Genomic DNA, 230174 nt, shown 5'->3' on the forward strand with positions numbered 1-230174 from the left:
ATTATTATTTGCTTTGTTTATATTAGTGTCCATAAATGTCATAGAAGGATGTGTGACAATAAGTATGTGTGTGAGTGGACACATAATGTGCCTGCGTGTATGAGCTGAAGAAATGAGACTGAAGATGATAACATGGGCTAAGTTTTGTTTATTTTAATCACATGACCAAAAGGCCATTCACTGGTTAAGATTGTGTTTATGTTTGTTTGTTTTGATGACATGACCAAACACAGCACTTGAACATCAAAAATAAAAAATTAAATATTAAAAAAAAAATATTAAAAAAAAAAGAGTTCAGAGCTTTTCACTCCAGCCCAGCACCTGGGACATATATAGCTGTCATTTTAATCTTTCTAAGCAGAAGATTATTGATGGTCTTAAACAGAAGAGGCTGCCAACTAGGGAAAACTAAGATTCCATGACAGCATGTTATGGTGCGATATAGTAATTTTGGTTGGGAAAAGGCACAAGGTGGTTTTGGACCATGACGGACATTATTCAACAGGAACTGTTGTACTTGATCAGTGAATTCATTCGAACCTCTTCACCATCACCCTGACCTGCTGCCTTTTTCTACAAAATGGATGCTGGTTCACTTTGGAAGTAATATAGGCAGTCCCATCAGAACATATGGAAGCCTCAGAGACTTTGCAGGAGTGAAGCAGAGCGCCTGGACTTAAAAATGTTGAATGTTCACTGTAAAAATTTCTGTACTGAGAGACTGCTTTGGGCTAAGGTACCATTTGCACTATGGAAGGTTAAAGAAAAAATTTAAGAGAATAGGAGGGGTTTTCCCTTTTATGATACACCCTAGAGCTGAAGAGATACTTTTATGTCTGTGTTTTCTCTTTTTGTAAAGACAGTATGCGAGGACTAGTATGTATGAATTTTGATGTAGCTCCCTCTCTGAGGAAGAAAATTTGCTATGTAGTTCTGCAAACATAACAATCATATGTTTTATCTAACTTCCAAGTCACAAAGTGTTTTGTTACCACTAAATTCAACTCTAATAGGATTATATTTTAGTTCTCCACAGATTGTATTTAGGTAAACCATACTATTACATATTTCTGAAAACCCTAAATAATTAAAGAAATAGCCAGTTAATGTCCAGCTAGGCTATGCTTCTGCTGAGTTGTCATGAATAAGAGAGAAGACACTATGAAATCATTAGTCTGGAAGAAAGGGCTAAAGCTAACGTTTACAATAACTAACTACTCCTAAGTTATTAGGAAATCAGGAGTAAAAAAAATGCACCCCTTTCCTTTTTTGCAATACTTTTTTTTTAAATATTTCAATATACATCTAGTACTTAGGACGCCTAAAACCCTTTGCAGACTTCTTCACCAACTCTGGTGTAATTTTAAGTTACATTGGTTTACCTATATGTCTCATCAAAAGAAGAGGGCTTCTCATTCATCGGTGTTGTGAATTTTAATTGATATGTTTAAAGGTTTAAAGAATTTGCAAAGGAAGAAAATGCTAAAGGCATAAGAAGGATTATGTGGTTTAATACCAATTTATATTTTAAAAAAGCACCAGTCTTGTTAACCTCTTGCTGATATTTTTAAGTTAAATTTTTTTCATAATTCCATCTTATTTGTCACTGTTGAAAATCTATTTCTTAAAGGACTTCATTGCATTTATGAAATGCACAAAATTCTTGATTTCAATTAAAACAATGACATTAATTATGAAATTAATATGATAAATGTTATACTAGAAAAACGGTTTTCCGGTTTAGCCGGAAAACGTTCCCAACTATTATTCAGTTCCAAAAATGAAAAATATGCTAATTCTGTTCATTGAGTATGAACATAGGAATTAAACTGAGAAGGCACTCATTTATGAGAAGATGAGATCAGAACTGGTAATTTTAACAACTCTTTTTTCATACACATATTTGAAAAAAGAAATTAGAGGAAAAAATACTGCCTTGGCTATTTCTCCTCAATGTTGTATAAACTAAATTTGTTCTGTATCTGGCTCTAGTCTGTTAAGTATATCATAATAATTGCTTCTGTTCCAATTTCTCTTTGTCCTTTTATAGATTTTTTTGTACAATAAATATATACAGCAAAAACCTTTTCTTCTTTTAATGTGTCAAGTTTGGAATCTTGAGAAGTATATAACTTGGTGTTCTGGTTTTGAGTTTCCAATGTTAATGAAGAGATTGGCATGTTTATTTCAATGGGTAACTTAAGGCCTCAGCTCTATTGCGAGGAAGGAAAAAAATATGTGATGGAATATAAATTAATGTTACTGGATGCTCTTAATCGCAAAACCATCTGAAAATATCCAATCATACTTCTTGAGAAGTGAAAATAATATAACAAAGGTATTGAGTTGCATATGATTAAATTGTATTCATGTTTTAAGAAAATTTCAAAATCTTTATAATTCCACTGAATTGGCTATTTTTATGTCATTCTTTTCCACTGTAATTTCATTCTTTTCTTTTTTAAGGAGCTTAAGAGTAGTGTTTCTTTACTTTCAAGATTCAAGTTGCTATTCAAGCAATCTAATGAACTAAAACTTGCCAGAGTTATAAATAGGGTTTAAAAAAATTCTTTCAAACTAATTTCACGTGGGTACATTTACGTACTTCTGAAGAAAAAGATTTGGGAGGGCAAGAAAACTCATATTTACAGTTACAGCTTGAAATAATAAATAGGCACCTCAAGTACCAATATAATCCAAATTGAAAGATAGTGTTAATTAAAAATTGGAAAACACTGTGAACCAACAAAAATGCTTAAAAATACTTTTAAAAGATTAGAAATTTACATCATTCCCAAAATATCTTTCAATTTATTTCAGCTGACCTTGGCTAATACAGGGTCACTACTGTATATCTATTATTTCTCTCTCTTTGTGATTAATTGCAGGCATATACATAATGGAAAGATACATGATTCAACATTGTAGCCTCCTATCTATCTAACTTGTTTGCTCCACTACTTTTTTTCTCCTTTTAGTTTTATTCTATCCCTGCAACCTTTCAGGCAAAAATGTAATGCTTTGGACAGCATTGATGAAAATGTAATGCTTAACAGCATTGATGAAGCAATTATTTATTGAGTGATACCTATATTGCAAAAAAGGTTGCCAATTATACCAAGGAATTCGATATTGTCCTGAAAGGCAGTCTCAAGCCCACCTCAAATTATTTCATTTGTTTTGCTATCCTGAAAGCTAAGATTTATAATTGGCCAGATGTGCTACAGGAAACTAGATCATGGAATGTTGTTTTATGGAGCCCTCATAAAAAGGCAACAGGCATGTTGAGAATGCTGGCTGTGTATGTTATCAAAGTGACAAGGTTCAACAAAATGAATCTGTGTACTCTATTGAGGTAAATGGAAGTGTGAATACACAAATGAATACCAGCAAGAAGTACTATACAGTTGGTCCTCAACATATAGCAATTCATTTAGTGACCATTGCAACAGCACTGAAAAAAGTGACATGACCATTTTTCACATTTACAACCGTTACAGCATCCCCATGGTCACGGGATCAAAATTCAGATGCTTGTCAACTGATTCATATTTATGATGGTTGCAGTGCCCGGGGTCATGCGATCCCCTACTGGGACCTTCTAACAAGCAAAGTCAACAGGGAAGCCAGATTCACTTAATAACTGTGTTATTAACTTAACAACTGCAGTGTTTCATTTAACAACTGTGGCAAGAAAGGTTGTAAAATGTGGCAAAACTCACTTAACAACTGTCTCATTTAGCAACATATATTTTGGATTCAATTGTGGTGATAAGTCGAGGACTACTTGTATGCTAAATGTGTGCAAATTCTAAGCAGCTCAACTTAACCAACTTCACACAACTAAGTCTTAAGTTTCCCCAAACATCTCTAAACTAACAATGCTTCTTCAAGCTCAATAATCTATTCTAGAATACTTTCCTGATGAGATATTATGCCTTTATATAATTATCTTCCCTGCTTCAATAAGAAAAGTCTGTCAGACTGAACCACCTATACCAATCTGTTCAGAGACGATTACGAAAGCTGAAGCACTTGCCTGGGCATACCCATCTGAGGAGGTTGAAAGATGATTGACAAACCATTGCACAGCTGTAAAATTATGTCAAAAGATATAATATAATATAATATAATAATATAATATAATACATATTCTGCACATTTTCTAAGATTTTTTCTTACTGTAACGTTTACAAAAATTGAATAACAAGATAGAAAAACATGCATATGTAACTAATTGCATGGTTCACACATAGTTTATCCATGGTTACAGAAGTAGCATAGCATTTTTTTAATTAGAACGAATGGGACAGACAGCATTTCTTCTCTCTAAATGAATATCTGCCTGGCTATTAAGTCAGTTACCTACTTACGGCATACTGACAGATTCATATAAAAATGTGAATTCATGAATTCTTTTGAAAGTTCATATTTACATTACATCAACCTTGCTTCCATTTACTAAAAGTTGCTTAATAGTGAAATGGGAGGCATATAAATATAATAAATAAAATTTCCTGAAACTATGTCTCATTTAGTAATATAAACTAGACATTACAAACTAACACCAATGGGCTTTTCCATATTTACTAGTTCAGTCCATAAAAAAGCTAATAATAAACAAACACAATTTAAAAATTACTAGTGTTCCAGAATAGCTAATTACTTTTTGCTTTGGGAGTCTCTTCTCATTCAACAATCCTTTTTAGCAAGTCTTTTACTGAAGAACTTAGGTCCAGAGGGTGAATTTCATCTGTTCATTGTTGCAAAGAATAAGCTACCTTCTTGACTCAAGCAGCTACAGCGGCAGAATATTTTTTTTAAAACTGGAGATACTCTAATTTACCTAAATAACCTGATCCATAGCTTAATTCATTCTGAAGCAGTTATTGTGCGAGTAAATGAAGAAGAAAAAACCCCAGAAAGAAGAAATCATTTAATTTACATTTCAGAGTGAAGCACTGCTATTCTGCAGACATGGTTTACTATTTATTATTTTATTTTTATGCCACTCTTTCTTCCCAAAGGAGCCAAGAATGGTTTAGCAGGACTTTGCATATTCACAACAAAGAGGTGTTCATAGAAAATCGAAACAAACTCCAGAGGTAGGTAGAACCTCAGTAAGATAACAAAAAAGCAGCAATCTGGTGTGCCACAAAGTCAAAATTAAAACTGAGAGGCAACAGAATAAAATCCATATTTCAGGAACTAAAAAAGTTAAATTATAAAGACATGAAGATATTAGACATTAATTAAAATATCGAGGGTGGTGGGTGGGAAGGGGGATGATTACAGATGTCCAAGCGGCTTTAACTGAAGATAATAAAGAAATGGAAGAATGGCACACAAGGCACGACAAGTGCAGTCAAAGCCCCGAACAAAAGAAACAACTCAAGTTAAAACTCTTTCGAGCATTATAAAAGCCTTTTAGATTAAATCAAATACCTAGAGAAATAAGCCTTCTGGAATAATTAATGGGAAGTGTCTTAGGAGGCAGGTAGAATACTCAATAAAGGGGAAAACTGAAAATGCTTGGAGAGAAAAAAGAAGTTGTATTCAGCTATACCAGAAAATCAGACCCAATGATTAAAGCTGTGTTTGCAAACTTATTAATATATTGTGGCTTATAACTGTTTTATTAGCACAGAAACAAGCAGGTTTCCGCTTTGTACAAAAAACCAGGATGGGAACTGAGTTTATTACTGTTAGCTCTGGCTTATTGCAATGTCTGGAAGTTTCACCTAAACAGAGAGGCATGCTAAGAATCATAAGAACATGTTTTTACCTCTAGAGCACGGGTGTCAAACTCGATCATGACGTACCGTGTTGTTTTTTGCCTTTGCGGAGTTGGGGTGGACATGACCTGCACATGTCGCATCTGGCTCGTGGGCCACCAGTGTGGCACCCCTGCTCTAGATAATTTCCATCTAGAGAAAAGTAGCTTTGAAAAATCTTCCTAAATCTGGTTTGTACAGGTTTTTCTGTGTACTTAACCAGTGACCACCATGTCAGGAGGCACATTCCCAAGACTAATAAGTAAGATCAGAACCAAAACAAAAATCGATTTAAGTTCAGTGATATTAAATTTTAATACAAATATTACCATATGTCTGAATGGTAATTATGAAGATTCTTTACCAAAATATATTGACACAGCAAAAGTTTAAGAATTTTTCAGGGAGCTGTAATAAAATCTCATATATGTTCTCTTAGCGCCAAAGTGGGGTTTTACTTGAAACCTGAATTATTTTAAATACCTCGGAACAATTAATGTCATGTACCTGACAGCAAACACCTAGGAATAGGAAGATCACAGGGTCTTCATAATGATAAGCTCTCTTTCTGGGAGAGCAAAGAAATAGTTTTGATGTCCAATCCTCAGAATCCTTCTTGGATCTGCAGCAGGATTTTTACTTTGGTTGAAAAATTGCCCCAAAGTGCTCCCTCATCAACCCTGAAAAAGAATTAAGGAGAGGAAGCCCTTGTGTGATTGAATTTTAAATGGAGAATGCCCCCATTTCTGTAACTGCTGTTCAAACCTCTGATAGACAAAGACACTTGATAAAGGGACTCTATTGGATGATTTAAAATTATTTATGTAAGTGAAAAAATGGTCCTCTGAGGATTCAAATTCCATATCATGCAGAGCTTCTCGGGCCATAGCAACTTCTTGAACTGGGCCAAGGAATAACAAGCCAACAAAGATGGAAAGGATTATATACTGAGTGAATCACAGTGGTTATCAAACTTTGCAACATTTTGTTACAAAAACTCTACTCTATGTAAAAACTAGACATAATCTACTTAATTGTTTATAATCCTCATGTATTGGTTGAAGTATTTCTGAATAATCTATCAACCTGTGAAGTTTTGTGACAAGATATTACTTTAATACCATTACAACTGAATTCAACACAGCTAAATTAAAAACAGTTGAACTGCTGAATTACAACTTAACGAGCAAAAGCCTAGAAGATGCTGAAAAAATAGGGCACATTAAGTCTCCTTGAGGGGAAAAAAAATCCAACTCCAGGTGCAAACTTCCTTACTTTGACAGGGATATGTAGAGGAGTCTCCCTGATGGTAATATAAACACTGATATGAAAGCTGACATTTCTTCACATCATCAACAAAGCAAAGCTTCATTAAAATCCCATGTTTTGAATTCTGCTTGGAAACCGGCCAGTATAACAGCAGACTAAAACTATTGAGATAGAACTTCATCAATTGGTTCCCCACCCGCCAAAAAAAATTCTTAACAGATTTCACTGTATGCAACTCTCAGCATATGTGGAGCATAAGAGAGAAAAACTGCAAGCTTTTCAAGGACTTTGCAAAGCCCTATATAGCACAGAGCCAGGTAATCTGTGGGACCATGTCTCCCTGAAGTCATCTACCCACTGAGTCAGTTAAGATGGGCACACTCCTAGTCTCTTCCTTTAAATACTGCCATCTTATGGGATCTACGAAGCATGTCTTTTCTATGGCAGGCCCTGCCCTCCTCAGCTCAAAAACCTCTGAAGACCTGGCTGGTATAGAATAAAATGGACAAAAGGATTTAATAGAGGACTTTATGTTAGAACCTTAACTTAGTGTCCAGTTTTTTAAAAATGTTTATAGTTTCAATAGATATCTGTATTATATTATTATTGACATTGTTTTAATTATTGATTGGGAACTTTCTACAGTTTGACATAAGATGGATGGTTATATAAACGTTTTACATAAATATGTCATCATTAACTTTATAGAGTACTGGGAATTGTAACTTGTCAACATCCTCAGGCCTATAGTAAATGAATTTGCAGTTACGTTTTTGAAATAGCAGACATTAAAAATCTTTGAAAGTAGCCTTTATACAAGTGCACAGCAACTGTTTAGATTGGATATTATTTAAACTTGAATAACAATGTCCAGACCACAGAATAATACCGTACATATATTTATATTATGTTTCCATTGAATAAAAATGTTCCCAGACTTATACCCGTTTAATGCAATCCAATTAAGAGTAAGTGGAATACATTTGCCTAAAAATATCAATCACTTTTATCAATCTTCTATGCAACATCAAAGTAACCAATGTAGTTTCATATTAAAATCAGTCCTGAAATCATCTTAATAATTTTCTAAAAAATTGTTTGAATGCCAAATATGTCAATTAAATAATATTGTTAAATCAAGTTCCTTCTGCAGTGAAATCAACATGCCTTGTTACATACAGCAAAATCCTGGGTATGCATTGCCAGGAAAAATAAATTATGTCCTATGTGACTCATTCTCCAATACACATATTTATCATTGCAGGCTTAAAGCAAATCTCATCTCCTTACCCTAGGGCAGTGTAATGAGTTGCATTCTCTAAAATCTTGTAGCACTAATGCCACAATTCTGAACTATACTTCTTAAATCATGGTTGTATGTGCTTTTCCTATCATGCTTTTCAAAATACCCCCCCCCAAAAGAGAAGAAAGGTAGTTTCTACATGTGATCTTAATAGTTATGTACCTATAAAATTAGCTTTTAGTTCTTTCCAAAGTAGAAGGGGACTAAGTTGAATTGCAGATGTTCAGAATTTTGGATGTGAAATCACTTCATTTTATCTACTTCCAGAGATAAAATTGTGTTAGAACTCAGCAAGGGGGCAGGGAGCAAAGGAAATATATTTCTTTTTAACCAACTCCTTCCTGGCAGACATCTAAGATGCTTTTCTCTTTTTGTTACAAACAAATTTCAAACCCATCCACCAAAGGCTGGAAGGGTGGGCGAGAGGCCAATGGGGGGGAAATACAACAATGCAATTGGGAAAAACACATATTTTCTATTTTGTTATGAAGGACAAATTATAATCATTCTCCTTTCTGACCTATAGTTAGACCTATTGCATTTAGAGTCCTAGTGTCTATTTTTGAAAAGTGACCATGCTGAACGTGGGTGCTACATAGTCTTCCGTAGCTCTCACACTGCAAGTCTTGGACATCCCTTTCTTTTCCTGGTTTTCCCACACTTTCTGCCGCTCATTGTATGCCTACTGCTTTTTTTATCTGCCTATTCAGCTCAAATTAGTCACGAGCGGCCCCCAGCTTAGAGAGGAAAAATAAATTAGGTAGTGTTTTAAACAGAGTTTGATTAGCTTGATCCCCTGCTTTTTTTCTGCTAAAGAATGAAGTAACCCTCACCTTTTACTAGATAGCATTTTAAAATATTTTCCCCAATGCAGAAGTAGTACAGATGGCAAGAAAGACCTCTGAAAGATAATTCCTTTTTGAATGATAATTAACAGGATCCGAACAGACCAAGTACATAGACCAGGAGTTTTTTATATTAGCACTACTGCCAAAATAGGTAATTTCATTAAGCAACACACCTAAAAACATTTTATTTTAAGCCCAGGAATGCAGTCATGATAAGATGAAAATTTACTTATAATAAGAGTACAAATATCCAACCATAACAAATACTTGACCATACATAGTTCTGAATCTAGCCATGTAGATTTCTCCTTACCAAGAAGCTTGCCATGAATTGCAAAAGCATTCTGATTTGATAAAGTCTGCATGTTATCTTTTCGGATACCCCTGTCACTGACTCCTATTCTCTTCATTAAAAATGAGATAATGTGTATCCATAATCTTTTGCTTCGATATGATGGACAGAAGGGAAAGAACAAAAAATATACTGTATATGAATACATTTAATAAATAAATAAAAATATCCTGTATTAGAAAAGGAAAGCAAAAATTCTTCTACTGACTTCACAATATTAAATAGTATTAATTAAATCTGGGTAAAAAGAAATGTATATAAAAGCAGTTAGTAAAAGAGATCATGTCACCATAAATGAATTTATTCTGCTAGCATCCAAGAAATTGACTGCTTGTGTCCAGTATTGGATGACTGCAGGAAAGGAGTGTTTAATTTGATTATTTCTCAATCTGTCCAAATCAGGATTTATATTTTCTAATCTGAAAATCCATCAATGAACCACAAAGACTAAATCAATGCTTTGCTTGCAGTCCATTAAAGCTAAAGTAACACTATTCCAAATAAAAACCATTTCAAGAAACCAATGGCTAGGAAGTAGGAAAAACTAGAACAGTAATCACCCTTTATCAAGAATGTGTTGTTCTCCCAGTAATACCTGCTTTTCATCTAACTACCTCAGCGGTTAACATGTAAAATGAATATAACCCAGTCTTAAAGAATTCATACTTTGAGTGGCAATTTTGATGCACATTATGGTTGTCAACGGAACCAGAACACACCCCTTCTGAATTAATTGACCAGAAAAGTGGGGGGGGGGGGGAGAGTGCAGTTGCTTTGAACTCCAGTTTTTACGGGCAAAGTTGAAAAAAATTGAGGAAGATAAATGTAATGTTGGAGTTTATTTTTCAACAAGTAATATAGAAGACAGTTCATCCTAAAATAATTATGCATTATTGAATATAAAGGTGAAGTTATCCTTGATTCAAAGCTGATTCTGATAACCACATTCACTATTGTATTTATATCCAACCTTTATTTTGCATAATCAATCCATGCACATCAAGTACCTTCCTATTTTTCATTCAGTACAGAGATGTACTGAGAGGTACTGACACACAGCCAGCTTTTATATCTAAGGAAGGGCTGGAACTCCTGGTCTCCTGCTTTCTAGTCCAGCATCTCAAACACCACACCAAATTGGTTGACTAATATGCTTGCAGTTTTCTTATCAGTATAATGGAAATAGCCTGCTACTGCCTTCTTCCACAATACTTTTTCAACTTTTAGTTTAATCTGTAGCCCTGAAATTCCCAGATGGTCTTTCATTTTGAACCAAACACACTTAGGTTCTAGGATCAGTCAAGGTCAGATACAAAACAAAGCAAAAGATCCAAAGATCCATACAGCAAAATGCTTCCCTATGTTCTAATCCATTTCTTTTAAAATTACTGTTTTTGATCAAGGTACCCAATCTTTCAATGCAGGTTGACTTCCTCATACCACTGAACACTTTAAGAGTCACACTTTCTTTGGTGACAAAATCTGCTCCATAATTAGAAGAAAAACTATGCAATTATAAAGCCTGGTTTTTAAAAACAGGAATATAGGAATATTCTGATCCAACAAAAACAGGTTTTCTCTTGATAAGAACTAGACACAACCACTGTGTGCATCATTTATAGCTCTGTTATATATGGCAGCAAGTATAAACAACAACAACAAAGCAAATTCTGATGCATCAAAGAAGCAGGGAATGTATTTCCTTAAGCAGTTTTATTATGAAACCAAAAATGAAGTGTTGTACTGGTTTCAGTACAACCTACAAAACATTTCAAATGTTTTTTTACCCAATTGTAAAAAAGCAATTAATAAAATATACATGTTATAAAATTAAAACACAAAAAAAAATTAAACAAAACTTTAGGATATATAACAAACAGCTACTACTACATAGCAAATAAATCATTGGACTGTTGCTCAAAGAAGGCTTAAATAATGAAAAACATAAGCATACTGTCAAACAGACTAATTTCAGAATACAAATGAAGCATGAATGCAGGATCAGATATATATATATATATATATATATATATATATATATATATATATATATATATATATATATATATATGTTTTCTGAGGTTTTCGCGGGTGTTAGTATGTAGGTCTCTAGTTGTTCGGGTTTTCTCCCGCGTAGAATTGGATATGTCTTTGCGACGTTTCGACGAAGTCACATTCGTCATCTTCAGGCTGCTGCTGACTACTTCAGGTTTGGTGTTTCCAGGAGTAGTGACTACTCCTGGAAACACCAAACCTGAAGTAGTCATCAGCAGCAGCCTGAAGATGACGAATGTGACTTCGTCGAAACGTCGCAAAGACATATCCAATTCTACGCGGGAGAAAACCCGAACAACTAGAGATAGATATATATATATATATATATATATATATATATATATATATATATATATATACATACACACACACACACACACACATATATATATACACACATACACACACACATATACACACACACACATATATACACACATACATACATATATATACATATATATATATACACATACATACATATATACATATATATATATATATATACACATATATATGTATATATATATATGTATATGTATGTATATATATATGTATGTATGTGTATATATATATATATATATATGTATGTATGTATGTATGTATGTATGTATGTATGTATATATGTACTCAGACAAAAGGAATTAACTATGAGATACAGTATATGTGGAAAATCATCTTTTTTTTAAAAAAAAAGGGTAAAAAAAATTCCCAAAGAGGCCAAACCTATTACCATTCAAAGCAAAAGTCAATCAGTAACTGTATAAAACCTCTCATAAATCATTAAGATTGTTTTTAAAATACAGACTGTCCTAACATCTTCTTTCTATGAAGGATGATACAGATCTGCAATAAAAATTAATATTTGTTTAGTCTATTTTTAGTTTAAAAAAAGAGATATACATTTAGATGAAGACAAAATCACCCAAAAATATATTCCTGCTCACCTACACTTGCATTCAATTTCTAAAGCTGGTATGAATAATTTGTTTATCATGAAATAGGATATAGTAATGTAAAAGGCAAGAAGTTTTCTCCAAGTAGTTGTCTTTAATAAATTGAAACACCAAGCATCAGATATTCAAAATACATTCAGTTCAGAGAGAAACATAGAACACTGTATTTGAAAATCAACTATGAATTTAAAGCTTAAAAAAGCTGAACATGAATATAATATTTTGTAATCATTTTATGCCTATTGTTTTTATAATTTTTTGGTACTATTTTTAACGGAGGAAATTCTGTATTCGTGACAAATTTTAAAAGTTTTGAGGCATAGTTCTAAAGGTTTACTATGAATAGTAGTAGGAAGTTGTCTAGCTATGAACATGACAATTTTACTACCTTTACACTGGGATGCAATTTGTTTTATTCTGTGGGCCACTCATACACTGTAATTGAACAATATGTAAAAAGTTATATTTTAGCAAAGGATAATGCAAGATCCATCTTAAAATTCCATAACTTCATCAGCTTCAATATTTAGTAAACATATAACTCCAAGGAGAAAATGTTTCACTTTTTAATAAAATCTAGGCTTAAGAGTAATCAGAAGAAACTGATTGACTTTATGATTGGAATTTATAAATGAAAGAAAAAATATTTCTTAGCTAAAATTAATAGAAAATTTGAAATGCCTAGGCAATGAATGCCTACCTAAAAATGCAAGGCGTGCCCAATTACTGATTAAGTTTAAATGGAGCTGAAGGTGACAATTCATAGTAGTTGGGGAATCCCTTTGCAGAGCTGCCTCTACTCCAAAAAGAAGAAGCAATGTGTACTTTGCATACAAATGGCTAAAAAAAACCTATTAGATCCAAATTGGTTACAACATACATAAACAGAATATTTTATTCTGTACTTTTCTGGTCCGAAAGAGTGTGGGGTAGGGTGCAAACAGCACAACTCAATAGCTAGCTTTGAAATACAAAGTCAAAATGTGTGTGAGGGAGAAACTGTATTCTTCCTTAGAGATGGAAGAATGTTTAAAACATACACCCTGAACAAGTAAATACTAAGAAGAAGATCATCAGACAAGGCCAAAACGTTCTGCTCTTTTTCTCTTCTTTGCCTGTAAATAGGAATTAAAAGATGAATTAAAAAAAGTCAAAACCAAAGGGAATGGCAACTCTGAGTATGGGTTTTGGCATAAAGAAAAACAGAAAGTCTATAAGGAGTGTAACAGTATATGTCTAAGAAAGCATCTTTCATATCAGGTTTCACAAGAGGCACTCCTATTGCAATGGGGGCATCCAACTACAGTCAGAAATTAAGCTATAAAGCATGAGATACAGTGACCTGTTAGTTGCTTCATCCTGCTGGTTTATATGAGAAAGTTTTGCTTGGAACAATTACCATTTTACAAGCTTAGAAAGCCTTCTAAGCAATAGGAGGTGGGAAATGTAAAAGGCCAAAGGGTTAACACTCTTCTATTCACAGAGAAGGCGAGTGGGACACAGTCAAATGCATTGAATACACTCATGCATCTTTGAGATATGCCTCTAAGTCAATACACCAGGGGCATATAAATCTTAATTTTTACCACGATAAATAGCTTAGGGGGCAACACAAGTCCTAATCAAGAATCTCCAGGGAAAAGGTGTCATTTAGTACATACAATACTAGAAAAAGAGCTTTTTGTTTCAGGCACACTCACTAAGTGCCCTAACGGAAAAGCATGGAATCCCTCAGACCACAGCCCAGCCACCCCCTTCACTCCAACTGAACAGGCAGATCATTCTACAGCTGCTATTTCATTTTGTGAAGCAATGCTTGCGTTGCATCTAGGGAAAACAAAAAGCACCCCACAGAAGGTGCCAATGAAAATAAACTTTCTCACTCAGGGTCAATCCAATATCCAAATATTGTTCCCTTTTGTAAGTGAAATTAAAGTTTAGCAAGAGAACTACTTGTGGACGAGATTAAATCTTAATAGTGCAATCAACCCAAAAACAAAGTTGCTGAACCAAAAATAACAACAACAACCCTGCATACTTTGAATAGAAGGAATCATAGGTCTGATAACGTAATGGCAGATTCCTGTCATCAAGAATTTACAAAAAGATAAAAGCAGTAGCAGTGTTTTTCTAACAGTGGAAGAGACAATAAAATAATCTTGCATGCATGCCACGTGATATACATAAATCCCACATTTTAAAAAGCACTTTTTAAGCTCTACAATGGATAGAAAATTAGTCTGGATCTTCAACCCCTAATTCGAAATCATCTATGTTGATAACTAACTGGACAACTCAGAAGGGTAGACATACAAGATAAAACTAAACTATTCCAAGTTTTATATCTATTGTAGAAGTTAATGACAGGAAATTCCAACTATTTTGTTCTTCAAAAATTATCCAGCAGAGCAATAATATGAAAATATCTTTAAAGAGAGAAAAAAGAAAATTTCTGATATAATCCAAAATTATTTATATTTAAGTTAGTATACAATAATTGAATGGGACTATGGGGACTGGGCAAAGAAAAGCATAAGAGTCACACAGTGCCATCTTGTGGAGTGCCTGACATTATTTCAATTACAAAAAGTATCAGCGCCCAAGATGTTATAACAAATGTTACCTCTGAGTCTTCTGTAGTTCCTGCTCCAGCTGAACTTGTAACAATGCCAAACCTCTCCTTTCTCTTTTTTAGTTTTTCATCATCTTCGGTCTATATAGAAAGAGAGTAACACATTTGAATGTAGACCAATAGAATAATTTTAATTCCTATCATCTTATTTTGCTACCTGGAGGTTCAAACAATTGATAGAAGAATATTCACAACTACCTGTTATTGCATGCATTAAACAGACATTCTCAATATAGACAATATACAATTATAAGATGTTGATCACAGAAACAGCCAGAGCTGCTGATTAATCAAGTTCCTTCTACTTTGATTGTCTTTCTAGTAATTAAAAACTTTATGCTAAATCCAGAATCAATGAAAATGTCAGTTGCTACTAGAAAGAGACAATGATGTGTAATACAATGCTAATTCCTCTTGCCTAGCTATTTACAGCCGCAAGGAAAAAAGAAAAGAAATTGAAATGAATGTTGCAAGCACCTAATATTATTGTGCTTCTTTTAATCCACAGGCAACAGCAGGACCAAAGTACTCACCTATTAAACCAAAGAAGTTGATAATAGTTTGACCTATTAACTAATAATTTTTAAAATATAGACTGACTTTCCTCTAAAATTAAGAATTTAAGCTAAAAGCATATCATTTTCTTTGCAGGTTTAAGGTGTTTTAGGACTTTGTTAAAGATAGGAAATTATATATAGCAATGGAGAGCATAAAGTGCTTTTATAACATTTTTAACTACAGAAAAAAACCTCCTTAAAATAGAGGATGTATTTTTTTTTATTTTAGTACAAATAAAACTTGCAGAACTTTAGAAATTACTTAACAAAATCTGATCATTAAGATTTTCAGGACATGAAAGAAATAATTAGAATGAGAGAAATAGCGCACCTGAAATTTATTTCTGGGCAGGTCATATTTTTAATTTAATCCATTTGCTACCATTATTGAAAGCATTTGCATTAGATGACTTCTATGGCACTTAACTTGCCTTCATAAATTCTGTTTCAATTATTTTCCACCCTGAGTGAGCAAATAAATGGTGTGGGTTCTTTGGATTTCTTCAGCTGATTTTCCTGTAAGCCTGGGGCTTTTTATTCTTTTAACCTTTAACCATGTTTGTGGCTTTGGCCTAACAGTAATAATCAAGGCCATCTATTAACCTTTAAGAGCTTCTATGTCATACATTTGCCATATAAATTCTCTTGTGCTATTTTCAGCTCTACAAGATTGTCCAATTACTTTGCTTTCCTTCTCTAATTTTGCTCACCAGTTCATACAGGGTATTTTCAATCTTCTCCCTATCCTATTTGATAATTTAGTAATGAGGGGCTTAGAAGTAAGTAGAGTCAAGGAAAGGATGGGAATGGAAATGGAAATGTAACCACATAAAATGCTTAATTTTATTTGCTTGGCTCATTAATCTCACTTGAATGCAAAACTTCCCATATCCATTATGGATATATGTCACTGGCTAGGTTATATTACAATTTTATGTATTTATTATTGATTGAACTTATACGACTGCTTATTTCACAGAGTGGCTCCTTAATCAACAGAGCCAGGTCTTCACTAAATCACTAAACGTTGATGAAATATCAGGACTATATAACTATATAAAGCTTGCTTTGTTTCATATTTCATCTATGCAAATATCTTCTCTGATTGAACTTAATCATCCTAATAATTGACTTTATTTATAAAAAAGGGCAAAATGACACTTATCAACCAATTAGCTCATAAACTCACTCATATCACTGATACATTATGCAACTTTTATCAGCAAAGTTGTGCTGATTACATCATGAGCAAGGGTCAGCATTGTCTTTGCTATGTTGACTATTTCCTTAAATAACAACACTACAGCAATTAAGTTCAAATTTGCTAATTGTAACATCTTAATCAGTCACAGTAATAGTAACAACTGAAAATTTTAATTAAAATCCAGCAGTTTCTCATGGGATTCAGACAATAGCAACAATGTATATGAACAGGTATAAATCCTTTCTATACACTTCTATCTTTGGAATGGCTCCTGTCTTAACTCTGTGTCAACATCTTCATCAGATTTTATTTTCCAATGTTAGAAAAATGATTTAGTTGAGGGGGAGGTCCAAATCGGGACTGAAATATTATGCATATGTAATTCAAAACTGAAAAGTATGTTCTAGGCATAAATGCTTTGGAGTTGGGGATCCATGGGAAGTAAGCAAGGTTAGCAGCAGTATTGAAGTGGAACTAGGCAAAAGCAGTAGCTGGAAAGGTGGGGGGGGGAGAGAAATAGATTGGATATACCACTCTTGAATTCAATAGTAATAGCAACCAAGGGGAGATAAGGGAAATGAAGCTGCTGGGAAGTGATGTCTATATAGGTTAGATGTGCCGTACTTGAAATCAAGGGGAAAAGGAACAACTAAATGGAGGTAGAGAAAGCAAGTGGCATTGGATATATTGTGTTGGAATTCCAGGATACTGGCAGTGAATAACAGAAGTTAGAAAAAGGAAAAATCCAAATGGAAAACAATTGGAAAGATTATGTGAAACACCAGCCTTGCCTAACTTGTCCTATAAAATTCTTGCAGATTTTGTTCTGGCCCAAACCAGGAACCATCAAAATATTCTGTGGTTAGGATATTTCTGCTTCAAATAATCCAGCTGAAATTCCAGACTGAAATTATTTGTCCCAGGTTTATAACAACATGTATTTTCTATTTTAAGTTAATACTTAACTTTCATAGATTAATTGATTTGACTATGTGCTGTCAAGTCAGCATCAATGCTTAGTGACCATATAGACAGATCTCTAGGCTAGTCTTTCTAGATATGACATAGAATATTTTGGGACCTATAATAGTTTGGCTAAGAATGCCAAAAAGAATAATGAAACGTTTTCTATTTAGAGTTTTTTTGTTAAAAAAACCTATCTAACTGCCCAAACAATAGAAACTGCCTTTTTTAATTTTAAGGTAGGGCAAAAATACGTACATTTAGTTTCATTATGCTAAACAATATATCCCAAAGGATTTCTTCTAAGTCAGGAAAACAGTGGATTGTTGAGAGATATGTGGGGACAAGGGAGAGCATTCTGAAAACTATTAAGTATTTGCTGGGGAAAAAAACAAACAAAATTTGGTTTCTTTTGATTTACATTTCAACCTTTTTAAAAATAAATATAGCTAAAAAAATTAATCTCCAATAATAACGTTTGGGGAACCCGGGGAAGAAAAATACAATTCTTGATCTCAGGTTGTGCATCTCTGTTTTATGCAGATAAAGGTCGTTACTTTACATACAAATCTAACTTTGATATTTCCTGCTTAAAGGGTTTTCTTCTAATTGATAACTTATTAAGTTAACAAAGACATATGGTACTTTAAAATAAAGGGAAAAAGATGAAACAAAGGAGAGGGAAAAGCACTGCCTGTATTTAATGGCATTCCTAAGGGATGTTTTATATAGCATACTTCTGTTTGCTCGTAAATGGATATAAAAAGTGAAATATAGTATCCTTTTTATTTATTTTACAGAGCTACTGTGTATGTACTGCCATTAAAATATATGAATATATATGAATAAAATGTATTTCTTCAACAAAGATTAATCTGCAGGTATAACCAACCAACCAACATTAAATTTTTGGTTATTTCCAACTCTACAAGGAAAATATACACAATGTAATGGAAATGCTTATCAAAACTAAACATGTATTTTACATATATTTCAATATAGCATTAATCTTTCCCAAACCACATTTGTTTAGGTCAAGGATGGTAACTGTGTTGTATCGTCAAAGCCAAAAGAACATTTAAGAAAAAAATAGCCAAACCACAACTTTAAATGAATGAACATATATAATGGGGCACAGAAGGGGCTGTAGTGAGCTTTTTATTTATTTTTCTAGTGAGCCCTTATAATCACCCCGCCCCCACTCGCTGCCTGAAGGGAAAGTGTGTAACAATCCCACTAAATCAACATGGTTCTAATGATCTCCCTCACTTGACCCCCTAGCATACTAGTGTCAGATGCAAACATGTTACAATAAACTTCACTCCATCCTTAGCTCCTCACTGACAGGTTTTGATTCATGGGGTGCTGAAACCCATCTGAGGAAAATTACCTCTATCAAAACACTTCTATCTCAGCATCTATCAAGCTTTGCTATAGCCCTGGGGCACACTTGAATGTGCACGTGGGCATTTGTGCATGAGAAGTGGGGGTGGAAGCTGACCTTTCTTCTGAAATGATACATTTTTTGAGGCTTGTGATATTAATGTTTTCTTCTTGTACTGTTCATGCAGAAAGCTTTGAAGAACAATCCCACTTATTCTAATAGGAATCTGAAACCTGAAATATGGCATAGAGCCTAGCATTCATAGTCTCCAGACTATTCCATCGTTTTATTAAAAAAATCAATGTGTTAGGAAAACTGAACATTTGTATTATGTATATGGTAACTGGCATTGTAAAGTATATTAATCAACTTTTAGCCTCTTTATTTAAAAATATTTTCTGGGAAGAGTAAACATTCTGAAAGTTGATGGAAACTTAATAATGAAATGCGAGACACATATGGGATTTCAGCAGCAAGGATTTCTCCCTTCAACTACACGATTTCCTAAATAATAGTTTATTCCATGATTCTTGTTTCTTTGCTATAATTATCACACTTTAGAAGGTTTTCCCTAGTATCCAAGTGGAATCTGCTTTTCTGAATCTTAAGACTATTATCAGGACAACATAGAAGTTACCATCTTCTTCAAGGTCTCGGGCTTCAAATCCTGGCCAGTATCTACCTTACCAGTAATGGTCCTTAGGCTGAGACCTCCTAATCTTTCACCAGACATAAACCAGTCTTGGTGGTTTGAACATTGCCCAGATTAACAAATTCTGCATCAAATGTTGGAGAATTGGGACAACCTGACAGGAAGTGGGCTATTGGAACAAACCATTCATGAATGAGACAACACCCCCCCCCCCCCAATTGACAGAATGCTACTGCAAAGAACAAGAGATATATGAAACATATGAGGGAACTATGGATGGAAGATCTGCATCCACACCAATTGAGAAATAGTTAAAAATCTGTTTGGATTTGGGGATGGATCAGTTTTTCAGAGCCAGCCCCCTTAGAGAAAAAGAGGGATTTTTTTTGGCAGGTGGCAGTTACTGGCTTCCCATTAACTTTCTGGGCAAGTTAACAGTGAAGATTGCAGGGCTTTGGCAAAGACTCGTAAGTGTGCATTTGTTGCCAAGAGCCCAAATCACAATCACATGATTATGGCGACACTATAACAGCCATGATTTCAGGCATGGGTCAGCAGTCCCTTCATCAGCACTATTGTAATTTCAAGCAGCCACTGAACAAATGGACTACCTGTATCTTATAATTCTTGCCTCCGATTTTTCGCAGAATAACCCTGTGAGGTGGGTTGGGCTGAGAGTGAGTGATTGGCCCATATCATCCCACTGGCTTTCATGCCTAAAGGAGGCCTAGAACTCACAGTCACCTGGCCACTCCTCCAAATAAGCTCTCTGTAAACTATTAGGTTATTACTGTAGAGAAACAAAACAGATGAAGCAGAATCATTCCATCAACTTTGCTGAAAGATCTACTGCCTTTGGTTCATCCATCATTTTTAACAAGCAATGGCAATTCCATTAGGCAACAGGAGAAAAATAGTGCCATTTCATTACTTTTGCTGAAATTATTCAACATAATTTTAAGAATTGGTGCCCAAATTTTGTCCCCCCCCCATCTTCTCTATCTTACCATACAAGTCAGTAGGAAGAGCTGACATTGTTGGTTTTTTTTGGGGGGGGGAGGGTGTCTGATCAAAACATACTTTAAATAATAGTAAATTAACTAGGAAACCTTTTACTAAGTTATATTAATAACACAAAGAAAACATCCAGACAGCCTTGTATACATATTTAAGAATCTCCAAAAGAACACAAGCACTTTGAATGACAGAGAAGGCTAATATACATAACAAAGCTGTAAAATGGTTTGGATTCAGAACAGAGGGAACGCAAATGCAATCCATCCTCCAACTCATTAAACTAGCCACACTTCTCCAGGATAGTGCAGTTGCTATAGGGTAGTTTGTTGTTGTTTTTTGGCTGCACCGCATAAACTTGGAAACAAATACAACAGTTTAATAACTATAGAGTATTTATAGCTCAGAGCTGAACTGTGGGGTCCTTGGTGCTCTCTGAGCTTGGTTGTTTTTTTGCAGACCTCTCATTACCAACAAAGCAACATCATCAGTGCTAGAAGGGTAGTAGTAGGGTAATAGTAGACCAAAGTTCGCTCTAGTGTTCTGAAGCACTGATGCTCAAGCAGATCTGAAATGTTGCACCTATTTAACAATTTATTCAGGAATATTAATTTCATGCTTATATTGACTAGAACTGACATTTTTGTGATGTCAAGTCAGTGTTCAAATTAAATCTTTATTATGGTTAATAATAAAGATGACTGGTGACTGCCTGGACCAGTTCCTACCACATTTTTTCTTGGCAAGATTTCAGAAGTAGTTTACCATTTCCTACGAGAAAGAGTGTCTGTCCCAAGGTCACACAGTTAGCTTTCTCCCTAAAGCAGGACTAGAACTCCTAGTCTCCCAGTTTCCAAGCTGTTGTTGTACAACATCAAATTCTGCTAAATTTAAAAAAAAATTCACAATTTTTACAAAAAATTCTATGGAAGATAATAATATTGTTACACCTACTGAATTCTCAAAGTTAATGAAAGCAACATTTTTCTATTACCCATCAAGGCTAGGATATAATAGCTTTCCAGTGAGAAAAGCACAGAATACAAGTGAATAGCATCCTTTTTTCATTATATAATATAAAATAGAATAGGTTAAATATTTTAAATACATCATAGAGTCCTTTGGGCAAAAAAGGCACAATGTGAATTTATCTGGATTGTTAATTATATAGTATTTATATTCTGAGTGACAAGAAGAAACAAAAATTTAAAAGCTGCTATCACAAGGCAGGCATGTATAATTTTTAAACAAAATCCTCAGCATACTAACTTGATCCTCAGATCAGAATTTAAAGTGTTACTAAACTCTGTGTGTGTGTCTGTGTATAAGAGAGCACACCTAAAGGGAAAAATTGATACTTAGGCCTTAGAAGATCTAAGTCCCTATTTTGTCCCCTTAAACCCCACTCTAGAAATGGGAGTGGGGGGAGATCAGGCCAATGTTGGATAAAAATAAAATAGATTCATTAAGACATTTATATTTCTCCCAAATTTTCCCAACATTTTAGTTATAGCATTTTTTGGAAAATGCAAGTGTTGGCTGGAAGCCACAACCAATTAGAAGCCAGTACAGATGACAAAACAAGTCTCTTTTGATTACTAGTCTTTGTTAGCTACCTAACTGTATTTAGAATACTGCAAAGTTGTGTAACCGATGTCTTCTAACCACTGGGGCCTCCTGTGATTTCAATGACAATGATGCATTTGAGAGTGCTCCCAAACTATATACTGACCTTCCCTGATGGACACCACTCATCTTGGCAGTCAATACATTCACTATCATGTCAGTGTTTCAAGGTATATATAAAATACCATGATATATAAAAACAGAAGCAGCACAAAATCCAGCAATGTTTATACAATGAAATACTGTTGTAGAATAGGATAACAGATCTTGAATGCGGTTCAGAAATATCTAGCCATCATATACCAGATAAAATCAAGATGGAGTTAGGGTTAGGATGAAAGTCCCACTTTCTCAACTACTTCCTTGATTAGAATATTGCTCTTTGATTATTTTGGTGTTGGCTTTTTTATTGTTTCTTTTGAATGATGTTTAAATGTGGTTTATCTCTATGTGTCTCTTGATGACTGATTTCACTGACTGCCAAGCTTCCAGAAATTCTGTAGCATTTGGCTTAGTGTAGGATGCTCTAGTATGGTTGACTCTGTCCATGAGTTATGAAATTAAGAAGTGCCATCATGTTTTCTGATTGCTAATTGATGCCTGCTGTGATTGTGTGTGTGTGTGTGTGTGTGTGTGTGTGTGTGTTAGATTATTAAGGCTTCTCTTCATCAGGCTATCTACTTTCTATATTGGGTTGGTGTTTACTGGGATATAAGTTTCTTTGTCTTCCAGTAATTCTATGCCTCTTTTGTATGTATTATGATCTGTCCACAATAACTGTGATTTGGCTTGTGTCTGCTGCAGGATAATGATGGTTTGGTCCTTCTTTAGGCTTTTGAGCAGCCAACACCCAGATGAGCAGAATTAACACCAGACAAACAATCCATAAAATAAAACAGTACTCTAATCAAGGAACTAACTAAAGAGTAAATCACACCCTACCCAACCCAGGCAGGGGTATTGTATATAAACAGGAAACAAACCTCACAGCAACTGGCACTGGTGATGTAACCTAGTCAGGTAAACTACGCAAGCAAATAATCACTAAGGACTCCACAATTACAATCTTCTAAAAAAAATAATCGAAATTATGCATAGATAATTCAGGAACTGTTCATTATTTTGGTTGCCTCTGACTGCTCTGTAGTTAAGTCAGTTATCTGTACTTTAAGTACTGATCTTGTAGAATACAGAGAATAAATTATAATTATCAATGATCATTTGAAATATAAAACAACTACTTGGTACAAGTAACTTTTGAAAGAGAAGACCTCCCAGATGGTTAATGATTTATATATATTAAAGCAGCAGTCCTCAACCTTTCTGGCTTTGTGGACTGGGTGGTGGTGGATGGTTCTGTGCATGCGAATGGGACTATGTGTGCCCACCCAACACTTATGTGGCCTGGTTCTGAACGGATCAGGATCTGAAAGTGGGCCGCAGTATTATTATTAAAGTACAAAACACGACTACTAATTCTAATTCAAGTTCTTATAGCAAAGAGAATTACCGCATATAGAAATTTAATAAAGTTATTTAGGAAAATAAATTGCACAATCCAGAGTCTCAGTTTAGCTACCCAAATGAAAAAGCATCATTTCAATTAAGCCTAGGCAAATAAATAACAATAACAATAATAATAATAGCAGCTCACTCTCCCCAATGTAAGAATTGTTTTAAATGTAACCTAAAAATAAACAGTAAGAATTTATGAATGTTTTGTGTAGCTTGTTACTCTGAATTATTTCTTTTAGAAATTTATAAGGCTTCCCAACTTTATGATGACACAGTAATACAGTAAAATAATCATACAGTAGTAAATCATACAGAATTATTATTTTCTACTCTCAAAATTTTCTCTCTATTCAAAGATTAAGAAATTCACTGGTCTCATTTCTTAGTAATAAGCTGTAGTTAGCATTGAGATAAATCTTGTTCTTCCCATAATAAATTAGTATCAAATCAACAGTACAAAATCAACTTCAACACATCAGTTATGTACTCTGCAAATAAATGCAATTATAAGTAATGCAAAAAAAGAAAAAAGAAAAAAGAACTCTGAACCATTTTTTTCAGGTGCCCTTTAAAAAACCACAAGACATTATTAAGAATTGAATTTTACAAGCCAATGGGAGAGCATATATATAAAAAGGAACCCTTCTGGCCACTACTCCTCTATCTCCACTGCAGCATGACGGATGATAGGATGAAAAGCAGAGCCTCCAGGCTTTCAGGCGATGGTAGATTAATGATGGCATGGCCTTGACCTCCAAAAGGTAAAGGTTATGAAACACTCACGAGTAGCTGGCTTCCAATTTCATATCCAGAGGGTGAATGACAGCAACTGATAGTTTTGTTCTTCAAAACACTCTAATCTTCAGATACACAGCTGTCACCCACCATCTTTTTGAAATTCATCCCAACATATTTATATGTTCTTGCTCTTTTCCCTAGTGGACACTATTATGTGTGTGTGTGCATCAGCTATATGAACAATAGTAAATGGTAAACATGTAGGTGGAACTGGAGTGACAGAAATAGTATATGCATTTAGTGAAACAGATTACTCTTCACTTTTATGGTCCTAGATAATACTTTGGCAAAATATTCATCAAGAACTGCACACTGCACATACACTATGAACAATGGGACAGGCAAAATCAAGAGGCTATGATGATATATCTACTCTGTTCCACGAAATGCCCATATGTGACTACCTTTCCTCTTTTAGGATCAGTCAAACAAAGCTCTTAATTTAAAGATCAGGAGAAAGTAAAATGTTACCCAGTTATTTTCATTCTTTCATAAAATATGCTTCACGAAGAATTCTATATATGTGAACAAGAATATACACTAAAATAATCTTTTCTAGAATTCAAAAGATATTTGGAAATGAAGCTGTATTTGGGAACCATGTTAAGGAAGCTCATGGCTATTTATATCAAGACAACTGATAAGTTCACATTACAATTTGATTTTAAAATGTGACATATTTGCTTACATAATGCAAGATGGCAAGACACTATAATTAATATTTGATTTCACCTCAGTTTGAAAAAGCATTTTAATTTGCTATTTCATATAGGCCTAAAGAATTTTGAATGCTTGTTGGTCAAAGATTTATCTATATAGTAGACAAATGATTGTGCAACCTATGTTTGCTATAAAAAATTAGATAGGTATATTTGTTCATACATTTCATTATTGGATTATATAAATTAAGAATTTATTCAAATACAGGAAGTTGAATATTATGAATATTACCTTCATTATTCCTTCTTTTATTTCCTAAACTCTCTCTACTTAGCACAAAAATATAAGCCAAGAAAAACAGAAAGCTTAAAAGATCAAAATTGTCTGAGGTGTTGGATTTGTAAAAGGGCAAAGTTCTGAGAGTCAGCAGTTCTGAAAGCTCTGTGTCAAAATACCAAGGCCTTCACAGATAAAAGTTTATGCTTGCTCCAAACAGGATCAGCAGGGGAGTGAGGCACAAAAAAAGTCACAGCCATGTGTTAAGAGCACACCTGCAACTCCCAGCGTTTAAATTCTGTAGTTGAAAAGCATTCTTTGACCTAGACATCAGAGGATGAAACACATATAAGGAATGCCATGTGGAACAGTCAAAGAGACATATCTCAGGTGCAGGCGAAAACACAACAAAGCCTTTCTATAGTATTTGAATATTTTAAAATTAAAAATATATTCTGTGGTAGGCTTAGGGCTCAATTTTGTCACAGTTATTTAATTTACCAAAGATATTAGTACAGATCAGGTTAACCATGACAAATATTAGCCTATGTTTTTGAAAATACTTTATACTTATGACTTCCCTGTTATGTTGTTAAAAATTGTCTGATTTGATATGCAGGTTGCAAACATATCATTACCAGACTAGGCAACATCATTAGTGCAGAAAAGGTGAATAAATGAAGTGTGTAAGGATTATACATATCTATTTTTCAAGGCTCATATATATCCATTACTATTGGACTTGCATTTGAAGATGTAATTAGAGAAAGGGTAATGCAGTCATAGGATAGATATATTAAAGGTGAGCAGAACTTCAAATTAAAAGGGAATTTTTTTTTGCATGTGGGGGGATGCTGCCAGACACCTGTCAGTAAATCCTTGAACATCTCCGCCCCCACCCCAGGATCACGGGTCATGCAATACACAAATACCATGACATAGCAAAAGAAATTACGTGTATAATTACGTGTATAATTGAACTCCCTGCATGTAGTCAATACATGTGGAGATTCACTTTAAATGTACATCACATCTTTTATCGAGACCCTATTGAATTGATTGAGTGGCACAATAGATGAAGGACCTGTTAATGATCCTATAAATGAGAAGCATTGGTCAATTGTGATGGAAAACTAAAAGACAATGACGAAAGAATTATTATTTTAAAATAAACATGCAGAAAAGTGCTATCAAATTATTTCATTCCAGATGTCCTAGGTATATAGTGTTTTGTCATAAAACCAGTTATCAAAAATAATGCAGCCAGGAGTTATAATGTAAAGAAAGCATTGTTTCACAACCATTGTGTTATATTTTTTATTCTTCTCAGTTGGTTGTCTTTTTTCAGCTATATTTTTTTTTAAAAATGAATATGCCATTGAGGTGACTGTTGACAAAAAAACTGGATAACCTTTTAAAAGATTCTGAGACAGAAACTTTTAGTTGCATTAGCTCACTCTTGTCAGCATAGAGAACATAAATTAAGGGAATGAAGCACCCTGCAGTAATAAACGTTTAGATCTGACTGGTACATGCTTTGGAGTACAACTAAAACTAAAACTAAAACTAAGAGTGGGAGAATAGAAAAATGCCCATAAAGAACTTTAATTAGTTTTGTACAGTTAAAAGTGTACAGTTTATGTTCTTATTTTACTACAAAAATGTACATTAATAGAGAACCTCTTGTTAATTACAATTTTTACTTTTGAGAAATTAAAAATATTAGGAAGCTATTATAATTTTTTTTGATTAATATTTCAAATCACCTTTATTACAAGGATGAAAGGGTTAAATTTAACTGGTAAACATGTTACACACAAATTGATGTGTGCTAAATGCAACAGAAACTAGAACTTTCAGTCTTTATTCTAATTCTGATTTGAGCTGCCAAATTTCCTGGTCCCATTTTGATGCTTTTAGTATTAATGTTGTAGAGGAATTTAAGCTTATGTTTACATGATCCTTTCCACTGCCAAAAAATCCAAAACAAAACATTTATTAATTTAAAAAAGCATGAAGAAGTAGTAAAGAGAAAGAAAGAAAAGAGACCAGTGAGATGAGATTGTACTAGGTAAGAGAATAGTGAGAAATAAATTACATTCATTTGAACAAAGGCATTCAGGCTGTGGAGATGATGTGCTTAATTTGCAAAAGGGAAGAGCCCACCCAATTCACCTCAATGAAATTATTTTGGTGGGCTCAAAATGCTTTGGTCCAATGCTGTGGGGGGGGGGAAGAGTCCTTACAGCCTGGATGATGCCTGTCACATGCAGAGGCAGCTCCAGCAGGCTCTGTGCATGTGTGCACAGGCAGTGCTGTGTACATGCAGTCACCCAACCTGGAACGCTGGTTGGCAAGCACTGCAGATAAGTTTCTTACTGTCTCCCAACCAAAAATGACTATAGGCTTCAACACCTCTTGCCCGAATTATTTACCAAAGTTACCCAGCCTTGAAGACTTTCAATGCACACTGAAGTAGTTCACAGATAGATAGCTGTCTTCAGGGCAACTGCAAGCAGTCCCAGAGTATTTGTTAAAGTCAAACAAGGACTCCAGCTACTGCTGCAAGAAAATGCTCAGAAGAGCAAGTCACAGAAACTTGGCTATTTCACTCTTAGAAGCTGGGGGATCTTAACCCTTTGAGGGAGTGCCTAATCTGAAGCTTCATACATGAGAAACACCCCTCCAAAGTTTTGCATGGCTATACTACCTGATATGTGCCGTATTTTTGGAGCATAAGACACACCTTAGCCTTTGGGGAGGAAAATAGGGGGGGGGGGGGAAATCTGCCTACCAGGTATTCATCTGGCTAGTGTCCTTAGCCTAGTCAGCTTCACACATTAGTTTGCTGGTTGTGAGCGGGTGCACACAAAAATAAAACAAAATGTGTGTTTCCTCAATGATGTTAAGTTGTTCAGTAAAATTAGGGGTAACAAACCATTCCCAGTATAATACTATTGCTTCTATGCTTGACAGCTGTTATAAAGGTCTTACTGTAGAATGCAGTGTTTAATTATTCTGATATAGCTCAAAACATTTTGTTTTTATTTTATATTGGACTGATATCCCACCTTTATTTTGTACAACTCAAGATGTCCTACGTAATACTCCCAATTCCTATTTCCCCTACAACAAAAAGTATTGTAAAGTGAGTTGGCCTAAGAGAGAGTGACTGTCCTAAGCCACTAAGGTAGCTTTTATATCTGAGAACTAGAATTTGTGTTCCCCCATTTCTATTCCAGTACCTTAACCATAACACTAAGCTTTATTTTTGACATTTATTTTAGTCTTCTGTCCACAAAACATTCCTCCAGAAGTCAGAAATTATCTACTTTTTGGGGGGAAAACTAAGATAATTATTAATATTTATTTATTAGATTTCATATTATTACCATCAAGCATCTCTTTAAGCAATGTACAAAGATAATTACAAAATATATAAACATTTGGCTATTATCAGCATATTGATGATTCTGCACCTTGCAATGACGAATTATCTCCTCAGTGGTTTCATGAAAGTATTAAAAGTATTAAAAGGAAGGGAAAGAGAACCAAACTTCTGATATTGTACTTGTGAGAGACCCCAACTCCCACCTACAATCATTGATTTGAGCTGTCCACTGAGGAAGGACTGGAATCAATGGAGTGTAGTGACCTCAACCCAAACAAACAATTCAGAAAGATATCATATAGTAGCTGATGGTATTTAAGGCAAATAAGCGATAATAAGTCCAGAAGGGATGTACAAACATTATCAACCAGTGTAATTTCTACCTCAGGGCTATGTCTGAATCTTAACTGAAAAGGGTACCTTGGTGTTTAGAATAACTGAGCCTGGAATTACTGTCCTAACTTGTACTGGTCATCATGTGACCATGCCCAATTTTACAACTTTTTTTTTTGCACTTGCCGTTAAGCAAATGCTGTGGTTGCTAAAATAAGCCATTATCAACAATGGGTGTTTTTTTTGCTGGGAACTGGAAATAAATGCTGGTTTGTGGCAAAAATGTAAATCATGATCATGTGACTGCAGGATGCTACAAATGGCAGTAAAGGTGGGCTGTCAGCTCTCAAAATGTGACCATGTGATAATTAGGGGGAGCGGCCATCAGAACTTCTGGTCATAAGTACCTTTTTGGAGGGGGGGGTCCAACATAACTCTGAATGGTCACTAAGTAACAGATCGCTAATCAAGGACTACTTATAATATTTTATTTCTGGTCTTCCTCCATCAAGATTCCAAGTGTCGTTTCTGTTTTTTCTCCCAGAAGTTCTCTATGAATCAAGGAAGCAATCAGGATCACTGAGCAAAAAGAGGTCATTCAGGAACACTTGTCTCCCATGGCCAGTTTCATAAGTAATAGTGTCTACCTTTTATTTCCCCAAAAATCCTACTCTAACCAAGTGCCTTTCTGCTGGTGGAGGTATCAACACTTGAGCCAAAGTAAGAGAAGTCTGCAGATTTCTGGATATTATTCTGGGTTCCCTGTGACTTCCTGGATGTTTTAGGCAGCACTCTTGGGAATAATTTGAAGGTTCACTATGTCTCTTTCTGGGAGCCCCAGAACTTTAGAAATGACTTTATAATTTTCTCCAGGTTAATAACCATCAATGACATTACAGAGACATTTAGAAATTCTTCTATGTGAATTGTGATGTACCTCTAGAACCTATATAGTGACCTATGGTGAGAAAAGACAGTTTGTGAGACTTATGTTTAGCAGTGTTGGCCCATATCAGCTCTAATTGTTTAATGAACTATTTATACAATTGGACCAATGGTGGGATTCAAATAATTTAACAACCGGTTCTCTGCCCTAATGATTTCTTCCAACAACCAGTTCAACAAACTGCTCAGAAAGTTAACAACCAGTTCTCCCAAAGTGGTGCGAACTGGCTGAATCCCACCACTGAACTGGACCTAGTTATCTGTTTAACTGAACTGAGGGAAACATACTTTTTCGAACTGGCACACTTCATGTTGGATTACTTTATGAAATAAATGCACTGAGACCCAACTTTGGTGTTCTTCATTCATTCATAATCTCTTGATACGTTTGTAGGAATTCTGAGAGATTCTCCTAAGATTCAGTGGCAAACATATGCAAACATTTAAAAAATCTGTTGCCATTTAAAGGGATTAGGCAGGGTGACTTCATGGTAGCAGCTCCTGTCCTTTGAAACATCCTTTCCCCTGAGGGCTGGCAGGCCTCTAATCTCCTAGTCTCTGAAAAGCCTGAGACTTGCCTTTTCCCACTAAAGGGGCATCAGGATTTTAAAAAGTTGTTTTTATGTTTTAAAATTGTTTTATTGATACTATATCTTTCCAGCATTATGATATGTAAAATGGGCAGCTTTATAAATCTTTTTCTAGAGATTTTTGTTCTTTTAATATGTAGTGCATTATCAGGATGCTATATTTGCAACAATGGGAAATTGTCACATGTACATAAAATATTAAATATAGATCACTTTAAGAGCAACTTGACATCTCAACTTCAAACTTTAAATATTAAGGAATGTCAAGTCAGAAATAGGGAACAAGATTTCCAATGATCTACAGTAAACAAATGAGAAAAATCAAATCCTGCATATACTATATCCTTCTGCTTATCCACAGATGAGATTGCTCGACTGTTACCAACACTGAAGGAATTCTCAGCAAATATCACAGGAATATTAGTTATACTTCAAAACCTAAAGATCTTGTTTTCTATAAATAATGCACCTTTTCTCTAGCAATACTGGACAAGTATTTTATCAAACAAAACATACAGAAAGTAATGAAGTATAAAAATAATGACAATAGTGATCTTTTTTAAATTAAGCCAGAGAAAGCACTAATAATTCTTGAAAAATGGTTATGGATTAAATTGGCTTCAAAGTATTATTCGTTCTAAAGAAAAATAATAAAGTTGACCTCATATACAACTACTCTGTTCTTTTTACTTTAGATTAGTTTGGAGGGGTTTTTTTCCACCATGAATGGGGCTTTTAAAGATTAATCTGATTTTTGTTTTTCTGGTTAAAATCAGAATAAACTCTTGAGGACAGAGAGAAAGACAGAGAGCGTGTGAGTCAGAGAGCGCACAGCTCTCTTTTCTTCTAGCTGCTCCTCCAAATTCCAGCAGCCATGTGGTTCAACAGTTCCCTGAATGGCACACATAATGACATCATTGATTGAATTATAATAGAAGGCAAAGGATGGGGGTGGGTTGAAGAAAAAGATGTATTTGTGTTACAGACAAAAGGTGAGTTCTGTTTCACAGCAGGGACAAATGAAGAACCAGATGACTGGACAAAGTAAAGTTGAAGAGTACCCCTTGCCATTGTCTTTGCTTTAAGCAACCATTCCACTTTTCCCTAAGGTTGTTGTGGACTCAAAATCCTTTTCGAATGACACTGTGTAGAAAGCAAAGATCAGGAGCCCTGCTGACCCTCTAGAACACTCTTATAGTTATTTTTAAAATATCATGTAATCTAAGTGTGACCAATGATATACACTTAACATTAATAGTAATTTTAATCCTAAACACTAAAGTATGACAAATATTCAATCTAGGAGAAAAAGAAAGCTAGAAAGCACAAACAAATTAATCAAACAACAAAGTTTTAACTATTCTTGCATTTAATTCTTCTCACAAATATTAGTATTGCCTACACCACAGATTTAGTAAATGCAGAACATTAAAACTTGCTACCGAGTTTAGAAGAGTACACTATTTTGAGACATATTATTTTTCATTCTTTCCAAAATCTGGAAAAATTGTTTTCAAAATTATTTCCAGCATTAGATTTTATCTCAAGTAAAAGTGTGTGTGTGTGTGTGTGTGTGTGTGTGTGTGTGTGTGTGTGTGTGTGTGTGAGATTCTACAGTATATTGTCAGGATCAATTTGATATTAAAGAAAATAATTAAAGAATTAACAATTATATATTTTTACATTTTCAATGGCAATTTAGAAAGAAAATACATAGGAAAATATTTATACACCAACAACTATGACATCTAAACCAATTAGAACTAACATAGCAATTATATTCACAGATCATTATAGCTCTTTGAATCTGAAATTCTGAATGTTTAATCTGATGAGATGAATCTTGTATTTATATAATTCACAGAAAGCACACACAAACAAACATCAGAAAGTAAGGGGCACAGAATAAACATCCCATTCTATCTGAATATCAAACCTAGATATCATTTTATAAAGTAAATGGGAATTAGAAAAAATAATTTCTCAATACCTGGGAAGCATTTTTAGCATATTTATTTTGTGCCTTGTGATGTGCCATATTTTTCAGAGTATAAGATGCACCTTTTTCCCCTCAAAAAAGAGGCTGAAAACCTGGGTGTGTCTTATACACTGAATACAGCATTTTTTGCCTCCCGAAACCCCGCCCAATAAACCCATGTTTAATGTTTTTAAACATCCTCTTAGACAGAGATTAATACATTTAGTTTATATAGTTGTTAGTACTTAGCATAGACTATTATATTACACTACCTAATAGTTGCCCTATCATGAAAAGTGAGAAAACAAGTGGCTTTTTTTAAAAAAAATCCTATTAGCTCTACAGTTGAATATGTGTTTTGTTTCACTAGAATACAACCAACAAGTGGAAGTGTTCTGTTTCAAACGTGGAACAAAAGATTTATACATTTTATGTAGAACTCTAAAGTTCACCTTTACCCCATTTCCTACTGCAAAAAGCACAAGGCTTTCCCCCCATGTTAACTGGTATTTGCAACAGGACTATATTTGTCCCAAATGAGACTATTTAATACTGCCTTATATATGTTTACTTTATCTCACTTGTTATTCAAAGGATTCTTTTCAGAGAACCCTCCTGTGCACGAATGATATGCAAATTCATGAACTATTTTATGTCCAATATGCTGGCTTGCAAGGTAGGTTCTAAATTAGGGATAATAGATTGCAAGAATGAAAGCTGTACTTTGACTGTGCTTGTTATGGTAGCACAGTGGTTAGAGTGCAGTACTGCAGGCTACTTCTGCTGACTGACTGCAATTTGGCAGTTCAAATCTCACCAGGCTCAAGGTTGATTCAGCCTTCCATCCTTCCGAGGTGAATAAAATGAAGACACAAATAGTTGGAGGTAATATGCTGACTTTGTAAATCGCTTAGAGAGGGCTGTAAAGCACTGTAAAGTGGTATATATGTCCAAGTGCTATTGCTATTGTCACTCATTGGTCAAAATGTGTCCAAACAGGCAGGTGTTACTGTCATTGTTAGTAGAGAATGGTGCACGCAGCATTGATGTAAGTAGGGCTGATAGACTAGTAATGTAGCCTATCACCCCCAATCTTACTAAAAAGACTCATTTGACCATAGTCATGATGAGCAACAGAGATCAATACTTATGGGTGCATATCAAAATATCACAGCATATGAAAAACTATTAAATTGTTAAAAACATAAATGAACCAATATCATGAAATCTAGTAAACTTGTGAAACTAAAAGAAAGAGATGTATATAAGGAAGAATGAATGAAATTAGGGATTTATAGGATATTAATAATTGTATAGTACATTATAAAAAAGCTATTCTAATGAGTATGTGAAAATGAAATGAAAAAAATGAAAAGAATATAGGGAAGAAAATGTCAAGGACATTTAGATGTCCAAGAATAAATGAGAGTGCTGACTGATGATTATTTGCTTAGTAAAAGGTCTGTTTTGAATATATGGTTCAAGAATAAGTCTATTCATATAAAAAGTAATAAATATAAGATTAAAACCATGACTGATCTATTTCTTCACGAGGAACAAGGGAGAGGATTAGTGAAGGTTACATGGATAATGCATTTTTTGTACTTTTTACTAAATAATTTTTAAACAGAAAAATAAAAAAATAAAGATCATTAAGAAGCATAAAAAAGAATTAAAAAAATAGAAGTAAAAAGAATAAGACAGAAATAAAGAGAACTTCATATCCATGAATTAAGGTTCATATTTCCCCCCCCAGTAAGAAGTGCATAAGTGGTTTCCAGTCACTAATAAATGTAGTTGTTGATCTTTCTCTAATCAAACAGTTTAATTTTACTATCTCTGCTAGTTTTGTCATCTTCATCAACCGTTGCTCTGTTGTGGAAATTTCCGAGTCTGTCCATTTTTGCATGCATAATGGTCTGGAGTATGTATAGTCTGGATAATGAAAAGTTTTGAATCGAGACACGTAATTTTGTGGTAATGTCAAAGTGAATCTTGGAGGAAAAGAAATGTAGAAACAAAGTGAAAAAAGCAAGAATGAAAATAGAATAGGAAATATGAGTTTTGTTGAAAGAAATCTTATAAGATAGGTAACTCTTCCAATAGAATGAAAGGAAAGTAGACATAAGGAATGTAGATGTGACAGCTGCTTTGAAAAGAATGAAAAAAAAATATTACTGACACAAAGTATGGAGAACTATGTTAACAGGAAGTAGCAGAAAGGATGCTTGGCATAGTGCCAAACTGAAAGTGGCTGTAGATGAAGAAACAAAGAACGTAAGAGAATGATTGCTGCCAGAGGTGGGTTGCAAATCCCAGTGCTACCGGTTCACTCATGTATGCGCTGAGGCATCTACCACCGCTACTGGTTCACCCGATCCGGCCCAAACTGGGAGCAACCCACCTCTGATTGCTGCCAAAGGTGAGGATGTGAGAAAAAAACAAGAAACAATTAAGGATGAAGGAGAAATAGAAAATGCAAAATCATTTTGATAAGAATAAAAACAAGGTAGAAAGAGCTAAACAAAAAAAAATTCAGATAGCCCTTGACGTATGATCACAATTGAGACAAAAAATTCTGTTAAGTGAGATATTTGCTTAGTGAGTCTGGCTTTCCCATTGACTTTGCTTGTCAGAAGGTTGCAAAAGGTGATAACATGACCCCCTGGGACATTGCAACCATCATTACTATGAGTCAGTTGCCAAGCATTCTGAATTCTGATCATGAGGAATGCTTTAATGGTCGTAAGTGTGAAAACGGTCATAAGTCACTTTTTTCAGTGCCACTGTAACCTTGAATGGTCACTAAATGAACTTTTGTAAGTCGAGGACTTATAATTGAAAAAGAAGAATTAAACAAGAAGTTTTCTGCAGAGTGATTAGAATTAAAACTAAATATGTTAAAATGATTTGGGATGAAAGTGAAATGAGGGAATACTGGAAGGAAAGATTTTAGAGATCTGCATGAAAATGATATGTCAAAAAGTAAAAGTGAAATATAAATATTATATCTAATGAATTAATGTTTAGCAATTGTATAACTTGTTTAATCTATTTGTGAAGACTGCATTTTTCCTGACAACTAAAAGAATGCATTTTTGTTCTGTATGCAAATGGATAGTAAGAAGCAATACCTAAACTACAGAGAAATATTTTACTGAAATTACAGCTTCAGTGTTGTGGTTCAACACAATTCTGGGTGAAAAAAGCAAGAATAAGCAAAATTTAGGAAGTATAGTACAAGTTTATGCTAGATGAAGGTTGTCCATATAAGCCTTCTGCTTTTCAGCAGATCACTGAGAAATGTGAATGTAAGAAAGAATTCTGCTCACTGCCAAGAGTTTGATCCTGACAGGCTTTCGAGGTCAGTAAAACGAGGACCCAAATTGTTGGGGGCAATTTGCTGACTCTAAACTGTTTAGAGCTGTAAAGCACTACAAAGCAGTATATAAGTCTAAGTGCTATTGCTATTATATGCTTGTTGATTTAGGGAAAGCAGATTATAATATGAATAGACTTGAACTCTGAAAAGCTTCATGCAAATACAAAGATGAGAGTTGTAATAATGTGATATAATGGTTGATGAAAGTGGACTGATGAAAATGGAGTGCTTACTGAATGGTTCGACATTAAACATGATGAAAAACAAGTATGTTTGATGGTCCCCCTAGCTGTTTAATATACAAACCAAGTGAAAAGAGGTTGAATACTTTGACAAGATGATCCAAAACCTATTTTTAAATCAACCATGAATACTTACAGGAAACAAAAGAATTTGAAATGACCTTAAGTATCCTCAGACTTGAATATTTTTAAAGATCTGTGGGTGGATCTTAAAGTTATCAGACAGAAGAATACTTCAAGGTGGAAATGACAAAATAAAAGTCCTAAAATAAAAACAGAAAGCCCCTTAAACAGCTACAGGAAATATTTCTGAAAAATACGGTATGTATATATTCTTTTAAATGCAAATGACACTATATTGCTGTCTGAAAACCCAAAACATTTGCAGTGAATATTAGACAGGATATGATGCAATGTAACGTATGATTCACATACATTGTGAGTAGCAATATTAGTATCCAATTTTATATATTTAAAGGAACTTGGCTAAAGGAACTTGGGAGTTTCTTCAAAACAAGTGGAATTTTTATTTGCTTTCTTATCGACAGTGCTTTGGGATCCAATTTTATAAGTTTATTAGAAACTACAGCTAGTCCTTGTTTAGTGACTGCTTTGTTTAGTGACTGTTTACAATTAAGAAAGGGATGAAAAAGTAACTTTACAACCAATCCTCACATTTACGACCGTCACAGGTTTACGTAGAGCCGAGGTGGCACAGTGGTTAGAGTGTAGTACTGCAGGCCACTTCAGCTGACTGCTATCTGCAGTTCGGTGGTTCAAATCTCACCGGCTCAAGGTTGACTCAGCCTTCCATCCTTCCGAGGTGAGGACCCAGACTGTGGGGGCAATATGCTGACTCTGTAAACCGCTTAGAGAGGGCTGAAAGCCCTATGAAGCGGTATATAAGTCTAACTGCTATTGCTATGTAGCAAAGGATAGGTAAAATAAGCTTGTAAGCCCAGTTGCTATTCCACTTAGTGATCATTTAATGGCTGAGTTGCTGATCCCTATTGTAGTGGATAAACAAGAATTACCTCTATTTAATATGTTTTGATTTTTTGACAACACAATGTTTGTCCTTTATAGGGAAAAAAATGAGTGAGTGCTATACACACAGTTTTCAGCTGAAACAAAGGATATTATTAAATAATATTTGATGCAAAATCAAAGCCAAACACTGTAGAAATGTGGCAAGGAGTAGAGACAATCTGAAACTTAGATCAAAACAAGATTGGTTGGGTCAAGATAAATAGAGTTGCTATTTATAGGATATAACAAATTTTAGCCTCTGATTATCACTTCATTGATTCACTTTTTAAAATTGTAAGTACTTCTTTTTTATTTTTGTTTGTATGCTGCCCAGGGTGATAATGTTTGAATTGGATGGATACACACCCATACCCTTATAGTGATCTCGACAGCCATTTATGCCAGTGAGACCTGGAAGGCATCAGCAAGTATTAGCAAAAGACATGATGTCTTGCAACAAAGATGCTATTTCGACCATGTTACTAACAAAGAAGTGCTCCTAAAGAGTTTCTCCTGAAACTATAACATTGCTGCATGCAAAAGACTTCAACTTGCAGATCATATTATCCACATAGAGAACAATCGGATCCCTAAGATGGCCTCACTGATGTCAAACGACCAGGACAACACCTTCACAATGTATCTATCTATGTATCTATGTGTATCTCTATCTCTATCTCTCTCCCCTCCCTCCCCCCCTCTCTCCAAAAGGGGGAACTCCAAGGTGGAAGGGAAGAGGGAAATAGCACAAGATAATGAGATGAAAAGGATTTTGTGGATTTTGATTCACTCTGCCCATTTAGAACTACTTTAATACAGCCTAAGCTTTCTAAAGCAGGTTATATATAAAAATGTTTAAAATATAATTTTCAAGTGCTGAAAGCTATTTACATTTAAGTTGACATAATTAAAAATCAAATGGCCTTAAAAACTAAAGATAAAACCTATTACTGAGAGCAAAGATATATGTATTTTTGAATAATCTAATAGTTAAAATACACCTTAATAGATATATAAGATATTCAGACCTGCGTCCTATCTGCACACCAACAGCATAGAGCTGAACAGACCATTAAACTTTTTTTCAGAACAGCTCACAGCATGGGGGAGGTGGTGGCCTTGCTTTCAGCAACCCTGTATTGAAATGGCCATGACTGCCAGCACTATTATTCATCTTGTCAGTTCTTATTATTCTAAAATCAACAGGCCTAAATTCATGGTAACCAAAGTTGGAGCATGATGACATCATTTCAACAGTGGGGGCAGGGAAAGGAAAAAAACAGTAACAGGATAATCTACTATACTAGATATAGAGATACATTCATTAACATTCACAATTTATATTGAAAAATCAAGTAAAAAATTCAAAATGTTAAGACATTTAAACGTATTTTTATGGAGCATATGTGGCATGCAAAACTGAAAACACTAAAGTCAAAATGCTTTTACCAGTGAAATGTCTTAAAAATATGTATGATTACCAGAGGCCAAAATACATAGCTATTAAAAGGTTCAAAATTGGGGAAGGGGAGCACCCAAGTACAGTATAACTGTGAATTTACTTTATTACATTCAGATTTTTTCATCACAAATGTTGGACTAAAAGAAGCTGAAATTAAAACTGCTGGATGAAACAAGGACCTCAGATATGCTGTGATGGTGATAAAGAGGAAGACTCAAGAATAGTCTTTCGAAAGTGAGAGTGATAAAGCTCATCTATTGCTTAGTATTAATGCTACCACAAGATTATGTTGATAGGCATTTCCAACCCAATACAAATAGGTGGAGAACTAACAAGCTTTATTTTCATAGGCTCAAAACATCAGAGAGATGATGCTATAGAAATGAAATAGACATGTTTTCTACTTAGGACAAAGTCTGAAACAGAGGTAGGCAAATCTTTAAAATGCTGAGACAGCACAAGGAATACAATGATTTTTATTTTACAGACTATCATTTTCCTAGTTTTAACATATCTATCTGAAAATTTTGGTTTAATAGTTGGGTTTTGGTGGCATGAGAGTGATGAGCTACTCCCTGAGGCAATTGAGGAGCCTGCCCCTAGGTAGCAGTCTAAGGAGGGCTGTTTTGCATGATTGCCACCTTCCAATTCATGAGAGTTAGGTAGAAGTTGTATGTGTCTGTGGCCTCTCTCAGGTGATTGGTGAGAGACCAGCTTTGGAGGGGGGGAGAGCATTGTGGGTGGGGGTTGGAAGGAGTGGGCACCTTTGCTGGTGCTAAGAGCTGACACTTGAAGTTCAGAGCAGGGCAACATTTCTGAGTAGTGGTGGACATGGGGAAATTTAGAAGGGAGACAGAGGGAAGGCTATTCCAGGGGAAGAAGCATCCAATGTTTAATATTGATGGTGTATTCTTGCCCTTTGAGTTCATGGCCAGGCTCCGGACAGTAGACACATGGAGGCTTGGATCTTTGCCTGCTGCTACTGAATGCTGGGTTGGTCAATAATTAGGCATCCCTTATTTGCGACCCTATTGGGAAGAAGCAAGCTGATCTGGTGTGCATCATCAAGACTTGTCTGACATCAAGGGGAGAGCTCTCCTCTCAGAAATGTGTCTTTGGCACCAGCCAAAGACTTCCAGGCAGGGAAGAGGGGATAGTAGCTGTCATCCTGGATTATTTCTTTTAACCTTCACGAGCAATGTTCTCCAAGTTTTCAGTTGTGAGATCCTATTTCTGAAGCTGGGCTTGCAGATCCATTGGGACTGTTGCTACTATATTAGCCTCCCTGTTGCGGTACTGTTGGAGACCAGCCCAGGGTTGGCTGTGGAGTTCTCTAGGCTTATGATCTGGAGGACTTCAACTTGTCATCTTTGGGGATACCCTCAAAGCATCTCAGGAGTTCATGACCACTAGTTCTAGACAGACCATTTTAGAAGGCCCTAGGACTGAGCATGTAAACACTGTAACTAGACACACTGCACTGGTTGCCGGTTTGCTCTTGATCCAATTCAAGGTGCTGGTTATCATCTTTAAAGTCCTTCATATCATGGGACCAAATTCTGTCTCATCTCAATGGGATTGGCCCACTGCACTCCCTATGGCAGAAGGGGAATGTGCAGACCCAATCAGTCAAGGAATGTCAGCTGGCAGGTTCTAGGAGAACAGCCTTTACTTTCATGGCCTCTGACCTTTGGAACATCTTGCTACTGGAGGTGAGATACAGCTCCACCCTCTTAGCCTTCTGTAAGAGCCTCAAAATCCGGCTCTGCCAATTGGCTTGGGGTTGTGAGGGGGCATTTTACCCTGGAAGTGGCTGGTAGAATTTAAGAGAGATATCCCACCTCTGAAACATGAGTGTACCTAGTTCATAGTTTTATCTAATTCTTGTTAATTTAAATGTTTTATTATTTTTGTTTTTGTAGCCCAGAGTTGCTTTGGATAGTGAGATGGGTGGTAATACATAAATAAATGAATAATAATAAATACAATTATAATCTAATACTACATAAACTAGACTGAGAACTTAATGTACGTAGAATGAACATAAATATTTTGGACATACTGTATAATGCAAAAAGAAGAATCATCAGAGAAGATCCAGGTGCCTGGAAACATCAAAGGCGATAGAAAAAGAGGCCAAGAGAAGACAAAATGACTAAATACCATCACTAATGGCACAAACAAAACTTGTGTTCTGCTTGACAGAGAATACTTGTGACCTGATATCCAGGTTAAGAGTTAAGCGCTACTGAACAACAAAAAGATAGGAATCCTTTTTCCCACTGCTAAATTACCTTGTTTCTTTTCTCTTTTCTACCACTTTTCTGTTTCTTCTGCTAGAAAGTCCTTGAATAATAGCAAGCTTTCTTTCATTTTAGTCTTTCAACTCATGAGTAAAGATAATATATTCATTCCAACTGATTTCTCTTTTTCTCAATGGAGTGAGTTAATACTAGGAGACTTTCTACAATAAATTTTGATAATGGTGAGTTCATAAATAAATTCCTGCTTGATTGTTTAGATCAAATATTTTGGTTCAAGTATAAAATCTGAGCAAGGAATTTTATACTTTAAACTGAAATCTAGAGTTTGAAAGTTGGAGAAAAATGATGCTAAGATGTCAGAGGTTAGATATTTGTACTTTTATTTCCATTGGCAGCATTTTTACCTCTCATTTCTAACCTCTGAGAGGCTCAAGGTTAATAAGGTACTCCCAAACCCTTAAATTAGATGATATGGAGTACAAATTGTTTTAATCATTTATCTGACTGAGAATGGTGCCACATAGTTCGGTGCAGAAAAAAGAAAGATACTGTACATTTATGCTAATCTTAGGGCTCTCTTAAATTCTTTAATCCCCTGATGGATATCTACAAAGTTGTTTTATGCATAAAAAGAAAGGGAAAAAAAAGCTCTCTGAGAATGTGATTTTGCGTTACAATGTGGCCCTCTTGCAGCAGAAGCCTGCAAGCTATCAGCTCTCCCAGTGGGAAGCAAAGGGTTGAGTGGTATTGAGAGCAGCTGCTACATAGGGGAAATTTACAAGGGAAGGGAGCAGTTTAAATGTAACTCACTGGAATCAAGGGACAGCAGCCTCGGGTCAGAGGGTAAATTTTAAAAGGAGGCCTCCCATGAGAGTAGAAAGGAGGGGGTATGATTAGTTCAGGAAAGAAAAATGCTTTCCTGATTTATTTTAAAAAATTATTTGATGGTTCTGTCCTGACAAAAATACAAGCAAACACCTGCCACTTCTACTATACCAAAGAGGAGGATGAATGTTACCTTTTAGGAAGATTTTTTTTAAACAATAGATTCTATAATAGCAATAAGTTCAAAGCTACAGATTAGCTGAAGAGCTGTTCACTCCAATCTAAGTTTACTCCCCCAGTCCCAGCAGGTTTGAAATTGCCTTTGGCTATGTCCCCCCCCCACCTTGCTTTTTCAAAACCAATTTGAATAGGAAATGAAATGTGGCTCCTGAGAGACAATGGTTTACTGTAAAGATTTTGCTGCAATGCATGGCATTAAAAATCTGCAAAGATCTATGCAACCAGGCTGTTCTGTGATGAAAAGCTATAAAAAACACCCAGGTGGGCAACTCTATACTAGAGGCTAATTGAAGCAAGCAATAATATTCTTCAATAAAATTCATGAGCATGCTCTTCAGAAAAAGGAAATCTACTTCTAAGCAGCTGAATTCTACTTAACAGTAGAACAAAGAAATTAAGCCCTTGATAATTGTTCTAATAGCTGAAATTATTGACATATGCATTGGCAATCGCAAAGATAAAACATAGTTTAAAAACTTATGCAAAAAACACACACATTTATAGTATTCATTTCATAATTGATTTGATGATTGTTGATTTTTTTCTCCATGTGAATAATTTGCTAATGTAAGTAGCTGCACACACATCCTTAAAGAGAACAAAAAATAAACCAAAATCTATACAGATTAAATTGTGGGGAGCTCTTAGAAACCTTAGAAGTGATATACTGCCTCACCTACACAATTGTACTTAAAGGAAACCTGGCCATAAATACTGACAAATCATATTTTTTTCCTGAAAAATGTGCTCTCCTGGTGACAAGGTTAATAACATTTGAGCAGCCTCTCACTCTGACCTGTCTCTCCACATATTCTGGCTTTAATGCACTTGCATGATTTCACCCTGCCCCCCCCTCCAAGAAAAGGATGGGAAGGAAAGTGGCCTCCACCTCCAGTTATTTTCTATATGGTTGAATTCCCTGGTGCCAGGTTCAGTGCCTTCCTACAGAATGGAATGCATTAAATGTTCCATGTGCAAATCCCAAGAGGGATGGAACAGTTCATTTACTAAAAGTTAGGGGGAAATTACAGCTAAATCACAGCCATACCCTCTTCTGGACTTCTTGAAGAACATTTCATTCTTTCTATATTGTTATTTTTCTTATGAATTCAAAGTCTTTATATTCAATTTTGGGAATTTTTCTAATAGAAGAAGGAACAATGTTTATTCTTGATAAGGGGCAAAACATAAGTTTGGGCAACTTAAAGAAAGGTATCACTAAATATTCTATAAAACAAAACAAAAAATTAAACAATAAAAAAAATCTTTTCACAAAAGAAACTAGAAAACAGTGAAAAGATTTCTAGCCTAGGCTTCTCCTTCATATCTTAACTTTTCTACTTAATTCAGGCTCTGAATTAATTTGAAGAGGCACATAAGATTATCACCTTGATGAGAAAAGAAACTTGGACTTGCAGATTTGCTTTCTTACGAAAAAGATTAAACCACAGATATTTTAATAATCTCATCTGAAAAGATTTATCTTCAGGACAGTCAAAATATATGCTAAAAGCTAACTATTCTTAATCAATGATGAATATTGTTATTTATCATCTTAATGTGAATTCTTTAAAATCTGTAATTTGAAATGTGATGGCTCTAGCAAAATATATATATGAGGAAAATGACAAGTTATATATTGTTGATATTTTTAAAAAGTTCTAATATTCACTTTTGCTATATACTGCTTATCCTAAAATCTTACCTTTCTGGAGATTGTGGAAACATTTATACCAAATCTTTGAGCTCTTTCCTTTAATTTGTCCATATTTACCTAGAAAAGCAACAGAAAACAGGTATATTTACCGTATTTTCCCGAAAATAAGACAGGGTCTTATTATTTTTGAGGTGCAGGAGGCAGCAAGTGTGGTCACCTCATGGCTGCTGCTGTGTTGCAATATTTTCGAGGAGGGCTTATTTTAGCGCATGCGCTCAAAAGCCCGATTGGACTTATTATCTGGGGAGGTCTTATTTTCAGAGAAACAGGGTATATAAATTTAAAGATTTCAAAATTATAAATGCTGAAATTATGCCAGTATGAATAAATTTGTTGAAACTTAATAAAACATCACTTTTTGTACTAAAATTGCAATAATCTTTGAACATATTATGGAATTAATTAAAATGGCATCCACAGAACCAGTGGCTTACTGCAAATCACTTCTGAGAAAACTTCCAGGTATTATTTTAGTAGATCAATTAGTACCAATTATTTTTGTTTTCAATAATGCATGGATGGGAAAAGTGGAATCCACTATTTTCAACTCAATACTCTGTCTAGCACTCTCTGTACATTTACCAATCAAGCTCCTTAACATGGAAGTAACTAAACTATCAAGAAGATGCAAATATTTTCAACATATAACAGTATTATAGGCTTTGATTAGATGTTAATTATAAGAAAGAAGCTTTCACTCTAAATTTAAGATGAACATTTCAATTTGTTTTTAAAGCATACGAGGAAACAATTTTTTGCTCTAAAGATAGATCATCCTTTTCTGTTAGCATAATCCTAATGGAAAGGCAGTATATTGTTGTTAGGCTTGAAATCTTTGAAGTAGTGCAAGGCTTAACAATAGCACTAAGACTTATATACCGCCTCTCTAAATGGTTTGCAGAGTCAACATAAAGTCCCCAACAATCTGGGTCCTCATTTTACCAACCTTGGTAGGATGGAAGGCTAAATAAATCTTGAGCTGGTGAGAATCGAACTGCCGACAACCGGCAATCCGCCTAAGTCACCTGCAGTTCTGCATTCTAACCACTGCGCCACCACGACTCTTAGGAAAGTTAGCAGCAATATACACTTCTTGGAAAATTGCCAAGATGGGGGAAAAGACTCAAAAGTTTCATATTACCTACTTTTGTAATCCTACAGATACCTTTGGAATGATAACTGCCACATGAAGATAGGTATAATATATTGCTGCTTTTTTTTAAAGGATCACTTAAAGCAATGGTTTTCCTTCAGTGTAAAATCTTATGTTTGCTTTAGTTTACACAAAGTCAGGAAGTGTGGCACAATGGTTAAAGGTATTATTCTGGGGATACCTACGTATTTTTCGGAGTATAAGACGCTATTTTCCTCAAAAAAGACGCTGTAAATCTGGCTGCGTCTTATACACCAAATGCCCCATTTTTGCCTCCCGAAGCCCCACCCCCTTCATCAAAATGGTCGTGCATACCCTTATGGAGGCTTTCAGAGAGTTCCTGGTGGCTGGGGAGGGCAGAAATGAGCAGAAAATGGGCCATTTCCACCCCCAGCCCCCAGCAGCACTCTATAAGCCTCCATAAGGCTATGCATGCAATTTTTTTGATGAAAAACCAGCCCATTTTTGTGAAAAATGGGCCGGTTTTTGCTTTTTTTTGCCCCCCTCCAGGAGCACTCTGCAAGCCCCCCCAAGGCTATTCATGCCTTCTTTTTTTTTTGGAAAAAAAAAACAGGCTGTTTTGGGGAATGTTTGCAGAGTGCAAAAACTTTTTTTTTCTTTTTGGAAAGCTTTTTAACTGATTGATGAGAATTACATTGATCAAATGCTGTGCCAGCAGAAACAAAGTCTTAGGTGCTGCAGATTGTCAGCGATTTCCTTCTCCAACATGGATAAATACACCTGGAAACATCTACCTACCTACCTACCTACTCTCTCTCCCCCTACCTACCTATTGTATTTTTCTCTCTCTCTCTACAACTTTATCTACCTACCTACCTACCTTCTCTCTCTCTCTCCCTACCTACCTACTGTATTTCTCTCTCTCTTTCTCTCCCTCTCTATCCCTCTATCTACCTACCTACTTTTTTTAAAAAAATGCCTCTTTAAAACCTTGGTGCGTCTTATATTCTGGTGCATCTTATACTCCGAAAAATACGGTAGTTTTGAGTCCATTTTCACCTTGCTTGCTAACTTTGGAACAGTATTCTTTCAGTTATACTATTTCAACAGTTGTTGGGGGGAGGGGAATCAGAAGGCTTAATCTACACTTAGCCTTGAAGATGAAAGGTAGGATATAAACCAAATGATCCACTGATAATAATGAACCAAGTTTAACAGAGATGAATACTGTATGCATACATTTTATATTTATTTTGACTGGAAAGGAACACTAAGAGATTAAAACAAATGCTTTGCAGGACTGATTTTTGAAGGAAGAGAGATGTATAAAATCAGGAGGTGAAGAGGAATGCTTAGAAAAAATACAAAAATAAAACTTTTGGGTAGTGAGGAAGGAACTGTTAGAAAAATGAATGGCATACCAAAATATATTTCCTGCAACTAAGAAAAAGGCGATACAAGGTCCATGGTTTGATTATGGTTTTAGAGGATATTATTAAGACAATAATTTAAAACAGGTGAATACTGAGAGAAAATAATTATTTAAGCAACAGTTTTTTAAAAATATAAACAAAATCAGTAAGTTGCAGAGGCACCTAAAATAGTGCTACAGTTGAGGACAATGTTATACTAAGTCCAACAGATTTGATTATCAGATTGAGTTAATAAATATTATAGTCTATGTCAAGTTGCTTTAATGAAGTATCATGTAAAACCATGCCAACTATTTGAGGAAACAAAACATCTACTTACTGGAGTCTTACTTTCTGTGTTCAGACCTGAAACAACAACAAAAAAACATTTTAAATCCAAAATATGGCTCCTTTCATTTGCTTAACTAAATCAGAATCTATCACTTTTATTTAATAATGTTGATATACTGAATGTTCAACCCTGGTTTTGCAAGAACTCAATATTAATACTTCAATCCCCTTAGATCATAAAAGTTTCTCTTCCTTTTCCCTGCCAGCTGGCCTAGGTTTGAGAGGCAACTACTTGTTAGGGCAACTTAACAATATCAGATTCATTCCATATACAAATATGATCAGTCTTTCTTTATATACAACTAGCTACAGCAATCCCCGTAAAATTAATATTACTAAATGTCTTTTATTTTTCTTCCATTCAATTCTGTCAATTCTTGGAGACTGCCTGGACAAGTCCTTGCAATTTTGTTGGTAGTGGTTTTCAGAAATTGTTTCCCACTGCCTCCTTCCCATCTGCTGAGATGGGACTAGAATCATGGTCCACCCCACTGGCCTTGTTTCTAGTATGATGCCTTAACCATTACAATAAAAGGTGTACTTTCCAGCAAAAGATTTTAGCGCTCAATCTAATAATGGCTAAGATTTTTTGGAAATTTGGCTCACTAATTCACTCTCCCAATTTCCTGACTCAATAATTATGGGCTGGCGACTTTAATGCCTGGATGGGATCTAATGACATGGCTCTTCTAAAAAGGCATAATGCCAACTATTCCGTAATCAGGAAGAGTTTACAGAAATCCATAGACCTTTCCATTAGCATGAGGGGTGGGAGACGGGGTGGAGACTGTTTTTGTTAACAATCAAATTTATTTTATTCCTGGGGATGATTTTGAGAACAAGTTCACCTTTTGGGAATCTTGAGAAGTATCTTCTTTTGATTAGATGCAGAGTGGCTATATACCAAGATTTTAGTGTACTTTTTCATTCAGGGGGTGATCACCTACCATTACTATTTCTTTTCATTTCTGTAGGAATTAAGCAGAGCCACTTGCAATATGTTAACATATTACCTTCCAAAGGCAGGTATCTTAGATTGGTATGAGCAAATAAATTGGCTGTGTCAGTTTTTCAATGCCTGACAAACTATCCATCTGAAGCAGTCACTATGAATGATCATGTGGAAATTGTCTCAATTTTTGCGATACTTTTTATTAGTTCTCAAAAGTAAGATGCTGGAACTACAAATGACCAATAGCAGCAATGGTACACTGGAATATCTGCAAGAAATACCATTTGCCTGCAAGCAAGAATTGGTGGGACCACAATATAGACAAAGTAATAGAAAATGAAGAATCTGAAGTGTTCTGTGACTTTAGAATTCAGACAAGCACCTGCCACATAACACCTCAGAATTAATAACTATAGATAAGAAAAAAAAAGTCCAGATAGTGGATGTGGCAGTACCTGGAGACGGCATAACAGAAGAAAAAGAATTATAGAAAATTACAAAATACAAAGACCTACAAATAAGAATGATTGAGGCATAAGAAAGCAAAGGTGGTACCAACCGGATACCTTGGGTGAAATACCAAAACATCTGGAGCACATCAACACTATTAGCGTGGATAAAATCACCATCAATGAAATTGCAAAAGGCAGCTTTACCTGGAACAGATTTCATCCTATGATGATACCTTTAACACCATCAAACAACATTTGCCTATTCCACCACGTCTTTTGGAAAGACTGGATAGGTAGATAAAAATGTCAAATCCAGTCTAAACATCTGGCTGACTGGCAACCGACCATAATAATATATATATTAAATCTCATAGTCACATACCTTTAGTTGAAACTGCAGGCATACCAAACCTATGGAGAGGGAAATAGTCCTATTGGCAGCTGTAATGTTTAAGTTTGAAGCCACACACACAATAGAGTAGTTTGAACAGCAGAACTGTGAATACTGTATTTTTCAGAGTATAAGATGCACCCTTCCCCCCCCAAAAAAGAGGGTGAAAATCTGGGTGCGTCTTATACACTGAATACAGCATTTTTGGTCTCCCAAAATCCCGCCTCCTTTGCAAAAGTGAAAGTGTAGAGGGTTTGGGTGTCCTGCAAAGTGCTCCTGGGGGCTGGGGAGGGCAAAAATGAGCAAAAAACGGGCTGTTTTTGCTCATTTTGCCCCCCCCCCCAGGCCCCAGGAGCACTGTACAAGCCTCTCAAAGCCTATGCATGCCGTGGGCTTTTTTGCAAAAAAGGGCCAATTTTCACAAAAAATGGGCAATTATTTGCTCACACCCCCCCTCCTGCGCCTGCAGGAGCACTTTGCAGGCCTCTCAAACTCTCTGCATGCCCTGTTTTTCACAAAAAATGAGGCTTGCAGAGGGTTTGGGAGGCCTGCAGAGTGCAAAAACTTTAAAAAAAAATTTACCTCTTCAAAATCTTGGTGCATCTTATACTCTAAAAATATGGTAATTTGAAAATAGAGCAAAGCCCTTCCTGGCATATAAAACTGGTCTTGATCAGAAGAGTAAGAAAAAGTGAATACAGGTTCCAGCTTTACTATTTCTCTACCAACTGAATGAATAGCCTACAACAAGAGCCAAGGTGGCGCAGTGGTTAAATGCAGCACTGCAGGCTACTGCTAGATCAGCAGGTTAGCGGTTCAAATCTCACCGGCTCAGGGTTGACTCAGCCTTCCATCCTTCCGAGGTGGGTAAAATGAGGACCCAGATTGTTGGGGGCAATATGCTGACTCTCTGTAAACCGCTTAGAGAGGCCTGAAAGGCCTATGAAGCGGTATATAAGTCTACTGCTATTGCTATTGCTATTGCTATTGATGGTGAAACGTTTTCGCCTCAGGTGCCAAAAGTATGTCCGTGCACGGTATTGCGCCTGCTTGCATGTCCACCCCCATAATTAAATGCCTGCGCCATGACCCCTGTGCACGTGACAACCCCCTCCACTGCCCTGCGAATGTGCGCATGGCTTCCTTTGGGAACCGACTTCTAGGTTGCCAGCTGATTTTTGGGCGTTCTTCTCCCTCTGGAGATTCCCTGAAGTCTCCGGAGGGCAAAAAATAGCCCAACACGCAAACCAGAAGTCCGTTCCCGAACTTACGGTTTGCACATTGGGCGTTTTTTTGTCTCCGCGAGCTGACAGGGCAATGCCTCGCATGCCCTCAGAAATGGCTCCATGTGCTACACGTGCCATAGGTTCGCCATCACGGGCCTACAATATACTTAGAAAACTATATCTTGCTTTTTCATTCATTTTACTGATAGAATCCTTAAAATTCTTTGTATATCTCAAAATCCAGGACATTTAAGATATATAATGCATGCTATCCTGTCAGGTGGAGACAGAATAAGGTAAACTTTCAATACTAAATATTTGTTACGATTTTAATTTTTTGCAATCTTTCATCTTTGGCACTGATAACAGCACAAATCAAAGTATAGAATATTATATAATCCACAAAAAAGAATTTTAGTAATTTAGTAATACTTTAACATTTGTTAGAAATTAAAGCTGCACTTCAGTGCAGCGTACTGTTCCTACATTTTAAAGTAATTTGGCTTTTTTTTTTTTTTTTAAGAAACGCTTCCTGCACTGAATAACAATGAGAGAAATACCTACTCTGTCTCATCTACATCTTCCATAATACTCTTCTGGACACCTCATCTTGTGTTTCATCTTTACTTAATTAATAAACCCATTTCTTAATTAGATGTGAAAGTCTGGCTCAAATTCACATCATTCCCAGATCACATAGCAAGTAATCAGTAACTGGAATTAAGAGCCCAGAATAACCAGACACTATAGGCTCAAACTCCCTACTCCTAATAAAAGGATCAGAACCAATAATTTCAAAAGTTGTTCATTGGAAAGGAAAATGTTATTTATGAGACGTTTTGATATTACACAAGTATCCCTTCAATATAATAGGTATCCACAATTCAAATTCCAGAAGTTCTTAGTTGAAGTTACCCCAATTAAGAGGGTAATAGTTAGAGGATGCACCCAGAATACACTTCTATTTGTATGACTAAACAGCTGTAGGAAACAATAATAATCAAATATACACTTACCGAGCTGCTCGTGCAGCTTTCTTACTTTCCAAGCTCACAGGAACATTGAACCTTTCTGCTCGCTTCTGCATTCTCTAAGATTAAAAATAAAATACACACAATTTAACATAGCCAACACAGAAATGCATTTAATTTTGTTGCTTATTTAGTGCATTTTGGTACATTTCAAATTTTCATTACTAGTGCTGTCTTGGATATTCTGAGTTTTGGAAAACAAGATGTAATAGAAGCAGTAAAGGAGGATGTACTATTTACATACATTTTTCTGAAAGGCTGAATATTATTTAACTATGATATTACCACACCTACCTGGGCTTAGGTATTAAATCAATTAAACTGAAAAGTAATTAAATGGTGAATGCAGCAAATTCCTGGTTTGGCCCAATTCAAACAGATTATCTCTTACATGTTTACAGCAAAAGAGACAACACTAGTAGATAAAGGGCAAGAAGCAAACCCGAAGTAGATGCCAGGAAGGGTGAGGCTTGCCCTTTGAAAATATAAATACAATTCCTCTTTTTTTACTTTGAGAGAATGGTCAGCAGATTCTAACAGTGAAGAAGTCTAACTGTTTCAGAAAAGCTGAAAGGCAAGGTAGAAAGCAGAATAAACTAACATTGAAGGGAAGCATGAAGTTCAAGAAATTCCATCAGAAGAATCTGTTCAATCCAATGGTTTTGTCAGAAGCCTAAAACATAGGTCAGAAAATGACAAGCAAAACAACATGCATCAGGCTGAACAAAAGGGATGGAGTTTATATTAGATTTGTCAATTTAAGGCAGAGAACCCATGAATAAAAACATTCTAAGGTCCTGCCCTCCCCCACTTTTAAAGGGGAAGGTGGGTTATTCTTTGATATAATGGGAAAATTACAATTGAAGCTAAGAATGAAGAATCATCAACAAATCCTCCAGGCAACCTGACCATAACATGCAGAAATTAGGAGCAGCAAAATGGAGGCTTGCTTGGAATTTTTTTCTTTCTTATCAGTAGACAAAACTATTACTTTGACTAGAAAGTAATAACTAACTCAGTGAATTGGATCCAGTAGAAAACTAATACCCAAGACAGTGTGCATAGCAGAGGTGTTACATGTGCCACTCTAGGGATGCCCAAAACTGCTTGTGCCAGTGTATTCTGCACCAGTTGCACTTTCCAGATACTCTTCAATATAGAGCTCATTGAATGGTCCATCTGAAAAATGCACATGGATGACTGAAAGAACAGCTTGTCGATCCAGAAAGGGGAGTAACTAGTGCACAAGCCAAAGTTGAGCAAAAGCTCTCCTAGCCACAATTGCCACCTGCTCCTCAAGCAGAAGTTGTGGATCTAGGAGGATTCTCCCAGATTATGGGTCAATGTTACCCCATCAACGACCAAAGATGGTAAACCCCAAAATACAGACAATCAACCTACTTATAGCTGCTTTGTCTTACCAGGATTAAGTTGAAACCTAATCCCCCATCCAGGACCCCACAGCCTCCAAACACCAAGAAAGGACGCCCATAGCATTGCTTACTTCACTTGAAATGGAGCTCTACATCTGGGGATCATCTGCATACCTCATCCTATTGCAACAGATGATCTAACTTAGAGCCTTCTTGTAGATGTTAAAAAAGAGTGGAGATAGTACCAAATCTTATGGTATCCCTCAAAGCAGGGTTTGTGGGTTGGACCTCTTGCGCCCTATCACTGAGTGGAGCTGGTACAGGAGAGTTGTGAACCAGTGTAAAAATTGTGCCACCAACCCCCAGCTCCTGGAGTCAACCAAAAGGGTATCTTAGTCAATGGTATCAAATGCCACTGAAAGGTCAAGAACAGCGAGGATGGATGTACTACCCACATCCTGCTCCTGTTAGATGTATGTTTGTTTGTTTGTTTGTTTGATTTATATGACACCCTTCTCCCAAAGGACTCAGGACGGTGTACAACATTAAAAAAAACACATATTACAAAAGTTTAAAAAAAATTGGATAGAGTATCCAAAAACCCAATTAAGATTAACAATAACATTTAAAAAATTAGATTAAAATTAACAATAATCAATCATTTATTTTATTTTGTTCAGGCCAGGCCAGCTTGCTGGAAAAGCCAACTTTTTAGGGGCATCGGAAGGATCAAAGGTCGGGGATTATACAAAGCTCCGGGGGCAGCTCATTCCAGAGGGAAGGCGTTCCCACAGAGAAGGCTCTTCCCCTGGGGGTCACTAGCCGACACTGTCTGGCTGACGGCACCCTGAGGAGGCCAACTTTGTGGGATCGTACTGGATGGTGGGAGGCTACCGGTGGCAGTAGGCGGTCTCGCAGGTATCCTGGGCCTAAGCCATGGAGTGCTTTAAAGGTCATAATTATTACCTTGAATCGCACCCGGATCATCTGCATACCAATAATACCTCATCCTATTGCAACAGATGATCTAACTTAGATCCTTCTTGTAGATGTTAAAAAAGAGTGGAGGCAACCAGTGCAGGCCGCCTAAAAGGAGCGTAACATGGGAGCACCTAGGTACCCCCATGATAACCCGCACAGCTGCATTCTGGACCAGTTGAAGCCTCCGGGTGCTCTTCAAGAGCAGCCCCATGTAGAGAGCTTTACAGTAATCCAGGCGAGAAAGGACGAGGGCATGAGTGACTGTGCACAGAGCATCCCGATCCAGGAAGGGGCGCAACTGACATACCAGGCGAACCTGGTAAAAGCCCCCCCTGGTCACGGCTGTCAGGTATTCTTCTAAACTAAGCCGCGTATCCAGGAGGTCTCCCAGATTGCAGGCCCTCTCTAAGGGGGCTAAAATTTCTCCCCCTATCATCAAAGATGGAACATGATGCACAAATCGGGATGACGGAAACCACAGCCACTCAGTCTTGGAGGGATTGAGCTTGAGCCTGTTCCTCCCCATCCAGATCCACACAGCATCCAGGTATCGGGACAGAAATATCCCCTAAATCTAGATCATTCATCCACTGCCCAGAGACAAAAATCAGGTCGAGCGTGTGTCCCCCATTATGGGTGGGGTCTTGAATTAACTGAGTTAGGTCCATAGCCGTCATGAAAGCAATGAACTCCCGAGCTGACTCGGATGTCTCGCCAATGGAAGGCAGATTGAAATTCCCCAGGATCATAGGCCTGGGGAAATCAACCAATGTCATCCAAAAGTGTCACTAATGTTGTTTGCATCCTGTATCTGGGCTTGAAACCTGACTAGAAGAGGTCCACATTAATCTGTTTTATCCAGGATCCCCTGGAGCTACAGTGCAATCACCTCCCCCTCAGTCAGCACTCCTTCCCTTCTCTTCTCTTCCCGGTCTTGGAAATGTATATCAGGTTGGCAAGATCACAGATAAGCGGTGTTTTATTATTGACCAAGCTGGCATTAAGCAGTAGCAGTAGCCGAAAGCCAGGGCCTCAGTAGGCCTACTGACCAGGAGGTATATTACAGGAGGTAGGAATTTTCAGGATGCTTTGGATGGGAAGATCTCTCTTCAGATAAATAGTCCTAAAGATTTAAAAGGCTCCAAGTCATATAGAGCTTCTCAGGTTAAAAGCAGCAACGTAGGCGGAAAAGGTGAAAATCTATATCTTCCAGAGTTTTTTGTAGCTGATGTCCCACCAAAAGGTCAAGAACTATCCAAAAGGGGAAAGTTGGAAATGGCTTAAAATGACTGAATGCAGGACTGACTGTTTAAAGGAGTTACAGCAGTGTCTTTTTCAAAGACTGCAGCATCTCCTCCTTACATAACGAAGCATTCACCAGTTTCCACCATGACTGCTATACTCACTTCCTTGAGGGAAGGAAGAGATACAAATCTAATAAATAAAAGTTAACAGTCAGAAAACCTTTCTGCTTGTTTAAATATACCACATAATCAAGGTAGCAAAACTTGATGGACCAGAAAAATCAATCATTATTGACAGTTAATTATTGCCCTCAAAGCACTATACTAGCACTTGTTTCACTCTCTTCAACAACACTTCTATCAACAGACTCTTTTGAAGAGTCAACTTTTTATAGTACAAAATATCTGCATGCCAGCAACAGCATGTAAGTTGCTATGAAAAGCAGGAACATTTTCTTTCAACAAACTAACACAATAGTACTTCATTCTTGGGTCAAAGTTTCAATGCTATGTATGCAGCATAATATATTGTACACCCCAATCACAAAAGGATGATAAAATGACCATTGGCTTAACTGAAGGGTTGTTTTCTGGATGCTGTGAAGGAGAGTCGAAGCATGGGTTAAATACAGCCAATCTGCCCAGGACTGAATTGAAACTTTAAGCCACGCCTCTGGTGCTGACTATTCTTCAGATTTTTCTCAATGAAGACGTGGAGATTGCGCGCTGAGAAGTTCAAGAACAAAGCCATACAAAGTCTGAGTCACATGTCCAGTTCAAAAGTCTGCAACAAAAGGTGGAGACAGACCCCAGGGTGGGGTTGGACTCTCCTTCGCAGCACCCAGAAAATGACCCTTCAGGTAAGCCAATGGTCATTTTCCTGGGTGCCGCTTAGAGAGTCCAAGCATGGGACATACCCAAACTAAATGTCACTAGGGTGGGAAGAAGAAGCCTCCAGGGTCTCTCCGCTTGCATGGATGCCCTGAAGAACTTGCCTCCCAAATGCCCCCTCCGCAGAAGCAAATTTGTCCAATTTGTCGTTCCGAACAAAAGGAGACAAGGAAGTCCAGGTCGCTGCCCTGCAAATCTCCTCAATCGGTGCCTGGGTGGCCCAGGCTGCCGTGGTGGCGCCGCTTCTGGTGGAATGTGCGGTGATATGGCGTGGCATCGGTGTGGATTGTAGAACGTGGGCCAAGGCAATACAGGCCTGCAATCAACGTCCGATGATAGAAGAGACCTTGTGGCCCTGAGAAGCAGGTTGAAAGGATACAAAAAGCGACTCGGAACATCGGAAGGCAGCTGTGCGTTCAATGTATTTGCGTAATGTCCTGCGAACATCTAGCTTGTGCCATCTCTTTTCTTTAGGATGTTTGTGGTGAGGACAAAAATCTGGGAGGATGACCTCCTGGGCCCGGTGAAACCAGGAGTTGATCTTGGGGATAAATGCTGGATCCAAACGGAGAATCACCCTGTCAGGTTGAATTAGGCATAAGTCCTCTCAAATTGACAGGGCTGCCAATTCAGAAATTCGCCGAGCAGATATGATGGCGATCAAGAAGGCGGTTTTGAACGTCAGATGTCTAAGACTGGCGGACCGGAGTGGCTAATGAGGGCCCGTAAGACTACGTTGAGATCCCAGGATGGGTACCTGTGGACGACCTGGGGCCTTAACAAGTCCCTCCGGGAATAGGGCGGCATATAAATGCAATAAACCTTTAAACCTTTTAAACCTTTAAGTTGGTCACGCCCCGCAGGAAACTACGGATGATGGGGTGACGGATGAGGGACGAGTGTTTGTCCACTGCCAGAATTGTGGACAAGGCAGCTACCTGTCGTCTGAGAGTATTAGGAGCCAGGCCTTGGTCAAGTCCATCCTGTAAATAGTTCAAAATTTGTGGAATCGTGGCTGCAGTCGCCTCAACGCCATGCGCTCTGTACCAGGTGTCAAAGGATTTCCAAGTGTCATCGTATATTCTGGTTGTAGAAGGCCACCTGGATGGTATGAATGACCTTGGTGGAAAGACTAACCAGACTTAGGAGGTCCCTCTCAAGTGCCACACAGCTACTTGTAACCACTGGGGCTCTGGATGTTGAAGCGCCCTCTGGCTGAGAGAGACCTCATGTTGGGGAATCCACCACGGTGGATTGACGGAGAGACTCACCAGGTTCTTCTGGGCCGACAGGATCTTCCGAATCATCCTGGGAAGAAGAGGTAATGGGGGGAATGCGTACAGCAGTCCCGATGGTCATAGACAGTGAAGAGCATTGACCCCCTCGGCTAGCGGGGTGGAAAACCTTGTGAAGAATCTGGGAAGGTGTGTGTTCTCCGGGGTAGCGAACAGGTCGACTAGAGGATGGCCGAACCTCAGACACAATTGATGAAACAGGTCCGGATGCAGGCACCACTCCGAGTGATCCCGGAGATGTGCTCCGCTTGTATTGAGCACAGGTGTTTTTCCACCCACCTTCCCAAGTGCTCGGTCTCCGCCATTAGGGATTTGGAACGAGTGCCTCTCTGGCGGTTTATGTGCGCCTTTGTGGCCACATTGTTCATTAGGATTCTCACATGGTGCCTCCTGATGCCGTCTTGGAAGTGAAGGAGGGCAAGTCTCACCGCTCTCAACTCTAACTAGTTGATGCTGTGTGACGCTTCGGACTCCGACCATCTGCCTTGCGCAATCTGGTTGTGGAAGTGAGCGCAGCAGCCAAAGAGGCTGGCGTCCGTCGTGATAGTGAGACGGTTCGGTTCCTTGAAGAGGGTGCCCTTTTCCAGAGCAGGGGACAACCATCACTGGAAGACCGGAATCAGTTGTTGAGAGTTGCTCTGGTTGGCCCTCTGGTAGGGCAGGAGGAGCCATTGCAGATGTCGGGAATGAAGGCGTGCCCAAGGTACTATCGATAGGCATGAAATCATTTTTCTCAGGAGGGAAAGGACCCATTGGTCTGATGTGATCTGCTCCCATTAGGCATGGTCAGCTGTTAGATGCCCTCCTATGGGAGCCGTTTGCTGATGGTCATTTCTATCGTCTGAAGAGTCTGGAACTGGACCCTCTGCGATAGGGACATTTGGAGAAGGACTGATGGCGGCCTCTGTCACGAAAGGGCTGACGGTCATGAGACCTATCTGTGCCCTGGTTAAAGGAACGTTGGAAGGAACCAGAGGTGGAAGACTGTTCCGTGTTCCAAAAGGGCTGCCTCCTGTGGGACTGGGGCCCCTTGCGATCAGACTTCTTATTGACCGAAGGCATGATCTTCTTTTTGACCTTATTTTCAATGAGGACAGGATCAAGGGCCTCCCCAAACAACTTGCTGCCCTTGAAGGGGGCAAAAGCAAGCTTCCACTTGGAGTGCATATCCGCGTTCCAATGTCTGAGTCATAAAAGGCGTCGAGTGGTGACATTAGAAGCTAGGGGTCGGGATGCAATTTGGCAGCATTTAAGGTGGCATCAGCAGTGTGGCCACAATGATCTTGTTAACATCCTGCCTCAATTTGGTATCCCCGGCCAGAAGCTTAGCAAGAAGCTGCCTTAACCATAGTAGTGCTGCCCTGGACAGGAAGGACGCAGAAGCAGAAGTCTTAATGGCCCAAGCTGCCGCCTGATGAGTTTTATGGCAGGCATTTTCGGCCCTCTTGTCCTCCACCTTCAGCCCCTCTAATAGCTCAGGGGGGAGCCCTGAGAAGGAAGTGAGTGCGGCCACTGGTGCATCCATGGGAGGCAGTTTCAGCAGGTCCTCCAGACTCACATCCACTGTGTACAACTTCTTATCATTACCACTGGGAGTAGCAAGGGTATCAGGCTGTGCCCATTGCTTTTGCACTACATTTAGAAATAATTTTGGAACTGGCACAATTTCCTGTGTTGGTTCTGGCTCCTCAGAGTCCCTCGCTGAGGTCCTCGGGAGCAACCAGGGCAGGGATGCTGGTACCCAAATGGGTCGAGGCCACTGTTCCCTCTAAGGTGCGCGCCTGCGCGGCCGCGCACATGGAAAGAAATCCCCGCGCAGCAGTTTCTAACTGCCGCGCAGAGATTTCTACCAAAGCAAACGTGGGGAAGTCCTTTGCAGGCGGCTAGAACTGGCCGCCCGCAAAGGACCTTCCCAGACTTGTTTTGATGAGCCGCCAGTCCTCTTGCTTCTTCTCCTTCACCGGCAAAGCTCCCGCTGGCGCCTCCGCCCATGGCAGTGGTGCCTCTCCCTCCACGTGGAGCACCTGAGCTGGCTCCCGCGTTATCCCTCCCCCTTCCTCCTCTGCCGTGCTTTTGAGGCCGCGGGAGCTAGTAGGAAAGCGGCGGAGGTGGAGGCGGCGGCAGGGGTAACCCAGAGCCCAGCTGACCATGGATTTGATTCGGCGTAAGTGGGGGCCGAACACATGCTGAGCCGACTTTGCGCAGTGAGGCGGAGTAATTCAACCCCCCCCCAAAGAACGTGTGTGTGTGTGTGTGTGTGTATGTGTGCGAGAGAGAGAGAGAGAGAGAGAGAGAGAGAGAGAATTGGATCAAAATTGGTGGCCAAAGGAGTGGAGGGAGGGAGGGAGGGAAGGAAGGAAGGAAGGAAGGGAGGAAGGAAGCCCTGCCCCCTGTGAAAGAAACTGAAGATGGAGCAGTGAATGAATAAACCATAAAAGCAACAAACAGTTAATGCGTAAGTAAGCTGAGGAGCAAGTTCTCAACTAAGGAAGCAATATAAGAAAGAAATATAAAAAGCTCAATATGCCAAAACACTTATTTTAGTCTTCATTTAATTACTTGTATTGTAGTCTGATGTAACGTCTTTTTAAAGTTAACGTTAGTTAGAAAATATAGGGTACAAAACTTAAATAATAAAAAAATTGTACATTCATTTTGAAAAATAAATGCAATACTTGATTAATTTAATATCTTTATTTAAAATAGTTTTGGCATGGCATATGATTTTATTGACTCAGTTGGAAAATGATGTGGATGTTGTATCTGATTCTGAGGTATATATATTCTTAAGTAACATAACATATAGCATATTGTCCAAACTTGCTAGACTATTTAATTGATCTTACTACTTTAAAGGGGGAGAGTTTCATGATAAATTATTTTATTACATTTATGTTGCATTTATATATTATATTTATTACATTTATATTCCACATTATATATTTGTATTGTTATTTTAGTGTATATTTTCAATTTCGATAGATATTATATTGATATATCAATACTGATTTTAATCATACTAAATAACAATTACTGCTATTATTTATCAGCATTACATATTTACAGTTTTTAATATCGAGTTAGTCGTATTTTAGAATAATAGCGTTATCTTTTAATAGGATAATTGGCAAAATCTAATTCACATGTGATGGGTTGCATTCAAAAGGAATGTGAGAGGACAGGTTGCCTGCAAAATGCCAGGACCCGGAACCCTGTTGGTGCCATGTCTCTCTCTAGCCAGTCTAACAATCTAAAAGCTGAGCAGAGAGCCTTTTTTTTTTCAGGGTGAGCGGAAAAGTATAGTCTTTGAGTGGCACTTTTCATGCCTGGCATTCATCAGGCTGAAACCTCACTAGCAATCGGCGCTTGACGCTTGGTATGTTGCGCAAATGTCCAGCAGACGTGACAGCAGTTCAAACTGTGGCTCTCTTAGGTGCTCAGGCATGAAACTGTGCCGCTCAAACACTATACTTTTCCGCTCACACTGAAAAAAAATTAGAGGGAACATTGGTCGAGGCTTTAGCCTTGTTCAAAATAGTCTTGAAATAAGCATGCTTAAGCAAGCCAGAAAAGGCAGGTTTGTCTGAAACAGCAGCCTCATCCCCGGAGACGTTGGGCTCAAAGCCCGGACTAATGTCCTCCTCCCAGTCCGAATCCTCACTAGACAGAGAGGATTGTGGAGACTGAGGTCACTGGGCCTGAGAAACCTCCTGAGCAGGCTCTGAGGCCAGGGCAGCTGGGTTTTGTGTGGGTGCTTGGCTCGCTGCAACATGCTGGCCTCTATCCCCTGAGAGATGGCCCTGGCAATGACATTCTGCATCTCTATGGATAGGTCTGGTTCCTGATCCTCCAGAGGGCGTACCCTAGATGGGGGCTGAATAGCCGGTTGCTGGGGTGCAAAGGGATCCACCGGGACCAACTCTTCCTCAGGGTCGGAGGGGCATGCAAATAGATCGCCACAGTCGGCCATTGAGGGCCCTGGAAAGCCTGCCATGGCCATGGAAGCCACAGAAGAAAATTCCTGGCCATCATCCTCACTTTCAGACATCACATTCCTTTGTCTAGGTTGGACCTCGGGTGGATGAACCCCAGAGGAAATGGCCTGGAAGACTGGGCCTGTTGTTGTTGGGCCTTGGAAAATTGTTTTTCCAAGGCCTTCTGGGGTCTCAGAGCGCCCTATCTAGGCCCGAACCTTGCTTGGTCCCCTGCCTGGAATAGGGCTTCCTTGCTCTAATTGCCTCCCTGGCTGCCTTGCCAGCTTGTCTGGTACAGGCCCGTCTGGTGGATGGGCCTGACTGTGGCTCCTCAGGGGCCTGTTCTGCCATGGCTAGGTGTGGGAATGCAAAGGCCAAATTTAGGACTTCCCCCCACTCACCACCTTACAGTTGGGAAGGTGCCTTAGCGCTCTAGCGAAGAGACACTGAAGACAGGGAAGGCAAGGCTCAGCAGTCCTTGATGGCAATGAGCAGATCAGTGCAAGCTCTGAAGCCCCCAGCACCCACGCAGGTCAAATGCTGTGGAGTGTGACCTCGTAGGGCCACAAGCCTCTGACGCCCACTGCAGAGTTGCATTGGTTAATGAAGACAAAATCTGCCGGAATGACCGGTCAGGAAGGCTCCTGGCAGTGACCTGCAAGAGATAGGCCATCAGGCAGCTGCGGCAATTTTTGCAACAAAAACTAGGTCAAACAAAATGGTGGCTGTCACTTTTGTCCTTCTCAAAATGGCCACCGCAATGTGCGACCTCCTTAAAATGGCTGCCCGCACTCGCTGGAGAGCCCTGAGGCTCCGCGCAAACTGCTGGCTCCCTTAGAAACACAGTCGGAAGCAGCAAAGGTTTCAGCAGGGAGAAAGATCGCAGCGGGATTGCTGCGATCGTGCTGGCATCGGCACTCCGACCCATGCGCCTCCACCAACAGCTGCCTGCAGTGTCACAGCGTCCAAGCGAGCCCAGGACACCAGAGAGGCTGAAAGTGGTGAATTCCAGGGAATTAGAGGGAAACAACTCACCAACTCACCTGCTCACAACGATCCAAGTAGAAGGAAAGGAAAAAAGGGGAAAAAATTTAAAAGGTGAAAGGAACAGAGAGTCCAAGCAATTTATAGGAATGAAGAGAAAGCGCGTCCACTGGGCTGACTGAATTGAAAAAAATCTGAAGAATAGTCAGCACCAGAGGCATGGCTTAAAAGTTTCAATTCAGTCCTGGGTAGATTGGCTGCATTTAACCCATGCTTGGAATCTCCAAGCAGCACCCAGAAAAAGACACAAGAGCAGACTTGCCATGACTAGAAAATGACTAATGTTCTTCCTTTCCTATCTATACAAATCAAGCTATAGCTTAACTGGCATAAACATTATTTGAAATCAGGCACATAGCACTTTAATAAGAAAACATATGTACTGTTTAAAAATTAAAAGTTACAGTGTTTTTGAGGCACGGTGGCAGTGTTTAGAGTGCAGTACTGCAGACTACTTCTGCTTCTACTGCTGCAATTTGGTAGTTCGAATGCCACCAGGCTCAAGGTTGACTCAGCCTTCCATTCTTCCGAGGTGGGTAAAATGAGGATCCAGATTGTTGGGGGCAATAGGCTGACTCTGCAAACTGCTTAAGAAAAGGCTGTTAAGCATTGTGAAGCAGTATATAAATCTAACTGCTATTGCTAAGTTTACACAAGAATGAGCAAGAATATGATTGCACAGACAAGAAAAAGTGCAGAAATCTATGATAAATTCAGAAAAGAATGTTAGAACAACAAATGTTCAAGAGACTTATAAAGCTCATTCAAACAAAATGGAAAGCCATAGCTTCTTGTTATGTGAGTTGTATGGTGACCCTTTATCTCACATATTTTAAAAAAAGAAACACTCTCTCCATAGCCTACTTTATATACAACCCAAAATAATCTTTTCAATCCTAGTTCACTGAAGGCCATTAGGAGTTATAAGAAATATCAAACAAATAATTTATCCCTGGGCAAGTAGTCTAACTTTATATTCCTTCTTTTTGCTCTGCACAATCTTGACTTTTAAATCATTATTGTGTCATCACAGGATTTTATCTTTTATCACTCTTTGACTTTTAGGAATCCTTAAAGATTTTACCAGCTTACTTTGTAAACCCCATAAGAAACAGTCTGGGATTTCTTGTCAGAGCTGTTCCATGTCCAGATACTTTTTCTTGATTCATCTTTTGTAGTCCCATTTTGGTAATGTCAATGTTGTAATCTGCCTTGAAATTCTACAATGTCTGTGTCATTTCTCATCATCTTCTGAAAACTAATTCATTGAAATATGTATCCTTTCTGAGATATTGGTTATTAATATTTTAGATGTTTTTTTTAAAAAAAACTCTTAAAAATATAGAAATCTTAGTCGACTTAGCCATTTTAATTATTTTCTGCCCAATCCTTTAAATCCCTCATGTCTATTTGCAAACTTTATCAAGCCTTGATTCTTAACTAGGTTCATTTCAGTCATTTTATATGAATTTATTTTAGCAAATTTCTCTGGTCTCCTTTTTTAACCACCTCCCCTTTTTTGCCAATTTGCCAAGTCTCCATTTAAAACTTATCGGGTGTCAAATTAAGTAAATGGTTAAACTTAACATTTCTAAATGTGATTAGAAAATGAGTTAGGTTTGCTTCATGTCCTTATGAAAGTTCCTGCCGCTGCTGACAGCAAAGAGCTCCCGGCACTCAAGCCCACAGGAGACCCTTGTTTTAAGGTCTCCTTGTGAGGGGCTACCAATTAGAGAACCAATGGGCAATCTTTCTTTTTTTATTATTATTTTTCTTCTACAACACCTTACAGTCATTATATCAATATTATGTCATCATACCTGTACATGTAAATATTATTTCGCTTCTATGTTTATAAACCTTTATACACAGTTCTCTCTCTCTCTGTGTGTGTGTATATATTGTTTTCAGCTTAATTAATTTTATTCTTGTTTTGCAGTTATTCATACCAATTATTCCAAATTTCATAATATTCCGGCACTCCTTTGTCTTTTAATTTTAGTGTTAATTTGTCCATCTCTGTACAATCCCAAAAAATTTGTATCACTAATTCGTCCAAGGGGATACATCATCTATCGGCTGTGACCAGGGGGGCCTTTGCCCAGGTTCGTCTGGTGCACCAATTGCAGCCCTATTTGGATCGGGAGGCACTTCAAATTGTTTCTCACGCCCTTGTCACCTCAAGGCTGGATTATTGCAATGTGCTCTACATGGGGCTACCCTTGAAAAGCGTTTGGAGACTGCAGTTAGTCCAGAATGCGGACGCGCGAGCGATATTGGGTGCACCGAGGTATACCCACGTTACACCTGTCCTCCGCGAGCTGGTGTTGGTTATTACCTTTAAAGCCCTACATGGCTCAGGACCAGCGTGTTTGCGAGACTGCCTACTGCCACATACCTCCCAGCGGCCAGTAAGATCCCACAGATTGGGCCTCCTTCAGATGCCATCAGCCAAATAGTGTCGGCTGGCGGGCCCCCGGAGGACAGCCTTCTCTGTGGCTGCTCCGACTCTTTGGAATCAGCTACCCCAGAGATCCGGACCATACCCACTCTCATGGCCTTCAGGAAAGCTGTAAAAATCTGGCTGTTCCGGCAGGCCTGGGGCTGTTGACCTCACTGTTGAGGTCCAGCCCCGATTAGAATGAATGTATGTGGTGTTACGATTTTAAACCTTTTTTTTTCCTCTCTTTTTTCTCTGTTTTTTCTCTTTTTTGTAAGCCGCCCGGAGTCCTTCGGGATTGGGCAGCATATAAATTTTATAAATAAATAAATAAATATTATTTTGTTTCCAGCAGCAGGCAAATGCTATTCTAGCTGTGGTCAGCCGATGTCTTAATATGTACTTAATTTATTTACACTTTCAGCAGGTCGGATTCATGTTTGGGTACATTTTAGCCAATCTCGTTGGTGGTAAATGCCAATGATAAAACATTTTATACATATTTTCTTTGAGTGCTACTGATCGTGTTAGTTTATAATTTGTGTTCCAAATTCTTTCCCAATCCACTAATCTATATTGTGTCCAATCTTTCAATTTCTCCTTCTCCAGAGAGATTTGAAGAACTAATCTACCAACTAGTCTTTTATTCTTCACAGCAGTCTTCATTTCCTTTTTATTTGTGGAGACATCTTCAGTCAGTTTTGACTCATACTGGAAGCCAATATATGTGAACTATTCTCAACCTAATATTATAAGATAAGCAACATACTAGAATTTTTTTTTAAAAAAATCCCTAAGTCTGTTACACTCTAAACCACCAGCCAAATCTCAGCTATAAAAAATATGGTTTGGATAGAAAACATTTCCCATATTTGGATGCTGTATCTATAAACTGCAACAAGGCAACTTACCTCCATTTGAGGAATTTCTGAGGTAATTTTCACCACCTTTTTTTCTGCACTTCTAAATAAAAGCAAAACAGATTGATCAGAATGCAAGACATACTTTCCTTTCATAAACAAAAGTAAATTCAGTTTGATGGACATAAAAATATATTACTGAATAATGAATGCTTACTGGTTTGAGATGCACAGCAAGCCATGGACATTGAAAGGCCCTCACTTTGGGATGTGTGGAATACCATGTTTGATCTATTACTAAGTCAAGGCTATTTCCTGCTTGTGGCTATTATGAAACACAATATGATCATACTTCAAGCTACATGGCGTTGTTGTGCAGTGCTTAGAATGCAGTATGGTAGGATAACTCTGCCCACAGGCTGGAGTTCAATTCTGACAGCTCAAGGTTGACTCGGCCTTCCATACTTCTGAGGTTGGTAAAATGAGGACCCAGATTGTTGGGGGCAATATGCTGACTCTGTAAACCACTCAGAGCGTGCTGTAAAGCACTATGGAGTGGTATAGAAGTCTAAATGCTATTGCTATTTGAATATGTTTTGTGTTTCTCATAATTAAAACTTCAACAGGATGCAAGCAAGATACATAAGAACTGCAAATCCAAAGATTCTCAACCACAGTGGTCGAAAAGAGTGGAATTTTGGGGACGCAGTCATATCTAGACAATATCAAGTTGAGAAAGGTTACCATAGGTGTTACAAATACACCACAAGCTTCTGAAATCTAATTAAGGATAACTAGCTGTCGCCAAAGATATTTTGTTGGTAATCTTACCTTCCTACAATTATTTATCTTAATTTTTCTCTGATAATAAAATGAAAATAATATTACACCTATTTTATAGCTGGCAACCTTGCTTTGTCCTTGCTTTGGTACATTGGGAAATTAGGAGAATATATGGATCTATGAATTATCGTAGTTATTCTGAAAATAGTTCATTTTTGACTCCACAATTATAAAAGCAGCACTGTTGTATCATTAAAATGCTCATCAAACAACATCCCTTTCAAGATATAGCAGAAAAATCTAGTGATAAAATTGTACTCTCAGGGGAAAGACAATCTTAAAAGTCTCTTCCAGTCAGAGAAGCTGCCCTGCCATCAGTATCTGAATCTAGAGAAACCCTTAAATATTTTTTAGTTCTACAGCTACAGTAACAGCGGAGGATCTTTTAATTGGGCTTCTCCAGAGAATGAAGAGCTGCCCATATTATAGATTGGCTACCTTTAGCTTGTTGCTGCGACAACATCCTCATTGTTAGAGCAAGGGGGAATTTCAGACAATAAATTACATTTTGCGCTGTCCATGGTGCTGGATTTATGTCTATTACACAACTTTTTATCAACTAGCATAAGGACTCCATTTAATGTCCTTATTTGCCCAAATTCCATTTACTTAAAAACATCACTTAATTAGACTTAAAAGATTCTACATGGACTGCCTTTTCTGTGTGGTTATATTCCTCTGAAGCATTACTAGTGTTATCTATAAATCTAGAGTAAGTACACAACATTCAAAGAGACTTCTATCTATAAATAATTTACTCCGCAAAACCCCAAAACCCTTCAAGCTCTGTCTTGGAACAATTGTTCCCTAAACCTTACTTAAGGATCATTTATAAAAACATCATGTTAAACTTTACAAATTAGAATATTACCACAAAATAATGTTCAATTGGTAAAAGTTAGCAATCCTAGACGAATTATTAAAATACTTCAGGTGGTAACATCAACTTATTAAGGAGAGGTATGGTACTTTACATTAACAAAAAGGTTTATACAGTTGTAAGGGCAGAATATATTTAATTGCCATTTTGATGGTTAAATTTTTTTTCATACGATAAAAATTTAGTAAAATGGGTAAAATATATATAGAAACATAATTTGAAGGCAATCTTATGCTAATTCAAAAAAGTTATTAAATTTAGACTTTATGCTAAAATATTTTTTCTCAGTTTCCATGTTTAACAAAGATAGATGAGAGAATGATATGGATGTGAGAAATAATATACTCCATAAGGCAATATGAGTTTTGGGAATAGCAACAGCACAAAAAGAAATTTCCCTTAACAAAGTGTATGAGCAAAGGATCAAATATGAGGCTTGATTTTAACTCTTTAATCATATGGGTGATAGCTGTTGTATTTTAGTTAATTTAAGTTTGTTATCTGTACCACACTGAAAGGAATAAAATTATTTCAGCTCTGAGGAAAACAGATATCATTTAACTCAACAGCATGGGAAAAAACAGCACATTGGTGAAGAAGGAAGAAAGCTGACAAAGGCATTAGAGAACTCAATCTGCCTGAACCACTCCTACAAGTCAATGTAAACTTGTAAATGTCATTTGAACTTCTGGATATTAAAATATTTGAATGCCTTCTATATGAAGATAAATGAGATTTCATTTAGCATATAAACATTCATACACAAAGCAAAACCAGAAAAAAGATGAGTTATGCTAAGGAGTCAATCCAAGGCAGAGAAATAATGCCTATGTTACATCCCCTGTGACTTTTATCTTTTTATGACCCTATATTAACAAATGAATTATAGTTCATGAAATAACTATGGTTGACTTTTAGCTTGGTCTATCTCCATATCAAATATACACTTCTTTAACAATGTTCAATGGAAGCAGTTAGCTGCTGGAACAAAAATATAATGGACTAGGCGTGCTTGTAAGTTTATGCTCTGAAAACAAGGTTGAAGTTTGGAAGAAAAAACAAAGTGGAAGACAGAAAGTTCGGAAGTTCCCAGGCTAAATGAAACGGCATCCTCCTCCTCCAAACAGCTCCCATAAAACAGTGGGTCATAACCTGACTCATTAAGGTCTCCCATTTAGAGAAATGGATGGCTTTTGTTCAAGATTCCTGAACAGTTTTTCTATTTTATGCCCTGAAAGGTAGTAATGGTTTAATGACTTTTTCACAGGAAGCAATTCAAAACAGGAACCAGGGATTTGTTGTCCCTGCAAGCAGAGTTTGCAATCTGCAATAGGTATAGAGAAATGGCACCCCCTGCTGGCAAGAAGCTGATATTGTACTAAATGTTCAGCTGTGATTTAATCAAACCTATTTCATTTTAAAACCATTTATTCCTTTTGAACAAATGATGGTCTAATCATACTCACTAAGAAATAACAGATCTGGTGTCACAGAAAATGAATATGAGAGCTTTACTGCTGCATCTGAATACACTGCAGTTATATTACAACTAAGAACAAATCCATGTAGGATTCTGGACTACCAAGTCTATATTTGGAAATATTGTTGCCTGTCTAAACCCTGTTTTGCTAATTTTGTAAAATGCTGAGTCATGGAAGTGAGATAGGTAGCTATATAAATTTAACAAACAATTTAAAAGGAAATATACTATAACCTTGCTTTAAGAAAAACACAATGTCTAGGCAGAGTGGGTTCTTTCAATATATATCATGAAGCTTATGTTTACCTAAAAATGGCATAATAGACTAAAATCCTTATTTTAGTGTTGTATCACTTTTGTGTTACATATTTGTGTTTTAGTTAGTATTCTTAGTGCATTTTAAAAATCTTTTCCTTCTAATTTATCTGAAAGTCTTTTGGTTTGAAAAGAAGTACAAAATTAGTCCATAAACAAGTGGATTAAAGTTTGACTTCTCAGATAATCCAAACTATTCTACAAGAATAGTTCTATCTGCCAAAATCTAAGCTTGGAAAGCAAGTAAATGACAAAATTGCAAGCAAGGTTATTGTTTATTTACTTTATCTACCTTAACCATGATTTTTGGTATGTGACATACCTGATAATTTCATGATGAGCTACAAGTTCACCCTCCCTGACCTCTTTTAGTGCAAAATGAATGGCTGCTTGCTTGACTGGGCCATAGGACTATACTGTGTTCTACTTCAAATGTTCAGCTGACGAATGGCACTACAGCCAAATGGGCAATTTGCTTCTCTCTCTTTTAGCCTTTAAAGCATGTCGTTGACACAGGTGGCCCTATTTGCTTTTACAACTTGCCTGTTCCTTGATGTGCAATGAGAATGGGCACTGCAAGCTAAACTGTGTATCTTTGCTTTGTCTTTGTTAATACAGGGGTAACTTCTAATAGCTTTCTTTTGTGTAAGAAAGCTTGGTAGAACTAAATTTGAAATTCTTCATCTAAAGGGAAAGTCAATGTATATGTAGAAAAATAAAGCAATATCGTTCAAGGAAGGAGGACGGACTATAACAGCTTTGGTTACATAATTGATATAAATGACCTTTATCTAGAACACAATTTCAAATGCTTTGGAAAAGAATGTTAATTTCTTTAAAAATCAAAGGTAAAATATACACAGGGTTACAAATTTAGAGATTAGGTAAATCTGTTTTAAGCACAAAAGAGTCATGAGGACTGGGTGTTAAATCACAGAATTTTGGACTATACTTATTTTAAATACACTTCATTAAATTTGGCTTTTTATTCAGGTCAATTATATTTAGCTTCTTTGTACTCATACCTGAGATTTCCAAAATGTCACACTATTTCAAATGTAATCCATTACTAATCCTTCCTAATCCAGATTCATAATCCACTTGCTTATTGAGACAAGAGTCAGAATTGCAATAAACAAACAGCAAATAAATTCTGAAAATGTACATAGATGAGTAATACTTGGCCAATATAGATTTTGAAGTAAAATTACGTTTCAGGAGAGGTCTCTATAGTCATTTCCTCTTTAATGGGATTGTCTAAGGGCTTCTGTTCTTCTTCCTGCAATGTAAATATTCAAAGTTAAAAAGTGGATCTACAAAGCAGAACAAATATAGGCTGCACAAACAGTTCCAGCCCCATCTTATATATATGCCTTACTGAAGTAGACATTAATGAGTAAATTATGAATTAAAGTAAACATTCACAGAATTTTACCTCTGAAGAGAACCCCACAACTCTTGGTCAACAGCGTTTGAGGCTGGAAATATTTAACAAATATTTGGGGGGAGGGGGACAGCATGTCCAGTATTTAATTTCTTATTGTAGTTCAGTCTATTGGATAGCCAATATGAGAGTGAAGTGCAGACAGGGTTCTAAAAATGTTATCCATATAAAAGTTTATTCCTAACCAGGATGACATTCAACTGCCCCAATATACTTCCCAAAAACCTATAGGAAGATAAATACATTTGCATTATCCATTTCTAGAAATATAATTTCTGCTATTAAGATTCAGAATAGCTTCCAGCTTGAAGTAAAATACATAGTTTCCTTGTAGGAAAACAGAAGAGAGAACAAACAGCAATTAAAAGCTGGGGATAATTTGAAGAAATATATAAGGAATGCATGTACATTCAGGTTAAAGACTCACAATACCACTGATATTTTTTCTCCAGTGAACTGAATAGCTAAAATTGGTGCTTTTCAAGTCACATACAAAGCAAGAATAACTCTGTTGTCAATAAAAAGTGCAATAGCCCTAGCAATAGCATTTAGACTTACAGTGCATTCAGAAGGCATTCAGACCCCCTTCACTTTTGTCAATGTTGTTATGCTGCAGCTTGATTCTACCATTGTTAAAATTTATTTTTTCTCATTAATCTACAGTATGCCATAATGACAATGTGAAAACAGAATTTTAGAATTTTTGTCTGTAAATTTATTAAGAAGAGAAAACTGAAATATCACATTGGCATGTATTCAGACCCTTCACTCAGTACTTTAGTGAAGCACCTTTGGTAGCAATTACAGCCTCGAGTCGTTTTGGGTATGACACAACAAGCTTTGCACATTTGGATTGGGGGATTTTCTGCCATTCTTCCTTGCAAATCCTCTTGAGCTCGGTCAGGTTGGATGGTAACTGTCAGTGGACAGATATTTTCCAGAGATGTTCAATAGGGTTCAAATCAGGGCTCTGGCTGGGTCACTCTAGGACATTCACGGAGTTGTCCCTAAGCTTCTCCTGTGTTGTCTTGACTGTGTGTTTAGGATTGGTGTCATGTTGGAAAGTGAATCTTTGGCCCAGTCTTAGGTCTCGAGGCACTGTAGAACAGGGTTTTCATTGTGGATATCTTTGTACTTTGCTCCATTCAGCTTTTCCTCAACCCTAACCAGTCTCAGAGTCCCTGCTGCTGAAAAACATCCCCACAGTATGATGCTGCCACTACCCTGCTTCACTGTTGGGGTGGTATTGGGCAGGAGATGTGCAGTGCCTGGTTTCCTCCAGACATAACATTTAAAATTGAGGACAAACAGTTCAATCTTGATTTCATCAGACCAGAGAATCTTGTTCCTCAGAGCTTGTGAGTACTTCAGGTGCTTTTTTGCAAAACTCCAAGTGGGCTTTTCATGTATTTTGCTTCCGTCTAGACACTTTGCCATAAAGCCCAGATCAGTGGAGGGCTGCAGTGATGGTTGTTCTTTTGGAACTCTGCCCCATCTCGACACAGGATCTCTGGAACTCAATTAGTGACATCGGATTCTTGGTCACCTCTCTTACTAAGGCCCTTCTCCCCCAATTGTTTAGTTTCACTGCACAACCAATCTTGGAAGAGTCCTGTGCCAAACCTCTTCCATTTGAGAATTATAGAGGCCACTGTGCTCTTTAGGAACCTTCAGTGCATCTGAATAATTTTTTTTGCAGCCATCCCCAGATGTGTGCCTTAAAATAATCCTGCCTGTCTACAGGCAGTTACCTTAAGCCAGTGATGGGCAACCTTTTTGGCGTGGTGTGTCAAAAATTGGCAAAAAATCGAGCATAACTCGCGTTGTGTGTCACTTCGACAAAAACATAATTTTGCGCAATTTATAGTTTAAACTACAAAAATGTATAATTGCAATATATAATTGTATTTAATAAACCAAAAACAAATTATTTAACATACCTGCTTAGTAACTTCTTTCATCCTCACTTTTTTCCAAGAGCTGGGAATGATTAGTTTCAAAATGTCTATTTATATTCCACGTTCTGCTTACTACCGTTTCAGTACATAGAACGCAAAATGATCTGCCATTTTTTTCTATAATGCCATACATCTCGCTCCATGTCTCTTGAAAGGGTCGGCCACTGCCACTACCACTCCCTTTACTTAACCTTTGTTTTTTATTTTTTGGGTGCTCCATCAGTGGGCCAGTGACAGCAGATAGAATTATAGATAGCCAATTAGGGGTTAACTAGCCTAACAAGCTAACACAACCTCCCCCTCACTTATCTCAGTTATTGTGGGCAATTACAAGTCCATGGCACCCCAATAGTTGCTGCTAATGGCGCTCACAGTTCCCGTTGGCACTCCGCTGTTCCCTGCTGTGGTGCGGTTGTAACCGACAGTCCCAGGAGTAGACTCTCTGTGCCGGCCTGACTGGAGAGAGGCGTGCACTGTTCCCGCGCTCCTCTCCTGCGGGTCCTCCCTCGCCGCGCTGATGACGTGTGTGCGCACGGCACGCACGCCTTACCAGCAGCCCCTGCGCTCAGAAAGGGGCGGCGGCGATACAGTAAGTGAGTATGGGCGGGGGAGATCACACGTCCCGCCCCCCCATTCCTCCAGCACAGATTCTTTCATCCTCGGCGGCCGTGCAGGAGCCGAGGATGAATCGCATTTAATCCTGTGCGTGTCACCCCAAATGGCTACGCGTGTCAGCACTGACACGCGTGTCATAGGTTCACCATCACTGCCTTAAGCCCATGGCTTTTGCTCTGTTACAGTATGCATTGCCAGCTGTGAAGCCTTCTATGGAGCGATGTGTGCCTTTCTGAATCATGTCCAATCAATTTAATTTATCACAAATGGACTCCAGTCAAGGTGTAGAAACATGTCAGCAACAATCAAAAGAAATGGGAGGGACCAGAGCTAAATTTCAAGTGTTGTTGCAAAGGGTCTAAATACTTATGCCAATATGATATTTCAGGTTTTTTATTTTTAATAAATTTACAAACATTTCTAGAATTCTGTTTTCACTTATGGCGTACTGAATGTAATCAGAAAAAAATGAATTTCAACCTGTAGAATCAGACTGCAGCATAACAAAATTGACAGAAGTGAAGGGGGTCTGAATACTTTTTGAATGCACTGTATATAATGCTTCACAGTGCTTTACAGTACTCTCTGGGCGGTTTACAATATCAGCATATTTCCCTCAACAATCTGGGTCTTCATTTTATCAACCTTGGAAGGATGAAAGGCTTGAGCTGCTAACTCCTGGTAACTCCATTGCCAGCTGCTAACGCCTGGCAATGGGCAGTTAGTCTGCAATGCTACATTCTAACCACTGTGCCACCATGGCTATAATCTAGCATAAAGGTCAGAAATTATCTGGTTATTTTATAAAACTTGGGATGACCATATAACATTACAATTCAATATAGTAATTTTTCCACTCATGCCCCAATATTACCACTTTTATGTGAATTTACAAAGATTGACTTCTATAACTTTTGGATATTTTTGGAAAGAATTATGCTGTTATGCCTTTAGCAGCTCTCCTGATTGACAAAGGTATTCAAGAATTTAATGCAGGCAATGTGCCAACTTATAAGAAAAAAGAAGAATCATTGCGACATTTGGCTGGTTTCTATGCCAGCCATAGGAAAAAGGTATCAGAGGATGGATGAATTGACCCAATTCTGTTCAATCAGTCCCTTTGTAAAATATTTTCTCCCCTTTATTCTTTGCTAAAGGCTTTTTGGTTCATGCTGACTTTGAAAAACGAGCCCTACAAACATTTTATACATTTATGGACTAACTTTAAGATGATTTAAAAAAAAATGTCTGGTTATATGTAACAAAAAGTAAATTTCTATAGTCTGCACAAGCAAAATAAGTAATCAATGAATTTTATTTGCATACTTTAGGAAGGAAGGAAGGAAGGAAGGAAGGAAGGAAGGAAGGAAGGAAGGAAGGAAGGAAGGAAGGAAGGAAGGAAGGAAAGTATGGGCCATATAGCGATATCTCAAGAATATGTGGGGACAGAACAGGGGGAGTAATGAATCATGTGAGGAATCACATTCAAAATTCATAATGAACTATGTTATTTCCATGACCGGAAAAAGAAAGATTATGCACCTTGAAAGAATGTGATTACTTAAAATAAATCACACTTCTGCATTAGTTTTTTTTATTATTTTAGAGCATAATATCTATAACATTTATAAAGAACAAAAAATGTCATTTTAGCATCGTCCTCATTAATACTTTTAGAGCCCTTTCTAATAATTGTTACAAAGATTTTACATAAAATTAAAACTTATTTAAGCTATTGATATGGAAGTTGTAAGAAGTTAATAGCTACAGCTAAATCAATTTTCAAAACAGATTGGAAGCAACTTAAACTGTGTTTTCAAATATTTGAAAAAAAAAACATAAATATTTTCCCCCATTACTGAAGTGGTCAGTTACTGAAGATACATAAATGATTCAGTTTCTGAGCACAAAGGAATATTTTATTGTACTGAAAAATAACCAGATGCACTAAACGTGACAATGTGAACAGCACTGTTCTGATTATTATAAATACTAGATTTTTCAGACTATAAGACACTCTGGACTATAAGACACACTAAGCTTTTGGGCAGGTAAACAAGAAAAAAAAATCTGCCTCTGCCTCCCAGCAATTTTCCACCTTGCAGCAAACAGCAAGGTCAGCTTCAGCACAGCCTGATTTTGCATGAGCAGCTGATTGGCATTTGGGTCAGCCTCCCGGAGTACCGCTTATCAGATGTTCTAGGCTGCGGGGATCCTGGCCGCCCATCCAGGCTGCCACCTATTGTCACCTCAGTATGCTCCATTTTCAGTCTCCGTGTGTCCTGTTTCCAGCTCATTTCTGGCAGTGGGGATTGCTGCCGCTGCCTATCCCCGCTGCCTGGAGTGGGCCAAAAATGGGATGCGTGGAGGCATTGATAAGTGGCAGCAGCAATGGCCGGTGGTGATCCCTGCAGCCTGGAACAGCTGATTGGTGGTATTCCGGGAGGCAGATCCAACCACCAATCAGCTGCTTGTGCTAAATCAGGCTCTGCTGAAGATGACCAGGCTGTTTGCTGCAAGGAGGCAAATTGCTGGGAGGCAGAGGCCGAAGGGTGGAGGTAAGCGAGTGGGTGGGGCTTCAACAACATTAGTTCTATAAGACATTTCCACCAACTTTTTGGGGGGGGAGAGGGAAGAGTGCGTCTTATAAAATATGGCAGATTTTTTTCCTATTATAATCCATATAGTCTAGAAACAATTTATAAAAATAACAAAAACATTCATAAAATAATTACATCATTTAAAAATATTATTATTTAGCATATGGCTTATCATACATGGCCTAGCAATATATAGTAATATTGCACCTAAATTAGTAAACACAATCAAATATAAGTTAAAATGATCTATGTTCGAATACTAATGTTTAGGCCAGTGATGGCGAACGTTTTTTGCCTCAGGTGCCAAAAGCACACACACACAATTGCGCTTGCTCGTATGCTCACTCCCATAATTTAATGCCCCCCTGCGCTGTGCCCTCTTTGCATGTGCACATGACACACACACGGCTTTCTTGGACCCTGGGGAGGGTGAAAATAGCCTCCCCTGCTCCCTCCCCGGAGGCCAGAAACAGACCATTTTCTAACTTCCGGTAGCCCCGGTAGGTCCGTTTTTCACCCTCCCAAGACTCCAGAGACTTTCTATGAGCCTGGGGAGGGTGAAAAACAGCCCAATAGACTTCCGGGTTGCCCATTGGGCCGTTTTCTCCCTCCGGAGGCTTCAGGTTTCCTTAGATTATAGCCGGTCACAATGCAGTTTAACAAGACACCCTGCAGTCACACTGAGGGGAAGATATTATACCGCTGGCAGCCAGGCTATTCTGCAGACTTTCCTGACTCTCAAAATATATAGCAACATGAAAACGGACCTTTTCAGGCCCCAGTGACAAGAGAAATCTGAAATACTATTTGAATCTTCAAAATCAATGTCGAGGAGCTCAGCAAATCCAACAGACAGTATGTTTCCAAACTCAATGGAACTGCATCTACATGGAGGGAAGTATGCAGTGGAGTACCCCAAGGCTCTGTTTTACGCCTAGTACTCTTCAACATCTTCATCAATGATTTGGATGAGGGAATAAATGGGGAACTCATCAAATTTGCAGATGACACCAAACTGGCAGGAATAGCCAACACTCCAGAAGACAGGCTTAAGATACAGAAGGATCTTGACTAACTTGAACATTGGGCACTATCTAATAAAATGAAATTCAATGGTGAAGAGTAAGGTTCTACATTTAGGCAAAAAAAACAAAATGCACAGGTATAGCATAGGTGGTAACTTTCTCAATAGTAGTAACTGTGAGAGGCATCTTGGAGTCCTAGTGGACAACCATTTAAATATGAACCAGCAGTGTACAGCAGCTGCCAAAAAAGCCAACACAGTTCTAGGCTGCATAAACAGAGGGATAGAATCAAGATCACGTGAAGTGTTAATACCACTTTATAAGGCCTTGGTAAGGTCACATTTGGAATACCGCATTCAGTTTTGGTCACCATGATGAAAGAAAATGTGGAGACTCTAGAAAGAGTGCAGAGAAGAGCAACAAAGATGATTAGGGGACTGGAGACTAAAACATATGAAAAACGGTTGCAGGAACTGAGTGTGTCTAGTTTAATGAAAAAAAGGACTAGGGGAGACATGATAGCAGTGTTCCACTATCTCAGGGGTTGCCACAAAGAAGAGGGAGCCAAACTATTCTCAAAGGCATCTGAGGGTAGAAAAAGAAGCAATGGGTGGAAACTAATCAAGGAGAGAAGCAACTTAGAACTGAGGAGAAATTTCCTGACAGTTAGAACAATTAATCAGTGGAACAGCTTGCTTCCAGAAGTTGTGAATGCCCCAACACTGGAAGTCTTTAAGATGTTGGATAGCCATTTGTCTGGAACGGTATAGGGTTTCCTGCCTAGGCAGTGGGTGGGACTAGAAGACTTCCAAGGTCCCTTCCAACTCTTGTATTGTATTGTAATTTGACAGTATCATAGACATTTTTAAAATAAAGCAATTAAGACTGGAAACAACACAGATGTTTGCTATAAACCCCTAAATACTTGTTATAAAAATATTTCAGTTATTTGCAGGTTAAGTTTACTTCACTCAAAGATAATATAGCGAATACTTAATCAAGCTTTCCAGGTGTGAAAAAAATGGAAGGTAAAATGATCGTAATGAAACAAAAATAAAAATTCTTGCTGAACAGGAATTCTGCTAACACAAATTATATAGCATTTACAGCATATTTCTACACAAATCAATCCACTATTATATGATTAAAGAATTGATGCTATAGTAGTATGACATAGATTTACCTCTGTTTCTTCTCCCAAAACATCTTCTTCATTGGCCTCTTCCTCAGCTAAATAATTCATGAGAAAATGAAGTTATTAATTAAAATATTTTTGATTATAAATCAAAGACATACTGAAACCTAGATCTGTTGTCCCTAACCTTTCTGGCATGTAGGACTGGTTTTATGGAACACATTTTTTCCACGGGCCTGGAAGGGGGTGGTGGTTTCATGTGCAAGCCAAATCCTGCACATGCACAGATGGAACCATTATTAGCTTACCTGCTAATTGAACAGTCCGGTTCCTAATAGATCATAGACCAGTACCAGTCTGTGGTCTGCCCCAGATGTTTAAATATTATTCTGTCTCCATTTAAATATAGCATTCAGTTTTAACATATTTGTCTTTTTTGAGTTATAGTAAATTGAACTGTAATACTAATTTCTATACTGTACAGTTTAGGGCTTCTATCATTAAATAAAAATCTTTTGGCCAATACTCTTTTTTCAATTCCCATCCAACATTTCAACAACTGCACTGATAGCTGATTTATGTGTTGACCATACGACATGTGTTATTTCTACATTTTCTTATATTTATTATGCAGTGGAGTGGCTTTGACATTTTTAAAAATGAAAGTTTAACATGAAAACAGATAAATAAATAATAAATGCTGCAAGTCATATTTTTAATGTCAATTTGTCATCATCATCCTAGACTTTTCCCGCAGGTGCGAGGTCTGCCTTTTTTAATGTCAATTACTGTATTTTTTTGGAGTATAAGATGCACCTTTTTCCCTCAAAAAAGACGCTGAAAATCTGGGTGCATCTTATACACTGAATACAGCATTTTTTGCCTCCCAAAGCCCCTCCCCGTCACCAAAATGGCCATGCATACCCTTATGGAGGCTCTCAGAGCGCTCCTGGGGGCTGGGGAGGGCAGAAATGAGCAAAAAACCGGGCCGTTTGGGGGGGGGGCCAGCAGCACTCTATAAGCCTCCATAAGGCTATGCATGCAATTTTTTTGACGAAAAACGGGCCATTTTGGGGAGGTTTGCAGAGTGCAAAAACTTTTTTTCCTTTTTGAAAGCTCTTTAACTGATTGATGAGAATTACATAGATCCAAGTACTGTGCCAACAGAAACACCTACCTTTCTACTATATTTCTCTCTCTATCCCTCTACCTACCTACCTATCTCTCTCTCTCTCTCTACTGTATTTCTCTTTTTCTCTCTCTCTATCCCTTTATCTACCTACCTACCTAACTACTCTCTCTGTCCTATCTATCTACTGTATTTTTTTCTCTCTCTCTATCCCTCTACCTACCAACCTACCTACTCTCTCTTTCTCCCTACCTATCTACTGTATTTCTCTCTCTATTTCTCTCTCTATCCCTCTACCTACCTACCTACTCTCTCTCTCTCTCTCCTTTTATCTACCTAGTTACCTAACTACTCTCCTTCTCCCTCCCTCCCTATCTACTGTATTTCTCTCCCTGTCTATCCCTCTATCTACCTACCTACTTTTTTAAAAAAATTGTCTCTTCAAAACCTTGGTGCGTCTTATACTCCGGTGCGTCTTATACTCCAAAAAATACAGAATCTGTGAACAAATGATTTTTCTATCTGATTGATCCTGGAAGCTAAATAGTGCTTGGATGGAAAACTACAGTACCAAAGGGAATATTGAGGCTATAGGCTACACTGGGAAGTCAAAAAACATTCCAAAACAATGCAGAAGGAAATGACAGTATTGCGAAAAAACCAATACAATTGTATCCATAGTCTTCTTGAATTCGAAGACATATTTTCTTTATGTCTGCGAAGTATTCTATAATTTAGCTCGCTCATTCTCATGTCGGAAGTACCGAGGCACTTCTGGGTGAAAGGACTAGCCAACAACATCACCGTTGCCCAGGGGATTCCTGGTTGAGGACTCCTTTCATGTCCCTGTTAAGTTGCCCACTGACATGGTACCATCTATCTACTCGCAATTGCCCACTTTCCTGCTGAGTCAGCAGGAGCGAATGACAGAGCTCACCCTTATCACGGGTCTCGAACACGAGCCTGCCAATTGTCAGCCATGCGTCCTAACCATGTGAGTCACCACACTCCTATATTGTTTAGTTAAGAGCAAGTCTATTTGATTAGTTTTCAGTTTTAGTTGGAGCCAAACTTGATTTGATGCTTAGCTATTCTGTGGCTTGTACTAAGATGTGAGAAAGGGAACTAAGCCAAATCATATTAAGTCATATGAATCTAGATATATTAGATGAAAAAGTCCCATTATACATGACCCAAACCTATTTTGCAACCCATCTAGAACAGCAGAAACATATTTGGCATATTGTTTAAAATATATTAATATACAGAAGTTTTTTGGCTAGCATGTTCTTCATTCGTTTTTCTAATGCTCTCTTTTAGAACACAAATGATTCAATTATATTTTATGCAAATTGTAAGAAGAAAATATGATTATTCCTAAATCTCATATGCCAGCATTGGAGGAATATTTGGGAGGTGGGGTGGTTGGCAACACCTTTAATGGAGACAAATCAGTGCCAGAGTTGACGAGACTTTTTTGTCAGCATTGCAAAATCAAATCTCAGCTTCTCCATGATTTCTCCCCTGAAGATCAATCCAATATTAGATATCTCCTTTGAGTAAGAATCCTCTTTACAACCACAAAAGAGATAATAATATAAATTCTATAAATCCAATGAGAATAGATAGCACTCTGGATCTGTACATTGGAATGACATTTATGTCTCTCCAAGATTAATCTCAGCATTCAGATTTGTTCAGTTGAATTTGCTGTATTTTTTCAAAAACCTTAATTTTATGTTGTTGCAATGTAATTAGATGAGGCGAAACATGTTCTGCAACAACTATTATAGTGAGTACCGTGTTTCCCCGAAAATACATATCCTGATAATAAGGCCATGCCACATTTTTCGGGTGGGCAAAAATGTAAGCCCTTCCCCGAAAATAAGCCCCCTGGACAACCCGCCCTCCAGCCAGGCAGAGCACCACTCACCGAACTAGTGATATCCCGAAGGCGCCAAGTCGCAAGAATGGAGTGGGGCAAAGGCTCGCGTTGCTTGGCGCATTTGGGATACTGCTAGGTCGATGAGCAGTTCTGTGCTCAACTGGAGAGGGGGGGTTGCTGGGCGGTTGCTCTCTTGCGAGCGGGCTCCCAAAGAGCCGGGCACAGCCTCAGGTTCGAACAGCTGTATTGCGCTGTCGCAGAAACACTACACAGCAGCCATGAGGTGACCACACTCACGAGCAGCCACCTGGAAACCCCCCTTTTCAGCCAGGTACAGCACTATTCACTGACCTAGGGGTATCGCCAATCCGCGCAAGCGCCTGTTCGCTTCCCTACGGCTCCAGCTGCTTGGTGCCTTTGGAATAAACCCCTAGGTTAGTGAATGGGGCTCATGGCTGGAGAGGGGGGGTTGTGCGAGCAGCTTTTCCATTCCCCTCTCGCACACCTTCCAGCCTCACGATGCCCTTGTCTAACTTTCCCTGCAGAGCCAGGGCATCTCCACTGCCGCCACCGCTGCATGACTTTTTCTGCAGCTTCCAAAGCACAAAGGTAAGATGCTGAGTCTTCCAGAAGTTGCCACTCTGGGAATACGCTCTATGGTTGTACGCTGTGGGAGTACGCTCTGCCTCAGCCAGCCCACAACCAGAGTGTACTCCCAGAGCGGCCGCTGCTGAAAGACTCAGCTGCATATCTCCGGAGTTTGGAAGCCAGAGAATAGGTTATGCTCGGAGCGCGGCGGCGGCACACTGGCCCTGCAGGGAGAGCTGGGCCAAGGCATGGAGAGGTTGGAGGAGGCACACCAGCTGGGGACAGTACAGGCACTTGCACAACCTCCCTTTCCAGCCGGGCAGAGCGCCATGCACTGACCTAAGGGTATCCCGAACGTGTCAAGCCGCGGGAGCTGGAGGGCTTAGCGCTTTTGGGATTATCACTGGGTCCGTGAGTGGCGCTCTGCCCGGCTGGAAAGGGAGGTTGCGGGGTGGCTGCTCGTGAGCAGTCACCTCATGGCTGGTATGTTGTGCTGCTGCGACAGCGCAACACAGCCATTCGCCCCTGAGGCTGTGCCCTGGCTCTTTGGGCGCCCGCTCGTAAGAGAGCAGCCACACGGCAACCCCAAAACAAGAAGCCCCCCCGATAATAAGACCCAATCAATATTTTGGGGGTCAAAAGAAAATAAGACCCTGTCTTATTTTCGGGGAAACACGGTAGATCCTCCATGTTTATTTTAACTATTCTGAGATTGTGTACATTTGTACATTTTAGGGGGTGACACGGGAACGATTTGCATTTTCTTTAGAAAAAAGACTTGTCGTTTACTGTTTTTGAAAATATGGTAATTACTGATCTTTGTTTTACATCTTGTATTCTAATATAGCCTAATGGCTAATTAATAAAGTATTATTGTTGTGTAAATCTGTAATAACAAAAATACAGGTAGTCCTCGTTTAGTGACCACAATTGGAACTGGCAACTCAGTTGTTAAATGAAATAGTTAGTAAGTGAAACTGCAACTGTTCTTATGATCTGATTTCAACTTTCCTTTGCCTTACAGACCTGCAAAGGTCACGGCTGTCACTAAACGAGGATCTGTGTTTTGGCTGAATGGAAAAATGTAGTATGATTTTGAATTGCATTAACACTACTTAAAAATAAATACCACTTGCTAAATAAAGAATATAATTTTAATTTAATGTAGATTTTATTTTTAATCTGTGTTTTTTAAAGTAGTCTGAATGCAGTTTTAATTAAATGACACATTCAAAGTCAACCCACCGAATCTTTTGAATTAAGCCATCCTTTCATGCAGCAATCATATTGCTTCTTTTTTCAGGAACATGTATTATTAAATATGCTTGTCAATTTTGTTTGATCAATTTTCTTAGACCAGTTGTTAAACTATGTAGCCTTTCCTAGATCCTTCCAACCACAATTAAGAATTCAAACGTGACACAGATAAATTTTCCATGGGCAGATACCTGAATCCAGGCATTTTTCGCCAATAACCCTAGAATACACTTATTATCTCACTCAGTTGGGGTTTTTTTTGGAAAAATTCAGCTGAGTTATTTGCCCTACACCCACACCCAGCACATATTTTCCCTGGATAAATGTCCATTTATTTTTCTTCACTTCATCTTTAGTTTCCGATTGCTTAAAGGTCAAATTTAGAATGGAAGGATTTATATTCCTTGCGGACAGCTCGTCATTTGTATTCTTTTAGAGAGTCATTGATGCTACTTGGAGGATTATCTCTATCCTCAGGGTCACCTGAGTAGTGCAAATGGGTGTGAAATATTCTTGGAACTGCTGACATGACTATATTATAGACTGGAGATAGATGATGTCGAATCCCTCCCCCTCTGTTCAATTTTGACATAGAAGGCCTTTTTGACCCTTTCAAATCAGATTTTGAAAGAAAACCCAGATGAACCTCCAAGTGCTTCAATGACCCTCTAAAAGGATGCAAATGTCTGCAAGGAATATAAATTTTTTCATTCCCCACCATCCAGTCAGACCTGAAGAGGCTTTTTTAATGAGAAGCAAAATGTTTTCAAAGAAAAACAAGTCCAGTTGCCTCTTGAAAAAGCACCTTTGGGATAACCATGACCTGGAAGGCTGAGAATCTCCATAGAATTTAAAATTAAACCAATAGCTGGGCACTAGGCAGCTTGGAAACCTACCCAAATTATAAAAACCTCAATGATCAGTAAAAATATATCAGGTAGAACACAGAACCTTGAGGACATTCAAGAGAGCTGTCAAAGCCACCAGACTGGAGATTCCAAAATTAAGCTATAAAGAAGAATGTTCTTCCTACTGAAAAAGTAAGCATTTTAATAGGCTCGCATCATAGTAGCAAGTAATCCCTAATGAACTTAATTCTTAAGAATGCAGCTGTCACCATCATCTTCCTCTCATCATGCCATTATTCATGAAACTATGATATTACATCTATTCCAGAGTTAGGAAAAAAGAATTATACTGGATGTAGGCCTGCAACACCTCCACTAGAAGTAAATATGTTAACATTTCTTGTTGTAACAACCATCTTTTCTACAGAATGCCTGATTACGTATGCTACAAATTAATACTTCAGCCAAGGCAGATCTGACCAAAGAATAGCAAGGAACCTACCATGCTGCTCTAGATATGTCTGGAGTCTGTTGATGAGATCTTGTTTGTTTCCTTTTGCCTCCAGTCCTCGGGCTAAACACTCCTGTTTCAACTCTGCAAGCTGTTTTAAAAGTAGAAAAGATTTAACCTTAATCAAACATGTGATTTCCTCTAGACATATAAAAATTAAAGTGAAGCTCTAAAAATTAGGTCATATCAGCCTCCGTTGACAAGCAAAAGATGTGACCTTCAGAGAAATAGGCAAGATTCTGTTAGTATGCAACCTATTTCAATAAAGCATAGCTATAATTTTCCAGTGGAGCTGTTTTCCTCATCTGGTCTACCTGTAGAGTGGGCACTCCTGCAGGCAGACGCTGTGGTTTAAAGATGACTCTCAAATGTTTACATCAACCTGACCTTGAAAGGAAAGCACCAATGGGAGTGTGAAACCAAGAAAACGGAGGAATTTCTTCAAAAACTCATTAGTCGATGAAGAAACTCAAGTTGGACCCATCATTTTAAGTTATTAGATCGCAGTAATGATACATTAACGATTTTCTTAAGATTTTCATGCTAACAAGCTGCCCGACAAGTAGGCAACCCCCGGATTTCCCATAATGTATCCCCAAAAGCTTTACTTGTTCAACGGGGGGGGGGGGATGACAAAAAGCAACACGTTAGCACGCTTGCAGATGGTTTACAATTCCGGAAAGCAAAAGGTTGAAGACAGGGGCGCCGTTCTTTGAAAAGGGAAGAGGAGAACCGCCGTGGAAGGGAAAGGCCATTGGCCAAGAATGATCAAGTCCGGGCTGGGAGACAAGACTCCAGACGCGCGGCGTGAGGAGAGTCCCAGCATCTCTTTCCCGCGCTCTGGGAAAGGTTGACAAAAGCGAACGGAGTGTCCGTTAACCCACCCACCCAAATAGAAGGCAGCTCCCGCCTACGGCCGAGTGGGAGGAGAAGGCCGAGCGCCGCTTCTCCGGGGCAAAGGAAAAACGTGCCCCGCCGCCCAAAGTAGCCTCCATACCTTCAACTTGTGCAGCTCCACCGCCTCCGCCGCCATCTTAATTTCGCCTCCCTCAACAATCCAACTCCCCGCTCTCAAAAACAGCCCCCACCCACCCACGACGCCCCCCGAGAACCCTCGCCGAGTCCCTGGCCCAATCCGAGCCGCGCTCTCACTCGAACCCTGTCCTTCCCGAACGTCGATCCTCGCCATTGGTTGGTGGGTGAGGAACCGGATGGAGGGTCAAAAGAAGGGTGGAAAGGAAACCACCAATAGGAAGGAAGTGGCCCGGCCGGAACGGTTGCTGACTAGCGAGGAGGAAGTAGGGACGGGGAGGCGTTAGAAACCGGCCGCGTCGTTTTATCCGCGGGCGGAAAAAAGAGGCTGCCCGCGGGGGTTTTCTTCTCGTCGTAACAGTGGGAGCCGTCGGGAAAGCTGTCAGGTAGGTAGCTAATGAGGTTGGAGCAGAACTGGGTCGGGGTGCAGGAATCTCTGCGAGAAGAGAAGAAAAAGGATCCTTTAGGCCAGTGGTTCCCAACCGTTTTTTGGCCATGCCCCGCCTAAGCATCTCTAAAATCCTGCCCCCCCCCCCGCATATAATTACTTTACTCAAAAAGTGAGCTCTACTCACGTGGAAGAAGCCTAAAAGGCCATTAACTTGGTTTAAACAAGGTTCAAATTACCTCCATTAAAAATCAAATTGCCCCACGTTGAGAACCACTGGTTTAGGCGCAGCGCCCCCCCCCTCCTTTTGGGCACCAAGGACCGATGTGGTGGGGAGACGTTTTCTGTAGACCGGAGGGGATATTGTTTCTGGTCAATGCTAGTAAATGTACCAAGGCATTCTGGTGCTCTGGGTTTCTCGATCTCAGGACTGTCTGTGCTATCAGGCGACCTTTCACAGCTGTTCATATCCATTAAAATAGTCCTTAATTGGAGAATGCCACAGTAGTTTTTTTTTTTTTAAAGCAACTGTGCTGGAGAAGCAGCAATGAAGTCATCATAGGAGGTGTTTTTATTTATATGTAGAGTCTTTCTTTACAAGGAAGTTATGATGGTGAAATCTATTGGGAGATGCATAATTTTCTTGGTCTGCAGATTCAGAGTGGAAAGAATTTGGGTTACTGTTCCTTCCTATCATAGCAACAGGAAGCTAGGCAAATAACAAATGATTGCTGTCACTGTTTGCTTTGTTCTGCCTGGCAGCTATGGCTCTGATAATAAAAGTAAGTGACTCCCTCCTCTGGGTTTGTTCCAGCTGATAGTGAGGAGAGATCTAGCCCAGGGGTTCCCAACCCCCGGTCCATGGACCTACAACCGGCTGCAGCATGCCAAAACCCAGGCCATGCAAACAAGTGAAGCCCCATCCACGGAATGCAGGCAACATGCAAATCCATGCCACCACTGTGGAAAAACCTCTCTCTATGGAATCAGTCCCTGGTGCCCAAAAGATTGAGGGCCGCTGATCCAGCCCACCATCGTCTTTCATTCCTGTTTTACATCTACAAGAGGCTGCTGGATGAGATCATCTTACAGCATGGAATAAAGTAGGGGTCTCCAACCGTGGCAACTTTAAGATTTGTGGACTTCAATTGCACAGAATTCCCCAGGCAGCCGTAGAGTTCTGGGAGTTGAGGTCCACAAGCCATAAAGATGCCTCAGTTGGAGACCCCTGGGATAAGGTATGACGATCCTGATGATGATATCCGGCTTTATATCATTACTATGGTCTGATCTGGTGATGTCCTAGATGCTTGCCTTTTCTGTGGGAAAAGAACCTTGTAAAAGATTTCTGTCAATTAGTGTACAAGCTTGCCATAAACACAGTTTTATGAGGAAATTATGGGATGTACAAGGATTAACTGAGTGATTCTGAGACAGTATTTTGATTTGGCTCCATACAGCTCATTCTCGTTCTCCCCACCCCCACCCCACCCCAAACTACCAAGCTTAAACGGGGGCTATTCTATGTTTTCTGATGTGCATTCACACACCTATACCAATAGATGGGTGTCTACATATATACACACCAATGTATCTTTCTCAACAGCATGAATGTTGGAGTAGCCCACAGTGAGATGAATCCCAACACGCGAGTGATGAACAGCCGAGGCATTTGGTTAGCTTACAGCATTTCTGTGGCTGTGCTCCATATCATCTTTCTTAGCATTCCCTTCTTCAGTGTCCCTGTGGTCTGGACTCTAACTAACGTTATCCATAACCTGGTAAGTCTAAACTCTTGATCTGGGCCAATTTATTGGCCATGTTCTGAGAATTTAGGATATAAATTGACAGCTTTTAAACTTAAGTTTAAGTTAAGTTTAAGTTTAATAAATTTATATGCTGCCCAATCCTGAAGGACTCCGGGCGGCTTACATAAAAGACAGTTTAAGAAGTACTAAAAAGTTTAAAAGTAGAAGACAGAGCAGGTTAAAACACAACGCACACTCAACTGTAATGGGGCTGGACCTCATTCAAGAGGTCAACAGCCTCAGGCCTGCCGGAAAAGCCAGGTCTTAATAGACTTTTTGAAGGGTGTGAGAGTGGGGAGGGTCCGGATCTCTGGGGGTAGATCGTTCCATAGGGCCGGAGCAGTTACAGAGAAGGCCCTCCCCCGAGGAGCCGCCAAACGACATTGTCTAGTTGACGGCACCCGGAGAAGGCCCACCCTGTGAGATCTTATTGGACGCTGGGAGGTATGTGGCAGGAGACGGTCCCGTAGATATCCAGGCCCTAAGCCATGTAGGGCTTTAAAGGTAATAACCAGCACCTTGAAGTGCGTTCGGGGACCGATCAGGAGCCAGTGCAGCTCGCGGAGGATAGGTGCAACATGGGTGTATCTAGGTACATCCAATATCGCTCGCGCGGCTGCATTCTGGACCAATTGTAGTCTCCGAACGCTTTTCAGGGGCAGCCCCATGTAGAGCGTGTTGCAGTAGTCGAGTCTTGAGATGACGAGGGCATGAGTGACCATTTGAAGTGCCCTCTGGTCCAGGTAGGGCCGCAACTGGGAGCCTCCTGTACGGCCTGCCACAAGTGACCACATTCCAATCCCACTGCGGTTTCATTCACTGTACAATTTATTTAGGAATATTTTCCCCCCAAATAGTTCTGCCCTAGGTGATTTTACACATTTACTAAAAAGTGCAAGAGGTCATTATTTTTACAATTGTTTCAGTTGTATTCTTCAGGAAAGTAAGAAAGGGAGATGGGCGGTTAAAAACTAGGAAGGAAGGAAGGAAGGAAGGAAGGAAGGAAGGAAGGAAGGAAGGAAGGAAGGAAGGAAGGAAGGAAGGAAGGAAGGAAAGAAAAAGATTGTTACTCTTTTTTTGTTTGTTTCTCCCAGGTGATGTATTGGTTTCTCCATACAGTGAAAGGGACCCCCTTTGAAACGCCTGACCAGGGCAAGGATCGCCTACTCACACACTGGGAGCAGATTGACTACGGCACACAATGGACATCCTCCCGCAAATTCTTAAGCATTTCTCCAATCATTCTGTAAGTGTTGGGTAATACTCAGGCCAGTTTTGCTATTAAAATTGCTGCTATAATTGATTTAATGGTTTTATTAATTTAATTATTTGTGATCATTGATAGCAATAGCACTTAGACTTATATACCACTTCACGGTGCTTTACAGCCCTCTCTGAGGGGTTTACAGAGTCAGCATATTGCCCCCAACAATCTAGGTCCTCGTTTTACTGACCTTGGAAGGATGGAAGGCTGAGTCAACCTCAATCTTTGTCAGGATCAAACTTCAGGCTGTGGGCAGAATTTGTCTGCAGTCCTGCATTCTAACCTCTGCACCACCAGGGTTCTTAATATTTTTTACATTTTGCATGTATATGAATTTGGGCCTCCTATTAGCATGTATTATGTAACATGGTCTCCATATTCATTTAAAATTGGGGGCCTTAGCTCAAATGATTATCAGCAGTTTACAACTTGATTTTCGGTGCAATTATCTTCTCAACTCTTAGTCAAGAATGTATACTTGAAACTGACTTTGAAGTTACCAGGTTTATTGAATCAAAGAAAGCTTCTTGTTTTAAGTCATAAACTAGTTTTTGCAAGGACTGTATCAACAGAATAACTTGTGCTTTTCCAGACACGCTTTTCTCATTCTTGAGATATTTAAATTATGTAAGTTCAAAAATATCCAAAGCAATCAAATTCACTATTTCTGATGTTATGATGCTCTACCACAAATAGATTTTTCACCAATTTTCATGGTAGAAATTCATATTCTTACAACCAGAAAGTGATATGTTTGTGAAAATAGAGCTACCCGTAATAGCTGTACCAATTTTGCTGATCCATAGTACCTGGGAGAAATCTGCAGTTGTCCTCAAGAATGTGAGGACAGTCAGTATGAAAGTTGGAAATCTTTTAAACAAATCCTGTCTTTAGATTGGCTGATTCCCCTAGTCAGAGAAATACTGGGGAGCAATAAGAATTGAAATTATTCGCACTCTGAGTAAGACATAGCAACAGGTGCTCAAAGACATGAGAAAGAATGTCCATAGATAGCCAGCAGTCTCTGAAGCCCCTCTGGTGTACTGTAATATGGCGTAATCTGGTGGGCAGAGTAGCTGAAAAAGATTCCCAACTACCTGTACCTAGGCCACTGTTATATAAACTACATCAGAGGTGGGCTGCTCCTGGTTCAGTCGAACCTGTAGTGGCAGTGGGGGGAGGCTCCGCCCACCCGCCCAGATAATTATGTGCAGAAGCATTGCACGTGAACACGAGTGAAGTGGTGGTAAACCAGTTAGGAACCCACCACTGAACTAGATGCATATTTTCATCCAGATTTTAGGTGTTAGATTGAACTACATTTCTTTCCCAGTCACTGTCAACTCTCCATGTTGTCATGGGGACAGAATGAGTGGGAGTGCATTCCACGCATACTGTTGGCTGGAATGGGTTCTCAGATTACTGCTGCCGGGTTGGGAGGGGTGTATCTATTGGATAACGTGATTTATGACACAGATTGAGAGGAGGGAAGGAACAGGGGTAAAGTTCAGAAGCAAATAAAACAAAGCAAAATTTGACTGCGAACAAATCTTGCCTAATGAAGCTATTAGTAAATCAGTTTTTTGTATTAAAACATTGGCTTGATTATTATGAATCAATTATGGCATTGTTAGGAAACTTGACAGGCACTCATCTGATGTGAAATAGTAGTTCCTTTGGTAGAAAAATCCATATTGATTATCACTGATTTCCTAACTCAGATTGAAAGTGCACCAAGGGATTTGACCAAAGTAAGGGGTTTGATTTGCTCAGAAATATCTGTTTCTCACTTATAAAAGTGCGACAAAATGCTGGTTGTCTATGAGCTAAATGCTGGACTGCTAATAATTTCATTTTCCTAAAACAGTTAGTCCTTTTTTAATGCCCACAATTGGGACCAACCTCTTGGTCATTAAGCAAAATCTTTGCTAAATGAAACCACAACTGTGCTTACGGCCTTACTTTTCTTTTACAGGCTTGCGAAGGTCATAAATGTGCACATTGTTTGCATAGTTACTTTTTCACCATCTTCACAACTGTGAATGGTTGCTAAACAAGGCAGTCATTAGAGCAAGGACTACCTGTAATGACCGTATTGCAGGACTCTTTCCATCATCTTTCCTTAAAGGAAAACTAAGCAAAAAAATATATATGGAGAAACTGGAGTGCATATCTGTAACTAATCAAGTATATTTCTTACCTTTCAGGTACATTTTAACCAGCTTTTATACAAAATATGACCCTGTGCATTTCATAATCAATACCACTTCACTCCTGAGTGTCCTCTTGCCCAAATTACCCCTGTTCCATGGGGTCCGTCTCTTCGGTATCAACCAGTATTGAAGCAGAAGGGATCTTGGGACTGCTGAGACGCTATTCTTCCGAAGTAAAACTAGTTCCAAGAAAGTGTGGGCAAAGCTGTGGTTGCATCACCTCGGACTCTCTCTGGAACCAGGTTTCGCTGGGCGAGGCAAGCCAAGCTGCCACTGCTCAAACAACTGAGCCACTGCTCAAACGACTGAGCAGCATGGAGAATTCTTTGACGTTTCTGGCAAGGAGATCGAAGCCACGTTTCTTGTGGTTAGTCTATACTAGGGGTGGAATTCTCTGGTGGAATGAAACAATAGAATTTCACGCGAACATGAGTTCTCTAGCTCTCCCATGTAAAAATTCCCGCTTTTGCTCTTTGTAGTGGGGGACTGGGATCCCTTTCTGCAAGGGATTTCATGTTGCTTAAGATCACCTTCCTTTGATTTGTAAACTTCCCTTCCTTTTTTTTTCAAATGTGGTTGTGCTGCTACATTTCCAGAGTTTTCCCACTCAGGAAAATGAATTAGCCTGCTGTGACAGGTCTCATACTTACGGTTCTAAGTTGTGCAAATAATATTTTGTAAATACGTGGTAGGTATATATTAGCATAACTTTGTTCATTCCAGTTGAATGCAAAGTATAGAGTACTTTGCGCTGCCCCTCTACACTCTCCCCCGCTTTCAAGTAGGTTTTCCGGTTATAAAGGCATAATGTAACACAACATTGAAGTTGGAAGATGCAAATTTAATTATACATTTAGTCAGTGTTCTGCACTGCTTTTGTTTTTCATGAACCCTGCTTATACCAGCCCCGTGAAATTATCAACATAAAAAGCTGAAAAGATAAATGACATGGGCAGATCACTTATTTAATCTGTGTATGAACCTTTATTTGTTGTTGGTTTCTATCATAGTTCCCCAGCTTGTTAAAAAAAGTCCTTATTTTTATAGGGCAGACATCTCTAACCTGCTGTTTATAGGCTAAAGGAATCTCATTTCTTATGAGGTTTCTTCACACATCCATGAAAGTGATCCAATGTTACGTCGAGGGAATTGGTTTGAAGCACAAGATGAGCGCTCTGTTTACTGGTATTTCAAATAGCCATCTTTAAAAAAAAGTAAGAAAGGCAGTCAAAAACAAATAAATAAACACAAGCTTATAGTTATCAGCACTTTATAGCTATTTTTTTCTGATCAAAGTTTGTGCTAAATATTGAAATGGTGGTTTTAAATTTGCTTCAAAAATCCACAGGGGACTGTACTCTATTCTCTCTCATTCCTTACCATTAACTCTGGAAGTAGCCAATAAAAGTGTAATACTAAAAGCATCCAAGTGGGACTAAAAGTCTAAGTAAGAACTAGATGTGTCAGTATTATGTTAGTATGAAAAGCAATCATGTTTGCACCCACCCTCCAGATCAGCTTTTATAGGCTTATCTAGAAAATCGGTGTTTCTCAAACTGGGCAACTTTAAGACATGTAAACCTCAACTCCCAGAATTCCCAGTTGAAGTTCACTGTACCAGAGTTGAAAGGCCAAAGGGGAAATAATGACTTCAACGATCATCCCAATTGGTGTTCCTTCAGTCAGACACATACTGAACAGATGAAAACCTAACACTAATCTTAACCATAATGAAGGCATCACTGCTGAAATTTTCTATAAAGTTCTAACCTACTACTAGCCCCTGTATTTTTCCTGGTTTTAAACCCCAAATTGCTGTGGATTGGAGGCTTCTGTCTGCCTTGCTTTAAGCCACCTCTGGAAAAGTTGCTCCTTCACACAAGAAAGCAAGCAAAAGGCTGAATGAAGCTGCCCTTTCCTGTTTCATCTCAACCCATCTTAAAAGCAGACTGTTCCTGCTCTGTCCTCCTAGATTGGCTATTTAACATTTTGATGATCTCTGCCCATCTTTTAACTCATACCTTTGAGGATGACATTTCTCCTCATTTAGTGTGCCCTTGCAACAATCATACACCTCCTGAGCTACTCCCCCATTTTGGAACAGTGTTTGCCCGTGCATCCAAATTGCTCACTCCCTCCTGGTTTTTAGGAACACTTTCAAAAAATACAGGTCTTGGAGGCTGGAATGCTACAATCTGTTCCCTCCAGCAATAGAAATGATCTTTTGCTTGGTGGTTGAATTAAATTCTGGTTTATTTCTTACTGTGTCCTATTTTAAGCATTGTAATTATTGCTATTTTACTCTAATGTGTACTGTATGTTTTTAATCCAATTTACAATAGTTGGGATGTATGCTGCTCAGAGTTGATTAGAGCAGCTTATAAATAAAATTAAACCCAAAGAGAAAATGTTTGGCTCCTTGTGTTGCTGTTTTTAACCTTGCCTAACACTTCTCAAATGAGAGAAGCAAGACATCTTGGTATGCCTTCAAAAATGAGGGGCATTAATTCTCTGAGTCCAAATACAGAATAACAGTTGGAAGGGACCTTTTAGATCATCTAGTTTAACCCCTGCTCAAACAGGAGACCATATACCATTTCTGACAAGTGGCTGCCCAGTCTCCTTGAAAGTCTCCAATGATGAAGCTCCCAGCCAAGCTATTCCGTTAGTTTATTGTTCTTACTGTCAGAAAATTACTCATTACTTCTAGGTCAAATCTCTCCATCAATTTCCATCCATTATTCCTTGTCTGGCTTTCAGATGCTTTGGAAAATAGGTTGTCCCCCTCCTCTCCGTGACAGCCCTTCAAATGTTTGTTATGTCACCCTGGTCCTTTTCTTCATTAGACTAGCCATGCCCAATTCTTGCAACCATTCATGTTTTAGCCTCCAGAACCCTAATCATCTGTGTTGCTCTTATTTGCACTCTTTCTAGAATCTCCACATCTTTTTTATAGTGTGGTGATCCCTCTGTTAATGCAATTCATTGGCTTTTTGGGCTGCTGTTGCACACTGCTGGCTCATATTTAATTGATTGTCTACTAGGACTCCCATGATCCCTCACAGTTACTGCTATTAAGCCAGGTTTCACCTAATCCAGTGATGGCTAACCTTTTTGTCATCGCGTGCTGAAAGTGCACACCCATAATGCAATGCACACACAACACCCCTCCCTGTGTGTCCCGCCCCCCCTGCACATGCATTTGCAACCTGTGCTCCCCGCAGATGCACGTGCAACCTTCCATGCCCCCCGCACGTGACACCACCCCCCAAGCCGCATTTTGGACCTTACAGACCTCCCTGAAGACTTCTGGGACCAAAAAATGGGGCGCAGAGGGATGCAACCCCCATACTCCCCCCCACCCCCCATGCATGCATGCACATCTATATGCACAGCAGACCCAAAAATCAGCTGGCCGGTGGAAGGCACATACACATGTGAGGTGGAGCTGAGCTGGGGCAATGGCTCATGTGCCCGCTGAGAGGGCTCCAAGTGCCACCTGGGGCACACGTGCCATAGGTTTCCCACCACAAACCTAATCTGCACATGTACTTTTGGTTTTTCTTGCCTAAGTATAAGACTGCTTTTCTGCATTCAAGTGTTCTGTATTCAGTTTTCAAATCTGTTGAGATCCATCTAGGGCAGCGATGGCGAACCTTTTTTGGCTTGTGTGCCATAAGGGGGGGGGAGTGCAGGGGAGTCGTGTGCGAGCATGCCACACCCATAATGCAACGTGCGACACCCCCTAGTGCGCATGCGTGCATCAGAGGCGCTTCCCCCCCCCCATTTTTTGCATGCTTTTTTCACCCTTCCCAGGCTCCAGAGGCTTTATAGGAGCCTGGGGAGGGCGAAAACAGCCCCCTCCGAGACCCCTTGAAGGCTTCAGGTACCTTCAGGAGGCTTCCCTGAAGGCTCCGGAGGGAAAAAAACGACCCTACGAGCAAACTGGCCATAGGCTCACCATCTCGGATCTAGGGTGTTGGCTATTCCTGCCAACTTAGTATCATCTGCAAATTTGATAAAAATTCCCCTATTCTCTGATCTAAGTCATTTATGAAGATATTGAAGAGTACTGAGCTAAGACAATCCATCTGGTGGTGACATTATCTATTTTGTAGCTTATCAAGAAGTAGTTGTGATCTACTTTGTTGAATGCCTTACTGAAATCTAAGTATACTATGTCCACAGCATTTTGCTAGTCTACTAATTTAGTCACTTTGTCAAAGAATGAAATAAGATTGGTTTGGCATGTTCTGTTATTAACAAACCCGTACTGACTTCTAATTATAACTTTTGTTTCTAGATGTTCAGAGATGTTTTTTGATTATCTTTTCCAGTATCTTTCCAGGTACTGATGTTAGGTTGATTGGTCTGTAGTTTTGTGGGTTTGTTCCCCCACCCCTTTTTTGAAGATGAGAATCACATCAGCTCTTTTCCAATCCTCAGGTAATTCCCCAGTGCTCCAGGATTTTTGAAAGAGGTACAGTGGTTCTTAAGAGGACATCTGCCAGCTCCTTCAGAACTATGGGATGCAATTTGTCAGGTCCCAGTGATTTATATTCATCAAGATCAGACAGGTGTTCTCTTAATATTTTCTTGCTTATTTTAATTTTTATTTCTAGTCTGCCTTTTGCAGTTATGTTTTTGGTAGGTTGGGCTAGTTCCTTTTTGCATGAAGACTGATGCAAAGAACGAGCACTCTGCTTTCTTTCAACTGCCTGTTACATCCTTGCTATCTTCTCTCTTTAATGGACTGACCGTTTGACTTTTTTCTTATTTACATGCTGAAACTTTTAAAACTTATTTTTGACTTTTATTGCAAATTTTTGTTTATTCTGAGCCTTTGCCTTCCTGACTTCATTTTTGCAGATACTATCTGCTGCTATTCTGCCTTAGTTATGTGTCCCCCTTTCCATTTTTTGTACATATCCTTTTTGTCCTTCTGTTCATCAGATTTTTGTGCAACCATGCTGGTTTCTTCTGAAATTTCTTGTTTTTCTTTTTCAGTCGTAGTGCTGGACTTGGCTTTTATTATCATATTTTTCAGATTTCCCAAGCTTCTTGGTTGTTTCCCCTTTTAGGATTTTGATCGAAGAAATCTTTCCCAAGCTGTGTTTGTTAAAAATCAACTCTTTTAAAATCTAAGGCTCTGGTATGATTATGTTCTGTTGCTTATGTTTGCATTATATTGAAATTCAGTATGCCGTGGTCACTCTCACCCCAAAATTCCTGTAATTTCAACTCTCTCTCTCACTTCTCTGTTAGTAAGAATTAAGTACAGTATGGCTGTTCTTCTAGTTCCCTCCTCTACCTTTTGGACAACAAAGTTGTCAGCTAGGTTGGTCCCAAGGTCCATTATGGTTCCTGTCACTAAACAATTCTCTAGATGTAGTATCTCTTTCTTTATATGTAGTCTGTCTGAAATCACACTTTTTCAGTGGATGAAATACGTCTTCGGCCTCTTTCATCCACTGCTACACAGCATAGTACCAAAAAAGGAGAATATTTGTAGCTTGGGGTTGAAATGAAGGATCCTTGTTACTCTTTGAGCTTGGTTGATATTTTGCATCAGCACTGATATGTTACCCAATTTTGGAAATGAAACGTCTGCAAAGAAACAGCCAAGCTCAAAGAAGAAGCCCCTCACACAAATAGTCTATATGCTGTAGGAATCCGTGACCCGGCTTTCTCTAAAGCAGTGGCCTCCAACCTTGGCAACTTTAAGACTTGTGGACTTCAACTCCCAGAGTTCCTCAGCCAGCAAAGCTGGCTGAGGAACTCTAGGAGTTGAAGTCCACAGGTCTTAAAGTTGCCAAGGTTGGAGACAGGGCTGGGTTTCAACCGGTTCGCACCGGTCCCTGCGATCCGGCTGGTCGCCGAACCCGGAAGTAAGTAACTTCCGGGAACGGCGAAGCCCCCCCCCCCCCCGCGCCCGCACACCCGCGCCCGCTCCTTACCCGTTTTTTTGAATTTCGCGCTTCCCACGCATGCGCAGAACGCATGCGCGATCCTCCAGGAGCAGCTGGAGCATCGCGCAGACGCTAATATGCATGTGCATGCCGCGTGCATGCACGCGCGCACCACATGCGTGCGTGAGGACACTGCGTGCGCGCGCCGCATGCGTGCGTGCGTGAGGACGCCGCCGGCCTCGTTCCAACCGATCCGGTTGGAACGGGGCGAGAAACCCACCCCTGGTTGGAGACCACTGCTCTAAAGCATACCAAAGCTATAGCACTCCCATTCTGCAATGCTCCAATGGGATTCTCTCTCTGATAACATTTTCCTAAGTACAAAACCAGATGTTGGATGGCCAATTCCTGTTTCATTGGAGCCACTCCCAATGCCTCTTTTTGACACAGCCATTGTTATGGTGAATAGCTTTAAGTGGGGCTTTCCCAAATGTCCCTCTACTAGGGAGGTGTCCACAGAATCTAGGGGGAGTGAGAGGGACCTTTTAGTTGTACATTATTACAATAAATCCATCTTTTCCAAAACTTCATTGTATTGTTTCCATTGTTCATTTTGGTGTTATTTTCTGGGAGGTACTAGGTACTACCGTGTTTCTCCAAAAATAGGACCCACCCCAATAATAAACCCAACCCTAATTTTTTGGGCAGTGGGCCTAATATTGCCCCTACCACAAAAATAAGCCAGCAAGTGGCAGGGCGGGTGGGACAGCTGTCCGGCTGCAGCCCGCTGGCCCCTTGGGTCAGCGCAAATACCATTTTTTTTCTGGGTGAGCGCTTCTGCTTGTTGGGCCACTTCCCCGAAGCTGGCAGCTCCATGACCAGCTGCTTTGTTCCCCCCCCCCTTTTTGGGAGGTTCACGGGAGGCTTTTTGGCATTCATATATGCTGATTCTATGAACCTATGATTCTCACGGGATCAATTTGGGGAAGTTATCGCTGCCTGATTCAGTACTACTGACTGCTACGGCACCCGTTTTGATTTTCAATGTTCTGTGAGATTGAATTTTGATTTTCAATGTTTTGTGACAGTTTCCCAGTCAGTCTCGCAATCCCTTGCTCTATTCCCCACCCAAGCAGCAACAACCATCAAGCAGTAAACAATAGCCTAATCAAAGAACCACTAAGGAGAATACAGCCCCATCAATACTGACAGGGCAAGCTATTGTTTATAAACAGAGAGCAAACCCCTCCCCTTTCTAATATCAAAGACTTACCTAGTTAGATAACCAAACATCTGCAACCAACCAACCAAGTTCAGAGAGTACCAAGTACTCCAGAAATCTTAATCCATGTACATCTGGTTATTCTGGCTCTAAAGAAATCTTTGCACAGCTAGCTTAAATTCCCCCCATCCAAAAAGTACTTGTGGTGATAAAACTATTTTATACAAGAAAATAGTGCTAGAAATGCACAAAACTATTTCAAAGGTGATCACCAAAGAGAGCTGCCCTATAAAGATGAGGCTGAAGGATATTTCTATTTTAATTTCCTGCTTGTCCTTAAGCATTAGTCTTACTAATCTCGCTGCACTATGTACAGAAAAAAACAGAGGGAATAGGGGCAGTGTCAATTAACCCAGAAGTGACCACTGTTACAGCAGATGATAGGCATTGGCAGCCCAGCAGAAAAATTAAAATAAAATTAAACATTAAACCATTCATGGTGGCTCTCATTCAATTGACATCCCAGGGTTGTTTTTACACCAAATAGGAAATAACGAGAAGTATCCACTGACTGGCCACCAAAATAAGGTACTGTATTTTTCGCATTACAAAACGTTCTGGACACACATTAGCTTTAGAGGAGGAAAACAAGGGGGGAGGGAAATCTGCCTCTTCCTCCCAGCATCCATCCGGAATTAACTGCTTAACATCCTTGAAGCAAACAGCAAACAGAATGGTCAGCTTCAGAACGTTATCGCAGCCCCAGCAGGTGGATTGTCAAGGCTCCACCCTGTTGCACTCATCACCGGTCAACTGAGCTGAACTGCTGCTGCCGCCAAGAAACACTAGAGCCTTCGCTGCTGACTGGAAGTTGGATTAGCCACCCTGAATACCTCCAATCAGCTGTTCTAGGCGGCGGGGATCGCTGCCATTTGCCACTGATCGCCATGTGGCGATCGGAGGTAAATGGTGGCGGTGTTTGGCAGCGATGGTGACCCACCTAGAACAGCTGATTGGCAGCATTCTGGGAGGCTGATCCAACCGTGTTCCCCAGTGGCGGGGAACCAACTCCTCCCCCCCAAAAAAATATTCACTCTATAAGATGCATAGCCATTTACACTTTTGGAGCAGGGGGAGTGCATCTTATAGTGTGAAAAATACGGTAACTCAGATGTTGTTCCAAATATATGATTATTGGCAAATCAGGCCTGGTCTTGATGTGCTCTCCTGACTGAAAGAGAATTAGTAAGAAAATAACTTACCTGCATTTAACATCAGATGTGAGTCTATTTTCTACCAGCATATGTTAAGCATAAAGAAATTAGACTTGTCACTTAGCATTTTTAAATCTCTTGATTTACAAAGCCTTCCTCAGAAAAGCAATCATGATAATTTTTTTTCATTTTGAACCCAAATTATATCTATTTTAAAGCTATATCAAATACACAACATAGCAGGAGCAAAGATGGGATTTGATTTTTGATTTTTTTTTGCTTTTATTTATGCTTTTTAAGGAATGCGCCTATTTTGTTTTCAGTTCTTTCATTATGAAAGATAACTTTGCTATACAGAACTCACACACACAAAATAACAAAATCCCCAACACGAAATATTATTCCTCACAAAGTCCACACTTTATTTTTAAAAAAGTGATTATTTGGGTTCATAAAAGGGTTAAAACTTAATATATATAATATGTGCAACTGTAAACAGATGTATGGGACAAGGCGTCAAATGCGGTTATACAGGCAGAGAACTTTAAAAAATTTTTAGCTTCAAGACCAGGTTATAGTTTATATAAAAATTAAAAATCGTATAGTCTTTTTCTTCATCAGCTAAAATCTACAGAATTATCTTAAACTCTAACCGTCATCCCAAAAAATCTTGACAATCTATTATATTCAGTCATTTTATCATCTTTAAAATCTCTCTCAAGCTTTTAAACCTTTGTATCAATTCTTTAAAATTTATTTATTTTTACATCTTTACAGCCTTCCAAATTAATGGAAAGACACACAAAAAACAAAATCCAAAGAGACAAAAATGTATACTGGCTTTAACTCAAACCTTTATTTTAAAACAACGTCCAGTGGTTTTGTAAATGATAAAAATTCCCCCCTTCTCTACACAAATGTCATCTTATATACAGTTTTAATTACTTTAATAATCTATCATTACCTCCTACTGTTTTGTAACCGTCATAGCTTAGATCGGTTTTGCAGAAGCAGCTTTTGCACTCAAGAACATGGTTCTCATCTTGCCACACTTTTTTTATTTATTTAAAAAAGACACTTTTGCATGCTAACCCTGATTTTAATACCCCCCTCTTGTCCTTCTTCTGACTTCGACTATGCACACGTTCCCCTCTGCACTGTCTGATCGATCATCTGTGAACTGTGGTCGGTTAGATGCCACTCTTATGGGCATATTGGAGGATGTGTGTGTGTTTAGAAACCGGAGAAGGAAAGTGGTGCAGTTGTGCGTTAAATGATCTGAGCGGTAAGAAAGCCTTCTCCATCAAGACCCTCTGACGTTTGCTCCTCTCGTGTGTCAACTTCAGTTCAAGGGTTACAGCAGTCTTCCAGAGTTTCATTCAGCAGCAGGGAGAACGCGTATCATATTTTAAATGGTGAAAACACATTTCTGACGGTCTCACCTGTATAATGCCCATAGTTTGCCTTCGGTTCATAAGAAATTTCCCTATTTGGGGGGGGGGGGGAGAGATGCTGCTGGGCAGATGGCTCTTTAGATACTGGTTATAAACTGATTTTTTTTCTTATTTTTTTTAAAAAAGGAAAATATATATGTATATACAGAGGAAGCATAGAAACAAGCTCTTTACACGCTTCCCACCCAAAATTCTGCAAATAAACAAGTTTCTCTCTCTCTCTTTCTCTCTCTCTCCCGTAGTTCCCGTGCCCCCCCCCCCCCCAATGGAGTGGGAGGGCGGGGAAGGTTCTGCAGAGATCCACCCAGCAGTCCAGAAAAACCCTGCAGGCAGGGTGTTCCTCCCCATGCTATTTCAAATATATACACAATATATTTATATATTTATATATATATTTATATATTTATTTATTTATATAAATAGATAAATAATCCCAAACTCTGCAATGTGCCCACATCTCTCAATCTCCTCCGTTTATATATATATACAGACATAATTATACATCCACACTCGCACGCATCCACACTGTGAGCCTTCAGAGCAGCAAGTTGATCAGGGGAGAGGAGAGAGGGAACCGGACTGCCTCTTTTACTGGAGGGGGACATGAGTCTTACTGGGAACCAGCTCTCTCCCATCTGACACTGTCAAGAGTTCACCAGTGCTAACCCTTTCCTTCTTCATCCCATGAACATTTCCCTTTTCTGGCCCATGGGCACAAAGATATCTCGCCTCTGGTTCTATCGACCAAGCAGCTCTGCTGGGTATGGCCTCAGGTGACCTGATGTTCTCTCTCCTCCTGGCATAATCAAGCCACCTCTTGCTTTGCAGTGCACCTGGCTCTTCTGCTGACGGATGGGGATTCCCAGCGCTCTGCGGTTCAGCCTCCCAAGAGGTCAAGGAGACTGAGGGCTACCTGGGGTTGAAGGGAGACCGGGGAGAGAAGAGGAAAAAAGGCAAAGGACAAGTCCAGAAGAAGACATTTCTCACCTCACCTCCGAGTAATTTCCCATGGATGACAGGGCAACTGTGGCTCTCCTGGGGCTCAAGGGGCTCACATTAGAGAGAAGCAGGGGGGAGAGAGAAAGACACCAAAATCTAACGCTTCAAATGAGGTAGGTTCAAGTGCAGATGCTCCTCGCACATGGAAGATTTCGGGGACGGGGTGGGGTAGGGCCAGAGACGGGGACGTTCTGTTTCCAATTCCTGCAAGGCAGTGCCTGCTTTCTCTCGGAAACAGACCGATTCCAAAAAGCACACATATGTACACCCGCACTCACACACAGTTTTAAATCCAACACCCAAAAGTAAAGAAAATCCAGAGGGAGGCGCTCTGGAAGGTGGATTGTCAAGCTAAAACAAGTCTCTTTGAAGTCTCTTGTTACCTTGGTAGATTAGCAAGCAATAGAGATTAGGGTTGTTGTTTTTTTTAATTCTTCTTGTGTCCAACACGCACACACACAGAGGGGGTGGGTTGGAGGAAACCCTACAAATTCTTCCCTGGGGCTTCCGTAGCCATGCTGCAGCCCTCTTTCCCCAGCTCTGCTAGACAGAATGCCCCAGGGCTCTCCCCACCCCACCGCAGTATATTTCTGATAGTCCATTATATACAGGTGCACAGGGGTAGAAGAATCCCCATTTTGCCCGCAAAAGAAAAATACTAAAAAGAAAACCCTGAGTTCCAGTTTATCCGTTTTCCCACCCCGGGTGGAGTTGCTAGCGATGGCTGCCTTTCATCGGGGGGGAACGTCGGTTTGCCTTTGTCAAGAAGCAGGAGGCAACCGAACCCAACTGCCAAAAGAACCAACTTGATGTAAACCACCACCGATATTGGCTTGCAGGGGCAGGTAGTTCTGACATCGCCCCCTTTTAAATCTGGGTCCCGGCTACCCCACAAGCATGTTGGGATGGCAAGTTCCAATCATGCTTTCCCTGGGTGGCTCTTGACCACACTGGCTGGTTGGGAGAGTTGGCAGAAAAGGCCTCTCTCGCCCAGCCGAGGGCACCATGTGTGCCAGGCTATCAGGTTGGCCTCTGCCTCGTCAAAGAGCCCCTTGGGGCTAATTCATCCACTTCCTGCAGTTCCAGGCTCCACAATGGCACGGGATTTTGTGCTGATCGTCTTCAAAGTCAAACTGGTAATCATATGTCAGCTGCAGGAGAAAGAAACGAGAACAGAGTAACTCAGGCTTAATTCAGTTTTTTTTTTTTCTGGCACACTTATAATGCAAGGTAGCCCTCGACTTAGGACCATAATTGAGCCCCCAATTTCTGTTGCTAAGCAAAACATTTGCTAAGTGAATTATGCTCCATTTGATGAGCTTTCTTGCCACAGCTGTTAAGTCGATCGCTACAGTTGTTCAGTGAGTAACATGGCTGTTAAGTGAATCTAGCTTCCCCCACTGACTTTGCTTGTCAGAAGGTCATAAAAGGGGATCCCATGATCCCGGAACTCTGCAGCCATCATAACAAATATGAATCTGTTGCCAAATGTCTGAATTTTGATCATATGTCCATGGGGAGGCTGCTATGGTGAGAAGTGTGAAAAATGGTCATGGGTCATTTTTCCTCCAGTGCCGTTGTAACGTTGAATGGTCACTAAATGAACCGTTGTTAAGTCAGCCATTTTTTAAGTGTTCCAAATTTACAACAGCACTGAAAAAAGTGACTTGAGGCTGTTTTTCACACTTACGATTGTCGTAGCATCCGTGTGGTTCGCGTGTTCAAAATTCAGACACGCTCGGCAACCAGCCTGTGCTTATGACAGATGCACTGGATCATGGGATCCCCGTGTATAAACCTTCCCAGCCGGCTTCCATCAAACAAAGTCAATGGGGGAATGGCTTTGCAGCACGACTGCTGGCCACGGCACAGGGCTTCAAATGGCCCCTCCCTTGTGGTGATGGCCCTGGGGCTGAGGTGTGGGATCAATGGTGGCCAGTTGAGGCTGCTGAAGGCCCAAGACTTCTCCTTCAGCCCCAAGACCCCACCTCGAAGTACTGCTATTTAGGGTGGTGAAAAAGTCAGGTGTGGAGAGGGGAGGAGATACTGCATTTTTCTGAGTATAAGACGCACCAGAGTATAAGACGCACCAAGGTTTTGAAGAGGCAAATAAAAAAATAACAGGTCCGGTTTTTGACAAAAAAATATATATGCATGCATAGCCTTTAGGAGGCTTATAGAGTATTCCTGGGGGCTGGGGCGGGGGGGGGGGAGTGAGCAAAAAACACTCCGTTTTTCACTCATTTCTGCCCTCCCCAGCCCCCAGGAGCTCTCTGAAAGCCTCCTACAGGCTCTGCAGGGCCATTTTGGTGAAGGGGCGGGATTTCGGAGGCAAAAATTGATGTTTTCAGTATATAAGACACACCCAGATTTTCAGCCTCTTTTTTAAGGGAAAAAGTTGCGTCTTACACTCAAAAAAATATGGTAGGTGGTTGGGCGGTAGTCGAAACACCCCTCAGCCATAAGGGCTTGCAGGCTGCCAGCACCCAAATCTTGATCACATGACCACAGGGTTGCTGCAACAGCTGTAACTTCGGGAATTGGGTTAAGCTTGTTTTGTTCAGTGTGACGGTAACTTTGAATGGTTGCTGAATGAATGGTCATAACTCGAGGAATACCTAGATGTTGAAAAAAGTCCAAACATTTCAACGGGTGTTCCCCCCCCCCCACACACACTATAAACATCTGTCAGACAGGCAAGGAAAGGAATGAATGCAAGCACATAAAATGAGGTATTCATAGCTCCATTGTCTGGAATAAGCAAGCCAAATAAAGCCTTTGTGGAGCATTAAAACCAAAATGAAATAAGGTGTAACTTTTTTTAAAAAAATGTGTAACTCTCTTACTCATTTAGGATACCTATGGGACTTACCATTTTAAAGCAATGTATTCATTATGGGAGAAAGACAGAAAACTTTCTCTAAAGGATAATATTAAGGGAATATAATGTTGAAACCTTGTTGAAACTTAACAGTTCAGTTTTGTCAACATATAAGTGAGAGATCACTGGAAGTGTGTATGTTCTAGATTGAGTTGAAGAAGAATTAATGAAAAATAGAATGCTCTAAGTAAATAAGCTCAGTGTACTAGAATATGAAATCTCCCGTTATCATCAAACAGGCATTTTCTTTGTAACATTTTAAGGCAAATTATGCACCATATAGACAGTCCTCAACTTACAATGGCAATTGAGACAGGCATTTCCATCACTAAGTCATGTAGTTGTAAAGTATAACTGTATCGCTTAGTGATGACAATTCCTGCGATCCTGGTTGCCATTGTTAACTGAATTCCACAAAAGTTTGATGAGGCAACTTCCAGAGGCAGTGGGGAAGCCAGCTGGAAGTCCATGGGCCAATAAGTGGTTGCTGCCGGTTGAGGGAGAGTACAAAGGGGGTGTGTGAGTGCAGGGAAGGGTGAGGGAGAGTATACAAGAGGCACCACATCGGTCAGGGAGGCTGTGGTAGACACAGGGAAGAGTTGGGGAGGGTCAGGGAATGTGTGCAAAGGTGTGCCTGAGAGGAGTTGCACAGGTGGGGAAGGTGCAAGTAGGTATGCCTGAGAGGTGCAGCCTGGGTTGGTTTGTCAGGAAGGGTGTGCAAAGGTGTGAGAGGTGTCACGTGGGTTGGGGAGGATGCAAAGGGATGGCCAAAAGGTGTGAGGGGGTGCATGAGGGGGTGCATGAGAAGTGCGGCGCAGGTCAGGGAAGGGTTCACAGCAGCATGTGAGAGTTGCAGCGCAAATCAGGGAGAGTGCCTGGGGTGTGTGTTAATAGCTGGTGCGGCATGAGTGCAGAAGGGCTATGCAGCAGATGGAATGAGCAGATGGGGGAGGCTTACCCCAGGAACATGTGACCTTCCCTGCCAGCATCTCCATTGACTTCTAGAGAAGTCAGCAGGAAAGGTTGCAAATGGTAATCATGTATTTGGGAGACGCTTGGCAACCAGTTGTACTTGTGAATTGATGACCAAACATCCAAATTGCCTTCCCATGACACGTGGGTGTTGGGATAGCTGGAACTCCGAGGACCAGTTGTAAACAGCATTTCTTCAATGCTGCCATAATTTTGAACGATTGCTGACTGAATCGGTTGCTGTCATAGGGCAGCACGTTCCTGCACATTCATTGTTGTGCTGTCTGTGTGTACAATAATCCAATATTCACCTCCTCTCCTTTGGGTATTCGGCGACTTGAGATGATGATGATCTTGTCTTCCTTGTCAAAAGTCACAACCTCAGCCACACAATTCGGTGCACAGGAATGATTAATGTACCTTGGAGGGGAAGAAGAAGAAAAATCATGCAAGGGGGCCCTGGGTTCTTCACCGAGGAGACCCATTCCATGAAAGATCAAAAGAGCTCAGCATGGAATTTTTCAGAACATTCTTGAAACTCTGGAATGGTGCTTGTTTAGGCTCGTTGTTCCAGGATTCTGGCATTCTGAGCTGCGGTAGCACAGTGGTTAGAATGCGGAATTACAGGCTGCTTCTGCAGACTGCCGGCTGCCAGCAGTTCAAGTGTTACCAGGCTCAGGGTTGACTTAGCCTTCCATCCTTCCAAGGTCGGTAAAATGAAGACCCAGATTATTGGGGGCAATATGTTGACTTTGTAAACTGCTTAGAGAAGGCTGTAAAGCACTATGAAGCGGTATATAAGTCTAAATGCTAAGTGCTGTTACTATTGAAATTTTAACATTAACAGGACTGTGGGTTTATGAAACCAAGAGCTTATGCAAAAATATGTAGTTATTAAGAACCCTTTGCTCTGTGAAGGAACTACCTGGGGAAGGATTTAATAATGATTGCTTAGATTACCTTTATTTTATTATTCTTACTGTTACTATCACCTTGCTTACCTAATGCTTTCTATCTTGGCTTTTATGTTTTAATTGATTTGCACGCTATTTTATTTGTATAAAATACAATAAAATTAATTAATTTTAATTATCAATAAGGCCAATGAATAAATGAAAATATCAACAATTGCATTTTTAAAAAAGTTTTAAGGAAAGAATAGCTTTTTATTTGAGAGGAACAAAATATGACAATTGGTATTCAGTTGTGAAGCCATGAATTAACTGGCCAATAAGCTATGCAACTCTTAGCTACAGGAGTTCTGAAGTACTTAATGACAGATTTTTTCTTACTGAAATAAATGTTGTAACTAGTAATGAATAAACAGCATTGACCAATAATGAAAAACACAACCAGCATATTGAAATCAATTAACTTTACCTAAGTTGCTTTCCCTATATTTCAAATGAAAACTTGAGAAGTCAAGAAACTATTCTGGTTTAAAATCAATGAAGTCTTTGAATTGGGTCGACAAAGCTAATAACTTTTAATTTTGCAAACAAATACTTATGAATTCAAATTCACTCACCTGGCAGGGCCACCTGTTAAGGTGGCATCGATCACATGCTCATTATTGATACGGAACATGTAGATGCCTCGGTTCTGGAAAAACATGAAGAGAGAAATTATACAGCCTGTTTCATGTTTCCTTCATGCTTCACAGATTTACCATCAATTTCAGCTGAATTTAGATTAACTGCTTTGATAGCACAAATGCTAGGGGACAAGCATGGAATCACTCTCTTTCGAAAAACTCTTAGCCTGACTTCATCCAGCACCAAAATATTTAGATTGAAATCTATTCATCCTTTGGCTGAAGAAACATCAATGTATGTTTAATGTGTACATGAAACTTGTGGTTGTAATCCACAATATCATGTAACCACATCACTTAGCGGTGGCACTCCCCATTGCCATAATTAAGCAAGGATTGTAGGTCATTGAATCAGTTCCAGGTGTCTTGCAAGACCCAGGTAGGTTCAGTACATGGTGGGTTGGGAGTGGCTGTTTGATAACTGTGGTAAGAAAGGTTGCAAAATGGGGCAAAATTAACTTAACAAGTGTTTCACTTAGCAACAAAAATTGAGGTTGTAAATCAAGGACTACCCGTATGTGACTGCATGGGTACTGTGACAACTGGAACTTCAAGGACTGGTTCCAAGTGTCCTTGTTCAGCACCGTCGTAACTTCAAATGGTTGCTGAAAGAATCACTAGTGTTTCCCTGAAAATAAGACTGGGTCTTATATTAATTTTTGCTTCAAAAAATGAATTAGGGCTTATTTTTTGTTTAGGTTTTGTTTTGGGGGAATGCATCCGTCTGGTTGACGATCTTAACTGGGGCTTATTGGGGGGGTAGGGCTTATATTACGGACATCCTGAAAAATCATGCTAGGGGTTATTTTCCAGTTGGGTTTTATTTTGGAAGTAAGCAAGGACTATCTGTGTTTACTTTTACCATATAAATGTGGGAAAAACTAGAACAGATTTAGTAGATAAGCACATGGAAATGTACACAGGCAGAAACAGACTGGTTTCCTCACCTTCAGAAAGCATTGTACTGCGCATTTCCTCACAAGCCAAATATGAGTTCAGTGAAAACAGAATCTGGGTAAGCTAACTCAAAGAGTTAGCACCCACATCAAAACTTTGCTTAGCTTAAAATTGCATATGTTACAACGAAAGCATATAGAAAATCTTCAGAAGAAATGGCATATGAAAAAATGCAGCGTCTTCCTTTATATAAAATTAGTAAAGCTACAGGATGGTAGGTATAGGGCAGTGATGGCTAACCTTTTTTGGCTCCCGTGACAAAAGCAGGGGGGGGGGGGCGCAGGTGGATCGTGTGTGGGCGTGCCACACCCATAATGCTATGCGACGCCACCACCACCAACACATTTGGCGTGTTTTTTTCACCCTCCCCAGACTCCAGAGGCTTTTGCCTGGGAAGGGCAAAAACAGCACCCCTGGCCCCCATGGAGGCCCTCCGGAGGCTTCAGGAGCTTCCCTGAAGCCTCCGGGGAGCGAAAAATGGACCTACAGGGAACCCGGAAGTTTGGGAATAGTGACTTCCGGTTTGTTGTAGGGCCAATTTCCAACCTCCAGAGACTTTAGGAGGCTTTCCTGAAGGCTCCGGAGGGCAAAAAACGGCCCTACGAGCAAACTGGAAGTCTGTTCCTGAATTTCTGGTTGACCGTAGGGCTGGTTTTTCGTGCTCTGGAGGGCAAAAAACGGCCTCAAAAGAAGGCCAAAGTCAGCTTGCCAAAGCGCATTCATGCTAGAGCTGACAGGGCAATGCCTAACAAATGGCTCGGCGTGCCATCTGTGGCACACGTGCCATGGGTTTGCCATCACGGGTATAGGGTTTTGATGGCGTAGACCGATGCCACTCATGTGATAATGACTTATACAACTGTATTATAAACTATTCTTCCCCAATTAAAGGACAGAACAGAATTCAGGGAGAGAATCATTCAAGTTTGCTGGCAATCGAAGATCTATAAATACCAAATATCCAATCAGAATCCAATTCTGATTGAAGACTCTTCATAATCAATAGTTAAGCCAAGTAACTTTCACACTTTAAATGTTAGCCTGGAATACCCTTTATAACAAGGTTTCCCCACCTTGGCAACTTTAAGATGTGTGAGCTTCAACTCCCAGGATTCCCCAGTCATCCGTTCTAGATGGGGAATTCTGGGACTTCAAGTCCACATGTCTTTAATGTTGCCAGGGTTGGGAAATCCTTTTCTACAAAGACCTACTACCCAAGCGAAGGCCACCCATCCTTCCTGTAATTAGAAGTGGATGTTTCTGTTTCCTTAGCACAACTATATTCCAGTACAGAGTCCTTATTCCATGCCTTACCTGCTCCTCGTAGATCTTTTCCCGCCTGTTAGCAACCTCGTTCCGGATGATGGTGCCAATGTATTCAATAACCATTGTGTGCTTCTCAAGATCCTTGGCAGCATAAAGCCCTAGCCCCTGGATGCGGGACCGGGCCAGGTACACATTGTTCTTCCATTCAGTCTTGAGACGGCGGTACTGTGAGGACTTGGAGTGCACAAACTGCTTGCTATAGGGTGTGTTTGTTTCACCTGTGAACGTACTCTGGTAAGCTTTGGACATGCTGGTGCTGTTCAGTGTGTGGGGCCTTCAAAATACATAGGGGGAGAGGGGAGAAAAACAAATTATATGAAGCCCATCCGTAAGTGTAGTGAAGACATAGGATAAATTACAGAGGTTTTGAGAGACAATTGAGACTATGTTGGATATGATATCAGCTTCGTCTGATCCCAATTGCTGAAATCCACTGACAAAGGTTCTTTGCTGTTTCAAAGTGGAAAAAAGACTTTTAAACCGTAAACTGTAAAATAAGTTTAAAAGAATAACTTGTTCCCTAACTTGTCTGACAGTTATCAGCTGCCTTCGGAGTCAGACATCAGTGAGGCAGATGAACAGCTGGAGCCTATTCCCAGTGTGCACATGCACAGAGTTGCCAGACGAAGGGAACAGCTACGGAACAAGGGTTGACTTGGGAGCAAGGCCACAGATGGACGGTAAATGGCTCCTCCCATAGGGAATAAGGGGAGCAAAAGGGGAGGGGTGTTTGCAGGAGACAATTAATTCATTCCTACATTCTTGCCAAGTATTGGGGCGTCTGAAAGATATCGGCCTGGCCACTCTCCAAGCCTGATAAAGGTCGGTAATTGTGAACTATATGGAAAGTATAAAGTCCTGTGGGCCGGGACTTTGCTGGAGAAAAATTCACTGTAAATTAAATAAAAGGTGTTTATCAGGATGAGGACTTGGCTTCGTGCTGCTGGGGAAGCCTAAATCAGAACAGGCATCAGCGACCAGTTCTGTAGAAAGAGTGTTCTCCGCAAACTGGAGAGGGCTTCACATGCTGCCTGCATCCCACAGATAGGGCCTTGCTTGTTTATGCTGAGCGGTTTCTGACATGCTGCGGATTGGTGCCAGTCCACAGACCAGGAGTTCGGGGACCCCTGATGTAAGTTAGAGTCACTCACCATATCTTGGGCCGATGAATTCCACAATTTAATTTTGCACTAGCTGCCCTCTTTCACTCTAAATCTCCTAATTAGTTTCACTATTGGTATTAATATTGGTATTTTCCTCTATGTCATCCAGGATTTTGTACACAGTATGTCATTTCTTCCTAACCCGAACAGTCCTGCTGTTCTAGCTTTTTTTTTAATGAAGGAAATCTTTGCTTCCTTTAAACATTTTGGTTGCTCTCTTTTACAGCTGTATTACATCCCTTTTCAAAGGTGGTGATCAGAACTGAACGTGGTATTTTAGATGTGGTTGTATCCCAGATTTGGAAGAAAAGGTAAGAAATACCAGGTTCATTCTTTGTTTTACAAAGCTTCTCAAGTGGCTCCTCTTGCCTAGGTTCTCCTGGCATTAACATCAGGGCCACAACACAGGAAGCTCCCTTGTTTGAAATCACAAGTGGCTGGTTGTGGTCTTTCCTATCAAATGTGTTTTCTGTCCCAGAATCTTCTGCATACATTTTACTCTCTCAACTTGGTATCTCAATGCAGGTTCTTCACTGAAGATCAGCAATCAAAGGAGCAACATAAATGCTGTTCACTCACCGTTTGTAGTGTGTAAGGATTTTGGGTTCTGATCGAGCACAACCAGTGGGATTGATCATGAGTGGCAGCTCCATGAGTGGATGACGTCCATACCGAAACAGGTAATTCTGACAGCTCTCTACACCAGGCAGCTGGGAAGAGAAAAGGATTGGGGGGAGGGTGGTGTTGTCACTTAAAAGGCGTTAATGCTCAGAATGGTCAGTGATAAAAGAAAAGGCACAGCGGCTAGACACCAAACCCAGGCAGAACATAAAACAACTGACAGAAGCTATCTAAGATTGGGGATTGTGGAGTGAGTGGATTCATAGAATCTCTGAGATTGAATGGATCGCATCGTCAATATTTCTATTGCATGAGCAGTCCTTTCTCATGATGCTGAGTAAGACAAGTCTACCCTTAATTAGAGTGGCTGAGTGGGTAACTATTTGAAATTCACTGTCACCTTAATCTATCCCACAGGGTTGTCAGCATGGAAAAATAATAGAGGAGTGTTATGCAATCCTACCAGGGTTCCTGGAAAAACCATAGTATGAATGGAGAATAAGCCAGATTGTATTTCTGGGGCTGTGGGAATTCCTATGAGCTGTGGATCAACCCAGACACAAGAATGAGAACATCTCTCAGAGAATGTAAAGTCCCTTTTGTGAGAACTAAAATGCCACCAAGATTACATATTGTGTGGACCCCACTAAAAAGGGGGTTTAAAGGGATAAAATATGCCTTAGTTTTAAGGCATCTTCAGTTTGCTACTGTCAAGAAAACATATAGTTTATTCAAAATTAATATTGTCCGCTTTACACTAATCCAAGTATGTTTTGTTAAATAAGACCATGTGTCTTGGTAGACTTGTAATGGGAAGTTAGTCAATTTTGCTACCAAGTTCTCTGTGAATAGAGGCTGGAGGACTTATGAATGAAGTTACTATGGTCCACAAAAACTATCAATCTTGCTAGTTATTTTTTCTTAGGGTTAGAATCTGAGCGGCCTATATCTAGTGATGGGTCACAGAGATAAATTTCAGAAGCTGCTAATCTACCACCTACTCTTACTTCACAGCTTTATTCCTAAAAAATGGCCAGAAAAATCCTAGAGGTGGTAGTTGTAGTCTTGGGGGGGGGGGAGTACTTCAATATCCATGCCAAAATTGTTGTTAGCTTGGCATTTCATGGTCTCTACGACAGTTATGGGAACCTCCCTATTCATCATTCTGCCCACACAGAAGGCAGGATACATCCTCAATCTGATTTAGTTGCTAGATTTGAGCCGGTCATAAAAAGAGTTGAATGATCCCTTTAGGATTAGATCATTTCCCGTCAAGATTTGGGCTGCTGGCACCAACTGTTACTTCCCGACTCAGGGTTCCTATTTCTTGCATTTGGTACATACGGATTCCGCGATGCGCAGAACAGCATGCACTGTCAAGCCAAAGAGCTCTTCTCCTTTTAGATACTCGGGGAAAAGTCGCAGCATGTCAGCTTCCTTGCGCATCATAGCCACCGGTTCGATGATGCGGTTCCAGACAGCTGTTGGAACAGAGGAAAAAGGAAGAAGAATTGAAAACGAGACATGTTCATTCATCTCAGGCAGCTAAGTACACATTTGCTGAGGGGCAGAATCAGAAACCAGACTCCAAATATAACGAAATGCTTGGCTATAGGACAATCCTCTATGGCCATGATGGCAAACCTATGGCACGTATGCCGGAAATGGCACACAGAGCCATGTCTTTGGGCACACCAGCTGTTGCCTGTTGCTCTTATGGGTTCCGGTGCGTCAGCTGGTCTTCGCGCACACAGGAGTGCCAAAAACTGGAAGAGTAGCTCCCTGACACGCATGCACACGCTGGGAAGCTGAGCTTCCATTTTCTGGTCCTCATGCATGCATGCGCATCAGAAACCGGAAGACCAGGTGACTGGCACACATGTGCACACCAGAAACTGATTTTCCCAGTGTGCGCATGCGCACTGGGAAGCTGCTCTTCTGGTTTCCGGGGCTCCCCCATGCACTGCATGTACTCCCGTTTCAGCACTGCCACCACTGCTCTATGGTTTCAGACACATGTTCAGTAATTCACGCATAAAAGTACAAAAACTAGAGATGGCACAAATGTGCATTAGGCAACCTTCATCAATTGCTACGTAGAGTCATGCAGCTAGCTTTCTAAAAACTGACTGACCAGAGGGCAGAATTGGGCAAAAAGGCTCTTGTCTCATAATGTCCATGCCGAAAGGCATCCACTCTATATTTGTTTCACCAAGACAATTTGTTCTACTTATTACCTGTTTTCTTTATCTAAATATTAAAGCTCCATCTAATATAAAGAGTACGGGTAGTCCTTCAGTTAACAATGGTAAATTGGGACTGGAATTTCCATTGCTAAGTGAGGCGGCTGGAAAGCACAATATCAAATGACTTCATCGCTGAGTGAAAGCAATCTCTGCACTCCCCCTTGCTGTCGTTGAGCAAGGATCACAAGTCATTAAAGGAGTCCCAAGTGACTCATAAGCAGGCCAAAAGGGAAGGAGGTGGCTGCAGCTGGGTAGGGGAGTGGGTGCAGGTGCTGGTGAGGCACAACAGGAGCTTAGGTGGGTTGGCTGTTGCCAGGTGAGGGAAAGTGCAGGCGATTTACCAGCGCTACTTGCAACCTTCCCTTCCAGCTTCCCAGTTGACTTTGCTTATGGGAAGCGGGCATGGAAGATCACAAATGGTGATCATATAACCCTTGGATATCCTTCCAACCGTGGAAAGGGTGAGTCGGTTGCTAGGCACCCAGATTTGATCACATGACTGCAGGGGGTTGGGACAGCCAGAACTTCGAAACTGGTCATTAGGTAAAGGTTCCCCTCGCACATATGTGCTAGTAGTTCCTGACTCTAGGGGGCGGTGCTCATCTCCATTTCAAAGCCGAAGAGTCAGTGCTGTCTGAAGACGGCTCTGTGGTCATGTGGCCGACATGACTAAACGGCGAAGGAGCACGGAATGCTGTTACCTTCCCACCAAAGGTGGCCCCTATTTTTCTTCTTGCATTTTTACATGCTTTCGAACTGCTAGGTTGGCAGAAGGTGGGACTAGTCACAGGAGCTCACTCCGTTACACAGCACTAGGGATTCAAACTGCCAAACTGTTGACCTTTCTGATTGACAAGCTCAGCGTCTTAGCCACTGAGCCAGCCACCACATCCCTGTAACTGGTCATTAGTACCATTCATATAGTGCGGTTGTAATTTTGAATAAATGAGCCCTCATTGAACAAGAACTATCTGGATGTTGATAGAACTGCAGACATGGAGTAGGTACTATTTTCTGACATGAACAAGACCAAAAATTTGAACTTAAGTGAAAGTTGTTTTACTTTTAAGGAAACCTGTTCTCTGGGAAATGAAATTGACCCCAAAAGGGAATGACGTTTTGGTATGTATGAATATACAGCTATGCTTCTCAACTAGTAGTATGTTCCATTCTGGTGGGGAAGCGACTCTTCTTCTCAATTAAGATGAAGAGACGAAGAGAAAGCATATGCAATTGCAATAGCAGTTACTTATATACTGCTTCACAGTTCTCTCTAAGCAGTTTACAGAGTCAGCCTATTGCCTCCAACAATCTGGGTCCTCATTTTACCCCCCTCGGAAGGATGGAAGGCTGAGTCAACCTTGAGCTTGGTGGGATTCAATCTGCCAAACTGCTGGCAGCCGGTGCTCACCAGAAGTAGCCTGCAGTACTGCACACTAACCAGTGAACTACCTCGGCTCTCTACGCACTAGTTACCTCTCTTTTAATCTGGATGGGGACTGTTTGTTTGTTTGTTTAGGCTTGGGGAAAAGATTGCTCCCGTTTGAAGTTATAATGCCCCTGAAAAGAAGTGACTTGTCCATTTTTCACACTTCCAACTGTTGCAGCATCCCTGTAGTCATGGGATAAAAATTCGGACACTTGGCAACTGGCATGTGTTTATGACGGTTGCAGTGTCCTGGGGTCATGTGATCACTTTTTGCGAAGTTCTGACAAGCAAAGTCACTGAGGAAGCAAGATTCAATTAACAACAGTGTTACTGACTTAACAACTGCAGTGATCCACTTAACAACAATGGCAAGAAAGAAAGTAAAATGGGGGCAAAATTCACGTAACAGTTGGTTTGCTTAGCAACATAAATCCTAGGCTCAATTGTGGTCGTACATTGAGGACTACTTGTACTGTTTCAGCCTCAGCAAACTCTCAGTCTCCCTGTCCCCACCTAAGTTTCTTCAGGGAGCCTGCCATGCCCATATCCTCTTGTCAGAAGGCTGAAGGTGCATATATACAGGCCTCAGGCCTGGGCCAAAGAAATGATGGCACAGATTGTTATTTCCATATTTACTTCACAAAGAAATGGTCACTCTAGTCTGTACTGGCTCTATATGCCAATGTGTTACACCCCCCCCCCCCCCAAATCTTCCTGATCTTGAACAACTAATCTCCCTTCTTTTCCCTATGGACTTTTTAGACCAAAAACGTAGAAATAGCACCCCTCCCCCCTTAGCCACTTTAAATACTGGTTGTCTGAAAAGCATGTTTTACAATGTAGCAACTATCTTAAAGTGTTATTAATTTTACATGCACCCAAGAGGGCATCTTTGGAGGTCTTTGCTGAGCTATGCAAGGTCCAAGAGTCTTCCTCCTACTTTCAAACATGGAATAAGCTCAGTGCTTCAGAAAACAGACTGATCTTAACGTACCCCTAAACTGCTGTGCTTTTTCAAACAATTAATTCTGGACAGAGGATTCTCTCAAGTCAATCCTGCATAATATTAAGACACTCGGGATCCTACTCTGTTTCCCTGAAAATAAGGCCTCCCCGGATAATAAGCCTAATTGGGCTTTTGAGCGCATGTGCTAAAATAAGCCCTCCCTGAAAATATTGCAACACAGCAGCAGCCACGAGGTGATCACACTTACTGCCTCCTGCACCTCAAAAATAATAAGACCTCCCTGAAAATAAGGCCAAGACACTGTCTTATTTTGGGGGAAACACAGTAGAGGAAGAATTCTGGCCCTGCTCTAAAACCCGCAACCAGCAAACTCATGACAACGATGCCCAAGCTGATCCCTACCCTGTGGTGAGGAATCTGTGAAGACCAAATCCTCCAAACCATGTTCCATCACTTGAACCACAAACTCTGGCCGGCCGTTGTTCTCGCAAATGGTGCAACGGTAGCAGCAACGCCGGTTGTTGGTCCGCAAACTCCAGTAGATGCGGGTGGCCTCATAGCCCACAGGGTAGAGTGCTGTGGCGCTGTGGAAGTCTGCCATTTGGTGGGGCAAGAGCTGCCCTATGGCGTGGAAGACCAGGCCTCCCACTCGGAACATGTGGAGACGCTCCCCGCGCTGGATGATGCTGGCAATCTGCTTGACCTCGTCCCGCTCGATGTAAACCCGCCGGAAGACAGTAAAGGTGCTGAGCTCCTGGTCGCAGGGACCCTTGAGCTTGTGCATTGGGCACAGCATTGTCTTGTCCTTGAAGAACATGCACTTGGCACGGATAGCACAAGCAAAGTGATAGACGTTGGGGCAGCGGATACGGTTGCAGCTGTTAGTGGCACCGGTCTTCTGGCAAAGTGAGCATTTGGTGAGCAGGCCCCGGTGCAGTGCTACTTCCACGTTAATGAGGGCCCCACCCTGAGTCTCGTAAACCTCCGTGGACCAGAGGGCGCAGTTGAGGTGCACCCACAAGTCCAGATCAAGATTAAGGAGGCGGGCTGGACCATCCGTGGCCCCGTCTCCTTCCTCATGGCAAAAGCAGCACTTCCGTAAATCACGTGGCACTTTCTCGGGCCGAAGAGTGGTGGCCAAGCGCTCAATGAACTCCGCAATTTCCCTCTCCCCATCACGCTTGGTGCCACCCTTCTGAATGGTAATGAGGAAGCGCAATCGTTTCCATCGCACCCCTTTCCACTTTTTTAGCCTTGGCTTGCTCTCCTCACTCTCTTCCAGGGGCCTGGAGCGAGGCTTGGCCTTAGGGGGAGACTGAGGGGCTTCTTCTTTAGGGGATGGGGGTGGAGGGGAGGTCACAGGTGGAGGTGGTGCTTCTGGTTCAGGGGGCGGCTCAGGAATCTTGGGTGGGCTTGGTGGAGAGGGTGCAAATGGGGACAGAGGAGGAGACGGTTCTTCAGGAAGCGTTAAGAGTTGCCGGACATCCAGATTGGCAACGTTGTTGATGTAGCAGTGTTGAGCAGCTTTTTCTGGAACTGAAGTCTCCTAAAGGGGGGCGGGGGGGGGGGGAGAAGAAGAAACTTGTCAGGTACTAAGAACCAGAACAATTCTATGAGCTGATCAGAATTGCTTCTTTATTAAAAGGTAAAGTTTCTCCTTGCATATATGTGCTAGTTGTTCCTGACTCTAGGGAGCAGTGCTCATCTCTGTTTCAAAGCTGCAGAGCCAGCACCGTCCAAAGACGTCTCCGTGGTCATGTGGCCGGCATGACTAAATGGCAAAGGTACACGGAATGCTGTTACCTCCCCACCAAAGGTGGTCCCTATTTCTCTACTTGCATTTTTAACGTGCTTTCGAACTGCTTCTTTATTGCTGCTTGACTATTTACAAGAATCTCCCTAGACTGACTACAATCTCTTGAGAACCATCAGATAAAGGCTTCAGGAATTCTAGAGGAGGGAAATGGGAGGTGGAGTCTGGCCTCTGTGGCTTCCTTCCCTGCAAGGACTCCAAGCTTGGTAAGTTTTTTTCACTTTTCCTCCCATTCTAGCTAGAGATTCTACCACAAACATCTTTGAAAAAGAAGCAGACCCAAGTAAGACTACCAGCCAATTTGCTTGATAGTAGACATCCTACCAGCACAACATATGCTTTTAATATGAGCACTATTCCATCACACCAAAGCCTGTTGGCTATCAGAAATTTGATTTTCCCTTCTTTTTCTTCAGAATTTAGTTAAGAGAGATAGCTGGCTAGGGGAACTGACTGAATGTCATGAAAAAAAGAGCGTGGGTGTCCTCAGACAGGAAATAGGAGTTCCACCCTGAAAGCAACAAAGTCTGAGAAAGATCATAAGTGCTACTTAAGGTAATCAACATCTTTTCTCAATGGGGTCCTTCTGCAAAAGATGAAATGGGGGGAATGTGGCTCTATTGTGGAGTATCATCTTCTTTCAAGATCTTTTTTTTCTAATTTGAGCAAAATATATATCAAAATATGAGGTTGTGGTGATAATCTGTAATCTATTCTTACATGAAAAAGGAAGAAGAATTACGGCAAAAACATGAACAGAAGATGTTGGATAACCATTTGTTTGAAATGGTGTAGGGTTTCCTGTCCAGGCAGGGAGTTGGACTAGAAGACCTCCAAGGTCCCTTCCAACTCTGTTATTATATTCTATTCTTTCAAATAAGCTTATTGCAAGTAGTTAAAAACTATTCAATAACAAATTAGATTTTTTTTTTAAAGTCCTAGCTCCTCTTTTACCTGTTTCAGCAAAGTTAAGATGTCCAGTTCATTCTTGAGACTGTAGCCAGGCAACATGGCATCAAATTGTTTCAGCCACTCTGGTCCTCCTTCAGGGCCCTTTGAAACTACTGGCTTCTCTTTGCCTAAGGAGGTTGGGACAGAGAAACAGGGACCAATAAAAGACAGACTGGAAAAAATCAGGAAAAGATGTACTACCAAGAGGCCATCTTGACTGGAATACTCACTTTGGGCATCAGTTTCACCTTTCCTGGGTTCACCGGTGACATTTCGCTCTGGAAACAACACTTCATAAGAACTGGGAATCTTCATGCTCAAAAGCTCTGCCACCGCCACCATGACACCGTTCAGGTTCTGGAGAAGACGGTGGGAATGGTCAGGAAAGTATTTTTGAGCAGACTGAGAAAGGGAACCCCCAAACCCTTTAGTGTAGTCTAATCACCAAATAAATGTTGTTTGATGTATCCACAGTGCAGGTCATGGGACAGAAGAATGTCAGCACATTCTTGTCGATGTGGGGGACACATCAACCTGAACACCTACCAAGTGCTTGACAGCAGTTTAGTAATGAGACCCAGAAAAGTAGCAACAATAAAAGATGCTCAGACTCAAGATAAGCTGTCAGAATAGGTGATGGCTATGGCACAAAGCAAAACTAGAGACTTCTTGCATTTCTACCAAATGTGGAAAATTGATAACGGTACCCCAGTTGATAGGGCTCTGAGACAAACAAGGCAGATAAGTCATGTCCACTTCATGAGGACTTTATCCTGCCTAAAATATCTATACAGCAACTCTTGCCAACTCACGGCCTTCAAATATCTTGGACTTTAATTCCCAAGGCTCAAAAGATGACTTTTGGTGCTCACTCCATACCTTGGCAGCAGCTGCAGACACGGTGAGCATGACGGATACCTCACTCCCTTTGGCTCTCTCCCAGGAAGTGCCGGGTGTCTCCTTTCCCACTGGCTCCACAGTCCCATAGGATTTGGAATCTGGGAAAACTGAAGGGAAAAATGCAAAGGAAAAATAAAAAAGCTGTCAGAAGCTGCCACTCAAGCTCCTATTCCAGAAATTCAAACCACTTATCTAAAGTTAGGATAATTCAGCGCTCAATCCGGAATCGTGTACCTGAATAGACTTGTCACAGATCAACCAATATAAATGCCGGCATTTTCCTGAAGGCATGGCTCCCAGTGTCAGACTGGGACATTAGAAATTATGCAAAGCAGAAGGTCAGAGATGAAGTGGGGGATAACGACAGCAATGAGCAAGGGGAACTCAACATCTAGGAGACTTCATTCATCATGATCTCATTCACTTCATGTATTTATACTTTACATGGGGCTGCCCTTGAAGACAACCTAGAAACTTCAACTAGCATACGATGCCTACAGAGTTGTTGCTTTACTATCATTTAACACTATCTTACTGCTGTAAGAGCTGCACTTATTGCTAGTATGCTTCTAGTTACAATTCAAAACATTGATTATTCCTTACACTTTCAAGGGCCTGGCTCAGTGGTGAAATCCAATTTTTTTTACCACCATTCTGTGGGCATGGCTTAGTGAGTGTGCCAGCAAAATCTCCATTCCCTCCCCACTCCTGTGGGAAGGATATTGCAAAATCTCCATTCCTAACCCACTCTGGGACCAGACAGAGGTGGCATTTGCCGGTTCTCCGAACTACTCAAAATTTCTGCTACTGGTTCTCCAGAACCTGTCAAAACCTGCTGAATTTCATCCCTGGATTGGCTGTCTAACATACTGTTTTTCCCATATAGATTCTGCCTATCCATCTGAGCAACCATAGAATGCCTGCTGAAGTTCTCCATCTATAATGGATATTGTGGGAAGGATCACAGAAGTCCTTATCCTCTAGAACAGCCGTCCCCAAGCTTTCTGGCTCCATGGGCTGGCAGCAGCAGTGGCGATGGGTAGGGGATGGTTTCGTGCATGCAACATAGATCCTGCGCATGCACAAATGAAACTGCGCACTCACCTGCCATGTACACAACCTGGTTCCCAATGGGCCAGAGATTGGTACCTGTCTGATTGGGGATCCCTGGTCTAGAATACCTTGTTGTCTGCCATCCCCAGGTGGCACCCATTTTCATAATCAACTGAAGACCTGGCTATTTTGAGAGGTCTGAGTTTATGTCTCATGCCAAACTGGAATTGTTATTGTTACATTTATAGCGTGTATAATGCAGCAGTTTATTATTGTTATTACAGACATTGGTATGTTGTTATCATTGCTCAGGTATGTAACATTTAGAATCTTTTTAAGTCAAAAGAGTTTGGATTATAGGGTACTGTACTTTTCATCTGGGAAATGCAGATGCAACAAGGATTAAAGATTATTCTAGCTCAGTGGTTCTCCATTTTTTTCACCACAGACCCCCTTTTAACTTTTGTGGTCACGGAACCCCAAGATTTAACTCAAGATTTATAACATTTCTTCAAGCCTTCCCAGACCCTCTGTGACATTGCAGTCCCCTCCCCCCTCCCAGGGCTTCACAGACCACAGATTGAGAACCACGGTTCTAGCTCATGGGTTATCTTCCCTACAAGGCATTGCTTTTCACGAACCTGGGATGCTGGCCTTTGGAATTATGGGGATGACAGGGGACATGGGGCACTCCTCCACTTCAGAGGCTCCAACCAGCAATGGGAAGCGTGGTATCTCTTCTCCCAAGACACTTTCTGGAGACGATGCTGGGACAATGGTGTCAGGGCAGTCACTCTCCTCATCACTCTCCATCCTGCAGAGATATTGGAGAACGGTTATACAATTTAGAAAGCATCTGCTCTCACCTGGTTTTTGTGAAAGTGATTTAGGGGCATTATGGGAGTGCTGGTGAATATCAACAAATCTTGCCATTTCCAGAATTAAGTGATGGGCAGGATGTAAATCTGGGAATTGGATGAAATGCAGCAAATCAGCAAGGGATTCCAATTACACCCAGACAAGAAAGGACTCATCTCTGGGGGGAATGAGTCTGCCTATCGAGATGAGGTAGACGGGTTGCTTTCATGGTGTGGAGACAATAACCTGGTCCTCAACACCAATAAGACCAAGGAGTTTATAGTGACTATAGTAGGAATAGATCAGACATCCAGCCCTTGCTTATCAATGGAGTGGAGCAAGTGGCCAGTTTTGCATTTCTGGGTGTTATCCTAAAAGAGGACCAGACCTGGGGCACTCAAATTGCAGCACTGGTCAAAAGGGCCCAGCAGAGATTATACTACCTGAAATGTCTCAGGAAACAACAACTAAATGAAAAATTGCTGGTGACCTTCTACCGCTGCACCATAGAGAGTATTTTAACTTGCTGCACCTGTGTCTGGTTTGCCAATTGCACAGTGGCAGATAGGACAGCGCTCCAGAGGGTCAACGTCATTGCCCAGAGGATCATTGGTTGCCCTCTCCCCTCTTTGGAAGAGCTTTATAGCTCCTGCTGCAGCAAGAAAATTCAAAACATTCTTAAAGAGCCATCTCATCCTGGGCACCCTTTTTTTGAACTATTGCCATCTGGCAGACAGTACAGGACAATAAAAAAAAGGACAAATAGGCTGAAAAACATCTTCTATCCCAGGGCAATAACTATATTGAATTCTACTTTATAGTGCAATATTAATGGAGTATCAGGGGTTTTCAATTCAATTGTATAGCATGTGAACGAAGTGTGTTTGTGTTTTTATTTTCATAGTTATAATGTACACTGAAGATGGCGTTTAATTTCATTGTATGATGTGCAGTGACAATAAAGTAAAGTAAGTAAGTAGTAAACTAAACTAATGCTCCCCCCAAAAGAAGCTTTATATGTTCCAAGTTCAAAAGATTATGCATGAGGCCTAATTTGCTTCCTATAAACTAAGCAATATCTCCCAATTACATACCCTCCAGATCTATGGACTTTGTTATATTAGTTAGGGCGGAGTGAATTAATGATTAACACATCTGAAGGAAACCGGGTGGGGGAAGATTTTGGATGGCACACTGATAAATGGCTTTTCTTTTCCAGTTTGTCTTTTGTGTTTCTGCTCAATCAGGCTTCTAGTCTCACCTGACGTCCTCAGTCTGGTTGTGTGGTGGGGTAGGCAGAGCTGCAAGCAGATCTAAGCTTTTCACTTCCACAGAGGGAGCATCTGCACACGTGGAATAAGAAAGAAAGGATCAAATATCAATGCTCCAGGAGTGCCATTAACCATGCCTATAGCATGAGAATTCACAGCCTGTGGTTCTGCACCAATATACACCGGGAGGCTTTTTTCCCTATAAATTCTCCCAATTCTTGGCAAAGAAGAGGTCAATGGCAAACAAGGATGAGGCCTTTTCAGTGATACCGCAGTACCTTGCAAAATGCCATTCTGTAACCAGGAAGAGATAAACCATCGTTTATGTTTCAGAAATTTGCAATCCTTTCCTATTATCCTCTTGGCCACCCTTTATAATTTTTTTATTTCCTTTTTAAATTTATTATAAAATATAAATAAAAAAATAAGTGAAGGATCCCCAGAAGAAGGGAATAAACGGTATAAAAAAATTATAACAGTAATTTGTACCGTATTTTTTGGACTATAAGAGGCACCATGATTTTGAAGAGGTAAATAAAAAAAAAAGTTTTTGCATTCTGCAGGCCTCCCAAGACATCATTTTTTGGGGGGGAAAGAGGGGGAGGGGGCATGCAGAGCTTTGGGAGGCTTGTGGAATGCTCCTGGGGGCTGGCAGAGGGGCAAAAATGAGCAAAAAACTGTGTTTCGCAAAAACGGACTATTTTTTATTTTTAAAAAAGGGCATGCAGAAGGCTTGCAGAGGCAAAAACAGCCCATTTTTTGCTCATTTTTGCCCTCCCCAGCCCCCAGGAGCACTGTGGAAGCCTCCTAAAGGCTCTGCACGTCCATTTTTGCAAAGGGGGTGGGGTTTTGATAGGCCAAAAATGCTGTATTCAATGTATACTGCTCAAAAAAATAAAGGGAACACTTAAACAACACAATGTAACTCCAAGTCAATCACACTTCTGTGAAATCAAACTGTCCACTTAGGTAGCAACACTGATTGACAATCAATTTCACATGCTGTTGTGCAAATGCAATAGACAACAGGTGGAAAGCATAGGCAGTTAGCAAAACATCCCCAATAAAGGAGTGGATCTGCAGGTGGTGACCACAGTCCACTTCTCAGTTCCTATGCTTTCTGGCTGATGGTTTGTTCACTTTTGAATGCTGGCGGTGCTTTCACTCTAGTGGTAACATGAGACGGAGTCTACAACCCACACAAGTGGCTCAGATAGTGCAGCTCATCCAGGATGGCACATCAAGGCGAGCTGTGGCAAGAAGGTTTGCTGTGTCTGTCAGCGTCGTGTCCAGAGCATGGAGGCGCTACCAGGAGACAGGCCAGTACATCAGGAGACGAGGAGGCCGTAGGAGGGCAACAACCCAGCATCAGGACCTTTGTGCAAGGAGGGACAGGAGGAGCACTGCCAGAGCCCTGCAAAATGACCTCCAGCGGGCCACAAATGTGCATGTGGCTGCTCAAACGGTCAGAAACAGACTCCATGAGGGTGGTATGAGGGCCCGACATCCACAGGTGGGGGTTGTGCTTACAGCCCAACACCGTGCAGGACGTTTGGCATTTGCAAGAGAACACCAAGATTGGCAAATTCGCCAATGGCGCCCTGTGCTCTTCACAGATGAAAGCAGGTTCACACTGAGCACATGCGACAGACCTGACAGGGTCTGGAGATGCCATGGAGAACGTTCTGCTGCCTGCAACATCCTCCAGCTTGACCCGTTTGGCAGTGGGTCAGTAATGGTGTGGGGTGGCATTTCTTTAGGGGGCCGCACAGCCCTCCATGTGCTCGCAAGAGGTAGCCTGACTGCCATTAGGTACCGAGATGAGCTCCCCAGACCCCTTGTGAGACCATATGCTGGTGCGGTTGGCCCTGGGTTACTCCTAATGCAAGACAATGCTAGACCTCATGTGGCTGGAGTGTGTCAGCAGTTCCTGCAAGACGAAGGCATTGATGCTATGGACTGGCCCGCCCATTCCCCAGACTTGAATCCAATTGAGCACATCTGGGACATCATGTCTCGCTCCTCCACCAACGCCACCTTGCACCACAGACTGTCCAGGAGTTGGGTGATGCCAGGTGCAGACTGTCCAGGAGTTGGGTGATAGTCCAGGTGCAAGAGGAGATCCCTCGGGAGACCATCTGCCACCTCATCATCTGCATGCCCAGACATTATAGGGAGGTCATACAGGCACGTGGAGACCACACACACTACTGAGCCTCATTGTGACTTGTTTTAAGGACACTATATCAAAGTTGGATCAGCCTGTAGTGTTGTTTTCCACTTTAATTTTGAGTGTAACTCCAAATCCAGACCTCTATGGGTTGCTAAATTTGATTTCCATTGATAATTTTTGTGTGATTTTGTTGTCAGCACATTCAACTATGTAATGAACAAAGTATTTCATAAGAATATTTCATTCATTCAGATCTAGGATGTCTTATTTTTGTGTTCCCTTTATTTTTTTGAGCAGTGTATAAGACTCACCCATATTTTCACCCTCTTCTTTGGGGGAAAAAGATGCATCTTATACTCCAAAACATATGGTATGCATTCTAGATTTGGCACTTTTCTCAGGGCTCAATGTATACGAAATCATTTTCAGAGACCTCCTCAAAGCTCTTCCTTTTCCATACCTGCAACCTTTGCCTTAAATGTTTGTTGTACAGGTAGTCCTCGACATACAACCATTCGTTTAGTGACCCTTTGAAATTACAAAGGCACTGAAAAAAGTGGCTTGCGATCAGTTTTCATATATATATGACTGTTGCAGCATTCCCATGATCAGGTGATCCAAATTCAAATGCTTGGCACCTGGCATGTATTTATGACAGTTGCCGTGTCCCAGGACCGTGTGGTCACTTTTTACAACCTTCTGATGGGCAAAATTAATGGGGAAAGCCAGATTCACTTAACAACTGTGTTACTAACTTAACAACTGCAGTGATTCACTGGCCTGAAAACTCGTAAAATGGGATAAGAGTCACTTAACAAAGTGGCAACGGAAATTTTAGGCTCAATTGTGGTCGTAAGTCAAGGATCACCTGCAGTGCTCATAATGCATTTCATTGCTAAGATCACAGCACTTTCTTCTATCGGACCAATTTATTCCCTATTCTCCTCCACTTCCAAGCATTAAAATCAGACTCTTCCGGTTTTATCCTACCAGATAAGAACAGAACACATGCTGAATATCCACCATGCTGCAGCATTCAAGTGCCTCCCTGAGTATCTTAGAGCGTAACCTTAACCTCCATGCTCAGCAATCGCTCTTACCTTTCTGTCCTTCTGGCTCATGGGGTAGCTCTGGCTCTTTGGACTGCCCGGTCAGCTCTTCAGAAGACAGGACGCCATTCACCAGCTTCTGCTGCACAGAGGGTGGGGGTGTGGGGGGCAGTGAGGAAGGTGGTGTTGGAGGGTTGCTCAAGTTGTTCTAGACAGAGAACACAGGAATCAACAACCACCACAGTCCCCTGCCTGTTCCCCCTCCCCCCGCTTTCATTTCCAAGGCTGCAGAAATCTGACAGGCTACTCCGCCACATGCTGCATTTGCATTCTTCCTTTTACCGTTTGAGCTGCCCCCAAATTATATTAGGCAAAGAAATGAACACATTTTTAATGCAATGAAGTGTTAAGAGGGATCTTTGTGGTCATGGAGACTTGGCTACAACTGTTCTCTGGAGGCCTGGTCTACCGCTCTACCCCCTGCCTTGGAAAAAAAAAATCTACTCAATTGTATTACATTTACCCCTGAATGGAAACACATGCAAGCCTTCTCTGCACTGACTTATTCAAGCATAGCACAACAAAAGTACTACAGTGTTTCTTTCTTTCCTTTGACCTTCCTTAGAAGTTTAGGAAAGAACTAAACTGTAGCCCATGACTTCAGTGTGACACATCTGAAAGAGTATCAATCTTCCTTTATTGACAAACAGGAAGAATCTTGGGTTATAGGGCAGATCAAACACCTATTCAAAGTTCATAATTATTAAGCAGAACTAGTTTGTAGTTTTAGTTTGTATTATTAAAAAATTATTAAAGATTGTTTTGCTAACTGTGTGTCTATATAAACTTACCATATTTTTCGGAGTATAAAATGCACCAAGATTTTGAAGAGGGAAATTTTTAAAAAGTTTTTGCACTCTGCAGACCTCCCAAAAGCGACCTGTTTTTCGTCAAAAAAAGGGCATGCACAGCCTTTAGGAGGCCTATAGAATGTTCCTAGGGGCTGGGGAGGGGGCAAAAAATGAGCACAAAAACGGCCCATTTTCCATTCATTTCTGCCCTCCTCAGCCCCTAGGAGCACTCTGGAAGCCTCCTAAAGGCTATGAATGGCCATTTTTGCAAAAGGGGCAGGGTTTTGGGAGGCCAAAACTGCTGTATTCAGTGTATAAGATGCACCCAGATATTCACCCTCTTTTTTAAGGGAAAAAGGTGCGTCTTATACTCCAAAAAATACGGTAATTAAATAGTTTTTAAAATTATGGAGCCAGCAAGTGCAGCATATAGCAAATGCTACTAATTGCTATTTAAATATTTTTATATTTTACTTTGGATATTACATTTTGATTTTTGTTTGAAGATGTTTCGCTTCCCATCCAAGAAGCTTCTTCAGCTCTGACTGGATGGTGGGGAACCCCATCCAGTCAGAGCTGAAGAAGCCTCTTGGGTGAGAAGCAAAATGTCTTCAAAGAAAAACCAGAAAGTCCAGTTGACTCTTGAAAAAGCACCTTTGAGACAACCATGAGCCATGACTGAGAATCTCTATAGACATTTGGATATTATAGTATTACTAATTTCTGTTTAGATTATTTTGTTGCTGTTGGGTGTTATTATTTAAACAGTGCTTTTTCTTTAAAAATCATATACTGTTTCTTAGCTTGCCATGCTATGTGATATATTGTATATGAGAGCACTTTCTGCTTAAATTTAGTTAATTTCTGCTGTGAATGTAGCTATTTTTTTCCTCCATTGCCACTAATTCTTCAATTTTAGTCTCCCAATCCTATGTTGATGTTTCTTTTCCAATGTTGCTCCAGATTGATTCTTGCTGCTATCAGCATATATCTTAGTACATTCTGATACATTTCATTTATATTCTCTGAGATCACATCAATAATATTGGTAGTTTTAATTTAAATTGTATTTTCAGATTGTTTTGATGTACTTCCTTCCAATACTTTTGGGTTTTCTTTACACAACCATCATATATAGATGTAAAAACTTCGGAATGGAACAACATGCTGCCACTCACCACAGCCAGCTTGCTGTGGCCAACTTGCCACAGGACACCTCCACATGCCCAATTTGCCATGGGGACAACTCACCATGGGCAGCCGGAGGAGGGCAAGTGGAGCGGGCAGAGCGCGCAGGGTGTTGTGGCAGATAAGCAAATGGTTGGCAGAGAAGATAGGGTGCAGTAAGAGGATGGACCATAGGTGGGGGAGTGAGTGGGTGGACAGAGCGTGTGGGTGCAGAGAATGGGTTGCATGGGTGGCCAGAGGGGGAGCTGGGTGGGTGGCAATGGAGACATTATTCAGAACATGTCTTCTCAGCAACTCAACTTGAAGAGCCGAGGTGGCGCAGTGGTTAGAGTGCAGTACTGCAGGCTACTTCAGCTGACTGCTAGTTCGGCGGTTCAAATCTCACCGGCTCAGGGTTGACTCAGCTTTCCATCCTTCCGAGGTGGGTAAAATGAGGACCCGGATTGTTGGGGGCAATATGCTGACTCTGTAAACCGCTTAGAGAGAGCTGAAAGCCCTATGAAGCGGTATAAAAGTCTAACTGCTATTGCTATTGCTAACTTCTTGCCAACATAAAATTTGGAAACAAAGCATCCATGGCATCTTACAAGCTAATCTACTCACAGAATGGTTGTTTTACAATGGATGCATACACACACACACACCCCGCCACCCCCGACTGCTGCCACCTCCACCGTCCCCAGCCTCTTCCACTTGGGACTCCGGTGCAGTGACTCTGCCCACTCGTTCACTTGCCTGCTTGGCTCTCCCATGCGATCCAACATCTCGTTGCAGCCTACATGTTCTGCCTACCCACTTGCTTGCCACACCTTGCGCACTGCCCTCCTACTTGTTCACCCACTGCATCCCGTGTGCTCTTCCCACCTGCTCGCTCTCCTGCCGCACCTCACTCGCTCTGCCCATGAGCTTGCTCACATGCCACACCCTGAATGCTCTGCCCACCCGCTCACTTGCCTGCCCAACCCTCCCTCTGGCCACCTCCAGAAAGTTGTCCCCGCAGCTAGTTGGGTATGTGGAAGTATCTGGCGGCAACTTTGTGGTGTCATGGTGGCCGTGGTGAATTGTCCTAGGCTCTAAAAACATTCCTTCTTTGTGGTGGCATTTCCAACATTTATTGTTATAGGATTTAGCCATCTTAGCAATTGTTGGTGGAATTATATGCCATCTGTAGAACATTTTGTACCAGTTTTTCCTCAGATCATAGATTGGTGCAAATTTTGATTCCCCCATCCCCCCATGAATCTTCCCATTGATCCACTGTTCTTGCTTCTTTAAACTTTTGTATCCATTTTATAATCTAGCTTTATTTGTTCTGTCTCCATGAAACATACAATGTATTTATAAATGGGTGAAACATGAGTGCTTTTCTTTTTTTACCCCCAGCTTATTGCCTCTTTCATAATTTAACATTTTTTTTCTTTTGTTTTCTATATCCAGTTAGCTAAAGAAGAAGAAAATGCCACAGGGCTGGCCTTACTTTGGTGAGCAGCTGTGAGTAGTAATCCGGAATGCTGTCCAAGGCTGCATTGCCAAACGTGCCTTTCAACTGGCTCTTGCCATTGATCGGGCTGCTTCCAAAGGGGGGAAAGAGGTTGAAATTGGCTGTGATTACCGGTTCCATCAAAGGCAGCAAAGAGAGTTCCTGAGGAGAAAAGAACTGAATCAGACCAAGGCTTCTTCATATGCCAACACATCCTGCAAATCATATTAGAGGAATCCTTTGAGATAAATAAAAGAGAACAATATGAATTCACAGGCCCCGAAGGACTCCTTTTTGGGCCTATTCTCCCATTACTTTAGTGGGAAAATCTTAAGGTTACAAAGCTCCTCCATGATTTTTGAAAATATATTTCTCTGAATCTACAGTATCCACAGCTGGTGGGATTTTGCTGAAGGCAAGAAGAAGCTACATTACACCATGGGTGTTGAACTCAAGGCCCATAGGCCGGAGCCAGCCCAGGGGATACTTAGATCTGGCCTGCGGGGCTGCCCTGGAAACAGCGAAGGACCAGCCCGTGGTGCCTCTGGCAGCGAAAATGGGCTCCCAATCTCTGTTTTTGGCTGGGATGGAGATTTCACTGGCAGAGAGTTGCAGGAGGCTGTCTCAGCCGAAAATGGATTGGGAGCTCGTTTTCGCTGGCGGAGCATTCAGGCCGCCACAGGTGCCCCTGACATGAATGATGTCAAGCTGGCCACACCTACTCTGGCCACACCTACTCCAACCCCCCCAGGTCAAACACAACCCTGAAATGAAATGAATAATCACAGCCCTCAATGAAATTGAGTTTGACACTGCATTAGACCAATCCCAACCAGCTCAGGTCTTTCCCTAAGACAGTGTCTATTAATGCAGTTGAATTAGGACTTGTTGGGCTGCTTCTGAATTCCTAATATGATACCTGAAAAGGATACCAAATCTATTTTATTGAGATAGGGAAGATTCAAGGTTATGAATGAGCACCAATAGGTCATCTGGTAACAAAACAACTTGTGTCACTTTCTAGTATATTATCTGCACAAATAGACAGAAAATGAGAGCTTCTTGTTGCAGGGATAACACTACTGACAATCAAAGATAAGCTGATTAAGGAAACAGAAGAAGGGCATCAAGATTACATGAGAGATCTTATAAGCAAGGAGTTGCAAAGAGGAGTCCATACAAAGTAGATCAAGGAGATGATTAAAGGACTGGCACCACAAATGGCAAAATATATGAGACTGTTTTGCTATTGGAAAGATACAACTAGTTAAACTTAGTGAAATTTATTGATAATAGACATAGTTCAAATAAATAACTGATAATGTTATTAATGCATATAATGTGTAGTATTATGATGAGTATAATTGGATATGAATATGGAATGGTACCCATGTAAGGAAGATTAGAAATCCCTTTGGATTATCCCTTTGGTTAATAAAAAAAAATAAAAAAGGGAACCAACTTAGATGCAGCTAAAGTTTCGATTATTAGGGGGAAAATGTTATGATACAGGATCTAGTCAAATAAAGGAGGGATAAGAATAACAACGTATATATATATAGAAATGGATATAATATAGAAACTGGATGTAAATTTTAAACAGTGATTTGGAAAGGAAGATTAGAAAACTTTGTTATTAAATATTATGGATGTTTAACTAGAATAGGACATAAGGATTTAGTGTTAGTGGAGGATCTTAGAAATAGTAACTGAAAGGCCAGCATGTGGTTATGTATTAAACTTTAGTATATTTTATGATGAAGGACGCTTAAACAATTATAGTCAAATGAAAATGGATATATGATGATGGTGACATGTTTAAATATTTGAGTTAAAATTCTCGAGTTAATATGAAGTATGTTTGTTGACTGTGGAAGAGATGTACCAAAGTCTTTTTGTAACCAACTGATACACTTTCTACAGCATGTAAAGAAGGATTGTGTTTGTTTTAAATTAAAAATAAAAAAAATTAAAAAGAAAGGCCAGGGGGAGATTGGGTCCCCAATCTGGGGAATAGGGAGATCAGGGGACCAACCCTGGATCCCTGGCAAATGCAGGGAAGAACCAGGAGAAGGGCCTTCAGCCAATAATGTAGGAGGAGACCTGCTGGTAACTACAGGTGCCTTGGCCAATGACTTGGTCTTGTCCTTGCACTTAGCGGCCCTATCCGGAGCCGCAGATGAAGAGCGAGCCCTGTGGCTAGCGGCCCTAGTGGTGGCCCTGCCCACTCTAGTGCTGGCCTCGACGGTCTCAGAGTGTAGCGGGGAAGAACTAGAGGCCCCAGCGCTGCCTCTGGAGGTGGGATGATCCGCCATTATAACGAAGAAAGAGAGAGAGAGAGAGAATTGAAAGGCTCAAGCTCACATCCAAATATCAGAGTGAATACGTTGCTCAGAATAGCAAAGCTGGCTCAGGCTGCTGAGATCGAAAGGACAACCGCGTGTGCTGAAGCGGAATAGCGGCGAACCGACCTCCTCAAACACAGAAAAGGGCCGTTGATGCATCACCGCAAATTGGGCACGAGCTGTAAGTCGCGCCTCTTCCAGCTGCTTTTTTGGTGTGAAAGCCAAACAGCTCCCAAAATGGCCGCTGCCAGCAAGAATGGCATGAAATTCAAATTCGGCTCCAAAATGGTCATCGCTCCTCGCCAGAGACCTTCAGCGATCCTTGTTATCGTGGCGGTAACGTAGCAGCAATGAGAGCAGCGTGGCAGCGGCAAAGCGACAAAACCACTCTGGGACAGATCATGCTACATTAAGCGGATCGCGTCCACCCCAGCTGATGCGAGAGTGGTGAACCGACTCTTAACTGTGGCCACAAGCGAAACGGAGAGCTGCGGACCTACTCTCATCCACAACATGAACACGAGTCTGCGATCCTCTCCAGACGATAGCTCCCCTGGCCGTGAAAGCCTCAAGGGGGCTTGCTGAAAGTTTCCAATGAGGTCGAGGCTAACAGCAAACTGCCGCCCGCCAAAACAGTCAGACAACATGAATTTCCACAAATAATTCAGTCAAACATAGTGAGGAATCCAAAGTTGAAGAAATGAGTTAATGTTGTCTATTATCCTAAAGCAAATTATTTTACGTCTCTTTAGGCTGGACTGAGTTAAAAAACTGAACTATCCCAGTCAGAGGAGGCATGGTCAACAATTACATAACTCAGTCTCTAGCTAATGGACAAATTTAATCCATGCTTGGATTCCCCAAGCAGCGCACAGGAGAATAGAGTAGGAAATGTTTAGTGTTGTATATTGAGCTAGTTGATAACCCAGCGTTGCTCGAGTATTTATTTATAGGGGGGAAATGTCCAGACCAAATATAATTTCTAATGTTGGATTTTCCCCCTTACAAGAGGGAGCCCCCTTGTGGAGTATGTGAAGCCATTACCATGGCAACTCCACTGAGCTGTACAGTAGAATCCATTTTACAATAGTACAGTAGAAGCCATTTTAAGGCACAACAGGCCATATCTAAACAAAACACCCGCTCCCCCAGGGATGTTAGAGGTGTCTTACCCCACACAGTATTTGTTTCCAGAGAGTAAGTCATCTGTGTACCAAGTCTGGTTGAAATTGCTCATGGCGTTCCAGAGTTATGATGGAACATACACACACACACAGCCATTTTTATATATATATAGAAGAAGATAGATAGATAGATAGATAGATAGGTAGGTGGGTAGGTAGGTAGGTAGATGTATTCAAATATTAATGATTACACAAATACTTGCAAAAAAAAAAACCCACGTGACCATGGTCAGAAAAATAAAAGCCCTATTTATCTAGTTAAGACTGTCATGGTCTTTTTCATGCAACACACAAACACACTTGATTATGACTCAGCCTTCCAGCCAGACAAATCCAAGAGAGTTGTACCTGCTTCAGTTGTTTCATGAGGGCTTCATTGGACTTCACTCCATCCTCCTTGCGCAATTTCTTGCGGGAATTGACAAGTCGCTCCCCAGCTTTCTGAGATCGCTTTGGCTTCGGTGGGGGGAGTTTCTTTGCTGCGAGGACATCCTGGTGAAGAGAGGCAGGCAGTAGTCCCTTTCTCTCCTCAGAAAACTGGAGTCATTTTATGGAGCTATTAAAGCTCACCACTCAACCCTCCCTGCCCCAGACGGGCTAAGTGAGTGACAAGTAAAAGTACCAAGAAGCCCGAGCAGGAGGGACAGAATTATGGGCAGCCCTATTTTACACTGCAGAGGAAGAGAAGGTGTTTTAAATATGGCTTCCTCGTATGTCCAGCGGCAACCCCTGGCAGATGGCTATGCCAAACCTCTCATCTTTGCTTTTACTAGAGAATCTACACATTCAACCACATTTGGGGAAGGGGCTTTTTTATTTAAAAAAATGGGATAGAGAGGTATGTTCTTCTTTTAGACTCCTCATTTCTATGGTTGTAGCAGAAGGGCAGAAATCAGTTAGCATTACAGGTAGTCCTCAATTTACGGCCACAATGGAGCCACAAATTTCCATTCTTAAGTGAGTTTTATCCCATCTTACGATCTTCCCTGCCTCAGTTGTTAAGAGAATCACTGCAGTTGCTAAGTTAGTAACCCAGTTGTTAAGTGAACCTGGCTTCCCCATTGACTCTGCTTGTCAGAAGGTCACAAAACGGGAATCACATGATCCCAGAACAGTGCAACCGTCATAAATTTGATCCAGTTGCCAAGCATCTGAATTTTGATCACCTGACCATGGGGGTGCTGCAAAGGTCATAACTGTGAAAAATGATAAGTCACATTTTTTTCGGTGCCGTTATAACTTTGAAGAGTTACTAAATGAACTGTTGTAAGTCGAGGACTACCTGTATAAGGGACAGAAATAAGTTATTTCAAAACCTGAATGAAAGGCAATGTCATCCCAAAACTGCTTCTCCAAAAGGCAACTGGACTTTTTTCCCCCTTGAAAACGTTTTGCTTCTCTTCCAAGAAGCCTGAGAACTGAAACATTTTGAAGGGGGAAAAAAACCCCCAAGAAAGTCCAGTTGCCTTTTGGAAAAGCACCTTTGGGACGGCCATGATGTGGATGACTGAGAATCTCCATTAGACATTTGAAGCCTGTCAAAAAGGCAGAAGGAGGGCCCCCCTAGCCTCATGTGAGCATCTAGGATTTGCAGAAATTGTACGACCAAGTTGGGTCAGCCCCCCCCCCCCCACCTCTCAGCCCAACTCACCTTACAGGCTTGTTGTTATGGGGGAAACGGGAAGAGGGTGATACATTGGGTTTGTTTGCCGCTTTGAAATTATTTGTAAAAATCGTAAAGGCAGGATATAAATAAATAAGTAAATAAAATGAAAAATTTCCTTCTGGGTTATTTTGGGGTGGGGGGACTCTGGACATTCTGACTCAAGCCCCTTTTAGTGACGTTATCCCTCTCCCAACTGTGACTGCTAACCACTCCATAATAAAAGGGTGGCCCAAGCTAGCCAGGGGCAGAGAAACGATGCCCATCAAAAGCTGAGGATGGCACTACCTCATGGCCCTCTTCTTTTATAAAGGATATCCTTCTCCCAAAAGAAGACCTTTTCCAATCGATTCTTCGTGAAATCCATTCCACAATGCCAAAAATACCTTCTCTGCCATTGGGTAGATGGGACTGGCTTTCAGATATAGTTTTCAATTTGGGTATTCATTAACCCCCAAGATATCACAGGAGAAGGTGGGCTCAAAAAGCAGGGGTTTCTGCAACTGCAGCCACCACTGTTCCCTTTCCCTTTATGCTCACCTCCCGAACATCTGGTGTCATCTGCAATCGGCCCTCCGTCCCAGCAAATTTGCCGTCTACGTGCCCGTTGACATCACCCGAGCGCTGAGTCCCCAGCGTGACGTTCTTGGCGCGTAGCAATTTCTGTAGCAAGAGGTGGCCGGCTTCAGTGCGGCTGAGGCTGTTATTGTTAGTGGGCACCGTAACAGCAGCCGCCACAGTGGCTGCTTGCGAGACGGGCTCCCCGTTTGCTTCCCGCTTGACTGGCTGGGGGCCACTCATCAGTGCACACTGGGCTACCTCTTCCCTGGGTTCCTGTTTGATACAAACAAGGGGAGGGTCTCCCAATTGGGGCAAAGCTTTCCCCACAGCCAAGGAAGCCAATTCCCTCGTCTGCCCGTTGACCGCTGCTGTCTCCATGGGCACTTTGGTGGGGGACACTGAGTCTCTGAAGCTCCCGGGGCCAAGAGCCATTTCCTTTGTGTTTGGAGGGAAAAGCGCTGGGTTAGGTGAGAGCAGGGGACTGGGAGTGGTCGGCTGGTGTTTCTGGCTGGGAGCCGGCTGCTGTTCAGGGCTTTTAGCCAGGAGCAATGGGGATGGTCTCTTTGGCTCTGAAGGGCTGAGATGCTGAGGTGGTAGAGAGGCCACGCCAGCAACGCTCAAGGGAACGGAGGGAGTCTGAGGAGTCGGAAGCCTTGGTGCCCCCTGCTGGTGAGGACTGGGGGCCACCTGCTGGTTCACTGGGACCTTCTGGTGCTCGGCGGACGCAGCAAATCCCTGCTCGGGACGAAACTGGAATACAGCAAGAGGGGGCTGCCTTGGGATCTGCTGCCCCATGGGGCCGGGGAGGGGAAGCTGGGGAGCAGCTGGCCGGCCCTGGTCCAATGACACCTGGGCCTGCCCTGGATAAGGGCTGCCTTGCCGCAATGCTTGGTTCTGCTGCAGCAAATTCTGCTGATGCCGCTGCATGAGCAGAGCTTGCAGTTGCTGCTGCTGTTGAGGAGTGAGATTCCGGAGCTGTGGGTTTTTAGAGATGACTCCCTGAAGCTGAGCCCGGATCTGACCCATTACAGGGCTGGCCAGGAAGCTCTGGCCTTGGGCCGATGACTGTGGAACCATCATACTTTGCTGCTGCTGCTGCTGCTGCTGCTGCTGCTGCTGCTGCTGCTGCTGCTGCTGCTGCTGCTGCTGCTGCTGCAATGACATTATCAACCCAGGGTTTTTGGAAGTTCCCGCTGGGCTTTGAAGGCGCTGCTGCTGCTGCTGCTGCTGCTGCTGCTGCTGTTGTGCAAGTTGGCCCGGTAAGCCTTTGGAAGCTTGTTCCAGGTTTTGGCCCACCATCCTCTGCTGTGGAGCCATGGGGTTCTGCCCTTGGCTTTGCTGCTCCATCTGCTGACCGAGCAAATGGGGAGGCTGAGGGGCCTCCCGGTGCTGATGGTGATGGTGCGGCGGTTGCTGGGGAGACACCTCTTGCTGCAAGATGCTGTCCATTGCCGGGTGAGTCCGCAAGGGCTGCTGCAGATGGCTGCCTTGCTGCTGCAGGTTACTGTTTGGCTGCGGCTGCTGCATCTGCATCTGCATCGGGCCCATCAGGCTCTTCTGCTGAGAGTCCAGGTGAAGCTGCTGTGCTTGGCCCAGATCGGCCAGCTGCTGCTGCTGCTGCTTCTGTGGTTCCCCATGCTGCTGGAGCATCAGCTGAGGGGGCTGCTCTTGCAAAGGGGCTCCGTGGCCAGGCATCCCTTGCTGGTCAGGGGGATTCATCTGCCCTCCCAGCTCCTGACCTCCTAAATGAGGCCGAAGCTGTTGCTGCTGCAGGACTGCTCCCTCCTGGGGAAGGACGCTGGAGCCTTCCGGCCCTCCCTGCTGTTCCTTGACAGCCAAGCCCTGCTGCTGCTGCGGCTGCTGTGCTGGCAGGGCTGGCTGCATTCCCTGACTTGAGTGCAGGGGCTGGTTCAAAGACCCCTGCTGCGCAAAGTGCTGGATAGGCTCGGGGGCTATGCCCTGCCCTTGGCTAAGGGCACTTGGTGGAGGGGCTTGGGACAACATTCCTGCCTGCGTGCCCTGCCCCTGGCTGAGGAGGGCCTGGTGCTGGGCTAGGGAATTCTGTTGCTGCTGCTGCTGCTGCTGCTGCTGCTGGCCTAGCAACCTCTGCTGGCCAAGGAGCCCTGCCTGGTGTGGTGTTAGTGGCGGTGGGGGCGGCTGTTGCTGCTGCTGCTGCTGTTGAGGAGACAAAAGAAGCCGGTGCCCCATCATCCCCTGAGTCTGCTGGGCTAGCTGCTGAGGACAACCCAGGGCCCGATGTTGCTGAGGAGTCAACAGCATTGGCCTCTGGGCAGCCTGGTGGCTTAACACACCCTGATGCTGCTGCAGCATGGAGTGCCCGAGGATGACTTGTTGTTGCTGCTGCTGCTGCTGCGGAGAGAGTTGCTGGATCACAGCTCCCGGCTGGCTGTTCAGCAGCCCTTGTGGCTTAGGGAGCAGGTTCTGATTTGGCTGTGGAGTGGGTGGGGGTGGCGGTGGTGGCTGACCCATCAAACCAGATTGGACGATTGTGCTTTGTTGTTGTTGCTGCTGCTGCTGCTGCACGGATACCTGTCCCATCAGGTTTTGCTGCTGAAGCTGAAGTTGCTGTTGCTGCTGCTGTTGCACAGACATCTGTCCCATCATGCCTTGCTGCTGCTGCTGCTGCTGCATGGTCATTTGTCCCATGAAGTTCTGCTGCTGCAGCTTCTGAGCCAGCTGCAGCCTATGCTGCTGCAGCTGTCTCTCCTGTAACAGGCGGTTGCCAGGAAAGAAATTGCCGGCGGGGGTGGCCCCGGATGGGGGTGGCAACGGTGACTGTTGCTGACTCATGAACGGTAAGCCCTGTTGCACGGCCATGGGCGCAGCCTGAGGGAGGCGCAGGCCCCCCGGGACCTGACCAGGCAGGCCTTGTGTCCCCTGCTGGAGGCCGTGTGTAGAAAGCAACTGGCCGGGAAGCTTGTTCATGAGACGAGGGCTCTGGGAGGGGCTAAGGGCCATGACCGTGGAGGATTGTTGCTGGTGCTGCTGCTGCTTGTTGCGGTACTCAGCCATGAGGTTGGTATGTTCCTTCTGTTGCTTCCGCACCTGTGGAGTGGGAAAGAGAACATCAGAAGCAACTCCCCGGCTTATCTCCTTTTCTCTTCCCCAAGAGAGGGCAACTCTCTTTGCTCTGAAGGGTCAAGGATTGAACTCTAATCTCCCCACTGAAAATGTACTGTCTCCACCTGCTCTTCCGCCTAGCAATTGCCCCAATTCACTAGGCAATTCAATTCCCTCCTCCTCCTCATTCTCATTGGACATCTCAATCTGCAACCTGGAATTAAGGAGAAACTTCCTAACAGCGAGAACAATTAACCAATGGAACGGCTCGCCTTCAGACGTTGTTGTAGTGCTCCCATCACTGCAGGTTTTTAAGAAAAGACTGGACAGCCACCTGTCTGAAAAGGTATAGGGCAGTGTTGGTGAACCTTTTCGGCACGGAGTGCGCGCCAGAGAGCTGCTCTTCCGGTTTCTAGCGCTCCGGTATGTGCGAAGACCAGCAGGCTGCCGCGCACATGCATGCTGGAACCCAAAAGAGCAATAGGTGACGGCTGGCATGCCCAGAGAGATGGCTCTGCATGCCACTTCCGGCATGCGTCCTATAGGTTCGCCATCACTGGTGTAGGGTCTCCTTCTTGAGCAGGGGGCTGGACTAAAACAGTGGTTCTCAACCTGTGAGTTGAGACCCTTTGGGGGTCGAACAACCCTTTCACAGGGGTCGCCTAAGACCATCGGAAAACACATATTTTCGATGGTGTTAGGAACTGAGACACCAATTTTATGGTTGGGGGTCACCACAACATGAGGAACTGTATTAAAGGGTCGCGGCATTGGGAAGGTTGAGAACCACTGGGCTAGAAGATCTCCAAGGTCCCTCCCAACTCTATTCTGATTGACTGATCTTTACCTTAACTTGTTCAAACTCTCATTCGTCTTCCTCTGTTAGCACCCCTCACTCCAGAGGAAACAACAAATCTCTTGTTCTTATATTAGTTGTTATTCTTATTTCATTTATTCTATTTGTGTGTGCCGCCCATCTCACCCACTCTTACGTTATTTTGGTTCTGTTTCCATAGGTGGTGATGATCTTTGAGGATCTTTCAGCCACAGTTGAAACCGCACAAACAGCTCTCAGTTACCGGGTGAATTAAACTATCAATGAATAAATAACCTAGGGCCTGCTAATGTTGTGCACGTATGCACAGAAACACAGGCAGGTGTGCCACTTTCTTGGTCAAATCAGGAACCGTGCGTAGAGAGAGCCCCGATATGGGAACATACCTGATCCAGCTGCTTTTGGATCTTGCTCTGTTGCTCAGTTACAAGCTTCAGCTTTTCAGCGTCAGCCTCCGGGAACTCACGGCCGGCCTTTTTAGCCGTCCGCTGCTTGGCACACAGGGCCTTGCGGGACTTGCGGTGCACCCCGATTTGCTCCTCCAGCACCTTCAGCTGCATCTGGAGAAGCTGCTGGGTGTGGAAAAGCCACTCTTCATACTGACGCTGATCAGCCTCATCTGGAGATGGAAACAGAAGAGGAGGATTTGGGTAGCTGGAGAGCCACACCTATGAATCATGCCTTGCATAGGAAAAACAAAAACCGCTAACATCTGCAGCAAGTCAAGACTGAACACTGCAGGAAGCAGCACAGGATAGGTACATTTGCTTGTTTGATATTAAAATCTTCAGGATTCCCCCCCCCCCCACTTTCTTCCAGTTTTTCTGGATTTACTTTTTGTGCTAGGAACTAATATCTCAGGATGAGAAAGAAGGAAGACAAAAACTACAAATGTGCTGCATTAGGCGCTGACGCTGCTGCCTCCATCATATTAACATTGCTATTAATATTAATGTTATTAGTTAAAACGTGGTTTCTTGATTGTCATAATGACCTAGCTTACACAGTACATTGGATAAAGCCTGGATATCAAACTACAATGGCAGATTTCACACATTACGCTAAGCCAGACTTCAGCAAACCACATTATTGCACTGCAATGTGACAGGCTAGTTTCGGTGAAAGCACTTCTCCTGTTCAGGCATCTCTGTGGGTAACTAAGGCACCCCAGAAACATCACAACGCATGAACTGCCCTTAAAAATGCTTATTTGTATTGGCAAACAAACCACTTATTCAATAGAGCTAAAGATGACAAGACATTTCTCTTCCATTTTTCAGCATGCCAACTAGCATCCAGTAAGTGCTTTACAAAGTTATTGAATCTACCAATTGCATGTAGACTAAAAAAGAAAATATGATTGAATGATAACAGTCATTTTCAAGGTTGTATATTATTTTTCAACAGTCTTCAGCCAGTTTTTTAAAAATGTTCAGTCTGTTTTTATAGCAACTAGCTGATAAGCTGGCATTGTCGGGGTATTTATTTATAGGGGCAAAATGTCCGTAATTTCTAATGCTGGATTTTCCACCTTACCACGGGAAGCTCCCTTGTGGAGTACTGTGAAGCCATTACCATGGCAACTCCACTGCGCTGTACAGTAGAAGCCATTTTACAGCAGTAGAATCTATTTGAAGGCACAACAGGCTGTATTGTAACAGAACACACATCCCAAGGAGTCTTAGGGGTGTCTTACCCCCACAGGATTTGTTTCCAGAGAGTAAATCATCTGTGTACCAAGTTTGATTTTAACACAACAAGCCAATAAAAATAAGAATTACGTTGCTAGCCTTTTGTGTCAACCTTCCACACGTTCATGAACAGAAATATTTTTATGCAGCACAGAAATTGTACTTGGAACCTGAAAGCAATAGCTATTCCAAATTAAGCAATCCAAAATGATCTCCGCAAATAACTGTATTGTATGTAAGATGAGCTAAGAAGAGACTTCAAAGAAAAGCACTACCCAGCAGAACCCAGTCTAGGCGGCCAGCTACTCACTGATGACACCTTGAGCAAAAGTTGGAGGGTTTGGACGAGCCTGTGCTGGATCATTGTTGCGCTCCTGCAAGGAAGTTTAAATTATAATAACTATAAGCAGCCTTATCTTTTTAAAAATATTTTACAATAGCCATTTCATTTATGCACAAACTACCTCAAAATGGATTTTTGAAAAAAAAACCCTCCCCCTCCTATACTTTATTCCTTGAGATAACTTAAAAGTAACCTAATAAACTTTTACGGTTAAAATCAGTGGTTAAATTCAATTGTACTACTGGTTCTGTGGGCGTGGTTTGGTGAGCGTGGCAGAGCAATGATACTGCAAAATCTCCATTCCCATCACACTCTGGGGTCAGCCAGAGGTGGCATTTGCCAGTTCTCCAAACTACTCAAAATTTCCACTACCAGTTCTCCAGAACCTATCAGAACCTGCTGGATTTCACCCCTGGTTAAAATGAATCTCCACCTACTATTCTCTCTGTAGCATCTCTTATTCTCCACTGCCAATTGTGCAGAAACATTCAGCTTGGCAGGGATGAGGGATCAAGCACATAGTCAGCCTAGAATTGCTGCGCAACAGCAAAAGGGATATGACCAACACCTCCAGCCCCCCCCAGCCTCAAGGTTCCTTGGCAGGGCCTTATGTAATAGCTCCCAGGAGAAAACTGCCAGGCTTGGGGAAGATTCCTGTATTATAGGCAGAATAAAGTAATTTGCTTGAACTCTGCACATGTGGGTTTGGTTGTTGCACCTGACAACAACTGAATCACCTCACCTCCCCCCAAACCCACCAACAGAAAATGTCACATGGCCTGCCAATCACTGCTCACCTGCCCTCCAGTTACAGGTAAAATGTGATTTGTCACTTCAGATGAAGATGAAGCTCCAGATAACCTCTGAGCCAGCAAGGAGACTTGTTGCCTAGAAGGAGGAAGGATGCAAGACAGAGAGTGATTGGAAGATACCATATAAATATAATGGATACAGCTAGTATTAGTCTAGGATTGGATGGGCAACATCTGGATCTCCATTAAGCTTTTGGACTGCAATTTCCATCTCCCTTCACTTAATGACCACATTGTCTGAGACTGATAGCACTAGATAATTCAACAATTTTTGGTAGTGATCTCAATTATGCCTTTGATTTTATTATGGAGCATCCTACCTAAAATGTACTTTGTAATCGGAATTAGAAAATGTTTTATGCTTGTTTCCATGCATTTAATTCTGTATATTTGTCATAAACTTTATCTCACTATAATCCCACTAGGAATTATACATTTACTTCTCATGCCACAAATTTTTTATGAATATTTTTTTATTTTGTCTTCTATTAGATTGTGTTTTAGATTCTAAGGCTGTTGCATCAGATGAAGCTTCAATCATAGAAACACTTCAATTTAAAAATGTTAGTTCATGGTAGAATTTTAATACATCTGTGATAATGTAATAATGTAATAATTTTCCTACTTATATTAGACAGCAAATATTATCATTTAAAAAATGTAATCCAACTAATATTCAGATAATTTGGGATGCATGTAAGGTGAATGGAAGGACCTGGATCATTATTTATGTTGCTTGGTGAGGGAAATTTTAAAATCTTCAGTATCAACAGGAATTAAAGAAAGTTTAATTCAGTCAATGCAAAAAAAAACCTACCAAACAAACTTACAATGCTTTTATGTTAGCCAACATGGGGCTAACTGATTTCTATGCTGAGCAGGTTAAACTGCTTTGAGGAGAATTAAAGTTAAATTATTGGGAATCTGCAAAAATGCTGGTAAGTTGTTGGCACATCAACCAAATCAAAAGAGCGAACAAAATATTTGTTTCCAACTGAGGCTAGCCTTGGTACACAGGGCCTGTGGAGATGTCTGGGGTGCAGGTGCAACCTCTTGGCCCCAAGGAAGCAAACAAAGTGTGAGTTTGGTCACCTTTTTATTCGATTCATGACCTTCCAGGTTGGTGAAAGTTTCCGAGGAGGCGCATGCAGTGCTGTGCAGAAGCAGAAGGGACTGCTTTGTCAGGCAGCTGCATGATGTGATTCAGAAGCAGCCGTCATTTCCCAAGTGGCCACATTCAATTTTGATCACTTGGAAAATGGTAGCTGCTTCTGGAAACGTGCCATGAGGTCACTCAGGTTACCCAGCACTGCAGAAACCTCCAGAGCGTCAAAGGTTTTCAAAGTGTGCCATCAGTGACAGAGGGTAGGTGGGAGGAGTCCCAAGCTCTGCAGGGATCTAATGGGGGAGAAAAAGGCTGTGGAGACCCCACTGATGGTGAGGAAAGGCCTAAGCGCAGGGGTGAAATGCCTCTGAAATCTGCTACTGGTTTGCTTTGTGCGCGCATGCGCACCACAGGTGCTAAAAAGCATTTTCTAAGTCTGCAAAGGTAAGTAGAACAGCGGGGGGGGGAACAGCTGTGCCGCACGATTTAGATTATATATAATAAAATCATGGGGCACAGCTGGTTGTTGCATAACTGATCGACAGAACTGTTTTTTGTTTTTTTTTACTTTTTCTTTTTTTTACTACCGGTTCAGGCAAACCGTAGCATTTTTACTATCAGCCTGAACCAGTAGCATTTCACCCCTGCCTGAGTGGACCCAAGGGAGGGGGGGGGGAGAGTAGATGTGGGAACACTGCAACATTTCTGTGGTCAGTTGTAGCGACAAACAACCATAGGAGTGGTGCAACAGCTGTGATTTTGGGACTGGGTCATAAGTAGCTTTTGAGGGGTCTGCCAGAACCGTAACAACCATTAAGCAATTTTGCTTAACAACTATGCAACTGGTTGTTAAACAAGAACTTCCTTCAAAAGACAGGAAGGGACAAATGGCCTTTTAAAGTTTTTATTATTGCAATGTAAGTATCTCATCAGGAGCCATAATTAGAAAGCCACTGCTTCCAGAATATTCATGTAATATTAATGATTGTCTCCTCAATAATCAAATGAAAATTAAAGACACTGCCATGTAAGCTAGAGTAGCCCTTCTCTACTTACTCTGGAGCACAGACCCCAGTTCAGTAGGCACCAGACTACTATATTAACTCAGGCAGGAGGGCTGGTTCAAATAATCATTTATCTTTTACTTACAAAACTCGCTATTTGAATTTAAATAAAATGAGGAAGAAGTTCAAATTCTGTCGAACAACTGCTGCTATTGTTACATGGGCATCCTGCCTTAATACCTTCTGGTCCATCAACGGTCCAGTTTTCTGCTTACCTGTTCATGCCCGGAGCAACCCCAATGCTGCCTTGTGCCATGACCTTCTTGATACCCTTTAGAGCTACCATCTTGGCTTTGGCAATGGGATCCATTATGTCCTCAGTAGCAAATTTATCTAGATCTTTACAAGCACATGGGGGGACAGGAGGTGGGAGGTACAAACAAGAGAGAAAAGAGACCAACATATGAGGAGGCTATGCATTGCTGATATCTCAACATTAAAAGCACTTGTGATCTAATGCATAATTCACTAAAACAAAGAGTTAGTTGACCAGAAAATCACCCCTTGCTGAAGACTTGCTGGAAATATTAAACTCTAATTCTCTGCTGCCATTTAATGATCACCTGGATTTCTATTGCTTGCATACAGGAAACTCAAACAAACATCACCACCAATCTACAGCAGCTTCAGGCTACTATTTCTAATATGGGAGTGAATTGAGCTCACCATATGACAGCTCTAAACTCACAGAGAACTAATTCTTTAGAGCTCTTCTTCATATGTATAAATCTCACCTGACTGATATGGTATCCTCCCTGTACGCACAGTTACATATAGATATGCCCTATGGAATTTTGATGCGTTTTTCAGATGTGCTGCTACACAGCTTCCAGTTGGCTGAAGCTATTTAAGTCAGTAGATAGAAATGATAAGATGAAAATAAAGGCTAGGTGTGATCTAGGCTGATTCGCTCAGATCACATTGAAAACAGAATGTACACACACACATACTGTATTTTGCACTTGGATATTTGTTATTCATGTTAAACTATGTGCTTTTCTTAGCAGATTAAGAAAAGACTGCCTTTGAATTTAGATCAGGTTTGGCATTGAAAATGCCATGGCATTCAATTCTCCACATATTTCCTTTTCTGTTAGCCCCTTTAATTAGTTAGAATAGCAAATTTTAACTTGCAATTAAAGCAGGACTTGCATAATGGCAATTAAGAACTCTACATATCCTGGCCAAAATGAAATAAATAGGCTGATATACAGGGAATCCTCAAGTTATGAATGTAATTGAGCCTGCCCATTCCATTTGTACCTTGAGGATTTGTGGGAGTGAATCTCGTACCTTGAATGAGATCACTCCCTGCTTTCGTGCATGCATTCGCTAATTTAATGTGTAGGTGAATGCACAGTTCATTAAGTGCACATGAGGTATCTCAGGGTGGGGAAGACCTGGGGGGGGGATAGTGATGGAGCAGGCCCCCAAGGCCTCCCCAACTCACTAAGATACCTCATACTTCCCACTCCTTGCTGCGCTGCACTCACTTATCTTGCAAAGATCTGTCTCCTCTCTGCCGATTCTTTTTTTCGCTCTGAGGGAGAGAAGAGTCGATGGAAGCTCCTGGGCGCGAAAAGTGTTTGCGGTGCCTGTCACCTACTCATCCCCCACCTCCTTTCCACCACCACCGGGACACTTTTCATCCAGATGGAGACCTGATGGAGACTGGATGCTTCATCTGTGTGCAACTGTGTGGGGCCTTTGAAAACAGAGGGATTTGCTCCGTATTGAAATGACCCATAGGCACCTATGAGGCCTTTGAAAATCGATGGATTTGCTTCATTTTGAAACGCCCCAGAAATATCTATGAGGCCTTTGAAAATGGAGTGATTTGCTCCATTTTCAAAGGCCTCATAGGCGTCTATGGCGTGTTTCAAAAAAAGTGAATCCCTCCATTTTAAAAGGTCTCGTAGATGTCTATGGGGCATTTCAAAAGGGAGAGAATTCCTCAGTGAAGCAGCTTTCAGTCTCCGTCTCAGCAAAAAGTATCCTGGTGGCAGCAGAAAGGAGTTGGGGAGGAGGAGCAGAAGGCAGGCACCACAAACAGTTTTCGTGCCAAGAATGAATGTTTCTGTGGTCTGTGATCTTGCATGAGTTCAGGCACCCAGTCACTGCAAAATAGGTGCTGAACTCGCACAATATTACGACACCCAAGAGCTTCCATCAACTCTCCTGTCCCTCAAAAGCAAAGTAACCATGGCAGAGAGGAGACCGATCTTGTAAGGTAAGTGAGTCCAGCCCCGGGCAGAATGGGAGGGGAAGCAGCTATGGGGAGCGGGGGAAATAGGGTGAATGTTGCTGGCCTGCAGTCTTTCATAAGGGTGAACGCTGTGGTGCTGCAACATTTGTAATTTTGGAACTTGCTCGTAAACACTAGGAGGTGCTTATTTCATAATTTCGAATGGGCGCTGGGTGCTAAATGAACCCTCGTAACCCGGGGATTAGCTGTAATTCCCATCATGTAAGAGAAAGAATGGCAGAATCTGGCAGTGGAGTCAAAAGAGGAATTAGCCTAGAGTCTCTATATAGTCACAAATGGACCAAATCCAACCCTCTTGAATTCCATTGATCCTTATCTAATGTCAAGTTAGTGCTAACCATTAGCTGAGTAGATGCTTATATATAGGTATAATTAGTAATAAAGTTTAACTGGAATTTCGCATGTGGTCCTGATCTTTTACACCTGATACATACCAGTATCAGGAAAGAAACTGTTAGCCAACTGCTGCTGCTGCTGCTGCTGCTGTTGTTGTTGCTGCTGCTGTTGCATCACAATTTGCTGAGGCTTAAGTCCCATCATTTGCTGCTGCTGCTGCTGCTGCTGGACACCTTGCATATTCTTCTGGGCTAAGAGCTGCTGTTGGGTCTGTTGGTTGTGAGCTGCCTGCATGCCATGCTGGGGGGTAAGCAGTTGAGATTGGTTCTGAGGCACTGCCAGGTGTGGTGCTAGCCCTTGGTTTTGCTGGGGACCAGCCAGACGTTGTTGCTGCTGCTGCTGCATCAGTTGCTGGTTGCCCACCATGCCCTGTGGTCTGGCCACAATGCTCAACTGAAGCTGTTGCTGAGGACTTACTAGCTGCCCATCATGAGGTTGGGGAGGGGGAGCAGGATGTGCCAATACAGTGTGGGGCTGGAGGTGTTGGGAACCCCCTGGCATTTGGGCAGACATCTGCTGTTTCTTCTGCAGTTCCTTCTTTTCATGTTCCAGCAGATCTTCAATCAGGAGAGGGAGCTCACTTGCCACCAAGGAGCTTTCCATTTTGTCTAGTTCATCAGCTGGAGAATGCTGTTGACTGCTACTCAAACTCAAGGGTCCTCCATCTAGCTCAAACTTTTCCAGGATGGAATTAGTGTTGTTGGGCATTGAGACAGGAATAAGCGATGGACGAGTTTGGGTGCTGTAGAGGACTTTATCTGATATGGGAGGGTGATTGTTGCTGTGGAACTGAGTCATGCCAAGTTGCACTCCACCAGGACTCATAAGATTCTGGTTGGTTTTGATGTTGACTCCTAAAGTAGCAATCATTTTCTCTGCTCCTTCAGATTTCACAGGAGGCTTCTCTACAGTGCTAGTGTTAAACTGGCAGGGCGAGGATTTTAAACACCCTTCTTCTATCTTGGGTTTGATATCAGCTGGCAGGCTAGCCATTTTGCTGTCCAGCAGGTCACTTTGGGCCTTGAAGGTTGCAAGGATGGGGGATGGAGACACCCTTGCAGAAGATGAACAGGGAACCTGAAGAAGACCAAGTCCCTCTTTCACTTTGGGAACATCATCTCTGGGAATTAATGGTGACTTCTGTTCATCTGGCTTGCCAACACCAGCAGAAGGAGCATCCTTGAGGTAGGGACTTACGGAGGGTTCTTTTTTAAGCCGATCCTCACGTTCAGCCTTTTCGTTGGCAGATTCCACCAACCGCAGATGCTCATTGAAGATATCCTTCTTATCTCCAGTATCCAGCTCTGGGTCTGTATATGCCAGCAAATCAAACTCATCACCATTTAATAGATCATCGAGGTGAGGGTCATTGGTTTCCAGGTTATCTAGGTTGTCAAGATCATCATCACCCTTGGCAACGTCTGGATCAAGGCTTAAGTTGGCCAAGTCATCGTCATCTTCAACAAGATCCTTGTGAGAATCAAACTCATCATCCAAATCGGGTTCCACAGGGACCTCGCAAGGTAATGGCCTACTGACCAGACTTAGCTGATTCTTGCCAGCGGCTGGGGTAGAATCAATGTTAGTTGAGGTGAGGGGTACATCTTTAGGGACAGATGAAGAGGATGTCCGAGCTGCGATGTGTCGCACTTCCATGTTGCCGGGGGGCAATATCAACTGGGGAATGGCCTTGGCATGAGAGTGATGATTATTGCTCATCTCTGAATCCTGAAGAGAGGATGAAATAGGGATTTTCTGTGATTGTAGGCCTTGGTTTCCCAGGACAGGGGCCTGCACAGGCATAACAGAAGCTTTCAAAGCCTGATTGGTGCTATCGTTCCCAGGCAGGAAGAATCTGGGTCGAGCCTGAAGATTCTGTTGGATGAAGGGAGGGCCAGCTCCACTTCCTAGCACTCCCTTTGGGATGTGGTGCCGCAACTCAATGAACTGGGCTCCCAGTGGGCCAGAGGAAGTCTGAAATTGTTCACCAGGACTGGGCAGGCGTGGCGCCAGGCCTCCCAAAGTTTGTCGACTTAGGTCTTGGGTGGGGGGCTGGGGGAAACGTGAAGAGATTGGGAGACGCATGGATGCTGCTTGTTGTTGTTGCTGCTGCTGCTGTTGCCACATCTGTTGCTGTGTAGGTGGCGTTTGGAAGACACTGCGGGGATAAAAGGGCTGGGAAGCTGCTGTCACCGATGGCCTGAAAAAGGAGACATTTTTTAAAAAATGGGTTGGGTAACCTAAATGGCTTTCTGAAGTCGGTCCAAACAGCAAGATGGGAAATTTACAAATTTGATAGATCAATATCTTTCATAACTCCCCCCTCCCCCCAGGTAATGGTGCCAGTATGAAGAAATCCTCAAAAATAGGGGTCAGTTTCCCTACTAGGTGGCAGTTGTGACTAGTATCTGTTTTTATCCAGTTTTACTATTCTGCCATCTCTATCCTTTTGTTTGCAACTTTCCCCCCGTTTAAATCATTTGTAAACCACAGTTGCCAAGAATTGGGCAGCAATATAAATTTAATAAATGAATAATATGCACAGCTTACTTCTGCTACTCCATATCATCGTTTTATCACTGAATTTCTGTGGCACAATAGCAATAGCACTTAGACTTATATACCACTTGGCAGTGCCCTCTGTAAGTGGTTTTCAGGGTCAGCCTATTGCTCCCAACAATCTGGGTCCTCAACTTACTGACCTCTGAAGGATAGAAAGCTGCGTCAACCTTCAGCCTGGTGAGATTTGAACTGCCAAATTGCAGGCAGTTGGTAGTCAGCAGAATTAGCCTGCAGTACTGCATTCAAACCACTGCGCCACTGCGACTTAATTCTAGAATGCTTTGCGGGGGGGGGGGGAGATGCATAAATGTGAGTGGAGTGAGTCACAAACAAGCAAGATACCTCCTGTTGGCTAGAAAGTGAGACCTACTGATCAATGATTTGCCTCCTTCCTTCAGTCCATCTTGCTATTGTGACTGGATTGGCTTTTCTAACACCAGCTAGAGTTTTACCTGCCATTGATATCCATGGCAGAGGGTGTTGCTGCTGGAGGTGGCCGGGCGCCTCGGTCCTCCTGTATATAGGATGACTGTACCATCACACCACTGGGCAGCTTGCTGCCTCCTGGAGCGCTCCCCAGGCTGCCAAGTAGTCCCTTGTCCTACAGAAAGGAAGAATCAACATTCAAAACTATTACTGCTTGACAGAACAGTTTGAGTTCTTGGGGTCGTTTGTGTCTCTGAGCTTGGTTGTTTTCTTGCCCATGTTTTTATTCCCAGCTAGGTAACATCAACATACTAGCAGTTTTCAGGAGGCAACTGGACTTTGTTTTTTCTTGTGAAGATGTTTCACTTCTCATCCAAGATGTCTCATCCAGACTTTTAGCACTGTTGATGTTACGTTGTTGGGTAATGAAACACAGGCAAGAAAACAATCACGTTCAGAGAGCACCAAGAACCCCACAGTTCAACCCTGAGCTACAACTATTGTCTTCTGTTAGTATGAGTTCTATATAGAGTAAAACGCTTTCCAGAAAGTCATAATGTAAAGTCACCTTATAGGGGAGATGGGCGACATAAAAACTTAATGAATAAATAAAAAATACCATATTTTTCAGAATATAAGATGCACCTTTTTCCCTAAAAAAAGAGGCTAAAAATCTAGGTGCATCTTATATACTGAATACAGCATTTTTTGCCTCCTGAAACTTTGCCCCTTCACCAAAATGGCCGTGCATATCCTGTAGAAGGCTTTTATAGAGCTCCTGGGGGCCGGGGAGGGCAGAAATGAGCGAAAAATGGCCCATTCTTTGCCCCCCCCTTAAACCTCAGCACTCTATAAGCTTCCTAAAGGCTATCCGTGCCCTTTTTGAGAGAAAAAACTGACCTGTTTTTGTGAAAAATGGGCCATTTATTGCTCGTTTTTTGGGGGGGGCACCCCCTAGGAGCACTCTACATACCCCTAAGGGCTATTCATGCCCTTTTGGGGGGGGGGAACGAGCCCATTTTCGTGAAAAATGGGCAATTTTGGGGAGGTTTGCAGAGTGCAAAAAATATTTTTTTTAATTTTCCTCTTCAGAACCTTGCTGCATCTTATACTCAGGTGCGTCTTATACTCCGAAAAATACAGTAAATAAAATAAATAATGTACAAAGTTTAGCGCACTCAGAGCATCACCCAATTATATTCATTTGAACATTTATCTCACTAGATTTAACACAATTTAGCATTATAGATTTAACACTACACATTTAACCCACCAGGGCGGTATCAATTTTTTAAAACACTGGACCCAGCAGCGTCCAGTGTGTGTAAAAAGTTATGCATACAACAGATAGAGCAGATTTAGACCCTGGTAATGTCTTTGTTCCAGAATGTCAGAAAAAGCATCTCTTTCAGATTCTGAATGGAATCTGTAGGAGAAGGAATGGCAGAACCTGAGGGCAGGGTGAAAAGGGACATCAGCCCAGAATCCCTACATAGCTACAAGCGAATTAAGTCCAACCCTCTCTTCGGTGCTGTTGACCCATATCTAACTCTTCCCAGATGCTGACAACTAGTTGAGAAGATGCCTTACCAATACCAGTAAATCGGTTTCATTGGTCCTTCGAACACGGACCCTATCTTTCGTGCCTGACAGAATCCTTTGGGGGATATATCAAAAACAGTATGGAAAGCCAGATTCCACAATTCACAGTGCAGTTGGATCCAGGTCTCCGTCTGGGGCTACAGTCCCTACCTGTGCCGATGGGTAAGGAGTCATGCTGCGGTTGATCTGCTCGAAGCCTGGTCCGGTGCCCTCGGTGTTCCAGGAGGACTGAACACCGGTGGCTGCGGCTGCTGCGCTCTCTTTTTCTTGCCTCAAGTTGTTCCTCTGGATCTGCTGACGGATAAGCAACTCCCGGAGTCTCTGACGCTAGTAGAGGAGCAAAGGAACAGGGCAGAGAGAGTGATGAGTACCTTGTGCTCAGAAGCCCTTTAAGCAAATCTGCCTTTCTTGCCTCCTTCAAGACACAGATAATTCTTCATTACCATCCTTCACTTCATTGCTACGCGCTCAGGTAGCTGGACTGGAAAAAGACCATTAAGGCATTTCCTGTCTCTCGGTCCATCTGCTCTGGTTCCCATAAAGCTGAAATCCAACTTCCCTGGCCCAATGTAATCCACTAACCTGACGCTGTTTTTCCATCTCTGTCTGGGTAGCGTTGCTGCCAACGGCCCCCTCCTGGCCAGACGTCAGTTCTTGCAGCTCCCTGCTGGGGGGTCCTATTGCCCCCTCCTCTCTCTTGTCACTTGAAGGCATGCCTCCTCGTGGCAGAAAGGACATGGCTCCATCTTGCTGTGAAGGGGGCTGCTGGGGCAGCACCGACGGAGGTCGCAACGGGGAGATCGTATACGGATCTGGGGTGTTCTTGCTTGGGCCCAGAGGGCTCCCAGCCTGGTGGAAGCCCGGTGAAGAAACGTAGCTTGTGCTTTGAGGTTTGCCAGGAGCAAAATGGCTGTTGACCCCTTGTGAAGGAGAGTTCTTGATGGGCTCATTGGGAGGGAAGGTGAACCGCATCTGCGGCTGAGCACTGGGAAAGACACTGGCGCCAGGAGAGCGGATAAACTGAGACTGCTGGTTGGTCTTTGGGTGGGACTCAGAAGGGGGTGGCACCGCTGAGAAATTCCCAACTGCCAGGGTATTGTGGGAGACAGGCATCGGCTTGAAGCCAACATCTGGCATTTGAGCCCGAGGGGGCTTGTGCAGGGGGGCAAAGGGGTCCCGGGACTGGGGCCGGGAGGGTGGCCGGGAGTAGGGGTCAGGAGACTGAAAGCGAGGAGTGACGGGAGACTGGCAGAAGGCTTCAGTGGAGAGGGGACGGGGAGTGAGAGGGGACTGGGAGCTTGACTGAGACTGTGGGCTGGCAGGTATGCGTGAAAAGGGGTCCGAAGGCAACGAGCGGGGAGGCAAAACGCAGCAGGGCTCTGGGGGTTGGGGCTGAGGCCTCGGGGTCAGTGGGGGCTGGGCATAGGGATCTGGGTAAGGCGACTGCCTGTAGAGATCAGCCTGGCTGGGTGGGGAAGCAGCCAGAGGGTGGGAATCTGGGGGACGATGCCCTAAACCTGGGCTTTGTGGCTCCACCTGAGACTGGCGTGGGGTGAGAGGGGCTTTAAAAACGTCCGGGGCCTTCATTTCATTGGATGGGAGAGCACTGGAAGGGGAGTTGCTATAGCTGCAGCTGTAACTAGGAGAGCCGATCCCTCGACCGGAATCTTCCTTCTTGATATCCAATCCCTTTTTTTGCTGCTCCCCAAAGGGTGGTGGGGAAAGCAGAAGCGCAGCTCGCTGAGGGCTTCCAGGCACAGTCAAGTTTTCCAAGGATCCAGTGGGGCAGCGTGGCTTAAGGAAAGGGTCCGGCGTGGAGGGCTGATGCCTTGGGGTTCCAGGTGGGGTGGGCTGCAACTCTCCAGCTTGCGGGGACGGACGAAGGTTTGGTAGGAGCGGAGATTGTCCAGAGGAGGCAGAAGAGGAAGAGACAAAGCCGCTAGGCACTGTAGGACTCTGGCCCACCAAGGAGGGGGAAGGAAAACCTGGATCTGGTGGGGGGCAAGCAGAGGCCATGCCGTAGGGCTCGTGCAAAGGCACTTGCACAGGGGGCTGGGCACTGGTGGCAGAAGAGGGAAGCTTAAGGAAGAGCTCACTGGGCGACTCAATACCCGGCCCACTTGGCAGAGCTGCAGTGTGATTAATGTAGAGGGACTGTCCCGAGGCTGAAGCAGTAGAGGAAGAAGGTGGCAACGGCTGAGGGGCACCAGGCAGCACCCCCGGCTGAGATGGTATGCGCAGATGAAGCGTGGGGCGGTCAGGCCTTCGCAGCACCTCCACTTTGGTTTGTTTGCTGATCTGGCTCTCAGCTTGCTGTGGAAAAGGGAAAAGAAAGTGCCCCAGAGGGACAAAGGCATCGTCAATGCCAGAAGAGCAGACGCAAAGGCAAAATACGAAGAGTTTAAAGTTTTAAGGGACGTGGGAAGCCAGATACTCCTGGGGAGGCAGGAGAAGAAGAGTATCTAAGTGACCCTTGAAAAACCCGGAGGCACCATCAATGGTCTCTGTTCTGTCTCTCTCTAAATTTGATTAATGTGTACTGAAAAATACCGTTTCCCAAAACATAAGACAGTGTCTTATTTTCTTTTTATAAGTCTACTGCTATTTTGACCCCTGAAATAAGTGCTTGGCCTTATTTTCGAGGAGGTCTTTTTATTTTTGAGATGCAGAAGGCAGGAGCATTGTCACCTCATGGCTGCTGCTGTGTTGCAATATTTTCAGGGAAGGCTTATTTTCGGGGGAGGGCTTATTTTAGTGCATGTGCTCAAAAGCCCGAAAAAGATCTTCTTTTCAGGGGAACGGGTTAGGGGTCAAAATCCAACACAGGATTCAGCTTTTTGCAGCACAGAATTACATACAACCTTGGTAAGAATATATTCCATACGTGTACCACGGCATGTCAGCGCCTAGTTTCCCCAAATTTCCCTGTCCTGGTTTCAACCAATCCCGGTTCATATCTATTGTCTTACCTACCTTCTGCACCTTGTTGATGCGATGGGCTGCCCGGTTATCTTTGGCCTTTTGCTGTCAGAGAAATAAGAGTAAGGTGAGAGAAGGCAAACAAAATCCCTCCCATACAACCCCTCTCCAGTCACTCAATGCTATTGAACAAGTCACATAATTTGTTATTTCCAAATCATCAAAATATACAGTATGTTAATATTATGAAAGATAGTTTGGGCTGGGGGTTAAGGCTAGACAGCAGGAGACTGTGAGTTCTAATCCAGCCTTAGCCATGAAAGCTGACTGGGTGACTCTGGGCCCATATATCTGTTCAACCTGCCTCACAATATGAAATAATTGACTATTGCTAATGGCTATCAATTCAAAACACTTCAAAAAAGAAAAAGATAAAATATTTTGCCTCAAAACTTTCATTTCTCTAGCAATAGCATTAGACTTATATACTGCTTCACAGTGCTTTAATGCCCTCTCTAAGTAGTTTACATAATCAGCATATTGCCCCCAACAATCTGGGTCCTCATTTTACCAACCTTGGAAGGATGGAAGGCTGAGTCAATCTTCAACCGGTCAGGACTGAACTCCTGGCAGTTGGCAAAATTCACTTGCAATACTGCATTCTAACCACTGCGCCAGCATGGCTCTTAATACATAGTCACTCTAAGTCATATACTGTTAAGTATATAACATCCTTTTGGGATCAAAATCACTTATCCAAAGCACGGTGTAATGTTTTAAAAATCAGATATCTGCCTGCGTTTATAGAAAGCCAGACAAATCCGAGTATTTGTAGAAGAAGGCGGGAAATAGGGACTCTTTCCTTTAACCCCACTTTCTTGCCATGGTTGGTAGAGCAAACATTCAACAAGGGGGGAAAAGGGATTCCTGAGCAGTTGTTGTCCAGTGGAGCAAATGACAGGGGCTGCAGCTGTCCTCAGAATGGAAGAAAAGAAAGTAAATAAGAAGTGACAACCCAAAACTATTCTGTTCTGGGTATGTAGAAGCAGGGGAGTATCCAAGAAATATTAGAATACTGCCCAAAATACTGAACAAGATAGAACAGGAGAAGTCCTGCTATTCCCACAGAGCTGGCTAGCTTTGGCTGCATCAGAACAGAAGAAAGGCTTGCTAGGAATTTCTTTCGGCAGGCCAAATGGGCTTGAAAGACCCTTGGATCACAGGATTATTACAGAGTACAGAATAACAGAGTTGGAAGGAACATTGGAGGTCTTCTAGTCCAACTCTCTACTCAATCAGGAGAACCTATACCACCCTGGAAAAATGGCTGTTCAGTCACTTCTCAAAAACACCCAGTGATGGAGCATCTACAACTTCTGGAGGCAACTCATTCCACTGATCTGGAAATTCCTCCTTAGTTGGTTCTCTCCTTGATTAGTTTCCACCCATTGCTGCTTCTCCTGCCTTCAGGTGCTTTGGAGAACAAGCCCATCCCACCCTCTCCCCGACAGCCCCTCAAACACTGGAAGACTGCTATCAGGTCACCCCAGTCCTTCTCTTCCATAGACATCTAGACTAGATTCGTTAGACTACACTATACTGAACTAGCAAACCTTACATTTATTTAGAATTTTAAAAAAGAATCAAAGTATAAAAGAGAAGAAAGAGAAAAAGGAAGGAGGAATAGAATTATGACTTCTGCCTTTCTTTTGGTTGAGTAGTTGCCATCTTGCTCTTTCTCCTCCCTCTTTTCTCCCCTCTTAGTTAGTAATTGTCTTCCCCATCCCTTTTAATCTTTTCTAGTCCCCAAACAAATGATCCATCTGTTAAACTACTGAAGTTTGCAGATGATATAACAGTGATTGGTCTCATTCGAGAAGATGAAACTGCATACAGACGGGAGGTTGAACAACTAGCGACCGGAACGATCTGGAACTGAACACACTCAAAACCGTAGAAATGGTGGTAGACCATACCACCCTCCCATACTACCACCTCTTACAATACAAGACAACACAGTATCAACAGTAGAAACCTTCAAATTTCTAGGCTCTATCATATCCCAAGACCTAAAAGAGACACCTAACATCAAAAACGTCATCAAAAAACCACAAGAAGAAATGTTCTTTCTGCGCCAACTCAGAAAGCTCAAACTGCCCAAGGAGCTGCTGATTCAGTTCTACAAAGGAATCATTGAGTCTGTCATCTGCACCTCTATAACTGTCTGGTTTGGCTCTACAGCCCAACAAGACATAGACTTCAGAGATAATTAGAACTGCAGAAAAAACAATTACTGTCAACTTGCCTTCCATTGAGGACTGTACACTGCACAAGTCAAAAAGAGGGTTGTGAAAATATTTACAGACCCCTCACATCCTGGACGTAAATTGTTTCAACTCCTACCCTCAAAATGACACTATAGAGCACGGCACATCAAGACAACTAGACACAAGAACAGTTTTTTCCCGAACACTATCACTCTGCTAAACAAATAATTCCCTCAACAGTGTCAAACTATTCACTAAGGCTGCATTACTATGACTATTAGTCTTCTCATTGTTCCTATCGCCCATCTCCTCCCACTTATGACTGCAGGACTGTAACTCTGTTACTTGTATCCTTACGATTTATATTGATATTGTTTCCTAATTGCTTATTTGTACCCTATGACTATCATAAAGTGTTGTACCTTATGATTCTTGACGAATGTATATTGTCTTCTTATGTACATATGCACCAAAGAGAAATCCCTTGTGTGTCCAATCACACTTGGACAATAAAGGATTCTATTCTATTCTACTCTTCTATTCTAGATGATTATAATTTGACAGAAACCCTCTTTGGTTCAAATTCTTCATGTTAATGGATATCCGGCTACTCTGAGTGAAAAACCATTGCCAGGATTTATATTTTGCCTGTTATTCTCTTAATTTATTCATAGAGAACCCTGGAACTTCATGTGTCCCACTCCTAAAACAGTTCAAAGACCGGCACAAGTGCTTTACACATCTACCATATTTTTCGGAGTATAAGACGCACCAAGGTTTTGAAGAGACAAATTAAAAAAAAAGTTTTTGCACTCTGCAAACCTCCCCAAAACGGCCCATTTTTTGTGAAAACAGGCCTGTTTCCCCCCCCCCCAAAAGGGCATGAATAACCCTTAGGAGGATTGTAGAGTGTTCGGGGGGGGGGTGATCAAAAAGGGCCCATTTTTTGTCAAAAAAAAAAGGACATTAGAAAGCTTATAGAGTGCTCCTGGGGGCTGCGGGGGGCAAAAGTGAGCAAAAAATGGCCCATTTTTCACTCATTTTTGCCCTCCCCAGCCCCCAGCAGCTCTCTGAAAACCTTCTACAAGCTATGCATGGCCATTTTGGTGAAGGGGCAGGGTTTCAGGAGGCAAAAAAAATGCTGTATTCAGTGTGTAAGATGCACGCAGATTTTCAGCCTCTTTTTTGAGGGAAAAAGGTGTATCTTATACTGAAAAATACAATATTTGTGAGAGAAATGCAACAGACTTTCAGAACAAATGATTGTTTTCCCCCTCACAAGTTCATAATAGCAATCTTATTTTCCAAGTGTGGATTTCTGCACAATCTGCTTACAAGCAACAGTGGTACTGGTTCAGGTCATTCAGTCTGGAGAAAATATATACATATACATATACATATACATATACATATACATACATACATACATACATACATACATACATACATACATACATACATACATACATATATTAGATAGATAGATAGATAGATAGATAGATAGATAGATAGATAGATAGATAGATAGATAGATAGATAGATAGATAGATAAAAACATTAAAGAGGAAACCCTCCAAAAGGAAAGCTTGGGGTAGGATGAAAATTAGGAGAAAATGAAATAGGGTGTATTGAAGAGTGGCTGTCTGAACACAAATTCTCTACATACAGTACAACATTCTGTAGTAATTGTGCTAAGAACATAGAAGTTGCACTGATATAAGGATACCGAGAATGTACAAACCTCCCCTTGAGAAACCTAAATAAATTCTATTAAATATAAGAGAAAAAATAAAGTCAGTTTTTTAAAAAGCTTCACAAAACATCCGATTCAAAACTCGTATTTACATGGCCCACTTACCAAATATGGGGCTTTGTCTGGAGCTGGCACCTTTCGCCAAAGCTTCATGATCTGCTTGCAACGGCTAGACCAGTCTGGAGGCAGAATGACAAGAATAAAATTGAAATGAAAGGGAAACTCTCATATGCCAAGGCCAGTTAATTTTGTCCAGGGAGTCTACAAAAACATTTTATCGTAAAGCCAGCGTAGGAGTCTACTTAGGGAAAGGTTCACTTTATTCCACTCAGCTAGCAGAATTCTAATCTTATTGCAACACATCTGCCTAGTTTCCCAGTCAGTATCTGCATGACCTCTGCTTATTCCATTCCTATATTTTTAAACAGTTTTGTTAAACGCATCTCAGAAAATGAAAACAGTCAACCCAAGAATGCTACAGGATAAAGCATCGCCTCATCATTGGCCATACTCAGCAACATCTATAGAACGTTGGTCTTACCTGAACATATCTTTTAAGAGGAAGGGAGGGAGTGGTCATTTGTGGGTATTCTCAAAGCCTGATTGGTCCAAAGACTGAGAGAAAACTCTTAAATACTGGTGCCTTCCAATCGCCTTTCCTCGAAGGCGAACGGTAGAACTGAAACAACAAAACAACAACACCCCCACCCCCACCGGGAACCACCCGGGTCCTCCCCTGGGCCCCAACAAGGAAACCTCAGGACGGGTCGTGACCACTCCCTCCCTTTCTCTTAAAAGACACGTTCAGGTAAGACCAACATTCTTTTTCCAGAGGAAGGGAGGGAGTGGTCACGTGTGGGACATACCCAAGCTTCTAGTCCCAGGGAGGGAGAACAATAGACCCCTAAGGCCCAAGGCGAGCATCAGCCGCCACCCTCTGCAAGACCCTCCAACCAAAGGACGCGTCTGCCAAAGCAAAGGCATCCAGGCGATAATGTTGGATGAAAGACGTCGGAGAAGCCCAAGTGGCCGCCCGACAAATGTCCTCAAAAGGTGCTCTCGTGGCCCATGCCGCCGTGGTCGCAGCACTTCTAGTAGAGTGGGCTGTAATGCCCGACGGGGCCAGACGACCAGCCGCTCCATAGGCCTCCGCAATGGCCTGACACAGCCAACGGCCAATGGTGGCCGAGGACACCCTAGACCCTAACGCTGGAGAGAGCCTTGACAATTGATGTGGGCCTTGGTGGCCACATTGTCCGTCAGGAGGAGCACATGACGCCCCTCCACCGAGGCCTGAAAGTGTCGCAGAGCCAGGCGGGCCACCTTCAGCTCCAACCAATTTATGTTGTGGTGGAGATCCGAGGCCGTCCACCTGCCCTGAGCCATCCGGGAACCCACCAGGGTCCCCCACCCGAACAGACTCGCGTCCGTGGTGACGGTCACCCTGTCCAGCTCCCAGAAGCAGCAGCCCCGCTGAATGGCCAGGGAAAGCCACCACCCCAGCGAGGCCCGGACTCCCACCGGGAGGCGGAGAGTGCGAAGAGAATTGCTCAATCACCCCCTCTGAAAGGGGATGAGCTCCCACTGGAGAGGCCGAAGGTGAAGTCTGGCCCACGGGACAATCCCGATGCAAGAGACCATCTTGCCCAATAACTGTGACAGAGTGAGGATTGAAACTAACCGACTTCCACAAACGCTTTCTGCCAGTTGACGTAGGCTGCTCTGGCGCTCCTGGGACAGACACACCACCCCCGACACGGAGTCTATGACCGTCCCCAGGTGAAGAAGTGCATGGAGGGGGAAAGGTGGCTCTTGGGGAAGTTCACCGAAAAACCTAGGCTCTGAAGACTCCAGATGGTGAGTTGAAGGTCCGAAATGGCCTGAGGAAAAGACCCCGCCTGAACTAAGACATCATCTAAATAACATTGGAGCTGTACCGGGATGGAGCACAGATGAGCCGCCAAGACCTTTGTGAAGGTCCGGGGGGCCGAGGCCAGCCCGAAGGGAAGAGCTCTGTATTGGTAGTGGTGTTCCCCGTGCGAGAAGCTCAGGAACCTGCGATGACCGGATAAAATAGGGATGTGAAGATAGGCCTCCGTGAGGTCCACGGAAGCCAAGAAGTTCCCTTTCCTTATGTCCTGAAGGATAGATTTGAGGGAGGACATTTTGAACCACCTGTACACCAGGAAACGGTTCAGGTGCTTGAGGTCCAGAATCGCCCTCCAGCCCCCGAGCTCTTCGGAACCACGAACAGGTTGGAGTAGTGGTCCAGGCCCCGTTCTTCTAGAGGAACTGCCTCCACCGCCTGAATGTCGAGAAGGTGGGTGATAGCCTGATCCATCAGGCAGCGGTGCTCCAGACTCCGGGACGGAGGGAACGACCTGAAGAGATTCGGCGGGGTGGAGAGAAATTCTAACCTAGACCGTGACGAACCGTGGCTCGGACTCAAGTGTCCGACGTGATCTCGTCCCATTGATCCGCATAGAGGGAAAGGCGGCTGCCGATGGGACGACTTGGGTTCAAGTCACTTCCCCATGCGGTAGGGACAGACGCCTCCTCCACGAAAGGGCTATCTGGACTGGTGCTGGAAACGGTTTCTGTCCTGAAAGGACGACCTGGGAAACTGCCTGTCAGAGCGGAAGGAAGAAAAATGCTGGTTATAGTTGTAATCTGTAGCCCTATACTGCTGCCTACGGTAAGGATGATACCTAGCCTCGGGCTTCTTAGCGTTAGATGGCAGAACTTTCTTTTTTTCTTTATTATCGACCAGAATGGGGTTGAGGGCCTCCCCAAAAAGATTAGGCCCCTTGAACGGAGCGGCTACCAAATTCCACTTGGCCTTGTTATCCATCTTCCAGTGGCGCAGCCATAAGAGTCTGCGAGACGTGACAGAAGTGGCCAAAGCACTGGATGCAAACTTACCATGTCCAGGGTCGCATCAGCAGAAAACTGGGAGGCTGCCATGATCTTGATTAGATCCTGGTGGAGCCGCTCATCCTGGATGGAAATGCGCTCCTGGAGCTGCTTAAGCCACATGACCGTGGCCCGGTTGAAATAGGAGGCCGAGGCCGCAGACTTGATAGCCCATGCAGTGGCATTAAAGTTCTTTCTCAAGGTAAGCTCAGTGCACTTATCCTCCAGCTTCAATTTATCTGCCGCATTGCCCGATACCACCGGAGAGGAAGAGACCAGGGGGGCCACCGGAGTGTCAATGGCCGGTAACTGAATGGGCTGAGCAAAGGTCGGCTCCACATTATAGTGCCGGCGGTCATTACTCCCAGGAGTCGAGAAATTGGAGGGACGCACCCACTGGTTGGTCAGTATCTCCATAAACAAGGGAGGAGCCAGAATCTCCTCCTTGTTTGTGGCCATGGCAGAAAACATGGCCATGTCAGGATCCCTAGGTGGAGGCACTGAAGGGTCCCCAGTCCCCACCTTGGTGGTTTTCCTAGCCTTGCCCAAGAGAATCTTGAACATGGCTGGGACAAAGAGGCCCGAAGAAGAGGGCTCATCTGAGGAGGCAGCATCCTTATCCTCCGAGAAACCCATGTCCTGGAGATTTTCCTCCCCTATGACCGAGGCTTCGCTAACCATGGAAGGAGAGGAAGCACGATACTGGGTCCGGCCCAGACCCCCATGTCTGGAAGAAAAAGAGCTCTTATCCTGCTGGGCAATGCCACACGAAATGGCTGCAGAAATAAGTCTTTTAATACCTTCAGGGAGTTGATCCAAATCTTCTATATCTCCGTAAGCAGAACTAGGCCCCTGGGGAGCCAACCTGCACGAAGTGCAGGGTCCCCTAGACGTACCCTCCAAAAGATCACCTGAGGGAGAGGGGGATCCCCTCCTCCTGGAATAGGCATGACGCCTGTCGGGAGAGACCGAGGGAGAAGAAGGGCTAAACTCCCTAGGGGAAGAACGGCTAGAAATAGGCCCGAGAGAAGATCGGGACCTGTCTTGGGATGAGGGCCCGGCTGACTTGGCCTGCCTCTCTGCCCTTGCAAATGTTTTTTCAATTGCCCTGTGCCGCCTGGCCTCCTCCCTGATGGAGGACTTAGATGGGTGCTGGGCAGCCAAAGAACCCGGGGGGGGGGGGGGGACCCTTGTCCCATCCCCTGCTCAAGGTCCTCTCCACTCCTGATCGGGCCCATCACCTGGCCCTGGGGAATCTCCGCACCCTCTTCCATAGCCTACTCAAGTGCCAGCCGCTTAAATAAGGGTTCCAAGGCTCTGTAGGGACCTGGGCCGGGACCTGGGCCTGTTGTCTGCTGTGAAAGGATGAGGCCTGAGCTGCCGCAAGTCGAAGCGCGCTCCTCGCGCATGTGGTGGCAATTCAAAATGGCTGCCAGAAGCCTCTGCACAAGCCTGGCGGCCGAAATTACACTCAGCGTCTCAGCCAGGCTGCTAAACACCCGTGCCGCTGCCAGCAACGTCGGGGGAGGCCACACGGCGCCCAGGCTCGTACCTCCCTCCCCCAAAAGCCACGCACAGTTCACAAAGGCTGCTAGGAGCTCGAAAACCGCTCCTAGCAATCACTGGCACCGCGAACGGCTCGTGCGTGCCTTGTGGTGCCACCACCGCTTTCCGCAATCAAAATAGCAAGCGAAGCTGCCGATTCAGCAGCTGAGAGAGGATCTGGCAGCCCTGCAATCCTGCGGATAGGGCTGAGGCTCCGGGCCCATGGGGGGGAGGCAGAATGCCCCACAGGGCCCTCCCCCAACTGCCCAAGGCAGAAAACTGTCCCTTGGGGCCGCAGCTGTACAATTTAGAATTTAAGGGAAAACTTTTAAAGTGCCCAATTAAACCAAATGAGAAATCAGATTGAAACAAATAGAAATCCTACCAGGAATATTCTCACAGTACTTGGACCAAGAAAGACTGAGAGGAAACTGGGCCAAGATTGGAAGGCACCAGTATTTAAGAGTTTGCTCTCAGTCTTTGGACCAATCAGGCTTTGCGAATACCCACACGTGACCACTCCCTCCCTTCCTATGGTAAACCATAGATTCTGTATCCTGCTACAAGCAGATAATAGACTGCCAATTTTTCTCAATCAGTGGCTTCTAGGTGTGTTGGATTTTTAACTCATAATGGTACTAAAAGCTCCACATCTCTGGAAAGCAACAGATGAGAGAAGAATGCCTAAGAAAATACAATGCAAAACACAAATCAGGGTTTAGAACCGCCATCTCTTTGGAGCAATCACAAAGGTAACACAAGGCTTCAAGCCATGACTCAAACAGTAGAATTTGTTTCATAGATTACGAGAAGCACTAGCATTGTGCATGAAATGGGAAATCTCCTGCTTTGAACCTGGAAACCGATGTTGCATCAACTGAAACCCAGAACACTTTGATTATTTCAGATTTTTAGAAAAACCAAATCTGAACAGGACTAGATTGCTGCATGTCACACAGCTGCTGCCCACTCCACTACTCCAGGTCTGCCTTATTGAGCTTTCTTGAGCCCTGCCTCAGCTGCTATCACCAATATCCCAGAACACCATAGCCCACAGGCCTACGACCTCCCCAATCTTCCCAGCACGTTCCCTATCCTCCTTCCTTACCCCTGAGTCTGCACAGCCATCAAGGCTTCTTCCCAAACCTCACTGCTCCTTCAACCATTTCTGAAAAAATATCCATAACCAGCTCTTCTGAGCACATTGCTACAAATAACCATGGACAACTCCTAGGCCTGGCTTTTTAACCACTGGGATAAAACTAAGATGGAATAGTGTCTGGACAGTCTCCTTCATAAATAACCACATTGCAGAGAACTCGGTATTCATGAAAAATACTCTGAGACCAACACCATCATTAATTCTAAAGTTGCTCACAGATCATCTCCTAGAGATCTGCTTAATAGAAAATATATAGACAGTAGCTGGGAAAGTGAGGAAACAAATTTGGGATACGATGAACTAAGCAGAGATTTATTTTCCATCTGATATATTATCACATGAAACTGGTTCAATCAAGGATTTCTTTCGTGACAACATTAATAGTTCCATATGTAAGCTAGGAGAACATAGAGCTTAAAGACAGCTGATTCAGACTGACAAACATAGATCTGTGGCTGGTCAGGAATTTTGGGAGTTCAAGTCCACAGGTTGTAAATGGGCCATAACACAATTGAATGAAATGCATTAGCATTTGGCAACAGCGGGTCACACAATGATAATACACAACAATAATACCGATAATGGAAGCAGAGGACTCCCAAAGTAAGGATATGGCATTGTAATGCTCTTCAGATTCATTTGATCCTAGCGGCATTACTTGGATTCTTTGAATCCCACAATATTTGGTTTCTTGAAGAAGATGATTGGGATTCTTGAGCCGCTGACTTCTGTTGCACAGTAGGCCCACCGCAAAAAGGGAAGCATATTGTTTCCATCTCCACAGATCTGACTGAGAGGTCATTAAAAGGACCTCAAACACAAAGGAAGAAAGGGGAGAAAGATAAGTAACTAACCTGGGTAATCCTGCTTCAGGCTGGGGAAATTCATGTTGGCATAAAGGACAGGTGAAATGGTGGAAAGCTCTCCCAGTTCTTCATCCTTCTCCCAACGTTGCAAGCTCCGCTGGTTATACGAGAGTCCGTCACTTTCCCCCTCTGTGGTGGGAGTAGTTGGTGTGGAAGCTGCAGAGCTGCTGGCCCAAGGACTCTCTGGTTCACACTGCTCAGGGCTGAAGAAGCCACTCCTCTCCCTACACGGAGGTAAGGGAAGACAGTAGGGTGTAATGGGGGGAACTGTCAAGGAAGGAGGCTGGGCTGAGCCCAGAGATCATGCTGTACAGGTAGGTGACTTACTTATTATCAAGGAATGGGGACTGGCAAACTCCAGAATAAGTCTCCATGGGCACAGCAGGCTGCAGGGGCCCAAGAGATGTACCACCACCTATAAATGAGTTGAGACATTGCAGAAATGGAATCAAAAAGAGTTCGCATACATAAAGCACCATCCAGATATTCTGGCGGGTATCACCTAAAGCAAGAAGGTGTGAGCTTGAGAAGGTGAGGTCTGAAGTAATCTTATAAAGTCCAAAAAATACATGAGTGTGCAGAAATGGGCGAACCCACATTAGAGTTAAAGGGAAATGATGGTTCGGAATGCTATGCGGTATGGGAGAAATGGTATGAATGGATAGACAATAGAAATAAGAAATGGAAATGTACATAGGGTGAGAACGTTTGGAAATAGAAAGTATATAATGTATTCAATATTGATTCCAGATGGATAATGTCTGGATAATGTCACAGATCTGTTAAAAGTGTGATAGAGATATGTATGGAAAAAATGTGCAATAAAAATATTTATTTTTAAAAAGTTAAGTTAATGGATCAAGGGTAAAAGAAGACATAAATATGTACTGTGTACAAAATAATGGCTTTTTGTTTTTATTAAGGGGGAAGTATATCTATTTGGCCAACTGTCCCAGTGAGCACTTATCAGCCAGTATTAATGCACTGATTTTCTGACTGAGTTCTAGCGAAGCACAAGGGATTTAGCCATGATCTAATCCAAACATAGGTACCCTTTTTTTAATTGTAGAAAAGCCAAAGTATCTCATTCAGGTAAAGAATCTGCGGAATGACCCATCTCAGTATTCACAGCTCACCTTGAAGAAAAGGCCTTTGGGCCAGCTGGGAGCAGTTTGGATCACGCAGGCCTCTGGCCTCAGCATCCACCCCAACAGAATTAAGCTGCTGTTCTCGTTCAGCAGAACCCAGGACATCTTTGAAGAGCTGCTGAACATCCTTGCTCTCCATTTTCGGCAACTCTGTTTAAAAAGGGGGGGAAAGTCCCGATGAAATCACAAGTCCGCGAAGTCCATTTGGAGCAAGCTCAGTAATGTAGGGAATCTGAGAGTCTCCCATAACAGCAGGCTGAATTACAAGGGAAGTGAGACATGAATGGGGAATGAGGAGAGCCAAAAACAAGAAACATGGGAAACGAGAACACCTGAGACCGATTTTTTTAAGCCTTTCGCTAGCAGTCAGAAGGGAAGCCAGGAGAGAAACCTAGCTTTCCTTCTTGGCTGCTCTCCACAGAGCAGACACTTGGCAGGGGGATGGGGACAGTAGGGTCTGTTCAAAGACCCGCCTGACCTTCAGTGGGGATTTTGTCAAGGTCGGAGCTGAGCACCCCCTCCCCCGGGGGTGTGGCTGGGTTCTCGGCACCTGTAGGTTCTGGAGAGGTCTTGGGCACCATCTGCTCTTCTGTCCCTGTAGAGAGCAAGCATACCATGTCAATCAGCACACGGCATCACTTACAGTACGAAGTGGCCAGACTGTGGGCAAGAGGTCTAACCTCTGTGCCTTGGAAGGATGGCTTACTCCTTAAAAGGAAAGGTTAAGCCCCCTCCCTTAGCTGGCTGCATTCTTATGGAAACAAGGTGAGTTTGTCCAAGAGGCGTATCCCAAATCTCCTATAGCTAGCTAGGTATTTAGAAAGCAAGGCTTTTAGAAGGAATGACTCTGGGCATCTAGAAAGACAGCCAGGGTCACTTTGGACGTGGAAACAGGCAGCATGTAAATTTAATAAATAAAAATGGCTCTTTAGATTTAAAAAAAAAATACTAGAGTAAACGTCTATGGAGATTCTCAGTCATCCAGGTCATGGTTGTCACAAAAGTGCTTTTTCAAGAAGCAACTGGATTTTCTGTTTTTTCTTTGAACAGGTTTCGCTTCTCATCCAAGAGGCTTCTTCAGCTCTGACAGGATGGTGGGAAATGAAAGAATTTATATTCTTTGCAGACAGCTGGCATTTACATTCGTTTAGAGCAGGCATGTCAAACTGGGGGGGGGGGGAGACCATGCCCATGCCAGCTCCACGAAGGGGGAAAGCATTGTATCACCATACGTCACATGACAGCAACATGACACCACAAATTTGGAGATAGATGGTGTCATATCCTTCCCCCTCTGTTTAAAGATAGCAACGTCCACATTTTGGATAGAGAGGACTGCTGGTTTGAAAGAGGGGTCAAAGAGACCATCTATGCCAAAATTGGACAGCCCTCCCTCAACAGAGGGGGAAGGATACAACATCATCTATCTCCAGTCTACTACACAGTCATTTCAACAGCTCCAAAAAGGCTCCACAACTATTTGCACCACTCAGGTGTCCCTGAGGACACAGATAAACCCCCAGGTGACCATAACGACCAGCTAAAAGGATGCAAATGACCAGCTGTCTGCAAGGAGTAAAAATCCTTCCATTACTCACCATTCAGTCAGAGCTGAAGAAGCTTCTTGGATGAAAAGTGAAACATTTTCAAAGAAAACCCAGAAAATCCTGTTGATAAAAGCACCTTTGGTACTTGAGTAAATGTTTATGTCAGGTGTTCTACAGTAGGGCTACCCCAGGTGTTGCATTTGTGTGTCTTTTTTTCCGCCTTTCACCCTCAGCTGAATATTCTGTTCAATGGAACTTGAAAAGCACCTGCATCTCTCCGCAGTAGAGGGAAGACAAAGACTAAACATAAAGAAAAGGGACCAGTGACTGTAATGACAAGGAATGCTTTTTGCTACCTTGTCTCAGAAGGCTGGCTACAGCTACCCTTAGAAAGGAGTTAGCTGAACTACAGATCTGTGCACTGGCAAGACTTAAATTATAAATCTTGATGCCTGCTTCCTATGCCACCATAGACTGCTTTGATGCTCCCTCTAGTTACTGTAGATCAAGGGACCCCAAACCCCCCACCCCCACTCCGTGGACTGGCAGTGGTGTGCAACATGCCAGAAACCAGGCCGCACAAACAAGTGAAGCCCCATCTGCAGGATGCCTGCACCACACAAAACCCCTCCAGTCCATGGAAAAATCTTTCTCCATGAAACCAGTCCCTGCTGCCCCAAAGGTTGGGGGCTGCTGAGGTTGATAGTGCAAATGTTACAATAAAGTTCTTGTGTTTTACGTTTAGGCACTGCCAACTAATACTATTGCTGAAAAATGTACATTGGATGCTAAACTGCCACTGGGGCTGGTTTAAGAGTTTTGATGGTAATAATTGTGATAGGAAAAAATTCTTAAAAAGAACGGCCCAGCCGCTATGAATACCTATTACCTCAGAAATAAAACAAGCGCTGTTCATTATAATTCAGATACTTGCTGGGGTGAGTTTTTTTTTATCTTTCTTAAGCATTTTAGTGGGTGTTGGCTTATATGGACAATGTGATTTTATAGTTCAGCACTGCAGAGATGTTAGGCATTATTTATCCTTTTAAAAGGAACAGTTATGCCTTCCCCCTTAATCATCGGCCAAACCTTTTATAGAAAATGGCCTCCTAGTTGGATTTCTTGACAAAGTGACACTCATTGTGACCATCCTGTAGCCACCCTCAAAAGCTTCCATCTTATTAAAATCTTATTCACTGGCAGACAAAGTGGGAGCCTCTCATTCCATTCCCAAGCCCTTGGGACAAACTGTCAGGAAGGAGCAGGAGCAGCAACAACCAATCAATTTTCTTTCATCTTACATGTCAAAGAAATCCATTTTGTGCTATCTTTCCATTAATGGGAGCCAATGCTGCTGCTACAACTAACAAGCACCAACTGTATGAGCTACAACTGTACTCACAAACTTTCAAGTATAACTACAACAGGTATTGGATGTAAGTAAGACTATAAGGAACTATTCTATGTCCTAAGCATCTTGAGTGCATGTCAATATATTCTATAATTGGTGAGCTGCAGGCTTTTAAGCTGTAATGTTTGATTGCAAACTAATCTCTAGATTTGACAACTTAGCTTCCATAGAAGAGAGTGTCCGTGCTTGGGGGTAAAACGGGTTTTGAAAATTCTAGTGGCCTAGATGTGCCCCAACTAACTACCCCCATACTAACCTCTAGCAAGGGATGCCGCATGTGGCACCAGTATGACTAAGACCGGTAATCTAAACTTCACAGAATTACTAAAAAGTGTTATTCGAAAACTCTAATAGATCGAAATCACAATAGGAAGGAGTGATCAATACATATAGGTCCGTCTACCAATTTCCATAATATAAGAAAACTGCCATTTAGAATGGAACAGGAATAAAGAACAGGAAAAAAGATTAATTGAAAAAAAGAGAAAAAAGATATGCTATGTTTTGGTGAAATTAGCTGAAAAGGAAAGTAGGTAACAGATCAGAATAAAAGTAATCTGATCCTGAATAGCAGAGCTGATGAAAAAACAAGCAAATTGTGGTTGGATGGATTTGATGAGTTCTACAACAAGAAAGAGCTAAGACGTTTATAAAGAACAAACAATAATATGTGCCATGGTGTTTAGAAGTAAACTAATTTTAGCTGTGTTTTTCTGTCTTCTTATGTGTTCAGATTTTTCGGCTTACTAATTCTTAACTGATTTTTGCGCACATCACATAAAACTTTCCCAGTTCCCCAAAAGAAAGACGTTTGGGTATGTAGCTATAAGAAATTATGTAGATTAATATGCAGCAAATATGTTCAAGGCAATAGAAACAATCACTTCAAGTATTCTAGAGCACCATGCTATGATACATAGGTGGAGTGTTATCCCCTGCCACAAAGTAACATGGAAATATATCCTGAGGACCAAAAGCTTCCTATGTGGTTTTAAAAATCCTGATACTCACCAGTATTCTCAGTCTTGGCATCAGCTGCTTTCAAGTTGCTTTCAGGAGCTGCTGCTTCCCTGCTACTAAGGCATTCATCCCCTAGAGATGGGAAGACAGGAAGCTGATCTGTTAGAACAGACAGCTAAATGTCCTAATACTGGCTCTAAAAAGGATTCCCGGCTTCTGAGGGCCAACTATTTATTTCTGCACGGAACAAATTTCACTTCATAGCTTGCCTCCACCTACGAGCCTGAGGACATTTTATTTGGCCAATGCTTCTTCAAAATCAAATGAATTTTTTTCCCCTAAATTCCCAAGCAAATGTATTTAGAATATAAACATTTTGCCCTCCCTCCCTCCCTTCCTTCCTTCCTTCCCTCCCTCCCTCCCTCCCTCAGGAGCCAAATCAAAGTCTGATCCCCAAATCCCACCATTTCTACCTCCTCTAATCCCGCTATTTCTCCTCAGCCTTTCACTTACCTTTGGACTGAACTGGAGCTGCCTTTCCATCCTCTGGCCCTTTTTGGAGCCTGCTGGAATCCATCTTGGGCCTGGGAGCTCCCTGACCGACGGGAGGATGAGCAGTTCCATCTCCACCCACACCACCAGCAGCCAACAGAGCCTGTCTACTCAGGTCTAGGAGTGCTTTGCCAAAAAATGCTTCCTGTCAAAGAGGATGAAGAAAGGGGGGTACGGACATGATAAAGGCCCAGATGAATGAATGAACAAATTTCTGGCAACTCCCTCATTCCAAGTGCATGGGGTAGTGATGAAATTCAATTTTTTCTTTACTACCGATTCTGTGAGTGTGGCTTGGTGGGTGTGGCAGGGGAAGGATATTGCAAAATCTCAATTCCCTCCCCGCTCCAGGGGCAAGCCAGAGCTGGTATTTGCCGGTTCTCCAAACTACTCAAAATTTCCACTACCGGTTCTCCAGAACCTGTCAGAACCTGCTGAATTTCATCCCTGGTATGGGGGCTATTGCTTTAACTAACAATATACATAGAATCATAGGGCTGGAAGGGACCTTGGAGGTCTTCTAGTTTAACTCCCTATCCAGGGCAGGAGTCCTTATATCATCCCAGATAAATGAATGTCTAATCTTTTCTTGAAAACCTCCAGGATGGAGTACCCACAACTCTAGGAGACAGTTAAGAACAATTCATCTCTGTCCCATAGATTAATTGTTCTCAACTGTCAGGAAATTTCTCCTTAGTTCTAGGTAGGATCTCTCTTTGAGGAGCTTTCACCTATTGTTTTGCTGTCCTGCCCTGAGGTGCTTTGCAGAATAAGTCTGTATCTCTCCCTTCATCTCTGTGATTGCCCCTCAAGTACCCGAAGACAGCTATCATGTCACCATTTAAGCCTTCTCTTCATATGCTAAACATACTTAGCTCTCTTAGGCATACATCATACAATTTAGCCTCCAGACTCCTTATCATGCTGTTGCCATTCTCTGCAGTCTTCCTAGGGCCTCAGTATCTTTTTTTATCATGGCAAGTAGAACTGGACACAGTATTCCAAGTGTGGCTTCATTAGTGCAGTATAGAGCAGTACTAACACTTCATACGGTCCTGATTGTATCCCTCTATTGATGCAGCCCAGGAGTGTGTTGGCTTTTTTGGCAGCTGCAGAAGTGGTGATCTACCAGGACACCTACATCTCTTTCACAGGCATGATTGTCAAGTCGGGTACTGCCTATCCTGCGCCTGTGCATCTGGTTTTTCCTGCCATCTTCGGAGCTATCCAACCCCACCCCCACAGATTTCATTTTTAATAGTCCATGTAGAGATTTACTTTTTTTTACTTGCAACAGCATCATTGTTTCTCCCACCTTGATCCATGAGATCCACATCCCTTTTCTCTGCCCTTCCTCAATGCTACTGAAACAAGAACTGGACTCATGGAAACTTGGTAATCCTTGCCCAGATATTTATTCCCCACTAAGCTAGCCCTCACCTGGGCTTGCTTTTCTCAGGTGCGTGGGACTAAATCTCACATTATCAACAGCTAAACCAAGCATTTGGGTAACAAGGTTCTGAATCCCAACAGAAATGGGAGGTTGGGAAACACTACACTAAAACACTCTTACCTGAAGATAGGCAGGGAACATGTCTTCTAGCTTGCTCTTCTTCCGACCCCGCCGTTTCTTCTTTTCATCAGCTTCAGCCACTCCCTGTTCAGCCAAGGTCTCAGCGGGGTTTTCAGCAGGTGGGTTAGGTTGCACCCCTGATAAAGAGAGAAAATTGAGTTTAGCATGGCCCTGTATGAACTAACCAAGGCTAGGAATGTAAAATCATTTACTGACTTTGCTGCTGTAACTTTCAGGGTCAGCAGCAAGTTAGGAAAGGAAAGGAGAGGACGTACATAGGACACTGATGATTACTGCTCCTTAATAATCTTTCTCCCAGCAGCAAGTTCTGGGGGCAAGAAACCTCATCCACTGAGACCAAAAGTCACAGATGATAATCATTCAGCCCAACAACATCTGGAGGGCCAAAGATTCCTGCCTTAGATTCCATCATTTATTTTTCTCCTAGTTGTTGACACTCCTTTCTGTCTCTCTCTCTCTCACCCTCTCCCCCCCCCCACATTCCAAATTTGAGAATGCAGGTCTGTAAGTCAGAATATGCACTGCAATTTAAAGCAAAAACTTTAAACGGAACACTGATGGAAATGACTCACCCAACAAACTGAGGCATGAGCTCCTTGGTGCTCTCTGAGCTTGTCTCGTTGTACTTGAAGACATTTCATTACCCAACTAGGTAACATCATCAGTCCCAAAAGACCCTTGCTGGAAACCCTTGCTCTACAATTCAATCCTGAACTACAAATAATCTCTTCTACTGTATCTGAGAAGTGGCAATCCTCTTTCTTTTTTAAAAAAAAAAAAAAGATTATGGCCATTTGGGGAGTTTTAAGAGCCTTCCCAGATTTGCAACCTTACACATTTATTCAAACTATTAGGATGAAGCAAAGGGGAAATACAACTACAAGTAAGTAGTACTTACCTTCTTCCGGTTGCCCTTCCGTAGTTGTCAGCTCCCGAGAGACTTCGGCCAAGACTAGTGAGCCCTTTTTCAAGCGTGTGTGTGATTTCCGCTGTCGCACCATAAAACCTCCAATACCTATTCCAAGGCAGAGGAGAAACAAGCCAAGAGCTAGAAAATGGATCAGTGTGGGAAGAATACAGGCTTTTGGGTGGGTGGCCAAAGGGAGGAGCACTTACCCGGGCGATAGGGCTTCCTTTTCCGCTTCTTGACCTCCTCAGAGTCTTCCAGAAGGCCTTTTGCCGCTTCAGCCTCAGCTGCAGCTTCCCTTTCCGGAGTCGGCGGGGCTTCCAATTTGATCTCACACTCCATGTGTTCAACGCTAACTGCAATGGGAGCAAAAACAAAAACAAGCCGTTCCAAGTCTCCCATTGATAGGGAAAGGTATGCAATTTGTTTAAAAATAAAAATAAAAACCACATAAATTTACAGATAGGTGGTCCTCAGTTAATGACCACTCAGTCAGTGTTCATCTTACAAGAGCGCTAAACAAGGGATGGTTACGGCTCGTCCACAAGGCTCTGGCCATCCCAGCCCCATCAGTCATGTAATCAAGATCTGGCTGCTGGGCAACCAGCTTGCACTTATGACGCTGTGGCATCCTACGGTCACAGGATGGCAATTTGCAATCTTCCCCATCAGCTTCCCTCAAGCAAAATCAATGGGGAAGCAGGCACAGAAGGTTGCAAGTTGCTTGGGTAAGTCTCTCTCCCGCTCCCCTAGACCCTCTTTGCTCGTGCCAGACCACACCAGCTACCCGCACATCCTGGTACACAACTATCCTTTACACACATGAGGCCTGCTGAATGGCAGTCTACAAAATGAGGTTTTGTAATGATGAGAGTATGCATGTGCACTCATAGCTACCGTATTTTTCAGACTATAAGATGCACCGGTGTATAAGACGCACCAAGATTTCGAAGAGGTAAATAAGAAAAAAAAGGGGGGTTGTCCTCCCTGGCCCCCAGGAGCACTCTGCAAGCTTCAGTAGGGCTGGGGGAAGGCAAAAATGCCCTTTTTGTGAAAAACAAGTGGAAAACGGGCTGTTTTTCACAAAAACAGGGGCATTTCTGCCTTCCCCCATCCCTGCTGAAGCCCGCAGAGTGCTTCTGGGGGATGGGGGGAGGCAACAACGCCTCAGTTTTTGCGAAAAATGGCCCGTTTGTTGCAAAAATGGGCTGTGGAGGCGGGGCTTCGGGAGGCCAAAAATGGCTGCATTCGGTGTATAAGACATACCAACATTTCCACGCTCTTTTAGGGGAGAAAAAGGTGTGTCTTATACTCCAAAAAATATGGTAATTTGGGGGTAGGGGAGGTATAGGGTTGGGGGTCCCAGTTTTCCTTCTACCACAACTCCATTAGGATTAAAACTGTAACTGTAACAATCCTTTATCGAGAAATCAGACTACGTTTGGAAACAAATGAACTGGTCCTAGAGTCCTAAACACTCAAAAACACAGGGTTAGTAGAGACTGTACTGTAGGCCATCTAGCCCAAACTCTTGCTCAGGTCAGGAATCCAAATTAAAACATTCTGGACAAATGCCTATCCGGCCTCTGCTTGAAATAGCAAGCCCCAAGCTCACTACTCAGAATTAACCACTTGGGGGGGGGGGGGAATATTTCTCCATCGCACAAAAAGAAAAGGAAAAACAAGTTTTTCTACTTTGCAACCGTCCAATTGCATCCTAGCTTCTACTGCCTCGCAGAGTCAGGTGACTAGACTAACAGGGTCCGATTTCTCAAGAATTCAAGTATGAAGCTGCGACATGTAATCTCAATCGGTATTACATTACAGAGACAATGGGGCTATTCTACTACTTTCCCAAGGAACTAGTAGTAGGATAAACACGAACCTTCAGCTTTCAGGATCTCATCTGCCTCCACGTCTGCGTCCTTTTTTTCATCTGCACCGAGAGAGCCAAGGCAATCCAGTCCACCTTCACCATTAAGAATGCCTGGCCGCGCCATCATTGGTGTCATTGGTGTGTTTTTGCGCGGCCGACGCTTGTGCAATGGTGACAAAGACAAGTTACGTAGCACCGCCATGCCTGTCTCCGTTAACCAAACACCTTCAAAGCGAAAATACTGGGGCTCTGCATGGACAGGATAAAAGGAAAAGCTTGCTGGTACCTACCTGACTGCAAAGTAGATACATGCAATTTAAGGTATTTAAATTGAAGCAATTTACCTGGTTCCTTGATCTTCACTGGGATAATTTCTGGAGGGGGAACTGGAACTTGGAAGAAAGCAAAAGGCAAATCATTGCTGGGGGCAGTAAATCAATTTATTAAAATGATTTGTGTCCCTCTAGATTGGGGAAGGGGAACACTATGGCCCTTTTATGACTTGTGGACTTCAACTCCCAGAATTCCTCAGACAGCCATGCATTTTGGGGGTTGAAGTCCACAAAGACCATAAAAGGGCCATAGATCCCCACCTCTGTCCTAGATAAATGTAATAAACTCAGACATCCCATTTTAAGTATTTTAAGAGCATACCTCATACCCAGCCTCTCCCCTGTTCTGCTCCCACACACTATTCTGTATCAGTGACATCCAACCACATTCTATTCAGCGTTGCCCTATTATACATGTGTTTTTATTCAATGCATGCCCTCAAAATGTTCTCCCCAAATAATATTGCTGAAGCCATCATGTTCTGCTTCTTTCCCTCCTGTGCCCCAATCTCTTCAAGCCATTTATTTATTTTTATAAATTTTTATTTTAAACACATAAGCACATCAACAGAAACAAACACATGACTTAAAAACAACATAGGAACAATAAGTTCCATTGTATATCATACAGCAGTTCCAAATCGGTTTCTTTGCAGTTAGTGTTTTCCCTTCTATACATTTCTATCTTGCGTTCATAATCTCCTTATTTGTTATCCATTTTTATGTACAATTCTTTATTTATTTATACTTAGCTACTTATGACCAAATATTATTTACCTATATTGTGCTTTATATTTTTACTGTCATTTATTCTCTTACATAGGTATACATTCACATAGTTATTCTTTTTCTTTGCCATTCTTATATTATTATTATTCCATTTAAAAGGTTATAAGGTATAGTTTGGAATGCTTTGTTTACCATCCTTCGCACCTGCTATGACACCACCTTATTTTCTCTTTCTTTTCTTTTCTCCCTCCCTTCCTTCTCTACTTCCTTCCTTCCTCCTCTCCTTCCCCTTCTTCCTTCCCTTACCTCTCCCCTTCTCCTACCCTCTTTCTTCTCCTTCCTACCCTCTCTCCTTCTCTTTCTCTCTCTTCCTCCCTCCTCTCCTTCTCTTTCTCTCCCTTCCACCCACCTCTCCTTACCTCTTTCTTCTTCCTCTTCAAGCCATTTAAAATTAACAATTATCTAGAGAACATTAGTAGCCCTTATTCCTGCATCTGAAACATCTGTCTTAAAGAAGACTTTGCAGAAGTGACAGTAGCTGGCAATCATCTAGATGGGGGTTATACTGTACGTGAAATAGATCCATTCTGCCAAGTCTCTTTCTTAGGATGGTTCCAGGTTCAAGAGAACTTTAATAAAGCATCCCCTCAAAATGGTCCATGGTGGGCTTAGTTTGTAGTAGGGAAGCTGACAGCTATGAGCACATCAGGCTTCTAGAGCAGCATTCTTAATTGCTTGCAAATATTTCAAAAATACTTATTTATATTATTTATATTATTCCTAGATTCAGCCTCCAGGCAGTCTTCAAAGTATAATAACAACAATAACAAAAACACAGGGTAAGGCAAGGATCTGTTTATGCTTGCCAGAATACCAGTACACAAGCGTCTTAAAAAGGATGTTATAATATAGAGATCTCATCTCCAGTCCTCTGTCCAATAGATGCTGCCCCTCCCTTTGGAAAAAAGGAAGGATCAAAAGGTTCACACCCGTTGCAGTACTCACCAACAGGCTTGACTACATATGGCTGGCATGAAGTGCAATCAAAGCCCTCGTCTGCTGCCTGTTCTACTTCATCCTCGCTGAAAAGGTTGTCACATACAGCATGCATCCACCTGAGAAACAGACAGTTAGAGAGCAGTAGCACCTGCACTCCTGTTTTTTGTGGATGTTGCTAATGTTAAATGCTAAACATAGGTGCTGCTCTTGCCTTAAATTTTGTCCTTCTAGGAGTTAGACTGTTCCTGCCATAAATCTTTTTGAAAGTGCAAGGCAAAAAGGAAAGGGCAAAGGGAAACACATATATGCACTTCAAGCATCCTAGTACATTTTAAGAGAGAAGGGAGGAAGCTAAAACATTTGAATCCTTGTTGCCAGTCCACACACTGCCACTCACATCTTTCATTATTCAGGTTACATCTCGCTCTGTTCTCCAAGAATAAGACTAAGTCCTCAAAGGACAAATAGACTGTAAAGGAAATGTTCTACAGATGTTTCCCAGAATGACCTCGACTACTGCCAGACAGGGGGACACTATGAAGGGATTAGAATTAGGAGCCACGTCAGGACACACCATAGCATGAACCTGTGGTTTCTCCAGGAAATAAACCCTAGTATTAGGAGCTGTCCTCAGAGAAGAGAGGCAGCCAGGAAGAACTGAATCGTTAAGTGCGATGAATTTTGATCAAATGATCATGGGACCCTATAATGCCTGTAATTTGGGGAACCGGTCATAATTAGCATATTAGTGAAGAGCTATAGATCAATCTTCCCTTTATTGGCAATTGCAATTTTCCAATATATCTTATGTATTGGATAAAAGCTTAGACTTATATACCATTTCACAGTGCTTTCCAGCCCTCTCTAAGCAGTTTATAGAGTCAGCATATTGCCCTCAACAATCTGGGTCCTTATTTTACTGACCTCAGAAGGAGGAAAGGCTGAGTCAACTTTGAGCCGGTCAGGATCGAACTCCTGGAGTAAGCAGAGAGTTAGCCTGCAGTACTGCATTCTAACCACTGCATCACCATAGCTCTTACATCATCCTTGCTCACATAAATGCCACACACTAAACTTTCTAGAGGTTATTTCCCTTTTTTCTCATTTTCATGGCTTCAATACACCTTCTCATCTGTGTCACTCGCCAATGTAATAATGCCAACAAGAATTTGTAATGAATAATGAAAAAGAAATAAAGGAAAATTCTAGGCTATATTAGCATCCTTGAACTTTAACCTTTTGCAAGTTGAAATGTCCATGAGTATAGCAATAAACAAACTACCCTAAAAGGATGTTCCAGGAAACAAAACCGATGCCAGGATCCAAAAGTATTTCCATAAATTTAATACCACGATAAAATGGTAATACCAGGTGGGTCAAGGGATTAAGGCTTACCGTTCACAATGCTGACACTGGATTAAGAGGTCATCCTCAACATACTTCACGTGGCAGATGGGGCAAGTGACAAGACTGGCACAGGGAGCACAATGGGTGTAATTGCTCTGCCATTCACAGTGGAAGCCAGGTGAAACTGCTCCACACTGCACACAGCACACGCACCTGATAAAAGAGAGATGAGTGAATGATTACTGCTGCCTGTGTGATTCAACTTATTGCCCTCCTCATCTCTCAGAAGAGAAAGCCAGAAATACTTTACAGTGGCAAAAAGAGCTCAGGAATTTTCTCTTCTACATTATAGGTGCCTGACTTCCAATTCTACTGGATGGGAACTACCATAATGCCCAGTCAGTAGAGCTGTCAGACTCCTGAATGCAAAATACTGTGTTTTTTGGAGTATAAGATGCACCAAGATTTTGAAGAGGCAAGTTTTTAAAAAAAAGTTTTTGCACTCTGCAGATTTCCCCAAAACAGGCCATTTTTTGTCCCAAAAAAGGGCATGCTTAGCCTTTAGGAGGCTTATAGAGTGCTCCTAGGGGCTGGGGGGGGCAAAAATGGCCTGTTTTTCACTCATTTTTGCCCTCCCCAGCCCCCAGGAGCACTATGGAAGCCTCCTAAAGGCTATGCACTGCCATTTTTACAAAGGGGACGGGGTTTCGGGAGGCCAAAAATGCTGTATTCAGTGTATAAGACGCACCCAGACTTTTACCTTCTTTTTTGAGGGAAAAAGGTGCGTTTTATACTCCGAAAAATACAGTTACATCATAATTACATAGTATGATGGACTAGCAGCGCCAGCACAACATGTAACGTGTTCACACTGGTGCAATAGGACTGGGTATTTGTTAATATGATTTATTGGGTTAGGGATTTTCTGTCTTCACTATGAGTTGTATTATGTTGGGGGCTGCACTTGAGGGAGCTCAACCAATCTCATTGTACATATGTACAACAAACAATACATAAATAATTTTAATTCATTCAGTACATTTCATAGTTGTGAGGATGGGTATTTATAAGAGTTGTAAATGCAGAATATCTGGAGGACATTAGATTGTGGAAATCTGGTTTTTCATTACAGTTTGCCACTACAAATTGTGCAACTATATATCAGAATGGTTTTTAAAAATTTTTTAATGGTCCTAGTAAATAAATAATGCATGGAGGTAATATTCTGTTTTTAGAAAATTGGAAGCATGTTATTGGAAAATATATATCTCATATTACTTTATAATGCAATTTGAAACATTTGATTTTATGTATAGCTGAAAATGTACTTAACCAGGAGTTAGGTACATTTTCAGCTAACATAACCGACCAGAATTCCTAATAAGATTCTTATGGAGAATTCAGTGTATCATTCAAGCACAAGAGCAAAGATTGGGAGAGGAAAAAAGGGTTTCATTATATTTAATTTCCACTTTATTTGCAGCAAACTATATCAACTTTGCATAAAATGTTAATGAAATACTATTAAAGCATGATTCAGGAAATAATCCAAAGCATTGTTCTTGCATATGCTAAGCTACCACATGTGGATTGTGCTAAGACAACAACCCAAACAAATCCTATGATGGGTTAACATACACACAGTGTAATCTAAGCCCTTTGGAGCACCCTACAGAAATGTTGATCTGTCGCTCACCATTTACATTTCCAGCCACCCTTGGGCACAGTGTTGAGAGGTGGATCCAAGCAGTATGTGTGGTAGCTGATGTCACAATCATCGCAGAGCAGCAGGCGGGAGGGATCAGATGCTTTGCCACACACTTCACACACAATGCATTCCACACAACGCCAACCCTTCAGCAACATCACCTTTGTAATCTTAACACAGAAAGAGAGGCAGACATGGAGAAAGGGAGGCCTACACATAGTCGAAAGACTGGTGGGTCCTGGTGGGAGAGGTTATTGAGAGCATACAGTGTTGCTTAACTGGGACCCAAGACATATGGACTGCAGAACATCTGGCACTCCTCTGTGTCGATGGGTCTCAGCCTTGCCTGCTAATAAGGTAAAGGTAAAGGTTCCCCTGGCACATACTGTATATGCTAGTCCTTCCTGACTAGGGGGCGGTGCTCATCTCAGTTTCAAATCCGGAGAGCCAGCACTGTCCAAGGATGTCTCCCTGGTCATGTGGCCGGCATGTTACCTTCCCACCAAAGGGGGTTCCTATTTTTCTACTTGCATTTTTACGTGCTTTTGAACTACTAGGTTGGCAGATACTGGGTAAAGTAATTGGAGCTCACTCCGTTACGCAACACTAGGAATTCGAATCACTGAACTGTTGAACTTTCTGATCGACAAGCTCAGCATCTTAGCCACTAAGCCAGTGTCCCTTTGCCTACTAATAGTGTAGGACACAGGATCTATTAGCCCGTGAGTGAGGAGGGTGGAAACTGCAGTGCAATAACAACGGGATGGGGTGTTTGGGACCCACTGCTTGTAAATTTGTTGCATGACTACTCTCCCATAGGGTTTACTACACTATAGATTAGCATAGATAAGCTCTTGAAGTTTGCTAACTGTGCAAGAAATAGAAAACAGGGCAAAAAAAATCACTTATTTATAAATTTAATTCATCACCCATTTTTAAAAAAAAGTTATTTCCTAATCAATTCCAATGACACAATAGATCGTTCAAATTCTAGGGATGTAATGGAACTTCCACAGGCCAGGATGATAAGTTGACAGGTACCCAGAGTTTCCTTAAAAAAAAAAAAATCCCCATTCCAATGTGGGATCCTTGGGGCTTCCTGAGCTTGGTGCCGATGATGTTACCTAATGTGATAATGAAATGAAATGAAAACAACCAAGCTCAGAGAGTCTCAAGGACCCCACAGTTCAATCCTTAGCTACAAAAATTCTCTATTCTATTGGTATCCCAACCCAATCTTTCCTGCATACTATTAGTTCTCTCCAAACACCCCAGTCCCCAAACCCATGAGAAACCAAATGATAACTACCACACTTCAGAAGTGGAATCCTATTTTTCAAAACTTCCCTCCTCTGATATCTTCCAGATTGCTGGATTCTAATCCTCGTCCTTGGTTTGCCACTTTAGTTATGGAAGAAGGATGATATATTTAGACAGATGGGCAGATCTGATTGCATTGCCTAACTAGGGATGTGTTGGGTAGCATTTGGGGGGGGGGGAGGAATTTTGGGGAAGAAGAGTAGCTAAAATCAGGTCTTACCTTGCTGTTTACACAATAAGGATGGTAACACTGAGAACATTGAGAACAAGCCAGGAGATGGCCCTCTGCGCCACGGCCAAAACTACCACACACTACGCACATATCCTATCCAGGAAAGGAGAAAAATCAGGATGAGAACAATCAGATCTCCCCAATCCTAGGGAAAGCGTCTACATATCTACCCTCACTTTTCAGTTACTCTGCCTACTCTATTGATGGAAGGTACTGTGTTTCCCTGAAAATAAGACAGGGTCTTATTTTCTTTTGACCCCTGAAATAAGCGCTTGGCCTTATTTTTGGGGAGGTCTTATTATTTTTGAGGTGCAGGAAGCAGCGAGCATGGTGACCTCATGGCTGCTGCTGTGTTACAATATTTTCGGGGGAGGGCTTATTTTAGCACATGCGCTCAAAAGCCCGATTGGGCTTATTATCCGGGGAGGTCTTACTTTGGGGGAAACAGGGTATGTATGTTATTATCACCCCTTCCCATAGAACACACTGATAGTTGGCCATAAAAAACAAATACTACATTGCATTCTGGCTTTTAACTGGTTAAATCATAATATCCAAGTGTATAACATTATCCTAACTGGAAAACTAAATGGAATCTGACCTTTGCCACTAGAATGCAAAAGCTTGTTTCCTAACAAAGCAGATCGCTCCAAGAATGGAACATAGACACAATTACATAGTGACAAGCTGAATATGTCTCAATAACTTTGAAGGCTATCAGATCTATGTGCAAACTAAGTTTAAAAAGAACGATACTGACTTCAATTGGGTGTTATCAGTCAGCTACAGGATGTCTTATATGAAACAGACGGAGCCTCATCCTGCAAGGCAGCATCTTCCCTCTTTAAAGCAGTGAACATGTTCTGGAGCTTTGCATGGTATAAGGTTTATAGTTTTAAAAAATTGCTCTTCTTTGAGCCCTCTTATGCATCCCACTCACACAAACGAAAGAAATCAATCTGGGTAAATCTTTCCTTCCACTGAGGTAATTAATGCAATCGGAAACCAACTGAAGTTAGCCGACCCACCTGCATTAGCACAAACTTGTCTGTGTTGGAGAAGAGCACCACTGTGTTTTGCATTGTGTCGTCATCATCATCTTCCTCCTCTTTGCTTGGGGAGCTGTCAATATCGGCCAGCTTGTAGAAGAGAGTGCAAAAGCACAAAGTAAGGATTGAAAAGCATTTAGAACTGGTGTGCCAAAAGTGTGGCCTGCATCCCATTTCCAGAACAGGAAGGGGGGGGGCAATTTTTTCAGGGTTTCTTTTTTTTTTGTCCATAGTGGAACTGATTAAAATGGGGTTTGAAGTACCCATTTTATTTCTTGCTCCCAAAATGTATTGTATTTCAGGAATGTGGCCCTAGGCATGCCGCATGGAACCTGCTGTGGCCTTCAACTGACTCCTCCTCAAGATGGCTGCTGAAGCGAGAGGCTTTCTTTCTCTTATTCATGATCTGCTGTGTTTGCTGCCAGAGCTGGTCCTTTGGCAGGCCTTCCCCACCCCCACCCCTGGATTTGAATGGGGGCACTTAGGAATGACCCAAGACTCAGGAAGAACCTATGTGCTGCTACTTTAGTAAGCACTCATAGCTGAGGGCACACGGGACAGGTAGCTTCAGCCTGCTCGTGATGCACCAGAGAGTCCTGTCCATACTACAGAAGAGGAGGCCGACCAACTACTCAAACTATCTGTCTTCTTCTCTCACAGTGCAAGATGCCTGGGTAGGAGGTCCCTGTTCCCAAGCCTACCCTTTAAAGAGCACAAGAGGAAGGCAATTTCAACAAGTAGAGCTTCTCCATCTCCTTACAATGCACTCCTCCAAAAGAGGAGAAACCCTATCATAGCTAGAAGACAACCAGCCAACCGAGGAAGAATCCCCTAGAAAACCTATTTAAAATCGGGAAGGGAGATGAGAAAACTCAGACCACTGGCTCCAGTCATTGCAGGAAGGGCTACAGGACCAGCCAACTGTAGGCAGATCGATAATGCTTCGCGACCTGCCTCTCCATCCGAGCCACACAAAGAATTAAAATGGAGGCCCTTACAGCTAGTCTTTGACTTATAACCCTTTCATTTTGTGATTGTTTGAAGATACGATGGCACTGAAAAAGGTGACTTACGCCCGTTTTTCATACTCAGAACAGTTACAGCATCCCCATGGTCACATGACCAAAATTTGGATGCTTGGCAACTGGTTCAATATTTGTGATGGTTGCAGTGTCCCTGGGCTCATGCGATCACCTTTGGCAAACTTCTGACAAACAAAGTCAATGGGGGAAGCCAGATTCACTTACCAACCGTGTTACTAACAACTGAAGTGATTCGCTTAACAACCGTGGCAAGAAAAGTCGTAAAACGGGGCAAATCTCCCTTAACAACCGTCTCACTTCATAACAGAAAGCTTGGGCTCAATTTTGGTTGTAAGCCCGTGCTTGCTCTCTGTATTAGCTAATCTCCCATTTCTGGGAACTGTAAGGTGTCTTAGACTGGATCCCACTCATCCCATCCGATCCCAGTCCCAAATATTGTCCTGCCTTCTAAAAGCTGCCCCTACCGCCAGTGTCTCGATGGAAGAAGTGGTGGATTTCAAACGTGATCGGCCCCGCCCTCGGCCCGTGTGAGACCCTCCCCGAGGCCGTCTCCTCCCAGGAAAACTGCTGCTGCGACCCTATGACCAAAAGAAAAAAAAAAGGGAGGGAGAATAATGGCTGGAGATATAGGGGAGTTATAGACATCCTCTATTTCACCACCCTTCCTCCAGGACTCCCCTACATGCAGGTGGGGAGGGGGATTTCAATAGTGTATGAAGGAGACAGCAAACAACATTCAAAATCAGCCGGCCCAAGGCATCCGCTTACCTGCTTGATACGAGAGCGGGCTGGGGAGCTACGCCGCCGTCCCTTCTCACATTCGCTTTTTACATCAAATAGCAGAGAGTCCTCCATTTCCCCCAGAGGCAAAGAGGCTCCGTCTTCCCTCTGCAGACTGACGTCTGTGGAGGTTAAGCCACCCATCTCTAGGGAAAGCGAGCCTCCGCCTTCATGGTACGGGGAGGCAAAGGGGAGCTCTGAGCCTGGGAAGCTGCTGGCGCTGGCGTCCCCCTGACTCAAGTTAGAGATCTCATTCACAATATCTGACTTCACTAGGTGGTGAGGCCTTGGGGACGGGGATGGTGGCCCTAGTTCCTCCTCTCCAACAGCCCCTCCTTCAAGTGGGATGGCAGATCCATAAGCTTCCATTGGAAGAGACGTTCTGTCCAGCAATTCCACCTCTACGGGGGAAGGAGAGCGCTTGGACTCATTGGCAAAGCTGAGGTGAATCCCACTGGGTTCTGGTTCAGCGGTGGCATGCCCTTCATCTAATCCCTCCTCTTCACTCAGCTGCGGGGAGAATCTCTGTTCATGTTCCATCTTAGGTGCTTCTGTCCCCTCTGCCTCTTCCTCCACCTCCTCCTCCTCCTCTTCCTCCACCTCCTCCTCTTGGTTGGGCTGGATTCTATTCCTGTCAGCGCTGTCAAGACCCGAGGCTTCCACCTCTGTGTCCATGGGCTCTTCGCTGGGCTCTCCTTCTTCGACTGTTTCTGAAGAGCCACCCTGGAGCACACCAAGTGGAGGAGGACTCCTTGGAGAGGATGCTGCTTCCTGGGCCAAGAGTGAAGATGGAAGGTGACTCTCTGGGGGCTCTGGCTCTGCGGGCAGCAATTCAAAGGCAGGATGCTCTTTGGCACCAAGTGGGGACTCCTCCGTGTGAGCAGAAAACACTGGATCTGAAGGATGGAAGGATATAAGAAGAAAGATGAGAGAAAGATAAGGAACCCCGAGGAGAAAGGAGCCAAAGGCACACAGGGAAAAAGCATAATTTAGAAGATTATGTTTATTTATAAAATTTATTTAGAAGATTTACATGGCTGCCCAAAGTCACTCTCAGCTTACAAGGTAAAGGTAAAGGTTCCCCTCACATATATGTGCTAGTCATTCCCAACTCTAGGGGGCGGTGCTCATCTCCGTTTCAAAGCCAAAGAATCAGTGCTGTCTGAAGACATCTCTGTGGTCATGTGGCCAGCATGACTAAACACCGAACACGGAACACTGTCACCTTCCCACCAAAGGTGGTTCCTATTTTTCTACTTGCATTTTTACATGCTTTCAAACTGCTGGGTTGGCAGAAGCTGGGGCAAGTAACAGGAGCTGACTCCATTATGTGGCACTAGGGATTCGAACCACTGAACAGCTGAACTTTCTGATCGACAAGCTCAGTGTCTTAGCCCTTGAGCCACCGTGTCTCTTCTCTCAATTTACATAACAATAAAAACCCCAATATACAAACAATAAAAACAATAACTCCTACACCCTTGGCAACAACCATCAATCAGATAAGCCACTTGATGGGCTCCATCCCACTCTGGATTCCCCAGGCATCCCGTAGTAGAACCAGATCTTCAGCGCCCTGCAAAAGAAGGTCAAATTGGGGGCCAGTCTAATCTCTGCAGGGATGATGTTCCTGGATGATGGTGGTGGAGAGAACCACCACGGAGAAGGCTCTTCTTTTGGGTCCTGCCAGATGTACCTCCTTAGGAGACCAGACCCACAACATTCCTTGCCTCCTGACTCTAGTGGGTCAGCTAGATGAGACCAGGAAACGATGGTCTTTCAAATTAACCTGGTTCCAAGCCATGAAGGCCATGCTTTAAAGGCCAAGAGCCAGCAACTTGAATCCCACTAACAGAATCAAAACAAGGAACTAAATCTGTCCTCACCATCTCTAAAAATACTGGACTGTAGGGTGAGGCTTTTTGTGTTCTAGAATTTAGCGCTCTATCCAAGGTATGCAACTCACCTGGTGGTACTGGGGGAGGGGGTGGTGGGGAGGGGGCTTTTTCAGGCTCTAATGCTGTTTCCACTTCCATTTGCTCCTGCCCTACAGTGGCCTCCAACTCCACACTGGACAGTTCTAAAGGTCTGTCTGCATCTGGAACAGAAACATGCATCTTGTTTAAAAGAATCTGCACAGAGATCAAATCTAACTCCCTGTCTAGTTCTTCACAAAACAACACTTCAAGGTTTCTTCTGACCTATATAACTCCTGGGTAGATGAATGCAGGAGATAAAACAGGATAGTAGCCAGGTTTTCTTGCTCTAGAGTTGTTCCATGATTTCTGAGCCTATCCACACGACAGTTTGGCATGTAGCCGCCAAGGCCACAAACAAAAAGCCAAGTAAGATCTGTACTGAACCTCATGTATAATTCTGGCACGTGTCATTTGTTTCAGCCTAGCCAACTGCTGTAAAAACATGAACACGTGATGGCTCTTCTCAGATTCAATGTAGCCTACCGTGTTTCCCCGAAAATACAACAGGGTCTTATTTTCTTTTTACCCACAAAATATGGCTTGGGCCTTATTATGAGGGGAGGGTTTATTGTTTTGGGGTTGGCGGGCGGCTGCTCTCTTGCAAGCGGGCTCCCAAAGAGCCAGGCACAGCCTCATGGGCGAATGGCTGTGTTGCGCTGTCGCAGCAGTGCAACACAACAGCCATGAAGCGACCACGCTCACGAGCAGCCACCCGGAAAACCCCCTTTTCCAGCTACGCACAGTGCCAATCACTGACCTAGGGGTATCGCCAAGTCACGTGAGTGCCTGTTCACTGCCGCCCAGCTCCTGCAGCTTGGCGCCTTCCAAATGCCAGTGAAAGGCGCTCTGCACGGCTTGAGGGGGGGGTTACGCGAGCAGCTGTTGCACTCTCGCTCATGCACCTCCCAGCCTCACGATGACCTGGCCCAGCTCTGCCTGCTGAGCCAGGCACCTCCGCTGCCGCCGCTGCCATCCCAGCATGGCTTTTTCGGCAGCTTCCAAACTGAGTCTTCCAACAGTGGTCGCTCTGGGCATATGCTCTATGGTTGTACGCTCTGCCGGCAGCTGGCACACAACCATAGAGTGTACGCCCAGAGCGGCCACTACCGGAAGACTCGGTTTGGAAGCCGCCAAAAAAGCCATGCTGGGATGGTGGCAGTGGTGGCATTGGAGATGCTCTGGTTCTGGTGGGGAGAGCTGGGCCAGGGCATTGTGAGGCTGGGAGGCGCATGAGCGGAACTGCCGCTCGTGCAACCACCCTCTCCAGCCGTGCAGAGTGCCTTTCACTGGCATTTCGAAGGCACCAAGCCGAGAGAGCCAGGCATCAGCGAACAGGCGCTCACGAAACCCCTAGGTCAGTGTATGGCACTATGCCCGGCTGGAAAGGGGGTTTGCCAGGTGGCTGCTCGTGAGCGTGGTCGCTTCATGGCTGTTGTGTTGCGCAGTTCTGACAGCGCAACACAACCATTCGCCCATGAGGCTGTGCCCGGCTCTTTGGGAGCCCACTTGCAAGAGAGCATCCGCCCGGCAACCCCCCTCTTCAGCTGGGCACAACGCTGCTCACCAACCTAGCGGTATCCCAAAGACGCCAAGCAATGCAATTACCTTTGCCTCCCCACCCTGGTTCCCGCGGCTTGGCACCTTCAGGATACCGCTAGGTTGGTGAGCGGTGCTCTGCCTGGCTGGAGGTGGGGGATTGTCCAGGGGGCTTATTTGCGGGGGAGGGCTTATATTTTTGCCCACCAGAAAAATGTGGCATGGCCTTATTATCAGGACATGTCGTATTTTCAGGGAAACATGGTACTTCCAAAAGTATAAAGGTGGTGACTCACCAAGGGGCTGCTGGCCAGTCTCCAGTGGCACTTGTTCTTCTTGTTGCATGCTTACAGGGCTGACGTGACCTTCTAGTTGTCCCTGACTGGCCACATCAACTTCCTCTGGGGATTGAGGGGAAATCACCTCGTCGGTTGTGGGGATGCTGCTTGCTGGGGGAATATGCCTGAGTGTTCAAAAGGAAGCATTTGAAATGAATTGTTTGAGGTTAGAAGTTGCATTCACCAGAGTTTTCTCTATAAATATTCCTTATAATAATCCCATGAAGCATGCCTTTATAATTACTTCTCTTATAGCTTTAGAGAAGTCGTTCTCAACCTGTGCATCGGGACCCCCTTGGGGGGGGTGTCGAACGACCCTTTCACAGGGGTCACCTAAGACCATCGGAAAACACATATTTTTGAAAAAATACAGAAAACATAAAATAATTTTACGGTTGGCGGTCACCGCAAGATGAGACCCACTGCTTTAGTGGGAGGGAGAGTGGTAGCCTAAGGCTACTTCATGAATATTGTGGTAGACATAATGACTGTTTATAATGCAGCCTTGTAAGCTATTGCCAAATTTTCTCTCACCAGTCGCTCACAGTTTGCCATCTCGGTGTCAATTTTTAATAACCACATATAGGTTTTTTCCCAGCTTGATCTGTCCCAAACCAGGACCTTCAATTCTTCCTGGTGCACCCAAGTCCAGCCATCATCACTTTAATGGAGTACTGTATTTTTCAGAGTATAAGACGCACCTTTCTCCCTCAAAGAGAGGCTGAAAATCTGGGTGCGTCTTATACACTGAATACAGCATTTTTGGCCTCCCGAAACCCTGCCCCCTTCACCAAAATGGCCATGCATAGCCTTTAGGAGTGCTTCCAGAGTGCTCCTGGGGGCTGGGGAGGGAAGAAATGAGTGAAAAGGGAGCTGGTTTTTGCTCACTTTTGGCACACACACCCCAGCCCCCAGGAGCACTCTACAAGCCTCCTAAAGGCTATGCATGCCCTTTTTTGACAAAAAATGGGCCATTTTGGGGAGGTCTGCATAATGCAAAAACTTTTTTTTAAATTTGTCTCTTCAAAATCTTGGTGTGTCTTATACTCCGGTGCATCTTATACTCTAAAAAATATGGTACAGCCACTTCACTCTTGGTTGCCTTCTTCTTCCCTTTCATTGCATCTTTTCCAGCATTATCTCCTTCTCAAGGGAGCTGCCTAATGTGTCAAAAGGATGATCTCGACAGTCATATTTGGAGGTCAAGGAAAGCAGAGATTTAGTCTCTCCCCATTCGTATTGGTGTATTATTTATCGAACGGCATTGGTAATTTGCTCTAACTTGGAGCAAAGAGTGAACTGACTAATATCCAACAAATCTATGTCAATATGAATAGGGGAAACTAAATTTCTGCTTTCCTTGATCTTGTAAAATCTGATGTTTCATCTAAAAGAGTGAAATGTTCTATTCTCCCGAAATCCCTTCAATCTAAAGTGAAAACCTGAACTTATCATCAATGTCTTTTGTACTCATAAAGCATAGGAAATTCAATTGCAATGAGAGCTCCTATAGCCAATGGAAGAGGAATTATAAGCTTCCACCAGGGGGAGATACTCTCTCAATTTTAATAGTAATCCAGGTGGAAAAATCAAACCTATAAACTGAGAACATGTGAAAACATAACTTCTGCCAGAAGCATCTGGATGCCCAGTTCCATATGGGCCAAAGGAACCATTATCAGACCATCATTGCTTACACAGAAGATTAAAAGACATCCCTTTACAGCAGAAGTCTCCATGATTTGCTGACTATGCTGGCTGGAGAATTCTGGGAGTTGAAGTCCACAAGTCTTAAAATTGCCAAGTTTAGGGACCCCTTTACAGGATGTTCAAGTAGCAGATACTTAATCAACCTTGGCAGAATTGGAGTGCCTCTCACTCAGCTGCACAAATAATGGCAATTCTCTCCACATCAGTTAAGCATAGGTTTTTATAATATCTAATGAAATATTTGTGGACGAATATACAAAGAAATCACATGCCATGTTGCCTTTTTATAGGTACCGCAGTGGACGCCACAACATCAGCTGCAAACCCACAATGACTGACCATGAATCTTAAACTGTTCAATGCAACAGTGAACATGGATTTGAAAATTTCATGTATCGAAGTGGGCATATTTGACAGGGAAAATAGAGCAAGTAAGTTACAAGTTAAAAAATACACCGTGAAAAGCAAAAAAAAAAAAAAGGTAGAATGTTTCATAAACATGTGAGAGCTGTAAATACAGCTAGAAAGTAGTGGAAATCGTATGGTATGTTGTGAAGAGTGAATGTTTGTCAAAAGAACTAAAAACAGTTGGGTATAAAAGTATGTGCCTGCTCCCTCTGTTATACAGTGAGGAAAACAAAAGTACGTTGAATGCTCAGTAGTAGGAATGAAGTACTTAAGTATGGGTGGTAAAACAGGGCAAGAGTTAAGGTCAAGAATAAGGTGGTTAAGAGAATACGGATCAAATATGAAATTCAAATTAAGATACAGGTAGTCCTTGACGTATAACAGTTCATTTAGTGACCATTCGGAGATACAACGGCACTGATAAAAGTGATTTATGAGCATTTTTCACACTTATGACTGCTGCAGCATTCCTATGGTCATGTGATTTACGTTTGGATGCTTAACTACCGACTCACCTTTATGATGGTTGCATGTGATCCCCTTTTGCAACCTTCTGCCAAGCCAAGCCAATGGGGAAGCCAGATTCACTTAACAACCGTGTTACTAATTGAACAACTGCAGCAATTCACTTAACAAATGTGGCAAGAAAAGTCATAAAATAGGACCACACTTGGTTAAGAAATGTCTCACTTAACAAGATAAATTTTGGGCTCAAAGGTGGTTGTTATTTGAGGACTAGCTGTAGTTTGGACTCAAATACAAAGGACGAATGTATACCAAATCACAAAACCAATACATGAAGGAAGAGTGAACGGTTGAGAAGGTGACTTGGACAGAATTGATGAAATCAAGAAAAAGTCTAAAAGCCTAAAAGATAAAACGATCCCGTATGACATGATGCATGAATGTGGTGAATGCCAAGGACAGGCGGCCCTGTAACTTATTATATGAGGCTTCGGATTTATTTTCAATGCAAACATGTCTTGCAATCACCCTCAGCAGCAGAAAACAAGGTAAGCCATCAGTGCAGACAAGCCATTTAACTGAGGCCAAAGACATGGGGATTTAGTTCAGCTGAAAGAACTCACTCCGGACTGTGCTGCACAGCCTCTGTACTGTTCGCTTTGTTGCAGCGCTGCTCGCGACATCCTTCACACAGAGAGTAGTTCTCGTACCACTGAATGCTGGACTCCAATGAGGATGGGCGGAAGCCGCAGTCAGAACAAACACGGCAGCTCTGGAAGAGAAATACAGGCATTCAGAACGGGAAAAGAGCATGGGGGCCAGAGGGGGGGTGGGCATCTTTAGCAGACAGCCTGATTGCATTGGATTTTGCTAAAAACTGTGACTAATAAACTAGGACAGGGTCAGGTGTATTTTGATAGTGCAAGTAAATAGACCCCGCTAAAGCACCAGAAAACAAATGTAGGTTTACTTTGTGTGTGTGTGTGAGTGTGTGTGTGTGTGTGTGTGTGTGTGTGTGTGTGTGTGTCTCGCTTTCATTGGGGCAATCGATTCCATTTGACTGGATGGGAAAGACTACCCTTAGTATATGGGACTTTTTATTATGTAAGCATTGTAGAATTCATGTAAATTGATCCATGGTTAGGTGATATACAGTAGTTTGGGAATTCTAATATAAAATACATTAGATATGCTTATGAGAGGAAACAATTTCCCTAGCCTAATCATAATAAAATGGGCTTCCCTCCCCACAAACCAAGAGATTAATTTATCTAAATGTCTTCAATCTACAGAGGCAATAGAAATTTGAGGTTTGCCAAATTTCCAAGAACCCAGCCATGTAAAGAATAGCAGTCTCACTCTTTGAAAACCAATATGCTCTTGAAATGTTTTCTAGGATACCTCTGCCACAGTAAAAGGACAGGAACTTACTTAAAAATACAATTAGAATCTCAAAATTCTGTTCTCCCTACCAACTCTTTCAAAGATTCCAAAAGTTCTATGGGCTTGTCAACGTTTTCCAATGCTTCAACAGCAAAATCAATTCTGCTCAGGCTGAAGATAAGAACTCTTAAAGTAAGGAATCACAGCCAAACATGGTGTACTGCCTTACATTAAGCAATGATCTGGGCTCTGGACAATCTTTTAGACCCCAAACCAGGTTGATCACCGGAATAATCTTTTAAGACCATTGAAAATTGTAACATTCACAGCTTATTTTTATGAAAAGAGAATTTCTGAATGTTTACAGACAGTTCTCTTTGCCACTATAGTCGTATTACTTAAAATCCCAGTGCAACAGACCTATACAACATTCCTTCAACGTTTTCCTTTATACACTCATTCATTCATTCATTCATTCATTCATTCATTCAATGTATATGTCACCATCTCACTACCCAAAGCAAAATACCCAAATACAACCCATGAAAGCCCCAGCCTTGCATTTACACCCCTCATACCCTTGCAAACATGTCATGAAAAAGAAACTAGAAGGATTTGCTGTACACTCTAAACTAAGCAGAGTTTATCATTGTAATAACGCCAGTTAGTTTTAACAATAGGGCACTGTAAGAGCCAGGACTGTAATCCATTTTGTTCCTGGCTTCTTTGAATAAATTTTAACCAATATTAAGCAATGCCTCCTCTTTCTGAATGGAATCCTGAGCGTTTAGTTACTTAAAACCTGGACCCAAATGCTACAATCACCTTTTGCAGCCGTGTCAGGAGGGAGGGGGCAGGAAGGAGATGATGGCTTGTTCACACTGGACTATTGTTTAGTGTCATATCCAAAACAGATCAATGGCTATAAACATGACAGGAGCTTAAAGACTGTAATTTACATGAAGTGTATTTAGTTAAGGGAGAAATTCACAGCAGTATAAGAACATGGTTTCTAATCCTTAGGCCAGCAAACATATAGATGCATTATGGGATTCCCTCCAGATATCCACTGGGCAGAAAAAATGAGAAGCATTACCACTGATCTCCTCAAACACAGATAATCCTTGACTTACAACAGTTCATTTAGTGACCATTCAAAGTTGTAACGGAATTGAAAAAAGTGACTTATGACCGTTTTTCACAACCGCTGCAGCATCCCTGTGGCCCGTGATCAAAATTGGGATGTTTGGCAACAGGTTCAATGTTTATGAATGGCTGCAGTGTCCCGGGGACACACGATCATCCTTTGCGTTCTGACCAGCCCAAAGTCAACAGGGAAGCCAGCTTCACCTAACAACCGTGTTATGAATTAAACTGCAACGATTCACTTAACAACTGGGGCAAAAAAGGTTGTAAAATGGGGCAAAACTCACTTAACAAATGTCCCACTTAGCAACAATTTGGGCTCAATTGTGGTCACACATCGAGGACTACCTGCACTTGTCCTGAACAAAATCAGCAAATATGCACATTTCTTTGTCTAACTGGCTGAGATGGGGAGATTCAGGATTAAGGAGAGAAACGTGGTCATCTCGGGGTTTTTTTTGCTTATCTGCTTGAAAAGGCATGGCTTACTTTGCACTTCCAGAAGTCTGTGGGGAGGCTCTCAATAGCAGGATTCAAGCAGTAGGTGTGGTAGCATTTTTCACAGGCTTCGCACACTAGCATCTTGCTGTCCTCACCAGACAGCCTGAAAGGAAGAGACATCACACATCCCAGTCAAACCAACGGGTCCTCATCCTCAGTCCTTCCTGAGGTACTCGGCATGTGCCAAGGGCCTTCACACGCACCTGCAGGTTTGGCAAACCTTGCATTCATGACACTGCCAGCCCGAGCGTTTCCGCGGTGTTACTGTGATCTCCAAGCAGGTGCCATGATAGTGCAAGCCACAGCTAGTGCAGAAGAGCAGGTCGCGAAGTTCCCCTGGGGCATCACACACCATGCAGCGTGAATCCTCTGCAGAAAGAAAAGAAGTCGGACTGAAAAAACCACTTTAAAAAAAAGATACTGGGGTGAATTCCTTCCCCATTAATCCGAACCCTCTCCTTAGAGTCAAATCCAGAAACACCCCATTCACACTCTGGACTTCTCTTGTTCTAATCCTTTTGTGTCAACTGTACCCATTAAAGTGACTTCTATTTGGCTCTAGACAATTCAAAGGGTAGATTCTGTCATAATCCTGCAAAGACTTACCCATCTGTACAGCCTGATCAAGATGCTCTGGACACAGAAGTTTCAAACTCTTCATGGATTGGAAGCAGCCACTAGCCGCGGCACAGGGGAAGTGATAGTGGCGCTGGCACCCTTCTGCGTGGCATGGAATAGTAGCACCCTGCCTTTTACAGTGTTCACATTTCTGAAAAAAGCAAGGCAAGGTTATAGCTAGCAGGACAAAAGCACTATTCCTGCATAGAAAAGTAGCAAAAAAAGAGAGGCAGAAATGTGTCCCATACCCAGTGATGAAATCACTGTGGCCAGGTTGTGTTTAAGGAAGAATGAGGTTGTAAATATAATTTAGAATAATACTATTATTATTTCACTTTAGCCACGGCTTATAAAATGTGAACTAAAGACATTCTGCAGACTGGGGATTAGAACACGGTACCAATCTTCTCCTTGGCGTTTATTAATTGAATACAAAAAGGAAACACATGAACAAAAATTAAAGATTATAGCATTTAAAAAAAAGATGGGCCAAAACATATCTCTACAAGTATGTATGCTACATATGCATTTTAATGAATGATAACCATATTCCATCATTATCATACATAGCTAATCTACATTGGTAAGGGGTTTATTCATAAGTTACTAATGACATCAACTCAGCAGACCATAGTGTAGTTTCCAACGCAGAATAAATAGTGCATGGAGAATCCAGTTTATTTGCCCAGATGTCAATTTCTACGCAGTAGGAATATGAATATCTGAAAATTAAATCTTGCCTCAAAGATGAATTACATGTAACAACTTCCTCCAAAAATGGAACAATTACAGGATATTGGATGTATATTTGAATTAAACAACATATCTTACTACATTTTCAACCTAATGATTTATATAGCTTTTTCTATATAAACACTGGAGACCTGTGGAATCTAATAAATTTCAAATATTATTGTTGGTTGCAGAAATATAATCCAATATCTTTTTGAATGATGTTAAGGTTGTTTGGTGTTAACACTGCAAAGAAAGGAATGTCAATTCTTTATTCTAAATTGGTTTACTACAACAGAATTTTATAAAGAATAATTGTAGGAGAGTAATAAATGTTCGTAATCGAATGGGTATTTCCAAGGCCAAAAATGCTGCAGGTGCAAACAGGAATGTGGGCAAATGTTGTAAATATTGCCACTGAATCATATTGGGCAGATAATATTTGTCCTTTAAATAGAACATGATAATTCAATTCATCATTTTCATCTAATTAACCTATAACATAAAATGTTAGCCCCAATCCAAATTTTCTGCATGATTGAGATATTTTTTTTAATTAATTTCAAAACCTCAATTATTCAGTCTTAACCTAGGATGAATAAAAGCATCCAAAGGTCATTTTCTATAAATAATGTAGCAGAATCTTCAAATTGATGTAATAATAAGAGAAACTATTTTATATCTATTATATTTATATCCCAGAGCATTCCAATTAAGTAAGGGTATAATGTACGAATATTATAGGGACACAAGGAGAATTTCCACCAGGGGGAGCCATCCAAAACTTGAGGTTAGCTAAGAGAAATGCAAGATGCAGTTCAAGATTTGGAAAACCAAATCCCTCCTTTTTAATTATCTATTTATCATCTATCTATCTATCTATCTATCTATCTATCTATCTATCTATCTATCTATCTATCTATCTATCTATCTATCTATCTTGATCTACTATCTGAAATTGAAAGATTCCTCCCTTAAAAATTTATAAAGCAGTATCTCAATTAAAAAAAATATTTTAGGGACAATATAGGAATTCTATGCAAAATGTATAATATTCTAAGAAATACATTCATTTCTAGAGTGTAGTCTTGTTCAAAGGATAAAATTTAGATCCTGTCATCTATCAAGATCTAAAGATATTTATTTATATTTTTTATTTGTGTTTATGAGCAAAATATCACATGGAGTAAGAACTCTGATAGTTTATATATTTATTTGTTGGTTCAAATTATGTAAGTTATCAAGTTGAAACGGAGTCAATATAGTTATTGGAAAATGAAACTGATCAAATTAACAAAGAGATTTAGCATCAATTCCAACCTGGACCAGTTAACTACCATATTTTTCGGAGTATAAGATGCACCTTTTCCCCCCAAAAGAGGGTAAAAATCTCGGTGGGTCTTATAGACTGAATACAGCATTTTTGGTCCCCTGAAACCCCACCCCGCACATCCCATTTTTTGCAAAAATGGACGTGCAGAGGGTTTGGAAGGCCTGTAGAGTGTTCCTGAGGGCTGGGGAGGGCAAAAACAAGTGAAAGGGGGCCCATTTTTCCACAAAAAACGGGTGTTTTTGCCCTCTCAAGCCCACAGGAGCACTCTGCAGGCCTTCCAAACTCTATGCACACCCCATTTTTTTTGCTCATTTTTGCCCTCCCCAAGAGCTCTACAGGCCTCCCAAACCCTCTCCACACCCCAAACCCCCACGCATTGCGTCTTTGCCCTCCCTGGCCCCCAGGAGCACTTTGCAGCATGCAGAGAGTTTGGGAGGTCTGCAGAGTGCTCCTGGGGGCTGGGGAGGGCAAAAATGGTTTTTTAAAATTTACCTCTTCAAAATCTTGGTGCGTCTTATACGAAAAAGAAGGTAGGTATTCTGCTATTTCCCCATACACATTTATTAAATATTAATAATTTAATAATTAGGCTAGAATTGAGGTTTGTGATACAGATATAAATAATAAAACATCACAATACAACATTAATTTATATTCTAAGGAATTATTATATAAACCATAAATACTGTAATGTCTAACAGAACTAAGGGTTTGAAAGAAGTATTTAAAGTTAAAGGGGAAAGATGTTCTTATCTCTTCCCTTTGCACTCGATGAAAAAAAAATCCATTAACTTTCACTCAAGATATAGGTGTAGCAGAATCCAGATTAAATTTATAAATTCTTTACACAATCCAAATTTAGCTAGTTGAAATGTTAGCTGAAAATACAATGGCTGTAACTTTTAAGAGACCTTTCTAGCCCCCAATGATACAGCTGCAACTCTACCCTATCACGATTTTAAAATTATTAACTATTTCAGCCTATGCCATCACAAGACATTGCATGAAAATTCTCAATACAAGCTGCAAGATTCCAGTCTGCCTCCAGGATGGCCAATGGTAAAGATATTACCCCAAAAAACCCTCAAAAACCAGGAAGATACCAGATGCCCGACTTCTGGTTTGGTATAGGTTAGTTCATCTAAAATTCATCTGCAGTACTAAGAAACTACCCAAAGCTGATAAATGGCTTATTGCCACCTTATCTGTTTTCCAGGCTGCATGAAATAAAAAAAAGTATGGATGTTCATCCTAATTATTCTTCAAACAATTCCCAGAATCTGGCATTTTCAGATCTTTTTGCTTCAAAAGAGAATAACACTCTTTTGATGAAAGCTTGGAAGCATTAAAAAAATCCAGGATATTGTTATTATAACAAGTGAACTTGCATACATTCAACAAAATCTAGTTCCAAGTTCAGTTTCATTTTGGAAAGGGTGAACATGTAAGGACACAATTTGCTGGGGCAAGATTGTTTGCGGGAAGAGTTGAAAAGTTAAGAGAACGAGCAATTCTACTTGATTTGTTCACCTGACTCCGATATTGCACTCACTCCTCCTTTAGTAACTATCTCAACCTTAGTGACCATTCGCAAATACGTTAATTTTAAAAAAATATCATTTTCTGACTAATGTGTATTTATAATAAAATTGTATGTGCCTGAAACAATGCATGCTGGAGTAAAAAACAATACTGGAAAATCTGCACAACAAGCCTTTATCTGAATGAGATGGTAGCAACCAATGATCTTCATAGCATTTCTCTCTCTCGCACATATTCTGGCTTACATGTTCACTTTGCAACCATTTTGCCTAATGATCTGGAACTAAGTTGCTAAATCAGGGGTGACAAACTTGATTTCATTGAGGGCCGCATCAGGGTTGTGTTTGACCTGGAGGGGGGGGCATGGCCAGCTCAATATCACTTGTGTCAGGGGCACCTGTGGTGACCGCAAGCTCCATTTTCACCGGCAGAGACACCATGGGCCAGTCCATTGCTGTTCTCAGGGAGGCTCTGCAAGCCAGATCTAAGCACCCCCTGGGCCGGATCTGGGTCCTGAGCCTTGAGTTTGATACCCCTGGGCTAAATGAAGAATGGGTATATTCCTTTCAAGTCTTCATTTTTAGACAGCACGGCGAATTCAGTTGAATTTAAAGAGGATTTGTATTTGAGGAGAAGGACAAATTTAATTATCATAGAATGTAGCAACAAGTGGTAGGAAAAAAGGAACCCATTCTGATTTTGATCCCTTCCTTAATAGCAAATGTTAAAAACCACCTAAAGTTCTGATTCCCAGTATAACCTAACCCTAAATTGGAAGTTTTTTAGAAGAGATTGGACAACCATTTGTCTGAAATAGCAATAGCAGTTAGACTTCTATACCGCTTCATAGGGCTTTCAGCCCTCTCTAAGCGGTTTACAGAGTCAACATATTGCCCCCAACAATCCAGGTCCTCATTTTACCCACCTCGGAAGGATGGAAGGCTGAGTCAACCTTGAGCCGGTAAGATTTGAACAGACGAACAGCCGAACTGCAGTCAGCTGAAGTAGCCTGCAGTGCTGCATTTAACCACTGCACCACCTCAGCTCTTCTAAATGGTATGAAATGGTATAGGTTTTGCTGCCTGGCAGGGGGTTGGACTAGAAGACCTCCAAGGTCCCTTCCAACTCTATTATTCTATTCTATTCTATTCTACTCTGTGTATAAAGACATATCTGAGGATTACATTATGCATTTCAGAAGAGTATATCTATTTCTTGTTTCTTTGAGTTGAAATACAGGTACTCATCAACTTATAAGCATTTGTTTAACGACCCTTCAAAGTTACAATGATGCTGAGCATACAACTGGTCCTCACGTTTAGGACTGTTACAATATCCCTGAAGTCACATGATCAAAATTAGGACACCTGGCAACTGACGTGTATTTACGATAGCATTGGGGTCATGTGATCACCATTAGCAACCTTCCCAGGGGGCTTCTGACAAGGAGAGCTATGGGGGAAGCCAGATTTGCTTAAACAACTACATGATTTGCTGAAGAATCATGACAATTTGCTTAGCAATCATGCATGACTCACATAATGACTGGATTGCTTTGCGACAGCTATTCCAGCCCCAATTATGGTCACACGTTAAGGACTACCTGTACTGATGGTACATGATACTGCATCCTGTGGAACCCCTTTAACAAAGAGTCTGCAAAGCTCTTTCCTTGTTCACTCGCAATTAGCAAGAACCCTCCCTCTCTCCACCAGGACAGACCTGTGCAATCCCTGAGATGACAGCTTTGTTCACAAGGCTCAGCCACGACCCTTCTGCACGTACAACTCCAGCTGACCACACCACACACCAATGATGAGCCCAGAAGTGCCCTGGAAAAGCAAAGCAAATAGAACAATAGGTAAATGCAAAGATTAACCTTCCCTTGTGATATTAAGAAATTCATCCAAGGAGAGGGACCTATGGTTTGAGGTACCTGATAAGCAGAGGTGGTATTTAGCTGGTTCGGATTGGTTCGAGCGAACTAGTAGTGGAAATTTTGAGTACTTCTGAGAACCGGCAATATCACTTCCGGTTGGCCCCGCCCTCCTGACCCCCTCCCAATGTTCCCTGTCCTATATTCCCTTGGTTTTTAGCTCAGCTGATTCGCGTGGCAGAGCAGATTGCCGCGCCTTAGCTGAGCTAAAAAAACAGCTCAACTCCCCAGCGCTGACACCAAGGGTGGTCTTTGAGTACTGCATGCGCATGAAGCGCAAGCGCGCTCTGATAGAAGCAATAGGAAAAGATTTGGAATCCCACCACTGCTGATAAGGTAGACAATTTGGAAGGAACAAGAGAGATATAACTGAAGAGGAGAAATGTGTTATTCCAAGATCTGCTGCTACACTATACAACCAATTTCATTGTATTTAAGTACAATGACAATAAAGATTATACTTATACACTTCCATTCAGGAATTACCGTTTCAAATCTAGTTATTCAGAAACAGCTGCCGTTCCCAAACCTTTTCCCTTGACGGGAACACAGGTGAGGGGAGAAATTTAGAAGTGGTTTTATGAAAGTATTGAAAGCTTGGTTGTGGCGTGGGAAAGAAGGCTCCTGGGACTGAGTATATTCTGCTTCTTTAGACATGGTTCCAAGTCCATTATTTGCCATCCGAGTCCAGCATGGAGGCCATGGATTCCATTTAATTGGAAGCTGACACTGTCAGGCCTCCCTCTCCTTACCTGACTTACCTATACACACACACACACACACAAAGTAGGAAAAGGAGAGAGGGAGGGAGAAAATAAAAGAAGCTGCAACAGCCTCCTGTGTTACAACTGAACTGCTTCACAGCGAATAGACAAACCAGGCTTCCCCACACCTACCACTCACCTGTTGGCTCAAACACTTCCCTTGCTGACACACTGTCTGCAAAGCCAATCAGGGTGAGATCATCATTTCCAGCTTCTGTAGAGGCAGGCTGCTTCCCTTCTGGCAAATCAGAAAGGTCCGCTGTCCAACCAGGTGCAGGATCAAATCGCAGCAGTTCTCGCTGTCCGTGCAAACTCCACTTGCTGCAGTTACAGAACGCACAGCGTTTGGGTGGGAGGCTGAGGGAGGCAAGCAGAGAAGAAGGAGGGGGGGAAAACTCTCATCACTGCGAAGGAATGAAAATCTCTCCCATTCCATAAGCAACCAAAACACCAAGCCTTCTTAAGAGGAGCCATCCAGATCAAAATATCTATGGGATCCCACCAACTCCCATAACACAAAAAACACTCCAGGCTTCTATTATCCCTGGTACAGCTTTGTATAACTTTAGTGCTCTCTGAGCTTGGTGCCTTTCTTTCAGGCGTTTAATTACATCTGCAAAACAAAAAAACAAAAAGAAATCACCCCACCAAGCTTGGAGAGCACCAAGAACTCTGTAGTTCAATCCTGAACTAGAAATGGCCTCTGCTGACAGAACCATTCAGTGCTATAGTGCAAGCAAGGTCCTACAAACCCCAGGTTGAACCTCTGGCATTCATCCAGGCTAATCTACCTCCTAGGTTCAGAGTTAATCAATGAGCCAAAAACTACACTGCTTGGTTTTAAACAACTTCTCACCTGCAAGTCTGGAGTAATTCCTCTTTAACATCCACCGTGTCCAATACTTCTCTCACAAGGCCTTCTTCTGGCGGCTTCAGAGGATCAGCTTCCACACTGCCCTGCTCTTCTGTGGACACAATTCCATCTGCTGCTGCAAAAGGACATCTGTTAAGACTCTGATGTGGCACCCTGGTATAAGACTCATGATTTCTGCCACGTTGCTCTGAAGATGTCAAAGCATATGGGGATCTTCCTCCAAATCAGCAAGTTCAGTATCTATTTCAATGTACCTTGACAAATAATGATGGGCATTCCCTTACTTCAGGATTGAGTTCAGGGTTCAGTTTCATTGAGGGCCGCATCAAGGTTCTGTTTGACCTCCAGGGGGTCGGGATAGGCGTGGGCAACTCGATGTCACTCATGGCGGCCCAAGAGCTCAGCCAATGAAAACGGAGCGGCCCTCGCAAACTCCCTTTTCAGCTGCGTCAGTGAAAACGAAGCTCAGGAAGGCCGCATGCAGCCCTCCCTAGCTGACTTAGATCAAAGGTCTACTTTTTGCAGACTTGGAACATCTAAACCTTTTGACATTTTACTTTTGAAAGAGAACAGCCATCCCTGAAAATTCTAACATGAACAGCACCCTTCTATTAAAGTAGACATAGACCAGGGGTGTCAAACTCAAAGCCCGTGGGCTGCATTGGGGCCGTGGGGTGCTTAGATCTGGCCCATGGGGCCGGTCTGGAAATAGCAAAGAACCAGCCCACAGTGCCTCTACTAGTAAAAATGGGGTGCAGGCAGGGCACCACCACCACCCCCGCAACCGCTTTTGGCCTCCAGAATGATCCAGGAGGCATTCCAGGCCCAAAACAAGGCCTCCAGAGTGATGCAGGAGGTCGTCCAGGTCTAAAACGGGGCCTCCAGAGTAGTCCAGGAGGCTGTCCAGGCCTAAAACAGGGCCTCTGGAGTCCTTCCAGGCCCAAAACGGGGCCTCCGGAATGGCCCAGGAGGCATTCCAGAGTGGTCCAGGAGGCCATCCAGGCCTAAAATGGGGCCTCTGGAGTCCTTCCAGGCCCAAAATGGGGCCTCCAGGGTACTGCAGGAGGCCGTTCTTGACTCAGGTTATAAAAGGGAGAAGTAAAATATTTTATCTTTCAGGCTTGCAGGATTTTGCTACAAGCCCATTGCAATAATTTATAGTTGTAGTCTTCCTATGGAGTCAATTTCTTGAGTTGGTCTCTCTTTCATAAGGTGATCAAGTAGATCAAGTAAGTATTAAAATACAAAAACACAGAAATGTACACCTCCCTTCTTTTAGAATTTTATAAAACCATGTCTGCGGAGGTGCAGTCCATGTCACATCCACTATGGCCACGCCCACCCCACACAGCCCTCCAAGGTCAAACCCAATCCTAATATGGCCCTCAATAAAATTGAGTTTCACACCCGACATAGACAATCTCAAGCTCATAGACACAACCCAACCAACCAATCACCCCGGTTTGACACTACTGGCACCTCCAAGAACATTTTGCTGATACCCAGCAGCAAATTATCAAATAAAATTATTTCTGGAATTTCCCGGTGGAAATTAAGGGAGAAATAAAGTTTGCTAACCCTCTGATAAGCTGAATGCCCCTTGGGAAAAACAACAGGTAGTAAGTAGCCTAAACAGCCTGTCCCTGTACAAAAGCATATTAAGAACCTACTCATCAGAACTGGTCTGGAGGTGAAACTAACTGAATTCTATTCAAGCCAGTCAAATAATTTGAGAATAACTGTTAATCACTGCAGTTTACTCGTAACAGGGGAAAAGCATACATCATTTTCAACTGTCATTTTTTCAGTATCGAAGTATAAAGCAGGTTGTTTATTTTCTTCAGCCTAAAATATGCCCCCCTCACCATGTCATCTCCCAACTATTTGGCTATGCTAGAAAGCGGATTAACTGTAGTCCAAGAGATACGTAAATGTACCCTCTTCATAAGCACAAAATTGTTGCTGACAGCCGAGTGAGCTCAGGTATTAGTCAGAGCGAAGTGGTCATTTCTGTTGGACAGCAAATCTTGGCCCCATAACCTACCCTCTAAACTAGCCTGTGGTCCTCAGGTATGATACATGCTTCTGCCATTTTGCCAGCATCAAAGAAAATTTCTGACTAGCCACTGTAGGTGTAATTTGGAGGAGGATGTCATTTGTTCTATAACTGCGGCTGGTATGTTTTCTAAATACTACTATCCACCCACATTCATGCTGTGTGATGTAATATATATGCCTAAAACTGCTCATCAAGAGAAAAGACCAAAATGGGCATACCTACCTGGTGTATCAGAGCATTTGTCCTCACCAGGTGGTTTCTGATCATCCATCCTGTCTCAAAGAGACCTAGAAAACAGAAAAAACAGCTCATTTCACTTTCTTTCATCAGTTCCATTAAGAAGCTGTTTTAATTTACGCTACACACTTTGTGCTGCTATTGGATGGAGCGTTAATGCAGCAAGGCGGATGTTTCAAATCATTTTTCCTTACACTGTGTGGATCGCTGGGAGCTGTTTAGTTGCATTAAGGTGTAAGTATAATAAATACATTCATATAATAGGGCTATGTTAACACAGGCACATGGTTATGTCAGGCATTTTATAGCCACTTGTTTTCTAGTCGACTGTCTGAATGAGGAAGTAAAGATACGAAACAAAGATTGGCATGAGCTTGGGACTAGGGTAGCATTCCTTGACCTGGAGTTCTTGTTAGTTGTGATAACTACAACCCCCTTGTTCGCTGGCATGCTTGGCTGCCATATTCAGGAATTGCAGTCTCGCACATCTAGAGGGTATCAGATTGAGGAAGGCTGGGCAACAGCATAAGTAGTGTGACAAAGAACAACAACTCTGGGGGAACAAATAGGAAGATCAGGTCACTGACCTCTCTGATATTGAAAACCCCGATCAATGACATCTAAGCATACCTGGGTGCACATTACCAAAAATAGTACCAATTTCCAGGACATTTGCCAGGGTTCCCCCCTCCCCTAATAATTCAAAAGGGGTAAACGTCTGTTCTGAATCAAAGAACAATTGGATCAGAGTTGCCTGGGATTAAGAACTCTGGAAGAGAATGTTCTCCTTTCAATAATTAAGGCTTGCCCTAATATGCAGCTGTAGTTGATACAAATGGTGGGCTACAAACTCAGTACGGATAGTGCTCGATTTACAACAGTTAGTTTAGTGACTGTTCAAAGTTACAACGGCATTGAAAAAAGTGACTTATGACCATTGCAGCATCCCAGTGGTCATGTGATTTACGTTCAGATGTTTGACAACTGATTCATATTTATGACAGTTGCAATGTCGCCCAGGGTCATGGGATCCCCTTTTGTGACCGTCTGACAAGCCAAGTCAATGGGGAAGCCAGGTTCACTTAACAACCGTGTTACTAATATAACAACTGCAGTGATTCGCTTAACAAATGTGACAAAAAAACTTGTAAAATGGGGCAAAACTCACTTAACAAATTTCCCACTTAGCAACATAAATTTTGGACTCAACTGTGGTCCTAAGTCAAGGACCACCTTTATAGTTATTCTATCCTAATCAACATAAGCATTAATAACCCCATCCCTTAAACCTTACTTATGGCAACTCTCAAGTTCAAACATTTATGTTGAAAGAAAAATACCATCACAGTTTAGTATCAAGCAGCCGTGTCCAACCTGGGCATTCTTCAATTGAAGCTCTGAAAGTGTCCCGATTGGGGAAGGGTGGTATAAAGGTTAGCATATCCCAGGCAAGAGTAAAATCTTTATGCAATTAGATGTATCTTTGAATTTAGTGTTCAAATTCTAAGGGTTATAGAAGTAATATGTTCATTCTTAGTGTGCTGAGATATTTATCATTTTATAACAATGTTATAATTGTAGGGCATTGTAATAAGCATTAACACAAACATCCACTGTGTGTAACACAGCATATTTATTTTGATATTCTTGCTACTAGATGTCAAGTGCAAATGAAAACTTATAACCCCTGCTTTTAATATTACAATTTTTGGGCTTTTTAAAGTGCATTATAAAATCAAATACAAATCAAATATCTTAAAAACTACTAGATGAGAGAAATCTCACGCTCAAAGGATTGTCAATGGTACAGGGGGGAAAATAGGTTCCCCACCTTTTCTTAACGTTTAATTTATTAGCTTCAGCCATAAAACAAGAGTTCACAACTTTGTATTAAGTTCCTTGTATGAAAATAACATTACTCTGCAACCAACACAAAGATACGTAAAACTGCAAATGGTATATACCCAAGCTCTAGGAAGGCAATTCTTTTATTTATTTACTAAAAATTATCTCTATATTATTTTTGAGGAGAAGACTCCACATCCACCCAAGAATTGGCTACAGGCAACAAATATCAAGAGAGAGAAAACAACTGTGCATTTTTAAAAACATACTAAAAATAATAATCTAGGAATCTTCCCAAATGGCAGTAGGTAATAACAGCCTTATGGGAAGAAAAGAAAGCAGCCTAGCTAACAGGCTTCTGAATGTAATTTATTGTAACTAGGTTTCTCAGGTGGATTTTAAATAATATACCATATTTAATAATAATATATATTACAGTAATCCTAATAGATTATGTTTGTCTTTGCCTTACAACATCTCCAGCTTTTAGTACAAGAATATGAGATAAATCCAAATATATAGTTTTCCAAAGCAGAAATTTGAAATTTTCAGTCCTAAAACTCCCAAATGCTAAACACAAAATTACAAGTGAAAGAAGTTTAGATCACACTATTTCCACAAAAAGAAAAGTATAGAATAATGGAAAAGAGATCACTAAATTCAACAGAGTAATCTCACAAATTTGTCTTCTGGAAAATGGAGGTACTATAATTGGGTGTGTTCTCCATGGCAATTTTGTGAAAATGCTCCATGTATTGCCATCAAAATTCCATATGTTCCCATTGACTGAAAAATATTGTGAATTGTACATTTTCACAACATGCGAACAGATTAAGTGAAAAAACCAGTTTGTTTTAAGAGTCTAAGTTGTTATTGTCACCCTACTGATTGCAATCATAGTTAACTATTTGGGTGATGCGTAAATATAGCATGCATTTTATAGGTTTCCTGGTTTAATCCCAATTTATTTTTGTATCTTGCCCAAATCTGAAATATTAAAAACATGGGAACTAAATCAGAAATACTGCTCCTGCCAGACTGAATCTGGTTTGTTTAATGAAGTGTGTCCTGGTTTAAGTTACGATATCAGGTTGAGCATAGAAATAGAAAAACCACAAATGACTTTACTTAGGCATGCTGCACGTTTTTATAGAGGACCTTTAAATGGTGCATTGACCAAACTGATTGCTCTAGTAATAGCAGGATGGTCTCTGAAGGTCACTTTCAGGTAATTTATGGCAACATACCTATCAGGGTAAATGGAACCCATTTCCTCATCCTCTTTTTGTTTGCCATAACAAATAGGCATGATTCTTATTTACTGAAGGGACATTAATTTGAGAGCCGCAGACACTGATTCTTAGTTTATTGGTCACATTTGTCAGAATGTATTTGGCACTGGTTTGGGATTTTAGGAGTTTTAATCCAACACACAGAATGTCATATGTTTCTGCTGATCTTTCTGACTTTTAACATTGTTAGCTTTTTGCCTACCATTTCTCCATCATTCTAAGCCTTCAAAACACTGTCTATCACCTTAATATATCTTTTACTTTATGGGGCAGATGGTCATGCTTCTAAAGAATTTTGTAAGAATGCTTAGGTCATGTACATAAAGATGATGCTCAAAAACAGGCATGTTGCTTTACAGCAATACTATTGTATCGTTTAATTTTAAAAATAGGAATATAAAATCAGGTGGTCCAGGAATGCAAGTTGGGAGCTACACCAAAAAGCTAACAGGCAACAACTAACTAATCTTTATTGGTTTAAAAATTCCCAAGATCTCTTATAAGAGCATAACATTAAACTTAATTTATGGAGAATGAAAAGCTATTATTAAATTGTGCCCAAACGTGATCAAGGCTATTGAATTTCATTCCATATTTTAACTCTTCTGTACTCTTCTCTAATTATTGCCTCTAAAGTAGATTCTGCAATCCCAACCAAGGAAAATTACCTCAAGGCAAAACCATTCACAAGCAACTGGTCAGTTTAAGACAGCTTCCATTCCTACCTCCGAGAGATAACAAATAATGTAGCTCTCATTCATTGCTATACTCCAGGAAAGCGACACCTGCCTCACAACCATCCTTCAAAACAATAATTCCCAATGGAAGAACTGCCTTGTTAAGGGGACAGGAAGAAGCCATCCATTATCAGGAAGAGGTGGGCAAAGCTGTACAAAGTCTTTTGGCACTTATACAGACTGACTTCAACTCAGAAACACAGAAAGCAACAAAAAAATATTTCAGCTGATGTTCCCCCTAAAAGAGGCAGAGATAAGAAAGAGCAGGAGACAAAAGGCAGTCCAAAACTGTAGAAAAAGCAGGGATCCCAACATCCTGGCTGCACCAAATGAAGATCTGAGGAACTAATGGCCCTGGAGACCATCTCCATTGATGCTTTTTTTGGTTTGACTATAAGAAATAGACTCCAAGAAACATTCTTCATTAAAAACCATGGCTCAGAAGATACAATAAGATATCGGACTTTCATCTTTATTGGGCCTTTAAGGACTTCCGCAGATATCAGTGTTACATTCAAGGTTAGTATTGTAACTAAAGAGTCAATATGGTGAGGTGGTTAAAGGCACTTAGCTAGAAACCAGAAGAATGGGAGTTCTAGTCCCACCTTAGACACAAAGCCAGCTGCGTGATGATGGACCAGATACTTACTCTCAACACAAGAAGATAGCAAAGGCAAACCATTTTTGAAAATGCTACTAAAAAAACTGCAGAAACTTCTTTCATGTTGTTGCTAGGAGTGAAGACGACTTAAAAGTGCATATACAGACAGACACATACACACAAAAGGAAGAAAATTAGCTTTTTAAGTGGTGTAAATAATATGCAAAGCACAGAAGCACCCTAATGCCAAAGAGTCCTACTGTGTAGTGATCTGCGAAAGTGGGACTTGGGGACTGTATGGGTGCACATGTAACATCTGTCAGTAGCATCTTAAAACAGATGTGACTTTTCCTGGGCTCAGGACCAAAAAAGTGCCTGTGCACACTAAGAATCACACAGGGCTCTTGAAATTCGTATCTCTGCACAGCTCTGCCAAACAGGATGAATAGCATAGAGAGTCATGCAAGGAAAAGCATATTCAGAGCCAGGCAGAAAGAAGGAAGGGAGAGGGACATGGAAAGCTAAGAGGGCAGTTACTACTGGCTCCCTTTGGATACTTTTGATCACTTTGCAAAGTGTTATACCCAAGCTGTGTTCCCACCTCATTTATTCCTCCAGCCATGCTCTGCCGTGTTCAGGCATGGTTCTGCAGGCCTTGTGTAGAAAAAACAGCTTAGCCCTCCTCCTCAAAAAACCTTTTTTTTCCATTTTTCAAAGAACATTAAAGCAAATGATGAATTAATCTGCAGTTTCTTGAGAAGATGTTCTCTTCCTTATTGATGCAAAGATTTTGTCACATGCTCCCTTAATAATAGTGACTTTATAAAATAAAGCATACAAAAGCTAGTGGCAGTAAAATAAATTCTGGGGCCTCACCTTGCAAGAGTATAAGCCACATGTATTGGTTTAGAGATGATGTGCCCTGTCAACTTTTCAAAGTTGTAGCTGCAATTTTGACAATCTGGATCGCTCCTGAAACATAACTTAAGAGGGCAGCAGCTTAAAACCTTGTGGAGGATGAGGGAGAGGAGACTTTTCTTAAGCTGTCTACTTTAGGGCCTAGGTTCCAGACAAGGCCTTGTAGCTCAAGAGAACCCAATTCTCCTTTAATTATCAGCTACCTTGGGTCTATTTTCTGATGCCAGGATGAATAAAGAGACACGTGTGTCGCTCTCTATCCTTTCTCCTGTCCAAATTGCACCACACCTCTTTCCTGCCCCACTGAAAAAAGTTTGCTTTTTGCTTTTTGTTAGGCCTGAATTGCACTATCACCATAGCAGCGGAATCCTCGACGCGTGCAAATGGAAACTCCATTTTGAAGGAAAGATTGAACTGGGCATCTTTTCAAACTAAGAGGTGGGTGGGAAGCAAACAAAGGTCACCTCTGTCAATCTAGAATTCATTGCCTTGACATATACCTAAGCCAATTCAACTCTTATCTTGTAAGGTCACTGTTTTCAGAATTAGCTTAAAAGACAAAACCAGACCTGTTTAGTTAATAGGTTTATCATACAAATCCTCTGAGCCAAACTAAAATTGGGCTTAACCAAGTTTTAATATAACTTGATAACTATGCTATATTGGTGAAGGTCACATTTAAAAAGAGAAACTGAGTTCAAGCAAGCAACATTATGGCTTGACACAATACAACCACACAGTGTTTTGCAAGCCAGTGAATCGATCCAGGTCTCCCTTAAGTCAAATTTGATGTCTTTTGACTTCATGGACATAGCCATCTATTTTTCTCTCATGGCAACAATATGAAAATTGTTTGCTATTGCCTTATGTCAGAATGTTTTTTTTTTAATTCCCAGTTTAGCCTACAGCTCTGACATTTCCTGGTGCTCTTTCATCCAAGTTTTAAACAGGCCTCACTCCACTCAATTTTTTTCAAATCAGCTAAACTCAGCTAGATACCACCAACTGCTAAACAGCTTAGTGAGAAATACTGTGAATAATTTCATTCTACAAACAAGCAGTACATGCAAATCAATGTAGTTTGGATTTTGGTAATTTCCTAATGAAAAACTAGTGGGTGACAGTTATATTAAAAATCATTACTCTACCTCCAAAGATGCCATACATTTGATCTTTACTTAATGGTCATATCCCATAATTTAATAATCTGAAGTGGGTCATCCCAGCGATGCCATTTTTCTGAAGTTTAAGAGAAGAGGGAAAGGCGGACCTAAGGTACAACATTCAATTTGCAAGAGTTCTGCAGTTTAAAGCTAAATACAAGACCAAGGCTAATAAAATAGAAGATCACCACTCGCACCAAATCATTCAAGTAAAACTGGGATCACATTAGCTACATTTCATTTTAGCTTCCCCACCCCAATCATGCACTGGAATAAAAAGATTGCTGCTCACTTCTGCTATGAGCTTCTTTAAATAAATCAAGTAACATCTTCATTGAGTACTGCAACAAAAAACCTATTTGCCATTTTGTGTGTGTGTCAGGAGGTGCTCAAGATGTTCAAGGACATTTTTGAATTGGAGTAGAGATGAGAACCAGAGCTGAATTCTGTTCCTGGGTCAAAGGTCACACATCATAGGAAAGGTCACTACTCTTCCGATGACTAGTGCTCTCTCCCAGTTAGGCTATTTGCAGCACAATGCTACACCCCTAATGCTACTGGGTCTGTGTTAATTATTTTGAAAAGGACTGCAGCTTGAGGATAAGAGGTAAAGTGGTTTTACCATGCTATTTTGATTTCTTAAAGATGTAGCTACACACATTAATCAAAGTTCACAATTTTCAGTTGGGAGTATAAAATACAGAGCTAATTCTGTAAAATGGTAATGGTTTGGGCTCTAACCATCAGAACCAACATTTGCACTACTATTGCAAATCAAAATTCCAGGAACAACATAGCAGCACTAAAATGTATGGAAAGAGAGGTCCAGCCAAAATTAGAAGCGACAACTCCTAACATCTCAAAACAGACACTGCCAGATGCTGTAATGAGCAAGGTGCATTTAAAATAAAACTTGTGACTTAATTACAATTGGCCAACTTAACACAATATGCTAAGCCTGAATCAAATAAACAATATACATACATACATACATACATACATACATACATACATACATACATACATACATTCATTGTATGTCACATTTTTCCCCTCTGGGAAGTCAAAGCAATACACCCTCCTCCCATCTTCTCCCAGCACAACACCTCTTGACAAGTACATGGAGCTGAAAGATATCTAGCCCAAAGCCAGCAAATCTGTTTTGATAGCTGAAGCCTAATTCTCTTTGGCCCTTATGGCTCAGTGAAAACTGTAGACCTAGGATGTGGCTACTTTTAGCACAGCAGGGATCTATCCAATATCTAGCAGGATATCTGCTGACAAATAGGTAAGGACAACTTAGTGACCCAGCATAGAACTATTTTAAAGTTCTAAATGCAATCTTCATTTATTTATTCATATCTTGCCTTTTTTTAAAATAAATCAAGACGGTGAACATATTTAATATTCCTTCCTGTTTTCATAACAACAACAACAACAACAACAACAACAACAACACTGTGAGATGGGTTAGACAGAGAGAAAGTGACTAGCCAAAGTCACCCAGCTGGCTTTCATGGCTAAGGCGGGATTTGAACTCACAATCTCCAGCTTTTTAGCCCAGTGCCTTAACCACTAGACCAAATTGGCTCTCTATCAAAAAGTCTTTGGCATCTCCATCAAAACACCAATATGTGTGTGATGACTGCACACCATCAGCCTGAAATCCTGGAGAGGACTAAAAATTTGTGTAGCCCATTTTAGCTAGTTTAGGGTTGCACTACTTCGGCTGACTTGATGAAGGCTCTTGATTTTTGGGCAGCAAAATGAAGGCCATATTCTAAAAAGTAGGTACAAGTCTTTTTTACTTTTCATATTGTTACTAACCAAATATTGTTGTCAAGAAAACACAGAGTCCAGTCCATGATGTTACCGGGGCATCCAGCTCAGTTCAAGAGATACAGCCTCATATCGCCCTCTACTAAAGAAAAAATAATAATGCTTTTCTTTTAGAAGGGACAAGAACTTTTCAGGCTTTCAGCAAATGTTCAGCAACATGGAGGCAGTATTTGAGGAAACAAAATTTATAAGAACTTTATGAGTTGAAACCGACAAGCAACCAGATGCTATCTATGCTTGTTGCTCTCCTGTGCTCAATGGAAGTGTAATGCAAGAGGTCCTCAAACCCACCATGAAGTTTCAGATTGTTCACAGACCCCCAAATATTTATTATAGGAAAACCATTTAATAAATATGACTTTAACTAGGTAAAGGTTCCCCTTGCACATATGTGCTAGTTGTTCCAGACTCTAGGGAGCAGTGCTCATTTCCATTTCAAAGCCAAAGAGACAATGATGTCGGAAGACGTCTCTGTGGTCATGTGGCCAGCATGACTAAACAGCAAAGACGCTGTTTAGGAGCACTATGACCTTCCCACCAAAGGTGGTCCCTATTTTTCTACTTGGATTTTTTATGTGCTTTCAAACTGCTAGGTAGGCAGAAGCTGGGAAAAGTAATGGGAGCTCACTCCGTTATGTGTCATTAGGGATTCGAACCGCCAAACTGCTGATCTTTCTGATCGACAAGCTCAGCGTCTTAGGCACTGAGCCACCGCATCCCTCATGACTCTAACTAGTACTACAATAATAACAACAAATTTTGGAGGTCGATACTGATCACTGTGGAGAACCCTCCTCATGTAGTATGATATATTGCACTCTTCTTAGTTCTGTGAGATGGTCCAATTCAAAATGTTAGGCTTGGTTCTGAAATCCAGGTTCAAGAATTCAATATAATTTTTAAATTTTATTTATTAAATTTATATGCCTCCCATGTTATGATTTGAGGCGAGAGTTAATATGATTACTTAATTGGTTTGTAATTACTAACTATGACAAATTTTATTATTATGGTTTTGTTATGTCCTATGTTGCTGCTGTGGGGTGCTTACCAGAGTCCTGATGACTGAAGCAGCATAAAAGAAAGCGTAATAGCAATAGCACTTAGACTTATATACACTCATAGTGCTTTTACAGCCCTCTCTAAGCAGTTTTATAGAGTCAGCCTATTGCCCACAACAATCTGGGGCCTCATTTTACCAACCTTGGAAGTATGGAAGTCTGAGTCAACTTTGAGCCGGTGAGATTTGAACTGCCTGCAGCTAGCAGTCAGCTGAAGTAGCCTGCAGTACTGCACTCTAACCACTGCACCATCTTGGCTCATATAAGTAAGTAATAAATAAATTTACCCATAACCAAGGATTCCACAGAGTTCAACAGCGTGTCTGAAGCTCAATCTTTTTTAAACAGATGTCACACCACCGCAATCCCAATTTGGCTAAAGATGCACCTGTAGGGCATCACGGTGAGGAACACTGGTGTAGTTTTCCTTTGTTAAAATAAAGGCAGTACCAGCACAAAGAATCAAGACCATACATTAAGTTCCAGGTTAGAAGATTTATTGCTGAAGCCTATACACAAGAATCTAGACAACCAAACTTCAATATTAAATTGGCGCCACATAAGTGTCAACAGAATTCAAGCGGGATTGGATTTAGACTATTTGTGGGAACATAACAATTCTAGGCTGATGACTTATTTAACCCTGCTTTGCTTATTGACTATGTTCGCTTAACAACTGCTGCAAAAAACAAGTGGGTCACGTGGATCACCTGATTTACAACCAACACAATTTATGGCTTTGAGTATTCCTGCTATTTTAAATTGCCTTCAAAATTTAACCACTGATAATTTTCACATTATTATTTTGACACATTAATTTCACCACAGCCAGATCACATAAATTATATACATCTTTCTTTTTTGTCAAATGCAACAAATTTGCATTAAAAACTGCCTATTCTTTTTTGATACATTTCACAGAACCAAAAAGTCATCCCTTATATGTGGGAAAAATAAAAAGTATTTCCTTCTAATATGACTTCCACTTTACATTTGCAGGTAATAAAAATGACCCACTACCCAAAGACTTCTATATGCTACTAAAACTGTTTTAGGTGTAACAGTGTATTTCAGGGTAACTATTTTGAACCAAGGTATTTCCACAAATGAGTTAACTTACAGCAGTGGTTTTCAACCTGTGGGTCGGGATCCCTTTGGGGGTTGAACGATCCTTTCACAGGGGTCGCCTAAGACCATCAGAAAACACATTTTCAAAAAAATAAGGAAAACATAAAATAATTTTATGGTTGGGGATCACCACAACATGAGGAACTGTATTAAAAGGTCACACGGCATTAGGAAGGTTGAGACCCACTGACTTATAGAATATATCTGAAATCTGGAAGCCATGACTCCCATGGAATTGAAATCTGGCAAATGTTCTAAAACATTTAATGTCATTAAAATTATTATCAAACATTTTATGACAGAAAGTCGTAACACATTTTCTATGGTCAACTCCTGATGTTTGGGCTACACAGCTCAACATGAGCTATTTTCAAGACAGATTTCTCTTTGAATATCTCTCTGAATTTTTCAGAACTTTTCCAGTGAAGGCAGTATGTTAGAAGCTCTGCCATGGCTGAAGGCATTGAGGAATCTGGTAAGGAAATATCTCTGAAACGATGACACGATGGATCATGGATTGTCTAGTTTTTGTTGGAGAGGCTGGCTGAGCCGGGGGAGGAGTCAAATGCAGAATTAGCCTGGAATCCCTAGATGGGCAAAAGAGGGCTGTGTGACATTCCCTTGAATGTTAATGAACCTTATCTAGTCTTACCCAGGTGCAAATCATCAGTCTGAGAAGACTCCTTTGTATAGGCTTGAACAATAAAGCAGCTAATTGAATTATTTATAGGCAGATCTGGTTGTTCACACCTAACATTTTTAACTAAAGCTTTTAAGTGAATTATTTGAACCAGATAGTTGGGTAAACATTACAATTTACTGATAGTAAATGTGATTATTTTTCTATAGTGATGCCTTCTTTGAACCAAAATGTAAAACTTTTTCACTTACATGAGTCACAATTAATAAAAATAATGGGAGCTCTCTCTGTCACGTTACAATTGCAAGTCAAATCTACGAAAATGATTTCTATGTCACAGAATTGTGATTATAGTAGATCATAATATTGTCTATTTTGGAAACTTAAAATAGCATTCATTACCAGACAGTTATGGAACTACAGCAATTTATGCTGTTCTTTAAAAAAAAATTGTCTTTTCAGATTATCTGAATTTTTGGATAGTTTTCCGTGAATGCTTTATACAAGTCTTATAGCTATACTATATAAAAGGAGCCTGGATGAACAAATAATACCCAAGTCTGGAAATTATTTTATAAACAAAGTCATCCAACATACAATCTGCCTGTGTGAAAAAGTAATTAGCCTATCTCTTATATTCAGTGGCTGGTTCACTACTTTTAGCTGCAGTAATTGGTGACTATCTTTTCATATCACTACATAGCCCATTTCCTCCAAGACAAAAGGTTTCAACTCACTAACATTTGAGAATTTTCTCACATGAACTACTGTAGTCGTTTCAGATCCTATTAGAATTTTTCTATGGGGTTTACTCTGTCAGCTACTGTCTACGAGAAGACTTGTTTACATGCTTGGAATTGTCTTGCTCCATAACCCACTTATGCCTCACTTTGCACTGATGGAAACGTAGCATGATGTTCTCCTGTGAAAATCTGCTTCCTTCAATGATGGCAAGTCATCCAGGAAGTAAGGCAGCCATGCCAAGCCATTTCCAAATGTCATAATTAGTATGAGATTCTCGTTGCGGAATGCAGTGTTTGATTTCTACCAGACATAGGAACATTCATATAGTCTCCCTAGATCAGTGGCCCCCCACCTTGTGGGTGCCCGGGACCAGTTCCATGAAGCTTTTTCTGCAGGCTGGAGGGGGCATGGTTTTGCCTGCTGCCTGCATTCCACAAATGGGCCTTTGCTTGTTTGTGCAGCCCAGTTGCTGCCACTGATGGAGCTGATCCAGAGACTGGGGATTGGGGACCCCTGCCCTAGATCACATTTTGAACATATCAAAAACATTTCTCCAAAAATCTGGAGGGTCATCTAGATGCTTTTTGACAAACTCGGGACAAAAATTAATGTTTTTTTCCCCTGAGAAAGCAATTATTTGCATTTTGCTATTCTTTTTTGCTGATGGAATCACAAAACTTTCACAAACCAGGTTAGAGACCTGCAATTCCCTGGATGTTGGTCTGGGGTTGTGATTTTCTAGATAATTCTGTGCCATGTTCTTGAGTAATTTTGAGTTGCCACTGTTGAAAAGATTTACTGTTGTCCCCAATCCTCTCCATTCTAAGTTTGCTTTTAACTCTGGATCTGTGGGACTCCACAGCATTAGAAATAGTTTTGTAGCTTTCTTGGGATTAATAGACTTTAATGACTACTTTAAAGAGGTCTCCAAATATTTCTTGGCAGCAAAGTACGATATGCCTTTAGAATCTCTCGGATGAAAACATCCCTGAGATGGGGAACATCTTGAGAGAAGTATTTATTTATTTATTATTTTATTTATCATATTTATATAGTCACTCATTTGACCAGAAATGACTCTGGCCAGAGTGTAACACTCAAATAAAACCACAATATAAAAGCCATTATTATAAACAATGTAAAAATTATTAAAAGAATAAAAAAAATATAAATCACAAATGGAAAGAGAAGTATAGCTATCACATATCATCCACAACACAGGCACCATCTTAAAATGTCACTGTTTTCCCCAAGCCTGGGTACATAAGCAGGTCTTGAGGGACCTCCTGAACATTCAGAGTAATACAACTAACAAAACTAAGGGGCGGGAAGAGAAGAGTTCCATAAAGTTGCCCCCTAGGCATAGAAGGGCCACCTCCTCGGACCTATCAAATGTAGGTTTCTCACAGATGGAACCTCTAGCAAGCCCTAGTATTGGCTAACCTTTTTGACACCAAGTGCCGAAATGGGAGAGTGTGTGTGTGGGAGCACCGGACACCGGAAGAATAATCTCCCTGACGCGCATGTGCACGCTGGGAAGCTGGGCTTCTGGTTTCCTGTGCGCACATTCGCGCCGGCCACCTGGTCTTCCAGTTTCTGGTGCGCATGCATGCGGAAGACCAGCTGGCCAATGCACATGCACGCGCTAGAATCTGGAAGAACAATGGGCGACAACTGGTGTGCCCAGAGAAATGGTTCTGCATGCCACTGCAGGCACCCATGCCATAGGTTCACCATCACAGCCCTATGGTATGGCAAACGGAAGATGACTCTGCAAAAAGGGAGCTGACAACTGCTGAAAAGACCAAGGAACCAATGAGTAGATAATTCTTTCTAACCTCTCTGGATAAGGAGAAGACAAGAGATCGCTCACATATGTTCCTGATGGCTGCTTCTCACAAGCAGACTATAGAATAATGGTCTCCTTTGGGTGAAGGGATTATCTATCTTTCTGGCAACTGTGGCAGAGTCTTTTAAACAACACAAAGCTCACTTTCAAATCACTTTTGGAAATTGACTAAACTATTCTGGTATTAAGGTAGTAAGGTAAACTATAATGGTATTAAGGAACTTTCAAAACTACGGATTTGGGGAAAAAATCTTCATTGGACGAGTTTATCCTCAACTCTGAACAAAAATTAATTATAAGCTTAGGAATTTAAAGAACTTGAAATAAACAGCAAAAAGTTAAATAAGATTTTGATCCAAAACTTATCAGCAGATTAAGGGACCAGATAAATGTGTGAATATTGATTATGGTATTAATTATAAAAAATAAACAACTTCTTGGGGAAAACAGACCTATTTTGGTTATCCTGGCAAGCGCAAGTCATAATAAAAGATAAATGACGACTTTAGAAACTGGACATTAGAAGGGACCAAAAATTTAAGCTAGATAAATAACAACCCTGATGTCAATTAATACTGGGACTTGCAGAAAACAAAATATTATAACGTTATAACATTGGAAATATTAAAGCAGATCTTTGAAGAATAAAGCCAGAAATTAGTATCTATAATATCAATACTACCCATAAGGAAGTCTGCTTCTATGAATAGACTATGTCTATAAGGCGTTAATGAAGGAAGGTGGATGTGGAACAAATTTTACCTGATAAGATAAGATACAAAATGTAGCACTATAAATGACAGGCTGAGACAATAACTTGGAAAAAGATATTTTACAGAAAATCCTCAACTTATTATAACAATTGGAACAGGAATTTCCATCATTGAGCAGAGTGGTTGCAAAGTGAGGCAACATCACTTAGCAACGGCCATCCCCGCAGTCTTGGTTGCCTATGTTAACTGAATCCCACAGTTATTAGATGAGGCAACTTCCTGCCAGCTTCCCATAACCAAAATCAGTGGAGAAGCCAGTAAGAATGTGTAAGTATCTGGCCGGCAGGCATATAAGTGGCTGCTGTTGGGTGGGGGAAGAGAGCAAAGTTGTGCAAGAGGCACAATATTGGTGTGAGAAGCTGTCTGGGAGTGTGCAAGATGTATGGGGCAGGACACAAGAGTGCAAGAGGGTGCATGAGGATGTGAGAGAGGCACAAAGGTTGGAGAAGGAGTACAAGGGGGTGAAGGGGTGTATGAGAGACACAGGGAAGATCAGGGAAGATGTGCAAAGCAGGAGAGGATACACAAGAGGTATGGCGCAGGTCAGTGAGGGTGGGTGGATGGGGAAGACTTTACCCCAACAATTTGCAACCTCATTGACTTTCTGGAGAAGCTGGCAGGGAAAGTAGCAAATGGCAATCACATGATTGCAGGACACTGCAATTGGTCCTACATGTGAACTGGTTGCCAAGCACCCAAATCACGATCACATGACCACAAGTGCTGGGATGGTGAAAATCCAAGGAGTTCATATCCACCATTCATCCAGCTCTGTCATAATTTGAAATGGTCACTGGGTGAATGATAGAACGGAACAGAATAACACAGTTAAAGGGGACCTTGGAGATCTTCCAGTCCAACCCTCTGCTGAAGCAGGAGACCTTACCATTTCAGACAAATGGCTGTCCAGCCTCTTCTTAAAATCCACTAGTGATGGAATGCCCCCAACATCTGAAAGCAAGCCATTCTACTGATCATAGATCAGGGACTATCTGGGCTGGATATGCAACAGAAACTGGTTGAAGTTTTAATAATTTAAAGAGCAATCCAAAGAATAAACCAAGAGAATGAACAAGAAACTTTTTTCTTGCTGGATCTACAAAAGAGGCTTTTTAAAGCCTTGAAGAAATCTGTGCAGATGAAGAATTGAAGAGAAGTCAAAGTCTACAACAATATTTGATTGAACTAAATTTTAAGAAGTAAAAGGAAGGCATATAAAGTGGATTTATCTGATCAAGGTTAAAATAAGACATTTTTAACCTGGCAATTCTTTGTGGACTTTTTGTGGACCAGCAAAATTGAAAAGTGGATGTTTCTGGATTTGTTTATAGATAAAGAATGGGAAATAGGAGGAAGAGATAACTAATAAACCTTATAGAGAGTGAAGAGTTATTAAGTATATTTAGACTTCTTGTGATAAAGGTTGGAAGATATATATAATTTTCTTTTTCTTTTTTTCCTGCACTTTATTATTTATTTCCATTCTTTTCTCTCACCTAGTTTTAGTTATTATTTTTGACTACTGTAATTAAAATCAATAAAAATTATATTAAAGAAAAGAATGTTACTGTGATGAAGAAAGCCATTTATGAGCCTTATATAGAGGAAGGTTTACCCAAACCAACCCTGATTGTTAAGCAATCACACTACTGACCCTAGTTAACTCCTTCATTGAATTAAATGAACTGGGGGAGGAGGTAGTTATGTTTTCATACTGGCACATCATATGCTGGATGACTTGCACAAAATAAGCACCATACTTTAGGGCTGTCCATTCAGTCAAGCGCCCTTCAAATATCAGTAGGATTCAAATGAAGCTCCATTGACACTCAATAGTAAAGTTAGGTAAAAATCAAGAAAATATGAAAGGCAGTTAATAATTTTTTACAGAACTGTACAACAATAGCATTGCGTCCAATACCATCTGATCAGCCCTACCTGTTCTTAAAAGCTAAGCAAGCCATCCTATCAAAGCTATTAATTGTTTTGTATCACCCTGCCTTTACACATACCCTGTTTCCCCGAAAGTAAGACCTCCCTGGATAATAAGGCCAATCAGGCTTTTGAACACATGTGCTAAAATAAGCCCTAAAACACAGCAGCAGCCATGAGGTGACCACACTTGCCGCCTCCTGCACCTCAAAAATAATAAGACCTCCCCCAAAATAAGACCAAGTACTTATTTCAGGGGTAAAACAAAAATAAGACCCTGTCGGAAAAATAAGACCCTGTCTTATTTGGGGGGAAAACATGGTACACGAACACGTTTTCTTCTAGATTGCACACCACTTAAGACATTTTCAACAACAAAGATTACCAACTATAATCCAGTCATCCAGCACTTCCTAATCTTCAACATCCAAAACCCATTGAAATAATATTCCCAGAATCTCCCACTTCTATATTCAAGAGGATTAAAGTTGTACCTGTGCGCCTCAACTTACTACAGTTGAGCCCAAAATTTATGTTTTTGGGGGGAGGAGTGTAAAGCTACTTGCTTTATATGTGTATAAAGAAGAATGTAAGAATGTAAGAAGAATGGTGTATTCCCCCCATCCCCTACACACACACAGACCCTTATAATAAGCAATTGTAACTGAAGAAAGGTTTCCTGGAGCAATGGACAAGACCCTTTTAGAGGTTAGGATGATAGATTCGGACTGAATACAAGTAGTCCTCAATTTACGACAATTGAGCCTAAAATGTATGTTGCTAAGTGAGAATTTGTTAAGTGAGTTTTGCCCTATTTTATGACCCTTCTTGCCACAGTTGTTAAGTGAACCATTGCAGCTGTTAAATTAGTAACAGTTGTTAAGTGAATCTGACTTCCCCATTGACTTTGCTTTTCAGAAGGTCGCAAAGGGTGATCACATGACCCCAGGAGTCTGCAACCGTTATAAATATGAGTCAGTGGCCAAGCAGCTGACTTTTGATCACATGATCAAGGAAATGTTGTATCGGTCGTAAGTGTGAAATTAGTCCATAGGTCACTTTTTTCAGTGCCACTGTAATTGCGAATGGCCACTAGACAAACCGTTTTTACATTGAGGATTATATGTATGCCAAATATTACATTACCCAGAGACCCAACCATATGAAAAGTTGCTTTAAAGCACTAAAGATTGGAGAGTCCTTTTTTAAACACATAAACTATGTCACAAAATACTGAAGGCTCTCACCATTAAAAAAAAAAACAAAGTTCCTTGTGCTCTGAATATAGCGGGAGAAACACCCGTAATATGACTAGTATAAATCCTTTTAGACAGATAGTTTTAATTGCTATTATCCATTCATTGAAATTTTCCAGGCTGGATTGATGCAGCCATCTGGACATGGAGCTGCCTTTGAAAACTATTCCAAGAATCACTGGACAGGGCAATGAGTGGCATAAAAATGTAATAAAATAAAATAAAAAAATCCAGAAAGATCTAACACTGGCATTGGGGGCAGAGGAGCAGTCTTCATTCCATTCCATAGAAACCTTTTCTCTCCCAGCCACTTGCATGGAATCCTTGCATTCTCCGGGATGCAATTCTATGGTTGCCAGGCTAAAAGTACAAATTTCAAGCTTCCCAGGAAATTTAAACAAAGTCTGCCCAAATCTACCATGGACATACTCAGAGCTCCTGTTTGAGATGCCTCTCTATAAATCAGAGATCGTCCTTCTCTCTCCCAGAGCGATTTTGCAACCATCTTGCGGTCTCTAACTTGGTGCAGGTATTCCTTTTCAATATGTTATTTTAATATAAATTTGTAATTTTTCTTAAAAGTTATTTTATTATTTTGAAACTTCAATGAACGGAGAAGTAGAATCCAAGATCAAAGGAAGTTAACAACCTATACAGCACATTAACACTTCATCTTCAAGTAAGGTCAATTTCACACTGTCAATTTATAATTACAGTAGAGAAACTTTGGTTCCCGAGAGATCTTTAACAGAGTTTTTTCTATTTATAATGGCTTCATTTCTCTACTTCTGCCAAAATACTAAGTGTGGAAGGCATCACAGAATTTAGCTATTTTTAAATTTTGCATGTCTAGCCTAGTAATACAGAACCTATGGCCCTCCGGATACTAAACTACAGGTAGTTGACTTACAACTGACGGAGTTAGGACTCTCTCAGAACGGGTGCTTTACATCCCATAATTTTGAACCATCATGTTACCTACCCCAAGGTCACGTGACCGCATTTTCAGTGCTCGGCAACCGAGCAGCTCGCCCTTACAACTGGTTGCTATGTCCCATAGTCATATGAACTTAATTTGCGACATTTTGCCAATTTCTGGCGAAAAACACATTCGGAACAATGATTTGCTTAATGACACCATGAAAAATATCTAAAAAAATGATCTGATCTAGTTTCTGATCTCAATTGTGGTCACAAGTCAAGGACTATCTGTACAACTTCCAGCATCCCCCATCTGCCTGCATAACAATCCAACTCTCTTCCTATTCATATATACTGACCAAGTATACAAGAAGTAGGATCAGTAGATAAAATGCTGAATAAAGATTCTGCTGATGTCATACTCAATTAGGCTATATCAAATTGCTTTCTCTCTTCATTCCGTACTGTGTAAATTACACATGTTATTCTACAATGCTGGAAACATAACAGGACGTTCATCCCACCCAAAACTTTTAAATGGAAAAGATAAAGAATCAACCTGTCATTCCAAAATAATAGTTCCCAGCTTATAGGATAGGCTGAGACTGGTATGCAAAATTTGGCAATAAGTATATGCAATTATCAAGTGTGAAGAAACAAAGAACTGCTCAAAAACAAATTTTCTCTATAGGATCTCTCAATATAAAAACGATTACAGATTTAAACCAAGAACCTAAGGCTGGGACTTTGCATAACAAGTTTCATGGATCAATGCACATTTTAGATTGCAGCACTCTTTAGATACAGCAAGAAATAGAGCAATTAGCATCAAGTTCTGTTAGTAGCAAACAGCTTGAAAACTCTACCTGGCCAAACTTGAATAAATAGCAGAAATTCACTGACATTACATTGTAATGCTTCACCTCAACTACTGACCTCAGAGCCTTGGATTGTGCTTATCCATATAAAAAATACACTATAGTTAATGGTCTGGATTCAGATATAACCAAAATCCCCAAAGCAAAGGTTCATATTCATATTTTCCATGGAATGTTTCTTTAATATATATATTTTGTTCAAGAAACTTCGGGAGGGATTTCTAGACTTTTTTTTCATTCATCCATCCTTGAGGATTTAGTAAAAAGCAGCAGAATGACAGTAAGGTGTCTTCCATTTCTTTTCTGGTTCCCATATCACATCATAAATCTGGTTTCACGACCAATAGTTTAAACTATTGCATTCTATTAATTTATATTCATATTTCCAGAAATTATTGGTTCTGAACCTGGCTAACAAGTAACATAAAAAGCACCCTACAAATCACATTGTCAAATAATTAAAACATTTTAAAATATGTTGGTAATAAAACAAAAAGCAACAACTTAGCAAATTGTCTTGGGACTCCCTAATTAAAAATGTTTTGGCTTGGCCTGGAAAGAGTAACATAAGAAACTTCTCCCAAAATTTAGAAGCAGCCGATGTGAAGACCTTCTACTTCTCTCGTGTGTACCTCAAATGGTGCCAGGACTGAGGAAGGAGGTTCTTTTATCAAGACTTTAAAGGCAGGGCAAGTATAGAGGGAATTATTGTGGTCTTTCAATAAAGAGATACATAGTTTACAACTAGTAGCTTGCATTGTCGTTCAAAACAATAATACTCAGTGGAACCGTTTCAGTATAGGAAACCTTAGTGTCTAACCTAGTAGCATCCTTTGGACCACCACATTTCCAAAAACTTTTCAAAGACAGCTCCACAGTACATGCTATTAGTATCTCATCAGGATGTAATAATCAAGACACAACTGTCACAGTGAAAAGATCTGATATCTACAGTCACTGCAATCAATGCGTTTGAATATCATGAAGCCTTGATATTGGCCCTAGGAGGAATGTGCTCCACCAGGTTTATTCCTTGACCTCCATCCAACTGAACCCAAAATTCACATCATCAGCAGAGCTTTCTCTAACACAGATACAAAAAGAGTGTGTGTATCTGGGTATGTTTGTGTAATCAAAAAGCATATATTATGCTTACAAACTCCTTTGCATTTTTCATACACGCTCTGGAAATACTGATGCCCGAAAAGTTCTACAGCCATTTCTACTAGTAATAACATCGCCATATCTATTTATGTATGCAGTGGGATTTTAAACATCCAGTGCAGTCTCAAGTGAGATCTGTCCCTTCATGTTAACTCTCCTCAAAAACCAGTTGCTGTTCAGCTGCTCTCTACCCACTGTTAAGAAAATCAAAGTTCTCCATTTTTTAAACCCCAAGCAGCATAGGTCCAACTGTGAGTGATCAGATATCCATGCAACAGGTGTGGCCCACAAAGTCCCCTTTGACAGCCAGAGGGACAAAAGTCAGTAACTCTCCTCCTATTAAACCCGAACAGGAAAGCCATCCACTCAATTCATACAACTCTGCTTTTAGAACAACCTACAGAAAGAATCTGAACTTCAAGAGACGAGTAAAAAACCCGCCACCCTGTCTTGTGCCGAGGCATGAAACCACCTAGGAGCCTCTGCTGGTTTGGGGAGAGAGAAAAAATGCCAGTGCAATTTCTCCTCTCCGGGTAAATCTCTTTAGAGTCCTCCATAATCCCATGCAGGCTGCACTGGTGGCTAAAGGACTGCTGGGTAAAGCAGGCCTTTCCAGTTGGCTGCTCTGCCTTTGGAAAAAAGGAGGCTTCTGGCTCACTCTGTAAAACTGGACAGCACTGCTTTTAAGAGGGCAGTTCTATCTAAGGGACAGAAGGGAGCGACTCCATCCAGGAGCAGCCATAACCTCCTGGGCAGTTAAGCTCTCCATTTAAACAAACCCTATCACACAGATGCAGCTGAGTTAAGAAACACCCAGTTAGACGTTAAAAACTGACCCTATCGTTTTAATCCAAATCCCCAATCAAACAAAACAGAAATGTAAATTAATGGAAGAGGAATGAACCCTTCCATCTCTGTGTTAAATGCTTTCTAATTCTATTCCAACACACACACCCTCCTTAGAATAATACAATGAGACCAACCATTTTGACCCACACACACAAGTACAGTTCCCTCTGGCTTAATTCTTTGTGCAAAACATACCAGCAGATAATGCAATGGACAGGAAAAATAAATTAACAGATCCTCCTGCTGAAAAATATATAACTTGATTATTTCAGTAAGGAGGATGTAAGGGGAGCCATACCTCCCACCACCACCATCATCCACCACACAGTCACTTATTTATATAAGCCAATGGAAACATGAGGCCTAGGCTTAAAGGGTACACAGACATTTTCAGTTTGCTTGTGATCTATCTAATTCTAAGGCCTTTTTACCATGAATCCTCTTCCTGAACACTTTCTAAACAGATTTCTTCTCCTGCACCAAAAATGCTACTACATAAATCAACAAAGATTGAAAAGTCTGAAGTAAACACAGACTCAAAAGATACAAAGAGCATTGATATTCAAATACAGTTAAAGGAATCAGCAGTGGGGCTAGAGAGAAAAAAAATGCAAACCCTCACCTACCTCTCTTTCTACAAGACGATCCAGAAATTCTCACCCGCCAAAATCCATAGGCAAGACACAGCAGAAATCATTATCCCAAAAATCGAAAAGGGGGGGAGGAGGAAAGATTTGCATTGGTCCCCTCCTTTTAAAAAAAGGAAAAAAAGGGTGGGGGGGAAAAAGATGCCCAATAGATGCTGGTCGTTTACTTATAGCCACTCGGGAGGGGAAAACAACAACAACACATCAACCCACAAACACATTAAAAAAAAAACAGGTTTCGAAAGGATGCTAAATCCAAATATCCGAATATTTTTTTTCTCCACCCGCGGGAGGGGGGGGAACCACACAAAAAAATAAAACCACCAAGCAGCCCAGCCCCCTTAAGACAAGGAGAGGGTGCTTCCACCACGACACTCCGGAGTTTCAAAATAAGGCAAAAAAAAAAAAAAGGAAAGAGCAACGAGCCCGATCTTCCTAGGACGGCACACAAAGGGAGCTCCGGGTTTGCCTTTGATCTTCCAGCCGCCGCATCCGAGGGGGAAGAGATAGAGATCCCCTGCTTTGGGGGCTGCCTCGGTCGCCTTTCCTAGACCTCCCACTCCCCCCCACCCCGTTCTAGCGAGAGAGGCGCCCAAACAGACCGCTTGGGAGGCCGGATGGAACGCCGGAGCCCTCCGGATGGAACGCTGAGGTTTTCCCCAGGGAGGGGGGAGCGAACGGAGGGAAAGCGAACGTTCAGAGTTCCCCGTCCGCTGGAACGTTCATACTTCCCCCCCTTTCCTCCCTGCTGCCTTTTGCAAAGCCTCCCCTGTCGATGTGGCCCCCGCAGCCCCAAACTAACCCCGGAGCCTTAGCTTATTATTATCACCACCATCCTCCTTTGCACCCCTGAGCCTTCCCCGAGCAGGCTATAAATGCCCTCATCGCCCCCCTCTCTTTCTCTCGCTCTTTCTTTCTCTCCCCGCCGCAACCCAAGCTTTGCATCGGCCTGGAGGGGAAAGATTTCCCCTTTTCTCTTTTTCTATTTTTGTCCGCCTCCCCCCCCCTTTTTAATCTCCTCCCTAAGCTCCTCTTCCAGGCCTCTTCTCTTTCTTTTCCTGTTTTCGCTCGCTCTCTCCTTCCCTTTTTTTTTAAACTTCTCACCTGCTCCCTTCGCACTCTAATCCTCAGCTCGAGCAGAGAACGGGAGTCAAAAGAAGCACCGGTGGCTGAGCTTTATCCCCCACACACACCTCCGCTCTTCTCCCCACCCCCCACACCCCAACGAAGGGCTTTAAGGAATGGAACAGAAAGTGTTCACCGAGGCAGCCATTTTCAGAGAGGAAAGTAGGTCCTGCTGGGCCAGCTCCGGGTTTGCTTAACCTCCCCCTCCCTCCTCCTCCTCCTCCTATGCAAAAGGGAGGGTGGGATCCCGGAGTTAGGGACTTGTCTCTCCCTCTTCGGGGCCCCCTTTCTCGCTCTGCTTCCTCTCCCCCACTGGACGGGAAGGGGCCCGCTCCGATCCCCAGCCCCCTGGCCTTCGGCGCGAGACGGTGCTGCGGCGCCTCGCGAAAGGAGAAAAGCAGCCCAGTACTTAATTTTGTGTTGGAAGCTCGAGTGGCGGAAGGACACGCCGAAATGGCGCGGGGGGAAGTGAGAAACGCGTCCGTACGGAGCCGCAGCGCACGCTTCGTGGTGGGCGGATCCCTCCGCCGATGTTAACCCTCCGAGGCCCGGGCCGGGTGGTTACAAAAGCACGTGGGATGGGTTCAGAGGTCCCTTCCTCCTTTTCTCCACCCGGGCCGAGGGCTGGCGGGAGAGGGCCGGGACAGGTGCACCTTTCGCAGGAGGCGGCGGCGCTGCGGATTCCTCCTGGCAGACGCTAAAGGTGCCCCGAGGAACACAACAATAAAAAGGGGAGAAGAAGATCCAGGACACTTTGGCCCGAGCCGTGGACGGAAAGCCTTCTTGCCGAGGCCAACAGGGGGCGCACGCTCACTCAGGCGCCGGCCTCGGGGACTTTTCCAAGTGAGGTCCCGCTGCGCCCTCTAGTGGCCGTAGCTTATACAACTCTTCCCCGGGACTCTTGGGGCGGGGGGGATCTGGTGGGCTTGGGAGTTGTCGACTCTGAACGATTTCTCCTGGTTTAAAAGCACGTCGACTCCTCCGGCGCTACTCCAGGGAAACTGATCCACTTCGATCTCTTACGGATCTTGGTTGCCCAGATCTGGGAAGAGGATGCCCAGCCTAAGCAGCTGCGTTAGATTGAATCGGACCCCTTCTTGGTCGGGTAGTACGACCCTAGTTGGCTCCGTACAGAGTTTCCGACAGGACCAATTCTCCCTCCGGTTCAGTCGGGGATCTCCGCGTGGGAAGAACATGCTGCTGCACCGTGCTATAAAAACTTCTCTTTGAGATGGTGTGTGTGGTGTACACACGTACTTAAGATGGTGCGATGTTGGTGTGTGGGGTATATTCATGTATTTAGGCGGTGCAGTGTTCTGGATTGGACTCCTCATGGACGCTTTAGACCCAGGGCTCTGGAGCCGCATGTGGCTCTTTAATCCCTCTGCTGTGGCTCCCTGTCTACAGTTGGCACCACAATTTTGAGAAGAGCTTCCGGTTAGGGGGTTAGCAGGGCGCGCCAAAAGGAGACTATGGCAAGGGATGGATTTTCTGGTCAGCTTCCCAATTAATAGGGCTTTTGGTTAGGACAGGTAGAGAAAAAAGTAGGTTGTGCTTGGAGGAGGCTCTGTGGTGGGTTTGGACTTCTGGTCAGCTGCACAATTGAATGGGGGCTTCTGGTTAGGACCTTTGTGTCTCTTTGAGTGTTTAAGGTTGCCAGCCCCTGCTTTACAATGTGCAGACATTAAATGTAGCTCCTCATTGTACCTTCTTAGTGCAGCCAGGTTTCTTTCTCAGCAGGCAGTCACACGACCCCAGAAAAAGACATAGCTGCTTTCAAGAGCTGCAGAAACGTCTTGGGCCTTTGCTCATTCTAACTAAGCCTCCATTCCTAATTCTTTCCAAAACACAGCACACTTCTAATGTTAATATTAAATACTGATGTCATATCTGCGAACAGACCTTTAAAAGTGTCCCCCTTTCTCCTGGCATTCATATTCGATCATCAAAAATAGAATGCCTTTGTTTTCCACATGTTGCCACTGTGAAGTAATTGGAAGCAGCCAGATATTTTGATAAATGGGATTGTCAAAACCTACTCCTATGGATTAGCTTCAGCCTTTCTGTTCTAGGAATTTTTAAATGTAAATATTATGAAGCACTTGTACTGTCAGGGGTACTAATTTTTGGACATTCTAGTAAGGAATTGTTGAAAGGCCTGTTGGGCCTGGTGCATGTAACATTATAATCTATGGCTTGCTTTTATCATTGAAAAAAATACATTAGGGTTAATTCATAAAATGTACTTTGTAGATTCATCTCTATTTTTTGGATACTGTATGTGTTTCTGATCAATTGGTTTTATATAAATCAATGTGATGGTTCCGTTTGCAGTCCTGTGGTGGAATATGAATATAGGGAGGAAATAAAAGTTTGATTAATCCTCTTAAAAATCTTAAATGATAGATTTGACTAAAAACATTTAATTTTTAAAAGTAACAAAAGCAAGAGGTTTAATTTCAACCATGAACATAATGTCTTATATAGTTCTACCGTGTTATTTTTGAGATGCAGGAGGCGGCGAGCGTGGTCACCTCATGGCTGCTGCTGTGTTCCAATATTTTGGGGAAGGGCTTATTTTTGGGGAGGGCTTATTTTAGCACATCTGCTCAAAAGCCGGATTGGGTTTATTATCCAGGGAGGGCTTATTTTTGGGGAAACGGTAGTAAAACTGAATTAGACTTACTACCATATGCACAAATATATAATTTTATGCTTTAGGAATCTTCATTTTGGATTAATGTAGCTTTCTGAACAAATTTTCCATTCCCGAACTTCTGATTTGCTTGTAGGGTCATTTTTAGTCCTCCGGAGGCTTCAGGGAAGCCTCCTAAATGTCCCTGAAGCCTCCGGAGGGCTTAAACCAACCCTACAAGCAAACTGGAAGTCTCCAGTTTGCCCATAGGCCTGGTTTTTTGCGCTCCGGAGGCTTCAGGGAAGTTCCTGAAGCCTCTGGGGGGCAGGGGGCTCTTTTCGCCCTCCCCAGGCTCCTATAAAGCCTCTGGAGTCTGGGGAGGGTGAAAAAAGGCTTTTAAAAAGGCTGAACTCAGCACATGCGCACTGGACAGCTGACAGGGCAATGCCTTGTGTGCCCTGACAAATGGCTCCACATGCCACCTGTGGCACGTGTGCGATAGGTTCGCCATCCTAGTTATACACTGTTTGTGGTGTTACATTTGACTATACTTGTACAGATGCTGTTAAAATTGATGTGGCTTTCTGAAAGTATTACATTATTTTCTGCTATTTAAAAGAAGATACAATAGCACTGGGCCTCTTCAGATCAAGCATTTATTTTAAAAAGCTTCTTCATTTTGCTAAGTTGCCTAG

General features: G+C 41.7%; 3 protein-coding genes across 9 annotated transcripts; 1 reads left to right on the forward strand and 2 right to left on the reverse strand.

Annotated features, from left to right (window-relative positions):
* Positions 1–12631: 12631 nt before the first annotated feature.
* On the reverse strand, positions 12632–84925 carry SARNP (SAP domain containing ribonucleoprotein). Its single transcript, XM_087710280.1, has 11 exons — positions 84778–84925; positions 83772–83871; positions 77611–77657; positions 69997–70064; positions 65319–65370; positions 51151–51224; positions 48900–48928; positions 47103–47128; positions 44225–44293; positions 15181–15270; positions 12632–13672 (listed from the first exon to the last, which is right to left on the reverse strand). Exons 1-11 carry the CDS (start codon positions 84811–84813, stop codon positions 13631–13633), a joined length of 633 nt encoding a protein of 210 aa, XP_087566406.1. The 5' UTR covers positions 84814–84925; the 3' UTR covers positions 12632–13630.
* A 108-nt stretch (positions 84926–85033) lies between these two features.
* On the forward strand, positions 85034–92893 carry ORMDL2 (ORMDL sphingolipid biosynthesis regulator 2). The gene is made up of 4 exons (XM_014074729.2): positions 85034–85198; positions 86807–86981; positions 88103–88254; positions 90480–92893. Exons 2-4 carry the CDS (start codon positions 86808–86810, stop codon positions 90613–90615), a joined length of 462 nt encoding a protein of 153 aa, XP_013930204.1. The 5' UTR covers positions 85034–85198; position 86807; the 3' UTR covers positions 90616–92893.
* A 6333-nt stretch (positions 92894–99226) lies between these two features.
* On the reverse strand, positions 99227–227280 carry KMT2D (lysine methyltransferase 2D). 7 transcript variants are annotated; one of them, XM_087710282.1, is made up of 55 exons: positions 226824–227280; positions 203468–203532; positions 201169–201301; positions 200452–200669; positions 199335–199444; positions 193994–194156; positions 193591–193756; positions 193376–193490; positions 190981–191129; positions 187733–187899; positions 185888–186019; positions 183910–184817; positions 183606–183719; positions 182078–182188; positions 181038–181142; positions 179486–179667; positions 177838–178002; positions 176449–176558; positions 174727–174774; positions 174392–174631; positions 172716–172862; positions 172498–172614; positions 171579–171715; positions 169967–170150; positions 169505–169585; positions 166014–166130; positions 165524–165685; positions 164715–164802; positions 164376–164611; positions 158007–158080; positions 153936–153986; positions 151545–153275; positions 151113–151289; positions 149387–149535; positions 146411–148572; positions 143926–144049; positions 141527–141617; positions 140697–140760; positions 139082–139314; positions 134759–137845; positions 132904–133047; positions 129024–129188; positions 125559–125715; positions 122276–122357; positions 120798–120970; positions 119083–119210; positions 118434–118560; positions 118207–118331; positions 115842–116985; positions 112142–112278; positions 110756–110886; positions 109002–109287; positions 106665–106738; positions 105448–105556; positions 99227–102434 (listed from the first exon to the last, which is right to left on the reverse strand). In XM_087710282.1, the coding sequence occupies exons 2-55, from the start codon at positions 203514–203516 to the stop codon at positions 102342–102344; spliced, it is 15672 nt and encodes a 5223-aa protein (XP_087566408.1). In that variant the 5' UTR covers positions 203517–203532; positions 226824–227280; the 3' UTR covers positions 99227–102341. The 7 variants fall into 7 exon arrangements, with proteins under 7 accessions (XP_087566408.1, XP_087566409.1, XP_087566411.1 ...); XM_087710283.1 differs by having other exon boundaries at positions 174727–174768; positions 225699–227280; XM_087710285.1 differs by having other exon boundaries at positions 166086–166130; positions 225699–227280.
* Positions 227281–230174: the final 2894 nt, after the last annotated feature.

Source organism: Thamnophis sirtalis, unplaced genomic scaffold (genome assembly GCF_051295495.1).
Source record: "Thamnophis sirtalis isolate CommonGarterSnake01/CBP01778 unplaced genomic scaffold, rThaSir2_p1.2 scaffold_3, whole genome shotgun sequence".
Classification (NCBI taxonomy): Eukaryota; Metazoa; Chordata; class Lepidosauria; order Squamata; family Natricidae; genus Thamnophis; species Thamnophis sirtalis.

Excerpts from the sequence above, each read along its gene's own strand:
- ORMDL2 (XM_014074729.2), top strand. The coding sequence starts at position 86,808 with ATGAATGTTGGAGTAGCCCACAGTGAGATGAATCCCAACACGCGAGTG. Across the intron at positions 86,982-88,102 it reads CTAACGTTATCCATAACCTG|GTGATGTATTGGTTTCTCCA; the intron begins GTAAGTCTAAAC and ends TGTTTCTCCCAG. Across the intron at positions 88,255-90,479 it reads AGCATTTCTCCAATCATTCT|GTACATTTTAACCAGCTTTT; the intron begins GTAAGTGTTGGG and ends CTTACCTTTCAG.
- KMT2D (XM_087710282.1), bottom strand. The coding sequence starts at position 203,516 with ATGGATGATCAGAAACCACCTGGTGAGGACAAATGCTCTGATACACCA. Across the intron at positions 187,900-190,980 it reads GCTGTGCAGCACAGTCCGGA|GCATATTCCCCCAGCAAGCA; the intron begins GTGAGTTCTTTC and ends TTGAACACTCAG. Across the intron at positions 176,559-177,837 it reads CAGTGTCAGCATTGTGAACG|GTGGATGCATGCTGTATGTG; the intron begins GTAAGCCTTAAT and ends TCTGTTTCTCAG.
- SARNP (XM_087710280.1), bottom strand. The coding sequence starts at position 84,813 with ATGGCGGCGGAGGCGGTGGAGCTGCACAAGTTGAAG. Across the intron at positions 47,129-48,899 it reads GCCTGCAGTTTCAACTAAAG|GTCTGAACACAGAAAGTAAG; the intron begins GTATGTGACTAT and ends TTGTTGTTTCAG. Across the intron at positions 44,294-47,102 it reads ACACAGAAAGTAAGACTCCA|GTAAATATGGACAAATTAAA; the intron begins GTAAGTAGATGT and ends TTGCTTTTCTAG.